Below are 288358 nucleotides of genomic sequence, written 5' to 3'. Positions count from 1 at the left end.
GGATATTTGACCGGAGGAAGACAACCATTTGTGCAAAACTGTATTTACAGGAATATGGTGTAGTTTTGTTAGCTGGGTATTTTTGTAACTTTAATTTTCCAGAAAGCAGTAAACTCAGAAAATGATAAAATTTTGTATTATGAAACTTACTAGATGAAAATTCACAGGTTGACACTGAATTTCACTTGGATCTAAACTGAGACAGCAATACTGTAGACATTTAGTAATGTTTAAAGTTGGTGCCAGCAAAAACCTGACACCAGTGTAGTTTACAAAAAGAACAATTGCTAGAGAAGTTCCCCTTGAAGTACATTCGTACATTCCCAATGATTAACTGTAATTCTGGAGTACTTTTTAACAAGTTAGGAATAGTTAATTTCCATCAAAATAATTGTCCTATGTTTGTCTAAAGTGAGATGGTTCTCAAGCTTCTGATTTTTTTGAGAAGTTGTATTCTGATAATTTCCTCTAGTGACGTCTTTGATTTTGTTATTTTAAAATATGAGTTAAATTTTTACCATTTTCTCCTTAATCTGTTTTGTAGTATTTCATAGTATTTCTCTCCAAGTTGTTATTAATCCATCAAGGTTGAAAATTAACGCTTTTTTTATTTTGAGAGGTCATATATTAAAATCAAAGACCAGTTAAAACAACATAAAATTCAGTAAAACTTTTGAAAATATAAGGCAGTTGATGAAACATGCAAAATCATTGAAAATACATTAAATGTCCTCGATGCATACTTCAGGAAAATTAGAAACTGTAGAATCATTTCTTCTTCTGCTTTTGTTCCTCTTTGTAATACAGACCCTAGATAATTAATAAATTAAAAACTCCTTACTTACTTTTGAACATCATAATAGTCTTAAATCCAAGTGATACAGGGGAATGTATTTAAACTCACTTAGCTTGTCTTGAATTAGAGAGAAAATGTCTTCATTTCTACTGGACAAAACACCTGTTTTCAGTATGTGGTGATACAGAACCAAGTCATCCAGTCAGGTTGCTGGCAAAAGCTTTGTTGGCTACACCAGTGAAACAAGCAAACAAGCAAAAATCCATGGATTTTTTTTTTAATTATGCTTTTGCTTTCCTGTAGTTGTTTGTCCTTTATGACACAGGGATGTACAGTAAAACTTGACTTCCATGGAAAGCTACATCTCTACATATGTATATTTTCAGACATTTATCAGACTTGCTGCATTGACTGGAAGCTTAGCAAAGGCTAACTACTTGAAGTTATTTATTAAAAGAATATGTTGTTTCTGAATATGTGCAAACTTCTGAAATAGTATTTATTCAAGCACTAATTTATTTTTATTTTAAGGAATCTGTTAGTACGACTATCTCTTAGATAGTGAGAAGCTTCCACAACATGCAGAGCATTGCTTGTTGGAAAGATGTTCCTACCCCCATTGTAGTATGGCATCTAATTTTCTTAGAATGAAGAGTATATTAATAATATGCTTTTTTGTTTTGTTTATATTAATTTTGAGTGCACACATGCCTCAACAGACAGTGTTTACTTTGTCACTATATTACATTATATTAGATTAAAAGGTCTTCCCAAATACATGCACCCCACAGTGGTTAGTTACTATTTTTTGTGGTCTCTTACCACACATGAGAGTCCTATGTTTTTAAAAAAGATTTACATGTTAGCACCACTTAGATTTTGTGTCCGTATGTAATTTAATATGCCAGTGAGGACCAAAGAAATAATGAAAATAGTTCCCAAAAATAGATTACTTTATTTTTTTCTATCTGAAAGGTGTAGGCTCTGGCATGAATGTCTGCAAACATTGAAAATCCTAAATGTTGTCTTGCCAGGAAAAATGGCAAGTCAAATTGAATGAGGCAGAGAGATCTTTAACCTTACTGTGAGTAAATTAGGTATACCTTGTCTTTTATTTCTTTTCCTAAGAACTTTGTAGATGTTTCTGTCTTTTTCAAGTATTAAAAATGAATGTGTTTATCATCATTTTATTTAAATCCAGTATTAACTGTGTGTTAGTAGGCATAGCAAGGCCCTTCTCTATGCTGTATGAGTGGATTGTGTTAACAGAGAAGACATGAAGTGCTGAAGTTTCTCAGCCCATCGTCTGCTCTGAGCCCCAAGTGTGGTTCACCCAAGAACTCCAAGAACAAGTCCCCATCTCAGCTGCATGGGCCAGTAAGTGAGCTAATGCTGGGTGAGTGCAAGTTTTTTTCCCCAGTGATGGTTTAAAAAACAATAACAGGAAAGTTTTTAGCATGGAGATGCATACGCATTTACTAGATTCATGAAGGATTATAGTATTCTTAACAAGTGACTTGGCAGTCTTCAATTTTCTGGACATGGTCAGCTTCAGGCTTATGACAGGGATTGCCCTAACAGCACCATCCTGGACTTCCTGTCAAATCAATCTACCTCCCATGAGACTGTTACTGGCCCCCACTGGATTCTCACCTGTGGGTTGAAAACTTCAGTGCGTCTCAGCAGGAATCTCTTGGTAAATGCATAATGCTTTCACATCCACAGATATGTCTGCTGGAAAAGGAGGCAATGGCAGGCCTTTTTAGAATTGCTTTAGAAATGCAATGAATCCAATGTCTTAATGATTATCCAATCTATTTCTTAGCACCAAGTGAAGTAAATTGAGCAATTGTATCATTTGGGCATGCTTTTGTTGTCACTTAGCCAGGTGGGATAAAATGTTACTGGGAATTGTCACAGTCAACAAAGCCGGAAATCATTAAAACAAATGGGAGTTCTCAGGTGAGAAATGCTTTACTGCAGAAGGTGCAGTTGCAAACAAGTAGGAAGTACAGTGTTCCGTGTTTATCTGTCATCAGGGTAGAGTTAGGGAAATTTGGGACAAATCAGTAGGCCTCTCCGTAAGGATTTTATGTAATTTACAGGCGATGGATAAAGATGAGAGTGACCTGCATTGCCTGGAATTTTCCATTGAGGAAAAAAATAAAGCCAAATGGAAGATGAAATTTCCAGGGTTAAGGCTACAGACTCTTTGTTAGGATTAGACTTCTCTTCTTCTGTGCGATGTTACCAAGAGAGATACTGCCTCCCATTTTATTCCTGTTTTAAAAGTTGTAGTTAAAAAATGAGAGCAAATACAGAAAATACTTAGTGATCTTACATAGCTTTAAGCTTTTTTCTGTGGTAGATGAAGGTCATGGCATCTAATTACTCAGAAGAGAGCTTGAGAGGTGTTTTACTAATAGTTCATAAAGACTGGCAGTAAGGCAGGCAGCTACTTGAAAGTGCTTAGCTCTGTCTGTGGTAACATTACATACGGATTTTATAGTAAAGCAGGTATGTCAACGTAGCACTGATTTGTTTAATAAACTTGCTAATAAGCTTAAGCCACACTTAACCAGACAAGGTCGTATTTTACTTACCAGATCCATTTTTTTTTTGTTATTCTGTTTATTAATTTTATCCAAATAACTTTCTTTGTAATACTGTTCATTTTGGTTACACTTACAGTAAAATGGGGACTTGAGGAGACAGAGGTTTTGGATTTATTTATTTTATTTTTTTATATATGTAGAGTGCCATTTACATTGGTGTGGTGGTCTACTAACGTACCCTACACTGGAAATTCTTGTGTGTGTATTTAGGTCACAACTACTGACAAAGGATTTGGACTTACAAACTGCTGGGGGAAGAAAATATTATTTTTCTTCATAATCTGTTTGATAATAATCAGTTACAGCATTGCATTTCTGGAAAACATGCCTTTGTAGCTTAAACAAATTTGTGCTTTTTAATGGATTTCGTTTCTTTTTGGAAGCTGGATAAGCTTTCAGGTGAGCCATGGCTGATTTATTTCACTACTTTGAAGATACCCCATTTTTATGTATTTTAACAATAGTAATGGTTACCCACAAGTCTAAGACTGCTTTGTTCTGAATGACTAAAATACTGAACTTCTAAAGACTTAAGGGAGCAAATTGGTTGTGACAAGAAGACATACAGGGATTAAACTGTAGAGAAAAAAAGCTGAAAAAGTGTTCTGGACTTTTTTTTATATTATACCTTTCTCCTGACTAAGCAATGTAGAAAAATGACAGAAAGTAGCAAAATGAGACTGAATGCTGTGGGAAAATATAAAAAACTTTGTGAGAAAGTAGTCTCAAATATGTGTTAAAGAGTAAAAAATATGGTTATGTTTTAAAAGCTGAAAGTGTAATAATGGGTAGCAAACTGTAGCTGAGATTTCACTATGAATATTTTGGTAAGGGTGTTCTGTTTCTATTTCTATATACCCTGATTCTATTACTTAATTTTTGTAAAAGTTTTATCCTTTTAAGATGAAAGGCATCTTTTCATATGGAAGGACTTAAAACTTGCTAAGAAAATGTGAAAAAATAATGATGAAAAGTAATGAATTTTATGATAAAGGTAAACTAAAAATACTAGTCAAACTTGAAATTGTCATTTTTAGTAGTCTGAGGACTTCTAAATTGCTTCCACAGGCCACTGGCAGACTTTGAGGTTTTTTTCTGAGTCATCTAAAACTGCCTGAGACAGCATAGCTGGGGATACATTTTGTATGAAAAATCTTGCATTTCTGAGATGTGTCGAAGTCTCATTTGACAGCGAATTTTTTTGGTTTTGCTGTCTTCCAAAGGCTATTCAATAAATTACATTTTCATGTCTTTTTGGTTAGAATCTCTATCTTACTCAGTATCACTTGGATAAAGTCTCATCTGAGTAGCTACAATTAATATAAGCGTGAAATCCTATTTTCGCATACCATTTACACTTGACATACTTCTCTTCAACGTAGTCTTGTCTTTTTGTGTAAGACAGTTATGTTTTATTAAAAAAAAGTCTCCCAACCTTGCTGTTCTAAGTTTCTGTAAGTATTGGGGTGAGGTTGCTGCCTCCTGTACTCTGTTCTGAGTTCAGTGCCTGCACCACAGCTATCCCTTCCTGTGCCCCAGTGCTCATTCTTCCCAACCCAGGCTGGTCTTTACAGACCCATAGTTACATTTTCCATAAATTTGGTGTTTCACTGTAACTTTGTATGCAATATTGGCTTCATGTGCTATTACTAGTTCAGTTACCTGCGTACCTAGCAAGTTGTCCACCCCTGAAGTGTGCTCCGTGTTCCACTTTCCACAGAGCTTGTCTGGTTTTTGTGTAACTGCCCTAATGATCTGTACAGCCACTCTGCAGCTTCTTGCATTATGTATCACATCCAGTAGTTTTCTTATGTCCAGTAGTTTTTCACATCCTGTTTATTCATCCTAATCTCAGGCCAAGGCCTGGTCATCTGCCTGCAGCCCTGACAGGATCCAACTGTCTGACATCACTCCACTGCCCACTGAGCAGCTATCTGGGCAGTGAATGCCTGGAGGAGCATTGGTCGCAACACAGTTGGAAAAATTGAGTGAGATCCTACTGCTGCCACCCTTTGCCACCTCTTTCCGGTGTCATCTTGGCATTCCAGTGGCCATTGCTGGCTTCACCAAGACATCAGAACAGACAGCTGCACCATCATGCTTTGTGTCATGTATATTGGCCTGCAGAGAGTCTTTCTTTGCTCATGTCCCTGTCTCCAAAGGATTTCATGACAGAAGTTGTGATAGGGATGCAGTTTGTAAGTAAAAGAAAATCATCTCTTCCATTGTTGCTTACTGGCCATTTTCCATCAGTGTGCCAGCATGTGCCAGGTAGAGCACTAATGCCAGTAGTGCTGGCGTTAGTATATTACCTCTAGTAGTTATTTCTCTCCCACGAGTGAAAACATGGTCAGTCTGCAGGGGAGAAGGATCTCTTGATCTCCAACAGTTTTTTGTTATCCCTCCGTAGGCAAGTCAGTATGTTAACCCCTTACTTATAAGGTTTTGGCTTGGGGTATTTTTAGATATCTAAGAAAACAATGATGATTTTCAAGATGAAAGAGTGTGTGCTTTGGTTGGTAGGAGGCCTTCGTCTGTATTTCCCTAATCTGGGATTATTGTGGTTTGTATACTCATAAATCTCATATGCTCATTTTATCTTCTTTCCCCTTAACTGCTGTATTCCTTGTTCACTGAAACATAGCATCTCTCGGAAACCAGCTGGCACAGGTTATGACACCGAGCATTAATTCAATTTCAGAAAGTAGCTATTATATGTGAGAGTGTTTGGAAGGCAGTGAGAGTGTTCTTCATTAGGTGCCTCCAGAAGTGGATCTTCTCTATGCTAAAGGGACAGAAAGGAAAAGGGGAAGGAATGATGAAAAATTAGGGGGCATAGTTGAGCATGAGCACTTGAGGGGCCAATCTCAGTGAGTTCTGGTCAGTAAATTTACCTGACGAAGCAGTGCAACTGATCAACATAGTCTGTCATCTTTTTTTCTTTTCTTACCTGTTTGTAATCTCACCTCTTTGTCTCCTGCCCGCAAGTGCTGTAAGGACTAGGTACCTGCTCCTGGGGTCATGGGGCAAGCAACAGGAATCAGGGCGGTAGTGTAGGTGCCGCAAGCCTGTGGTGTCAGCAGCAGTGGGTGGGGGTCTCAGCTCCAGACACAGGGACAATAACAGCACATGCACCATCAGGGAGGACAAGGCAGTGTGTGTCCCACGTGCATCTGCGGGTGAGTCTGGGATGAGTCATGCCAGTGAGGCTCTTGGCACATCTGGGCTGGGCTGCTGGTCACAGCTGGTGTGCCTGTGCCACTTCTGACGGGGCAGGCAGACTGTTCATGTGCTTTGACCCTACATGTATGTCTCTTTGGCATGTGCAGTTCACTAGCAAACCTCAAATTAGAGTACCAGTTTGTGGGAGAGGGACTTTTTACAAGGGCATGTAGTGATAGGACATGGGGTAATAGCTTGAAACTAAGAGTAGGTTACGATTGGATATAGGAAGAAATTCCTTACTGAGAGGATGGTGAGGCACTGGCACGTGTTGCTCAAAGCAGCTGTGGATACCCCATCCCTAGGAATGTTAAAGGCCAGGTTGGGCGGGGCCCTGAGCAGCCTCCTGTAGTGGAAGGTGTGCCTACTCATGGTGGGCTTGGAACTGGAGGATCTTTAAGGCCCCTTCTAAGCATTCTGTGTTTCTACAGTTCTGTGATTTGGGAAGGAGTGTCAGGTGGCCATAGGGCCCTTGCTGGTGCCTGTAAGGTGAGTGTGTGCATCTGCCTGCTAGTGACTTTCTGCCAGCCAGCAAGTAGGAGGCCCATGAGAGGGGCACAAGAGCTATGGACCCAGGCTGAGGGGTGTTAGATGGACAGCGGGATATACTGTGCTGATACTGAGGGATCCATGAGTGCTCATGTGTTTGTGCATGTTGAGAGGGTGAGAGATGGCATGCTCTCAAGTAGTGAACTTCAGTCCTGATCAGAAAAGGAGAGGTCTTGGCTGGCTCTGCTGAAGTTCATGTGAGTCCTGGGAGTGCTACCTGCTGTATAGCTGAGCTTCACTACTGGTTAAACCTGTCAATAAGAAAGCAATTGCTACATGTATGGACCTAGGACAGACACCTCCGGATCTCTGGACATATTGGGCTGGGCTGCAGCATCAGGGCGGGAGGAATCCCTCGACTGGTCTCAGAGATGCTGGAGGGGGCATCCATTAATACAATTGCTCAGCACAATTGGACATAACATCCCTTAGCACAATTGGAAAGAGGGTTCCATAATAGATGTTCAATCGTAAGGTTTTCCTTGTGAGTCAGGTGCATCTCAAAGTTGAGAAAACTGTGCTGGGAAAAATACCACTATCTCCTTTTTCTATTTTATTTTCTGTTGCTGACCATTAATAGAGACAGAATAAACATGTATTTATTACAGTAACTTGACTCATGTGACTACATTTACAAAACCAAGGTTCTATGGAAGAATATTTAAGTCAAAAATGCTTAGTTTGCCTTAAATCTAGGTGAAACGAAGGAGATAATTTATAAATTTGGGAATTTAAGCCTGAACAGAAGGTTCTTGGCCTCATTTTGTATCCTAGGCATTTCAGTGTGGCTTTCATGACTTCACATTCCAAAGTGTAATTCACTCTCCAGTATTATTCATGATTCTGCAATGTCTTGGGAATTCTGCAATATTGTTGTATCAAAATTAAACTTCTGACATTCTCATGAAGGGATCGCTGAAGTTTGTCTGCCTCTGCCCTGAACCCTGTTGCTGCATTTAAATCCTAAGGAGACAGGAAATAGGCAGTTTTATTTGGGATGAAGATCATAGGAATTATCTTTTTTTGGTTGTTTTTGTTTAATAAACCAACAGCTTGATTTAATGAATAATACTGGGTTCCAGAGCTTCATTCGTAACCCCCAACCTCCTATGTGACAGTAAGCATGTCGCTTAACCAATGTGTCCTACTTTCACCATCTGTGAAACACTTTGGAAAGTCATGGAAAACTGAATCATAGGTCTTTTCCATCTCTATTAGGTCATCCAACTGTTCATCTGGCAGTAGAAGATTGTTTCCTGCATCCACCAGTGTTTTTCCAGTGTGGATCCTGTCCTCTTACGTGATTGGGCTTCCACTAGTACCTTTGGGAGATGATTTTGCAGCATTCTAGATTTCATTGTCAGGAAGCTCTTCTGAAATTCACCAAAAGAGATTTTTTTTGTTGTTAGTTTAACTAAGTTCAGTTACTTTTTTCCCATACTAGGTAATTGTTTACAGTTTTAAGACATATGCAATTCATGCAACACCTTAAAGTCTAGATAAATTGCAAGTCTCTGTAAAGCATCTTATCTATACAAAGAAAAAATTACAAGGTTTTGAGATGTGAGATATGACCTCTTCTATAAGAAGATACATGGTTCCTCCTGAAATTATGTGTAAGGAAGTGTACAGACTGCTTCAGATTTATGACAGAAAAGAGATAGAATATGGAACTTAACCGTGAAGTTAAAGTGAAGGTATTGGAATATGTTTCAAGAATGCTTAAGCAGGGAAAGAAAGAAATTAACAAATACAATATAATTGTTGAACATGAAAGCTATCAGAATAACTAAGTTACTTTGTCCAGAATTTATCTTTTCAAAATGTGTGGACTTTATTTGGGTCTTGCATAAGAACAGTTAAACTGCTTTTTAAATGGCCATCTGGGAAACAACTGGTATGTTAAATGATTTTTTGTTGCACTGCCCCAGGAGAAAAATAAGGTTCCATTAATTCAGTTGATGAGGTTAATAGAGCATTTTGTAATACAACCTACATAAAGCATGTGTCTCAAAACAGCAAGAAATCTGTCATGGGAGCATGTTTCATAAAATACTCAGCTTTTAACAAAATGCAGTGGTCCAGGATTTTCATTCCTCTATTTCAGCTGCCAATGCAAATGTTTAAGTCCAGGAATGCAAACTGCATGTTCAGTCAGTCTCTCTAGAAAAAAAGATATTTTTTTAATCTCAGCTTCATTTTCATTGTCTTTAACTTATATATTCATGTACATTGATACACTCTGAGGTAACTTCGTCAGAAGGTAAGTTGGGAATTTAAGGCCTTCCAAAGTTTATTTGTAGTACAACAATATGGGCAGTTGACATATTTCTGTGAATAAAACCACCTATTCTGCATACTTTGCTGTTGAAAAATCCCTTTGGCCTTTTAGCACTAGTATATACAGTCAGATTAGGTATAGCGTAATGATTTGGAAAGGTCAGTCAGTATAAATGCAGTATTAACATACACACCAAAAAATTCACCATATAACAAACTGGTTTTCTTCCTTTAAGAGATTAGGGAGGTGCCATGATTAGAATGTTTATAAGGAAGGTGAACCTTGGAAAGACTTCATAAAGTCTGATCATAAGAAGAATAAACTTATCTTTCATCTACAGGAAATAAAACCAGATGAAGTTACTAGACTTGCTCTTAGGACAGAAGTTAATTTTGAAAGTGTCTGCAAAAAGGTAAGGCTTGCTGGTTTTTGTTTTCCTTCCCCTGCTTTTGAGTGTGAAAAGGTGCATGTGTAGGTGCAAGTACATGGATTTGTCACAGTGTGCTCTGTTTATTGTGTTGTATCTTCATTGTAGATCTTCCTTTTCTGAGGAGGTTTAACCACTAGGACATTTCTACAGAAAAATGAATAGCTGTCTAGTATGAATTAGTCTGATGGGCTAGTCCCTAGTAATTGGAACAGAAGTGATTTCTTGGTCTTTATAAATAGATTCATTTTGTTTATATAGTATATATACATTATTCAATTAGTGTAAATAATCTAAGTAAGCTTTCAGCATCAGTTGTTAAAACATTCTCAATACTTTTAAATGCAGAGAGAAGCTTCCACATGTAAACAAAACATGACAAACATTAGCTTGAAATAAAGGTAGAATTCTAACACCTTATGGCTCATTTATTTCAGTGAAATGTTTCTCTTGAAGCCTGCTGATGGTCCAGTATCAAATATTAACTGCCTGACTAGTGATGTCTGTAGGAGATGAAATGACAACATAGAAATGCAAAGATGCTCATTGAAATGAGCAGCTGAGGCTGAGAGCAGTACCATTTCAAAGAACATGCTACATTATTGATGCCGGAAGGCAATTCTGAGTTTAAAAATGTCAATACATAAAGTTTTATGGATCTTTTCACTTTATCCCTGATTCCTATGGGTGGTCCACTGAGGAAGACTGAAACCTGAAATGCTTATAGTACACAGGCTAAGTTTTAATGTAGAATTGAGTCATTTACTCCTGTAATGGTATCATTAGTTTGTAATATAACTCTGCTGCTGCCTATTAGAGTCATGCATGATGTAGTTCAATTATTAGCATAGTGTGCAGAAAGTTTTTCAATGTTTTATGTCAGCAAAATTAATAAGAAAAGAAGTTAATAGGAAAATATTATAAGAATTTGGATTTCTGGAGAAGTGCTTGGGTAGAAGCGTCTTAACTGTTTTTCCTTCTCTGAATGATAGAAGGGAGTAAGGAAAAGGTCACAGATGCACTGACATGAAGCTAAAAAGCATTCTTCTTTCAAATTTATTTGACCAGGATTTTCCAATGTGAAGATGAGGTAGTCAGAAACTGGTTACTGTAATGTTAGATGGGGGCAGACGTGAAGATTTTGAATGTGTGGGGACATGTGGAGAGGAATTTCATTCTTGAAGAGGAATGCTAAATTCAAAAAGTGACATTTTGTCACTTAACCATAGAAGATCATCTGCCAAGATTTCAAATTCATCACACTTATGCTGACTTTGTAAAGTGAAGGACCACCAAAATGGAGTTATTGATGCTATTTTTTAAAGGAGCTTGTAGGAATTTTGTTTTCTGAGGTTGCAATTTTATTGACAATAATGCTGGAGGAATGTAATTAATCTTACTTTCACACCATTATTTTTTACATATTCATAGTCATGACTATAGTCATGATGGTGTGCTTCTCATGTTTACTTGAAGTCTTAAAATAGGCTTTAATTTTGCTTTAATTCTTGAAAATGTATAAGGCAGGTATCTTCATGGAATTGTTTTGGGGTTTTGATCTGTTTTTGTTTGTGTTACTTTCTGCTGCTGGTCCTGTTTTTCAGGAAGTCTGTTAATCTCACAGTTTTTTGTGGGTGGAACTTATATTTCAAATCAAGTTGATGGATGGGTGCTGATGCTTTCTTAAACCCCTAAAGGGTTTTAACTTCACTGCAGTAGTATGTACAATATGTACAATTGTGTGACAAGCGGTGGCTGTGCCATCATAGCTTCCTTGGTTACTTTTGATTTGCCATAGCATATCCCAATCTAAAAAAGGCATCCCCCTTCTGTGCCTAAACAGAAGTTAATTCTCCAGTATTTTATTTCTTATTTTCCCACACTTTAACATACAATTAAAAAAAAAAAAGATTTTCTGTCCTTAGCAATATTCTGTAGTTTCATGAAATACAGACCACACGGTTTACCTTTTCATTAACATGAGTTTCAAAATACTTGAACAAAAACATCCTGTGGCTGTTTTCATTTTCAGAATAGGTTTGTTTTCATTTTGAAAAGGCAATCTGCTTTTAATTCACTGTGGAATGCTGAATATTAGTTTTGCATAGTGGTCATGTAGTCAAGATACTTTTTTAATTGCTTCTCCTCACTGAGCTTTTATGTTCCATTACTGTTTCCCAACATTTTTCAGAATAAGTTAAGCATACTTTTCTATTTTAAAAGAGTTTGCATATATTTCAGTCAAGAACAACAAAATTGTGCTAAGTGTTTAGCAAGTGGCAATTAACTGGGCGTTCCTATGATTTAGGTTTCAATATTGGCAGTATTGATAGTAAGCAGGTCAGATTTATCTAGTTGCGGGGTTGGCAAGAGTCACCAGTCGCATGACACAAGACTTTTTATAAAAGCATTACAAGAAGCAGGAAGTGAACTATTCTTTGTGCATGTCTGCTGAAATATTTTTAATCCATTTGAATATTGCTGCAGCTGGCACCCTTGTACCAGTAGGTGATAAATTCTATTGTAAAAATTGTAAAAAAATGTTACTATGCATCTTTGACTAGGCTTTATATTGTTGGTTCTATTTACAGCTGTTGAAGAATAGAACCGGTATTTTGTAGGTTTTCTCCAAGTCCTTGTGCACTTTTTTTACCAAGTTGTGCATTGTCTGCCACAAATGTATTTGACAAACGTTAGTAAAATTAGAAAAACATGTCATAGAGCTCATATTTTAAACTCACATTTGCAGCAGTGATGGCATGTTGAACTGTTGCACACAGCATATATTCCTGCAGTGTATGGGAAGCTTGATTCATCAGTGTTGTGCTCCAGGACGCTGAAGTTAAAAATTGAAAGCTAATCCTAGTGATGCTGTTCATTACAAGCAGAAAACTGAACTGAGCACTGGCAAAGTCTTAGCTGTTATCTTCAACTCTTTGCTAACATAGATTTAGGGTAATTCAGATAGGTAGAGATAGGCTGGATAAATAAGTAATATGTATTAATGTTTTTCCAGTATTAGAAAATTATGTTTATAATCTGGACTGTTTCTGCACGAAAAGAGGATGTTGGTCTACTTGCATACACCTTCATCATAACCACTGGTTTTGTTGCCTTTGCTTACAGACATTGAATAACGTACTGTAGCACCTCATTTAGCTTTTCTTCCAGTAAGTTTTTTGTGTGTAGCACATGAGAAAAAAATCCCTGTGCTTTAAACACTTCCGAATGACAGTATTCCAGTTTAAGGGAACTCTGCTACAAACAGTGATACATCATCTTGTCAAAATACTTCTTATTTTTTCTAAAGAGTAAACTCTTATATGTTTCAAAATTCAGCAACTGTCTGATTTTGGGAGCAGGGTTGAAACAGAAATTACTACTGTATTTTACTTCCAGTGAAGAATAGAGTACCAGTATATATTTTTATCAGAGATTAGAGTGACTTGCAGAACAAGCATGCACAGATGATAAATACTACCTATATTTTTTGCTTCCAGATGCAGTGTTCACATAACCTTGGGAGTATAATATTCCCTTCTTTTACATTGATCTTTAATCTGTGGTCCTTGAGAAGAATGCCACTTTTTCCTATTAAGTCTTGTATGTCCACCCATTGCTCAAATCCTGTTGTGTTTCAATCATGGAGACACTTGTCTGCAAAGAGGATTCTGCACAGCAAATTTTGAGTATATTATGATTCTCAGAGGTTTTTGGAGGCCACATCCCTCTGAATTTCAAGATTACTGAAAAGCTTGCCACAGTTTCTAGGTGTGTTGAGAAATTTTTTGTAGGCTAGAAATATAAGTCATTAGTAGCTTTTTTTTTTCTTTTTTTTTTCCCTCTTTTTTTCTTTTTTTTTTTCTCTCCCTAATTTAAGGTCTGGCAAGCTTGTTTTGGATTGCTTCCTGTACAGAAACCAACTTTGTCTTGTTTGGAATTTAAAAGGAATTCAAATACTTTAGGAACAGGATCTCAGGCAGCTCATGAACAGCCATAGGGAGACATGCCAGGATTTAACTGAGCAACTGGGTACACAGTATGAGTTTGATCATTTAAAATCAAAGCTGCCTAATGAGGACAACTTGCCTTAACATCATTTTGGAGAGTTGACATTAGTGCTGTGTGGCTTCTGGTGCAGATATTTTTAATAAGTGTCCAAAGACTGATGTATTACACTTAGAAGTTCTGGGTGAGTGAATTTAGTATCTATGGTACTTTACCTATATGGCATAAATGAACTTGGGATGGGGTAACCAACCAAAATAACTAACAGTAATATGAAAGGGTTTTCTGTGATTTTTCAAACAGGACTTTGATTTATTCACATGTGAGAAGAATATTTCTGTTTCATCTCCCAAACTTCTTTTTGAATTCACTCAATCTCTGGTGTGGGGCTAAGGAAGTCCTTGGACAAAAAGGACATGAGAAAGAGGTAGAAAGATGTTTCTGCCCAGGACAGACAGGAGGAAGAAGGACGAAGTTACAGGGCTAAATATGTTTTAGCTTTAATTCTTTCAAAGTGTGTTTCAGTCACATTATCAAAATGGTATTTGTTAGATTCATGTCCTTTTTAAATTATGCAAGTGATGGCCTGAGATTAGTCTATCAATTCACAGCCTTTCTGTCTTAAGTAAACAAAAAAAGAGCAAGGGTGGAATAATCACAATGCTAATTTTGTTCTTCTTTTTAGATTTGTATTGAAATAATTTTTCACACCAACAGTATGTGAAAGGCTATTTATGAAAGGCTGCTAGCTTTGAGGCTTTAATTAACAGTGAGTAATTAATTGGAGCAGCAAGTGTCCCAGAATAACGCACTAGATGGATACAAGACATCGTTTTTGCTGAAGGAATACTCAAGACTACTAAAGACACTTACTTATTAAAGAAATTTTAAAGTTAATACTCCTAGTACTTTTGAACTTTGTGGCAGGAAAAGAAAGATGTAATTTCTGAATCAAGTAGAATTTTTGATTAAACATATCTGCATCTAAAGAGGAACAGTCATATCTGTATTTTCTAATTTTGAAAAATATAAAGGTTTCTCTTTTATCTGATAATCCTTAATGCATGTTTGTGATCATTGTCTTCATTTATTTTAAAAATGTACTTCTTAGTGGAAAATATCTAAACAAACCCCTCTGCATGCATTGCAGATTTAATCTGAGGAAATGTACTAAATCATAAAAAGGGCCCATAAAAAGGGTCTTTTGCATTTTAATTGGAGACTTGCTCTAGCTTCAAAGACTTTGGATCAGACACAGAATGGTTGCTGCCTTTCATTTGGGGTTTGAAGTATTTTTCCACAACCACCTCCCTTCTCCTCTCCCCAGCCGTCCTGAAGAATTCTGCTCATGACACAAACATACTAATTAGGGTAGATGTTATTATTGATGTAAAACTTCTGTTTCTGTTGTTACTGCCTTTAATAGTAGATTCTTTTGTACATGGACTTCTAACATTGCTTACGGAAATACTTTATTTGCAGTACATAAACCATAGGGACAAGACTATTGTATGAATTCATTTTCTTTGTAATGCTGATGTGATAGTCCATAAGTGTTGTACAATATTCTTATCATTAATATGTTGCAATGTTGTGGTTTGATTTTGGCTATTTAGGGGTAAATGGCTAGTGTTTTTGAGGAACCCGTGAAAAACTTCATTCTCCTTTTTATCTCAATTTTGGTTGTTACACTCTGATGATTTAGTAACCTGACTGGATTTCACATACATCTCACTCACTACATGGATGTTTCTATTCTCCAGCAATGTGTTTATGCTGAAAACAGTAAAATAATAATATTCAATTTATTTGCCCACATGTTAAAATATTACCTTCCCATCTTATTTCTGTATGAAACAACAGATATTTAATCATGCCAGATAGACTTTTTGTAATAGATGCATCTGTCAACATGTTATATTTTTTGGAAATGTGTTGCATTAATTTAGTAGTACAATTTCCTGCATCACTGACTAAAATAATTTTCTTTATGCTGGGCATCAGTGTTAACAGAGCTGAATCTTTTTGTCCTGAATATTTTTACTCATTTTGAATGGAAGTTACACTAAAGGTAAGAAGCCACAGTTTCCTGAGAATTTTCCATATCAAACACCAGATCTTAGTGTTAAACAGGAATGTCTGTAGTCTTCCTAAGACTACTGATGAAGTGAAGAATTTTGCATTCATTGATGAATATCACACTTAGGTGTAAATACTTTCTCTGCCTGACTGATTGTTCTTTGTTTTCTTTTTCTGAAAGTCCCTCATCTTCCAAATTTGATGACTTGAACTCCAAGCTGTTTAGCATGGCATTTATATATGCCAGGCTATATTTTAGAGCCTAGAAAATCTATCACTGTGGCTGCAACTGAAATTTTATATCAGTATACATGAAGTCTGTCAAGTCTCTCTCCAGTCTTCTCCCCACCTACTTTGCAACTGTCCATCTGTCTGGTAGCCCAGCCAATATCAATCTGGCTTCCAGTGGGAGAGTACAGGGTTGTAGTGGATTCTGTCCATGTCACTCCCACCTTTGGTTAGCCATTCGTTCCCTGCACCACACTCTTCCCTTACTATCTCTGGAATAATCTGTAGATGTCTTCCCCAGTTGCCCCTTCGCTTTCAAACTAGGCTGCCATACACACTCCACTGTTTGAGAGCAAGGTGGTAGACTACACCAAAGCTAGCATCATCTTTGACAGCAGAATAGCAATTGCAGTGAGCTGAGTTTAACCACAGTTTTGATTTTGTTCATTCTGGAAGGAGTCTTCTTTTAAGTTCAGTATTGAAATAAACTGCTAGTAACTTTGGCAATGTTTCACAGAGATATTGTTTATCTCTGATACAAAAGGGCTGTCTCCTTTCAGATTCTAAATTGCTAGTCCAAGAATCTTTCTACCACTCATTTGTATTCCTGTGAGGCTGTATTTCTTAATTTTGTTGCCTGGCTGAAAAGTTCAAATTTGCTAAAGTACAGTCTTGTCTCTAGACAGGGCTCAGACTCAGACTCATTGCCTTTGGTTTGAATGTGCTCATTTCACTTACTAGATGTGCCAAACCAGAGTGTGGGCAAGCAAATCGTAGTAAAGCTCAGAGGAATTTGATTTACATTTTTGTGAGTGATATTTGGCTTGGATCCCCAGGTAATTCAAACACAATGAATATACTTTTGAGGGTATAAGGGATGAGAAGCTGGGTGGGAAGAATGATGCTGTTAGAGTCAGATATGCCTGTGGTAGTAAGGTTATGATGCATCGTGCTGCACATACACATGGCTGTACTTTGTCAGTCCCAGAAAGCTTTATGTTACAGCACTCACAAAAGACAAGCAACCCACAACTTTCATTCCTGTTTTAAATGAATATTTGAGTGATATGTGATCAGTACCTTACTGGATATAAGTTGTCATGAGAATAATAGAGGAGAATAATAGAAGTAGTCTTGTTTCTATGCTTTCCTTGAAGAAAACACAGGAAAAGTGGCATAACAAGAGGTTCTCAAGGTATTGTGGTTGATCTGGCAAACTTTTGGTTTGGTTTGGTTTGGTTTTTGCTGTTTTGGTGGTTAGTTTGTTTTTTTAAAATAAATGAAGGTCAAGTAACTGATGGCCACAATCTCCTTCTTCAGAATATTGTCCAGACTTGTATACGATGTCTATGAGGCAGAATATCAGTGCCTCGATGAGTGTACAGTATAAAAATGAGACACTTAGGTATTTGCAGTATGTTTTGGGCCAGGAAAAGCTGGATGTCGCAGGTGCCTTTCAGAACGCGGTCCCACCCTGCCCAGGCTGGCTCAGGCACCACGGCAAGCAGCAGATACGGCTGGCGACCACGCAAGCCAGGCCGATCCAGTGAATCTTGGTTCCGACGAAACATCAAGGGCACAGGTGGTGACACGCAGAAAGGACTCTAAAACTCGGAGGCAGAGCGAGTTTTAAAGTAGATATGCAGCTTATTCAGTGCTGGGCGGGATGATGCGAGATAATTCTCAAAGGCTCACTTCTACCTTTTTTCCTTTATCCTCTAGAAGAATGTTACATATGTATTGAGTTTCACAATACCCTCATGCATATTCATCCTTTGGCTCCCCCCTCTCCACTTCGTATGCTAATGAGCTCATCAGTCTTTTGCGCCTGCGCAATTGTCTCTGGTGGTCTCCTCAGGGGTCCCAGGGATGAAGGCAGAAGTCTTCCTCTCGAGTCCTCTTGAGATGAACTTTTGACCCTGCCGCCTTGCGCGTGCTCACTGATGCTCTGGTCATAGTTCAAGCCGTAAGGTCAGTTTTATCTGTCCCTGGGGTGCAAGGCCCCTGTTGTCTTAGTATCTTTGGTTAACTTGCATTCTTGTCTCCTGCTTTGGGGAAGCATTCTCCTTCTTATCAAGCATCCTTGCATTCCTACATATTTCTGCTTTTTTCTAAGGGCAGCAATACATCATCTGAATGCCCACTCTTTTAATGAACTTTTCTAATTTCTATGATTAATATCCTCTAGTTTCCAATACCATGGTTCAGTGGCAAGTGGCAGACAACGGCACAGAATAAAGGGAGGAGCCAGCCGAGTAAGTCCAAGGGGGCTTATTGAGGGGTCAGGCAGAGCCACCCCGCCCACCAAGCACTGCTCTGACTGAGCCGGGTGTGCCTTTTTCAGACCCCCTTTTATGGGGGTCGGTACAGAGGGCAGTGAGGAGGATACAACCAATTGGGTTCAATACAGGAGGGGCTAGGAAGGTGACTGACACAAACAAGGACCACACAGAAGGGAGAGGAGAGGCTTTTCCCTGGACCTAGCCTATCACTTGAAGCCCCTCACAGAACTTTCTAGCTCTGAGGCAGGGCTCTGAGATGACAGACAGGCTCCAGGGAGGAGGGGGGGAAAGGATTGACACCCAACACTTACTGGGGGGATTACCCAGACAACTTTACCACAGGAAGGCAAAATGGGGGGGTCCAAGGAACAAACCATCTTACAAAGAACTTAGAAAAACTTATAAAATATAAAGAACTCATTAACACACCACTACAGCTGGACATAAAGGATGACCTGCAGCATAATCAAAATTGCACAGCATTCTTGGCGCTGAAAATTTTAAAGGACATAAAGGAATATTTAAAAGCACAGGGAAGGTTATATGCATAGAGGAACATCAAATTAACAATGACATGACAAACAGGGAGCATGTGGCTACATTTTAGGATGTCTCTTACAGGCCAAGGACAAAATAGCTTGAACCATCAAATAATGAAGGTAAATCAGGCTGGCTACAGTGACAGTTGACTGACACCTCCAATACTAAGGTACAGAGAAAGAGTATAAATTATGAACGCTTCCATATTAACCCTTGACTGAAGCAATAATGGCAGAAAACTAGAATTCCTGACATGTGTCATCATCACAGATAATACAGATGCCCTTCTTCCACCAGGTCTTCGAGACGCTTAAATTTACCAACTTTACAGGGATAATGGGGTGTGATGTACACACATGAGAGTGGTACTTTTCTATGTAGCACAGTAGTTTTAACAGCTCAAAGGTATTACCAGGGAAAAAAAAGCACTCAGAAGTGTTTTTAATGGCATTTCCAACTGTCAAAAAATTGATACCGGGAATGTACTACAGGTCCCAGTGAGAATGGTAATAGTGAGCAGAAAATGTTCAATGAGACTAGAGAAGCTACAGATTTGGGACAGATAAATGAGAGTCAGTGTTTTCAGATATTCTTAATTCTTTTGGGTACTAAAGACAGAATGTTTGAAATGTATCTTTTATGCATCCTTAGGGAAAGTAATCGGTTTGTAAAGCTGATTCACATGAAGGGGAAGGGAGATGGATTTGTGCAACCAAATGACTAAACGAAATGTTTCCTCTGTCTTGTCATCTATCTGTAAATCCTTTGAGAAGTGATACTCATTGAGCAATTTCAACCAAGGTTCCTGTAGCTGGTTTTAAGAGCATTAACTTCCTGAAGAAAGGCTTTTGTGTGTGTGTATGTGAGAAAGAAAGATCAGGGAACCCTGGAGGGGAAAATGGCCATAGTTTTTTACATCTTGATCTTGTTTTGAGAAGCACAATAGAGTTGGCACTCTCTGATAGTGTGCCAAGTGAGTGCCCCTTATCAAGGGGCAAGGAGACAACATAAGGTAGAATTTACATGAATTTAAACATTATTTTGATTGCTTGCTTGAAGAATTTTAAGTGTTAAAATGTCTTTAATGTTACATAAACAAGTGTGATTACTTATGTTAAAGACTAACAGTTCCTTGTGCTTTATTAACTGGAAAAGCTCTTTCTGTATATTTGCTTTGTAGTGTGACTCAGAATTGCATTGCAAAATCCAAAAAAAAAAAAATTGGACATTCCTGATATTTCTAAAAATGAAAACCAGCTGCTAGTGTCTTATGTTCCTTTTATTTTTACAACTGAAACTCTATCATTTTTTTAGTTTTTCATTATATGTATCATGTAAAAATAAAGTACATTATTCTGATTTCTTCCCATCTCTCCTACCCAGGTAAGTTTTTTAAATGCCCAACTTATTACTAAGAAATTGATACTTATAAAAATCAAAAAATTAAAACAAAATTTATGGAACTAAGCAGGCTTTTTCAGCTCATTAGGAAGTCCATCAATCTGTTGTTAACACTGGAAAACTAGAAGAAAAGTGCTAGAGCCACCATTGCCTGAAATTGTAGATGTTCCTGAATTACTGGAATTCCATTTTAAAAAAAATCTCATTTATTGGAATGTCAATGAACATAGCTGTTAAGACCATCTATGTGAAAAGGTTATAGCTTGGTAAAATGGCAGCATTAAGTTTACAGCACATTGCACCCCTCTGGCGATACTGGTAGGTAAGACAAAATATGGGAAACTGGAGGTAACTAGTGGCTTACTGGAAATACAGCAACATTAAATTTCAAGTGGTGATGATCTAGTTTTTCTTGGGTTTGGAATTCAAATAACTGGCAAATGATTGGAGTGGTTCAGGGTTGCACATTAGGAAAAAAGCATGCCAAAGTTAAGTAGTAACAATGTAATAGCCTAGAAGATGCTTGAGAGCCTCTAAGCATAAAGATTCAGTGTGCCATATAATGAAATACCTGCTATAAAATCTGACCCACCCGGGATTGCCATCCATTTTACAGCCATTCTCTGCTGATGTGCTCAAGTAATACCAGGGATTACACATGAATCTGATGTGTGTTTATCATTAGAGTAGGTCTCAAATGCATTAAGTCAATAAACTTAATGATGGAAAATCTACGTTTTAGTGCCAGAGAACTGGCATGTTTATCGCTGATGTTTTAATACTTTTTCAGTGAACTGAATTTGTATTTCCATTGTCTTTTTCAGAAAAAATCTGAAAGACATATATATTTAAGAAAAAAAATCTGTTTCCAATCATGCACGCAAATTGCAATGTAGTATGCCAAGAAATGCTGTTTTGAGTAGCATGTTATAACATGGCTTAACCCTGGTTGGTGTGTGCAGTGCTTGTGAAGTCTTTTGAGTCATCTATGCCTCTAAATCCCTGGCTTTTCTAGTTCCTTCAACAGTGCTTTGAACAGAAGTATGTCTTTCCTGAGAGTTTATCTGAAGACATAAACTTGACAATACTTCAGTTATGTTTAGGTGTGTTCCCTGGTGGTAATGCTTGCAAATCTAAAGGTCTACTTGTCCACAGGGATATTTTTTTCCTTTATGTTATAAATTGTCTGAAATATGCCAGATCAAAGTGGCACTTGTTTTTGAAATGTTAGCTAGTTTTGAAGCATTACATCTGTTTTACATTTGAAGAACCAAACTACATGTACTTTTCTCTGCTATAAACTTAAGTTTATATGTGCTTATACTTATGGTGCAGTATCAGGCTGCATCTGACAAGTTATAGTTCGAGGTTTGAGCATCTGTTTTACAATTAAATATTGTAAGATTACATCCCTGATAGTTAGGTAGGGAGTTTTGTCATCATACTTACATTATAGGGAGAGTTGTGACTATTTCAGTCCTGAAACTTCTTTGGTTCATCCAAGACAGAATATTTTGAACTTTTTGGCCCATTACAATAGTTTGAATAATACAGAGCTCATCCCTGTATCACCAATTGAGCTCCACTTGGTCTTTGGACAAACTCATGGTAAACAGCTGACTCCTGGGAGTTCAGATGCATTCAGGTTAAAGTGAAGTCAGAGAATTCTGTTCACTGCTTGGTTTACAGTGCTGCCTGAGTGTTGTTGGTCTCCTTTGTGTTTCTGTTCTCTTTTCTACAACAAATAAGTATACATAATCAATTTTTAATTTTTTTCTAAAAAATGGTTCTTTCAGATTTCATTTTTGTATTACCTTGCTTAACTCTCGATTAAAACTGCCTGTTTTAATTTTTCAGACCCTCATTCAAGATGGCCAATTACAAGAAATTATCTCAACTTCACTTTTTTGTAAAAGTCGGTTGTAGTTTCAGATCATATATATAATTGGTTGGAAAACATCATAAACAACTAATTGTTTATAATGTTTTCTCCAAATTTAATTTTCTTCTCTTAAGAGTATGTGAATTTTGTGGCAAAGAGCTTTCTCTTTCTCATAGCTACTGCCTGTTACCCAATTCTGTTTCTGTTCCCCCTGAGGTACATCTTTAGTTTCAGGGTTTCTGTTTCATCTTATTTTGCTTTCCAGTATGATAGTATCTTGCTTTTTCGGTTTGGAATGTTTGCTGGGTTTTCTTGGTTTGGGTGGGTTTTTTTAGTGCCATCTACGCTCTCCCCCAAACTTGTTTATGCAGTTTGGCAAGGTGCATGTATTTTATAGCAATAATGTGCCTCAACTGTTCAAATGTCAAAATATATGAAAGAAATATATATATTTTAAGAAAGCTATATATTAAAAAAAGTAAAAACATGTAGACTTTATACTGCTGTACTTTATGTATTTGGTATTACATTTCTATGAGTCAGAACTGTATGTATTTTATTCTGGTCAGTTTCCTGGATGTACAATTAAATTATGTAATTTTTTTGATTACTGATATTTCTCAATAATTTTTTTAGATTTTAACTTAGGGAGCACTCCCTTCACAACTCTTTTCCACTTGGAATTTGTCCATAGTTTTCTATAGCGTAAAGTAATGTCCAGAATTCTCCTAGGTTTTTATAGAGGCCAGCAATGGTTTGTTTCAGTGTTGGTATGAATTAGGCCATCACAACCCAGGGAGGAGTTTTAGCAGTGCTTGCTTTATGTCCTCTTTCATAACATTAAGATGTTGCTTGGAGTTTTTAATATGTGCATTGTTTGGGTCAGAGGCTAAATTGAGATGATTATAGACACATAGCCTTACTAGCCTTGGAAAAAATGAAGATAAGTTAGAAGAATTTGAATTTTTCTCACAATCTTGCTGTTTCCACTTACACCTAGAGTTGACTCTTTTCTCCATATGGAAATAATTAAGAATCCATACCTACTTTAATCTTAACTTTTTTCTTCTGACTTTTCTTTATTGGAACAATCATAGGAATTGTGTTTTTTGCACAAAAAGAAAAAGGAAAGAAGTGTAGAAGATTAAATACATAACTAGTCCGTGGGCAGGTCTGGGGTTTATGCCAGGATCTGCTGTAGATTACTCTGATAATTTGGGATGAAAGACTCCATTTTTCTTTGGCCATTTCTAAATCTGAAAAACAAGCATTTACTTCACAGTTCTTTGCCTGGCTAAATTAATTGTGATAGGTTAGTCCAAAGAAACTCTATTGACCCTTCTATACTCATACTAAATATAGTCATCTAACATTTGCAAGCTTTTTAAAGAGCCTGTGAACTTCTTAAAATGCTTAGATAGTAGGTATTTTTCATCATGCATGTAGTAAAGAACAGCAAATAATCGATTTTTGTTTGAATCTATGACCTATATAGAACTCTTATTTTAAAAGAAGAGGAGGAATGATAGAAACATGTTTATACATCATACTTCTTTTTGATAAAAGACAAGCCAAAAACCAAGACAAACTTAATGCAGAAAGGAACGTGAATCTAAGTGAACAATTCTTTTGGGGAAAGGATAGCTTTGGTCCAGACATTCAAATAAATTCAGACTAGTGTAAGTACTTTGATAGCATTTAGAAGAATCTCATGCTGTTCTCTGATGCTGGATTCAAGAGTCTGTGGTAGGCAGTGATGAGTTTAGTCATTGCTGCTGCTGGCAGCCCAAGCTCAGATAGATTTTCTAGACTTGTGCCTTCTACTATGTGCAGTTTTACATACGAGCAAAAAGATTGTCCATGTTGCCATGTACCTCGTGTTGCCGTGGGTCTTCAGTTCCATAATGTTCTTCATAATGTTTTGTGTTGTGTTTGCATGGCAATATTTTCATAGATGGTTGGCTGTAGGGGTGGCTTCTGTGAGAAGGGTCTAGAAGCTTGCCCTGTGTCTGATGGAGCCAATGCCATCCAGCTCCAGGATGGACCCACCACTGGTCAAGGCTGGGCCCTTCAGTGATTGTAGCAGCACCTCTAGGATAACAGAGTTAAAAAGGAGGCAGGGGGAATGGACAGGAGCAATTGCAATCAGGGAAGAGAGAGTGGGAGAAAGAACCATGAAGAAGGAAGGGATGAGGTGCTTCATGCACTGGAGCTGAGGAGGGAGCAGCAGAGCCAGTGTGTGAACTGACCCACAGCCCTGCGTTCCCTGTCTCCCTGTGCCACTGGGATGGAGCAGGTAGAGAAAATGACAAGTGAAGTTGACCCTGGGCAGAAGGGAGGAGTGGAAGGGAAGGTGTTTTAAGATTTAGTTTTTTAGTTCTCATTACCCTATTCTTATTTGATTGGCAATAAATTATATTAATACTTCCCCAAGCTGAGTCTGTTTTGCCCATTGTGGTGCTTGGTTAGTAGTCTCTCCCTGTCCATATCTCGACCCATGAATCTTTCACTGAATTTTCTCTCCCTTGCTCTACTGAGGAGGGGAGTGATAAAGCAGCTTCACTGGGCACCTGGCATCCAGCCAAGGTCAACCCACCACGGCCTTCAAGATAAAGAAGGTAAATATCCCAATACTTCCATGGTTGAATTACCATGATAAAAGAAAACAGTGAAAATTAATACAAACTGTGGCAAGCATTGAAAATAATAATAAACAAGTTTACTTGTGTATCTTGATATTTTGTAAGAAATTATTGTTTTAATTCTGTAGTTCTATCACAGACCATTCTGGATGAGTTTTTACAAATGTTTTAGGTATCTTAACACATTTTTTAGCTTTAAATGGAAATTTTTCATCAGCCTATTTTAAAAATTGTATATCATCCAATTAAAAAAATTCTGCTGAAACTTGGATGATTTCCTGAGATCTATAAAGAACTGATTTCTGTAAGAACTTCTCACCTGTCATGCTATTAAGCTTATATACCTGTCATGCTATATAGCTTTTAACTGCTACTTCATAATACCTGTATGATCATTTTGGTGTTACGTTGAAAATAGTTAAAGCTTGAGTGAAAACAGAGTAATAGATTATTGTAAAAAATCAGAGGTTTCAGCAGATGATGAGTAAATAACTTGTCATCATTTGTAATCATTAGTGTGAGACACAGTCAACAACCAACCCCTTGCTGTCAGGAGGTGAGAGCCAGCAGTGCTGCCAGGAATAATACCATTAACCAGTTGCCTCCCATACCAAAATCTTCACCATGTCTGATGGCCATGAATCATATGCTGTATGTTTGACAGACATAAAGCAAGAGGGAGAACTAGCTGCATTTCACAGTCAGAAAGTAACTTCTCTCAAGTTTGTTCCAAAGTAGTATGAGGTCACGGTATGGGCTTGGGTGGCAGCCACGTTTTGGCACCTTCAGCCACTCTGTGACTTCACATTCATCACATCTGCTGTTATGAAGGACAGCTGTAGCTAGTTAGAGTTTTCTAAAGAATGTGTGGATTAACAGGTTTTCTAGTTGTTTGGTTGGTTCTTGTTTTTTAATAGACAGCTCTTCTCCCAAGCTGCTATAAAGGGTATTGCAATAACACCTTGTTTTGGCCCAGAATTGCGTGTTACCTTTTTTATGCTTACTCTAGTTAGTATTGACTCTTTTTTTTTTTTTTTTTTTTTTTTTTTTCCCTCTTTAAAATCAGGGTGTTAACATTTGAAATTAAACTGCACTTCTAGATAGTTTAAAAACTAGGATGACTTTCTCCAAGGTTGGTTTCTGTCATGGTTTTTGCCATGTACTGCTTACTTCCCAGTGGGGGTTTTTACTGTCTCCATTTGAATGTCTTTTTTTTAAATAACTGACTAATGACAGATGTAGATCCACAAAGCATTGCCAGTTTGGTTGCACTCTCACCCAGGTGAAACTCAAGTTGTTGTCATTATAGTAGTATATGCTTCTAATAGCAGTATTGTTTCTGATGAGATCTGTAATGAGGCAATCGCTTTTGTGCAAAAGTCAGCTGAAGAACTGAAGTATGACCTCATTCCTATTATTGATTATAACCATAGCAGAGAGAGCACAGACAAAAGTAGTCATGGAACAGAAAGATTAATCACAGGTTTCTAGTCTTTAATTAATCCTGAAACTCTACTGTTGCAGGCATACTACCGAACCATACTTTTCAGGTCCTGCAATCCCATCTGCCTCGAGACACTCAGTTTCTCATTCTCACTTTATTACCTACATTGTATGAATCAGGTTCTACCCACACAGCTTCTGCTTGATATTTTCATCACAGTGCTCCTTCTTTTTACCCTGTGGAGTCACTCCAAACTTCTGATCCCTCTTCCAGCATATCTCAAAACTTACATTGTGAATCTGCTTTTATCTTCGTAAGTAACATCCATTCTCTTCACAGTCATTGCCACTGTTCCCCAAGTTTGTATCTCTTATCTGGGGCTTACATGTGTGTTTGATAATAGAATTTTTTTGTAATATTTACAGAAATAATGCATTATTTACCAAGATAGAATGTTAGGGGAGACTGCCTTCAGATGGTTTAAACCCAGCCAACAGCAAGTGCAAGGCGATTGCTCACTCACTCTCACTCCTGCACCGGCAGGCTCAGGGAGAGGATTAGAAGGATAAAAGCTAGACATACCACAGGCTGAGATAAAGAGAGTTTAATAGAGAAAGCAATAGCTGTGCACAATAGCAAACAAAACAAGGAATGAATTCAGTGCTTCCTATGCCAGGCAGGTGTTCAGGCATCTCCAGGAGAGCAGGGCCCTATCAGATGTGACAGTGATTTGGGAAGACAAACACCATCACTCCAATGTCCCCCACATTCCTCCTTTTGTTCTCCACTTTATGTACTGACCATGATGTAACATGGTTTGAAATATCCCTTTGGTCAGTTTGGGTCACCTGTCCCAGCTGTGCCTCCTCCCAGCTTCCCAAGCACCCTCAGCTGCCCCACCAACATGGAAATACTAAAGCAGAAAAGGCCTTGGCTCTGTGTAAGCCAAACTCAGCAATAACAAAAACATCTCTGTATTATCTGAGTTGAGCACAAATTCAAAACACAGACCCACACCAGCTGCTGTGAAGGAAATTAGCCCTACCCCAGCCTCAACAAGTAACATAAAATTTCTCACTGCAAAGTGTGACTATACACTCTTCTGTTGCTTTGTTCACTTTCTAGTGCCTCAGTTGCACACTGAAGGAGGAAGAACATTCCTGTAGAAAGTACTAGCATATTCTTGCTTTAAAAATAAGTAGTGCAAAACAATACAAGAAGTAGCAGGAGTATGTCAGAATAAAGGTGTACAATTCTAGTATCTAATTAAACATCCAAGGGGTGGGAAGTGGGAGGAGACGTGTTCTTGCTTACAAAGACAGTTGACATTACTGTGTTAGGGTTTTTTTCTGGATTGTCCATATTTCTATAACATTTTATATACTGGAAAATACTTGAGGGAAAATAAATTGAGCATGGGCTGTGCCAAAAAACCCCAAACCAAAGCAAAACCAAAAAACCCACACACAGAAAAATGAGAAATTTGAGAGAATGTGAATATCATGTGTGATTGTTAGCTGGTGGCTATCAGTGTGAGTAGTATTTGTGAAGTATTTTGCTGTAAGGAAAAAATGTGGTTATTCCATATAGATTGGCCTATACATGCTTAAAGCCGTTCTATAAATATTTGAATTAAAAGACACCAGATGTTGCACAGAAGCTGCTGCTGCTTTCTGAACTTCATGGTATTTTCTTTCAAAACCCACAGGAAGTAGCTGAGGGAAAAAGTGTATTAATTAAGTTCAGAAATAGATTTTCCAGCTATAGGAAAATCTCCAGCGAAAATAGCATATGATCTTCAGAAATATGAGCTTTCTGTCCCAAGAATCTGGTGGCAGCATGCAGCACTGTCACATGGGGATCAAAATTCAGATTTCAAGTTCTCAGAGCTAAGCTAGCCTGGAAATAAGCCAGCCTGTGGCCCTTGGAAATGGACTCATCTTTTCACCTGTCCCCTCTGCCCAGTGTTCATAGCTCTATGGACAGTCTCCAGAGAGAACATTTTTCCAGTTTTTCTTGACCTGAAGAAATAATGTTGTAGTAGCAGAGACTTCAGGGGAAAGTACTAGAATTCCCAGCTGCTCTACACTTCAAATATGAAATATGGCTGACCATGGAGTATGTTTTATAAACTCTAAAACTATGGCAAAAGAACTACAAAATGGGATTTGCTTTGCACTGGTTGAGGAAGAAGATTTATGGTTGGCAAACCAATTAAATGTTTCTGCATTTAGAAGTACTGACTCTGGTGTATTTGTAGTCCCTTCTTTGGCTCTGTTTCCTTTAGACCAAAGCACTGAAAGTGACTCTGCTGCACTAACAGTTGGTAGGAATTGTCCCATCTGTCTTTATACAGTGAACTGTTTATAGTCACCGAGTTCTGCTGGAAGAAAAGGGACATGAAAACAAGTAACATTCATCCACCAGTCTTACCTGGATTATGTCAGCTGCTTTAAATGTGAATTGTTGATACATTGAGTGATGTGTGTCGTGGTTTGACCCCAGCAAGCAGCTAGCACCCAGCAGCTGCTCACTCAACCCACCCCTATGGGTTGGGGAGAGCGTCCCAAGAACAGAAGTCAGAAAAACTTCTGTCTTGAGATAAAGACATAAGAGTTAAAAAGTTCAAGGAGGGAATCAAAGCTGTATGTGCAAGGAAAGGAGAAAAAGGAATTTATTAACTACTTCCCATTGGCAGGCAGATGTTTAGCCACATCCCAGAGAGCAGGGCTTCACTTCACATAATGGTTACTTGGGAATATAAATGTCATAACCACAAACATCTCTCCGTACCTTTTTGTTACCTCAAGCTTTTATTGCTAAGCATGATTTGAAAAGGACTTGATGTCCTTTTGGTCCATGTGGATCAGCTGTACCTTGGGATGTTCCTTGCTAGTGGTCAAGGCAGAGCAAGAAACAGAGAAACCATGACGCTTTGGAAGCCCTTTTGAGCAGTAACTAAAACACTGATCTGTTACCAACTCCAGAAATTTTAGTCACAAATCCAAAACGCAGCACCATCTTGTCTGCTGTGAAGCTTGTTAGCCTCATCCCCAGACAGAGCTATACCATTTCTGCTCCTTGTTATCTACCATGTAACCCCTGTGGCTTGGGCTCCATCTGCTGTGAATTACTTAGGACAGGAGAGGCAGCATGCTTTGTTGAGTTGATGGCACCAAAATCAGCTCAGGTTGGGTCACAGGGCACTTATCTGGTTCTTTATGAATATCATCATCTGTTGGTTCTGGTGGCTTCTGCTGTGATACCTCCATAGCAGAAACCTGAAATCAGAGAAACAACTTGAACATGTATCCACTGGAGTACTACTAGGAGGAAGAGAGAAAGGTATGTCTTCTGTATGTCTTTGAAACTCTCTCCCAAAGAATTCCACTGCAGACTTTAAGAAGTCTTCCTAATAAAAGTGTGTTTTACAGATCTGTTAGACCTACTTTTCCTCTTTTCAAAAACGATAAGAAAGAAAGAAGGAAACAGACAAACAAACAGTCACACAGGAAAAATACAGAAGACAGAGCTGTCTTTGGAAAAGTCTTAGATACCTTTAATTTTGTTTTTCAAGCAGAGTGATGACAAGAACCTAAAAATAAGGGCTTTTACAATGTGTAATACCTGTGATTTCCAGTATATAAAAGAGGAAGTCAGTACAGAAGCAATTCCTTTTTTTTTTTTTTTTTTTTTTTTGGTCAAATTGAAGCAAGATCATATTTCTTCTTTGAATCAGTCCGCAGAGTTCCAGTATCCTACCGCATCGAATTTAAGGTTTTTTGTCTTTATGGTCAAGTTAGACCTTGCCTTTTATGTATGTTCCTTCAATATTTGCTACGTCTTTCTGCCAACTTTTATGGGATCAATACTGTAATTCTTGCAAGCTGTTGCATTCCTTCAAGCAGAATGCCTTCTACCAGTATGATGTTCTTTATTCAGTGAGTTCATGAATTTTCTTTGATCTTGTATGAAACAGTAAATGTTAAATCACTGAATGATGTGTCTAGTATGCTTTAAAGAGAACATAAATCATGTTATCCTTGTTCAGTACCTGAGAAACTTCACAAGTTGTGTATCTGCTACATTTCTGTCAATGTTTAGGCAGATAGATTTTAATGCATTTAGAATGATGTAATACATGAAAAATAAAATACTTGTTCGTATCATAAGCTTTCCTCTTGTTCAGTTCCTGATGAGAATCACATTAGTATGCATTGTAGCATAACTGACACAGACCTGTCTAAGTTGACGTTCTGTTGACTTCATGCTTTTGACTTTTTCTTGTGCAGCCAAACTGTACTGCAGCTGAGCGAGCCATGGCAAGACTTGCTACACACCCCACCTTAAAGCCCAGATTTGTTGAACTTAAAGGTATGAAACATTTTATTGAAATTTTTATTATATATGTAGCTTACTGGTGTGTTACCTTTTTCATGTATATTTCTGATGTGAACAAAAGTAAAAACCCCATGAAAATGAAAAGCTTCTGTAATTAGCCTAACGAGCTGCAGTGAACCAAGCCACAAGCTTTAAACCATTTATATGGTTTGAAATTTATATGGCTGTATATGTGACAGTATAAAGTATGACATTTATTTAATATAGGGTGTTGAACAAACAGAGCTTATAATGGGAATTCTAAAAATCAAATATATGTAATGGAGTGTTTCTAAATTAAATAGGAACATAAAAGTATCATTACAACTGGGTTTTCAAAGGCACCTAAAAGGTTTTACAAATTAATTTCTTAATCTTCCCTGAAAACTGTGCTCAGAATCCTTAGGGTATCATTCCTGGTTATTTATGCTTTCTCTTTTCTCTTGAAACTGGAATTTTCCACCTAAAATTAATGTTAAAAAAGATCAAGTCCTAGTAGTAATGTCACAAAGTTACTTCATTAATTCAGAGCATATCAAACACCCATTTAATTATTTATTAACAAATTAGTATTAGTTTGCAATGCTACACACAAAATAATGCCCTAAATGAATGTGATTATCAGCTGCAAATTTTTTTTTAAAGAGAAGTTCACAGTTTAACCTAAATTTCATGGTGTATTTAATTGATAATATTTTCAAGGATTTTCCTTCACTTTTGTTAATACTATATTCTAAGGTATCTCTTGTCCCATATGTTTGGTAAATAATGCATAAGGATATTCAACATATGCTCAATAGAACACATGTAAGTTGCAAAAATGTTTCATTATATAATAATAACTTATATAAATTCATTCGTAGCTGCAATAAAATATTTTTCTCCCCTTGTACAGCTGCTGTTAAAGCTTTTAAGGATGCAAGAAAGAACCCAGACAAAGCCACTCCTGTGAAAAAGGATCAGTCAGAAGAACAGCCTAAATCAGCACAACATTCCAACAGCAGCTCGGATGAACAAGCTTGTAAGCGGCCTCAAAAACAGCAAGGATGTGAACATAAAACAAAATCAGGCATGAAAACAGAAACTGACAAGGTTGAAAAGCTCTATGAGAGTGAATCTGAACAGAAAACTGTGGAAATGGAGAGAGCATATGCTCCAGAAGAACCTTCATTTCAGGCAGTAGAAATGCAAACAGTTACTCAAAACAAAACAGGAAAGAAACTTGACTGTCAAAAAAGGAAAGAAAATATGAGTATGAAAAAATTAAATGCAATAAAAGAAATAATTGATGATAGTGATCAAGAGCATCCCAATGAAAAGGAGTACTTCGATGATAGTACTGAAGAGAGGTTTTATAATGAGTCATCAGATTCTGACAGTGACAGCAATGATGATTTCTTCATTGGCAAAGTAAAAAAAAAGAAAAAACCTGCAGTTAATAATTTTTCTTCAACAAAAGGGAAGGGTAGTGTTCAGAAAAATGTAAGGAAGACAGAAAAGAGCACAGTGTCTGGGACAGCACAAAATTTTATCATGGAAGAGAAAAAGCTACTTGCAAAAGCAAGCAAGCTGGAGTCAGTGTTCTGCAGTTCTTTGTCTACCACCAATCAGAAATCTCAGAACAGAAGGTAAACCTTTTCCCATGTTATGTTCTCCATTCCCTTCCTCCTTTACAGTAATAGAAATGGTTGTGATTTCTAATAGTCCTTACTAAACAAAGAGGATTTCAGCCTATTAAACCTTGAAACATTTTCACAGAAAGTACTCACTAGTCTTCTTAAGCTTCCTTGACAATACATTTTGTTTTATATTCACAGTAGGACTGATAGGACTGAATACTTCTCTTTCTACTTCTTTATTAACATCAGTGGAGCAGTATTGAAGAAGCTTGCATGTTATGTTTGAAAAGTTGTTGCACGAGTCTTTTGGTGATGATGATTCCTTATTCATAGGTGTGTGTAATCTTAAAATTTTACTGAAAAATCTTAATTTCTTTTTTGTTTTTAGAAATACTAAAGACCAGCCTCTCAAAAATGAGAGAACAGGTATGTACTATTTAACCTGGTAAAAATAGGAGAAAAAAGAACATTTTGAAATTTTGTTGCCCCCCTGGAGTCTATTCATGATGGGATGTATTTGTTTCTTTTCAAGTTTGTGGCATATATTTTAACGTTTGTTGTTAAAAAAACCCCAAAACTGTTCAACTTTCATTTTAATCTTTGGATATTGTTGGCTATTTTCTATTTTCTCATATTAGAAATACTTAACATAAGGTTTACACTGGAAAATGCTTTTCTGTCTGTCAAGCAGTTAGCGTTACTTGTTCACAGGTAAAGGTACCAGACTATTGTATGTAACTAGTACCTTATCTCATAAATAATTTCTTCAATACCTCCTGAATATGGAATATCTTATTCCATTTATATTCTGTGGTACCATTTTAGAGTTCATTGAATTGAGGATATGATTCCAGTCATACGGAGTTACATTGTATAACAGTCATTAATTTATTGTGAAGAAAAAAGTTTAGATAGTGCTGAATGTTTGTCTACACAAATTTTGAACATAGTCAGTATTAATAAATCTTAACTATCTGCAGTCTACCAAGTGTCAATTTACCAGAAGAAATCTTGTTGTGAATATTCAGGTGACTGTGTTCCTCATGGCTCACTATGAAATTTTTGAAACTATCTGCAATCCCAAGGTAGTTTGCATAATTTTATGAAGGTTGAAGATGTAGTTAATGTTTTGGTTTGTACTTCCACAGGTTTTCTTAAAAAGGAAACAAAGCTCAACAAGAAACCATCTGCAAAAGCTTCAGGGGGTATTAACTGCAACAATAAGAAAGCATGTTTGGAGCAGCCTCTTCATCCTTCATGGGAAGCAAGCAGGAGACGCAGAGAGCAAATGTCTCAAATTACAGCATTCCAGGGGAAAAAGATTAAATTTGATGACTAGACTACATGTAAATGGAAGTTTAAAAAAATTTCTTTTGCAACTGCTGTTTGAACATCTTTTTCCATTGTCCATATCCTTTGCAACCTAAAAAATTGCAACTATTATTTACCATCTTAGAATATCAAGATTGTTTCATTCATTTTATGTACTGTCTGTTGATTAATGTAATAGCCATTTGATGTTGGTTCATAAGTGCCATTATGTAGTGCTACCATTCGTGAAATATACCCTAACCTGAAAAAAGGGTTTTTAGGAACATAATTTGTGCCCTGCAGGAACAGTACAGATTCTTTGGAGGGGGACTTTGGTTTTTTGTATGTAAAAAAAAATGTACTTTATATGAGAATCTGGTTGTCAAAAGAAAAGTTCTGTATTGTCACATGCAACTGAGACAAATAAAAGATTCTTAAAGAGACTTCATAAATACATCAGTGCATTGGGTAGCTGGAAACGTCAATCAGTTCAGGCATAATGTGTAAATTTCTGGAGAGAATAAAATATTGTGCTTTTAAATTGTGATCTCTGTCCTCTGATTATACTGCCAGTTTGAAGAAAAGGAGTCTTCAATACTTTGTTCTAGTAGATATGTCTGGATTCTTCAAAATGTGTGTCTTGCACTTTCTGAAAGAATGTGAAAACCTGAAGAGACTTTGTACATACACTAAGAAATGTTTGACTTCTAAGTGCCAGTCTGACAATGGAAGTTCATCTTGTTAGCGTAGGAAAACATATAACCACACGAAGGCGATCATATGCGGTTCTTTATTCAAGCGCGCGGGACACCGGGGTGATAATACACCCAAATCTGATGTCCGAAGGATACAGAGTCGATTCGTGATTTTTATAGTTTAAATTATACACATGTTAACTAACCCCCACCCCTAGATACTGATTATCCTATTCCTTAGTTACTATCTTAAATCATACCTACGCTTCTACCCTGATCCACACTTGATTTGGTTAAAACAATAGCATGGAGCTGTTTACAGAAGCTGACGCTTGTTCCAAGCTAGCTGCGTCAAGTTCCAGTTGTACGTTCTCTACTTTCCTCCCCCTACACATTACTCAATCCAGAAATTATATTTTTTAACCCTCCACCAACATTCCCCCCTTTGAAAGTATTTTCACTCTAATATACTAAGTGTAAATGCTTTCACTTAATACAGTCCATTAGGCTTCAGAGTTCATACTGGATGTTCATCTTCAAATCCTCTGTTGTCATAGGCTTTGTCCGGGATGTTGTTGCGGATTGAAGGTGCTGGGTTCCGTGCCAATGCCTTCATTATGGTCCTGTTCCAAGATGCCTTTTTCTGTATCTCTCTTTTCAGGATTCTGTAAACTAACTAAATTACTAAAAATATAATCAGTAAAATTATCAGATTTTCAAGGATAGACTTTATCCATGAACTCACATTCCATCCTAATCTTTCAAAGATTTTACCTAACCAGCTAGTAGCTAAATCTTTTTGTTCTTTTTGTGCCTCATGCTCTATTTGTTTTAACTGACTGATGTCATGTTCTACATCTGCAGTTACATTTGGGATGTGGATGCAGCAATGGTCGATTTGTCCCTTTAAATATCCACACACTCCGTGTTCTTTCAAAAGTAACATATCTAAAGCCAAACGATTTTGCAGGGTCATTTTGGTGGTGGCCTGTAATTGCACATTGAGTTCCCCAAATCCCTCTCGTGTGATTCTTGCTAATCTGTCTACCTGACCTGTGAGTCTATATAGCATTTCTCTATTTCGATAATTTGCAATGGGACCAAACAAGGATTCTAGGGCCTACCCAATCTTTACTCCACTAGAGGGTTCCTTCCAAGTGTCATCTGGGTTCTTGTCTTCTGAGACATCTCGCTTTGCTTTTATTTGCAAGGCTTCACTGCTCCTGTTAAATGGGGATTTCTTCTAAATTGGACATAAAGTGGGAAGGCCCAGGGTGATTTCTCTTACTTCCCCATCCATAGGCAAGTGTGTTGTCCATGTGCCATCACTCATTGCCCATACAAATGGTCCTGGACTTCGAATTGTACTCCTGCTACATCCTACTATAATCTTAGAATCTATTTTGCCTTGTTTGTGTTTAATTTTCCTGCAGGCACAACCAATTCGTAAGGCTATTGCCAATGGTGACCACTGTTTTATTTCCAGATTATCAGAGGTGCAATCATAAATTTTCTTATATACCCACCAACTTACTTTATTTGCTTCTTTCTGACTGCTAGTATCAGTATTCGTCACTGTGGGATCTGTCTCATTTTCAGAGCTTTTCCATTTAATGCACCAGGGTGTGCTTTCTATATATTGGAATTTCTGGAGGATGCTCACAGACCATGCACTGTCCCAAGGTTCCAGTCCTTTCCAATTCTTCTCTTCACATTTCCACACCACAACACTTTCTGTAGCGTTGTCCCTGATCTTTTGATAGTGTAGAAACCAACATTGCTATTTTGCAAGGTCTTGGTCTTTAACCTACCACTCTATGATTTGTCTTAATTTGCCATTACTAAGAATGCACTCTGACTTTCTCATGGGTTGCATATAGGAATCCTCTGTTATCTTCCAGTATTCTCTGACCACCACCCTTGACTCTGGTACTTGTTTACAGTTAATTGTTTTGTTCCCTCCTATTTCAGGTAATTTTGACGTTATTATTCTCCAGCTTACTGGGTCTCCTGCTGCCTTTGGTATTGGCAGACAGGCCGTTATTCTGCTGGTATTATGCATTTTGGCAAAGTCTCTGACCAATCCAATCATTACATTCTCAGCCCGAATTTCATTAGAAATTTCTATTACTTGTGTTTTTGCCTGTATCCCTCTCTTCATTCTAGAATGAAGAGTTGTTAGTTGACCCTTCTGTATCCCATATCCTAAAGTAACAGCAATCCCTACTGGTGACATTAGTATCCATGAAATTAACATTACCCACAGGAAGAGCATGAGCACAGTTACCAATACCATTTGAACAGTTACAGACGTTTCAGCCTCAGCTTTGTTGGTCTAAAAGTTTCTACAGCCCACGACTGGACTCCACGAGGGACCTTCTTCACACGCGTGTAGTGTATCCAGGGTTCCACTCCAGCCACTTTGACTGCTGTAAAGGTGGTTAGCAGTACCTGATGGGGACTAGTCCACTTCTCTTTTAGTGGTTCTTCGTTCCAGGTTTTGATGTATACCTCATCTCCTGGTTCGATATTGTGGACTGGATTCTCCAGGGCCAGTGGTCTGTTCCACACGAGAACACTTTGAAGCCGAGCTAGAGTTTTCCCGAGGGACAGAACATAATTATACACATCTTGTTTCCCTGTGACATGAACATTTGGATTCGGGTTAGGAGATTCATATGGTTTCCCATACAATATTTCATAAGGACTAACTGACATCCCACTCCTAGGCTTTATCCGAACCCTCAGCAATGCGATCGGCAAAGCCTGTGGCCACTGCAATTTGGCTTCCTGGCATATTTTACTGATCTGCCTCTTCAGTGTCTGGTTCATTCTTTCTACTTGCCCACTTGACTGGGGTCTCCATGGTGTGTGGAGGTCCCAAGATAATCCCAATAACTTGCTTACCTCTTGTACCACCGTGGCTATGAAGTGTGGGCCTCTGTCTGATGATATCCCTAGGGGCACCCCAAACCTGGGAATGATTTCTTGTAATAACCACTTAACTGTTTCCTTTGCTTGGTTTGTGCGACAGGGAAGGGCTTCTGGCCATCCAGAAAATGTGTCAACCCCTACTAACAGGTATTTGTATCCCCGAGTTTTTGGCAGTTCTGCAAAATCCACTTGCTAATAGTCTCCTGGTTCTATTCCTATCCGAATTCTGCCTAACTGTGCCTGTCGTCTAGCTACGGGATTGTTTTTCAGACAGATTTCACATTTAGACATTACTGACTTGGCCATTGTTTGCATCCGTACTGAGATTAGGTATTGTCTTAACTACTTTACTAATGCCTCTGCACCCCAGTGACACTCATTATGTTTTACCTGTAAAATTTCTCTCATTACCAAAGGAGGTACCACTATTTGCCCTTGTGCGTTTACATACCACCCTTCTGCGTTCTTCTGTGCCTTCAGCAGTTGTGCTAGTCTGTCATCTTCAATTGTATAGTTTGGCTTCGGAGGCAAATTAAATTGAGAGATATTAAGTCTTGATGGTATCAACGCCATTGTTTTCTGCACCTCTCGCGCTACCTGACGGGCTGCCCAATCTGCTTTTCGATTTCCTTCACAAATTTTGGAGTTGCCTGATTGATGTGCCTTGCAGTGCATGATTGCTACTTGTTCAGGTTTTTGTACTGCATCTATCAATTGTAGGACTGCATCTTGATGTTTAATATTTGTCCCTTGGGAGGACAGCAGTCCTCTTTCTTTCCATAAAGCTCCGTGTACATGCACTACTCCGAAGGCATATTTGGAGTCAGTTCAAATATTCACTGTCTTCCCTTCACTCAGCTCGAGTGCTCTGGTTAATGCGATTAGTTCTGTCCTTTGTGCAGACGTGTTAGGTGGTAGTGATTTTGCCTCTATTACTACATCAATTGTAGTTACCGCATATCCCGCGTATCTGGCTCCATTCTCCATGAAGCTGCTTCCATCTGTAAAGAGTTCCCACTCTGGTTGCTCCAGGGGGACATCCTTCAGATCTGTTCTTGCTGAATAAGTGTGCTCGATGACTTCTAGACAGTCATGCTCTAATGGACCTTCCTCAGCTGTGGCACCTAGAAATAGAGCTGGATTCAAGAGGTTAGTTGTTTTTAGTGCAACATCATCCTGCTCAGTCAGGGTTACCTGAAACTTCATCATGCGGCTTGGAGAGAGCCAATGGCCCCCCTTTTGTTCCAGGACTGTAGTTACCATGTGTGGCACATAGACATCTATGTGTCTTCCCATTGTGAGCTTCCTGGCTTCCTGTATCAGCAGCACGGTAGCTGCCACTGCCCGCAGACATGAAGGCCATCCGGCACTTACGTTGTCGAGTTGTTTGGAAAAGTAACCCACCGACCTTTTCCAGCTTCCCAGTCGTTGGGTCAGGACTCCCAGTGCCAGTCGCTGCCTTTCATGCACGTACAGCTGAAAGTCTTTAGACAGATCAGGTAACCCCAAAGCAGGAGCAGTTGTCAGTGCTTCCTTTAATTTCTGGAAGGCCTCTTTCTGTGGTTTGCCCCAGGTGAACGGCTGCGTCTTCTGAGCCTCGTACAAGGGTTTTGCAATCAGTCCATAGTCCATGATCCACAGGCGACACCACCCTGTCATTCCGAGGAAGATCCGCAGCTCGTGTAGATTCTGGGGCTCTGGAATAGTACAGATAGCTTGAATACGATTAGTACCCAGTTTTCTCTGCCCTTGTGAGATTTCACATCCCAGGTAAATCACAGTCTGTTGGGCAATTTGTGCTTTTTCTCTGGATACCTTATACTCTCTCATTCCTAATGAATTTAAGATCTCAATGGTTACCTTTATGCAGGTCATTTCTTCCTCTGTTGCAATCAAAATGTCATCTACATACTGGAGTAATAAATATTGGTCTCTTGGTACTTGCCCTTCTCTGGTCTAGGTTTCCAGTTCTTTTGCCAGTTGACTTCCAAAGAGAGTGGGGGACCCCTTGTACCCCATCGGTAATCGAGTCCAGGTGAGCTGAGTTTTTCTTCCACTTTTTGGATGTTCCCACTCAAAGGCAAATAGTTTCCTACTTTCTTGGTCAAGGGGTATACAGAAGAAAGCATCTTTTAAGTCAATTACAGTAAACCATTTATGTATCTCCTTTACGGATGCTAACAATGTATAGGGATTGGCAACCACTGGATGAATGTCTTTTGTTATTTCATTTATACCTCTTAAATCCTGTACAAGTCTATACTCACCATTGGGTTTCTTCACTGGGAAAATTGGGGTGTTGTATTCTGATTTACATTCCTCTAGAATTCGATATTTTTAAAAATTTATCAATGGTCTTTGCTATTCCCTGTCGTGCTTCTGGTTTTATAGGGTATTGTTTGATTCGTACAGCCTTTGCTCCTTCTTTTAACTCTACATGGACCGGTTGTGCCAATTTAGATTTTCCAGGTACATCTGTTTCCCAGACAGAGGGAATTACTGCATCTTCTACTTCTTTAGGAATATTAGAAATTGGTTTTTCTTTTATCATCAAAATCTTTCCTGTCTTAGACTCCGGAATTTTCATTACGAGTTCACCATTCTCAAAAGTAATTACTGCCTCCAGTGCTGCCAGTAGATCGCGCCCTAAGAGCGGAGTTGGGCAGTCTGGCATGTATAAGAATTCATGGGTCAAGATCTTATCTTCAAAGCTCAATTCTAGGGGTTGCAAGAATGGCCATACCTCCTCCTTCCCTGTGGCTCCAATGACTGCTGCTGACTTGTTCCCGATTTGCCCCTCAAGATAATTTAGTACAGAATGTGTGGCCCCCGTGTCAATGAGAAAATCTACGTCTTTTCCTTCTAAATGCAAAGTCACCATGGGCTTCCTTGATCCTGGCTCTCTCTCATGGAAAACCATGACCCTGGCTACACCATCCAGCTGATGCTCACTACTTTGATTAAACATACTGTCTAACTGAGGCTGACCATTCTGGCTAAACCGGTTTGGACACTCCCTTTTCCAGTGTCCCTCCATCCGACAATATGCACACTGATTCAGACCTAATCTACTATGACCAGAACCTCTGCCAAAGCCACCTCTATTAAAGCTACGACCACCTCTACCACGTCCCCGCCCCTGTCTCTGTAAAACTGCCAAAAGGCTTTGCCCCTGTTTCTTGACAATTTCTCTGTCCCTGTTATTATAAACTTTCCAGGCAACCTCTAGGAGTTTATCTAAGTTTCTTAACTCTTCACCTTCCAGTTTCTGTAGCTTTTTCCTAATATCTTCCTGTGCCTGACCTAGAAAAATAAAGGCAAGCTGAGTTCTTCCTTGCTCACTGTCTACTTGAAGATCAGTATATCTTCTTTCAGCGGGTGTGGGTGGGGGAGCAGGATAGCTTTGGGCAGGTGTATGTGGAGAAGGGGGGGTTCTCTGAGCAGGCGGAGGAGGGACAGGCACCTGGGCAGGCAGAGGAGGGGCAAGCGGAGGAGCGGCTGGCACAGGCAGAGGAGGATAATTACCTTCAGCAGACAAAGGTGGGGGTGAAACATATTGTGCTGGCGCGAGCGAGGGGGGTGTAAGAGAATCAGGTGGGGTCAGGGTGAGCGGGGTAGAACTTGGTGTTGAGGGGGCCGTGGTGGTTCCGGGAGCCATGGGAGATACTAATAATTCCGATTCCAGTTCATCTCTTTTTTCCCCTAAAATTTCACTTAAAACTGCATGTTCCATACAATGCTTATTTTGGACGCAAGCCAGACACTTATTATTCTCAAGCTTCATTGCTTTCATTTTGTCAAGCCACAAAACCGGTTTCTCAAGCAAGCACAGAAATAAGTCAATATATGGTAATTGTTCTACCTTTCCATCTTGTGTACAAAGCGATCTAAGTTGCATAATAACCTTCACGTCAAAAGACCCGTTTTTCGGCCACCTCTGATTTTCAGGCAAAGCGTATTTTGGCCAGTGAACATTACAATATTCAATCAACTTATCTTTTCGTAATTCCTGACCGAAGTTCCCCTCTTTCCAATGTGCCAACAAACAACCCAACGGAGAAGAACTTGGTATAGAGGCATTATTGCTGCCCAAAACCTCTTTTAACCCTTTTAGTTTCTCCATATTACAGGTACATAAAAACCACAGATGCCGAACCTGCAACGCTTTCGCGATGTCTGACGGACGGCTGCCTAGGCAATACCACCAGGAATTCCTTTTGCCCAACCAAGCGTAGCTTTCGCTGCGTCTTAATGGCAGGCCCCCAGACCAGAGAATAAAGAACCTTACCTCTCACCAGGGCTCGTTGTGAGCGGCGAGGGTCGCGGCTCCGATGGGCTCCCCGAGAAATCACCCGGTGCCGGCTGGAGCGTGATCGGGTCGCGGGGTCCTGGCTGCGCCCACAAGGTCCCGTCCTGGGTCGCCAAAAATGTTAGCGTAGGAAAACATATAACCACACAAAGGCGATCATATGCGGATCTTTATTCAAGCGCGCGGGACACCGGGGTGATAATACACCCAAATCTGATGTCCGAAGGATACAGAGTCGATTCGTGATTTTTATAGTTTAAATTATACACATGTTAACTAACCCCCACCCCTAGATACTGATTATCCTATTCCTTAGTTACTATCTTAAATCATACCTACGCTTCTACCCTGATCCACACTTGATTTGGTTAAAACAATAGCATGGAGCTGTTTACAGAAGCTGACGCTTGTTCCAAGCTAGCTGCGTCAAGTTCCAGTTGTACGTTCTCTACTTTCCTCCCCCTACACATTACTCAATCCAGAAATTATATTTTTTAACCCTCCACCAACAATCTGATTAAGATAAGACAAAAAAGTTCATTGAATACTTCTTCGGGTGCTTTTCCTACTACCTAATTGAAAGAAATTCTGAACATGTAATTATTCTTTAATAGTGTTGTTTATTTAAATGTAGTTACCTTTTATAATGTCTTGGTTTGGAAAGGTATCTGTTAGGGAAAACTGGAGTTTCCCTTGGAATGGAGAATGTGAAAACCCCCTCCCTCCAAATTATTACAATTTTGCAATTAGGAGCTTTCAAGCAAATATGGGAATAGGAATAACAGTTGTTTACTAGGAACATTAAAAATGCAAATGCAGTAGTACAAAAAAACAAGCAAGCAAACAAACAAAAGTCCTAGAAGACCCTGACAAAGTCCGAGATGTGACCCGACACCCTGTTGTCAGAGTGTTGGAAGCAGTCCAGATAAGTGTTCCTGGATTAACATGTTGTTCTGTGGAGTAGAGATGATTCTGTAGAAAAAAAGAGTCTGGTGCTGGGAAGATGAGTATGGTCTTCCTCCGAGAATTTGGTGGAAAACCGGCTGATCTGGGTCCCTGTGTCCCTGCTTTATCTGGGTAGGGAATGGTTGGCTCCTCCCACTGGGTGGAGCATCTCCCAATGGAATGAGGTGATGTTATCAGTCATGTGAGAGGCCTTCAATGGCCCATTCACAGGTGATGTCCCTCGCAGGAGGATGGGTGGAGGAAGAGATAAGGAGGCACTGCCTTATCTGGTGTTATCAGGTGTCTCATTAACAGAAAGAATCCACCCTCTTCCCCCTCTGGAGTTATAAGAGATAAAGAACAATATCTCCCAACTGACTTCAACAGGTGAAAATAGAATACACTTTTTTGGTTACATTTTTCAACCCAAGACACATAAACATATTGATTCATAAACTTGGTAAATGACTGGGCTGTACTATTCATGTAACATTTTGGTATGCCTGAGGAAAGCCATGCATCACCCCAAAGGCCCATCTAACCCAGTATCTTTGAGAGTAGTCAAAAAGGGATGCTTTAAGGATAGAGGGAGCACACAATGGTACATCATGCAACATCCATCTCTTTAGGCTTCCGATTTTACAGCTCAATGACATCTTGTGATATGGTAGCTTATGGTGTTTAATAATCCTTTATCAATTTCCTTTCTTCACATTTGTCTCCTCTTAAATCCCTGCAAATTTGTAGATTATGTCATCGCTTAAAGTGTAGATGGCCTTTCTACATATTGCAGTCTGAAAAAACCCAGTCTTTTTCTGTGTCTCAGCCAAAGCCAGCACACTCCTGGGCTACTTAAGAAAATGTTGCCAGCAGTATGGGGATCTCTGCCTGGACTAAGCACAGATAGTGCTACATTATACATGTCCCATTTCGTGTTAAGTTCTTGAAGACTAAAACTGCAAGTTGGTCTGTTCTATATTAATATTTAGGTATGGTTTGCGCCACTTAGTTAGGCTTTCTTTTCTATATACTGAATAAATGTTGGTATATATAATGCTGTCTTTAATGGCATTGCCTCCCAGAGGAATGAGAAATTCAAACAGCCTTCTATTTCAAAGTAGTTTTGTTGCTTTTATTTTCACTGTACCATATGGAACAGTATTTAAGGCCAAAAGCTTAAAATAAAGCACAGAAACATGTTTACTGTGGTTTTATAGGGTTATATTTCATGGAAAAAGCCATGCATTTACCTGCTTTCTACAAACTTCAAGATTTTCAGATGCAAATGCTAATCCTTAAAGTTCTAAATAAAATAAGTAAAGAAATCCTAGGTGAACGTCACACCAAACAAAGGTTTGGTATGTGACTTCTCTGCTTCCAGTATAAGGCAAGAGAAATGTCTTTTGGTAGATGTCATAAGCTGAAACAGTTTTTCATGGATATTTTACCTTTCCTTTAGCGGATGAGTATCCTGTTTAAGGATTAAAAACATAAAGATTGCAAATAGTTTGGAAAAACCCATCAAGACTAAGGAACTAATGTTCTAAAGTGCTTTTTTGCATGTGCTTAAAATATCTAGGAGCATTGGTTTATCTTGCCATTTGAGCAAGTTTCCTATTGCATTATTAGAGCTGTAATTTGTGGCCACAGAATTCTCCCTGAAGGAAGGAAGCCTGATTTATCAAAACAATACCTTTTTTTTTCTTGAAAAATATTTCTGAGCTCTTACTTTAAAGCAAAGAAAAAGATAACATGTACTGAACATGAATGAGAGAACAGAGATTAGGATACTGGCATTACTTCATATTTTAATGGGTTACTGCTACTTTCTGCTGGGGCTTAGTGACTCACCTGGATCACAGCCTTAATGCATTATATAAATGAGTAGTGATGGTAAAGACCTGATAATATCTTTTATGTGTAACTTCATGGGCAATTTATTTGTGAACTGATAAACCCAATGAACTTGCCTGGAGGTTGTTGATAAAATTTAGAACGTTTTCTCTTCATTAGAACAACGTAACATGTTCAGCATATATGTGATTTTAACTGAATTCATATCTGTAGCACTGTTTAGACAGAGACCTCTCACAAAGTACTAGCAATTTATTTTTATAGTAACATGGGAAGTTATTTTTTCCTGTGATGATTAGATTTTAAAATGTTGACAACCACGCTTTTCAGTTCAGTACCATACCGTAGAAGAAATGTCTTTAGGTATATACCATACTGTCAGATACTACTAGGCTGCTTCAGGTGCAATATTTTTTCACTTAAAACTTACCAACAAAACAATCTCAGATTTTCCAATATCTTTTAAGACAGTTATCACTAGTTTAAATGTGATTTTTTTTTTTAATAGCAAATGGGCGTGTTATTGATGGGACCATTTTGTGAACTTCCAAACAGGCATAAATATCTTTTTAATCAGTTTTTATAGAATTATTAGAAAAAAATTGGGCTTGAATGAAAATTCAGTTACAGCAATACTTTCCTGAGTGAAAGTGTTGAGCAGCTATGTGAATGTAGACTGGTGTTAGATAATTTTGTGATGCTAGACAGGAGATCTAAGGTAAAAATGAGATAGCAGAAAGAGGGTAGAAGGTGCTTGGGAACTGGGATATGCTTTATTTTCAATAGATATGAATATAATTTCTCCAATTATTATATGCAATTTTACTGCACTGTTGTATTTGCAGATTCTGATCCACTCCAGGTTTTGTGCTCTAGGAATAGCACTTGGAGAAATTCTCCATTTAAAGCTCTTAGCTCTAATAAGTAGTAGGATAGAAAATACTTTTTAATTAGAGAAACATTACACAAAGTGGCTTATATCTGAAATAATTGTACATTTATTGTATGAATTTTAAAAGATATTACATTGGTTTTGTCTCTATTTAATGAAGCCAAGAGTGCCAGTTAGTTGATATTTAAGTGTTTGTCGACTTCTCGTTAGAACAAGCTTCCAAGCTTTTTAAGCATGCTTTTCTCTAGTAGTCCCTCAGTGAAGGAACAAAAGATGCTTCACAACTCAGACAGTTTCCTCAGATAGCATATAGATTGAACAGGCAGTAGGACACTGGCTTGTACTCAGAGCATGTAGATTACAGGATAAAATGTGTTTGGAGTAACTGCATGTTAATCTGTTAGTCAATTTGCTAGGGTACACAGACCTCCTGACATGTACAGCTCAAATGTTCTATCTATGAAAGCATAGTTTTTGGAGCAGAAATTCTGAAAGTGCTTTTTAAGTTCCTGTTTTTACTGAGACAGATATGGTAAGGAAATTGTGTGTCCAGATGAGCCATATGCCTCCTCCTGTAAGCGTTGACATGTTAATCCTTTGTGTAGTATGAGGGGTAATTTATCATGCCTTGAAATTTTTTTATTGTGACATTTTTTCTGAGACCATGTCAGCAAGACACAACTTTCTTCATTTTCATGTAGACATAACAACCTTAACTGAAGCCTTCTCACTGAGAGACAGACCTTGGCCTGTGCAGTAAGTGTAATACTTCGACAGGTCGAACGCTTGAAAAATTTTATTCAAGTCATTTTCACATAAACTTGCAACCATAATACGGGCATGTAACACAAGAATATGAAAGTGCAATGAAGAATACAAAGCTAGTGCCTGAATATTATAAATTAGAGCTCTTCAGATAAAGATGCAAAGTTACTGAAATTAAGACTCGTTCAAGAAAAGTGAAGGAAATAATGAAAAGTCTTCAAGAAAGTTGCAAAAACAAGTGGCATTTCACTGTATCTGTAGCATTTAGTTGCATAATAAAAACCTCCCAATTACATACTCTTTGGTTTTAATTCAAGTTAAAATCTTTCAGCACCTTTTAAGATTTGGAGAAAATGAAAATGCCTTTTTGGCATAAATGTGAGACACAGGATAAACCACCTTTTAATGTCTCATTTATGAAAACCACCCTGCTGGTTTTGAATGAGCACACTGCAAACAATATATGAATGACAATAGGAAGGTACATTTGATATGTGCATTCATTCTGGAGCAGAGAAAAAACAAGTAGACTTCTCCTAACACAAAAATGTCATCTACACAATATTTTGGTTCCATTGCTGACTAGTCTGTAATTTTTGTTACACTTTTGTCTAGAAATACGCAAATATCAAATGTATTTCAGGATTAAAAAAAATAGATAACAAACCCTTCCTCTAATGAGCCTGACATACATTATGATCCTTATGTGCAGTTCTTAAGGAAATATTTGAAATGTGGGAGGTTATTGTTTCACACATATTTGTACATTCTGGCTTTTCAGAAGAAATTTGAGGCTGCAAGACAGCAAATTCATGGTAGATATCTCACAAAATTTAAATCTGGTTTTGCTCCCACTAAGACCAATGTCAATATGCTTTTCAAAGATAAAGGAGTAAGCCCGATGTCTGGTAAATTGGAATCCAAATATAATTTGCTGTACAAATAAAAGCTTTTACCAAACCAGTTTTAAAAAATGTTTTTGAACAAAAATGCACATAATCCCAAAAACATATTCCAGTATGCAAAAAGTAAGGTGTCAAATCTGTAGAGCCAAGATACCAAAAATATTGGTTGGCACTCCCCTACTTAGAACTACTTCTACACACGCTATATAATACACTCTTCTACTGCGTCGTGATTTACTATAGTTAGACAGGGTTAAAGTCACATTCCTTCATTTTTTTTAATCCTAAAATCCCTTCTTTTTCTGTTCATGTCTTAGGCAATTTTTGTGCTATTGTACATCAATGTCATGTTGCTTAACACACATTTCAAAACAAATACAATATTTTGCTACGGAAAAAAAGGCTACATTTTCGTAGCTCCAATATCCCCAATATTCAAAGTTACAGCATTCAACACCTTTCCAAACTAGGCCATTCCCACTTGTTCCACCCACACAGATGCTGAAGGCCCCCTGGCTCCTTGCTGACTTCAGTGGAGTTCTGCAAGTAGTTTGGGCACAGGCGTGTGAGCAGGTGAGTGTGTCAAGAGCGAGAGGAACCCCCCTTCCTGCGGCTGCTCCGTCTCCAGTTAGTGCTCTCATATCCCACGTTTAACATCAGGCACAATGAGGTACGAGCACACCACCTCTTCCCAGGGAGCAGCCTGTGCCCACAGCCTGGCTTCCTTTCAGTAGCTTTTGTCTCCATTGCCCAAGCTGCTCTCAGGACTTTGACCCCAATTTTGACCTAAGTCTCTAGAAAGGTGAATGCGCTTGCATCCCTTAACACCACTTAAAAACTCTTTGGGCTGAGATTTCAGAAGCCTAGGCTTTAAACAGGCCCTGGTTTTTGCAGACATATGTAACAAACGGTTTTCTCATAAATCAAGTTTCCAAATTTTGCTTCTCTTCATTGCCCGTACTGGTTACGGACTGCTAAAATGGATCTTGCAGTAAACAGAAAGGGACCTGCAGCTATAAATCATATTATTGCGCACCCTCTCCCACAGGTGGGTAGTAATCACCAGGTTGCTGGATCTCAAGTTCTTTTTAGGTTCTAATTGTGCAAATTTGTAACCGAGTTAAGATTAAGGTGGAAATAAATAAGTGTACTAAAGAACAGCTGATCCTTGAAGGATGTTTATGGTAATTCATCAAACTTACAAATTAAAGCCATAGGGTTCTAATGCATAAAATATTTCCAAATACTGCCTGAAGTATTCTCAATAGTGATAATAAAACCTCTCCATACTCCTCAGATTTCTCATTTTTAACTATATTGAATAGCACTTTTTTCTTTTTTTTTAATTTATTGAGCTTCCAATTTTCATTAGGTGTTTTGAACTGCTGATGAAATTCAATGAATACCAATCAATATTTCTAGGTCCCATTGTTCCAAAAGTAGATTCTTCATTTTATGTGATCAGAAATCTTCTGAAAAAAATGCCAGATCCCCTTGTGATATGTCATTTCACAGTTTAAAACAAAAATCACAGCTACTGTAGCTTACAGCAGGGTGCACTGCAAAAGCAAAATAATTTGGGGATGGGAGGAGGAGTAGTATACCCAGCACCAGTTAAGCAGTTCAGCAAAAACATTAATTTGAGCTGGAAGTTTTTTCCCTTAACAATGTTGCCTTTGGTTCCTGAACAGCCTAAAGTAGGATGTTAAATACACTGACTTTTGTCTTCCTCTCTATATAGAATATTTTCGACTTTGTTATTTTCAATACTGAGATATACACTTTAAAGTCAACTACAGTACTTAAGGGGGAAGCAGGTAGTAGGTTTTCTTCACACTAAAAATACTTTGTAAGAGATTCTGACCTACTTCTGTTTGTGGTGCCACCTGAGTTAATTGCCTGTATTATTTCGATGGTTAACCTGTTCAAGTTGGATGTTTTCACAGAGGGCCACACCAGGGACTCTTCATCATCTCCAAGAGCCCATTTCTTGACAGGTATTTTTTATCCACATTAAGTTTGCAGAAGTTTTTTTAAAAGTCCCACCTTGAAAAAATTCTTGAACATATAAAGGTGGGTAAGCTTTTTAATTAATTTTCACGGATGAAAGGTGTATTTCAAAACCCCATCTGTTTTTCACTTAAGAAAATGGGAAAACTTCTAACGTATTAAAAATGTAAACATAAATTTTCTTGCAGGGGTATAACTGATATATATAATATATATGTATTTCTCTGCTATATGTTAATATTCCTTGAAAACTGAACATACTTCTCTCTTTCATATCAATGTGTCCTATCAAGGATTTTTAATGGTACTGTATCGTTACTCTTAATCTGTTTTTCATTATGGTGTTTTCTGCGATAGCTGACATTAGTACTTTCTCTTAAATTTTATTTAATTCATTTTGCGTACATTTTTTCTACCTTTTAAAAGATGTTCAACTCATTCACCAGTAATATTCCCACTGAAGTCTGTTATCATGTAAACTCCAAATTTGAAGGAGCTAAGAAATGGTCCCATGTTTTTATGAATGAGCTAGATTATCAAAATTTAAAATATCTCTAAATTAAGCACCAGTTTCACACATTTCAATAGCAACACAAGTAATGCCAATTTAGATTCTTTAAATCCAGTTAAGTTTTGGTTGAGAAGCAGAAGTGCTTCAAAGTCACATAAGGTGTGTGGGTGTATTGGTGTATGTTCTGTAGTTTTGTTTCTATAGTGTTTGCATCCTAGTGAAGTTTGTATAATAATACTTCAGTTCAAAACATTTGGCACCATCTCATCCATTTCTTGCATCTTTCTCAGTATCTGTTGAAAGAGGAGAAATAATTTTATGCAGGTGAGCAGGCAGGCACAGAAAGAGGAACTGTTAAATACCCACTTGTCAGCTTGAAGGCACAGGTCAGCCCACAGTAAGAGACGCTTTGTTTGCTGGCCCTGCTTGAATGTGTACCTGAGAAAGTTTGGTGTACATATATACATATATGTATGGGGTGCTAGCCTGGAGGAGGGGAGGCTGAAGGGAAACCTCTTCACTCTCTACCACTCACGAGAGGAGGCTGTGGTGAGGTGTAGGTTGGTTTTCTCCCTCTTGACCAGTGAGACAGGGTGAGAGGAAATGGCCTCAAGGGGTGGTTCAGATGGGATGTCAGGGGAAACTTTTTCACATAAAGGGTTGTAAAGCATTAAAGCAGAATACCCAGGGAAGTGTGGTGACCCTGAAAGCGTTTAGAAGCTGTATGAATGTGCCACTTGAGAACATGGCTTAATGGTGGTGATCCGAGGTTGATGGCTGGACTTCATGATCTAAAAGGCCTTTTCCAGCCTTAACTATTCTATTACTCTGTGTACTCAGTAACGTTTTCAGAGGTAAGATGGGGAGACTAGAAGTTAAAAGCATGAAACATAAGTTTGCCTCATATAGCTACTGATTTCCTAGTGCAAAGTGAGGAATTAATATTTTACAAGCTAATTAAGCAAGCCACATTAATTCGGCCTATTTTTTTCACTGATACTGTTATCGAAGACTACACTGGTCATCTGCTTTACTTTTCATTTACTGCTCTGGAATTTGTTTCTGATGACCCTCTATAGAATGTTAATACTCACTCATAGAATCCAAATGCAGTCTCTTGACAAATATTTCGTATGAGCAACTTACACGGTGTTCTGAGAACTGCTTACCTCTGTGTTTCACATATACTAAGGTACAGTAGATATACTATGAGGACATTTATTAAATGAATTAGCCTTTTTGGAAGAAGAAGTGTAAAAAAGGCATAATTTTTGCATTGTTAAACTTTTAAAGAACAAAACTGTAAATGAAAGTGTGTGAAAGAGCTGTTTCAGGGAGGGTGGCTGCTGTGTAAGCAGCAGGGAAGTAACATACATGTGTGGGACTTTGCAGGATGTCTTGAAGAGCACTGTAGCTGCTCAAGTGTGTGTGGGTGCTGTAGAAGGGTACTGACTGATCCTAGAAGGGTCCTAGTGCAAGTACAAAGAAGGTGTGTGAGCCAGAGATTGTTATCTAGCAGACCAGACAGGAGCAGCAGTTTTGAAAAGTGTTACATATTCCAACGGCACAAGTGTGAGAGCAAAATTCCCGCAGACTTTAAAAGTCCCAAAACCCACAAAACAAAATACAAACTGTGGGGCACGGTGACAGAAGAACCACCAGCGGGGAGGCACTTACGGTGAAATTGTGCAGCCAGAGGCATAGGCATGGTGGCCCGTGTAGCGGATGTCACAGCGGACTATGTTGTTGGAGTAATCGGATTCAGGCACCAGGTAGCTGGGATTTACACTCACCTGGAGGGGAGAAAGCACAGTGCTGTCTACTGCCATGTTTGAGTTGGTAACTTACATGCCAAAGCATGTATGGCAAACAATTTCCTTCTTTAAACAGAAAAAAACCCCACCTTCCACAAAACCCTAAACCTCCCCATTCCCAATGCACTTACCTTCAGAATGTAATTTCCAGGTTTTACATCAGTAATATCAATCCACTGGCAATCTATGTCAGCGTTGTAAGTGTCGTAGCAGCCAGGGCTCAGACCCTTAAGAATGAATTTAAGGTGGATGTAAAAAGACATTAATCTTTAGAAACAGTGACATTTTAGGCATTAGGGAAGCTCAGACTGAAGTCCACTTAACTAACACAGTTCACTTAGAAAATTAGTCTTATTTTTAGTTGGCATTTTAATTGTGTGTGTAAACTAGAACACTTAAGTCTAATGTACCACTTTAACAGACTACCCTTTATTAGTATTGGATAAAAAACCCCTATAATATTGACAGTTGTTTATCTGTGAGGATCTGTATTTTTTTACAATCGCTTGGTACATTACCCCTCTTATGAAAAAACTGATGTTATTATTTCCTGTTCTTTACATAAGATCAGAATACAATAAAATTGACCTAAGACTGGAGATAAGTATCTGTAAATGTCGAGTGAATATCTTCTGAGGTCATGAGTACAGACAGACTTGGTTGACATGTTGGACCCTCTCTCTACCCTTAGCAAGTTTTGCTATGGATGTACTCTGTCCAAGTGCCATCTTTAAATAGCAGGATTAAGAGCCATTTTCACATTGATTTTCACTTTGCATGGAAATGGTGTCTCTTCAGGCAGATAGTGAGACAAGAATCTGAGGGAACTGAAAATGTAGCCTTTATTCCTGATGCATTTTTCTGAAAAATTCTTTGTTGTTAGGAACATTAGTAAGAATCATCACATATGAATGTATCGGTGGTTCAAATCTAGTGTCTTTATCTGTGGCCAGTACAGATTGCTCTAGGCAGAGCTGATCTGTTCTGGCTACATACAGAGTGCAGAAAACCCGAGTCCTGCAGGAATTCTCTCTTGACCGAGCTGGTGATCAGCTCAGACTCTTGCACGTTTGTGCCAAGTCTGAGGCTGGAGGAAGGTTTTACAGTCCAATTACAAACCCCTGAAATATGGGCTTCCAGTGGAAATGCTGACACAGCCATGATTCTAGTGACACAAATACTCCAGCTGTAAAATATGTATGTTGCTTAGTTAGATGTCATAGTCTACAGAACTAGAAAAGGTATTTATAAAACCTCTTCAAAGCCTCTGTGTATTGCAGATCATTCATTATAGTTAAAATTCAAATGTGGACACGTCAGCCAGTGAAATATAGCTGTGTTTCATTTCTCTGTGACAGAATAACTACCTTCTAGATTAAAAGCTGGAGAATAAGGGATACAACTTTATGTGTACGTATGGCCACAGTGAGTTAAACCACAGATCCATCAAAGCTCACTGTCCATATCTCTGACAATGGTCAGCTGCAGATGCTGAACTAGAAAAGAACATAAGGAATGGGATGTGTAATGTCAGGCAAATTCCTTCCTAGGCTAGGCATTTAACTGTAGTTAAGACATGGGATAACATCAGATTTTTGTGTTTAATAACATTTGTTACTTTGTCTAAATTTTTCTTGAGCCCATGGAGACTTTTGATTTCTGCAACTTCCAATGGCAAGGAATTTAATACTTCATTTATGTGTCCAAAGAGCATTCCTCTCTTTTAAAGCTGTTACCTGACCAGTCTTAAGTTCGTTCATACATTGTCAGAACCATCAACAATTGTCAGTAAATATCAATAGATTCCTCTTTCAATCCACAACCTGTCAAGTTTTGGTCTTACTTCTGGTTTTCCAAATGGAATAGTCTGTGAAATCTCTTAGCCATACTACACTGCTGAGTAGCCTTGTTCTGCTGGGGTTGGCTGGTTAGGATTTTTTAAGCTTTTTTTAGCAATTCTGAGAGGTAGTGATGGAGTATTGAAGGTAGGAGTCTTTGGATTTGTCTGTCATAATGGTATGTCCCATTTTCCATGTTCTCCTAATAAGCCCTGGCATCTGGCTTTGCGTTTGTAGGCGGCCCATCACAACTGCCATCCACACAGCTGCCATTCTTTTCATCAGCCTCCTTCAGTACAGGCACAGAAAAACACCCGGAGATTTCTGTGCCAGGCTGCCAGCCAGCAGCTGCAGGTGTGAATGGAATCCAGAACCTTATGGCTTCACACTCCATACCACCCATGGACTCTGGCACCAGCCAAGGGCGTCAGTTCGGGGAAATGAACATTGGGAATGGCTGCTTTACAGGCTGTCCTGAGTGCCCCTTAGCAATCCTGACCAGTCCTACTGCCACGAGAACTTGTGGTGTGTTTTAATATAGTTCAGTTACCAGTGGTGCTACACTAGTCAGTGCCAGTGCCCTTTAGTAAGAGACCCAGAGTTAACAGCACATGATGAATTTTCAGTCTCCAGGTTAGTATCTGGTCTCTATAATGGGGAATTCCAGAAGCTAATTAGGGCATCAGCTAATTTAGGGCATCAGGTGATTGGCAGAAAAGTTACCCAAATAAAAACTAGGAAGGGGAAAGACACTTGGTTGTCTCCAAAGCAGCTCCTACCTGGGTGTGTGCTGTACATGCATACCGCCTGTAATATCCATAATCACAGGAAGTATCTTCAAGGCAGAAACTTGCTTTGTGTCCTTCAGCAACTTTTCTATGTGAGCTCGCATCCAACAAGTCATAGTGGCTGAATTCATCCATGCTGTGATAATGTCTGTTAAACCATAGATACATTATTTCAGAGGGATCAGATCCTATCAATAACATTTTCACAAATTCCTATTTGATCTACATCCTGTTAAATCTGGACAAATTTTATTTACTACCCAAAACTTGAGTGTTAGTATACTTTCCTACTAATGACCACTCAATTATTTTCCTTACTCTAATTTTCAAGTATTATATGTCATCATCTCTAAATAAATAATAGATTTTAATTTGTTATGGGGAAGGTTTCATACCAGCAGTGTTTTTCCAAAATTTTCTGTTTCACTTCTTTTCCAATAACAATAGCAAGTATTATGTAGTTCATATTTGAACTGAATATCTTCTAAGTGCCTTTAACCAGAGTTTTGCTAGGAATGCTTACCTTACATACCATAAATTCCATGGAAGTTTTGTACTTGCTAGCAAAACCCCAACAATTTGGTTTCACATTTCCATGGCCCTCAGACAATGTAACACATTTGTGACATTGATGAAGACAAAATCTGCATAAAGAAATCAGCTTCTGTGTACTGGCAATGCAGAATTCATTCAATATCAACTACTTTTACAGTCTGTACTTAATGGTGCCTCTACTTCAGAATTGTGTATCCTTTTGATTTGGGCAAAGGGATGCATTTTTCTTGCTTTCACACAAAGTGACTTCTAGCTCTTACTGTGAAGTTTTAACACCTCAGATTGTTGTAATTTTGTTTTTTTTCCAGATGCGTGGGAAAATAAACTTGTATTTTCCACCTGCACTGTGTCTTTGTAGCATTTGGCTGCTGTTACTTTTGAATGCTTTCAGCTCAAGAGGTAAATGAAAAAGGCCTAATTAAACAAAATTCAAATGTATTGGTAAAACAAAGCAGCACAGCAGCCTCACAAGCAGGCACATCCAGAACACTAAAACCAGTCCACAGATGATGATGACTAACACTGAAGTCTGGTGGCTAGCCAAACCAATTGGCAGAGTTCATTTCCAAATGAATTTGCTTCACTGTTATGGAAATGATCACGAGAGATGCATTTTTTGTAGGCAATGTATTTTCTGTCCAAGAACTGAATCAACATCACAGACACTTTGCATCTGGACAGTGATAGCTGGGCTATCGTGGCACTGTAAGAAAGTGTTTTTCTACAAATGGAAAACCTCAGCTGCTATCTACCCATTTCATCCATTTATCAAGTTTGTAAACACGAGGGTTGGGGGATTTTTGTTATTGGTGAAGATTTTTTTCAGGGATAGAGGTTAACTAAAGCATTTGTGGAGGCTTTTTTTTGTTAGGTTTGATTTAGTTTTAGCTTTTTGATGCTTGCAAGATTCATAAACTGATGAGTCTTTATGAAAGAATTTGTTCTAATTATACTGATTTTTCATTCAATGCCTAAAGCCTCTGAACCTAGAGACATAGTCCATTGGCTCAGAGACCTGCAGATCAAGCCCACATTGCATACCATTTTTAAAAAATATAAGGTTATCATTCATGTACCTGTAGCAGCAGAGTTGTATTTTAAGTAAGGTGAAAGTAAGTATTCTGAGTAATTAATTCTAGTATTTTATAACTGCTCCTGCTGAGAAGTAGCAAAAACTGGAACAAACCTGCAAACTACTGCATATGAGTTTTCTGAAAAAGTTCAAGTTTGCAGTGTTACCTGTTCCCAAAATGTTGAAAATGTTCTACTACATTTCCCTTGCTGTGTTTTCAGCAAATATACTATTTCTAGAGCAATGCTGCTATGTCAAACTATCATCATATGCATATAGAATGTTACTGATAATGGCACCAGTCAACTCAGTAGCTTCCCTTTTCCAAATTGATCAGACTATTCCTTGTGAATAACTTGCTCATTAAATTCAGCTCAAGAAGTGTGGGTCACTATTTACAATTACGTGTTATTATAGGGAATAAATGTACATTTTAGGGTTTCTATTTATTTTAACATGGTTGGGACTTTATTTACTGATTACGCTTAAATGTGAGCGGACTATATGTAAAATAAAAGGAGAAAGTGCTACTGTCAAATCTCATTTCAGACTTGTATTTTTATCAATCTACACTCTGTAAGAGTTTCATACGTGTGGATAAGCTTTGTATCCATCTTTGTTTCATGTGTCTGTATAAAGAGTAATTATCACTACATACAAAGAGTAATTACCACAACACAAAATTAATCAAGTAGTAAAAGACTAAAGTTTCCCCATGGCTTCTCTCCGCTTCACTTTAGTTTTAGAAAATGTCCCCTTATAAGTGACAATTTGTCAGTGACAAGCATAATTAGGAGACGCCCTGCTGAGCACTTCACTCACTGGTGACAGCTGTGCCACTCCCATGAATAACGGGGTCTGCTGGGCAGAAAATCCGACGTGCCTTGATTTTTCACTCTTTGGGGGAATCTCAGGAGCACCCGATTGTCATAGTCTCTAACGTCTGCTCGATAGGCTGAACTGCAATGATGCAAATCAAGGAAAACAAAGGAAAAATATGTAAGTATATGCAAGAAATACTTCGAAAAATATTTTATATACTCTCAGAAGTAACTGATAGCAGAGATCTTTTCAGGCCCCATAAGCCTCATGCATTGGAGAGCCACACAGTAATTCCATATGGTGTGGAAATGCCTGGTGTCAGACCAAGACCTGAGTAACATTCAGATCTGGTTTTAATTTTATAAGCGGAAGTCTGACCACTGACTGACTCCATCTATGAAGAAGATCACTGCTGAGCTGTAAAATTACTCTAGTACCAAAAAACACAATTTTATTAGTTGCTGTTAACCAAAATAATTCCCCGTGTATGCAAGATCACACAACAGATGTTTGATTCCATTGTAAAAAACCCCTAATATATATATATATGAATTAGGCTGTTTTCCTATTCTACATAGCTATTATCTACACTCTTTTAAATACTGGAACATTTTAACCAACTAATAGCCAGCAAGAACACTTCAATGAGTATTCTTCACTGTGAAGCTAGCAAAAAAGAATACTGCTTATTGTGACATGTTTTCTTTTTCTGCAAGTGAAGAGAAAGTATGACCCTGAAACAGTCTGACATAAATTAATGATGCTGGTAAATAAATAAATCTGTTTTGCATGATAAGGTATCAAACAAGTTAAAATGGTTAAAAACAGCCATATTGACTTCTTTCCAAACAAAACAGGAAAAATCCCTCTTTGCCAACTGGACAAGACCTAACTTCATAACAAAGTTGTTATTTCAACCCCTTAAGAGACTCTAAAACACTTTGCAGAGGGATTTCAGTTTTAAGAGACGTTAAAAGGCATAGGCCCAGAAACAATTAGCTTATTATAATCTTAATACTAAATTGTGCTGGTTAAGAATAGGGGTTTTGTTGTTTGGTTTCTATTTCTTTTCTTTTTTTTTTTTTTTTTTAATGAAGTAACATATCTTCTGGGAGTAGAGGAGGGAAATGAAAATCAACAGATTGAAGTTTTCTAGGTGCCTCCATTTCACAAAATTTAGAAATGTTCAAGTGAGCCTGGCAATAGAAACTTTTGTAACACAACTTTCCACAGCATGTAGGTTCTTCAGGAGATCTGCAGCTTGTCTCTGTAAGATGGCAGGATTGCTTTCCGATGTGCATACTCCATCATCTACCACAAATCTGGAAGGTTACAGGGGCTGTGTTTCCTTGAGCTTTCCAGCCTCACCCTTCTCCAATCTTCACTATGTTCACAGGTGGAAACAGGAGCACAGCAACCCACAGCAAACGGGTCAAATCTTGGGACGATGCCTACCTTGCCAAGCAGTTCTCCTCGGCAGCACATCTCAAGTTATACATGGACATCCTCTGGACATATGTGGACGCCTGGATGTAATAGGGATCCGGGACTAAGTCAGGGAGACCTGCAGTTCATCAAACCAACCACATAACAGCAAGATCAACCCAGGACACGTTTGCAAATATTTGGCTACCATCCCAGTCGTTAGGAGCGGTCGTTTTGCTACGGACCCCTGCTCTCTGTTAACCTCGCATTCCCCTTTGCTCGGGCTTATCCCAAACACCCCGCGGCAAGCACGACGCCCGGAGCCCTCGGTGGGCTTATCGGCAGCTCGCCCCTCTCCCGGACGCGGGGACTGGGCTGCCCGCAGCCCGAGAGCCGGGGCAGAGCCGGGGGAGCGCCTGCCCGGTCAGGTTTTGCCCCGAGCGAGGGCCAGGCAGGACCGGCGCCCCCCGCAGCTCGTTCCGGCGGGACCGGAGCGGGGGCGGCCGGCAGGGCAGGGACGGGACGGGCGGAAAGGAGGGCTCTTACCGTACTGGAAGTAGCCGGTGCCATAGCCGGGTCTGTACCTGCTGCCCTGGCGGGGCCTCTCGTAGGTGTCGTAGTAGTTGTAGTAGGGGTTATCGTCCGTGTACTTGTAGGGGTTGTTGTAGGGGTCGTCTCCTACCATGACATCTTCCCGGCCGGGCCTGAAGCTGCCTAAGGGCGGCAGGCTGCCGGCCCCGGTGCTGCTCCCGGTGCCGTCGGTCCCGGTGCCGCCGGCGGGGCTGGCGGCGGCGCTGGGTCGCGGCGCCCCCGAGGAGGCGCTCCGGGCCGCGGAGGTGGCGGCGGCGCGATCCCCGGAGGAAGCCTGGTAGCCGGCCTGGAACCAGTGCCGAGCGCCGGAGCCCCGCCGGCTGCCGGCGGCGGGCTGGGGCTGGGCCTGGGGCGGCGGCGGGGGCTGCGCGGCGGCGGCGCGGGCGGCGGCTCTCCGCGGCAGCACCGTGCCGTTGTTCCGCAGCAGCAGGATGGGGCTGCCCGCCGCCTCCGCCGCCTGCCTGCGCCGCGGGGGCTGGTACTGGGAGCCCAGGCTGAGCAGGCTGTACACCTGCCCGTTGTTCTCCCACTGGATCCGCTGCCTCCAAGCGGCGGGGGGCGGCGGGGGATCCCGGCGCGGCGGCTGCTGCTGGCAGCCGGCGGGCCAGAGGCAGCTCCAGTAGATGCACGCGTGAAGCTGGGCGAGCAGGAGCCCCGGCGGCGCGAAACGCATCTTCTCCTCTTTCGTGGGCGCCGGCGGGTAGAGAGACACGGGAGAAACCGGGAGGGGAGAGGGAGCGCGAGAGGAGAGAGAGGGGCGCCTTTCCTGCTCGGGAGGGAGCGGGGGGGCCGCGCGGGGAGGCCGGGGGTGCGGACTGCGCCTCTGCGAGGGTCGGGCGGGCAGCGGGGTCTCAGGCGCTGCGGCACCCGGGAGGTGCCATCGGGCAGGTCGGGCCGTCGGAAAGGAAACCCAGGGGAGGCGGCGAGAGCGGCTTTTCTTCTCCCCGGTATTTATAGGCGAGGGGATGCGAATGGGAGCCGGAGCAAACAATCAGCCTCTCTTCGTCCTCCGGCCCGCGCTGGTGTCTGAAGCGAGGGAAGGAGGAGGAGGAGGAGAGACCAGGGACTTTAAACTTGCTGGCACGCTCGCAAAGTTACACAAGCCCCGCTGGCTGGGCTGGCTGCACCCCCGCCATTTGTTCACGTAATGCGGCTGGAAACGTGCGGCCCTGACAGTTCCCCCCACGGCCGCCCCCCGCCCGCCCCGCGCGGGGGCGGCTCGGGGGGAGCGGGGCGGCTCGGGCCGGCGCGGCCACGGGGCTCCCCAGCCTCCCTCCCTGCCTTCCTGCCTGCCTCCTTCCCTGCCCTGCCTCCCCCCGAGCCGCGCCGGGCCGTGCCGAGCCTGCGGCGGGCGGGCGCGCTCAGACACACGTAGGCTGCCAGAGTATGCCGTGGGGCAGCGCCAAAGTATGCAAAGGAAAAATGCTATTAGCTCATCAGCGCTGGAGAGACTAGAAACGGGGTGGCGGGGAGGGGGAAGGGGCCGCTGGCGAGAGAGGAAACATGTTTCTGGAAAATGTGCTGGCCGGCACATCTCCCGGGCTGGAGCGGCTGCTGGTGACCTTCGTCTCAGCCCTGAGTAACAGTCGGATCCCCTTAATGACCCCTTAATTAGGAGAAAACCTCCATCAAATAAACTCTTGACTATTGACTTTTGGGTTTTGTTCATATGAGTCACACGAGAAATATATTGGCGATGCTCGTCCCGGAGTAAGTTTTCATTGAAAAGTGAAATTTCACATGGGAGAGGCTTAGCCCCATCACCAGAACAAATAAATCTTGTTTGGGTAGCATCTCCCCAAAACCGTGCTGGGGAAGAGGAGCAGGCTGCAGCCCAAAAGCCTCTCCCTTCTTTCCTGCTTTTACAAGAGTTCATCAAAGCTGTGTTTTGATAAGCACAATCACCTAGTAAGGCAAATGAATTAAGGCCCGTGGATTTCAGCCAAAACTTCTTTTGGGTGTATTTTTCCAAGGGCTGTTTGCTTATGAATCCTTGCAAAGGAATTGAGGAGGATACACAAAAGTTCTCCTTCACCGAAAGTTTGGTGGTGAGAATATTTAAGTGAATCCCGTTAATGATGAACAGCCTGGGCTGGAGGGTTTTCACCTTACTCAGGTGGATTCACCAGCTTCCCCAGGCCAGGTTAACATCCACATGTTACTGGCCAGGTGGATATTGCAACTGGATTTTGATGGTTTTGATACAGTTCTCCTGTCATTTGTTGTGCACATTACTTTAAATGGTGCACACTTAATAACAGAAAACCAGCAAAATGCAGCCCCGCATTGTGGACGTGATGGATGGTGAATGGTGATGTACATAGAGCACAGGCTGATTCACATCCACATGCCGTAGAATTATTAGTTGCAGTGCTCATCTTTGAAGTGCTTTGACCACCCTGAAATCAGTGGTGCCACCCTGTATGTCAAAGTTTCCCATTGGACACAGGGTCATTGGCTCTCACCAGTGCTGGCACTGGCTGCTCGCCACACCAGGCTTGCTGGCCGTGCTCTAAAAAGATGCAGGTAAAGATGGTCAGTCTGGTGAACACTGAGGAGCAAAGGGCACTTGTGCTCCAAATATAGCAAAGAGTTCCTACTTGAGAACATATCCCAGTAGCCAAGTGGGTGCTTGTTACCATTGCTAGCCAGCACTGGGATGGTGGGGAGCATCTGCTGGACTGGGCCCACAGCTGGAACAGTAACTGGCGTCTTTCCACAAGCAGGTTGTGTGTGCTAGTTTGGGCAGTCTGCTGCAGAGGTGGTTTGGTTTGGCTTCTTTTACTCATCATATTTGCAGGCTGCTCATCCCCTATGATCTTTCTCATAGTGGGTTTGAAAATATTATTCTCCGTTTAAGGGTTTGCCTGGAACAATCAGTGACTAAGGCTGAGTAAAACGGAAAGGTTGAAGACAGGGAAAATGTAACACTGAAGGAAGGAGGTTTCTGTCTTTTTAATCTTCCTCTGAATCTTACTAATGTTACAGACAGCAGGTTGTTGCCCAATGTGTGATATTAGACAATGTTTCCACACAGTGGGATTCCAGCCATTTTTTCTTACGCCTGATTAAGTTACTATTTTTCATGAAACTGGAGAAAGCATATTTGAGGCTGGTATTCTCACCTATCTATCATCCATTCACATTGTTTGCCATTTTTTCCATAGCACAAGTTTCATTTGTTAATTAATTTAGGGTTCATAATGCCTGAAAAGCATTATTAGCATCCCTAGAAAGTCATGTCCTTCCCTTAGTATTGGGTGCCTGTGTCCACTTAACTACTTTCCCCACAGGTTGCCTAATGACACCAGATTTTTACATCATGGATCTGAAAAGACCATCAAAAAGCTCTGTGACCTGAGGTATGGAGGTGAAAATTTCTGCAATATTTAAGAAGACTCATAAGCAAGTCAGATACTGCTACTGCTTTAAAACTAGCCTAAAACCAGTCAAGAACTCTGGAATTAAATTTTCTCAAGATGTTGCTGCTTTGTAAAGTCCAGTTCTGATCCTGATCACAGTTAATTTAGTTACTTAGGCAATTGCTTACCCCTTTCTTTTTTTTTCTCTGGAACGAATGATATGCCTGGGTACTTGTTGAACTGGGGATTTTAATTTTTGCCACCTACAGAAATAAATACAGTATATCAACTGAGAGATAAAATCTTCCTTCACTAAAAATGACACTAATTAAAGCAGATGTCAATAAGTAATTGCAGTAATGTCTAAAAACCTGGTATCAGGTGGTAGTGTAAAACAGGGGAAGCAATTTTAAATGTCAGTTTACATTAATCACATTATATGTTACTTCTAATATTTTTAAAATATCAACTCTGTAGTTATGCATTGGATAATTTGTGTTCTTGTTTAGTCATAAACTGGTATGCTTAGCTAGGGTCACACATGTAAAACAAGAAATATAAATAATTTTACAAAATCCTAACAGGTAACTAGACAAACCTAATATGTGTTAAGTATATTTATAAACTGATTTCTTTTTTTCATTTGGGATTGAAGGGTTGTTTTTTGAGGAGTTTTTGTTTTTCTTGTCACTACAAGAAAAATCTTGAAAAGTATTGGTTGGTTTCAGCTTTTTCTACCTGGGAAATATTCAGTGTACTAATCTGATTTATGCTTGAATAGACAAAGAACTTACTTTAATTCTTCTGTTTGCATAAACACTGATTTGCAACTACATTATTCAAATTTATCTTATTTTGTAGATCTTACTTATAATATTTTTTAGAACTTGTCATTTTTTGCATTCAAATATTAAAAACTGTGTAATTTTGTTGCACACCAGAACACTGTGGATTTTTCTGAAGCATATTTTACAGAGGGTCCAGGTATCTTTATTTAGGAAGTCCCTTGTAAGTCCGTTGGATTAAAAGGTTCCTAATTATAATGAATTCCCCTTAATAATTGGGTTTAAGATGTAAAGGTATTCTTTACAGTATGTGAACTTTACTAGAAACACTGGGCATTTTCAGATTCAGGTCTATTGAGATTTTTTTTAACAAACCAACTTAATTAGAGACAAGAGTTATAGACTTTTCCTGACATCAGGAGTCTTTGGAGCAGACAGTTATTATTTTTACAAAAGTTAGGCTTCTAGTTAAATTTAGCTACTCTTTGTATGTCTGATTTTGAAGTCTCTAATCAGGCAACATTCCACTACCACAAGTAAAATGAAAAAGTAAACTTTCAGACTTTTTTTCTGCTCTGAACTTATAAAGGGAAAAATAGATTTTTGTTGATTCAATGAACTTGTCGATTTGTTGAAAAAAGGAAGTTATTATAATTTTATTAGCAGGTAACATCCTCAATTCAAAATTCACAGCCCAAATGCCATCTGTCCTTTATGTAATATTTTTGTGTTCATCCATCTGCATTACAGTACCATTTTGTGGTTACTTTGTTTTATACACCACTATAGTAGAACTGCTGAATTGCAAATACCTGCACCAGATGAAGTAGGTTAATCACACTTGTCTCTCTCTTCAGGATATGACAGCTTGATCAGGAAAAGCAGCTGCAGGACCTGAGACAGCTGTTACTCTTTTCCTCGCTTGGTGAGGGCTTAAAGACAAAGCCTTCTTATATCAGTGGGGGTTTTTTTGGTTTTCTTTTTTGGGTTTTTTGTTTGTTTGTTTGTTTGTTTGTTTTTTGTCAAATCAGAGGTTTACAATGAGGTTTTAATAGGAGTATTTTTTAAGCCTAGAGTATTGATGTGTTGCTAAAGCTGAACATGAGTGGTTTCATGGGATGCAATTATTTGGTTTCTTTATTGAATGTAGATTTTAAAAGAGCATAGTGAATATTAAACAAAAAGCATTTAACTTCTTGAATTTATATTGTGTTCCATCTCTGTGTATTTTTTCTATCTTTCCCATTTGTTTTCTGTCTTCCAAGATTTCTATAAAAGCAAGATTTCTAAAAATATGAGATAAACAGATAAATATGCAGTTACTGCAAATTCAGTCAGAGATTTGAAAATCCACCAAAGCTTTTTCTTTTCTTATAGGTCAGCATCTGTAAAGAAAGCTTCCCTACCTATTGTCTATGCAGTATTCATTGCAATGGTATGCAAGTTGTTTGATGACACATACAAAGGAACAGAAATAGGAGACACTCAAAGAAAAGAGCCCATTATCAGTGCATTAACACCTGTGACAGGCACTAGAGTTAGTTACATTTAGCAAGGTCAATAAAATTCAGAACAGATTAGACAGTGCATGGATAAGCAGTGCTTTATTGCTCAGGGGCTTCGGTCCTGTATTGTCTCCACAAGCTGAGCATGTGCTAAAGGACTGCCCACCATCTCAGACACAAACACCTCATTTTATTGAAACTCGTGAATACTGAGGAGAGGTTACTGTGAAAAACACGAACTGGCTGAACAGCTCTATACACAGGCTCATCTTTGTTGTGACAGTGCTTCAAAACGAGTCTTCCCTTCTGCATATTTTGCACAAAAGCAAGAAAACCCATCTAAGTCCAAACTGAGGAAAGCTTGAGAGAATAATTAGTTTTGAATCGAGACATTCATCAGATTGAGATTATGAACATTATATATGAAGGGAGAGAAATCGATAGCTTTCCAAATCTGTCATTTTCCTTCCATCTTCAACAATGAGTCCCTGTAAATCATTCACAAATAAGAACATTGTCCAACATAATGTAAGAACAGAACTTGTCAGCAGAAATTTTGGAACATGATTTTATTATGCATCTCATTAAAAACTCTCCTAAATACCTGGATGTGATTTTTTTTTTAATAGCATCTTTGTCTTCATAACCATCCCTAAATTTGCATGGCTATCACAGAGACAAGTAACTTTATTTGTGGTACTTCAATGCCTGATGGAAGAATGCCAGAGAAATTCCCTGTTTCATATCCCAAGGTGAATTTTCATAACTGACATTAGAAAAATTTGGTGTTGTACTGACGAGGCTCAATTAAAACAGCGATCAGTATTGCCCTTCGTAATGTAAATGTGAGTGCATAAAAGTGGGACACTGATGATGGTAAATAAAGAACAGCAGAGGAACTCCTATGTCTAGGATTTTAATAGTCTACTTTGTTTTCACTGGGGAATATGTACGCAGTAAAAAACTGGCAACACCCCTGCACCTTTGCATTAGAGAGGAAGTTTAGAGGCATCAAGGACATTAGAAATGGAGCTTGCAGTTTGCATTCAAAAAGAAATGAGGGTTGGATAGAAACAGCTGAATGGTCCAAATTCTCCATGGTGAATGTGCTTTTAGCAGGACACAGGAATCTGACAAAGTCTTCTGATAAGAGAGGCAGGTTCCAACTTGTGAGTTGTATTAGCCAAGCTCCTATAGAAAAACAGTGTTGTTTAGGCATCTATCCCTCCTGAATATCTACAGCAGTGCTTTGTTGTACCTGATGTCAGAATGGAAATACCTGATAAGGGTCAGGATGTTTCTAAACTAAATACCTTGCATTTGCAACTCAGTCTTGATTCCTAGCATGGTATTGGCAAGAAAATATTTGATATTAAAACGTATTGGTTCTATTTTGCTTATCAGACAGCTGTGTTCAGAAACTTTTACATGTAAACCCTGTGTAAATCTAAAGGTTCTCCATTTGGATTACATAAACATATCTGGTGCATCTTCCTGGATGATCTGTCAAGGCATGTGGATGACAGGGAGTTAATTAGAGGCAGCCAGCATGGCTTCACCAAGGGCAAAATCCAAAGAGTTCCCATCAACAGCTAAGTGTCCAAATGGTGATCAGTAACAAAGGGTGTCCCTCAAGGGTCCATATTTACACTAGTAGTGCTCAATATCTTTCTTGATGACACAGACAGTGGGATTTAAGGCATCCTGAAAAAGTTTTCTGAGTGGTGCAGTCTTTGCTGTACAGAAGGGGTACAACCTGCATTTCCAGCCCAGAAAGCCAACTGGATCCTGGGCAATTCTGCTTCTCAGCTCTGCTGTCCTGAGATCCCACCCGGAGTACTGTTTCCAGCTCTGGGGTCCTCAGCACAAAAAAGACATGGATCTGTTGGAGCAGATCCAGAGGAGGGACACAAAAATGATCAGAGGACTGGAGGACATGCTTTTGAACACAGGCTGAGAGAATTCAGCCTGGAGAACTGAAGGCTTCAGGGTGACCATCTAGCAGCCTTTTAGTCTATAGAGGTGGCTTGTAACAAAGATGGAGGAAGACTTTTTACTGAAGTCCTGACAGTACTGACAGAACAAAGAGGAAATATTTTTAAACTGAAAGCAGGTAGATATAGGTTAGATACAAGGAAGATTTTCTTTTACAGTGCTGGTGCTGGTGAGACATGCAAAGAAGCTGCCCAGCGTAGCTGTGGATGTCCCATTGCTGGAAGTGCTCAAGGCCAGATTGGATGGGCTTGGAGCAACCTGGTCTAGTGAAGGTGTTTCTGCCCATTTCAGGCAGCTGGAATTCGATGGTCTTTGAAGGTCTCCTTCAATCCAAACCCTTACATGAGTCTGTGAAAATAGACATATTTCCAACCCTTAAACAAACCAGTGTACATTCAACAACAGTAGAAAGTTGCCAGTTTGCCTAAAGTGATGGTCTGGACTGGTGAGCATTTCTTGGCTTCTGAGCATTTCTTTGTCTAGGCATAACTAATTAAACTATTTTAGGAAGATTGAAATAAACAGTATCTAATTGAATAAGTCTTGGGAAAAACTGACTTTATTTGCTTACCTTCCTTACAAGATGAAGAGAACACTAAACCTATTGAGAATTGTTCAGATTCTCATCCTATCAAGTACAGGATCTTGGTTCTGTTATCTTTCCTCCTTGTTGGTCTTGTTTTTCTTCCATTTGTTATGCCCCTTTTTCCCCAGGGCAGGGAGGATGGCTTCCTATGTGTCAGCTCAGGGATGCTCACAGTAGGGCACTGAGTCTGACTATTACTTTTGGCCACTGCTGCAATATGAAGAGCAGCCCTGAATACAGAATGCTGTATTGAACAAATGAGACATTTAGAACATGTGAAAACCCTCATGCAGCTGTGTGTGTTATTGAACAGAGCTGACACTCAGCAATTCTGACTCAAATAAAACACCCATGGTGGTTTTCCCTTTGGTCTAAATTTCATCATAATATTTTGTCTCACATACCAATATTATGAACTCTTTTACTATTCTGCTTTATAGTAGATCCCTTTTGAAACACATTCCTAGTCTAATCCCTATTTTCATCCACACATAATTATCAGATTTCACTTTAGATATTCTCAGTGATTGGGAAAATTTTTTGAAGTAAAACATTAAGTCATGCAGTTAGATTGAAAGGAATGTTTATAAAAATATGTTGAAGGTATATCAAGGCAATGACTGTAATATTTGCTTTACCAACTAATACTTAGAAACAAATTATTTGACTTTAGTAAGCTGAAATAAAGTTGATGTTAAATACTTCTTTCCCTCACAGTGAACAGACTCAAGCAGCCCCTAATTGAAGACCACTCTTTGAGGGCAAGCTCAGAACCTGTATGGTAGGCCAAGCTGATTTCACTAAGTTTATTCTGAGTTGAAGTCTCACACAGTAATTTGTTTAAACCCTTCTTATGTGTGTCATTTCAAAGCATGCAGGATTATCGGGAGTCAACATTCAATGTCAGGTAGTCAAACAGAAATTTCTGTGAAAAGAGGTACTATATTCCAAAGTGTGTACATTCAGCTGTACTCTGCAGTGACAGAGGTGGCTGCTGCCTTTTAACTGGGAGAGGGAAGCCCCTTCTCGGTCTCTCCAGCTGCCTCGTGTCTCCCCGCATTGTGTCTGGGTGGTGTGAATGCACCAGGTGAGGCTGACACTGCTAATTGGGCCCAGGGAAGGATAGGCAATGGGCTGAGGGTGTGCACAGACAACAGCCTTGACTCTGGTGCAACACTGACTTCTCTGTGGCATTGCAAGCACTGGGGAAAAGCTGTGGTTTCACACACTGGCTGGGTTTGCATGAGTTATCTGTGTGGTGACATGGAAGCATTTCATGAGGACATGAGATGGGGAAAAATAGGAACAATCAAACCCCTTACTTATCCTCTCCAAAAACCCAACAGTTAAACCCACAGTGCTTTTTCTTTTGGTCTAGTTTTACCATGGTGATTTCTTTCTGTACTTGCTCTTGTTTAACACAACTTTCTCTGTGCATCTGTCTACATAACATTGTATCTAGGTACAAATCTAGGTACAATTTCCCAGCATAGCTTGAACAAGATCAAATTCTTGGATCTACATAGACCATAAAAAAAACCCCAAAAAACCCCACAACAAGAAAAAACAACAACAACAACAACAACAAAAAACACCACAAAAAACCCTAGCCTTCAGGAGATTTTATACTTCTGATCACCTTCATCCTTTGTTATGGGGAACTCAGGGGGGCGGCAGCTGTTCTGCAGCATGGGGTTTCTTAGCAGTTACAGTACGACTACACCTTCCAGCACAGCAGTCTGAAAGGGCTGTAGGGAGGTGTGTCTGCTCCAAGGTTTTCTGCTTTTTCAAGTGGAAGTTTCTGTGCCTGCTCCAGGGAAGTCATTGTTGGTTAAGCTAGAAAGAGTTTTTCCAAAGAGTCACAAGAAATCAATAACAAATACAAAAATCTTGACTTGGTGGCATTGTTTTAGTCGCTGTCACGGACCTCCTGAGGAATGAAGAGCAGAAACTACAGAAACTGCTATAGGGCTGCTGTAGGAATCATATCAGCAGAAGAGACCATGTGGAAAGACAGAACCTGATTAAGCATTGGCAGGTTTAAGAAGCAAAGATGCTGCTTGAGGAGAATGAATGTCTGGTTCCAGAAGCAGATGTTTCCCCCACAGACACGAAAAGAATACAGTATGTCTGGATTCCCTTTAAAAGTTTTGTGGATAATACTGAGTTCTAGTGAAAAACTCCCACGGTAATTAATTGAGTTACACCAGCGTGAGACCTTGCAGCTGAGAGTAGAGCACTTAACATGTTATTATGGGTCCTGTCATGGACTTTCAAAAGAATGGAAATTGCTTCAAGTATTATATTTTCCACTTATTTTGCAGAATCATGAAACCATAGAATATGCTGAGTTGGAAGGGACCCACAAAGATCAGGATACCCAACTACTGGCCCTGCACAGGACACCCCAAGAGTCACACTGCGTGCCTGACAGCATTATCCAAACGTTTCTTGAGCTCTGTCAGGCTGGTGCTGTGACCACTTCTCTGGGGAGCCTGTTCCAGTGCCCAACCAACCTCTGGGTAAAGGACCTTTTCCTAATATCCAACCTAAACCTCCCCTGATACATCTTCAGGCCATTCCCCCAGGTCCGGTCACTGTCACCACAGAGAACAGATCAGTGCCTGCCCCTCCTCTTCCCCTCACAGGGAAGTTGTACCTGCAGTGAGGTCTCCCCTCAGTCTCCTCCTCTCCAGGCTGAACAGACCAAGTGACCTCAGCCACTCCTCACACGCTTCCCCTCAGGGCCCTTCACCATCCTCATGGCCCTCCCTTGGACACTCTCTAATGGCTCAATATCTTTCCTATATTGGGGTGTCCAAAACTACTTATTGTAGGTCTGGCTTTGGATTTTGCTTCTCGTTAGAACTATAACAGTTAATAGCACATTTCTAGTGTAAAACTTTTGTTAATTACAGTTTAAGTTTAAATGTATAGGAAGTCAAACCTGAGCATAATCTAAAAGTCCTGAGTTAAGAAGGGCAAAGTACTGTATTTCTCAAACTGCTATTTGCTATTTGATAATTTCCATCATTACTGCACTCTCCTTGCAGGTTAGTATTTGTCAGAGACTGAAAACCAGCAAGAAGAAACTTTGGTTTGCGTTATGTCATGAAAGATTTAAAAGCATGTTACAGAAATCTCTCCCATGACTGATCTTTGCACAACACTACGGAAGAGCGCGTTAACTGTTGAAGTAATGTAAATGAGCAGGGTTGGACAGAAAGAAGTGAAATATTCTTTTATAGAAATCCCTGGGGAAATCTGTAAGTAAGATTATATGTGTTAGGATTTGGATTTACAAAATGTTAAAGTCAAGAAAGGCTCATACAGTCTGATCTTCTGCATAACACAGGCAATGGAATTTCACCCAGTAATTTCTGCATAAAGATCATAATTATCTGAGCTAAGATATCTTTTTTAGAAAGACAGGCTTGGATTAAAGGAGTCAAATGACAGAGAGCATACCACATCCCAAAGTCAGCTGATGAAATACTTCTTTTGCTTCCCTGCAAAACAAAACAAACCATGCCTTACTTATAATTTGAACACCTCCATTGAAGTTGTCATGCAGGAGAACACCTGTACTAAGAAAACATCTGATAACATAAGCATGAATGAAAATGTTTTAAGCATAAAAAATATTGACTACAGAATTAAGAAAAACAAAGCAAAGTTTTGTTTACTGTTTTTGTTCCCTTATTTTTATAAAGTCCCTAATTTTTCCCTCCTGGCTGCTTGCTTTATAAGGGAGAATCAGGCTTTTGCTGAAGAGCTGCAACAGCTTTGAAGCATCTTCTAAAATGACCCCTGCCATTATCTAGTCTTTGGAGTGACTGTCCTTCCCTGGGTTTCTAACTGAGAAAGGGGCATGTTGCTGTAAAGGAAGTTTTGGATGCAGACTCTGGTGTGCTGAAAATGTATTTATCTAACTTTACCTTCTTCCTGCCAAATGATGGAGTGCTACTGGGCTGAGAAAACCACTAGTAACTGTCAGCTGGGAGGAAGAGATCCACTTATACCTCAGAAGCATTTTGGGAAGCTTTCATATCCATGCACCTGAAGACAGTCAGATGTCTTCACAGACATGTTAATTAGAAGAAATTGCTAAGCCTTCTCTTTTGTTACATGGCTTTTGCTTGCTGAACACAGGGATCAGAATGAGTACTGCATCGCTTGAAAAAGTTCAAATTCCTTCAACACCCTTCAACATTTCTATTCAAAACACATTTATAAATGTAGTTTATAAAACTACGTTTAGGATCCACATTGTAGTGAAAAGGCATACTGGGTGGAGGAGCTTCTCAAAAAAAGTTTGGAACTGGGGGACCACAGAACTCCTAATGTTTAGTATTACATCATGATTTGCAGCTTTTGCCCAGGCTTAACAGATGTCAGGTAAACTGTATTGCATACCTGAAAAAACTGACAAGGTTCCCTTCTCTGGGGTCAAAAGATAGGAAACAGAGGCCAGGAACAAGGTACAGATTTCCACTGCAGTTAAGAGTGACCCAGCAGTCCTGTCTTGCCTGTGCAAGTCCCACTGGGTCCTGTGCAACCTGTCTGATGCACTTCATCTCTACTTGATAAAACCCTTACTGAAAAGTACTTCTCTAAAAAAAGCCTGCAAATGAAAATAAAGATTATTAGTACATTTCTTCCTGTTCTTTTCAATCTTTCGTGGCCACAAAGCATCTGGAGAGCATCTCTTATCTCTAGGTTTTAAAATACCATTGAGAAAAATTTCCCTTCATTTTCATTTTGCTCCCTGTGGCAGCACCCCAATAGTAGAAGTAATGCTCTTGTAAACAATAAAGTTTGTCCTCTTGAAAAAGATAAGATTTAATTCAGTCATTTTCTGTGACCAAAAAAATGGTCATGTTGTTCTTCATATCCCATGAAATCATGTTTTTGTAAACAGGTATTTAAAATGCATTATGTCAAAAGGATGTTCCAAGCAGTGAGCAAACTGTGTAGGTACAATGTGAGAAAACAATATCCTGGAGAAACATGAACTCAACTCATCTGAACCCATAAAAAGCTAAGCACTGAGGTTAAACCATAAAATGTGGTAGGCAGTTTCTCACTGCAGTAAACCACTAGACTATTAGGTATGCAGGCAATATGTGTTTGTTTGCTCCTGTGGATACTAAAAGTATTCTGAATTCCTCAGGACTTTAAATATTATGTTATAAAATATTAAACCAATACCTTTAGGACAAAACCAGAATCCAACACATGCCACCTAAATTATTAAGGCTGAAAAATAAAAAATCAGGGCTTGAGCTTCAGAAGAGTATTTTTTTGGTGGAACATATTTCCACTTCAGCTATAAAAAGCTTCCAGTTTAAACCCCTGCACTTGTTTATACCTGAGAATAATGATGTACCTTATTCATTTGCTTTTGGAGAGGGTTATTTTTGTTTCTGCTGAAGCAACTTCTTTTTTTTTTTTTTTTTTTTTTTTTAATTACAGCATCTTTGAAGTTAACAGTTACCCTGTCTTCTTAAACTAAGAAAATTATATGCCTCGATCCAGCAGGACAATTTATTGTTGTTTATGTCTGCAGTGGACTTAACAGCAACACATAGAGAAACAAGTTGGTTTTTTTTCTGGGGAAACCAAACAAATGCTGCCCTCCTTTTGTTAATGAACACATAGATTTTTCAGAGTTCATCAAAAGTTAAGATTCCTGAAAGTAACTAAAATGAACTAAATAGGTTTGTTAAAAAGAATATGTGCTGGGAAAGAAGCAACTCAAGAGCTGTGTGCAGACTGTTGTGAAAGCAAGTTCTTAGAGGAGATCTTTTTCAATGGGTTTTCCACTTCTAAATGCTGCTTGTTGGGGTGGAGGTTTTTTGTTGTTTTCTAATGCAAATTTCTGTGGCATTAATTCTGGGAATTTTTCCAGTTAAACACATTCTTCCATTTAGCGCAAGAAGACATTCTCAGCTGCAATTCTGAACTGTTTTTTATTTTAGCAAGATGGATGAGGAAACCTCTGGTTTGTTTTGAGAGACCCTTAGACCTATTGTGTGCAATGCAGTAATATTTAACACCAGAACTGCAGCTTCTTCAGGGCCAGTGATGGTGCAAATATATATTTATCCCTTGATAAAAAAAGGAAAAAAATGGCATACCATTCAGTAACTTGGGCCTTTCTACTTCTTTCAGCAATATTCTATGTGCTCATTGCCCTCTCCTGGTTTCCTCTGGTAAGTTTTCAGGTTTAATATATCCAAAACGGGTTTCCTATGAACATTAAGCAATCCCTGAACAAATTTTTGCCTTTGCTAGTCGAAGGTATCGCTCATGAAGACAATTTTTCAGGTAGCATAAATGACTCCTCTCATCAGGGTGCAGATACCAGGCTAAGGAGGCTTCACTGGAGTCACACCTGTGAGCTCTTTGCTGCCTCTGCAGCACCTGCCTACTTCGGGTTATGCAGGCAATTCTTGATTTTTTTTTAAGAAAAGCTTTTGGTAACATCCTGCCTTAAATACTTGAACTAAAGCAAGCTGTTGTGAGATAATAGCTCATTACACATAGGGATTCTTCAGGGATTCTTCTGTTTCTTCATGAAACTTATGAAGCCCAGTCTCAGCAGCTTGCTGAGGTCAGTGCCCAGACTGGTTCTGACTGTCTCCAGAGATGAAAAGCCTACTTGCTTTCTGTGCCTGTTCAAGTGTTTCACAACCCTTGCAGTAGATAATTTTTCTTAATATTAAGTTTCTCACATTTTAATTTGATGAGATTGTTCCTTAGAAGAGGATATTTTTAATTTCATAGGGGAGAAAACCAATGTTTTCAGAGAAAAAATACAAATTTAATTACTGGTGCAGAGAAGGGGAATAGGGAGATATTTTTAAGAACTAAAAAATATGACCATTGCCAAGTTTACACTAAAGTGTAATTTTTTCTACACTGGCATATAATTGCCTTGTGAACTTGCTACTCCTGAGTAATGTAGAGGGCACAATGCTATCTTGCCTCTCCACACCTTTTTGTGTGTGAATGTTATGCATATATGTATAAAATGTAAATATAATCAATACATTTTGTTTAGAAAGTTATCCTCTGACCTGCTGTCCTGCTCCCATGAAATGAGAATGCTGAAGTAGTAAAAGAGACTTTGAAGGCCCCCACCTGAGGGAAGACTCCCCTAGGCATGGAATTGTGACAGTGAGCAAACCAGGTTTCAAGAGAATCAAGCTTCATAAGGGTCACATCAGCAGTAAGCCCAGGGGTGTAACTGAGACACAGTAGTGAATCATCACAGATTTTCCTTCTTTGAATGGCAAGACCCTGTCTTTCATAATGCAAAATCAAATCCCAGTCATTTGCTCTGTTAGAAAACTTGCATGAACATCTACAGTTATTTAAGCAAAGTTTTGGATCTCACAAATTCATACATATTGGGAAAGATGAAGTAGATAGACCTTGCAAATATGGTGGTTTAGATTCTGGGAGTCTGAGTTCAACAAGCGAGATAGAAATGAAAGCATGCTTTGAGATTTAGGGTGTGGGGTGCAGGGCCATCAGCTTGTGAACAACGACCTGCTAAGCTGAGGGCCAGATCGTTTGATTAAACAATCCCCTTCTGCTTGCCTTAGGTAATGGGACATTTCTATTGGCTGTATATAAATGTTATCTTGTATTAGATTGGTTAGTCCAACTCATACTATTCAACTTGGAAAGATATTTAATGTACGGGGTTCAGGACCTCGCTCTCTGTTCCTGCTCTCCTGGCCTGCTTTAGCTGTGCCCAGCAGCTACAAGCAAGGCCCTCACAATAAACCAGGTGCTACTCCTGCTACTTTGCTTATAGAGATACTTTGTCGCTGACTCTACCGTCACGGAGATACTCCTTCAATACACTCTCAAAAACTTGCAGATGCAGTGTTGTTGTAAAAGCCAAAATATCGAGACATTCCTGAAATTTCACTTTTCCTTTAGCTATGTTATGTATTAATCTATATGTGAAGATAATTCCACTCAGATCCCAAATTGTCCAGGAGGTATGTTTGTGGTTCCAAGACCTCCCAGGAGTAAGAAAAGTCTTTAACTTCTGAGGGGATGAGACTTTAAACTGACTGTTTAGATTAAAGAATTTGTCTAAAATAACTTCATAGTGCTCCCAAAACAATCTGTCTGCCAGATTTAACAGACATTCTGGTAGGTTTTAGTGGAAATGTCCACATCCTGGAATCTGGCTTTTACACAACATGGTAACACTAACAGGGGTTAGAACCTTTGATTGTCCTACAGCTAAAGATAGAGTGACTATTAGCATATTTCCACAAGGCATCATATTCTGTGTTGTTCTAGGTAGATCCATAGCCAGAGAATAAAAGAGGTTATACCATGTGCCATGTACAGGGAGTTCTTATCTAAGGCACATCAGTATCTTTGGGTTCAAGGTGAGAGAACCTTTTGGTTTAAATTGAAAATAAAGAGCTATTCCAGCAGTGGTTATATGTACATTATTTGTTATGTGACTACATAATTCAGACCAATCCTAATCCAAGAAAAACTACAGGACTTTTCATCTAACACATGAAAATGGCTAGAAAGGTATGTATTACTTTTTTTTTTCCTTTAGTAATACTTCAGGAGTACACCCAGCACCAGACCCAGAGCCCTCTAAAACATCTCTGGCGAAGGCAAATCCACCACCTCCCTGGGCAACCTATAACAACCTGTCTGACCACCTAACAGGAAAAGATTTTTTTTGATAGCTGATCTGAATCCTCCTTGTCTCAGTTTAAGGCCATTTCTAGTTATCCTCTCACTGCAGGCACCGTACAAGAGACTGATCCCCAGGAGGCACAGCAGGTCACTTACCATCTCCTCCCAGACTGTGCAGGCTTCGCTGATCTCCCTGTCACCAATTTCCATCTCAGGGAGATGCATATCTTGAGGACAACTGGTTTTGATATTAAAGACTGAGGCAAAGGAAGGCATTAAGTACCTTTGCTTTTTCCTCATCCCCAGTCTCTACAGTACTCTCTGCCATCAACAAACGATGGAGACTCTCCTTGAGCCTCCTTTTGCAGCTAATGTATATATAAAAACTTTATTGTTATCTTTAAGTGTAGCTGCCAAGTCAAATTCTAGTTGAGTTTTGGCCCTTCTCCTTATATGACCTCAGGATGTCCTTAGAGTTCTCCCAAGGTACCTAACCCCCCTTATAGACATAAAGATTCTCTTTTTCCCCTAAGTGCTAGCCTGGGGAACTAAACTAAACTCCTCTGTTTAACCAGGCTGGTCTTTTTCCCCCAACAACTTGTCTTTACACAAATTTGGACAGCCTGCTCCTGAGTATTTATCAGTTCCTTTGAAAGCACACCCAGCCTTCCTGGACTACTTCATCCTTCAGGACTGAGTTTTGTTACTCTCTTTATAGCTCCAGGGCCATATGTGTGTGTAAGACCAACTAATACGATTTTTCAAATAGTAGCACCACATTAATATTCAGACAGAAATTTTCAAAATACTTTCAAATATATTTTTAACAGAATTTTGTACTCTAGGCTCATTTCTAAGTGTTATGATTCATTTAACCAAGATCAGGAAGCTCACTAGAGACTGAAGGGTGCAGATAATCTGCAAGTAATTTTCAAATAATTGAAGAGTGAACTTTTCTGTTAAAAAGTCTTTTAAATGTACTTAAGGAACCATAAATTCAAAGCCATTTTAAACAGATAGCTGAAGATTAGCCAAAACAACACAAGAGAATAGTTGAGAAGTGATATCTTAAATGTATTCCAGAAGAAGGCAGACAGTATATGGTCAGATCTCTCCGAGTCTGTGGGAGTATCCTGCTGTAAAGTACTGCACCATACAGTGCCCAGTTGGTGACAGCCTTCTTTTGGGTCCCTGCTAACTAACCCTGCCGTCCAGCACAAAGGTAGGAAGTGCTGTGTTGTTCAAGGTACAGCATGTTTCGTGAGCTGAGGGGAGAATTAGGGTTTAAATAACTTGCAACCATTATATGTTGAGAAGTGTTCAAGAAAGAAAGGATGTTAGCCTTGGCATAAAAGCCTTGTGATAATGTGAATGAATAACTACACCCACATAAAGTCCCCATTATACTTGCATCATACCCGTTGATGCAAAAAACTATTTATAACTTATTTTCCCATCAAAATAACATGTATATAATAACAAATGACTTATCGTGTATAAGCAGACAAATAGAATTTTGCAAGGCTGATGTGATGGTAGTATTTATGTTTCACTTAGTCTTCACCTAAATTATTCAATTCAAACAAATATTCCTAAATTATGACCTAAATTATTCAATTTGAATTAGCAAGTTAGTAGAATAGTGCATTTAACTCTCAATTACATCTTGAAATGTCCCCAGTCCAAATTAAATTCAAGAATTTTTAGATAGTTGAAACCAGACAGAACTCTATATAAAGCTTTAATTATACCTGTGAATGGTACTAAGATTTTTCTGGAGCTGCAGTCAATCTGATGGTCTGTGATTTCTCATCAAGATGATTCTCTGCTTCTGGCTCAAAATACAAATTTGCTCTGAACTGTTCACCTTTTCAGGGGCATAATGTATTGCATATTTTAGGTTCAAACCTAACCTGTGGCTACTCTTTGCAATAACACCCTCCAAGTGTGCACCTCTGTTAAGCCATTCCATCAGCCTCTGTCAGCTCTGTCACAGCTAAATGGACATGATTCTTCCATTTTTTCTGTACCACTGTGATTCCCACCATTTGACAATGAAGGGTGCCACAGCTGATGGCTCTGTCATTCCAGACTTCTAGTCAGTATGAACCACTTCCAAAATACAAACAACAGTAGTATTTACTTTAGTTGACCAAAGTTAGGAAGAGAATGTTATTCCCAAATATCATTGCAATTTAGAGTCAAAGTAAAGCTGAACTATTATTTGTGATTCAAAACACACCAGTGTCAGCTAGAAGTAAAGGATGAGTCGCTAGATATACGAGGATGAGATGGAGAAATTCTCCAGTGAGCAATATGAAGCAAGAAAAGTTGGAGCACACAGTCTTGCACATAGCTGTCATTCTTAATCTTAATTTTAGGACAGGACATGATGCTGTATGTGTATGGCTAAGTTTCACTTCTTTCCTTGCATAACAGAAAAACAGGCAAACCACACAAACACAGGAAAACCAGAAAAAATGAAATGCTCACTTTTTATTAAAGTAGATGTCACTTTACATTTAAAGCAAGCAAATAAATCATAGAGTTTCCTCAGCCTATTCCTAGAGGAGGACTGATAGGTTATGGTCTAGACAAGAGGTCCATATGGTGGGTGAGGGACTGCCTGAATGCACCAAGGGGGTGGTGGCAAACAGTTCCTTTTAAAACTGGAAGCTTGGCACAAGTGGGGTCCTCCAAGGATCAACACTGGGCCCATTGCTCTGTTTAATAGCTCTGTAAGTCACTGAGAAAATGGCACCAGGTGTAACCTGAAAAAGTTTGCTGGTGATCCTAAACTGAGTGGGGATGTGGACACTTCGGAAGAAAAAGTCACCCCTTGGTAACTACAGAATCATAGAATATGCTGAGTTCCTGGAAGGGACGCATGAGGACCACTGAAATCTAACTCCTAAGCCTGCACAGGACACCCCAAGATTCACACAACGTGCCTGACAGCATTGTCCACATGCTTCTTGATCTCTTTCAGACTGGTGACCACTTCCCTGGGGAGCCTGTTCCAGTAACCAGCCACCCTTTGGGTGAAGAACCCAAACCTCCCCTGATACAACTCCAGGCCATTCCCCCAGGTCCGGTCACTGTCACCACAGAGAAGAGATCAGTGCCTGCCCCTCCTCTTCCCCTCACAAGAAGCTGTACCTGCAGTGAGGTCTCCCCTCAGTCTCCTCCTCTCCAGGCTGAACAGACCAAGTGACCTCAGCCACTCCTCACACGCTTCCCCTCAGGGCCCTTCACCATCCTCATGGCCCTCCCTTGGACACTCTCTAACAGCTCAGTGTCTTCTTTGTATTGTGGCACCCAAAACTGCCCCCAGCAGTCCAGATCTGTACAGGCTGGAAGAATGGGGCAACAAGAATCTTATGGAGTTCAACAGAGAAAAGTGTAAAGTTTGGCTCCTGGAAAAATGTAATCCATGAGTGCAGCAGGGGCTGGGATCTACCAGACTAAGGAGCTGTTCTGTGGAAAGGGATCTGGATGTCCTCGGACAACAAGCTCAGAGAACTGTTTCTCTGGCTATGGCAGAGAATACCAGTGAGATGCCATGCTGCATCAGCCAGGACACCACCAGCAGAGGACATCACCATTGTCTCTACTCAGACCTTGTCAGGCTACACCTGGAACACTGTGTTCAGTTTTTGCCACACAAAACAAAAGAAATGGATAGGCTGGAGAGAGTCCAGAGAAGGCACATGAAGAATGCAAAAGCCTGTCAGATAGGAAAAGACTCATGGAAGATATAATCAGTGTATTCCAGTATTTAAAGGGTGGTTACAAAGAAAATTGAAACTCCTTTTCCATGGGGAGTCACATGGAAAAGATGAGGGGCAATCAGTAGAAGTTACTCCTGGGGATATTCTGTTTAGACAGTAGAGGAAAGTTTTTCACAATGAGAACAATAAGCCCTTGGATTAATCTCCCCAGGAAAGTCATGAATTCCCCAGCACAACTGGGGAATTTGGCTAAACGTGGTACTGGGTCATCTTGTGTACACCATGCTTTTGCCAGGAAAGGTTGGGCCAGATGATCCTTGAGCTCCCTTCCAATCCTATATGATCATTCTATTAATAGACAGTAATTCAGTTGCTAAGTAAAACTACTACTTAGCAATTTAATTATTTCTGTGTATATTATTTCTATGTTTTGGTTTCAGCAAGAGTTGAAAGCACAAAAAACCTGACCTAAGGGATTTTTTTTAAAAAGTATTTTAATAAAGAAATTATTTTGCTTGTGAACATTCTGGCAAAACAGACAAATAGCAATATTATTGCTATGAAATTTAAAAGGTTGACAGCCATATAAATTATCTTGTTCTACTCCAGAAGAATTCATAGCAGCATCTTCTAAATGATTAGTCAATATGTCCCTGTCCTGACCTGCAGATGATCTATAAAACTGAATTAAAATAGTTTGCACTTTATCCATTGTAACTCTCCTTGTGTGCCCGTAAGTACTAAAAATGAGAGAGGCTTTGTTTTATATATATATTGAATGACCCCATACAAATCATGGGTTAGCAGGAAACTGTCAGACAAGTTTCTTTAGGACACCACCATTTGTGAAACACTGGCTACACATAGCCTCTTTTTGTCTTTCAAAAATATCTTTTTCTCACTTCCTCCTGCTGGTATTTTTTGCTCTTTGCTATTTTGAGAAATACTGAGTTCTAAAAAGGCAAGAAAAAAGAAGACTAGGAAAAATAAATATCTCCTAGAATCAAGTACATGAGAACTAGAAACCTCTTCCTCTGAAAACATTAAAGTGTTTCAAAAAGGCAATTAAATGTGAAAGCATTTCCTTGTTTACTTCATCATACTTCAGGATCCAGTACAACCACAATGTGTTCACATTGAATATGTAATTTTTAACCTTCAGAAGTTTCCCAATTGCAGATTTCTCTGTTTTCTTGCCCATATGATAAACTGCATTTTACTGCTCATAATCTGGGCAAAACTCAGGCTGTTTAGTATTACAGGGCTCATACAGGAAGGATTACTGACACTAAGAGTTCAGAACTTGTTTTAAAATCCGTGGTTTCTGTAGTTGCTTTCAGAATTCCTTTCTTTAATGTATTTGTCATAGGTGTAATATTAAACAGATGCTGACTTTTCTGTAATGGGTTGTAGTAGTTTGGATCAAATATGCTTTAACCACCACTGTCCTCAACAGATTATTTTTTTCAGCCAAGATCTGACATCACAAATCACTTTCCATGCTTAAAATGCTGTTAGTACTTCACTAATCCCTTTTATTTTAACTCTGTGTTCCTCCCAGCTTTGGCACTCCAGCAGAAACCTGGAGGCATCTTGTATGATACAGACTTACTAGCTAAGTTACAAGCAGGTGAACATTATTTGAGCCTAGTTCAGTCTGCATCTCTGCATGTTGGAGTTTTTGTTTGTTGTTTTGTTTGTTTCTTTGTTTGTTTTGCCATAGATAACTGCATCTGTGGCTGTTTGAAATGCCTCGTAATGTCTGGAGTGTAGAGGTTTTGAAGTTCCTCTTCTTCATGTCCAAGTTCTTTCTCTTCATTCTCTCACTCTATATTTTCCTTTTATCATCCCTGGTTTTTTTACACAAACACATAGACAGATAACTGGCTGACAATATTTGTTTAGATGGTTAAACTGCTGTAGGTACAGTGTTTTCTTTCTGTTTAATCTTCCCACCTGGTTCAGCCTATGAGTTTTCAAAATGTTTTCTGGAAGCTGAGAGAAGGATGCAGAGAAATGAAATTTGCTGGGAAAAAAAGAGTGCAAAGAGTATCTTTGCCAATCTTCGACACTAATACCACACTCCAGTCAGAAATTTTTGTCACTTTGCCTTGCATAATGTCACAGCACAGAGTGACACGATAAAACAAGTCATTATGGCATGTACTTCTTTGTACAGTTAGGAAATATAATACTGGTACTGTGTCCAAGCAAGGTTTGGGAGTAGTCTCTATGAGGAGCACAGGGGCTGCCCCATGCTGGCCACAGTTGCTGAAGCCAGCTCCTATGGATACATCACAGGACATGGCTGAGCCCTTCAGCCATGCTCCTAGTGTGTCTTGGGAACACTTATTTTAAAAAGGGCAGAAAAAGCCATGAAATGAGAAGGAGAGAACAAAAAGAAAGAAGCAGCACAGGAAAACCAAGATCAGACAAGGAGAAGGAGATCCTCCACAGCAGAGTAGAAATTCCCTGAAGACCATGGAAAACCCATGTTGGAAGAGGTTTATCCTGAAGAATTGGAGTCCATGAAGAGTACCCACACAGGAGCACAGGAACAGTGTAATAGGGAAGGAGTAGCTGGGTGGGAGTTTGACTGCTGTGTATTTACTGCAGCCCCTGATGTGCAACTCAGGGTGGGATAGAGACGTCAGGAGTGAAGGAGTCAGTGTGGGCCTTGAAATGGAGACTAGTAGAGTTGTTCCACTGATTGCCTTTGTATCTCCCCACCTGAATCTATTTTAATTCAAAATAAATTTATTTTCCCCAAGTATGTATTCCCCATGACAGCAACTGGCAAGCAATCTCTTATCTTTATCTCTACCAATGAACTTTCTCAACCTACTTTTTCTCCCGTTCTGCTGGAGAGGGGTGGTGAGCAGCTGGGTGGGGGTTTGGCTGATAGCCAGAGCTAACCCACCACAATGCATTACTGTGTTATGGTGGCCTGCAAAGGTCACAGTTGTCATTAGACAAGGAATGACCCTTAACTTTAAAGATTATGCAGGAAGACCACCCTGGAGCAAGACCTAGAATTCCTGTGCCACAAGCTTATGAATCAGCTACCCAGTCACCAGTTTCTCTGATGTGTCTCTAAAATATGTGTCACTGGGAAAAAATGAAAATTTGACTGTCATGGGTTCGCACTGGCCAGATGTTAGTGCACCTATGAATATATGTTTTTTTCTTTAACAACTCTTGTGGGATGTGATCAGGAACAGAGCAGAGCAGGCTTAAATCTTGAAAACAAAAAAAACCCACCAAAACTTTATTAATTACATAAGAACAGGGACAGAAATACTCTTAAACACACACAGAGACAGAAATAAAAACTTTTTAGAACATTTCTTCTCTCAGTTTCTACTTTCCCACTCATCACTCTTCACAGACTAACTCCTGGGTTTTAGATCAAACAGTCACCACTCAAAAAAATAAACTAATCTTCAATTCAGCAAGGGAGAGAGGAGTCTCTCTCGCACCACAGACTGTTCCTCAGAAAACACGGGTCTACCCCTTATGTGTTTCTATGTCACCTATAGCACCGCCTGGAGAAGTCTGCTAAGGTGACACTCTCTTTTTCCTATGTCCAGCGCTCTCACCGCTGTCTCATAGGCCACAACTACATACAGGGCTTTTTAAGGATGCTGCATGCCGAGCTCTCCCCCTTTTCACCTAGGGGCCGGGGTTCCAGGAGCAGGTCTGCCCTGAGGGCAGAGGGCGCCACCTCACCCTCCCCCTCTTTTCTCTGCTCGCTCCAACTCTTCAGGTGCCAGTCACTGTAGCAAAAGCAAGGGGCAGCTGCATCCACTCAAAAATGCAGTTTATGTTCAAAAGAGACTCAAGTTCAGTCTATGGCTGACATTATGCAAGAAAAGTCTAGCTCTAAGGCTACTCCTCTCATTCTTCTATCGAGTTCTTTCTAATCATGCTTTATCATCTCGGTCTCAGGCCGCTTCCCTCTCTCCGAAAACCACCAGTCATGAGAATCAATGTCTAAGAAAAGTTTCTTTCTGCCAAGCAAAAGTTAACAGTTTCTTCTCAGCAGGGTGCTGCAGGCAGAAGCACTCCCAAGCTCGGCAACCCCCCACGTAGTTAAGCACCTTCTCCCAAAGTTTGGGGGGGAGGAGGGAGTGAGCACACACAGCAGGCACTTCTACAGTTTTCCACCCCTCCATCCTAGACGAGGCATCTCAGTTCCAGTTCAGTCCATTCTCTTCTCCCCCCCGGGCCCCAGCTTACTTTAGTTTCACCGCGTGGTTGTCTCGAGCCTAGCCACGTGGCTTCTCCCTCCCCCACTCAGCCCAGAGCTGAGCAGGGGAGAAGAGATGTTTCCACTACTAAAACCAGAACCCAAAAGAGGCCGAGCCCCTCAGACTCCTGCTTTTAACTCTTTGTGTCCTCAGAGGCGTGTCCAAACCTCTGAGTGACCAACCCAGGTGCTAGCAGAAAAGCTAATCACTAATTGAACTGCCTACATCCCCCTGAAAGAATTCACCTCCCCCCCCAACCACGACATTGACATAAAGAAAACACACACACATGTTTAATTGGTACTTTATATAACAAGTAATTATGGATGTACATTGCCGCTTTCAAAAAACTGGACTCCATGGACTACTCTGGCAGTTATAAGCACTCATCAGTTCAAAAAACAGTACAGAAAGAATCCCTCTTGTTAAAATTTCTCTACTCAATAGTAGAACACCACTGTGTTCTGAAAGAAAATTTGACTCCACTGAAATCATGATAATGGAAGCGAAGGCTGGATTTGAAGAATATTTCAGGGTAACTGAAAACTCCTCTGTACTGTCAACTAATTTTTAGATATCTTTATGTCCTTAAAAAAAGGAAAAAAAAAAAAGAAAAAAAAAAGAACTAGAGATGCTGAAACTTATCCATAAACAGCAGCATTCTTCCCATGCCCACTCTGCCACTCAACTTGTCTTCAGGAACAGGCTTTCCTTTCCTTAGCATCAAATGGAATTCAACTTTACCAGAATCTTCTTAAAGCACCAAAGAAAGAAGAATGGTTCACACTGGGTTTGTTTCCTTGGATTTAATGTTTTTAATTAAAAAAACAAAGCTCAAAAGTTTATGCATTAAGCATATTCACAGTGTGTGCCCTCAACAGCTGGGTATGAAAACAGTTTTATCTGAGGGCGTACTGGGTAGGCGGCCTGTGTTGCTATGTGTTTGGGAATAGTTTTGCACTCAAGAAATCTATCCATCAACTTTGGTAATGATCTGTGTTTAATCTGCTGAAAAAGAAAACAAGCTCAGCTATCTTAAGCTTCTCATCTTTACAACAGGTATATCAGCACAAGAAGTATATTTTCTTTTTTAAGTCAGTATTTATTGTTCCAGGGATCTCCTTGCTGCATACTAATGCCCTATTTTCATGTGAGGTTGCAAGTTCATTACACTGGGATGTTTTTCTTAACTTTTATTGTGATAGTAAAAGCACCTACATCTCAGCTTAAACATGTAAATCATTTTTTGTCTGAGTAGGGGAAAGAAGCTTTGCTCTAATATTTCACAATAAAGAAGTTAAAAAATGCACAATGAAATATATGTAAAATCGTTTTGTTTATCCAGCTGGACCAGGCCTTTGTTAGAAATTGTTTGAAGTGGATGGATACTGATGTGATTTTGGAAAATACATTAAACAGGGAAAAAATGTTTTTCTTTTATTATAAGTCAATACTAGGAGGGAAGGAAATACAGTAAAATTTGCCGCAAGCAGTCTCTTAGGGGAACAACAAAAATTGACTGCTTAATGGACATGGCCTTCTAATAAATTCAGACAAAAATTTATTGAATTTTTTAGGGATATGCAGAGGCTGTTTGTAGACAAACAAGTCTGATAAAGTTTGTATTTCATGTAGATTTATATGTAATTCTATTAAGGATAATGTTTAGTTATTAAAGAAGTCTTTCACTTAATAATCAAAAGTTTGATTTAGTAATTCTGTAACAAAAAATCTTGCATAGAGTAAGTGCTGAAATATGTGGTTTCCCATCTGATTAGTTATTCTTTTCTAAATCTGTTTGTTACAGAACCTTCAGTACTCTTCTCTTGAGTACTCTTTTCACAGTGAGGCTCCTCAAAGGGACTACCAGGGTCTCTGCTTGTACTTTGAATAGAGAAGTGTTTTCCAAAACAGGAAAATATTTTGTTAAGCAGTGCTGAGGTCAGACATAAAATGACAGTGGCTTCTGACTGTCATTTAATGTGGTTGAGGAAATCTAGCTTTATGTGAGGAAATCTGGACCCTGTTCTTATGAGAAGAGGAAGTGATAACCTATAGAAAACTTTTCCTTGCAGAGTATTGCCAGGAACCATCATGCTGTACTCTGTAGGATTAATGACTCAGAGACAGAGAATAATCTCTCTTTTGATCTGTTTACAGTGTGGAATATGTTTGTATTGTTGACACTCTCTGCAGTGTCAGTGTATATGCCAGGGTCCCCTATGATGCCTGGGAGGATTACACTTCCAGAGAACCTCATCAAAGGGGCATCAGATTTCACAGGTCTGGTCAGGCAGACAATTGTACAGGAAGCTACTCCTTATTGATAGCCATTTAATATTTTACAAATGGCATCATAACACTGTCATCCACAAGTTTCAAGTGAGAAACAGGTCCTTGCATACCGTGGTCATAGCAGATAGAAAACATGTCAAGTTAACAGTTTGGGTGTGTGATTTAAGACAAAACGTACAAGTGGATAACTCTTGTCAGAGAGAGATGTTGCTCTTAAAACTTCACCTACATGAGTGTGTGAGAATCACTGCTTTTACTGAAAAGTTAAATAACTTCTGATCCCAAGACTCTGCTGAATCTGGCCTATTGGCTCACTGCAAAACGCTGAACCAGTAGGGAGAAAGAATACGGCCTTTGGTCTAATTTATGCCCATTAAATCTGGGACAACTCTTATACCTCTCTTACTGGCCAGAAAGGAGTGCTTGTCCACTCAGAAGACAAGTAAGAAGAGCTCAGCACTGATACTGTGCTAGTGTTAAATCCCACAATTGCAAACTGTGGATGGAACTCATCACACTGAGATAACAAAAATGGCACTATTGAGAGCAAGAAGATATTTTCAAATTCTTGCCTCCAGCAAGGAGCTGCCCTTTGCAAAAGCAATGATGATGTGTTTTGTGCAACCTATTCTATAGGGAGATCATGGGCTCAACATTTAATAAATTCAGTGCTTAATTGTGAGGCTTAGACAGCTGCTTTTTTCTCAGAGGGTACATGAAAGGAGGAAAAAGGCAGACATTTAACAAGAGCTGATTTGGAATGGGGGAGGTAGGAGATAGCAAGTGACCAGGAGTTATGGTCCAGTGTTGCTTTAGATACGAATGCAGAGTGTTTGTTACACTGTTTTTGATTTCAAGCAAGTGTTCATTCCACTATTCTGTTTACAACCGTACAGCTATACAATTACATATACGGAAGTCAGACTGTGAGAAGTCAGAAATCAACTGTGAAAAGATTATGAAAACTAGGTGTAATACAAAACTGAAATAACATGAGAAAGGAACTCCTAAGAAACAGCATGAAACCCATAGTGCCATTCATTAAGTGCCTCCAGTGCAGTGCAACAGTTTGCCTCATGGAGGACATAGCCCATGACTTTTAAATTGGTAATTTCCCTTTAAGGATCAGATAAACAAAAATGTCAATGACCTTGGCAACATGACCTGAGTGTCTTAGTTTCACTAGGATGAACTGTTCTTGGAAAAAATTCTCCCGTCTGAGTCACAACCAGGTTTTTCCTTCTGGAGTAGGAATGTGTGCTGTTCTTCACCCCTGCTCCCTTCCCAGCTAGCAACGCAGGCAAATTCCAGCTCACTAGTCTGGCATTTCAATTTCTGTAGGGTCTTCTCATGTTATGCCAGTGTAGAAGCTTTCGCATTTTTGTAACATTCTTTTGAAACAGAGCTCCTCCAAAGCACCTTGCTAGAGTCCAGTGACTGAACTTAGGAAAGGATAGGTTCATGTCTTCGTTCACAAAATGTGCAAAAGTAAATATCATTTTCTGTGGCCATATTAGAGAGGCCTGTGAGCAGTGACTGCAAAAGTTATTAGATTTAGGCTTAAGAATACAGTGTCAGGAATATTCATGTGAGAAACAAGGTGATGGACACTATACCAATTAAACATTAATTATATTGTGTAAAAAAGGTATTTTTACCTTCTGTTGAACAAAAAAAAAGCAAAAATGTATGCGTTTTTCAGGCCAATTTATTTAGTGATTTATTTCATTCTTTATTTCTGTCTCTCTTTCCATAGGCATATAGAGTGCCCATTCAGGAAACAAGTAGTTTCACATTTTTGAGACAGTGAATGCCAATGGCAGTGCTTTTAATCATTGAAGCATCCAGAGCACTCAGTGATGTGCAGGACACAGATCTGATGCCTCCTTCGAGTCACGGGAGTTATGGTTTGAACATTCTGAAGCGAAGAAGAGCTTCCTGCTCAGCAAGCCAGGAAATATTGAGATGGCTGGGCTCTCAAACCCCCTGGCCTGATGCTGCCTTCTCATGGAAGCTGGTCATGTTCACTGCCAGGCTTCAGAGTCCTTCTCTCCCAGTAACTGTCAATGCATTTTGAGCACAGTAGGTTAAGTCCTTGTGCTAGGACACTGATGTGACAAGTAGGTTCAATCCTTTTCGTGCATCATGCTAATTTTTACTGGGGTTTCTGGCCTCTTAGTCTGACCTTCAGTAACACCATTTTCTGTAAAACAAAGAAACCATTCTCTGGCATGAGCCCATTTTACATTACGCTACTTTGAAATAGTTTTTAAAGGCAGTACTCCAGCCAAAAATAATTATGGTGAATTCTCCATTATCTGATGGAAAGAAACAAACATAACAGAAAACCATGGATGATGCAAGTACCAGGAGCAGTCATGGAACCAGCTCTCACAAGACCAGCCAGACCAAGGAGTATCCCTTCACTGTACTCCCCCTGACACTCCAAACTGGAGGAGTGCACTCATTCATACACAGCACCTGACCTCAATTGATCTCTAAGTGCACCACATTTCAACAAAGCTAACAAGCTTTCTAGGAATAGAAAGTGCTCTGCAACACAGTGGGAGCCAGATGATGCCTGATATGGCATGAACACAAGTGCATAAAATCTGCTGGCGTCGTGCTGGCAAAGAAGAGCCCATTGGATGCAGTTTCAGAGGGTTCCACAATACTGGTTTGGTGTGTGTTGTGCAGAGACAACAAATCTGGCTCTCTAGTGAGAGAAACCCAGTCCAAGCCTACACTACACTCTGCATGAACTGCATTTTGCCCAAAGATAATAACCCAAGGAGACTGGATAGGTTCCTGCAGAGCCAGCATTTTCTTGTCTTCTGTGACAAAATTAATCCGTGGTACAGATCCATTACTGTCAAACAGTCAAGTGGGAAATATAACATCCTTAAGCATATTGAAGGCAAATATGCAAGACTCTGTGTGAAAGCAGCACGCAAAACAACACAGAGGAAGGAGGTCTGCAGTGAAAAGCTGCTCCCCAAAAAGAGGGCAAGCCTGTTTATTTCTTTCATTTTTATACATTTGTGGGTCTAGTTGTGGATTGGCTTCTGGGGTTACTACCCCTTCACCCCACTGGCCAGACCAGCTACCAACCAACTTTATTTTCAGGCTAGAAATATGTAAACAAAGGACAGTGAACAAAAACAAGAAAGGTTGTTTATGCTCTGAAGTGTGAGAAAGTGAAAAACTGACCTTAATATTGTACAGAAACTAAAGAACTGACTGCTACTGGCAATACCTGCAAAGAGAATTAGGGGAGGTGAAAAGGAAAAGACAAATATGAGAGGATGATGCAAGTAATCTAGCTTTAGTGTATACCCAAAACTGCCAAACTTATACACTATCTTTAGCAAAGATCTCACATTTTTTAATACTCAAAACTTTTAATCATGGTATTGTACTGATATTGTAACTGATGCCAAGTGAATAAGTCCCATTCCGATCTCTAAAAAATACTGAAGTTGAAAATACAAATGTGCCATAGCATTTTTACAGTTGACAGCTACCTATTACAAAGTGGTTGTTAATATTCTTGTTCTTTATAACATAGGCAACCCCAAGAAGGCTCTCAGTGAGGTCTCACCTACACTTCAATTTTCTTCTGTAACACAGTTAAAAAAAAAAAAGTCAGCATTTGCCATAAGCAAAAAATATAAACCAAATTATAGAGACAGGATTTGCAAAATTTTCAGCTGTATTTCTAATCATTGTAGAGTAAACTTCTCTAAATTATTTGACCATTAAATATTCATTAAAAATAACCTTATATGCCCTCCTTGGTCTGTATTGACAGCATTCAGATCACAGATCACAGTGAAATTAAAGTGAAATGGCTGAGCAAAAAATCATATTCTGTTTTTAGAAAACAAGAGGATTGAGAATAATCTCAAATTTTTTCCTAATTATTTCCTTTAAAAATTTGTTTCATGTATATACAATATCTTCCTTTTACTTTCTGAATCAAGTAACAAAAATTTCACTCTTCTAAAGGCTCACAAAAGCTCCTGCTAATTCTGGTAACACCAAAAAGTCCTGTTAACATAAAAGAAGCAGAGCATAGAAGTCTGTAGAACTAAGGATGAGAAGAACTACAAGAAATGTGCTGTCCATACAGCTTGTGAACAATTCAATAAAAGGCAACTATAAATTCCTGTCTGATGTGTCTAGATAACACCACAGGTACCCTCAACCAAGTACAGAAAAAAAGCAGAGCAAACAAACAAAATACCCAAACTGCCTATGAAATTAAGTGAAATACTGTTCTAAATCCTTTATTTTCTTGTTCTTAATATTTCTGTTTGTGTCTCCCTCCTGCAGCTCTTGGCAAACACTGAACTTAAACTATTTGGAAAAGCAGTTTGTTCTTCCCACCTCATCTGTGCCTTTTCTTAACCCCCAAAATCATTAGGCATTGTGGTCCTTGCTGCAATCCTGTTTACCACTGTTGCTTTGTTACGTGGGTATTTTCAAGTTTTCAAAGGAACTTTTTGTTCCTACAGAGTGAAGTCTCTTCATATCATGCTGCAGCCAAGTTAGCCAAGGTGCTGATAGCCCCCTGCAGTGAAAGAACATGAGGAGAAGTGAAAACTGGGGAAACAGAGCAGTCTTTTCAACTGTCAATATTTATTTAAATGTAATAATGAGATTTGGCTGTTCCTTGGGCCATGTGGTGTCTGCCCATTCTGCAGGGTGGGGCTGGAATTACTGCTGGCATGAATTTGTTTGGCCTCTTATTTTCATAACCCTTCAGAGCCACAGAAGGGGAAAACAAGAGACTACATAAGTACATTTGAGGGCTAAATGTTTGTCTGGCATGCTTGCATCATACAGGACTTGGAAGGGCTGAGGAAATCCTCAGAGCTTAGCGAATGTGAGGTGAGCTGCCTAGTTTGATATGCAAGCAGACAGCTGAAGAGATACAGGAAGAGAAATACTCAAGAAGGGGTCAATATGTGGGGATCAATGTCGGAGAAGAAAACGGGTGAAAGATTGTCTCTGTTGTCTTCCATGATAATGATTTTAAATCAAATAAATAGCAAGAAGATTAATGGGATGGCTCCACCTACAGGAAAGGGATATGCCCCTTAATTTCACCTGTCTCTCTGATTTTCTGAAGTATTTTGTGGATGTTTTTATTCACCCGCAGACTCTCTGGTTTCCCCTGTAGTAATCTTGGCCTCTACCTCTTCATAAAACTTGCTGTATATCTCTCCCCCCATCTCCTTGCAGGTCCCCTCCTCGTGCTTAGCCAAACTGTCATGTTGCCCTGGTTTCCTGATCAGGCTACAAAGAGGAGTACGGCTGCTGTTCCTGCTTCCCACCAACAGGAAGGATGACTTCAGCAAGTGAGTGAGTGCAATTGCAAATGGCTCCCACGCTTTGTCTTCAACTCCTCTGCTTCCCTTCAGCAGCAAAAACTGACTACAAAAAATGAGAAGGATGGGAAAGCCTAGAGAACTTGAAGGCTGTGGTGGTATCTAGAGGCTGAGGGAGATCTAGAAGATGATTCAGAGGAAGTAGAAGAAATACTGGAGGAGAACTGGAAGTGTTTTTCACACAAGCAAGTTAGGAAATCAACATAGTGCTTGCAGTTGTAAGTTACATATATTGAATAGTAAATATGTATACGGGCCTGCATAAAACAAGCAACTAAAAGAGTATCACAGACAAAGATAGATAATAGATGTAGTTGTTTGAGGACATGAACCTCTGACTGAAACAGGTAGGTGGCTTAGAAAGGAGAGAGAAAATTCTCAAACAGTGCACCTGGGCAATGAAGACAAAAGATGAACATGCTGAAAAGTGAAATGAGAGAGAAAACAAACTGGGGGAAAAGAGAAAGATGATGAAGAAGGAAGTTGCCACTGGCAGGTTTGCCACACAACAAAAAATTAGCAAAGTCCAGTTTTAGGAGGATAAAGAGTACAAAAATAATTTTAAAAAAGTAAAAGACAAAAGACTATTGCAATATGGGAAAGGAAAGAGGAAGCAGACAGACGAATGGGAGATAGTGACCAATGTGACAGTGACAGATTCTTTCATTTATTATTAATACAAAGTGGCCGCTGTGCTTCTCACACCAAGACTTTGCTTGGTCTCTTTGAGAACATAAATCCAGGAGAGGGCTCAGTGGATGTTTTATATGTTTGGCACCTGACACATTGACAGTCTGCACATAGGAGACCTTCAAGTATTTTCAGACACATCTGAAGACTGGAAAATCTCTGCATTTCTTCACTCTTTGGTTGAGTGCAGAGAGATTCTGAAGTCTATGTCCCATTTATAATACGCAGCTGTTGTTCCAGTGACATCTTGGCTTAGAATTATGGGATAAAAACTGATCTAAGTATGATTCTTGACTTCTTCTGGCTGTAATTAAATTTTGGATCTTGTTTATGAGAGATTCTTAAGGAAGAGCTGGAAATCAGTCCTTTCTGCTGACATTATTTCTGGCTGATTTATTTCCAGTGCAGTTAATGGAGGGAAAGAGAGGATAGGGAATCACTTGCAGCTCTTCTGTCTGGAGATCCATTTGGTGGGGCTACTGTGACAAAATAGGAAGAAAAAGGCTGGTGGATTAAAAAAAAATCTTCAGCATGTAAATGCAAAAATAAATGGTAGGGGTTTAAGTCACAGAGGCTCAAATCCCTGTGAGGGCCACTTAGCAGGAATTACGTGGCTCATAGATTTTAGAGCCAGAAGGGACCAACAGATTGTTAGCTTGACCTACTGTGTAACATGGCCATAGTATTCCATCCTACTAATTTTGCAGCTAGCCTAAAACCTATCTTTCTTGAAGTCAGGTGGGTTGATATGGAGATTTGAGGGGTTGAAGAACTCAATGCATGTTAACGGTTTCTCCTCTGGTAATTTATTCCTTCTTGTTTAAAATTGGGTGATCTTATATTTAACTTTATACAGTTCAGCCTCTTTTTTTTTTTCTTTTTGTTGTTTTTTGCTGTTAAGCTTTTTCTGCTTTGTTGGAAGCCTTCCTAGCCTATTATGCTCTTGATGTGAAAGATGCTTATGAAATGAAAAGTGTACACTTGGTACAAAATATATGTGAAATAAAAGGGCATCCAGGCAGCAGTAATATGAGTGACTGGAATGGGGAATATTTGTTGCAAGAAAATTGTATCATCATGAAAGATACTGTGTGCATGGATCTGGGCTCCCCTGCAGTTGACGCACTGCTGTTCCAATTTGCATCTAGGTACTGATGCTCGGGGCACAAGCTCGCTGATGGCTAGACACTGTGTGAGCAGGGTAAAGGGGGCTGCACTGGAGACAAGGTGATCCCAGCTCTTGGGACAGGTTTTGGCAACGGTGGCTGCCTATGTGGGATGTAATAAGAAGGGAAAGAGTGTGAAATGGCAGACTGTGTGAGGCTACAATGAGTCAGCCACTCCGAGGGGGCTGGAAGAAATGTATAGTCTGTATAGAGGAGCCCTCGGCTGCCCTGAGCTGGAGGCAAGGAGTTCGGGTTTCTGCAAATCCAGTTCCTCTGATATTCTTGGCAGTCAGGGGAGGAAACTCACAGCAGAGAGCTCTGGTGTGTGCAGAGTGATGATTCTTGGGCTGCCTTCTGGGAAGGCAGACCAATAAAAGTGGCTACCATGTCCTGCAACAGCAGTCCTGAAGAGGGAGCATAAACTAATAGCAGTGTCCAGAGCAATACAATATGCATCCTTTGTGATGGACTGAGAAAAGTAAGACTGATGGCTACAGCAATGCACAACCATTGACAGTAATAATTCACATACAGATGTCTTTAATAACCAATGATTTGGTTATTAAATCAAACCCTCTTGCCAAGAGAGAAATTCAATGCACTGATTAAAATTCTTCTTTCTGGAAGCTTTTTTTTCTGGTTTGTTTGTTGTGTGGGGGTTTTTTTGTTTTGGTTTGGTTTTTTTGGGGGGGGGATTGTTTGTTTGTTTGGTTTGTTTTGTTTTTTGAGAAGTTCCTCATTTTGCAATCTTCATGTTGCCACTTACTCTTCCATTACTTCTTCTAAATGCTGGGTTTGATCTTTTTCTGTCCAAACGCAAGGGTCCTTCCTCCCTCTTACTGAGTTTTTGAGTTTCAAAATTCTTTCCTAGAATTTCTCTTTCTCTTGCTAAAGGCACTAATTCAGAGCATCTGACATTTTCCCACCAATCTTTGTTACTGACAAGTATTATCAACGGTATCACAGGAGTAGAATTGTGAGATAAACACAGTTCTGGTGAAAAAAGTACTAGGTACTTTCAGGTGGTCACACAGGGAAATGTCATTAACACGGTGTAATTTACTTGGAGTAGTCCAGCCTTGGAATGTGTGGCAGTATTTCTCTTCATGAAAAATGACTGTTGCTTCAGCTGCAGCCATATCCATCTTCCTGGGACAACTTCCAGCTTCAAAGGGAAATCTGGTTGTACACATTTGAACTATGATCTTAGCTGCAACATAATCTTTTCTGTCTTTTGGTTGTCCACTGGAAACGGTAATGAAAACAAGGCACGCATTCCTGTCAGCCTCAGTGTAACCTTTCTCTTCTTTTGGAAAGAGAAGTTACTGAACAAAGAGGGTAATTAATTTATTGACATTCTATCAGATGCTTTGAAGATATTCTCTAAGGGAGGGTCTGCATGTTAATCTGTAGTGTAAAGCCAAAGGATGGCACATAACAAGGCAATGTCAAAAAATAAATACATTGGTCTCCTAAGCAATGTCTTCACAACAACTAAATCATACTAAACATAGACTGGTTTCATGGGCTAAATAGTCAAGTTCTTAAATCTTCAGTTAGTAAAACATGTTGTCACAGGAAAATCTTCAGCAGAGCTAATACTACTGCTTTACATACAAGAGGAAAGAAATAGTGGTAATGGGAAAAACATATAACAAAAATTTCCAGACTTTCAAAAAAGCAAGCCAGAAAGTAAAAATAATGTATAATGAAACTGACTTCCCTCATTTGTTTTCTCTCCATGAGCAAATGAGCTATAATAAACAGTAAAAATAAAGAAGTCCTAATAATTGATGACCTCTCACCTTTACCCCATCCAAGCTACTTTTTAAGGCCTTTTTCATACTATTGGTTTATTTATTGTTCCTCTGCTGCTTCCAAGTTGACCTTCTGATAGGATCCCACCCAGAGTTTTGGAGGAAGCAAAATAGGGCAGCAGAAGGAAAAGTTATTAGGTGGAATTACATTTACAAAAATATGTGCAAAGTAATTATATCAGGGCTGTTCCTGTCTCACTGGGATACAAATATTTTTATTGATGTTTGTCTCATGCCCTTTGGGAAATTATCAGACACATTGAAATCCATGATAAGTTTCCCATGGCTTCTCTATGATCCTTCCTGTTGTTCCAGGGTGCCCTAATTGCACATGTACATGAAATGTAAATTATTTCATATAATAAAGCTGGTTCTAGGGAATATCTTGTCCACTGTGTGATAGAGTCTGGCTCGAAGAAGATACACAGTGGAAAGCAAATAATTTCTGCTGCTCTTCTTTCTCTGGTAAAAGTAATTTCTATGTTTTTTGTTTGTATTCTATCTAGTCATGAAGACTTCATAACGGAGTATGGAAAAGATACAAACCAGAAGAGATTAAATTCAATTTTGTACCATTTAACTTAAAATAACATAACAATCTGTACCAGTCAGCTGCAGTAAACCACATGTATATATGTGATATAGCAAACATTTTTCATGGTTGTCCATACTTGCTTTTTCAAATACCTAAATATCTACACACATACAAGCATATGCACATATATACATAATATGCCAAACAGGAATTCAGATGGAAATTTCTCACCAATTTTTAATATATTGTTGGAACAAATTTATACAAAAAATTACCAAGTTTTATATACACAGTAATTTATTAAAAATCAGTCTATGTTATTGACGGTACTTGTAAAAGGAAATGTATTCCATCACCTTGATGAAAACTTTGTTAAGGATTTGCGGTGGTGTTTTAAATTGGAGTAGAAGTACTGTTTAGTTTGTTTCTCATTTCTAATGATCTGAAAACACTTCTATTAGTTTAAACAAAAAAAAATCAAAATATTTGGGTCTTTTTCCTAAATCTTGTACTGTGATTACTTCTCTTGCTATTTTCAGGCCTTTGAGTTGACATCTGAGACAGCTCATGTGGAAACAACAGTTTTACTTGTCTACCACCTAAAATCATACAATGGAGATTTTTTTTTTTTATTTTCTGAAGACACATAGGTTAATGTAGGTTTTTACAACATGCAAACATACTTTTATTTCTATTTATAAACTTCCTGTTAGATCTGTGAGGCAAAGGGTAACTTTAATCTTAGCACTTCCCAGATTTTGACTCTGTAACTGCACTATTATCCTTTAGTATTTATCTTTCACATACAATGATCACGGTTTTGTAACCTCCAATAACTTGAAACTAACAGTCTTAGATGATAAAATCAGTGATGAAGGTGAAATAATTTTTTATTGTATTTTTTCATAGCACCAAAGCATTCTGCAAATACTGCCAAAAAGAGGGTCCACATCTTAATTCTGTCAAAAGGTGAGAACCCTATGTCATGCTGACAGTAAATTTGGTGCGATACAAACTGTGTTTAACCCACAACGCAAAATGCAGGTTAAATGTAATTTGATTTTAATTCAGCTGCTACTCATTTGATGAACACCCTTAGTTATACATAGTATAAAGCTGAATTAACTGTTGGGCTTACTGGTGCTGCACTGCCAAAAGGCCTCGCCTCCTATAACTTTCCTTCGCACACTGACGTCTTGCAGCGCAACATGTTCTAATCAGACAACCTGACTTTACTTCCCTGAAAGCTTTTTGTAATATTATTTTGGGTCTCAGGCTTGGGAATTCACCTGGTTGAAGGATGTAATTTTGTAAAAGCCTGTTTGACAAGTTTGCTTCACATCTGCCTTACCAGCACACGAGGCACACCAAAAATTTCAAACAGGTATTAGAATTTGTTTGCAGTAGATCTCTGTTGCTTAGCAGAACACTTGCTCTTGGCACGACCCTACACAAACAATGCCTGTTGTGAATTTTAAGTTTTCACTAAGTGACAACTGAAATTTGTTATGTAGAAAGGGGCAGCATGAAAGCGGCCCTGCTGGCTTGCTCTTGGCACTGCCACCGGAGAACACTTGCCATGGGAATGTCTGAACCAGTGGTGTTTTCTTGTAGCAATTATTTATCATTGTTTCTGTAAGAATTAACTTCCACGGAAAATATGAAGCTTGCAAAAGTTAAATTTGGAAAAGTGTTGAAAACAGTCCGGCCAAAAAGTGTGACTTTTTGAATGAGAAGAGTGCCTACGTGGGAGATGGACTTAGGACTCCTCATGCTTATCCTTCTCTGCCGCTTGGACTTCACAATGACGCCATTTGTCCCTTCTCACGCAGGCAAGAAGGGAAAGGGATTGAGAGAGGGGCCCCTGAGCTAGGATGCAGAGCTTGAGAGGGGTCACTTCCCACAGAACAGTGGCCGGTGTTCAGCTGATCAGACGTTCCCCTCAATGGCATTTCCCGCCAGGAAAAGACGCCTTCTTCCCCAAATCCGAGGGGCTCCCTGCGCGCCCCTCATCGCCCGGGGGCCGGGGCGGGGCAGCCGGTGACTGACAGCCACGCTGGCCAATCGGCGGCCGCGCCGGCGGCACGGGTTTGCATGCCGTGCGGCGTTGCCGCGGTAACGGCGGCGCGCGCGGTGCGGCGGCAGGGTGGGCAGTGTGGCCTGAGCCGCGGGCATGTGAGCGCCTTCCCTCCCTCCCTCCCTCCCTCCCTCCCTCCCTCCCTCCCTCCTTCCCTCCTTCCTCTGGAGCGGGCACATCGAGCTCAGGGGCAACAGCACAGACACCCAGCCTTAGAGTACACTGGGGAATTTTTGATCCAAGGGGAGGTGATAGGTGTTTAGGAGGACATGAAGAATTAGATGCTGTGCACGGTCTCAGGAGCCTTGGATCTGAATAAGCCTGTCAATTCTTGTTTTCGGGCAGGGCGGTGGAAGAAAGGTAGGGTGAAGAGGCACCATGCTTTTCCCTTCTCTCCCGAAGTCCAAGCCACTCCTCTGCCTGGCCAGCAGGCACGAGGATCCCTGAGCTCACAACCCAGTTTTACTAGTTTTCACCTGATTTCCTTGTGAAGATGGTACTGACACCTCAGGCCTGGCCTGAGCCTGAGTCAGCCAAGGTTTAAATAACGCAGTCCTGTGTCCTGTCCTCATCCAACTAAAACAGTGCTTTTCCTGAGTACCAGATGATCAGATTCCTGCAGAGGTCAAAGGCCCAGTTGTAAATAAGGAGAAAGATCGATCAACAAAAATTTGTGTGACTTTCTACCTTTAGACCAACTAGCTGGTAATACATTCATGTGTATTACTGCTTACTGTGAGGATAATGCATTTGTTCTCTGTAATTTGTTTCTGCAGAGGCTTCCCTGGCCTGGCAAAAGTCGTGCATGAGCATTTACCAGGTCAGATGTTCTGACTTCTTGGTTCCCCACTCTTCTAGGAGAGTGGACCGAGTTCATTTATGAGCTTTAAGGGGCAGGAGAATAAAATGTGGACACTGAAAGGTAGAAACGTTACTCTCTGTAAAAGGCAGCCTGGCACGTAATTGCTGATTGTCCTATATAACAAATTATCACTTTCAGTTCTGTTCCTGGAAAATATGTGGTACATAACAATAATGAAAAGGCTTACTAAAAAGTCATTTTGTTTTGCTTTGTTTTATTTGGAAAGAACATCAGAAAAAGAAAACTTTGCTGCCCAAGTGGTTTATCTTAAAGCTTACTTCAAACTTTATTCTTAAGATACTGTGACTGAACTGATTGCTTAATAAAACCATTTTCTTCATTACAAATTTATATATTTTACTAAAATTGACTTTTCTATCTACTTAAGTCTGTAGGATATTGATCTGTGATAGAATGCACTAGTTTGTAAACAGGTGAAATTACGGCTACACAGTAGGGAGCTCAGACATTTTAAGCCACATTATTTGGGGACATTTCAGGTTTATATTACATATGTATTTTTCCTGGCACATGAAATTTGATCCTGTTCACTAAAGAATTATAAAACAGAAAACAGGACAATATGGACCAGTACTTCAAATATAAAGTGACTAGAAGCTGATCAATAAACATGACAAGTTACAGTATCATCAGGACCCAGGGGTACCAGATAAAACTTGATGTCCTTTGTCTATCACGTCATCTCACACCAGTTGTAAATCGCTGTTGATTTAATCTGGAGAAGAAAAACAGTAATGTAAAAGGATGCTTTTAAGACTTTTTACAAACAAGAGCCTTCAAAATGAGTACTATAATGCTGTTAAGGCTCTTGCTGGACATGATGAATGTTTTGCTAGCCCTCCTAGCATGCTATTTTCTGTAAAAGATTTAGTAAGCATCCCTTTCTCTTTTGTGTCACTACATCATGAGTGTTCTGCAAAGTATTAGGATGTGCTGCATAATTCATGCAAGATACAAAAATGAGTATTTAATATGTCTTGTTATGTTTTCACATTTAACAAAATAGTTGGAATGTCCAGAGTTTTTCTTTTCTAGACATTTTCTGCTTAAGATAATTTCATCTGCTGCTCTAGATTCCCTCAGTTTCCCTTCTGCTATTGTAGCTCCCTGCTCATTATTTAGTTTTTATATTTTAGTAGCTGGTCTGTTTTGATGAGTTTAGTAATTTCCATGGTAATCAGGTTATCTATCTTAGTATCTGTTTCATTACAAAAGTACCAAAAACCTTAGTTATGGGATCATTTATCAGCAGAAACACTTATTTTCTATTTAGAGAAATCAATCCATTAAGATTGATTTACACTGTAAAAGAAAAGAACATTTACCCCTTTAGATTACTTTACTCTGTATAATGTAACTGTGTTACTGCAGTTTATTGGGAAAGGTGGCTTTCCATCACTGAATCACTTTACACTTCCAGTGACATGGTCTCAGCACATGTGCAGTGTCATCCTTCTGATTTCCACTGACTTGTGTCAGTATGTGCAAGCTGAAATTCTTGGCTTCTATTCTTTTTGTTTGAGACTGATAACTGAATATGCATTTATCCATCCACCTATTTTTTTCTCCCCTAGGATGAGCCCACTTTCTTTAAATAATTACATAATCATCATCCAGATCCTTGGGGAAAAAACCCCTAATTCTGTGCAGATGAGTTCCAGAAATGGAAATGCTGAACAAAGATAGTTGAGCTAGAAAGTAGAGGTAGCTCACTCCGAGCTGTGTAAGCATACTTGCTTCAATGTCCGCTTTCTCCCACACTTCCATGCCATGGGCAGGGTTAACATGCCCGATCTGTTCATTATTGAATGCATATTTCATATGCCATCTAACATTTGCAGGGTAGGTATCACAGATACGTGATAGTAACTAAGATGATTAAGAATGTGATGTGTAAGTATGCCCACTGTCACCCTGATTTTTGCTCAAGAATAAGTGTGGAGGCAGTAGTATTCCTTTAGAATATGAGATGAGTATATTGAATAGTTGTGAGTAAAACAAAGGTAAACTTTACCCTCATAAGTTGTAATGCACCACTAAGTAAAATACAAAACCCAATAACATGTTTGTAGAGCATAAAGGACATCTGAGATGTGCGGGAATGGTGTTACTGAATTTTGATATTTAAGATTTTTTGAATGTTAAAAATATGAAGTTACTTTTTTTCCCACTACAAATATTTCATTTTTTTCCACATAGTTTAACTAGTAGCAGTCATATAATGTTAGGATTTCAGTCAAATCAAAGTAATTATTTCTTATGTCTGGATAGAGGATGTATTAACATGAAATAACTACTGGATCTCTAGAACCAGTCTCCAGCTTTCTCTGGTAACACAGTCACAAACTTAAATAGAGCTAATTAAGTAAAATAAATCTAATTACTGCATGATTGTATATAGGGCCTTCTTAAATGCCAAGTATATACTATCTGCTGTACCAGGGACTTTTTGATTGACCCATAAAGTTTTAGGTAGAAAGATAATCATATCCAAAGACAGTCCTGGTCATTTAATTGGTTAGAGGAAAATTGCAAAAAGCTTTTACTAGGTTGATTGTCTCATTACAAATAACACCTTAAATAGTTCTGTGTAAGAATTGTAACCTCTGGGTTATGTATTTTCCTTATCTGATATTGTAATGGACCTTTTTCTAACACACACGGACACAGGCTCAGACGTACCCACAATTTCTCTCTTGTCTAAGTCATGCAGGGTACACCTTTGAGGAAACTTCCAGTTTTGTCTAATCACTTTAAACAGTGGGAAAAATGTTCACTAGAAGATGCCCAGAGAGTTCTAGACTGTTTGCAAATATCAGAACACAATGGCTTTTTAACTTGGCCTGTTTGGTTTTGACTATTTTTGTCCTATCTTCCTGTCGGGCTGCATCCACTTTAAACAAAGGCATAACCACCACCCTCTGGGCTGCAGATCACATGGGGGAAAGGTGTATGTGCACTTGATCCTCTGCTGGAACAAGCTCCACACTTGGATGTTTCTGAGTGTGCATGGCTCATAATTTGAGCCAGTGATACTAGATGTTACAGACTAACGAAGCCTTGAGGCTGACAGAAGTGAAGTATATTTGCCAATATTTGTATTTTTTTCAGTTCCATAAAATAATGGATTGTTCTTTTCACATGACTGAAGGAAATGATTAGTCTCTAGGACTAACCAAAGGAGATTCCTTCAGCCAGAAACTGTGGAGAGAATGTAGTGCTGAGCTGAAAAAATGTGAGGTTTTCAGTATGTGGTTAATTTGCTAAAAATATTGTTGGAAACATAAAAATGTTTTTTCCTTTTATCTTTCAGTGAAAAACAGATTCAACAGTAAGATATTACAAATTGTCCAATATTTTTGTCCAGCTTACATTTGAGTAGTTTGTCTTAATGGATTTCTAAAATGATTTATAATTGAGCGATATAAAACATTTAGCAGAGGAAAAAGTAAAGCTCAAGATGTTGGTTTAATTTAATTTGCTTTCCCTTAAAGAATAATGGGGAACCTCATAGAAAACATTTTATTTGGAAAGAGCCTGAAGCAATGCTTTCTGGCACTCAATAGAGGGTGTCAGTTTGGTCCTTTCTGACACCTCTTTTATATGTAAATATAATGAGAACCAAGGAAAGTAGAGAAAAAATACCTTTATCTTGACTGTAAAGTTAGCTATCAGCCTTAGAAAATCCTGTGACTGGACTGATTCAATATTGGGGTGCTAGAAAATCTAAATTTAATTTCCTTCTTTTTCAGGCTTGCTGTGTTATGCTTGGCAGATCACTTATTTCATCTGTCTATATCTTATATCCTCTTATACTGAATTTTCTCCTTTGTCTGTTTACACAGTCCAGCCCAGACTGAAAAACAAGGAAGTCTGGGTGCCCTTGTAGTACAAGAAGCTTTTTCTTGTTGCTTCTCACTTAAAGCTATTTGAGACATTTCCAATTTATGTAACATTAAAGTTAGGTATTACAAGTAAAATCTTTTCTTTTGGGATACTAGTGAATGTAATCCAACGTACATAAATCACCCTTATGAAATGACCCACATAATAATGTGGTGTCACAAACAGAAAGCCTATGGTTCCAAACACTGCATGGAGGACAGGCAGAATAAGTATACAACTGAGTGCAGTATTGAAGGAAGGGGAAACAAAGGGAAAAAACTCAAAATTAAGTGGGGTTTTACATAAATGAGGAGTCACACAACTAAGAGTTCTTGAATCTAAGATAATTAATTAACCAGTTCCTTTATACCAGCTAAAATTAGTCTGTTCTTTTTTTGGCTCTGACAAACCGATCGGTACGTGAGCTTCTTCCAGGCTTTTGTATTTGCCACCATTTTGGACCCATACGTTTTCCTCTTCATTTATGTGTCTCTGTAGCCTTTCATCCTCTCCCCTGCAGATCAACCCATGCAGACTCTCATAAATCTATTATGGGAGTCCTGATTTTCATAAACACTCTACAATTATAGATGACCTCCTATATAAGAGCCTCTTGGATTTAAGTGGCTGTCACCTGAAGCAAGCACTCCGTATAAATACTTCTCATCTTTATCAAGTACTTTGAAAAAAATAGTAAAGTATTTGGTTCCCACTCCTTAGTTAGCTAGTATATGGTCTTCCTGGAAATTGTCTCTGCTTTTAGATGAAGCCAAGCATGACCAAGGGGATTTTTTCTGAAATTGTCTTTGCTTGTAGATGGAGTCAAACATGTCTAAGAGGTTCTTGGGGTATTTTTGACTTGTAAGCTTGAAAGCTCTGTGACCTTTGTTTTAGCTCTCTGTTTATTGGGTGCAAGGATTTATCTTTCTGTGCTAGCAGATCAGAAGAGTGACAGTAAGCCACCATACAGATTAAATAAATTTTACAGTCTGATACAGCTACACATGCAAAAGCTGTAATACTAGTCAGCATCCATAAACTGTACAAAAACAGTTTCCCCAAATTCTCTCAGTTGTTCCTTTACTTTTTCCATTGAATAAGTGTGGTTATTTCCTAGTAGTAGGAAGCATCATGCAATGTGTTCTTCCATAAGGTAAACTCTGGGTTTTTTTAGCTGGGAGGTCTCCATGTGGAATCCTAGCTAAGTCAAAAGCAGTAGTGTTGAGGATTCATTGGAAACAGCCAGTTTAATCCCCCGGCTAACACAAATATGTTTTGTTCAATTCAGTCAAGAAATCCAGGCTTTTAAAATGACCTTGTAACGGTTTTTGAGGAATTGTTTACATGACAGAATCAAGAGAGAGGAAAAACAGAGAGGGTCGCGCTTCAGAAATGGGCTGCATACAGGAAATAGGAAACGTATGTGTCAACTTTGCTTCCAAGTTCCAACACTGACATGAAACAAGACATAATGAAGGCTGTTTCAGGGAAGAAGTTTCCACTTCTATGGGTTGAATCTCCCATGGTGGCTAAGAGAAGGCAGCACGAGTGAAGCATTGTTAATAATGCTGTTGTTGCATTTTCTGGCATAGTTAATAATGCTGTTGTTACTGGTGTTGCAACAATGTTATCGCTGCAATTGATTAGGTGAAGTTTAAAAACTCTGTGTAAGAGTTCCTGTTCCCACTTCAGGACAAGAAAATTATAGATGTATAGCGTTGTTTCTGCTCTCATCATTCTGTTCTATTTTGGTTAGACTGAAGCTCTTATCCTGATTCTAAACTAGCCATAGTATTTAATTTGCTTTTAATTAAATTGAATTTCCCCCCTAGTTGTAAGTGACCTGTCACTGCAGTTGATGAAATTATTTTTAAGTACTGTCCTCACTGGAACTGCAGAATAGAGAAAAGTTTTCCCATAACTGTATGCAATGATCAACTGTACCTTCCCTCTTTATAAAAACATGTTGCAACATTTTTAAAAGAAAAACATAAGAAAGTTTTATGTTTCGAATTGTTAAATCCCAGTCTTGATTTACTTCCACATCTTTACCACTGAGCCTGAGAGAAGATTTGAACTGCTTATATGCCTTTTCATTTCGCACTGAATTTATAGGAAGTTTCCAAATAATAACAGTCAGCTTGGCAGGAATAAATGTAGACCAAATGGTGTAATCCCCACAAGGAAGCATAATTCTCTTATGAAGTATTTACAATAGCAAGCTTGGAAATCAAACAATAGGTTATATTGTTAATAGATTGTTTATAGCATCTTTTATTGACTGATTCATTCCTAATGGCAACAGATTAAGTCACCTAACATTCTTCATATGGTGGGCAGTTCAGTCTTCAGTGTTGCTTTAAGAATCCTCTCAGGTACGAGAAAGTTTCATTCTGACGTAAATCAGTAAGTGGGACATAAATAGGACCTTGCAAAGTTCAGAAGTTCCCTGAAATGTTACTGAACTTTCTGATGCTCCCTTCCTGTGACCTGCCAATAACCCTTATCTTGCCTGCCTTCATGACCCTTTAATGTTTCCCTGGCTCTCCATTCCCTTCATCCTCCTAAAGAGAGCTTGGCTGCTTCCCAACTTGGATTCATCCAACAGGCCACCCTCCTTGGAAACTCTCCCAGTCTTTGAAACAGCCTTACAGTACAGTAGCCTGAATACTAGTTTGCACAATTTAAATTTCACATAGTGCTGAACCTATTATTTTGGTATCTGAACTAAAAATTCCAGTGCTATAGTTTTGTGTAACCGTCAATGCACGTTATATGCACCTGATACACCTGATGGCTTCAAACATGAGAGGACACTACAGGCACATACTTTACCCTGCTTTTCAGCAGACTGCAGTTATCTAATACAATTTGGGATGAGGTATTAACTTTGAATTCACAAAGTATAGTGGCCCTCAAGAATTTTATTTTTAACAGCTAACTACAGCATACTTGCTCACAGAGATTTGTTCCAGTACAAATCACAGACTGGGTCTGATGGTATTCACATTTTCCAGTTTGCCTAGAAATAAATACAAGCTTCACAGGAATTTTTTGTAAAATAAGAAAGTATCCCAAGTGTACCAGAAATATGCAGCTTTATGAGTATTTAAGCAAGCAGTGTCAATGCAGTAGTCTAAACATTTTTCTGTGCCTGGCAGAGGGATGACTACTCACATGAACTTGGTGACAACTTGACTTTTCACTGTTGTCCCTGTACTTAGGATTCCCCCTAGAATATTAAGAGACTAGAATGAGCTCAGTTGCCTCTTAGTGATACAGAGGCAAGTTTGTCATCTCATATGAAATGACAAAAATGTGTCTTTTGCCATGTACTTGAGTATCGTAAAAGTCAGCCCATGGGTTCTTTCTTTTAGGTGGGACAGATAAGAGTGAAAAGGCTGTTGAGTGGGAACAAAGTCTTCAATGGTGACATAGCAGAAAAGCAGTAAAAAGATCCAGTTTGGATGGTTGCAGCAGAGGAAGTGAACCAAGACACCAAGACGGACACTGTGGATATGTTGGTGTGTTAGGAACCCCCAACAAATTTGGAAGGATTGAAATAAAGTCGGGAATATTCAGTAAGGGCAGGATGGGTTTACCAGATATTTCTTCTATTACAGATAATAGACTGTCCTTGGCAGTTACCTATCTATGCAACGTGCTAGTCTGGTTTTTTATTTTTCCATGCAATTAAAACAGTAGACTCTGCCATACGTGTGTATGGTCTGAATTATATTTTCTAATCCTTGGAGGACCAGCACAAAATATTGTAAGAAATTAACATTTAAGGGATAAAGGACAAATTTATCTGTTTACAGGGGTAGACTGGACATTGAAAAACTGAAATATATTTAGTGCTCTCTGGAGATTAAACAAATGCAATGCCCTTTCTCTCTGAAGCACATGCTTCAGCCCCCAAAGCACCTCAGCAAGCCTTATTTAAAAAAACTGCTCTATTTCATTAATAACATGTTTGTACTGGGAGAATCAAGACTGGTCAGGGAATTTGAGACACCACATCACAAGTGCTGAATTAAGGTGCTAATAATAATAATAAGTGCTAATAAAATCCATCCACCAATTGACTGTCTGGGAACACTTTCCTTTCTGACTGTCCCTCTGTAGCTTAGACATTGACATTTCTCTACTGAGGGACTTTTTCTTATGTCTCTGGAGACAGGGAAATTATATTTAAGTATCAACTTCAAAGGCTTATATGTTGCAGACTGCCAGAAATATAGTTCTGTCAGTAACAGAAAATAAAGCATATTGGTTATACACCAAACCTCTTACATGTCATCAGCTTCAGTTTGTACAAACCCATCTTCTTTCATGTCCTTCATGATTTTACGTCCTCTGGGGCCAGAATTTCAGATTTATATTGTTCAGCTGATCACCATGGATAAGAATATATTTGATGTTATTTATCTGCTACTTAAAAATATAACAGATTAGAAAAGTTTATTGTGTTTTGTGATAAACCTTAACTAGAGAGAACACACATTTATTAATTTGTACTATTTTCATTTGTTTCAGGGCCGTGTAAGAACTAAAGACAAAAGGAAAGCACACAGAAGCCATTAGGTTCAGTGTTCCAGCTTTGAAGTCCCTAATATATTTTGGCCCATGAAAATGGATTAAGAAGATGTAGGATAATTCTGAATAACAGACTTTGCCAAGCTCTTTATGCAAAGGAGAGAGAAAAGTCTCCTAAAATGTGATACCCTTAATGGAAACAAATGTCAAGTAAAAGAGGGTGTAGTATCCTATTCAGTGGTGAAGAAGCCCCTATTAGTATCTCTAGCACCTAACCTTTAGAGAAAGTTTCACCATCTAATGTGCCAGATCTTCTCAGAATTTTTCCCAAATTTTTTCCCAAATTTAGAAGCTGGATCCCACAAAAGGTGACCAGGCACTGCAATAGTATCTCAACAGTCAGATTCTTCAGACATGTCTCAAGCAGCCTTTGCAAGAAAACCTGCCTTCAAGGTGTGCTATATCTGTGGCAGAGAATTTGGGTCACATTCTATTGCTATACATGAACCTAAGTGCTTAGAGAAGTGGCGTATTGAGAACAATAATCTACCAAAGCACCTTAGAAGGCCAGAGCCCAGGAAACCTGAGGTCATTACTGGTAGTGGTTCATATACACTTACAGATGAAAATGAAGCAGCTTATTATAGTGCTCAAGCCCAGCTCCTGCCCTGTAGAAACTGTGGCCGAACCTTTTTTCCTGACCGTCTCCCTGTGCACGAACGGTGTTGCAAAGGGGGTAGCAGTGGTGTGAGGTTACCAAGTGCTACTGCTAGTAAATCTGGTAAAGCACCAAGATCTGGAACTGGCTCAGCACGTGGTGAACCATCTAAGGCCCATGAAGGAATGAGTGGGGCTGCACCAGCTGTATCAGACCAGGTAAATTGCTAAGTATATGCTGTATGAAAGGGTGTGGATGCATCTTGATGCTTGGCACTCCAGGGGAGACTGGCTTGCCATCAATTTTAAAATCACTTTTCTTCAGAACCTTTTAGCTCCATGTAAATGTTTCTCTGCTAAACAGAGAATAAAGAAAAGGGAAATACTGGGAAGGAAATAAGGGAAACTGTTTATTTCTATTTATCTTGATTTTCCTTTTGAATGGGAGCAGTTGGGTTCTTTGTTGTCCTTTGAGTTATATCCCCAAGAGAGACCATTGCTTGATATAATTCCCTAGAAGGTTCTATTGAGCAGCTTAGGCAACGTTTGGATGTCATATGTTTTAGGAGATGTTAGGTATTTTTATATAGTTAACATGAAATGCAATGTTTCGTTGTCCTGCTAGCATCCAGCACTTCAAAACATAATTTTCATATTTTACTGTTATTCTTAATCTTGGCATGCAACATGAGTTTATTGAGGACTGCATGTTCAAAGGCGGCAGTTCTGGGTATAACAACAACAAAATAAATAAGACTGCACATTTTTTTCCACTGAATTTGATTCAGGATCCATGAATAAAGAAGCTGATTCACATTATCCAAAAGCTACACAGAGTTTTGGAAAATAGGATATTTTTTTCTGCATTTGTTTCTGCACAAGCTGTCTTTCGGCCAGGAGTTTTGTAAGATAGATGTCTAAATTTAGGCCCAGTGTCCAAATTAAACGGCGCTTTTTTTTTTTTTTCCCCAAATGTGGGTTGGAATCCTGATTGCCTACATTACTTTTGAAAATGGGATTTAGCTCTCTGTTGCCAAAGGAATGCAATGCAATGCAGAGCATTTCTTAAGATGCTTTAGAAGGCAAAGTATGTAACATGTTAGTTTACCAGCTGCTGAGTAAAATTAAGATAATAGCATTACCCTAGTTCACATGAGACTAAAGACTTCATGAGCCCTTTTTTTATTATGGTGCATGAGGCCACTAATTGATATATTTTTGCAAATAAAGGTTCACTATTCAAGTCTTTTATCAGGAAACTTTACATAATCCACAAGCTGTTCAAAGTGTTGCACAGCTACGTTTATAGATGTAGGAAAAGTGATGCTGTTTACATTGTGCTCTTTCCCAAAGAACTGTCATTGCTCTAAAGGTGATTGTTCAGTGAAAGGCATGCGTGTGAAGCAGAGTTTAATCTATCACATATAATTCTGTAGATTAAAAAAGAGAGGGTGAGGGCAATTTTCTGTAGTTATGATACCATTAAAAAAAAAGTTTAGAGTGTGGTTTGGCACTGACAGTGATTCTGTAAAAAATGTTACCCTTTTGCACAACATATCTGCTCTCTTTGTGGATTCACTCACATCTGCTGACTTGTTGAACAACAACATTATTACCAGTTTTTACTTCTGTGAGCCAAGCTTTGCAGAGCCAAAATGAAATCTGTTCAAGTCTGTTCTTCCTTCTGTGTGAACAACAGGTTTTCTCATTTACTTCCAAGCAGTTACAGTTCATAAGTTGCTGCAGAAGTAATGAGGCTGTACAGCTTCCAGTTTGTAATTGACTTTGAGGGACTTTATTATTAACAATGACTTTCAAGAGGGGATGATGGATTTTACCTCTCTGATGTCTATTACTGTATTATTTTTAGAGCTGTTCTTTACTACAGAGTTATGCATTAAAGGCAGAGATGGAATGGGAAGATTGAAAGAAATATCCTGTGATCCAAGGGGTTCTTCAGGACTTACAGACAGCTTATAAGAAGTTGTCAAAGGAAGCCACTTTCCTGTAGTTTTAAATTCTCTATGAGAGTATCTTCATTTCCAGTTGAACATTTTGAAAGGTCCACACATTGAAGGGTATGGAAAAGCACTAAGCTTATGGAATAATTGCAGATTAGTTATGAACAGGGATAAAATCTGTGTCTCCACTAAAGTCCTCCTCTTTTTCCAGCATATGGTTTTAATTTTGCTCACCTTACCAGCTACTCAGCTACTTATTAATTCTGTTAAAAAATAGTACTTCACTAGTGGTGGAGTGGCTACTGTTTTGGTCCTGGCTGGAAAGCATTTGGAGCAGTCTCTGTCTCATCTAACAGATTTACTCACTGTGACAGTGAATTATTTAAGTACTGGCTTAAAGTTCTGATCCATCAGAACATCAGAGGAAACCAATAACTGAAAAAAAACCCCATCCAGCCCTTATGTAAGTGTATTCAAGACAAGTAGTGCTACTGTCAGATAAATTTAGGCAATGAAAGACGCCCTAAATGAAAAGGCTGGATTTTCCCCAATTTCAAAATAAAGTTTTGACTGATTTATTGGTACACCATGTGAAGTGCATTTTAACTTTACAACTGCAAGCACTTCACCCTGTACGCCTCTGCCTGTATGGCCTGGAATTCTCTCCCCTTTAGCAAGGGTGGTATCAACTAGGTTAGCATCATTACTGACAAACACTTTCTCAGTTCTGCATTAAATTGCATTAAATTTATTAATCTGCATTAAATGTCTTTAGAGGTGGAGACTGAACAGCCTCTGTAAGCTATCTCTTCCAGTACCTGTCCTTGCTCTCAGAATCAATGAACGCAATTGAGTTAATCGTGTCTGGCTGTGTAAAACAACAGTCTGTGCTTAAAAACTCCCAAGGGTCACATCAGTTCAGAAATTCTGCTTTGGATTCTACTGTGATACCCCAAACAACGGAAGTGGTGTCTGCAGCTACTGAAACTGAGATCTGCACTAAAACACTCTGTATTCTATTGTTTCATAGACAAAAATATGTGATACATGTAAGTGAGCATCAATAACTTGCTGTGTCTATGAGTAATGGGATTTTTGACAACACATAATGCTGATCTTAAAAGCCTATTAGATGGTGCTGCCATCTGCTGTTTTTTTCTTACCTGGTTAACTACCTAAAAAGATTTCACTTATCTACCTTTGCTGAATTGTAATGCATTTTAACACAGTGTAAGTCTTGAGAATTCGTGTAGCAAGAACTTTGATGTTATATTTTGCTCTAGCATAAAGCCATATAGCATCTTGGTAAAGGGAAGACTTCTTCAGGTGCAGTATAATTCTACTGGAGGTGGAAAGTCAATTATGAGCTTTTTTTGCCCCATTGCAATGGTTTTGGACACCTTCCTAGGAGAATACCAACAAATAAATTTGCAAATGATGAGAATGGACAGTGAATGGATGGTTTGAATGACACTTACTGAGCATTATTGTTGGGAATGACTGGACCTCTTTCCTTTGCTTATATGTGGATGCCATATTAATTGTACTGACTTAATGTAAAAGAAAGCACATTGGGAGCAAAATGGGATATTTCATGCTTCCAATGGAGTAATATTATTAATTATATGCATCATCTTGCAGAATTACCTTGCTGTTCAAGGAAATTTCCTACACAGGCATATGATCCTAACATGAGTACTGTTGTGTCTGTTTCAAAGATCCGATAGGCTGTGAAGTGCAGCTTTGGATAGTCATGAGAACCATGCTATACCTTGTCTGTGATCCTTATGCAAAATGCCTTTTACTTGGTGTGGAAAGGGTTGCTTTCATAGAATGCTGTTGCTAAGTGCTTGTACCAATCTTTTCCTGAGCCTCTAATCCTTGGGCAATTCAAGTCTATGACAAGAGCTCTGTCCTAGAGCAGGATGCCCCCCTTCTTCCCATTAAAATACAAGGATAATTAAACAAATAAGAAGAGAAGAGCTGTGTGCAGTCCTGGATGATAAATATTTATGTAGGAGAGTTTGGGATTCAGTCTTATTGTGTGTACTTAAGAAGAAATAAAAAGCTTTGTGCAGTATGGAAGGATTTGACCTCATGTAACACCATAACAGCAGCCTGGGGCTAACCTTAAGTAATGTCAGGTCTATTGAAAATACGTAGTTGCATAGCCCTCTGAGCTAAATAACTTCATTCATAGTCACGCAGACATACTTAGCAGTCTTGGAGTAAAAAAGAAAATACTGAGACACCAGAGGAAAGCCTAACTACACTGTTAGGTATTTGTAGGTATTTTTGTAATAACACATATCCTCAGGAACAGACCTTCCCTACAACCCTTTTTGAAAGTTAAAAACAAAGCAGTGAACAGACAGCCTAGCCACTGGCCTGTGAGTAGTTTGGGTTGGAAAACTGCGGTGTTTCCAAAAATAGTTTAGTTTCAAACTTCAGGCCTCCAGATGTGACATTTGGGATAGGCACACTGAAAATAAAAAGAAATGAAGAGTAAATATCATCAGCTGTAGAAATTCCAAATAAAGCTTATCATATCTTGGATTCCACAGTTAAAAAAAGAAAAATATGTTACTACCAATTGTTAGGCTAATCTCTTTCAGGTTTTAAACATATGTGTAGAGAAGAATTTGTGTATATAATTGTATATGTGCAAGGGGGTCAATCTCAGTATTTTTCTGGAATAAAAATAATTCTATTGTTTTTAATTAATTCTGCTTTCTCCTGTTGTTTCTGTACTATTTTGAATTGTGGAAATTGCAAAAGACAGACATTTCTACTTGGAAAGATTTCTGCATTTGTACTAAGATTTCTTTTTCCTTTTCTGTTCATATATGAGGAGTCCCTACAAACTGAATGTAAGTCAAATTGCTCTTTCCTAGCTCGCAGCCAATAAGTACCATTTAAATGAATGGCAGGAACCTAGCTAATGAGAACTTTAGGGAAAGTGTGTTCCCAGTGATTTTACACCTAGCATTTTTGTAAGAAACCATTTCTAAAATAGTATAACCATACCCACAACAGGCATGCACACTAAAAAGAGTTCTCAGACCTCAGGAATTTAGATTGCAGTATCCTTATCTAAAGCTCTCCAGAGCCTACAAATAAAATATAGTGTCTTCAGAAGACTTTGTGTCAGGACCCAGAATCTTACTGAAAAATCAGACAAATTCTAGCTCACAACTTGAAGTGAAGTAGGTGAAATTTGATAATAAAAAGTTATAAGGTGTTTTTAAAACAGCTGTTATTGTATTCATCTGAAAAATAGGAGAAGGCTGTATTTTTTTAATATATATTAGAAAATATGCTTATATAATGCGTATTTCCTATGCTTATATGCTTTGATACTGTGTTATCAAAGATAGCAAGGAAATTCCATTTGAAAGTTAAGAGGATGAACATGTCCTTGGAGAGCCCATCTTTGGATGTTATATTTCAAGACACTGTGAGAACTTTCCAGATGAAGTCCAACTTTTCCCAGAAAAAATACACTTTATAGAGTAGTATTTCTTTCATGTAAGTGAGATTACATGCATAATACAGGAAGGCAATCTTATGCAGATTGTTCACTAATGACATTTTCAGGCTGTAACATAAATATGAGAAGAGCTGCCCAGAATTTTGTAAACACATTCATGGGCTGACAGAAAGAGTCATAAATACGGGAACAGGTTATGCTTTGTCTTACACAGCAGCAGAGGAAAAAATGAAACCCCCACCACACTTGTTTGAGTGAGAAGGTTTCCCGTATTTGGTCTGGCATGGCTGTCTGTCTAACTTGAGGAGGGCAGGGAATAGCTCATCTCTTACTAGTATTCTGTAGTCAGAAGTATAGGAAGTGCTGGCAGTTGTGAGATCCATCTGTGTGCCTCAAAGTTTTCTTTTAATCCTACTTCCTGGAGCACGGCTGGTACTGACACCATGCCTAGCCCAAGATGCGCCCAAGGACACAGCTGAGTCCATGATCTGCAATACCACAGTAATTATACATTTTTCAGTCTTAGATTATGTCTTTGTGAGGTTTGAGGTTGAAGAATCTTTTTTTTTCTGTTGTTGAGCAGTTTTTCTCTGACAACAAAAGCAGATATTCAGTGTGGAAACAATGACTTGCTTTGAGTCCAGTTCTGCCCTTGCTGCAGTCACTGGCAGAGTTCACACTGAGGCCTTTGGGATAAACAAACAGCAGTTCCTATTTTATCCCTCATCCTGAAATATTCTGGATTGGTTTTAATCTTTGAAGGCAAAGAATTCCACCAGCCATCTCATCTGTGGCAGAAGTGAGGTAAAGAACCACAATCACCTCTTGGGGGAACTGCCCTAACTGTCTAGCTTATGAGAGATACTAAGGCTGGACACAGTGCTTTGAGCTTTGTTCTGATGGAAGATGGAGTCTTTCTGTTCCTGTACTAGACATCAAGAGTTAGGTGATGAAGCTTTTGTTGCTGCTTTCCATTTTACTTCTGCTTGGTAAGTAAATGGCTTCAACCATTTAAGGTGGATGCTGCATTGCAACCTGATGAAGCAGAGTTGTTGTTTATGCGTGTGAAGACTTAGCATTTTCATGAACTTGAAGGTATGAAAGTAAAAGAGATGAAACTTAACACAGCTAAGTATTGCTTAGCCACACACATGAATTTTCAGCAAGTATCTGCAGAAGAAACCTGCCTGTTCTAGATGCCCAGGTAATGAGACAATATCTCTTACAAGCCTCAGGACTGATTCCAAACAAAACCAGACTGAAATAAACAGTTACACGTATTTCACAGATACCAGGTTCCTTAGCTACATGATTGCTTTTGTACAAAGTAATTCTGATTAAAAATTAATATTGAAAACGATATTTCTTCTTCTTCACCATTGTTATTTGCAGGCAAAAGTGGTAAGACGGCCACCAACAGTCATTTGCTACATATGTGGCCGTGAGTACGGAACAAAATCTATCAGTATACATGAGCCACAATGCCTGAAAAAATGGCACCAGGAGAATAACAACCTCCCCAAGCACTTGAGAAGGCCAGAACCCAAAAAGCTTGAAGTCAGAACCGTGCAAGGTAAGCTACAGACCAAATTATGAGAGATGAGCAAAAAATGGGAGGAATTAAAAAATATATTTTAAAGCAATAGGTAAGCAGTTTGCGGGTTTTTTTTTTCTCCAGTTTACTTTCAGGACCTTGTCTTAAATTAAGATTTCCTTCAGCTTCACAAAAGAAATTCTTAAAAACAAGGTCTTAAAAGTAAAAGTAATCATTATCTATGGAACATTCCCCCTGGGACACTCCTCTCTATATGCCAATGTATCCTGAATCAGAACACAAATAGATTAGCAACTTGCTTCACAGCTATATTACTATTTTTTGACTTCTTTTAACATTGTAGACAGTCGTGTCCTAAAATCAGCAAAAACATGCAAGAATAATATGTAGACATGACACAGAATCCTTAAAATTAATTACCCTCAGGCAACATAGGTGTAGATACTTCAGCCAGATTCTTCTACTGTTAACAGCCCATAGATGTTATCGATCCCTTTTAATTTACAGGTCTAAGAAGTTTTCATTGTGAGACAGTGTAATATAAACATAGTGGAGGAAAAAATTGTATGTAGAACCCAATAAACAAGTTATTTTTGCTAGTTTTATGTGGGTTTTGCAACTTTGTGCTGTGGGTTCTGTTTTTTAAGATTCCACTTCAAATCAATGAACGCTGAAGATTCCCAGAATCCACAGAGATGGGCTGTCATATGTATCCCAGGATGAATGTAATCATATGTCTGTAGAATGAAAAGGAATTCCTATCCATGCTTTGCCTGGAAGCTGTTTCCAAGACTTCCCTATTCCCACATAAAGTTATTTCACCTTTCCTGCTGGATGCTTTCCCTGGCCCTACCAGCTGGTCTGAGCTACTTTGGGCCAAGTTTGGACCACTTCCTCACAGGCATTTAATTCACACACACTTTTTTTCATATTCCCCACAATTTCCCTCAGCTTCCCATAATGTCTGGAAAAGTAGACAAAGTCTCCTACAATTCACTTGAGAAAGAGTCATACACTAGATCAGTTTACAGCAGTACAAAGAAATATGTCCTCAGAAGACATGCAGAAGAAGAGGATCACTGAGAACACTAACCAGATGTTCAAAATAATAATCAAAGTTCAAAAAATATAAAATTGGAACTTGGTTAACAGATGCCAAGTGGCATAGTTGAATCTCCAGTAAAAGATGTGTTCAAAAGACATCTTCATTGTATTTGCTTTTTCAGATGTTAAACACTTTTTAATTACTACACATTGTGCGGTAAAACAGATGGAGGAAATGAGAATTCCATGTGAAAGAGGAGGATGCAAAAAGGCAAATCAGGTTATTTTGAAATGCACTATTCTTATTTTGAAGGAGTGGAAGCAGAAAGACAACCACTCTTTGAGAAAACAATCTAGCAGAAGGCTCCCAGATATGAATCAGAAAGTTGTCTCATTTACTCAGTGACTCATATCAGGCGCCTTCCATCTCCTGTGAGGTGTTGTGTGCCTACGGTTCCTCTGGGGACACTGACCTGCTTCCAGCATCTGTCCCTAAATGCCTGCTGATGCAAGACTGATCAGTTCTGTAGCTTGAGCTAAAATTGTTGTTCCCCCTGCAGCTGCCTCATACTCTTGGCCTTGAGAAAATAATCTCAGTGTTGTTCTTTTTCCATAAGACTTACTCTTGATCATGTGGTAAATGCTATAACTGACCTTCAGACCACATGCATGTATTGCATGTCTCACAGTTTCTCAGCTCAGGGGGGAGAGATTACCCCTGTTATTGAATTAAATTGACAATGTTCAAAAAAGCTCAGAAATACTAACTGCTTACATAAAACTTTTTATAACTTACATAAATCTTTTTTTGAAAACTCAAGTGTCACAGGAAGACAACCACTGCCCTCATTACACAGTGTTTTGTTTGTGGAATGCCTAACACATGCCTGCAAGGAGAAAGTCATCTCTTTCTCCCCCTCCTTTTTTTTTTTTTTTTTTTTTTTTTTTTTTTTTTTTTTTAATATTCCATAAACTTTCCAAAGTACAGAAAATACACATTCATTTCCTGCAAGCAAAGGGGATATTTGTCTCAGCCAAGAAAAGAAACTCTACTTGGTTGTGCTTCTAACAAAAAGAACATTAGGAACAGGCATATTAAGAGATCTAAGGCTTATTGTGGTTATGTGAACCATTGGATATGAATCATATTAAAATTGTATGGGCGTTTAATGAGGAGCTCTATCACGTGCCAGTGACAGAAACCATGGAATATTTTTAAATGCACAAACCCCTTTCTTTTAATAACTGTCCATTGCTAACTGTTCAAAGAAAAAAACCCAGATTTTAAAATCTTTTTCTATATTGTCATACCAAATAAGAAGGATGAAGCAAATATGTCTTCAATTTGAGCCATGTGGATTTTTCTGCATGCAGTTCAAATGAAAATCCTTAAGATCTAAATCCAGGTATTAAGCAACCTGCCTGGCCTTTTTGCAAATCAGTTTGAAACAACACTATGTGAAAATCCATTTCAGAAGGAAAGTTCATTTCCAGATGAAAGTAAACAAGATTTTTTTTAACCCAAATTAAATCTTGAAAACATATCTGAGTGTTTGAAGAATGCTCCTGAGTTTTCAGAGCAGTCATTCTTCCTGCAGTGGAAAATAACTAAGAGTAAGGCTGGATTAGTGTTTAGATGACAATAGATGCATCAGTGCAATGACCTCACAGGAAGTTGTGGCTTAAAGGTACTATAGGTTTTGTCTGTAAGGGTTTAGGCTTATCTAGGATTTTACATAGACTACAACAGGAAGAAAATTGGGCCCCTTATCCAGAGCAGTACAAAGAGCATATTCTCAAGTACGATATGCTCCCACCCAAAACCATGGTCAGATAACACATGCTTGTTAAACAGAGCTTGAAGCAAAGCCAAAAAGTGAATTTTCTGATACTAGTATGCAAAGATGTTAATAATTAGCTGAGAATGCAGATCATAACACACAGCATGATGTTTTCTCTATACTTTCATACAATAGAAAATGATTCAGTTTGAAGTTAATTTAATTCAACCCCTGGGACAAAAAACAGAGTCTTTTTAATATATTTTTTACTCTTCTGCTTCGTTCTTTCCTTTTTCATTTGCAAAAGCAATCTGGTTTGGTTAAACTGAAAGGCTCAGTCAACAGGTATTTCCTGAAAATATTTTCCATAAAGAGTTGAATATGGGTATCCAGAATGAAAGCTGATACTTTCTTTTTCTAATTTTCCAGCCAAAGGTTTCTATGATCTTGATGCTTTAAATGAGGCTGCCTGGACCAGTGCCCAAAGCCAGCTAGTTCCATGTGATATTTGTGGGCGTACTTTTCTTCCAGACAGACTGATCGTCCACCAGAGGTCCTGTAAACCAAAACCTGCAAAGTGAAGTGGATGTAACACACATGCATACAAATGCACGTCTGCTCACGCATACACAGACAGACATTCACACATTTATCCTAAGCTAAATAAAGTGTGTGTGTGCATGCACATGAATACACAAACATGCACATTGTACCTTTCAGACGAACCACGAGAGAAATAAAATTTATCTGGAGAGATATGGTCACCAAAACTTTATTGTGTAATGATACCATGTGCTCCAGAATTCTCTAGAATAAAAACTAGTAGTTGCTGCTAAAGTGTAAAGTCAAATACAGAAAACGAGTTCTTTGAAAATTTTGCTTCTCCTCTTTTTGCTTTTCCTCTGGTTAGTGTAAGGACCTTTAGCTGAACTTGACTATCAGAGAGAGCAAGTAGCTCCTTTAAATTTGTTCATATTTGTTTGGCAACAAATTTGTTTGTTTGTTTTTTGTTTGGAGCACTCCAGTGTTCACATCCTTGTGTAACTACATCTCATGAAGCCCTTGACTGTTACAAATGAAACCTTCCCATGTAAAGGAATCCAGTTGTATGGTAGAAGCAGACACAGGCTGTTTTTAAAAAACACCCAGAAGTGCCCTCTTTTTGCTTAAGAATGATACTGACCATGTGATTTATCCTCAGGTCAGTAAACTGATCATTCCAAAAAATATATAAGTCAGGGAAGCACATCTTGGTCATGAACTTTGTAAAAGAAAACATTTTAAGGTCAAAACAAGCATGATGTGCCAGATGGCTGGCATAAAATACCACCCTGCCCTCTGTACCAAATGTGGCTATAACAGAGAGCCAGTGCTGGCTGGAAGGGTGGGTATTATACAAGAAAGCCAAAAAGAAGGTGTTTGAAGGTTCTATTTTGGAAAATGCTGTTATGTTATGTAGAGGAATGAGTGCCAAAACACATCGGTATAGGAATAGGCTAAACACATAAATGAAGTAATAGTCCCTTTTACAAGGTACAGCAGAGAGCAATTATTATTTTACTTACTCTGAAGCATTTTATTAAGTGGTGAGGTTATTCAAAAGGTATGACAAAATCCAGTACAAGTTGTGAACTAGCAATCTAGGTTTCCTGATATCATGAAAGAAACTGTACCTCATGTATGGGCTTAAGGCCTAGAGTCGTCTGTAATGTATTATGTGATTGATGTGACTTTTCTCAGAGCATTCACACTTACTATTATACTTACAAATCAGAGGAAGCGAATGCTTTCATATACACTAAAATGAAATATGAGTACCAACAACTTTTCTTTTCCAAGCCATCAAGCTCTGTGATTTGTGGAGTAAGTGAAACAAGAAGTAGTATCTTTGTTCTGTTATTAGTGAAATGCTCCTGGCTCCAGCCCTGGAGGGCTGTTAATTCAGACTGGAGAAGTACCAGCATTCTTTGGTGAGAATAATTTCCAAAACAATCAATGGTACCTCAGCAGCCCTTTCATGTTTGGAATGAGGATTGTATAGTCTGAAGATAGATATCTTCAAGAGTCAAAGGTTCAGTTTCTGTTCTACAGAACAAAGCTGTGTAAACCCTGCAGATCTGTTCACAGTGTCTCCAGCAAAAGAAGAGGTGCTGTTGGAGCTGGACCATTGCCACTCCTTCTCCTTTTGGCTGGGACAAGGCTTGTGGCCTGTGGACAGAAGAACAGGGGCACTAGTTCATGATTGCTAGACTGCCTTCTAGGAGCTGCTGGCTGGCAACACACACTACGAGCCCCTTAGGCTGTTTTAAGTCACACCAGTTGCTGGCTCACCGACAAATGGTTTGGTAATTGGAGGATTATGGCTGTCATACAATCTTACTTTGTGTCCCCTCTTCCTCGTCTTGGAATACCTTCTTTTCTTAGACACAATAAACATTTTTGGGCTACATCTGCCTCATTGGGTCATTGAGATTCACTACAACCACTTCAAGAGCAAAAACATATTTTAAAGAAATGAAGCCTTTGCAGAGTCAGTGCAGTGTTTGGCATTAAAAATTCAGCTCTGCCACTTGGTGGGATTCACATATTGGAGTCCCTGTGTCATTCTGAAAGTTGGACTTAGTCTCTTGATTATTTTAAATCTGTCAGAGATATCACCCAGAACACTTTTTCTGTGTTTCATTGTCAGCTCTACACTTGCATATTTTTTGGTTTCTGGATTTTTTTCCCAAAAAGCAGTAAAATCTGTCTGATGAGCTGAATGTTTTTGAACAATAAAAAGGCACCAATATTAAGTGTACGTTTTGTCTTACCCAGAAATACCATTGTATGGGAACTTCTGAAGCCATAAGCCTGGAGTGTGTTTTCCACATCATCTTTTAAAAAGGGAAATGAGGATCTGGCAAATTAAGAGCTGTCTCTGCTAGTATGTGATTGCTCCTGAGTTCTGAATTTAACATGGGATTTGAGAAATGGTGAGCCTTGCCATTCAAGGAATCAAGTCAGCATTGGGCTATGAGGGCTGATGGTGAGACCAGAGCATGCTGGCTCCAGAAGCTCAGCTGGAGCCAACAGCCCTCAGAAAGGTCTCAAGGGTTGTAGCATTCCCTTCCCTCCACAACTTCATGGGAACAATTATTTCCAAAATATGTAGAAATATAAAAATCACGGACATAGGAATGCATATTGTTCCATTTCAGACTGTCACTCACATCCTCTCACATTACACTCACAGTAATCAAAGTTACTCAGTCACAAGCTTTTTTGCTGAGCTCACCAGCTCTGGTGTGGGTGCCAATGATGATGATGAGTTCAAAGCAAGCTTTGTTTACTGGGAGAAGCACTGAGAGTGTCTTCATGGTTTGCTCTCAACAGAGTTAAATTGAGATCTTATGCGCATTTCTCATTATTGCTTGGCATGTATCATTTTGACTTTTTTTGCAAGATGGGAAAAGGAAATGAGAAATTGACCTACTTTACTTCGTTTCTGTACTTTAGTAATTTGTCATTTAACCTTATCTCATCCACTGTTGGCTCAATGTTATTTCCAGCTGAATCCCATGTTTCCTACTGCCACAGCACATTTAAAGAGATGAAAAGTACCTTCTGGTACTTCAAAACCAGTGACATTTCATCTAGTTTCTCACAATTGTGCTGATAGCAGCTAAAACTGTTCCTGGACAAAATATGCATACAGTCAGGACATGGATTGACAAGCAAAGTACAATCACATTAAACAAGTGAGCATGCACTTTCTGATCATAAATAAAAGCTATGACTTACATTTTAGTTCAGCCATTTGAACCTTCCAGTTTCAAATCAAAAAATGAGGCATTTCATGAAAGCAATTCAGAAGATCATAGTAAAGCTGGAAGAGTTTAATTGCAGACTTGAAAAACTGGGCATTAATGAAAGAATGCATAGCTGCAGTTAAGTATTATTTATAAAGTGTTATAATTTATTGAGTTGGACAGTTACCATAAACACTTCAAAAAGTCCTGCATCTTTAAGGGCAGGAGTTAAAAATGCATAATAGGCCTGAACAAGACAGTTTCATAGACCCTTTTTATTAAAGACTACTGGGAGTGAACACACCACAACCTGAGGAACAAAAACATTTGCAAATGTAATGTCAGTTTCTACTTAAAGATAGTGAGCACTTATGTGGATCTGTAGATTCTCCTTGCAGGCCACAGAAAGCATATACCACAATGTAGGAATGATGTTTTCAGTATTGACTACCGACAGTTTGAATGCTTAAGCTTTACTCCAGGATTTGTAAACATGATATTTGATCCTGTACTCACTGAAAGAAATTGTCGCGGTGCCAAAACCGAAGCCCCTCGGCTTCACCCCGAGCCAGCCCAGGCACCGGAGCAAGCGTGAGTCTGGGCTGCCCCTCAGCACTCAGTGAGGAGTCAGCCCTTGTGGATCCTTTTCCCTGGGAGAAGGCTAACAGCGATAAGATGTATCAGGCGACAGCGCAGAGAGGAAGAAAGGAGGGCCCAGTCAGCCAGACAGTTAAACAGTAACTTTAAACTTCACCAACACTGTAGGGGCCAGGTCGGACTGGACTGGACCCAGAACAAAGGAATACAAGGGCTTATAAACTCTCGGGGAAGGGGAGGAGAAATGGGAGTTCCTCTTTGTGGCCACCAATCAGAACTTATCACTAGGGAGACAAGGGGAGGGGTTGCAATCCTTGGGCCAATTGGGGAGTAGGGGAGGGATAACACAGTGGCGGGGGGGGGGGGGGGGGGGGGGAAGGGAAATAGTAACATGTAACCGAAGTAGGCTAAAAATAGGGGCTTGTAGGGAGGATGTATCAACTTATGAATTTCAATTGGGGGGGGTACTTAGAACATACAATGGTATACAGAACATACAGTATTGGACCCACCAACCTTTTAACTTTCACTTCATGCCTAAATCCATTCTACTTGGTAATCCACCCACATGTCCTTCAGCTCTTCCCTATCTCCACAACCCTTTCTTGATTATCCTTCTTTCAGCTCCCTCTCTCTCTTCCTTAAGTCTCTCTTCAAATCTTCTCCCTCGTCTGTCCTTCTTTTCCTTGTCACAGTCCTTCAATGCACCTGCTTTCGCCTGCTTACACTGTCCAGCTTTCTCTGGAGGGTCCAACCAGGGTTCAACATAATAAATGGGGAAAATTCAACCATCCACACCACCACAAGAAATCCTACAGTAATATATGAGTACAGGATGATCAGATGCTGACACATGTAGGTGTCTTATTCAAATTAGATGGTGTAGTTTTTTATGATGGCACACAAGCTTTAAAAGCCTATGTTTGCTTAAAGACAGAATTTCATAGTTGAGAATTTTGATTTTATTACCCAGTTCATGGAGCTGGCCCATGAACAAAGAATTCTAGGTAATCTTTTGTCTGAATTAGTATTTTTTTTGAGGGTCCTGGACTAATTTTACTTCACTGTCAGTGGGGATAAGGCTTCTTAATTCTGTATTTCTGAACTGGGTCAACCACAATGGGTATGAGTTTGCTGTATCTAGGGACATGCCACCCCCAGCAACACGGTAGAATTGTGCAAAAGCAGGATTCAACAGGGATGTGAAGTCCACCATAAAATAAAACCTGCAAGCTTGGAAAACCCTCCAAGAAGGAACTGCCTAAATTCTTGCATGCTGTTACTGTTTATTCCTTTGTGAATATCATAACTGACTGTCTCGGGTTATGTAACCAAAAAAAATGTGTATCCTATTTCATCTGTAGAAAGCAGTTGGGGAATGGTTTCCCTTTTCTTTATCTCTCGTAACTCCAGGGGAGAGGAGGGTGGATGCCTTCTGATAATAGGCCAGCTGTTAAAACCAGGTGGGGCAGGGTTCCTTATCTCTTCCATCACTGTCCACCCTCCAGGGAATATCTTCTGTTAAAGGGCCATTAAGGCTCACCAGTGACATGACACATTACACCATCCCATTGTGAGATGCTGCACCCAGTGGGGAGGAGCCAACCATTCCTACCCAGATAAAAATGGGGACACAGGGACCCCAGGCATCCTCTTTTCCACTGGATTCTCAGAGGAAGACCGGACTCATCTCACCACCACTGAACCTGTCTACAGGATCATCTCTACTCCAACAAAACCACATCTGTCACTCCAGGAGGACTTGTTTGGACTGCTTCCAACACCCTGACAACAGGGTGTCAGGTCATATTCCTGACTCCATCAGGGTTTTCCAGGACTTTTGTTTGTTTGCTTGCTTGTTTGGTTTTTTTTTTTTTTGTATTACTGCATTTGCATTTTTAATACTCCTAGTAAAGAACTGTTATTCCTATTCCCATATTTTTGCCTGAAATCTTCTAATTGCAAAATTATAATGATTTGGAGAGAGAGGGTTTTACATTCTCCATTCCAAGGGAAACTCCAGTTTTCCCTGACCTGTCTTTCCAAACCAAGACACTAACATACATATTGTTGACTATGGAGCATGCAAGGATTAGGTACACTCCTCCTAAATACATATTTTAAAAACTTTGGTCATTTTCAGTTGAAGAAAAAAAATATAATCTTCTTAGAATTGAGAAGAAAGAGTTGACAATGAAGCAGGAAAATGTACCTGACAAGTGAGATTCCAGGAGGCTAGTTTTACCTTCTCAAAAAAACCATTAAGTGCCTCATAGCCTGTACATATCCAGATTAAAGAGACTTCTTTCCAGAAGAAAACAACTGAGCAATTTACAAGCAGGAATTTATTTCTAGTCAAATTAAGAAGTAAGAAACCCAGAACTTTCAAACAGTTTAGTGAGATTTTCAGTGGATTGTCTATGGCAGGATTTTTACAAACATTTTTTTTTAAAAAAATATGCATAGGTGTAGGTCTAATATGAATAAATTTAGGCCAGCCTTGTATTACAGTATACAGCCTTGCATTACAGCATGTAGAACACTGGACTCTAAGATTCTTCCAGATCATCATGAAATATTTGCATATATTTTTCAGGACAGAAAACAGTTTGCAGAAGTCTAAGAAAAATATTGCAAGTAACTAGTGGTATCTCTGGGTTAGGTGTTCAAGAATTCAAAGGTAGCAAATAAAAAGAAGAAACTGAAAGATGCATATATTTTAAAAATGGTGCCATCTCTCCAAGAATGTGGCCCTCCCCATGAAACATGTCAATAACAAGAGTGAACTGCTTCTTAAGGTAAGAGTGTTTGAGTTTTGAATTGAGTTAGGATTTGCACTTGTATTTGGAAGCTGAATCAGACTGCCAAGTCAAATTGTGATAAGGAGGTAGTTAAGATACAGTCTCAAATGGAAGATAAGCTGCAGTCTCATCAGAAAGAGGAGACTGATTTCAAAACAATTAAGTGCTTTGCCTTCCTTGTTTTCTCTGGCACCTTAAAGGGAAAAAGATTTACCCAGGTTAGCCCAGAAGACTTGTAAATAGTTAGGAAACTGGCTGTTTCAGGTTAGTTTCACACTTTATTGTGGTAATACATCCAATTCAAAACAAGTCGTACTTACTGTGTCTATTTATACCAATTTTAAAGGCTGGAAAGATGTAAAATAAGGGCTTTGCCAGATACAGCTTGTGATAAAAGCATATTTCCAAGACCTCTTTCTCCAGTCTACTCCCTCTGTGTAACAAATGCTGGTTCGTTACCCACCCTAGTTTTCCCTGTAGTTGTTTTTCTCCCTATGTCCCCTGCTCTACCATTTAGGCTTATTTGATGCATTCAGACAGAGGTATCCTCTCTGAATACCTCTTGGAGAATAGTTAAACTTCTCAATGTATTGCTGTGAGGCTGTAAAATGTGTGCAGCATGTAGAAGCCAGAGTCAGGAACGTGGATCACACACTACACTGAATGTTACAAAGCCATAATCTGGGTGCATTCAAATAATACAACAAGCCACATGGAGAGGTTTTAATCCCTTAATATGAAATATTACATTATATTCTCAGAAGATAAGATGTAAAAGGAGTATGCATCTTGAAAAATGCAGTTGTGGCTATGAGAATAAAGAGGCTCAGTCTGTTCAGTTTCTCAAAGACAAGACAGAGAGGCTGTTTGATCTGTTATAGATGCCTTATTTCAGCTCTGAATTTTTATAAACCAAGTACAAGGGTAGAAGTGAGCACTCACAGAATTCCGCTTTTGCATATTTAACCTTGACATGCCCAAGATCCCAAGAATGTTTTACAAACTTCATCTCATGTGGGTAACATAACAGATACCAAATTCCTCATTGATGTGCACTAAAAATACCCAGTACATCTTCCAGCTTTGGCAAAATTTAGACTTCTGAAAAGACAAGGGAAGACACCTATGACAGGTTGTCTTGGCTCTTTTGAAAAAGACTGGGGAATATCAGCAGATTCTCTAGTGTTTCCCATTCAGTTTGGTCTGTGAAGCTGACCTGGATGCCAGAGATCATAGAGAATTGTCAGAAAATGTGACTATGGTATGAAGTGGTCTGGACAGGCAGTTTCTTTTCAGGGGAGGTAAGAGGCCTTTGTCCTTCTCCTGAGCATTATTGATCAAAGGAGTATGTGCCTCCATATCTCAAGAGATCAGCTGTTTCTAACAAGAGAACTGTACCTGTATTTCGATGCTGGAATGAGCTGTTGGCTTGTGCAAAAGTTTGTCACATGTTGGGAAGAACCTGAAGGTCTGTGGGCTTGATGATGAATATAGGACAAGTGCAATATTAGGCAGCATAAAATTTCTGAGACTAAAAAATAAAGAGAGCTTCTATCCAGTAGCACTCCAGCAATTATATATATGTGTTATAAATGTCTTGAGAGTTTTTTTATTAGAACTAACCAAAAATTTCTGGACTCTTATCAGGTCTGTAGGTCTTTTTTTCCTGAATGTGATCCTCTCAAATATTAGTAGGCTGCTCTTCTAAGGGAAAATTTGTCTTTGGAGAAGGGGAGTTGGTAACCTAAGTCCCAAGGTCCTTATTCAATGACTTCAGACTAACTTCCTAGTCTGTGGGGCACACTAAGTGTCAGCATGCTCCAGGCAAGCCTATAAGTTTCACAACACTCCAAAAAAGATCAGGGAGGACAACTCTGGCCCTCAATAGCTGGCACTTGTTTACAATACAGTTCCAGCAATCCAGCCTGAAATAAGGGGATAGTCAGTTATTTGAAGTCAAAATTTAATAAAACACAGCATTTTTTCTGTGTTTTCTATTTCTTGAGAGTGTTCTTAGTCCAGTTTATAGCCTCCATCTGTCTCTAGTATCCACAATTTGAGTCTGCCTTTTTTTTCATGCCCAAAACCTGTTACAACACCTCTCTTTAAAGATAGTTGTTTTGCTTATGACTTGGTTGGCTCACTTAGGGGGAAGATTTTTGTATTTTCTTTCCAAATTTATTTTCATCATGTATTTTCATTCATTTAAATAAAATCATGTAATAAAATTCTGTACAATACAATTACACTGATACAGGTAATTTGTTTAAAACAGCCATATGAAGTAACTATTCTTTTGCCATCCAAAAGCTGCAATATCATCTTGGTAAAAATGAACCAGCCCTTGGAGAACCATTTAGAAATTTTTTTATGGATAAAATTGACATGAAGGTATGTCAAAGCTTCACTGGTCTCATTAACGAAAATGATTATGAAAACCCAGCGCAGCTGGCATTGGAAGTGGCAGTTTCCAATGCAAGCAAGATATTTGTCATGAATAAAGAGCAGGAAAAGGATACCAGCTTTGGGAGCAGAGTTACAGTACAGACCCAGTGCTTTTCCACATTGTGGTAATACAGATGTTTCTGATCTGTTCCACTTGGGTCACTGAGGAGGTTTTTGCCTTTCTGAGAAGACAAGCTGCAACCAAAGCTGTCCAACCATGCTGCCATGCTACAGTCTGCAGCACTGCATTTAAATGTCCAGCTAAGTTCAACTCACCAGGTTCTAACCTCGAACACATTCTAACCATGATGATCCAAATAGGCCAACACATTCTATTTGCAGACAGATTCTGCAGCATGCAGGATGTCCCTTGCTCTGAACTGCACCTGGCTGAACTGCCTTAAAAAAATCCCAGGTATTTCCATTCATGCTGTATTTCTCAGAGTGCATCACCTAAAGTCTAAGAGAAATAGAGGGTTAGAATCCTCTGATGAATGTCAAATATACATGTGAAACATGTTTTTCAATTACATGTTTTCCAAGAAAAACTTGATTAAACAGCCATAAATCCTCTGACCTGGAAGTGGAAAGAATAAAGCAATTATGCAGATGAAAACTAAGCATTTTTAGGGTTGGGTGTTTTGCTTGTTTTTGAAAGTTGTTTGTACCTATTCAACAGCATAGTGGTCAAGGAACAAAAATCTGTTTAGGAGTAAAAGTAGAGGACCAAACGACAACATTAACTTTGATACTGAATTTTTAAAAGTATTTTTCCCACCTCATTTTTTATTTCATCCAAAGAATTGGATGAAATATATTGGATGAATATATTGTGTTCTTAATTTCATTTGTTTCCTAAGAGCTGTTTTTGTGGAAGAAAGAATACTATTTTCACAGAACATATGACACTTTAATGTCAAAGTCTCATACACAGTAGTTTTTTACTAGGTCCCATTCTCACGATTTTTCTAAAAATAGGAGAGAAAAGATGTTCAGGGAGCACTTTGCTTGCTGCAAACTTGTCACAAATTTGGGCCATCACCAATCTCATCTACACCAATTATGCTGCATCGTCTTGTAGATGAACTGCATTGCATAAAACTGAACTAAATGATGGCTGCATTGACACAATTGATTACAACTGGAAACTGATACAGTCTCACAGTAGCAGACACACCACTCTACAGTACTTGTACAACAACAGAAGTGACTAAAATATTCAGCATAGAAGAGATATAAATTATTAAATTTAAAAAGATTAAAATACTTATTGTTACCATGTCTTTGTAGTATTAGATACCACACTCCAGCAAAACAGCCCCCCTACTCAGTATGTCAAATATATTTTTGTTCTATCTTGTAAACAGGTACTTTACATATGGTAAGAGTGACCAAACATGGACCTTAAAAATGGATTTACTTGCATTTTAACAGAAAATAGTTTGTATAGTTAGCTTTCTAGAGGAGTTTGGGGATTAGGGTTAATTAATGAGAAATAGTCTGATGGAACCACAAGCACATTAACACCGATAGTTTGGGGTTTTATTTTTTTTTCTGTGACTCTCTCTGCTCATTCAACTTTAAATTATTGTCAACCCTGTATCTGGAAAAGGCACTTGAAAAACAGTGTGCTTGCTGAGCTGTCTTGTGTTCTCAAGAAGCAATGAAGCCCGGCAGGTGGCAATAGAAGCACTTCTCGTAATTTGAAATCGTTGAACCCTTGTAATCCAATAACATTATAATTTAGTCTTTCATAGGTCTGACTGGCATGGAAAATGAGCCTCATATTGAAGGTGATTCTATTCACTAACATAATGCAAATTCCACGTGTGAGAGTCTGGCATTCTTTCCACCTCTGGATCCTTCTTGTATCTTTGGAATTTACCAAGTACTATTGCGTTCATCTCAGATTGTACTGTGTCATGTAGCTGCTGAGACCAGATTACATCTAGAAACACACGTCAGATATTTTATTTCTGTAAGTTGACAGAATGAGGTCTGACCAGAAATTTCTCCTGAAGTGCCGTTCTAAGCAGGTTTTACATATGAGTCAACATGAAGTAAAATAGTCTTATATGGTTAAGGTTTCAAAATGTTTGGTGTATCTGCAATTAATCAGCTTCCTTCAAAGCTATGACCTCCTTCTGCAATATGATTTCAAGATCATGTCTCCTGGTGGCTAACAGTGATTTCCAGCTCTTTTTGTACATAAATGTACTGTTTAAAGAGGAGTGAAAATACTGAAGATTGGACAAGAATGTTTTGCTTCTAAACAGACTCAAACAAAGAGTTTATGGGAAAAGGTATGTTAAGGGTACAAAGGATACATTGAAAGAAGATGCTTATAGCCATAAGCAACTCTCATAAAGTTTCCCGATTATTTGTATATGCTTAGACAAATATATTGAGAAAGTGAGTTGCAGTGGACATCAAGATTTCTTCCAGGCTTCTGGGCACTGAAGTAACTGGAGAGTCCGGAGTCAGGGTGAAACTAAGAACCAAAGGTGCTGGGGAGCCACTAGGAACTCCACACAGACTGCTAAGGCATCTGACAGACTCTAATAGGAGTAATACTTTGCAGTAGCACCGCACCTTCTCTTCAGGGCTCTCCAAGTGCTTTAAAACCAGCCATTAGTTCAGGCTGACAGTCTTTGCCAGGCAAGGCTCATTACCACCACTCTAAAGCTGGTGAAACTGATTGCTGGTGAAATGGAGTGCAGCATTACAGATCAATCCTGTCATTCTCTGCCCACTCTAACTTCCAAGAAATGAACCCTGACTCAGTTGTTTGCTAGGAATTTGAAGTTTGCTGGAAGCCTGATCTTCTGAAATATAGCAAACGATATAGAAGTTAAAATTAATATTTAATGTTGCAGTTCTAGAATAAGTAAGATGTAGATAGGCCAACATGACTGTGTAAAATCTTTGGCATTTTCTGTAATGCTGATGAGAAACAGGTTTTTGCAAATGCATTCCCAAACAAGGATTATGGAGAACAGAACTGGTTGCTGCTGCTCATAGTAGTACTGTTGCTTGAGAAATCTGTTAAGCAACCTGTTCAATGCCAGGTCTTTTATTCCTCATATTTATCTAATAATTGCTACTCACACTCCTATCATGTGTCTGGAATGAAAGATGCACACACTACACACCAGCAATATACGAAGGAGAAGACAGTTCACTCCCAGGATTCCTCCTGACTCCCAGAGGCCCCTGCACAAGAAGGATTCCTTCAAAATTTTTCAAAGCACCATGTGCCTGGATCCTTATGCTGTATGAGAAAAATTCAGAGGATGCTATAAACACACTCATCTGACATGCTGCATGGTATTTTTTTAACATTTAGATACTTAGCTTTCTGGTATACTATTTGCTCTTTTGGCTCTAATTATGTTTTTTGGTTTTGTTTCCTATTTTGTTCTTTTGTTTTCCAAAAATAATAAATAAATTTTTAAAAGGAAAAATGAAGGACCCCACAAAACATGCTCTCTCAGGCCCAGTCACAGTCCTAGTCACACATGGGGCTCAGAGGAGGTCACTGTCTGCCTTCTGATCAGGCTGTACCTGGAGAGGGTTCATGGTTTTCAAGTTAAGAGTTGTTCCCAGAGGCAACACCAGGAACCTCAGCAAGTTCTTTCTGCTGGCTGTGACAAGAGCTGAGGTGCTGTCAGTGAGAAAGAAGAAGACCGTTTCCTTTCTAAGTCAGACTGTCTGACAGACTCGTGAGAAGAGACCGCAGTCTGACAAGCAAGTCTCAGCACTGTGTCACAGTGCTACTCATGGTCTGAGACTCCCTAGCCTTGGGGCCCAGTCTGCAGACACAGACCATGTGGAAGAAAAGTACCAGGACTCTGGCACACCATCACCATCTGGGTTTGATGAAAACAACTCAGAGGCGAGGCCACCCATTAAGCGTTGGGCACTGGCACTACCCTCTCCCCAGCTATTCAACATTACATGAACTCCCTCAGCTTGCAGGCAGGAGCCCTGTGCCTGGGAGGATCCATCTTGGCTGATGTGCTTCGACCTGGGGGAGGAGAGGTGGGAGGTAGTAGCTGGGAGAAGAAGCACATTTGGGAGTTGCTCAGTGGAATATGGGAACTGTCAGCAGTGTCCAGCCCCTTCCCAAATCACTCCTCCCTGCTGTGTACCACCCACAGGCTGCACAGAGGAGCTTATTGGTGGAGTGGCAGCTTCCCATGCCCCGAATTACCACCACTGTGTGGCCACTTGGCTGCCCCATCACTGAGTAATGCACATGGTGACAGAGGTGATTTCCATTGTGTGCTGATCTCCCTGACAGCCCTGCCAGGTGTCCACAGCCTGCTGCAGACCTGGCACACATGGGAGATTCACAGTGACCAGTCACAAAGGATTAGATGAATATCTCTAAGAGATTTGGACTCCCAAGTTTTGAAATATATTGAAGGATTATAACGGTCCTTAGATTTCCTGAGAACGGAAAACACACATCATGCTCATCAGTGTTGTGTCAAGAAGGTTCAAATCTCTAGCTGCCCAAGCTATATTTGTTTAAAAGCCTGGGTGTCAGAAACAAAAGACATAAAAGTCATGAAGGCAAAAAGGTGAGCCTTTTGGAGTCTAGCATTTCATTTTCTTCAAGCCCTTCTGTTTCATCTCATTATTCCTCTCCCTCCTATTTTCATTTATTGTCTATATATCTGACCATGTCTATATTATCCTGCTTTAAGTTTCAGCAGACATACTTTAAATGTTGCCAAAGCTTGATGGGTAGAATTTCATTATGTATGTCTGTGTATGCCACAGAATCAGAATTTTTGTGGATCAGAAACTTGGTGGAATATCATATTTTGGAGAGAAAAAAAGAAAAAAAAGGAAAGAAACTGAAGCCTGAACTTTGGTCTTGTTTACATCAGAGAATACGATGAAATTGTTTTTGATTTCTGTGCATGTAATTGAGAGCAGACTTTGGCTGCAGTCATGTATTTTGTCAAAGGCAGAAGACCATGGTCGACTGTGGGATATTGATTAATTATAACCACTAGGCTGTCTTTCCGGTGCAGGTGGTGCACTGTTGTATCATGTATTTATTCCCCCTAAGTGTCTAACTTGCTGGACCTGCAGACTTTCCAGTCTTTATGAAGTGTTCTGTAACAAGGAAGAAATTAATGGTCAAAATCAGCAATGAGCCACAGAAGTCAAATCTAGACTGGGTCATTGTAAGAGCTGCGGCTGGGCCGGAAAGTATGCTTATAAAGTTTCAGCTCATCTAATTACTATGGAGAAGAAATGGAATAGAGGAAGATGTTTGGCATCTGCTAATGCCTGCAGGTGCTCATCACCAACTCAGGTAGGTGCCTGTGTGAGCACACACAAGTGTAAAAGGAGATTGGACTATTCCCCACATATGCATGTAGGATTACAGAGAACAGGAGGAATAGCATTTACAGAATCCTCCTGACCTTGAATTCACCTCATCCTTTTTCAGTACATAAACTACTGTAAATATCAGATGTGACATACTGCAGTTTGATCCAAGCCAGTACAAAATTGCATTTAAAGAAGTATCTCGTGTTTTAGGAACTGGGTAGAATCAAAGATGACCCAATTTCCGCTGTTTCTTACATGCACCAGATATTTCCTTCTAGTCTCAGTTACTACTAGAAACACAGCATATTTTGTGCAGTAATGACAAAGAGAAAAGGCTTGCCTGTACAGAAGAGTACAGATTTTTATCCTGGTAATAAAATTAACCTCGATACCTACAGGAAATTTCGAGATGAGTTTTATTTTAAAGGGTGATTGTTGAGGCTGTTACATTTAAAAGTAAAAGACAGCCTTCCTAATTTCTGCCTCATTTACTTACTGAAGAGAGAAATGGAAATATGGTTCCTACAGCATATTAGAACATAGGTATGACTAGTGAAGGTCCCCACAGGTGCCACTTCCAAGAATATAGACACAGATTCATTAAAATGCTGAGCATGTACAAAGAGAACCCTTGAACCTTATTGTGGAGGAAAACATGCTAGATCCTGGACAATTATCAATATTGAAGAAGTAACTGCTAGATGGTATGTCGGCAGTGATTCCCAACAATCCCCCTGTATTCCCTTTCTCTGCAGTATCTCAGGATGCCAGGAGGAGCAGCTGCAGCTCTTGGAGGCGTACATGTTAACCAACTCCACTTCTGAGATCCATCCCAGTTTTCAACAGCAAGCAGGGCCAGCCTCCGTCTCCGAGCCAGAGTCTTCCTTAGGGGGATGGTGTTTCCTTTGCTCGCCAGGTGTCTGAAGAACTAACACCCTCCTTGATCTACTGCATCAACGAGTATCTCAGTTTCAGCTGGGTTTCTTTCCTCACCATGCACATCAGGCAGGTTCTGTATCCAGCAGTCACTCTCCATGCCTTCAGGAACAGAGCCTTCAGGTCAGGTTGTGAGGTGGAGACAAAGGGCTATAAATCTGAAAGTGGTCCAAGAAAGGCATCCTTTTCCTCCACAAGAATTAACTATTTGTGATCCAATCAGTAAAAAATACATTTGAGAACAAAACCTATTCTTTGATGTGGAGAGGAATACTTCTAATTCGACCCATCAGAAGATTTCCCAAAGAAAGAACAAAGCTACAAATATAATGGGCAATGTCAGGGTTTTACAAGTGATAACCAGTTAAATATTTTACAAAGGATCAACTGAGAGGGAGACCAGATATTAAGAATGCTGAATTATGGGTGAGCTTTTGCCAAACACTTGTCTTTTATCTTTGTTCATAAATCTTTGTATCTATAAATTGTTCAAGGAACAGTAATAAAAAAGTGCAGGTACTGTACATCACTAATGTAATTAATGCTTGCCAGGTATATGAAAAATTTACATGAAATACTTTGAAATTCATAAAAGTATTATTCTCTGTTTGCTACCACGTGCCTGAAAAATATTTTAAATTTGTAGTTATACATTTTTTTTACATATTTGTTTCTATTAATTATTAAAACAAGTAAATATTGAAAGAGAAAATCATCCAACTTCCAGACTTTACCGTTATACCCCTGCAAACAAGCCAATATACAACAGTAGTGTGCCTGTGTGTGTTTGTGGAAAAAAAATAGGCAAAGAATAGGAAGAACCATTTCAGAAGTGATCTAAGGAGATGAAATATGGAAGGCTTTTTTTTGTTTCAGCATGTCCAAGGCTGTTTGTTGTATAGTTCATTTACTGCCCTTTCACAAAGTGTAAAATGTGTTCACAATTCTGGGTGCAACACAAATGTGTCATTGTTTAGAAGTGGAATTATAGTACCAGGAAACGCCACAGGGATAGATTTTATCAGAAAACGGGCTGGGCAAAGCTGGCAAGTTGAAAGGTTTCAGTAGCCAAAAGATTATAATTCCCTGGTGGTTTAAATTTACAATACCAGCTCCATTTTATTTTTGTTCTGTTGTAACACGAGCTATATGTTGTTGCTGGAAGGAGACATTCTACTTTAAAAATGAGGACAAAATCTTGTGACAAGAAGCAAAGGACTATTTGTTGATGTCTGGAGCGCTCTGGAGGGTCTGATCTCAGCTCTATTACTAGTGTGCCATGCATACCCATGAAGTGCTTCAGTTTCAGAGAGGGAAACTACTTCGCTTTCCCAGTGATGTTATTTCTCTGTCTCAGGCCTGCACTTCAGTGAGGGGATTGCAGAAGTTCAGTTTACAGTGCTGCTGTAGTTAGTCACAAAGCATAACAAACTCAAGACTAACTGCTTTCTTGTGCCACTGAAATGACCTTTTCTATTCTTTGGGGCCTTGGATTTTATCTTTGCGTCTGCTGTGCCTTTGTGTAAATTTGTGTAAAGCCTTTGTAGCAAGAAGCCCCTAAAGCTAAAACCCTGACCCTGGAAGCCAAAAAAAAACCCAAAAAAACCCAAAAACCCACAAGAAAACCCCACCCACCACCAAAAAAATAAAATAAAATAAAATCCTGTTGCTTTTAGTGCAGGAAGACGATTCCGGGACATTTAGCTGACAGTTCTTTAAATTAGTTGAACTGTACTAATTGATTATCCTCTGACTGGGAGAATTTTCTGTCTTTTTATCAAGCCATTATTTTCTTTTGTGGCATGGAGTTGCAAAACAGTCTTGGCTCATTACACACACAAAAAAAGTTATGATGTGTTAGTAATAAAAACTTAAGTGAAGCAACTCTAGATTTTCAACACAATACCCATAATCCCAATGTTTTTGAAAATTCTGCTGTTTCCTGTAGATCCAAATTTCTCACCATATCTTTTCAACTTGTCTTTTAAAAATTGCTCTAGTTATGATACCTCTAAAAGACAATCTGTTTAGATTGATAGATGATTTGCTGTGATTTTTTTAAAATCTAAGTGGATCATAATAATAATAAATACAGTAATAATAATAAGTGAATAATTCATTCCTTTGAGTAATTATCTCAAATTTAAGAGCCTAAAATCACCAATACTTTTCAAATCAAATCAAATTTTATGCCTTTTCTTTTCATTAGAAAATGATGAGTTCAACTAATTATTCTCTGGCCTTTTATGCAAGAGGTTTTTCAGTACCTTTGATTAATCATAATTTCTTCTTTTTATTGCCTAATGTATTTCATGTACATTAGTTTTCTCTCCTTCATGGCAGAGGAATAAAACAACTGATGATCCTGCACAGTTATAATTCCTTTAGTGCATTGTAGTAAAATGAGTCAAACAAAAGAGTCACTGCTGTGTGAAATAAATGTAAAATACTAGTCTGTATAAAAATTGTTTTGTGGCACAATAAGACACTTCAAAAAGAACATTTTTAAAAGGCAAAACAAGAAAAGAGGTGGTGAAAGATTATCTCATCATTCTTCTAATACACCAGTGCCCTGCATAACTCATTCCAGCTTTTAAAATGGAGCTCTGATTTCATCCTTTTACTGGGCTTTTTTATATTCCTAATTTGCCATATAGGAACTGTTTTCATTAAATATTTGGGAAAGAAAAGACACTTGTTTTCTTTTTATGCTTATACAGTGTTTATGCTATCTTAGAATGTTTCACAAAAGCATACTTGCTTCCAAAGGATAATGGCACTGGACCCTTCCCTCAGTGAATGGGCAAACTAAACATCATTTTTCAAGGAAGCAGCATCAACAAAAATAAAAACATAAACAGTATGTGTAAAGTACACGATTTTGCTGTTCGGTCCTTTTGACTAAACGTTCCTTCTGATTTGAATTTACGCCCACTGAGACCTCAGTTCTGCAATGCTCTGCATGTGTTCAGACACCAACCCACTAGCAAACCACACCACAGCAGAAGTCATAACATCCTTTCTCTCTGTAGGCAGTACTGTTCACCTATATTAATCTGTCACACTTGAAACACTTAATTTGCAGCGTATGAATAAAAGGTTTTCTAATTATGACTAATGTCTGCATGTTGCAAATGTTCAACAAGAATGATATGGAAAATAATTCACATAAAGAAATTTATTAAAAATAAATTCTATTAAAAATAGATTTTTCACCTGCACTTTGAAACCAGTTCCAATACTGTTAGATGAGAATTTGCACTATTGCTATGATCCTCATTTAAGCTACAAAACATGCAGCTACCTTTACCCCAGCTACTGGCTTCTCCTTGAGTGGCAATGACATTTTGTGTGATCCGAATCAGGCTTACTGTATAAGACAGTAAAACCTGTCCTGCAGCTTCTGTGTACCAAAGTACTGACACAAAATACCTCTAAAGCTGCTATAGCTTATGACAGAAGCCCAAATTCTAGTAGTTCAAAAAAATAGTCAAGACTTGATGTCACCACAGCCTGTATGAGCCTAAATAAATACAACTAAAAAGAGGGCAAATATGTATTGAGCTTCCTTGCAGTAAAACAAACAAAAACACCTTCATACTTGGCATTTAATATTTCAGAGCCTGTTTCGTGCTTAAAACCAAACCAAAGCAAGCCAAAGCTCACTCTTGTCAGAAACAATGTACTTTCATTTTGGAGTACTTTTAAAAAATAATAAAACAGGAAAAGATATGACAGACTGGGCAGGCTGACAGTAACCCTTTTTCACGGCAATTCAGTTATGAGAAAATACACCAAGACTTGCCAGTTCCAGATTCAGTCATATTGCCTGCCTTTGGGGATGTAAACAGTTCCCTTTAGTGTATTCCAGCCACCATGCAATCCAGTACCTGGGAAGTCTGGAAACGGGTTTGTGAACTGTTTTATTTTAAAGTCTTCTACTTTGTATAATGCACAAAGTACTTCTTGGAAGACACAAGTTTTTCCTCCCAAGAGAATGTCAAAGGCATCCATCAATGCAAAGAGCATCTGCATCCTCCTTTGCAAAAAGAGCATTTCATGCAACATGAATAATCTCTCTTAGAAGAAGAGGAACTTCCTTGTTTGTCTAATCCTTTCTGAAGTAACCCAAAATTCAAATCTATTTGCAGCCTGAATAGTGTCAAGCTGAACTTGTCAATCATTTCAGGATGAGCTCTGTCATATTTGATGGAAAAGGATGGAACTGCTCACTTAATGCCACACCATTTAGATTGTGCCACTGCAGCCACTGACGAAATCTTCAAAATTTGGCCTACTAGTCATTAACATCAGCAGGATGCTGGATGTTCATCAGCAGGACAGCGAACCTTGGAAATGGGGAATGAACAAAGAGTAGGAAAATACTTGCTTTCTTTCCTTCTGATTTTGCATGAACTCAGACGTAGTTGAAAATATATGTTTTTCCTTTTTAATTTTTATTATTAAATATACATTGACTAGATAAAGTGGATGTTTAAAATATCCATCTTGGCCTTCCTTTCCTGATGCCAGTGCTTCAGTAGGTCTAACATAAGAGCCAGAATATCAGCTTAGCACTTCTTTCTCTCAACACAAAGGAAATTATTTAGGGTCTTGATTAAGCCCTGCCTACCAGCCATGCCCATTTGGGAGGCTGAATCACACCATGATTAGTGGGACAGCTGAAAGCCCTTGTGACAGACCCAGAGCACAGCACAGAGCTTCTGGGCAAGGGAGGAGCCAGAGCATCAGAAAGAGCTGCACTGGGGATCCTGAGCCCTCATTAACCTCATGGGCCCAAGAAGCACCTTCTACCCTTCCCTCCCTGCCAGTAACAGCTACACCTGACAGAGCTAGAGAAGCCTTGTGGCCTCCCATACCAAGTTTTAGGAGGTAAGGGATCTCAGGGCAAAGGACTGTCTCAGTGTACCAGCGGGAATTTGTTGCTGTTATTGCGTGCTTCTCATACCATCTGATACAAAGGATAATTGATGTAGTTTTCACTTAATTTTCAATACTGCACATACAGTAGAAATAGACAACTCTTATGTCCTTGTACAACTTCCAAAATCCAGAAGGATCAATTATATCCACAGGAAACAAACCCTCTGCCATTGACACTTGCCTGCAGCTTCTTTGGATCAGTCACATTTGGATCTGACACATCTGGGGAGCCATTAGCAGTGAGTGCCTTTCATAAGACGTGGCCTCTGATATTTTTATCATACTCTCCAGACATTATATCATGAGCGTACTGTCAGTGTGGTGCTCTGATACAGTATGACACAGAGTTTTTCCATAATGTAGCTGAAACTGTCACAAGAAATAGCTTAGCATGGGTGGTATGTGAGGGCATGCAGCTTGTATGCTGAGGGAGTTGTTTAAAGTAGTGAAAAGCATAATGTTGTACTAAGAATCAAGGGACAGTCTGCATTTCTTTTTTTCTTGCCAATGGCAGCTTCTTTTATCCAAAGAGATTAAAACATGCTCTTAAGTGCCTGCAAAGCCCTAGAATGTGTGGTTTACAGCAGTATTAAGAACTGACCTATAATTACAAATAGACGTGGCACTAGTAATTTATTTAGTAAGCTTCTGAAATGCTGACTGTTTCATTCCTTCATATAGATTGAATTTAGGTTGTACAAAAGCAGGCAAAGCAGGAGGTCATGATTTCCCCCCACCTCCCCTTCACCGAGGAACTGGAACAAAGCACGTTATTTCTGGATGTAGTCTGGGTATGAATGTTTTCTTTCCTTCAGAATCCATGGCACCAAAGCATCCATGGCTGTCTAACCCAAGCTGAAGCTGGTCAGTTGTTTCTTATGTGATACTCTCAGTGACAGGGGTAATCCATGTTGTAACAATGGTCTCTGCAGATAAAGCAAGAGGTCAACCAGGAGACTTTACAGTGACTGGGAATAGCTTATAGACACCACCCTGCTGTACAAACGCTATTGTAGAAAGTCTTGCCACCTTTGTAAGCATCAGAAAAGTCCAGACACTCATTCCTTTCCCTGTGCCAAGTGGAAAGACTTTGGCAGAGGCTAGTCAGCAGAAAATGGAGGCCTGTGTCTTTACAGTTCATTTGATATACTTGTTCTGTCACTCACACAAGAATGAAACATGTCGGAGTCCATGTTTCCATGGATCCTCCACAGAGAGTGAGAAGTACAGAGATAGAATTAAAACCTTTAGAAAAATTAGAATATATAAAAGCTTTAGATACATAAAGTAGAAATCTAACCCTGAGCCTTAAGCTTTACATGCCCTAAGTCCTAGTTCAGTGTAGAAGGACACAGTTTCAGGCTTAGTGATAGAGTACAGACATAACAAAAATAGAGTAGGGTACTGTTTGTAATTTTTTGTATGAGTTTTATGTACAACAAGGTAGAACCTTATGCTAGTAAGATAGAGTTTTACGTTAATAGATATGCTATGTGCGTAGGTTTTGACACTGATTTTTGTAGTTTTACGAACTTTAGAATTGTATCTAGATTGGCTAGTGTGTAGATAAAAAATATGAATATGCATTTTGCAATTTGGGATAAAAAGCCTCTGTGTCAGTCGGTCAGTAGGGGGATTGGAGGGATTGGAGGGATCGATTGATTGATCAATTCGATCCATCGATCCAACCTCCATTTTCTGCAACCTGAGGAACGATCCTTGACAGGGAGCCGAGACGGGATTTTAAGGTATTATACATCGCGGTCCCCGCTCTAAGGGACCTGGGCCCCGGGGTCCCCCCTTTTCCCCTGCAGCACTTGGCACCGGAGCGCTGGTCGGGACAGCCGGGGACTCTGCGTGGGGAGGGACCCCGGGGCCCCACTGGCCTCGCGATCCCCCGGACGGGAACCCTGCGCGGCTCGGGCCCCCACTGCCAATGCGATCCCCGCAGACGGGAACTCTGTGCGGTTCGGGATTTCCCATTGTACCCACATCCCTGCGGTTGAGGGCTCTGAGTGTGTTCAGAATTTCGGGGTCCCTTTTGTTGCCATGATCCCTGCGGCTGAGATCCCTGTCTGAAAATTGTGGTCGATTCCTCTCTGCTAGTGTGATCCCAGTGGTTGAAAACGCTGACAGTAACAAGAGGTTGCTTTACCCTGAGGCTGTAAATGATATGCTTGCTTATAGTTTTACTAGAGTTTTGCCTGTTAAGAATTCTATGCTTTGTTTGCTGTTTCATTAAGAGTTTTGTGTGTTAAGATTTCTATGCTTTGGTTATTGTCTTGTTTGGACTTGTTTGCCTAGGTTTATAATTGATCGTAGAATAAGACCGCTCTCAGAACTCTTATGCCTTCAGATATGTGCTTTTGTATAAACAAATTACTCTATTTAGATACTAAGATGTTGTAAGACCTTTAGAGACTTTATACCCATACAACGACCTAGGCAAAACATACCTATCACCTATGACCAGAAGGCCAGCCCTCAAAATATGGCTTAAAGAGCCAAACTGCGAATTCTGTCTTATACAGATGAACTAGTGACCGATTTTGTGTCTATTACTCTAAGTCAGCTCTTCAATTTTTTGAAAGAAATCAAATTTTTGGTAGTATATAAAACATTTAAAAATGAAATCCACTGTTATTTTAATCTTGTATGTTGACCTACAATGACATATTCTGGACTGGAACATATGACATTAAGTATTACAGCAATTGAAGAAAAATAAGCTAAGAGTGCAGCCTTGTGTCAACAAAGCATAATTTGAGGATTTCAGGTTAAGTAAGTTAAGTAAGAATTCTTAATGCCAGTCCTAAATAATGAAAGAGATTTTTTTCACAATTGACATTTTGAAAAGAGTCAGTAATAGCTGGATCAGTTGCTTGCTCTTATGCTTTTCTGCCACTTCCTTCTTCATGGTCTTCATAACGTATGAAATTGCATTAGCTGAAACCCTGACTCCTTCGAAATAACTTTTTATTAACATAAAAATTTATCTTTAATGAATATTATGACAAGAAACAAGGTAGTTAAACTGCATGATAGGTTTTAAATAGCGTTGGCTGGTTACCCCTTCAGCCTTCTCTACTATCCTAGGCACAGAGAGTCCTTCTTCTCCAGTCTATAATAACCTACTTGTTACTGCTTTCTGTACGGATTTCTCACTTTGAATCAAATTTCAGCAAGAATATATCAAAAGATATGATGAGTGACTTTTTGGATAATGTTGCTCGATATTTATGCTTTTTGAATAGGTGAACGCAAAGGATATGTGAACTTTCTGTGGTACTTTCATGATATTTTTGTTTTCCAGAGGCCAATCACAGTTTGCTGTGATTGTTACAACTGACCAGAAAGTATGAAAATTCTGTGCTTGCAATCCCTTAATACAATGACGCATATCAATGTTTCAGGAGGGAAGCTAGGGGACAAAGTAAATATGTTTCTTTTGCCATTTCTAGTCACCTCGAGTAACAACATGTGCAATGCACCCAAACATTAGGGTCTTCAAATAGCCTTATCATAGAGTCCAGGTGCTTGCATTTGCTCTTCTTATGTAAAAGCAAAAATCACTGCAGTAAAGAAAAGATTAGTCTGATGTACTGTCCTTTATTTACCACAAAAATTCCTTGTTAAAGCAAATGAATATACTTGCATGTTCAAACACGGGCTGATAGATCTAACTCCTGCCCTACTTTTTAGACTGTTAAATCTCCTTGACTGAAAATTTTACATGATAAACTTTTCATGAATTAGACTTCAAGGATTACAACTGAGAAAAACACTGACTTATAAAGATGTTCTTTCATGTGTAAGGAGAAAGGTTTATCCAGCTTAATCCTCTCTTTGCACAGCTTATACTATTACCATGGCATGGGTCCCTAATACTTCTGTAGCTGAAAATCTGTCAGCATTTCTCCAATACTCATCTCATTGAACAGCATCCACCTATTCTTTTATGCCTCTTAAATTACATAAGGATATGTGTTTTAAATAATTTGCTTTGACTGAACAAGGCCCATACATATTTATACCTCTAGGTGTGTGGGATTGTATGCTGCTATATGTACATTGAAAATATGCCATGACATCAAAAACATGGAAAAAATAAAACCAATACCAAACCAACTGAAAGACCACCACAAAAACAACAATGGTGATGAACTTATTCCTTGGGTTTTAATTATGACACATTGGTAGAATAAATAAGTGTGTATTCCCATCAACTACCTGCATTTTTTTTTTGTCTTTCCACATAATTTCCTCTATAAATCTAAAAGAAAATAAATAAGCCTAGGCTTATTCTACTCTGAAATAAAGCACTGTTTTTAATAATATCTGGACAGCAGAGCTGCAAGACTTGATACTACAGGAGTAACCTGTAATCTAACCACATTACTACAAACCTGAAAGTATCTTATTTTAAACAGTGGCAACAGCTTAATTTCAGAAGTATAGAACTCTATAAAATAAACCTTTCTCTTTTTTTTTTTTTTTTTATTTTTTATTTTAGCAGGTTTTGCACTCTCTGAATCCCTCAAAAAGAGCTCAACTTTATGTGTCTGTTTCACAGGATGGGGAAAAAGCAAGCATAGGTTAAGGGCCAAATGAGTTGACTTTTGCCGTCTTTCAAGTAAAATCCTGACCTGAAGTGAAGCCAGTGGAAATTTTGTTCTTTTTTTCACCAGAGCCAGAATTACATTCTGTGCTGTGTGGGATCATTCAAGACTTCAACAAACTACTTTTAATTCTGTACATCTTCTTAGAATATTTTATATGAGAGAGAGAAGCATGCTGAAAAGGAATGTTTTAACTAAGTTAAGTCACTTCTCTTAATCATGGATTTACTGACAGCGTGCCGTTTACTCTGAAGAGCAGTGTCAAAACAACAAAAAAAAATAAGAATTAGCAACACCTCTTGGGTTGAAAAATGTAACCAAAATTGTGTATTCTATTTTCATCTGTTGAAACCTGTTGGGAGATATTGTTCTTTATCTCTTGTAACTCTAGGGGGGGAAGAGGGTGGATGCCTTCTGTTAATGGAACAACTGATAACACCAGATAAGGCAGTGCCTCCTTATCTCTTCCTCCACCCATCCTCCTGCAAGGGACATCACCTGTGAATGGGCCACTGAAGGCCTCTCACATGACTGATAACATCACCTCATTCCATTGGGAGATGCTCCACCCAGTGGGAGGAGCCAAAGCCTTTCCACCAGGATAAAACCTGCAATCCCAAACACTAATGGAGTCAGTTTTCCACTGAATCCTTGGAGAAAGACCGAATCCATCTCGCCAGCAGTGGACCCTTTTTTTTTTTCTACTTCACAGAACAACATCTGTTACTCCAGGAGGACTTACTTGGATTGCTCCCAACACCCTGACAGCAGGGTGTCAGGTCACATCTCTGACTGTGTCAGCGTTTTCTAGGACTTTTGTTTGTTTGCTTGTTTGGTTTTATTTGTACTACTGCATTTGTATTTTTAATATTCCTAGTAAAGAACTGTTATTCATATTACCATATTTTTTTTGCCTGAAAGCTCCTAATTGCAGAATTGTAATAATTTGGAGGGAGGGGGTTTTTTACATTCTCCATTCCAAGGGAAACTCCAGTTTTCCCTGTCAGATACCTGTATTTCCAAACCAAGAAACAACATAAAATTACTAGTAGGTAGTTCTTGAGACATTGAATTGGTACTATCCATTATAGAAGCTGGAGCTGTTACTGTATGTTTCACCCATTAAAAAAAACAAAAACAAAAACAAAAACATTATTTCATTATCTTAAAGCACAAACATATTCTAACAGGGTAAACTAAAATTCTCCAACTGGTAGATGGCAGATGAAGAGAACTCAAAGAAGATACCTATTATTTCTGTATAACATTTCCTTGGAAATCTTAAAAGTAGTGAGTTCTCTGTAGCCAACCATAGCTTTGACCCTTCATCCTTCTTAAACCTTCATCCACTTAGCTAGTGGGACAGTACTCAGTGTATCATGATGTTCACATATATAATACCTTTGTATTGCTGACTACTTATGTTGGAAATCTACTTTAACTCTGCTATACAGTGCTTTCTAATCAACATGAATAGCTAAGCATACAATGAATTTGTCTTGTCTGTTGTTGATGGAGTAATTGAAGTAGGTTAGAAGTTAAATTAATTTGTCTGCAGGATGCTCACCAAACACTCTATGCTTCCCTAGCGTATTTAGTCTAAATCATTCTGCAATCACAATGAAGTAGAAACTCAGTTCTAAGTGGCTTGTCTACGTTGCCATTTCTTGCCATAGTGTTGTGATTCTGAGTGTGAGGGAGAATGCAGGATAAATATGGACTGAAAGTGTGGAAAGGCAGGATTCCATAAATTATACATCAAAATGAAAGGAGCTAAAGTGGGAGAAGGAGATACAAGATGAGTGATAAATAGATCATGTCTATTAGGGAAATTAGGTGTGGCAAATAAATTTTTGTTTCAACTGTTAAACTGTTAATTGTTAAATTTCAACTATCTGTGTAGTCATGTTCAGTCAGATGAGGTTATTTTGCTCATTAGCTTTTTCCTGATAATACTCTTTTTGAGCTTGGGGTTGGGGTTTTTAAGTTATTTATTCCATACGGGAGAATGGGATAAACTAGGGGAAAAAAAGAAAAAGGCGAATAGCGCGAAACCAGAAGGGATATATGAAGTCAAGGATATTAAATGTAAAATAACAGTTGGCTGAGACAATGTTTGGCAAGGAGAAGAACAATGCCAGAGATAGGCATCTCACTGTTGGGTCAGGATTACTTCATATTCAACTGCATGAAATGTTTTACCATTTCCTTTAAGTCAATAAGGTATTGAAAAATCACCCAGCAGTGCAGGGATATCTGCTATTTCTATGCAAGGTCACAGCAGATGATTGAGAATAATCTGACACTGGCAACAGTTTTGGATTTTCATGTAGAGAAACAACTAAAGAAACATGTGGAAGAGTTCTACCTTATAAATGTCAGTTAGTTGCCTGCACGAATACTGCTCTCAGTTATTGCCAACAAAAGGACAATACTCCATGTCCTGGAGTGCCTCAGGCACAGCATCACAGCTGGGCAAGGGAGGGGATTGTCCTGCTCTGCTCGGCTCTGGGGCAGCCTCACCTCAGTGCTGGGGGCAGTTTTGGGTGCCACAATACAAAAAAAGACACTGAGCTGTTAGAGAGTGTCCAAGGGAGGGCCATGAGGATGGTGAAGGGCCCTGAGGGGAAGCGTGTGAGGAGTGGCTGAGGTCACTTGGTCTGTTCAGCCTGGAGAGGAGCAGACTGAGGGGAGACCTCACTGCAGGTACAACTTCTTGTGAGGGGAAGAGGAGGGGCAGGCACTGATCTCTTCTCTGTGGTGACAGCGACAGGACCTGAAGGAATTGCACAAAACTCTGTCATGGGAGGTTTAGGTTGGATATTAGGTAAAGGTTTTTCACCCAGAGGGTGGCTGGGCACTGGAACAGGCTCCCCAGGGAAGTGGTCACAGCACTAACCTGATAGAGCTCAAGAAGTGTTTAGATGTTGCTCTCGGGCATATGGTGTGATTTTGGGAGTTCTCCTGTGCAGGCCTAGCAGTTGGATAATTCCTATGGATTCCTTCAACTCAGGATATTCTATAATTCTGTGAATTTGAATACTTTTTATAATTACTCCATATGGCCTGAAATTCCTTGAAGGAATTTCTGTTTCAGTTAACACTGCTCTGACCTATTTTCTCCCTGAATCTGCTGATCATGTTCCCAACCCTCTTATATGCTGTAATCCAATTCTCACCCACTCACACTGAACACAGTAAAATCCCTTTTTCAAATGTTTTGTATTTTTCTAATTGTGCCTTCCTTTTCCTGCTTTCAGGAGTTCTTCCACTTTCTTGTTTTAACCTGTGTTTGGAAAAAATTTGTGAAGTCAGTCTGTAATCTTGACATGTGCTGAGACTGCAAATTCCACAGCTTTTCTTAGACTGTGTGGCTTCAAATGGAGATGCAGGATTTTGGCACACATCAGTGTCAGATGACGATTACTCTTGTTTTGTCTACTTTATCCTTGAGGTTCACAAATCCTTTTTAGCTAAATTGCAGTTACCTCCATGATCTCCAGTGCTTGAATTTTTTTTTTTCTTTTTTCCCCCTGGTATCATCCCTAAGTGAAACAAAGTTACCTCAGACCCTTAGGTCAGGTTCAAAACTTTACCTTTTCATGCTTCACTATTTAAAATAGACATCCAAACAGGAATAGCTGGCAGAAAACCTCTTGGGATTTTTGGCTGGCCAGGAGACAGCCTGTTTTGGCTAATGGAGGGTGACCCATGACCCTGTGAGCCTTCAGGCTTCGTAACTGCAATGTACCGTACCTGGCCCAGGATAATCCACCAAAGAGTGAGGGATGTGACAGCCTATTGCTGTACAAATTCTGATAGTACGGATAGAGCATCTGACTGAGTAGATTTCTGGGTTAAACTCTAATTTTTTGCACAGATTGTCTGAGATGTTTAATTTGGGCTTGTCAATCACACAAAGGGGTGTTGGGGAAGGAGGGCTGAATAGTTTGGTCCTCATGTTGATCCAAAGCCAGCTCCCAAGCCATTTCAAGTGACCAAAAGGCATTTCTAAACAATACCAGCTAAAAGTAGCTCTGGAGGAAACATCTGCCAGGTTTGCATATCCCAGTGCAGTCATGCCAGCTTCCAGTTCTTGGACTGATAGGACAAATTGCATGTAAGGTACCACCTAGATGCTAAGATAAGTCTTCCTGGGAAATGAGGAAATTCAGTTCTGGTAAATTTTAAATTTCAACCCCCTTGGTGATCCTCTCATATTGCTAAGAGTGTAGAAGAAGGAGGTTATATAATTGCACATCTTCATTTTCTAAGCTCTCAAGAGGCTAAATATTATGGATTTTTTCTCATTATGCAGGCACACCACAATAATACCCAGTATCTAGAACAATGGAGTCGTCACAAAGTGCATAGGCTGGTGCTTGCATGGTGGCCCATGAGTGGGGAACATGCTGCAAAGGGAGATTCAAATAAATCTGTTTTCTTCTGGAGAAAAAGAAAATTGGAATGTTTTTCTTTGCCATTTCAAACAACAATAATAGATCAAGGGAAAAGACACAAAAGAAAGAGAAACAGCTGGAGAAAAGAGAATAATAAATCTAGAGTAGTACACAATACTAGTAGGACCAATACAAAGAGAATAGGAATACTATGAAAGGTGTGTTATCATTGGCTACTATTATCCTCCTTATGACATATTGGAAGGAAGAAAATAAAAGATCAGGGTTGGAATCTTCACAGGTGTAAATCAACATCATTCTTAGATTGGAAAAATTATGACAATTTAGAACAGCTGTTATGTGGCCTATATTGTTTCTAGACTTTTTTTCTGGTCTTATATTTGTAAATCACAGCAATGTTCACAGGACAGGGGATGAATTGACAATAAGAACTGTGAATCCCACGGGACATGACTGCTGTGTCGTGTTTTCAAAGTCTTTTGAATGCTTAATACAATGCTATTTGAATAATGAACAAAGTTTTCTTTGGCAGAAACCCTATTTGGTATCAGAAAAACTAAATGATGACTTCAAAAATAATTACCAAATTGCCTTATTGCTGGTTCATAATTGCACGTGTGAGTGTTGGGAGAGGGAAAAGTTGATTCTGTGCTATTGACCATGTGAGGAGATCTGGTATTCCAGGTTCAGAGGGATTTAGTTTAGACTTCAGTTCAGCTTGTGCTTTGAAAATATGCCCTGTTCCTCACAAAGAACAATATGTTGTTCCTTAATTAGGTTTTGGTCCACTTTATTCACAGTCCTTATCTTCTTGTCAAGGGTATTTACAAAGAGCACCACAGTCTAATATGCCTTTATAATTGTGATTGTTTCATGAATTATTCATTACAAACACTACTTAGTAGCAATGGCAGAGTAGTACAGAAAAAAAGAACATAAATGGTTTCTTCTTTAGTTCCCAATACTTTAAATTGGTATCTGTTAGATATCAAAGATGGCAGAGATAGGTAATTACAACAGTGGAAGAAACCAGCAGTGGAAAGAACACAGGAGAGCCAAAGAAATATGGTGTCTGGAATAAGCTTGTTTGTAACTGCCTCTGTACAACGTAAGAAAAGCAGGTTTTATCATGGTTCTGCCCTGTGCTCTGCTCTGGTGAGACTCCCTGGCCACCTGCATCCAGCTCTGGGGTTCCCAGCACACAGACCTGTTGGAGCAAGTCCAGTGAAGGCCACCAGGGTGGTCAGAGGGATGCAACACCTTTCCCACACAAAAAGAGAATTGTGTTTGTCCAGCCTGAAGGAGAGAAGACTTCAGGGTGACCTAACTGCAGCCTTCCCTTACCTGAAGAGAGCCTAATGGAGAGGAGTGTTTTCCAAGAGCATGTATTGATAGGAGAAGGGGGAATGGTTTCAGATTGTAAGAGAGCAGGTTTAGTTTAGGTATTAGGAAGAAATTCCTTGCTGTGAGGATGGTGAAACACTGGAACAGGTTGCTAAAAGCAGCTGTGGATGCCCTGTCCCTGGAAATGCTCAACTCCAGGCTGGATGGCCCTGAGCAACATGGTCTAGTGAGAGGTGTCCCCTGCCCATGGCAGAAACTAGATGATCTTTCAGGTCCCTTCAAACCCAGTCCATTCTACAATTCTGTGATTGTACAGAAATCAGCCTGAAACCTGATTTTTTAATCTTAAAACAGTCAGGTTAAGGCTGCTTGAAGATTCATAAGACATTTCCCCTTTTCCAGTAGGAATGTATAGTAATATGTAAAAATCTGTAATTCTAAATATTAGTTATGGTAAAGGTGTACTGGTTTGAAAACAAAAAAAGCAAACCAGTGAGACTCCAAGACAGAAATGCAATTTAATAGAGAGAGAACAAACAACAAGAAAGGTAAAAAAATAAAATAAGATAAATGCAGTAGTACAAAGGACCACTGACCAGAGTCAAAATGCAAACCTGACACCCTGTTGGTCAGGGTGTTGGAAGCAGTCTGAGATAAGTCCTCCCAGAGTGACAGTTGTGGCCCCCTTAAAGTAGAGATGATCCTCAAGAAAGGGTCCAGTCGTCCTCTGGGAATCCAGTAGAAACAGGCTCCCTTGGTGTTTGGGTTGCTGGTTTTATCCTGGTGGAAAGGTTTTGGTTCCTCCCACTGGGTGGAGCATCTCCCAATGGAATGAGGTGATGTTATCAGTCATGTGAGAGTCCTTCAATGGCCCATTCACAGGTGATGTCCCTCGCAGAAGGATGGGTGAAGGAAGAGATAAGAAGGCACTGCCTTATCTGGTGTTATCAGTTGTTCCATTAACAGAAGGCATCCACCCTCTTCCCCCCCTAGAGTTACAAGAGATAAGGAACAATATCTCCCAACAGGTTTCAACAGATGAAAATAGAATACACAATTTTTGGTTACATTTGGTTACATTTGTCTTTGGCTACCCAAGACAAAAAAAAAAAGAAGGATATTCCTGTGTTTTTCTTTGTTCACAGAACTATTTCCAATCTTACAGATGGAAGCTCAGGCAGACAGGTGGTTTTAATCAGCTCTGGTAAACACAGATTTGCCAGATAGGAAGTCACTTGAATGGGAATTTTTATTCGTTATGTGAACATTAATGTTCAGAAGCATCTGATCAGCAACTGAGAAGGTGGAAACAATATACGATCACAGCAATGATCAGATGCTACAGGTGAACTGGCTTTCTTCCAGGACAAAGCAGCACCTTTACGAAAGGTGGCTGTAGCCTTGTGTTGATGCTCACACACAAAATGCCTGTACTCAACCTTCTGTGTAAATGTCACATTTATTTGCTGTCATCTCTTTCCATATGTTGAAACTCTGCTACTATTTTTACCCAAAATAGTGCCTTTGATCAGAAGTCTTCTGAGAAGTTGTTTAAGAAGGCATCACATTGAGAGTGGTGTGTAATAGGAGTAGGGTGGCCACTGTTTGCACCTTTACTTTTGTAAGAACCAAAGCAGACCACTGTATATTCTCATTTCTTGAGCTAACCCAGCAAATGAACCCTCTGTTCTAAGTGAACTAAGGGGGATAAAGAACTGAGGTTAACTTTCCAAGGAATGATTTCAGGGTTAGTTTTGGCTATCATTGCGTTGAATTCTTTTCATATAGGTAGAGATGCATATAGATGTGTGTGTCCATATGCAACTGCATGTGTTGCCTGAGATTCAGTAAGAAAAGGAAGTAGCCACCTCTCTAAGTACTTAGAAACACTTTGTTTTTCTCTGTGTCCCCTCCACAGAGAATTATTGTAAAACTCTTCAATTCAGCAGAGAAGTAACAGGACCCAATACACTGGTCAATGCCCAAAGCTGAAGCTTTTCTGCCCTAACTTTTTAATGGGAATTTGCCTCCCGTTTAGGACTTATTACAGTCAGCTGGTTTACAGAGTGTTTTCTCTAGAGTGTTTTTTAAATCATTATTTTAGCAATTACTTAAAGACTGTTTGAAATGTTTTGCTTTGATCTAATTCAGGAAATAGAGTCTTCTGCCAAGGGATTGACAGTAAGCATGGACTTAAACTTTCTCAAAATAATATTATTAATTGGGGCATCTTCAAAACAGTCAAATTAGTAGTGGTGTACTGGTTAAAGCTATAAAGTTTTTTATTAATTCACAGAGTTGCTGTGACCGGAATTCACTTCTGGCTCTTACAATAAGTTTATGGCAGTACAGATTTTGCTTGAGGCTCAAGCGAAACATAATATTTGGTCTTAATCCAAGTTAATGTGTTCCCCAGTCAGGATTTCCTCTAATGACTCATTTATACCCCTAATGAATTGAAAAGGATATGTGTAAATTGACATTGAACCTAAACTCCAAGGCTTTTGACTTTTTATCTTATCTCAGGATTGGCACCATACAAGATCTTTATATTCTAATCACATTAAAAAACCAACTCTTCTTCCTTGTTTTTCCTGCCTAATGAGATCACGTCAGAGAATGCATGCCATACAGGATGGGAGAAAAGTGGAGTGTAACTCTGGAGAGCCAATCACACATATTCCCAGTATAAAACAGTTGCCAAGGAATCCCACAAGCTCTCACGCTGTAAGATAATGCAAAAACCGGTCAGGTTCAGCTGCTTTGTGGGATCTGCTTCTGTGCATGCTCTCCTCCTCTGAAGAGTGCAGAATTCACTTGCCCTTTAAACAGATGCATTCCCTTAGCCAGTGATCTGGCTTCAGCATGGCAGGGAGAACGAGCTGCACCAGGACAGTTAGGGACCAGACATATAATCCATAACTCCAAATTCTGTCTTGCCTTGTGGCAACTTACTGATGTGGCCATATTCAAAGGTGGTCTTAGTACATAGTGCAGAGGAATAATGGATAGAAAACAAAAAGGGAAATATTTATTATGGTCTGTAATTTGTTGTGAGGATCACACTTAAAAGCTTTCTGATTTGCCAAAATTTATTTTCAGAATGAAAATCTTTGATGTCAAATATTCACAAATTCAAAGCTGTGGGTTTGTATTACTGTCAAAATATCAGGGAAGTTTTAAGAAATCCTTTATAATCTATCCAAAAAATTTTTGGAAGGGAGTTTGAAAATAAACTGTAAATACATAGATGGTAAGAAAACTTATGAGAATGGATAGCTTCATATTTACATTGGGCAAAGTCAGAATCTCAAAACTCAAACAAGCTGAATGAGAAGATGGACAAAGTATACATAACAGTGAAGCTAATGATCTATTACAACAATGTTGTTAGGAGTGCAGTAATCAAGATTAGACCACTTTCTGAAAAACATTCTCTAGTTCAACCAGGAATTGTGGGGCTTTATGCCAGAAATCAGAGCAGCTGATTATGGTAATTGTCCCTGACCTTTTCATGCATTAATGCCATGTACTAGCTTTCCAACTGTACATACCATGTTCAGCTCTTCTGCACAGCTGTGCCAAATGTGTGAGCAGGACCTTGGATGTCACATTGTGAAATTCTCTGTGTGATTTATCCAGCAGAATAGATCAAATAAATAAGCATTTAATAAAGCCCAGGCTTGAGTCTCCTCTCCACCCGCAATACTGCCAACTAAATGGCCTCTTAAGATTGCAGAAAATACTTTCTGCCCAATCCCAGAAACAAAGCTATATGCACTGAAAGATGGTTTTGAACTAATCATTTGTGTTTTTGTAAGCCTCTCTCTTCTTATGGATGAGGAACTGATATGCATTCTTTTCAAGGCAAACTCTTGCTTTCTGAATTCTGCTGATGTCAGATTGGCCTGTGGGCTAACAGATCAGGTTCAGGCATTACAAACACTGCAAATAATGCAAAAACACAGCAGAAAAACAATTGTTTTATTGCAGTCCCAGCCATGTAGTCTCAATTTTCCTTCAGATGTAGCAGTTCCATGAAGCTAAGATGGTCAACTTACTCATCAGCATATGTGTGGTACCATTTGTCATAGTCAAGGTGAAACAGTAAGTCATTACTTCTAGCAGTCTATGCAATACTGTTGTCATTTTTTCAGCCTAACAGAATTGTGCCTACACGGTTATTTGCTATATTCTTATGTACTTCTAAGAATTAAAATGTTTTTTTCCAAATTGTGCAAAATATTTTATGTATTTATTGCAGGGTGGACTGAGGGGGGGGAAAATTATCAATGATGCTTTTCAAAAGTTAGATGCATGGTTGACTTGATCTGTGTCCTGTTTACCTCTATGCAGAATCTGAAGGTGAAGACAGGAAAGGTTCACCTGGTTTGGACTCGCTCTTTTGAAATCAGTACATAAATTCTGTCATGCTCTAAAAAGTGGTAGTAGTTCTTAGGGATTCTTAAAGCTAAATGTGCTTTTAATATTTTTAACTTTTTTTTTTTTAAAGAACATCTAAGCCCTGATGACTGCCTTGAATGACTGTGAGTCATCATGGTTCATCATTTCACTGAACTGAAGCTCATTCTTTGTTATTTCAGGAGATACCCTTACATTGTAATTGCTAGGTTTTGCTTAATATGATACTGTTGGTGATGTTCCTTGGTGGAGATACTATATCATGATAATGACATTATTATCAGCAGTCCTAGGTCACCATCTGGAAGTTCACAGGCTGCCTGTATGTATTAATTACATAAAGTCCTTAAAGTTACCAACTGTAAGAAGTTACTGTACAACACTGATTCTCAGCCTTAATGCTCTGGAAAAAATGGCAATGGACTGTATGTTGCTGGGCTTTTGTCTTCCAGGCTTCTGCTGCCTCCTTTCTGTTCCTGTCTACCTTTTGCTTCACGAGACTGCTGCACATATCCAGGAACAAGTATAGAGGCACCAGTGTTGGTCCTGCACAGGAATAGAAAATCTCCTGCAGGAAATGTCTCCATGGGCTTTGTGCCTTAAGTATAAAGTGGTCATGTCTTCATGAGCAGTGTCAGCAAGGAAACACTTGAAAATGTCTCAAACTCATCTCCTAGAAGGATTTCAAAAGTAACGGAGGGTTTTGATTTGTGTTTATTGAAGTCAATGCATGTGATCCCTGATGGATGCTGTGGTTGCCCTGACTGCCATGGGCCATTGATGTGGGTCACAGATAAGTCTGTTCTCATGTACATCCAGCCATACTCCGCAGTTGACACATATACTGGCCTTGGCTTCACCATGTAGGAATACTGAGATTCAACAAGCCACTAAATGATCCTGGAGAGACATACTAGAAAAACAACTGGCAACACATTTTTGAATCATTTTACTCCATTGGGAGTAGGGTTATCAATTACAAACTTTTTTACCATTCAGCAAATGTTTGTATCTGCACGCACAGCAAGAAGAGAGCTAATATTCTATGATTTTATTTTAGAAAAAATAATGATGAGGCCATATAACAGGCAGTAAAAATCCATCCTGAAGTTCTTACAAGAACTGAAGTTGTATATCGTAATTTAAGGGGGTTTTACACACCGCACTTCTTATTTAAACAGTATTTTCAGCAATGATTTCAGAAACATACAGGATTATCACTACTAATTGAGATACTATTACATATAACACATACAAAAACACTTGGCAAGCCTTTATCTTACAAATTGTATTGACATATGAATGGTTTTTATAGACTCTGAATTAAAATAAGATTTTTTTGGTTTTGTTTTTTCATCAACACTGCTTGTCAGGCAAGCCATACTCCTAAATGACATTGTGTTCTGGAGCTGACCTGCATTCCTTTCAAACCATTTAATCACACACAGCTGACCAACATTCCTGTATAAAACCACCTAATCAAGTGCACTGAAAATGCCCCAAATGGTTACTATCTACTACCTTTGTACAAGTGTGAAATGTTCCTAAAAGCAAATGACATAAAAGCAGAAGACCTGTCCAAAGTACTCCTTTTTTCTTATCCAATATGCACAGGTGGTTAAGATAGTATTGAACTACATAGTTAGCCCTGCACATAAACACTAGAATCCATATGTGTAATTCATACTCAAGTTTGTTTTCTACACATCTTAAAAATGTAATTTAAACAGAAAGAAATATAACAGCTTTCCACTTCTGGGCAAGGATATTAAATAAACTGAAAATGCATAATGCTGCAGCTCCTAGATAGCTCAAGTAACATATCACGGAGGACTTTATTTCCTTTCATGTCCTAGTTGCTAGGTTCAGATGACAAGCTTCTCAAGGTTCTTACTGTCTGATAACTGTGTCTCAGGACTAAGCAGAATAAAAATGCAGGGCGTAGGGGAGTTTAGGCACTTTCACTAGAAATCCCTGCAGAAAGGAGACCTACGTAACTGGAGACTAAAGTGTATTCCCCATTTCCAGAGACACCCCTCCAGAGCAGTGCTACGTGCTGACTGATGTGGGCATGCTTGTAGTACTGCTGAGTGTGCTGTATGCTCTGTGGGCAGTAGTTTTCCAAAATGCCAAACTAGCATAAATCAACTTAAATTTCCTATATGCATTTCTCGGACTTTTGCAGTCGTCAGTCATCAGAGTAAGTGAAATTGAAGATGTTCAGTGTTTGAAAGGTAAAAGCACACAAAAGCAGTGGAAGGTGGAGAGGTATATAAAGGGATACACTTTAAGAGGCAGGATGGAAAATGTGCCTATGAAAAGTAAAGGGGTAATAGAACAGGCTGATCACAAAGAGGAAAACCGAGCCAAAGGTTCCCTCTCCTCCTGCTGCCATCAGATGCCTGGGTGGCAGGGCGTTACTCCAGGTAACCTGTTCGGAGGACCCCTCTTTCCGTGCACCCCTGCAGTGTCTGAGGGACGGCCGGCGGGTTTCTGCCCGGCTCATCGAGCACCTGCAGCGGCGGGGTGCAGAAGCACCTTTAGCACCACTGTGGGAGAAAACGCTGTTTTTTTGCCAAGGCAGGTGGGACCAGCTCGGTGGGAAGATGTACAAGGGATGCCATCGCCTCTGCCCTCGTGTACCTATGAACCAGAGTGAGGCAGCGAGGCTTTCCAGCTTTTACAGCAGACCAAAATAAAACAATGATAAAAAAGAAAAATCAAAAAAAAAAATCACCCCCAAACCCACCGAGTTTTATTTCGGACAGATGTGAGCGGGTTGAACTCGTCATCTTCAGGTTCGAGCTCAGCGTTTCCATTAGCTTTAGCGCAGCGGGGTGCCACGCGCTTCGCACCGGAGACGCCGCAGCAGCGCTCGCAGACGCCGCGGGCAATGGCTCGCCATGCGCGCAGGGCCCGCGGGCGCGCAGAGCCGGCGGCGGGGCGGCAGCTGCGGGGGGACAGCTCCGGGGGGACAGCTCCGGGGGGACAGCCAGCTCCGGGGTCAGCGCTCGCTCTAGGGGGACACAGCCAGCTCTGGGGGGACACAGCCAGCTCGGGGGCAGCGCTCGCTCTAGGGGGACACAGCCAGCTCGGGGGCAGCGCTCGCTCTGGGGGGACACAGCCAGCTCTGGGGGGACACAGCCAGCTCGGGGGCAGCGCTCGCTCCGGGGGGACACAGCCAGCTCGGGGGCAGCGCTCGCTCTGGGGGGACACAGCCAGCTCGGGGGCAGCGCTCGCTCTGGGGGGACACAGCCAGCTCCGGGGTCAGCGCTCGCTCTGGGGAGACACCACAGCCAGCTCTGGGGGGACACAGCCAGCTCGGGGGCAGCGCTCGCTCTGGGGGGACACAGCCAGCTCCGGGGTCAGCGCTCGCTCTGGGGGGACACAGCCAGCTCCGGGGTCAGCGCTCGCTCTGGGGGGGGCACAGCCAGCTCCGGGGGCAGCGCTCCCGCCGCTGCCGCTGCCGCTCCCGCCCCAGCGCGGGGTCCCGCGCAGCCCCCGCGCCCCCGCCCCGCGCCGGCGGTCACGTGGCAGCGCCCCCCGCATTGTGACGCAGCAGGGCCGGGCGGAGCCGCCCCCTCCCCTCCCTCCCTCCCTCGCTCGCTCCCTCCTTCCCTCTCCTCCTCCCGCTCCTGCCGGCCGCTGCCCGGTGGCAGGGCAGGGGCGGAGGGCGGGGCGGCGGGAGCCGGGCCGCTGCCGGAGCGCTGCCTGCACCGGCGGGGAGTGGCGGGGGGCGGCAGCCGAGAGGCGGCACCTGGGTCCTTCGGCGGTCTCCATCACCCCCGGCTGCCGTGGAACGGCCGCGGCCGAGCGGAGCGCAGGGGTGAGGTGAGGAGAGGGGAGCGGAGCGGACGGGGGCTTTGTTGCCGCCGATGGCGCTGTCCCCGGGGCGGCGGGAGAGGGGGCGCGGAGCCGAGCCTGGGGTGCCCGGCGGGGGCGCGGGGGCTGCGAGAGGCGCTGGAGGCGCGTCCCCCCGCCGAGGCGTCCCCGAGGGGCGCCGGAGCGGGGCTGGCGGGCGGCGGCGGGGGGCGAGCCCCGGCCCCCGCCAGCCCGCCCCGGAGAAGTGCTTTCCGCATGAAATCAGGGCTGAACGCGGCGGGTTTCGCTGGGGCTGAGCACATGCGTGATGTCAGCCGTGCGGAGTGCCGCGGCGAGCCCCTCGCAGCGCGGTGTAAGCCGCTGACACTGGCAGGCGCCGCAGATACGCCGCTGCTCTGCTCGGAGCCGGGCGTTCGGGCGGGCACACAGCCGCCGACACCCTCCTGTCCCGCCGGGCAAGCCGAAATCTGGAGGAAAATCAAGTAGGAGTTGCATGCTTGTTACCGTGGGGAAACAAATGCCAAGTTGTCCGGTAGGAATATGCTCCAAGGCTTATACTTGGGTCAGTCCAAACTCTTGTTTTTGCAGCAGCAGGGATCAAACCTTTTTCATACCCGCATCAAGGAGTGTTTTGTGAGAGCAGATGTAATATATATAAAGAAGAGCTCGAGGATCAGGTTCTGATGGTACTGGATACAAACCAGCACCTAAACAGCCTTGGTCTTCACTGTCAGTGTTACCACCTTAGAGCACTTTCAATGGTTGGCTTAAAGCCACATCTCTTACTGAGCTATTAATCAGTCACAACTGTTCCTCAGAAAGCCCCCTCACCCCAAAACCCACCAGAAAACTGCTAGTGCCGGTGTTTTCCATGGAAAATCTTAGCCTCTTAGTCTCTTCTTATACCTCAGCATTCCAACAGCAAAAGGTAACTGAAAAAAAGTTTAAAAAAAATCATTCTGAAGCAAGTCACTTGACTGTTGGATCCTTTTCTGTTATTTAAATGGCTGAAGAAAGGTATACAGTCAAAGCATTGAAAAATAAAAGCAATTTTTTATTTTGTGCCAATGGCACTGATCTTGCAGCTAGAAGTTATGTTGAATGATGTGCATGCATTTAGCCTTGTGCAGCATGCTGTAGCAGACTTTTAATGGTGTCCTGTCCTTACTGAATTTAGGAGTTATGTGCACTGCATGTGCTTCCAGGAAGCCATAAAAAGCATGACCTGTTGCCTTACTACCACCCATAAACATGAGTTTCTTCACCCTAAAATCCTCTGCAACTAGCTTATGTGTGAGGTCATGGTTGGTGAACTTGGTAAGCCTCTTCTGACTTCATACGGCTAAGCCTGTAAATATGCCTCATGCAATACTGGAGCCATGTTTTGAAGATTTAGCAGGTAAGCTGAAAGACTGGTTTCAAGAGCAGGCTTGAGGGTTTCGCTCAAGAGGTAGTTCAAACACAGTGTGAAGCACTTTTCATCTGAATAAAACAACTAGAATTTGACCTGTTCAGTTGTCAAAGAGACACTTGCCTCATCACTGTAGTTACAGTACAAAACTTGTAAGTTTTCCTTCAAGTATTCCTTAGTTAGCACAGTTAGTGCATGTGTGAAAAGGCTCCGTTTGTAAGGTGTGGTATGCTTAATTTCTGCATCTTTTCATGTGTCAAAGACCAACTTATGTAGACTAACTATTCTCCTTAATACAGTTGCCTGCACTGTCTTAAACTGGCAATTCACCTATTTTTCAGGTGTTTGTGATTTCTGGTCTGTGTCATTGATTTAGTGTGCTGCAGAAAGCATGTGTGTGACTTACAGCTTGTTGGAAAAATGAGTAAAATAGAACTACGTCATGGCCCAGTGTAGAGTTACCTACAAAATCAAGGAGCCTGTTAAAAAAAGTCTTTTTTAGGGAAGCAGTCCAGTGCAGGCTATTCAAAAGGAGATGGGCAGTCCTTCAGGTAAGGAAGTTCTGTAGAAGATAGTAGCTTACTTTAGCTAGAAGTTGCTTGTCTTAATACTTTTTTCTCTAATGACAGCAACATTGAAAGTAAGTCTGTCATGAGTTCTTCGGGGCCAGCTGCCTAGTTTACAAAGAGCTGCATGTAAAATTAGACTGCTTGGACAAGATGACTGAAAGTACCCTTCAAGATTGAGTGCCTTCATGGAGTACTGTGAATAAGTGATAAGTCATTTTTTTCATAATTGCAAAATGGTGATCCCAAATGTTACATATTTTGTAACTGTTTCTTGACTGGCCATCAGTAGAGCTTGAAAAACTATGAGGTGTCTCTCTGTTTCTGAGTTGTCCAGTTTTCCTGGCAGCTGAAATGTGTTCCTATGTGGACTCCATAGGTGCAAGAAGTCTTCATCCCACATACACCTGAGGTGAAATATCGGCTGCACTGGTGCAGCTCTTTTTATCACAGTCTTCTTCCAGGATGTCTCAGACCTGTACCTACTTCCCCAGCAGCTCTGTCCTTGGACACTTGTCTGATAAGAAGCAGGAAGAAGAAAGCATGACAGCCCTGCTGCAGCTGCTATAGCTTCTGTCCTCTGAAGCAGAGGCACACAAGTAGTGCTGCTTCCACTTGCGAGGAGGTGCCGGCAAGAAAGGGGAGCAGACAGCCAGAGGCAGTCCTGTGGGGTGACTCTTCTGTCACAGCAGCACAAAAGTCTTGTTGGCAGTAGTGCAGGGATGATGGTTCTTGAGACATTGTTTGGTGTCATGGAGTGGTGATGCTGCACCTCATGAGCACAAAGACCAGTAGTTCAGCAGCCTTTCAGTGGGATGCAGCAAGTTATCTCCTTCATCTGGCATTTAAACATTTCAGCTGACTAGATGAGTTGTGTAGCAGAGCTTTATCTGCACCCTTGTCTGTCGCGGATGTGTGCATGAAGCTCCAGAGGCAACCCATGAATCATGACCAAGGAGGTGGGGAACAATTATATTTTTTATTTCAATTTTACTGGAATAAACCTGCATCTCTTTTCAGGTAGATGTCAAGAGGAGAATATTGTCATCCTTTGTTATGCAGCCATGATAATTAAAATGAATGCCAAGTAAAATAAAGAAAAGTTTATATTTTTCATGTGCAAGTCTGAAAGTAATCTCTTTGCCAGTGCCTTACTATGTGTTGCTTAGCGAATACACTGTTTTTTTACAGTTGAAATGTATATGTTCATTGTCAAAATGAAATATGTGTCAGAAAAAGTGGAGAAGCATTGGATTTTGGAAGGGTAAATAGTAATTCTTTTCAACTCTTGTCTGAATATGACCATAACTAAACTAAACTAGAGGAAATGGTGCTTAGGTAATTGGCAGGAGGACTTGGAGTAGCGTTACGTCTGTGCTCCCTCTTTTTCTGGCAGATCTGTCATTTCTCAAAGGAGGTAGAGAAGATAGGCTTACATGGAGCAGGTGCATAGTAAACACAAGAGAATTTGTCTTTAAATGCAAATGTGGTTCTACAATAGATTTATATGCACAGTGGAACCATTGGAAACAAGAAGATAGAGCATATGCATCAGATACTTTATTGATTTAAGTCCCTAAGAGAGTTTTAAACTAAGGGGGGAAGTAATTAATTTTTGTGTTAGAAATATCATCTGCTATTTACTTATCTAAGGTGGAACTGTGATTTCATCTGCTACAATAAAGCTCCAAGTGATTCAGAGTTCTGAAGTCTTAGAGTTATGAAAGAAAAGTACAATTCAGCTGTCACAGTTCGGCAGTGGTGGCAATCCTTCATTAGATATGTTTTCTTGTATGTTGAGTGTTTACAAAACTTATTTTGAATATGAATATGGTTGATTTGCACTTCATAAAGAATTATGAAGCACTTCAAAGTGTATTTTTCTGGTTAAAACAGAGCATTAGGTTTGTGAGGTTTGCTGTAAGCATTTCCTTTTCGGTTCAATTTCCTCTTCAGTTCTTGTTTGTGGTCAGACTGCTGGCATTATTTTTGTTTATACCAGATAAGAAAGCATTGTCTTACTTATCTTTTGAACTCAATGCAGTGTCCTACATGACCTCTTCTTATATATAAATCCTCCTGCTTCTCCCCCCTTCTGTTTTATTGTTAGTGAATTAATCTAGAGCTTTCCATTTAAAATTAAATTCTAGTCAGGAACTTAGCACTTCCCTTCAACCCCCCATTTTAACCAACTTGTTTACATCTGTGACTAAAAGTCAGGCTGTACTGCATAGCTTTCTTGGAACAGGCTGCCCAGAGAGGTTGTGAAGTCTCCTTTCTGGACCAGCCTGGACATGATCCTGCTCTGGGTGAGCCTGCTTTATCAGGAGGATTGGATTAAATGATCTCCAGAGGTCCCTTTCAATCCTAGCCATTCTGTGAATCTATGTTGTGCATGACAGGGGCATGCATGTGATTGTGATTATGATTGTGATTTGGAACTGTAGTTCTCTGCAGGTTATTCATCCATATAGTTCTTTTGCAGGATATCACCTTACTGACTGGCCTCTTTTTTTTTTTAGAATTACGAAACACCTTTAACTGGTTATATGTGCATGTACATACCTCATGTTCTTATGTTCTCCTTTACTAAAATTCAGATGTAAATATTCTGCCTTTTGTATAATAGGCTGTCAGTTCCAGTTGAGTCACAGTAGTAAATTTATGAAGATCCCAGGAGCTACCTTTGAATGGGCTCAAGATTTTAAATATTGAAGTTGCCAGCCTGTTGAAACACTAATTTGAATATTTGTAAAAGCTCCAAGATGCTTTTAAAACCAAACAGAAAAAAGCGCCTAACAATATGAAGCAAAATATATCTGGGAAATAGACCACACAGAGAAGCAGAAGAGTGCTAGTAAAGTAAATAAACTGTGTCACATTCCCTGATCAACACTCTGCTGTGCTAAGTATAAGTGTATTCATTTTTCCTCTTGTTACATAGAAAGAGTCTTAGGGTATGTGTCCAAATTATGCTAATGTCTAGGATATTACCATTTTGCAAACTCATATGCTGTGCTCTGGATAAAGCACAATATTTGTGCTTGTTGCTAGGACATGGCCAAAAACTTATCTTGAGTTACAGGAATCACCAGGAGAATGAGGTATACTCACATCATCAATTATTTGTTTCTCATTAACACTGAAACTCTGACAGGCTTGCTGCTGTGACCACTTCCCTGAGTGAAGAACCTTCACCCTCTGTGTGAAGAACCTTTTCCTAATATCCAGCCTAAACCTCTCCTGAAACAACTTCAGGCCATTTCCTCAGGTCCTGTCACTGTCACCACAGAGAAGAGATCAGTGCCTGCCCCTCCTCTTCCCCTCACAGGGAAGTTGTACTTGCAGTGAGGTCTCCCCTTAGTCTCCTCCTCTCCAGGCTGAGCAGACCAAGTGACCTCAGCCACTCCTCACACGCTTCCCCTCAGGGCCCTTCACCATCCTCATGGCCCTCCCTTGGACACTCTCTAACAGCTCAGTGTCTTTTTTGTATTGTGGCACCCAAACCTGCCCCCAGCACTGAGATGAGGCTGCCCCAGAGCAGAGCAGAGCAGGACAATCCCCTCCCTTACCCAGCTCTGATGCTGTGCCTGATGCACCCCAGAATGTAGGGGTTCTTTTGTTGATAAGAACTGAGAGAATTGCTTGTATAGGTACTAAATTGACATTTATATGGTAGAGGAATTCTTCATGTGCTTGATTCACCCCAGGATACAGCTGGGCCTTTTGACTACCAGAGCATACTGTTGACTCATAGTCAACTTGGTCTTGATCAGAACCATTAGATTCTGTTCCTTTGGACCTTTCATTTCTTCTTCAGCCTCTCAGTCTGTCCTTACAGCCAGGGTTGCCCTGTCCCAGGTGCAGAATGTATCTTTTTGCCCTTGTTAAGCTTCATATAATTGGTCGTTGCCCAGCCTTATAATTTGTCAAAGTGTCTGCAGTCTCCAATGGAAGCAGCAGCTCCTCCCAGTTTAGGGGAATTTGCTGGAATGGCGCTGCCTGGTGACTGGAGGATTGGCTGTGTTTGAGTGCTGAGATGCTCAAGTCCAGACAATAGGAACACAACTGTGCCTGTGCTCAGGGTTTCCACAGAGAGGCAGGTAGCAGCACAGACTGTTTATCCCTGCACCCAAACTTTATGTATTTCACTAGCTTGCTTCTTGCCATGGTTTATTACTATGTAATTCCTGCTGCTGTGATCCAGTTCCTACCAGATCATTAATTGTCTGAATCAACATCAGCTCTTGAGTGTCTTTATACTCTCCTGGTTGTTGTAGTTTAAATTTTGGGGGGGATTCCCAGGGAGGGTTCCCCGGAAGCCCCTGGGGCTCTAGGGTCGTGGGTGTTCCCATGCTGGCAGGCAAAGAGACTCCAGACGCTGCTGAGGTGCTGATGAGATGAGGGTTTATTCAGAGTCTTACCCCAGGAAGGCAGCATGGGGTCACTGAGGGAGGGGGGGGAAGGGAAGAGGGGAGGGGCAGAAGGGGAGAGGGATGGGGAGAGAGCAGTCTCTGGAGTCCAGCAGGGCAAAAGAGGAGGAGCCCTCTCGGTTTGCACCCTTAACACAGCGGTTCAAAGGGGCGCAGTAACATTCTCCAGGCCAGTAGAGTTACAGACACACGATACTGCAGGGACGGTACAGACTTGGGATAAACCATACACTTTCCAGGGGTGAACCAGAGCATACCATTTCCATAAAATGCAATCCCACAAGTCATCATTTTTTTCTTTAAAATGTGAGAAGAGAAATATGACATATGACAATTAACAATTTAAAAATGAAATAGTAATTACACAGTTTTGCAGCATGAAACCAAATACAATTGCAGTAAGGATTATGTTATACTGTGAACAGTTTATCTGACTTTGTAATTGCAGTAAACGGGTTATGTGAGTTTATATTGCAAGATTTGAAACAAATTAACAAATTCGTTTGAGCCTTTCCAGTGTGACTGGCCTAATGGTGTCTAGCTTTTTCGAACTGGCTTTTCAGACCACCACAGCCCCCAGTTTAGGCTGAGGCGCTGACCTCTGCTCCCATTCCAGGGACAGGAAAACACGTGGAGTTCCCCGGGCTCCACACATGGCCTCAGATTCTCACCTATGGATCTGAGCCAAATTATTCCTTTCACTTTCCAACTGGTTCAACTAAAGGACCCACACTCTGCATGCAATTGTTTACATTTGTCCATATGTACCCATTGGGGATTTTTTTCATCCATACTTGCACCAGAAGTGTCAGAGACCTAACAAAAGACCTCCAGTTTTAGGTTATCAAAAGAAAAACAAAAAGAAAAAAACCCTACAAAAACCATCAAATACTTTCTCAGACACTATTTTAGGTTGTCAGTCACTCTCTGAACCTACTGAGGACAGCATAAACCCAAAAGCGTTACTGATTCAATAGTCTACCACTGAATCGCGTCTTACAAGAAGACAATTCAAAAACTGCTTCCCTTGGATCTACCCTTGTGACCTGAAAAGGCCTCTGCTTTCTAAAATAGAAAACAGGGGAATCTGCAATATGAACACACATAAAACTAGAAAGGCATAATTGTAAAACTACTTCATGGGGATGGGAAGGAAATGGAGAAACAACAGGTTTTCGGTTTTAAGGTTGGAGAAATAGAGGGTTTGGATCACCCTGCTGTTTGGCTAGAACAGCAAGGGACAGGGGCAGAATAACAGGGAAAGGGGATCATAAAGTAGGATTAATAATTATACAAGGCTGTAAAACTGGTATTACAAATTCACTTTAGCTTTGGGGTTTGGTTTTTTAGCTTTTACCTTGTGGGACTTGGAAAGTGGAAGATGGGACTGAGAGCACGTGGCCATGGTGGCCATGCGGTCACCGCACAGCACGTGGTGTCAGCTATGCCGTGCCGGGTTTAGCAGGAAGGGGTTAATTCTCGGGGGTTTGTTAAGGGAAAGGGGGTTAGAGAGAAGGAGCAGTGAGGGGAGGAGGGAGTAAGGGTGAGGAAGGAGGTTACAGAATTTACAAAACTGAGTTTTGGGAGATTTGGGGCTTGGGCGAAGTTGAAGTCTGCCTTTTCCTTCTCTGATGGCTGTCTCGCTGAGTTCTTTTCGCTGCTGTCCAGGGCGTTGGCTGCTCGGGCTCGACCGACGGTGTGCGGGGCCCTTCTCGCCGCTGCTGCCGGGCGGGGGGAGGGCTGGGTGTGCTCCGCGTGGCTTCTCTGGGTGCTGCGGGCCCGCACCTGCGCCGCGGCGGGGCTGGGGCTGTGGCTCATGCCGGGGCTGCGCCGCACTGGCTCTTGGGCACGCGCTGCGCCGTGGCTCGCACCGGAGCCTTGCCATGCCGGCACTCGGGCCCGCACTGGTCTTGCCGGGATGGCCCATGCAGCCGGGGCTGCGTCAGGCCAGGGCCGCGCTGCAGGCACATGCTGCAGCAGTGGTTCCGCTGCGCCGGGACTCACACCAGATCCTTGGTGGTGGGACGGCGGCGTGGTGGCTCACAAGGTCTCTGCGCGGTGGGGGAGGGGCCGCCCCGGCCTGCGATGGCCCGGGACAGCCACTCCACCAGAGACGGCACCGAAACGGTGTTACCATGGTCCATCCTTGTCTCAGGGTCGTTGGTGGTCTGCTCCACGATGGTGCATCATTTGTTGTAGTTTAAATTTTGGGGGGGATCTGGGGAAGGGTTTGCCAGGAGCCCCCCGGGCTCTAGGGTCGCGGGTATTCCCGTGCTGGCAGGAAAAGAGACTCAGATGCAGGTGGGGTGCTGATGAGATGAGGGTTTATTCACTGAGGAAGAGGGGGGATGGAAGGGGAGAGGGGGAAGGGGAGAGGGAGAAGGGGGCCTCTGGAGACCTCCAGGGGAAAGAGGGGCAAAGAGGGTGAGCCCTCTCGGTTCGCACTCTTAACGCAGAGGTTCAAGGTGGGCGCGGTAAGATTCTACAGCCAATAGAGTTACAGATACACAATACTGCAGGGAGGGTACAGACTTGGGATAAACCATACATTTTCCAGGGGTGAACCAGAGCATACCATTTCCATAAAATGCAATCCCACACCTGGTAAGGCAGCAAAGTATGCTGAAAAACTGCATTCCTTCTTAACTTGTCTTCTGGTTGTAATTTAGCAAAATGCACACAAAATATCGTCAGAGTGAATCTTTCACAATGCAGTCAGTTTAAGAACACACGTGGATCGCTTTGGTCAGTTGGTGGACAAGTGGTACCATGCCATCCTTGAGAGGATGCAGTGTCTGTTGTGATTGGTAGTCTGTAGCCAGTAGAGGCTAGAGCCAGTAGAGTAGTTGTGGTGTTGCTGCCATGCAGTGAATCACTGTTGGAGGAGAGGAGGTCCTGAATTGAAAGGATTTTATCAGCTCTGGGTTTCTGCATCACAGTGAGTTCTGCCCCTGTTAGCTGCACTAATAGATAAAGGCATTGGTGTCTTCATGTTCTTCTGAAGTGACTGGCCTTCAATCAGTAGGTAGCTAACATGCCTGCTTGGGTTAGGGGTCCAGAACCCAGCGCTGGTATTGCGTTGGAATGGAACGAGTGTTCTTTACATGTCACGAGGTTGCCCCCATCTGCCTGTAGAGCGTACAGTGTCTCTTCGTCAGACAGTAAAGCTCTGTGAATGGCTGTCCTTGAAGGTTCAGGTTAATCTGGCCTGACTCTGTGAATCCCCTCAGGAAAGGCCAACCAACACATGGTACAGGAGTATAAAGGAAGTCCTCCAGGGGTACACAGGAAGCAGGTTGTGTAGAGGGAAGAATTAGCACAATTCCAGCTAATGGAATTTAGCAAAATTAACACTCTCTCCAGCATATGGTCTTCATCAGGTCCCATATGCTTTACAGTATGCTTCCAGGCTTTGCTTTTTGCAAATGCAGTTTTTAGATGAACATATCTACAGTAGCACTATTTCTGGATATGTCTACACAGTTCAATAGTGTGATTGCAGGACATGCAGTAATTGCTTTGATCTGTATGTGATGTGAAGACATGCCAGCCTAGACTTACAAGAGGGCTTTCCAAGCCTTCTGGACAGATTACTAAACCATGCTGAAGTCTGCTTTTATCTTTCTCCACTGCTATTTTAACTGTCCTCTCTAGATTTGCACTGTAGTGGATACGCCTACACATGTTAACATAATTTCATGATTGCATGCCCTCTTCATGTCTCCTGCAGCACTGTTGGTGGATGCTCTGTGTCCCTCCTTCTTTGTACTGAGGTAGTCTACTTTTCCATGGAGTTTAACTGGCTGTTTCACTATTTAGTTCCCCTCTGTAAGGAATTATAGAAAGGGCAGTAGAGTGTCAGAGAGACTTCTGGCAAATTTCCATTCCAAAAATTAATTTTATAGCTCCTATTCCAAATTTGATTGTTAGGTTCAGCCTTAAAGAACCATCATATCCAAGCCATACATTTTTGCAAGTGTTAAAATCCAGATGAGAGACCGGGTTAAAGGAGCAATGTTAGAAATGTTAGCATTTTAAAATGTTCTGTATCAAAACATTGAATGTTTTGGAGCACAATTGAAGCACAATTTTGGGGGGGAGAAAAGTGAAATTATATGAATGATAAGAAATATCGGCAATAACAATAAGGTCACTATAATATACAAAACAGAATCCAACTCTGTTAAAAGGATTTGAAATTATTTGTAAGAGAAGAAATGTGCATGTTTTTTAAAAATGTCAAGAAAAATCCTTGCATTGCTAGGAGTTTTGTGTTTTGGTTTGTGGGGGTTCTTGTTGGTTGGGGATTTTTTTTTTCTTTTTTTAGTTTGTGTAATAAGGGTTATTTTTAGTTTGTCATATTAATTGTTAAATTACTCCATATGCTTGAAAATGAAGTCGGTGAACCTTCTTATTAATGTACTGTGTTGTATGAGTGAACTTTGACAACAGGTATACTTGCACATTAGATTTTAGTAATTTTTAATGCAAAAATTGATTGTCTTTCCTCATTAAAAACCAATCAACCAACCAACCAAAGGAAAAACTGAACAAACAAACCCTAGAGAAAACAGTAAAACTGATCTGTATCTAAGGATATAGTCTGAAAACATCTGTCAAATATCTAATCTTTTACTGTGCAATTTCCATGTCATTTAACAAAGACGAGGGAGAAAACATGGCTTAAAAGTTAGAACATAAAAGGATTAATTAGTGCGATTTTTTTTTATGCCGCAAAAATATTTCACATAAAAGCAGTACTTTCAGACAAAGAGGAATACAAAACAGACTCTAACAAAGAGTATGTTACTGTGACATGAGATATGCTGTAGAGGAGTAAGATGAAGCTGAACCTGGTAGAATGCTACACCTTATTTGTCTGCCAAGAAAATATTTTGTTTCTAGATAAGTGGTTGAACTGAAATAAATAGAATATTCTTTCATCTTTCATCAAACAATTCTTTAAAAGAAGTGTTTCTTAGCCCTGTCCTTGACACCTTTATGAGGAAAAAGAACAGCCTTAGTTCACTGGATGCTGTGCAAGAATGCAAGCTAAGCATGGTTTCAGCCACATGTGGTCATGAATAAATTGTCTAATTCTTTTAACTTGTAAAATGAGAAGAAAATATAGTAGAGAACTGCAAATTGACAGTAGCAACATCTTTTTTTGTAATGTAGTGATCAAGCTGTGCCTAATATTTTTGTTATGAAGAGGATTCATTCTTTATGTTGAACAGCTCCAACACCTTCACAAGGTGAGGCTGAGTGTGTGACAGAGAGTGGGACATCCACCACTTCTCTGGGCAACCTGTTCCAGTGCCTCACCAGTCCCACAATGAAGTTTTTGTTCCTAATACCCAATTTGGTTGTTTTTTATTTTGAAGCCATTGCCTCTGGTTTTATTTCCACAAGTCGTGGTATAATATCCCTCTCCGACTTTGTTATAGGCCTTCTTCAGGTACCAAAGGCTACAATGAGGTCTCCTCAGAGCCTTCTCCAAGCTGAACAATCTCAATTCTCTTAGGAGACATGTCCTATCCCTTCTATCATCTTCATGGCCCCCTTCTGGTCTTAGTACAGCAGGTCCTTGTCTTTCCTGTGCTGAGAACCCAGAGCTGGACACTGCTGTGGAGTCTCCCCAGAGCAGAGCAGAGGGGCAGAATCCCCTCCCTGCCCTGCTGCCCACGCTACTTTGGGTGCAGCCCAGGACACCTTTGGCTTTCTGGGCTGTGAGTGCTCATGGCCAGGTCATATCCAGCCTCTCATCCACCACAACCCCAAGTCCTTTTCACAGGGCTGCTCTCAATGCCTTCATTCCCAGCCTGGATTGATACTGTACATTGCCCCGACCCAGGTGCAGCACCTTGCACTTGATGTTGTTGAACCTCATCTCAAGCCCATGTGCCGTCATCTTGAGCGTGTCCAGGTCCCTTTGGATGGCATCCCACCCTTCAGGAGTATCAACTGCACTATCAACCTGATGTCATCAGCAGCCTTGCTGAGGAAACACTTTATGATGGTGGCCAAGAACTGGCACAAGTTTCGCAGAAGTGGTGGAGTCTCTCTCCATCCTTGGAGATACACAAAAGCCATGTGGGTGCAGTCCTGGGCAACAGGCTCTAGCTGAGGCATGGGCAAAGGGTTGGACTACATGATGTCCAGATCTGGTTTCCAGCCTCAGCCGTTTGGTGGTTCTGTGAAACACTGTGAAAAGAAAAAACATTGTTATAATTCATGCACACCAGGCTACAGGGAATAGCCTGTATTTCTGACTCTGTGATGGTAGCCTTGCATGCTTCTAAGCACAACCCAAAACATGGCCTGGCTGTAGCCATGAAACATATGCTTTCACATTTATGTTGTCTTCAATGAGCCTTTGGTGTCAGACATATGCAGTAAATGGACTGCAGTGAGAGTCACCTCCCACTTCTGGCATACAAGAAAAACACCTGTATGCTCCCATGCTTGTTGTTCCGGCCCTTCTGCTGTGTTTTTCTGTGGCTTCCTGTAGGCCCCTTTGTTCCCACCTTCTGGATGGGGATAATAATCCTTTCTCGTGCTGTTATCCTGAATTGAGGAATGTTTGTGGAACACTTGGACGTTACTGATGCACATCCATGAAAAAAGCTGCAAGGATATCTTCCACTTGCTATAGGGCTTCAGCCCTATAATTTTAATAGAACGAAGTCTAAAATTTTAAATAAATTTAGGCTGGTTAAGTGCTGGATGGAGGAACACAAGAAATGAAAATGCACACCTGATATTTCTGAGTAGTTTGGATATGCTCTACTTAAGACAGATCACCTTTTGCAAAGCATCGAAGTGGGATCCTTCAGTTAGTCCCTGCATCAAAATCAGTACAAGCAAAGAAATGTGCTCATGTGTGAATTTTGTAACTGTGAGTTTTGATGTAGTGAGGTTCATTTCTTCAACAAAGTTTGGGGTTTTGTTTGTTTGTTTTTGTGTGTGTGGCGGGTTTTAGGAATCTCTGAAGACACTACTTCATTTTAATTTTATCAAAATGAAAATATTTGCATAGGTATTAATAGTCAAGTATCATTTCTAAGTCAGAGAAAAGTTAATGTTTGGAGTAGAAATGATAATATTTGTTTTTGTATTGTCAATGTTTTTTGTTTTAAAAGTAATTACCTGTAATACATGCATATAGTATTTGTCATGTTTATTTTATTTATCAAGTAGTCTCAACTGAAAGTGGGTTTATCTGAGTGAAAAGGAGCATGAGTTGTAGAGTGAGTTTTTTGAGTTCAGGGTTTGATTTTTTGTGTTTGAGGTTTGGTTCTTTTGGTCCGCGGGCACCACGTGCACAGATACATGCTCTGTGTGGTGTGCCCTGCGTGGCTGGTTCACATTCCAAACTGAAGTGTAATGCTGGTTTTCCACTGGTGGCCCCCCTGTGATCGTGACTGTTGGTGGAATTCACCTGGTGTAATGGAAAATTTGGCTTTGAAATTTGGAGTGTCAGAATTTTCTAGAATCTAGCTCTCAAGTATTCTAGTCAGTTTCAGGGCTTAAAGGATGGGGCAATGGAATTCTCAGGCCAAAAATATAAAAAGAGAGAATAAAAAAGCTAGAAGACAGAATACGAAAATGGTTTGAACCTTGTTGCAGAGAAAGCAGGCCTCCCACAAGAGAGCAGGATGGTGCATAGACTTCACACAAATGGTGGATACACTTGGCATACACCCATGAAGCAGAGAATCTACTTACATAAGAGTTTTCCCTTGAATTTATGATTAAAGCTCACATGAAGCAAAAAATCATCATGGGACTGAATGCAGGATTTTGGCAGGGAAATGTAAATAAGGCAAGTTCTAAATTTCTAACTTCAAGTACAGCGTTTGAATATTGCAAACTTAAGAGTATTGTTTGGCATTATTTCTTTCCCAGGATATTTGTAGAAATAATTGAGCAGGCCACTGTGGGACTACAAGGTGTTGAAATTCTTCCGGACTCTTATTGAATCTAGGTTGAGTAATTTAAATGGGAAAAGGAAAGATGCAAGGAAGTGTTTCAAAAATTCCTTTTACTCATCCATGTAAAAATAATAATAATTTAAAAAACCCCAAACCCTAACATAACCTAACATTAAACAACTTTCAACGTTGAAAGTATGTTAAGCAAAGACATTTTAGATTACTTGGTTTTGTTGAAACAACACTTATAAATGAAATGTGTTTTTCAGTGAAAAGAAGATGCAGCTTTTTGGACATGATATACTGATTAAATTGTTTCCATATTTTTCTGTGATCAGTACCTGCAGAATATAAGGTGAATAAGGATGCAAGGTATTAAGGACAGAAACTAAAGTCAGGACCTGTGTAGTAAAACTACAGTATCAAATAATATAATTTAATTGAAATTATTTTACTGAGCAAAAACTTAAGGATTGCTGCCCCAGTGCTACTGCCCCCAGTGTTGCTGCCACTAATTCAGAGAAAGAAAGGAAACTTCAGGTTATGATTTGAAATGAGAGTGCAATGAGTCACATCTGCTTTATTAAAGATGTTGACACAGAATCCTCCACCTCCCCCCAAACCAATGCATGATTTGGAAAGGCTGAGCTCTGCTGTGCTTGATTTCATCGTAACATAAGTGCTGGAGCCTACATTAGCAGTGGTAGTTGCCATAAGGCCTTTGTTGCTCTATCTTACATTAGGGCCAAGTATCTGGTTCCTTGTGGATGTGGTTACTAGGGTGTATTATTTTTGGATTTTTACAGAAGAACTAGGCTACCAAAAGAAAGCATGTTTTTTTTTTATTTCTGTAGTTCATGAACTCAAACAGCCCTGCAGATGTTCAATATTCATTACCTTTGCCAAAAGACTAGAAGTTGTGAGTGCTTTGACAGCACAGTGCTTTTCAAATTATACCTGGAGTACAAAGTTGTTAAAATATCATGCATATTTTATGTATCAGTTTTTTCTTGAGTTGATTTGGAACCATATCGAGCCATTAATTTCTTGAATGTTCTGCTTAATTCTCCTAAAATGCTCATCTCCAAAGTCTTGCTCCAGTAAATGTGAGGACAGTGTACACACACACTTCTTTCTCTACTGTTTCTTTATTCGAGTAAAGTTTTGTGCTGCTTTGAAGTGGTTCTAGGTCATACATGGGCTTTACACTTTCAGACAATATTTAGGATGTAATGGTTGAGTTTTGATTTTATCTATATATTTCTATGCAGAACATGTTGATATCTTGAGAAGTGGTTTATGGTATGTTACAAAGCTTGATAGGGAATGTAGACATGCAAAGCATAACCTTGTCAATATTCAAATAGTTAAATCCTATTATTTGACGAGGTTACTGAAAGTTAGTTACGCATCTGTGTTTTCTGCTTGTACGTAAGTGGCCTGCTGGTTGTGTAAAGTACCTCACAACTTGGCTCAGCTGATTTCCCAGTCCTTGTTTAGCAGTTGCCTCCTGAACTTAAGGGCTGGCTTTATTATTGTGGAATGCACTGTTTTTGTCACTGATATTCTTTGAAATAATGAAGACAGCTGCAAATAATCTTGACATGAAATAACACAGCGTTTTATGTCTCTCAGTGTTCCAAGTGATCATGACTTGATCCATGTAAGTCTTTGGTTCAGTCTCAAATCTAGGTTTAATGGAGGATTGACAGAAATGCTGAACACCACTAGTACTTTTACATTGATGCAGTGTTCTATATATATCTTACAGTTCTGCATTATAAATTATTTGATGTTTAAGTATAAAAAACCTATAGCTTTAGTATTATGTATGCAGAGAAGAGGGATATATACCCATACATACTCTCTGTACTTGTGAGTGTTGAACCTCTGCGTATTAAAATGTATTATTCATTTCTGCCAGCAGCCATCAGTCAGTGGAAAATAATGGGTGCAATCATTTGAAAAATACGCATTCACAATTTGCTTGTATTCATCTCAAAATTCAGACTGCAGATGTGTAACCATTTATTTTGCTGTTCTCAGTGATGCGTGTAGGCCTCCTGAGGATTCACGTTTATGAACTTCCTGCATTGGCATTGGCAGTACAAATAGGTAACATGAAATAAAATTTATTTCTGCCATAGAATGTACTGATTTAAGAGGGAGTTATTAAAAGTAATCAACACTCAACTTGATTTTGTTAGTTCAGCTACTGTATTTCCACTAATAAAGTAACAAATTCAATTTGCAGTGGACTTTTTGTAGTAATTCTAAAAATGGTATGTACATTGTCTCCAGGGAGTCCCACTTTGGAATAGCAGTTGGGTTTTTTTGAAATTTTGCTGGAAGTAGAAAAAAGACTAATGTCTTTTAAGATTAGTTTGTAAAGAAAGCTTTTCTTGGTCAGATTTCACAGTTCTAAAATGCCTAAAGAACAGATTCGTGAAATTCCTAATGTTCTGCTTAGTCGTAATTTTCCATGGAAAATTACGTCATGCACAATCTCCAGATCTATATGTGAATGTATTATTTTAACCTGGGCTTGGTATTAGCATTGAATTAGCAGTACTCAAATGTGTTTGAAGATTCTTTGGCTAGTTCTACTTAAGAAAATATTTTTAAAGCTCAGAGGAAGTACAATGGACTAGTTACTAGCTGCACAATTTAAACTTGAGCCTTTGTACATTCAGTGCTACAAAATACATCAGTGGCAGATTTCCCATTGTTGTGCATGTTCTGTTTTATTACTGGTTGTGCCAGATTCTACTTTTGGTCTAATTTATCATTATTCATTGGCTTGATAAATATGTAATTTTTTTTCCTTTGGTTCAGTTGCTTTTGTTTTAATGTTTAGTGTTTAGTACACTCATTGATTTGATATCCTTTATAGTTTTTCATCATTCAAAAGCAAAGGAAATAGCCCGTTCACAGACCCTGACAGAACTGCTTTTTACATGTTGCTGAGATCTTGAAGCTTCAGAGGTTGTGTTGATTGTGGGGTAGTACAGTGTGATAAATCATGAATTCAATATTACTAAAATCGCCATACAAAAACATTTCACTGTCAATTTATGGCTGTAGTTTTGGCTCTTGAAATAGTTTGGAATCCAAATTAAAAAACCAAAACAGAACAAAACAAAAAACCAAAATCACTTTCTTTTTGTATTTTATTAATATTTTAAAATATGTTAAGGCTCCTCGCTGTGATGGGGAAGAAAGCAAACAGCATGTTTTAATTGCAGATAAAGGGTAATATAATGTTCCCTAAGTGTATTTTAGATCTCTAACTGCAACATGGAAAATACAAGTTTTGCCAGGACCAACAGAAATAAATATTCTTTTCCCATAAATCGAATGGTTTCAACCAATCAACATGCTTGAAAAATTACAGCACTTGAAAAATATTTTTCAAATATTTACAGATTACAATTTTTCTAGACATGGGCCTGCAGAATGGCAACATAATAAATAAACTGCTTTGAGGGAGATGGCTTCCGTAAAATTGAGAAAGTGAAAAAATCTCCAGTGGTGATATTTACATCACTGTAATTCTGCAGAGTGAAGGAAGTCATTCTCTTTCTTGCTTTGTAAACTAAATTTAGGGTACATTACAAAAGAGATAGTAATAATTGTTTTGCATTCCTCACTCACACCCTGTGGCCTTTATGGTGCCTGTCCTGGGTAATGGAAGTGGTGGTGGTTTAGTGTTGGTACAGCTGCTTCTAGAATTCTACATCATTCAGTGGTGAAAACAGAAGGGTAATCAGTGCTTGCTCTTTCCTAGACTCAAAGGGAGCTTTTCAAATATCTGAATTGAAAAGTATATATATATGTTACAATTTCACTTAAAGTTCGTTTTTGGAGACTGGCTGATGTAGCAACTCTGGATTTCAAGTGGGTGGGTTAATCTTTTCCATTAAGAGCAAATCCTGCCGTCTTCAGTGTAAATCTGAATTTTAGATTCTACAGTGGATTAGGTAGAGCAGGATATTCTGCAGAATTGCTTATTATATTCAATCCTGGTTTCTATATGTACACAGGTATACAACAGTGTGTTTTCTATCCTACTGAGACTGCCAGCTGATTCTGAAAGATTTCACTTAGACCTGGCTTTCCTTAAGGAAAGAGCCACTCTCCTCAGCATTAAAGGATTAAGCATTCCATGCTTAAAAGGTCCTGCTAGGGCTTTGAAGAATTTGTACAAGCATTAACTAACTTGCAGGCAAAAGGGAAGTTGCTGTGATCTTGCAGGGAAGAATGTGGCTTCTTAAGTATTTTGGTGATGGGCTCTTTGGATCTATCAGTTAGGGAGAGATTAGTGTCTTTATCACTTACAGTTCTACAGATGTGCGCGATCTCTTGTGGAAACTCTTTCATAAGCCGCTTAGTAGTTTCTTTATATGACTCTCCAGCACTTTATGGCTCTGCATGAGTTTCAGCAAATCCTCAAAGAAAGGTACTGCTACAAAAGTCAGTTTTACTGGTCTGCATTTGTGAAGGTGCTGGATCTGTGACTGTTTGAAAAGCCTGAGAGGGTGAAATTCATCATTAATGGTCAGAACTTTGAGAACTTGGCTCTGAGGGCTGGAAACATTTGGATCCAGGATTTCAGACAGATTGGACTCTGACAGCTGCAGAAAATAATCTTTTCTTTGTCCAGCATGGTTCTGCTGGAATTGTAAGACATCGACTCCTATCTCCTAGGAGCATTTGTGAGAGTAACAACTGACTTTTGAATAGCAAGATGTACTTTTTCAAAGACAGACTTGCTAGATAACAAGCAACCTAAGATCACATTCATCAGTAGCAGCTAACTGCTTAACTGACCTAGCAATCCAAAGTTCCTTTTCAGACTCTAAGGCTATGATAAATATCAGTGAATCATCTATGTAATTGAAACACCATATGAACATCCTGGACCACATAAGGTTCATAACTTTGTCAGTATTCCAAAATCCAGTTTCTGGGACTGGCAATGCTTTCTTCTGTGTAGTAGGATATGCAAAGCAGGAAATCCTTGTTCTTCTTTCTCACCAGATGTAGTGCCCCTTTACCTTGCAATAAGTGAATGGAAAAGATTGGAGCTTGTTTAAAAGGAATAATCTCTTAAACAGTTGCCACTGGCGCTGATTTGCTCTAAGTAGTATTAAAGCTGTCTTCTCTTCTTGAAACTGGGAGAGATCCTAACTGGTTGCTTGTTTCAGTGTGTAGGTGTGTGAAAAAGAGGCAGTAAAAGAAGTACTCCTTTGTTGGAAAAAATGGAATAACAGTCTTACAACACTGCTGAAAATTATATTAATAAAGCTACAAATTATAGTGCTACTATCCACGAGCACAAGCTTTCCTATGACAATATTGTCTACTGTAAAACTAAACATTCTAACATTGATTCTGAGTTGTTTTTGTAGATTTTTGAACCAAGTCTAGCCAATCAGTGTTTCTGCTTACTTCTCAGTTGCGGACAACTAAATATTTGTCATGCTAAGCTGCTATTTGCCAAATATTGCCAGTTTGGGTTTTTTTCCCCTCTATTCTCAGTTTTAAATTTTACTCTTCTGTGTCCTCCTAGAATTAGGAGTAGAAATGTTGGTTACCATAATTTTTGAGTGTAAAAACTAGAGAGTGTGGTATTTGGTCATACATTCTTTCAAATCTCTGTCAATAGATTGTGCTAAATGTGATGGCTATTCTTGGTGGGCCCAAGAGTCATCACTAGAAAAGAGTTTGTGAGTATAGTTCAGTGAAGGTGGAGGAGTTGAGGGGGTCTGGAAATGAAGATAGCTCAGCAGTGAAGCATATCTCTTTGTATGATAAGCAGTTTGGGCATACTGCTTATGTATTATAAATTGCAGTCCTTTTACTTGTGAAGGCTAACTGCTGGAAACCAGAATGATTTTATTAGTTACTATTAGATAATAGCAACCAGAGATTGAATTCACCTGGTTTTGGCATGCTTTGGCATGCTTTTTTTGTTGCTGTGAACAGAAATGTAGTTGTTGCGGCAGGAAAATGAAGCTACCACATAGTAAAAGGTTTAATTTCAGATCAGTCGATAATTAAGTGTATCTCTTTTGCTGCCTACTGGTTTACTACCAGGGCCTATCTGATCATCTTTAGCTTTTAAACATCCTAATTCATTCTGCCTAGCTGACTACATGGTTTGGTAGGTTTGTAAATGACTACAGGTTTAGTGAAGTTTGACTAGGACATATCGTAGAAAATAAAATATGTTTTACTTTGCATAGACTATGTAAAAAGAAAATACATTTTGTTTTAACAGTTGTGATAGTCTCATAATGTCTTGAGGGGTTTTGGGTACATTTGAAACTTTGAGGTCATTTCCCCAATTTTCCATTAATTTGAGGCTGAATTTTGTTCATTCGGCTTCATATGCTTTAAAAGGAGGCTCTAATTAAACTGTTTCAGTAAGCTGCAAACATTTCCTGTTATCCAGCTCTGATTTTTCCTACGGTTGTCACCCATATCCATGTATTCTGAGGTTTTTCCAGACAAGGCTGCTTTTTGGCTCCTTCATTTCCTTTCCATGTGTCCTTGATTAACAGTGACACCCACAGAAGTAGCTAGAGTCCTTTAGGCAGAACACTTAAAACACTGAGCTTTAAAAGAGTAGCACGTAACTTAGAGAAAGGAAGTCTGAATAGTTTCTGGAGAGTAGAGTCCTGGATGGAAAGTAACAGAAGTGCAAATGAAAAGTTTTCCTGTTTATTTTAGTAATTTATAGTGTGGAGTCAAAACCAAGAGATAGATTTAAACTTCAGTGGTAGAACATTTGTGGTCTGGTTTCCAACTGTAGTAGCAAGTCATTGTGGCCAACTAACATCCAAAAAGTTAAAAATACTACTGCAGTATTTTTGCATGTGGTAAAGGAAAGCACGGTCGTTTAAAAATTAATTTTACCATCTGTGATACTTCAGCGTGGAGGATATTAATTATAAGTTTCTGTGTGTTCATTAAAGGTCTGACCTTTTTCTTTCCCTCCTGCATTTTCTGCAGCTATTTCAACAAATGCAGCATAAGTATCAGCATAATGCTGGTAAATCAGAATAGAAGAGTTCTAAATCTGCTTTTTACAGATTTAGTAAATTATACAGGTCAGAAGTGTACCATCCCCTTTCTTATCCGTGCTGTCTTTTAAACACATAATTTAAAGTTGCACAAATTGTAAAGGTCAGTTTTGTTCCAGTGAGTAGAAGACAATGAGGCATGGCTGTTCATCTGTTTGGTAAACAATTGTGGAAAAAATAACAGTTGAAAAAGAAAATGAGACATGAGGCAACATACACAGTAGTCCTGGCAGACTTCTCATTACTACTGATTCTGGTTTTGATAAAAATAGATAATTACAGTAGGTGATACTGGGTCACAGAGAGACTTTTCAGAAAGACTAATTGCTAGGTTTCTGATTTGGAATAGCGAAGAAACTATATAAAAGGAAAAGCTGAAGATACTTCTTGAATTTTTCTCTGGTTGCATTGAGAATGTTTCCATGTCTGTAATGTGGTCTCATTTTCTTTAACTGAATTGTCTTGTTTGGTGCAAGAGGGCAAAAACTCAGTTAAGAAGTAGTGAAGACAAGATAGTTGAGAAAACCATTCTATTCATTTTAGATTGTGAAGAGTGATCTTCATTTTTCAAATGGTGAAGTTTTTAAAAATTTTCCTCAATGTTAGTGTTCCCCATCCAGAAATTTGTGACTTATTATATGTCCCTAATGGCTTATAGATATTTAGCTGAATGACAGTTAGTAAGGGGGCTATGTTGATCTGTTTGTGTTCTCTGTGGCATATCAGTCAATAGTAATAAAAAAAAAAAAGTGAGATCAATTTCAAAACCTCTTTGCAACCAAATAAAAAATAACTACTGTATTGATTTTCAAAACCTCTTAGCAACCACATAAAAAAATAACTATATTGATTTTTCTGATAATTGCCCTGGAAGAATGGTGATACAAACGTAATGAAATGCATTTATCAATAGACTGTATGTTGGATAGGCTGCATAAGAAGCCCACAGTAAGACACTGTCAGTAGGGGGTCTACTTGTAAACTTTCACAGCCTCTTTTACAGATTCATGGCAGTGCAAAAATAATGAAAGTAGGAGAGAAAACAAATATTACAGCATACCTGTTGCAAGAGGTAGACATTTGGAAGGAAAAGCAAGAGTACTGTCCTCTTCATTAATCTCACAAGTTCCTTAAAAGGATGTGAAGCACAGTCTGCTGTACATATGTTGTAGATTTTATGTAAGAGAGTTTGTGAGAAATATTTTCAGAGCCTGCTGGGATATGGTCAGGATTATGGCAATTTCCCATAAGAACATGTGTTTACCAGCTACAGCTTCCTTCTGAAACACTATTAAAGAATTGCTTTCATGAAGGGTTTGGGTTTTTTTCTGTTTGAACAGGCAGAACAAACAGGATATCTTGGTCATAATGAGCAGCATAATGAAATGATAAGTACAGTCTAATTGCAGCTTGTTTATGTCAGATTATGCAAACAATTATTTTGATAGGTATTTCTGCTTCTACATATGCTAAAAAGCCTTTAAACAGCATTATCTCTTTTTTGTTCTTATCACTGCTAAATTCTTCAATATATAAAAAGGACACTAGAATGAAAAAGCATTGAAACCCTGCCAACCTGGAAAAATGCAAAATTAGTCCTCATCTCTGCCTTGGATTTAGTTCTCAGTGTTGGATATCTTACATTACTAGCATTATGATATCCTGTGTTTGAAATACAAATTTCCTATTACTGAGTTTCACACACATTTACAAACTAGCAAAATAATAGAAAATAAATGCTTAGAGGAAGAAATCGTTGTTAGTGTAAAAGCCACCAATACTGGTCCATACATCAGAGACCTGCTTGAAAGAATCCCATTGGTACAGCCCTGGAAAGAAGAGTGGGAAAACACTTGTTGATTATAGAATCGTAGAAAGGCCTGGGTTGGGAGGGACCTTAAAGATCGTAGGCCATGGTGGGATACACCCCAGAATAATGAGGGAACTGGCAGAAGAACTTGCCAAACCACTCTCAGTCATTTAACAGCGGTCCTGTTTCAGTGGAGAAGTTCCAGCTGACTGGAAATTAGCAAATATAGTGCACATTTACAAGAAGGGCTGGAAGGATATTCCAGAGAACTATAGGCCTATCAGCCTGTCACTGGTGGAAGTGGGAGCTTCAGACAAAGTTTATTAGAGAAGCTGTCCTGTTGAGTCATGAGGTGCAGAAAGGACCGCCTTGCTTTCCAGACGCCTCATAAGAGAAGCCTGGGTGCAGCTGAATCCAATTGTAGCCCCAGACTTTTGTCAAGAGTTTAAGTAATTTTGTCTCACAGAATTAAAGAAAATAATACATTATATATAATAATATATATAAATAGATATAAATATTATATAAATAAATAATACATTATATATATATAAAATGTATTATTTATGATGACAAATGATCAGCCAAAATATCTCAATCAGAATCACTTACTACATGGTATAAAAATTAAAACTACTAGTAGCATATAGTATAAGATAGGATAGTACACTATGTTAAAGGAATTATATTAAAGCTAGCAAAAAGAAATAATTATTAAGGAGAGATTGATGTAATTCACCATATCAATGCTTGTGGGCAGATCTCTTTCTCTCAGCCTCGAGGAGTATCCTTGAAGGGACATTCCCACTTTAAGGGTGGCAACTTCATACACACTGCAAGAAGGAATGTGTCAAAAGAACCTAATCACATGAGAGTGAACTGGACTTTTAAAGTGATTGATTGCCAGTCACATCTGTCCAGTTGCTTCAGTAATCAGGATGTTAATTTGGGTTTTGTGAACCAGACTGGTTTTAGCATAATTCAACACCAAAAGCGGCACGATCCCTCTCTCAATCCACTACCGGTAGCCTTGCATATAGACTATTGTAGAGTGGCTGAACCACGTTCCAGGGCAGAGCACCCTGCTACACATCCTAACCTTGGTCCTGGGCAAGATTTTGGAAGAGATCATCCTGAGTGCCAGTGCATGGCACAGGTAGGATGAGAGAAGCAAGCCCAGCCAACATGGAGTTATGAACAGAAGCTCCTGCTTGGCCAGCCTGATTCACCTTCTATGACAAACTGACCTGCTTAGTAGTTAAAATGAAAGCTGTGGACGTCATCTACCTAGACTTCAGTAAAGCATTTGTAACCATCTCCCACAGTATCCTCCTAGAAAAACTGGGTGCTCGTGGCTTGGATGGGTGTATTTTTTAATGGGTTAAAATCAGGCTGTATGGCTGGGCCCAGAGAGCTGTGGTGAATGGAGCAAATCCAGTTGTCAGTTGGTCCTTAGCAGTGTTCCCCAGGACTCAGTTTTGGAGCCAGTCCTGTTTAACGTCATTATTGATGACCTGGACATGGGGATAGAGAGTAGGCTCAGTAAATTGCAGATGGCACCAATTTGTGTTGATTTGCTGGAGGTTAGGAAGGCTCTGCAGAGAGACCTGAACACACTTGGTCAGTGGGCTGAGGACACTGCAGGATGTTCAGCTGCAGCCCCAGTGCCAGATCCTGCACTGGGATTGCAGTAACCCCCTGCAGAACCACAGGCTTGGGCAAAAGAGGCTTGAAAGCTGCTCAGCAGAAAGGGACCTTGGGTACTGGTTGACATCTGGCTTAGTATGAGCCAGTGTGTGCTCCTCCCCTATACTCAGCAGTGGTGAGGCCACTCCTGGGTTTCAGTTCTGGGCCCCTCACTTTAAAAAGGACATGGAGGGGCTGGAGCACATCTAGTGACGAGCAACAAGGATTGTGGAAGGTCTGGAAAACATGTCTTATAGGAAACTCCTGAGGGAAATGGGTTTGTTTAGTCTCAAGAAGAGAAGGAGAGAGGGGGACCTCATGGGTCTCTACAACTCTCTAGTAGGATGTTGTGATGAGGTGGGGCTGGTCCTTTCTGCAGTGCCTGCAGTGAGAGGACCAGAGGAAATGGCCTTAAACTGAGACAGGGGAGATTTAACTTAGATATTAGAAATTTGTTTCCCTGTTAGCATGGTCAGGCACTGGGATAAGTTGCCCAGGAAGGTGGTGGAGTGACCTCATCTTTGGAGGTATTTAAGAGGAATCTGGATCAGGCACTGGATCATGTGGTTTAGTGGTTTAGGAATTACAGTGGCAGTGCTGGGTTGATGGTTGTATTTAATTACCTTAAAGGCCTCTTCCCACCTTGATGGTCCTATGTCCCCAGTGACATTCTTTTCACACCTGTTCTAGTGCCTCACACTGAAGAATTTCTTCCTCATATCTCATTTAAGCCTACCCTCTTTCAGTTTGAAATCATTGCTCTTCTCCTGTCACTAATTTATTAATAGTTTCTCTCCATCATTCTTGTAGGCACCCTTCAGAAACTAGAAGTCCACAATAAGGTAATCCCTAAGCCATCTCTTTTCCAGGTTGAGACAGAGTGAAGAAGAGTGAATCTCTTCTCCATGAAGACTTTTCCAGTGCATGCTGACAGAACAAGAGGCCTTTGGCCCAAAGTGAAACACACGAGACTCCATCTAAACACAAGGAAATGCTTTGTTGCTGTCACGCTGGTCAAACACTAGCCCTGGTTGCCCAGGAACATTTTGGAGTGACCATTCTTAGCGATATTCAGAAACCAGCTGGGTGCAGTCCTGGATTTAAAGTGCTCTACCTGACCTTGTGTGAGCAGAGGTGTTGAACTAAGTGAACTTAGGCAGACCCTTTCAACCTACGACGTTCTGTGCTTTAACTTCACCCACTCTGTGTTGTTATTTTGGGGGATAATGCTGTTCTATCTTCTAGTTATTTTTGAGAATGTATAAAGCTATTAAAAATGTCTTTGCTCATTCTTAATTTTTTTTCTTTGAGAAAATGAATTTTCTCTTTTCTAAAAATTGATTTTTGTTGGTAGAAAATAATTCGAGGTTTTGCTATTACAGTTTCTTTTTGTAAATGCAGTGTTTACCTCTAGTGTCCTTTTTGAAATTATAGGATCATTTCATTTGAGAAAATAAATTATATTTCATGGAGATGATACTGGTCTTTTTTGTGGGAAGTGGCCATTTCACACATGAATGATAAGAATTTCACACTTTAAATAAATTGCTTTATTTTTGACTATTTCCTATGCCTCTGGGTGACAGGTTTTTAAATTTACAAGTAGGTAATAATGGACATTATTATTTCTCTTGTAATAGAGATTTTAGAATTATTATTCTCTGCACTAAGCAGAGGCACTTTGTTATTTTAGAGTCATGTTGTCACAAAAATGCTTAATGGAAAGACTGAAGAAATCCATTTTGAGAACAAATAGTAACTGAAGATAACATTACAATAAATACATATTCACCGGGCAGTATAAAGAAAGAAGCAGATGTTGATTACCATTTTTAAACAAATGAAGGGAGAGCAGCCATCATGCCCAAGTAGGGTCTGTGGCTGGCAGGAAGTAGTACTCTACAGCTTAGGTAAGTGTCATGAAGGTAGCAGTAGAAATAAGTAGAACTACAGGCTGTTTTCCATGCTTGACTAGTTTAATGGCCATTAACAAAAAAAATGGCTAGGAACGAATAGTACATTGTTTCATTTAATCTCCCCTTGCAGGTAGAGCCTCTTTTTTTTTTTAATATGGAAAATTACTAAATAATCACAGAATCACAGAATTAGTAGGTTGGAAGAGACCTTCAAGATTATCAAGTCCAACCCATGCCCTAATGCCTCATAAGGAATGAGCTTATAGATGTTAAAGTTACTCTGTGATCCCTGTGTGCAAATATAACAGCATGTCACAGTGAAGAGAGGATTTGCTGCAGTGCACTCAGCAGAAGCTGTGCCTCTGTGTGTGGTACTTGGATAAAGCAATGCTTTTCTTACTAGCATCAGTTAACAACTGGTAAGTGGGAAAGCCAGACCCAATTCCACTTCTAGTGCAAAAGTTTTGACGTTAGAAGTTGAAGTAAGTCCCACCACCTGCTTTCCTTACAGTTTGTCTGGGACTACATCTGGGGCAGCAGCCGTGTTTTTCACTCCAAACACAGTGTCCAGTGTGGCTACCATCCCATTCTGACCTCTGTTTTCAGTAGAACCCTAGCAACAGTGGTATTGTAGAAACAAGTTGTGGTAATGGAGTAGTGTTTATTCCTACTCTGTCTTCTGGTGAGGTTTTTGCCCAGACTTTCCCTGCTTTTACATGCATATGTACATACACTATTTACAAAGGGAGGTAGTTTGATCTAGTTTTGATCTGCATGTCAGTAAGTCCTAAAGCTTATAGAAAAAGTTAGCTGGTCTGAAATAACTGAAACATTTGCAAGATTGCAATGAGATAAGCGTACTGATTTTGCATAACTGTGGGATATTTCATATTAAGAACAAATAACCATGTAGTACTTCAAAGGGAATAAAACTGTAAAGTAATCAAATAAAGCCAATTAAATATTCTTGAACAGATCAGTTGGCCTCTTATTTGTTTTCATCATGTCATCAAAGCCAAGCAGACAGTGTATTAGCTTTTTTACAGTGCTTGAATTGTATGCTGTGGCAGTTTTGAAATAACAACCATTAATTTCCAGCTCCTAAGGTTTCTCTTTCAAGATTAATTGAAACAAACAACTTTATTTTTCTAGGCCTCACTCCAAAATGCTCAAGTGTATATTTCTCTCTGAATGCTTGGAGTCCACATTTCTTTATGCTTGAATATTGAAGGAACATAAAACTATTGGGTGGAAGGAATGGAGTTTTTTATAAGAAATCTGAGGTGGTTTGCAGTGAGCAAATGACTTTCCAGTTGGGTTACAGTAAAAACAACTTTTCAGTTAGTAAGATCACTCAGTGGCTTGAATATTAGTTTCTTCTTGTTAGATTGATGTTAGGTTATTTTGGAAATGAAAGAATAGAATCACGCTCTTCTGATATGAAGTGTAATGGTTGTTCATGAGACAACTAAATGGACCGGAATTGAGAAAAGCAGGAAGGATATGCTTCCAACAGCCAAATAGACACTCCTTGTGCTAAGATGGGTAACATCTTAGTCACACAGATACCAATGGCAAAGCTTGCTTGTATATTACTGCAGCTCAAATGTCATCCTTAGAGTAACGCTTGTAGGAAACTACCTGAAGTATTCTTTAGTGTGCTGGAAAGACCCCCAGCAAACATGAGGTATTGTGTCTTAATAAACATGCCTTATTTTCACTTAGTGTATGCTGACACACATCTCACAGACTACATAGTGTCAGTCTTTGTAGAAGTTAAATATATTTGATGTTAAAATGCCTGAGGTTGTGATTACTTTTGCATTCATTTCATGGAAGTAGAAGAGTAGGTGAACCGTATAATATTACCTATTTCCACATGACTTCTTCAAAATCATAGGGATTTTGAAAGGTTATCTAGTCCAAATCCCATGCAATGAGCATCTTCAACTGGATCGGGTTGCTCAGAGCCCAGTCCAATTTCACCTTGAATGTTGACAGAGTTAGTTGGCAGATGACAAGTTGTCGGCTTGTTCCAGTGTTTCATCACCCACATTGCAAAAAAATTATTCCTTATGTCTAGTTTAAACTCACTAACTATTACGTTTTGTTCTATCACTACAGTCCCTACTAAAAATCAGTCTCCATCTTTCTTGTAAGCCCCCTCCGAAGTTTTGAAAAGCTGCAGTAAAATCTCCTTGGACCATTCCCTTTTCAGATTGAACATCCCTGACTCTCTCAGCCTTTCCTTGTAAGAAAGTTGTTCCCTCCCTCTAGTTATTTTCATGGCCTTCCTGTACACCCACTCCAACAGATCCTTTCCTGTGCTGAGGACCCCAGAAGTGGGCACACTATTTGAGCTGAAATGTCACGAGAGCAGAGTAGAGGGGCAGAATCCCCTCCCTTGACCTGGTGGTTGCACTGCTTCTAGTTTGGACATGTTTGGCTTTCTGGGCTGCAGAAATTGTGCACATTGTACATTTCTTTTAAGACTTGATGAGATTGAATAATAGAATCATAGAAGTGAAGAAAATACTGAGTCAGTAGATAAACGCAAGAATCATCATAGTCCAGCTCCAGGCCCTGCACAGGACAGCCCCGAGAATCACAACATGTATCTGAGAGCACTGTCCAAACAGATCTTGAGCTTGATCAGGCTGGTGCTGTGACCACTTCCATGGGAAGCCTGTTCAGTGCCCAACCACCCTGGGAGAAAACCTTTTCCTGATATCCAACCTAAACCTCCCCTGACAGAGTTGCATGCCATTGTCCTGAATCCTGTCACTGGTCACCACTGAGATCAGAGTCTGCTTCTCTGCTTCCCCTCACAAGAAAACTGCAGAACTGGAGTGAAGTCTTCCTTAATCTTCTCCAGGCTGAACAGACCAAGCAACCTCAGCTGCACCTCCTGTGGCTTCCTCTCAAGTCCCTTCTGCATCCTTATACCTCTCCTTTGGATGGTTTCTAGTATCCTTAGATCCTTCTTATATTGTGGTGCCCAAAACTGCACACAGGCCTCAAGGTGAGGTTGCCCCAGTGCAGAGCAGGGTGGGACAGTGCTGCCTTTTATATGCAACCGATATGGATGAGCATGGTATATAACCAGGAGAAGTTAACTATGTTTGGGTAGGAGCAAATACATTTGTTCTTGTCTTAAACCAGTCCTCTGTGTACACTGGCTTCATTAAGATCAGAACTGGGCTCCGTATTTGGGACTATTCAGGGCTGTAGGTGGATTGTTTCCATATGTCTGGAATACAGAGTTTTTGTGAAATAAAATTTTAGAAACAGCATCTTTTGATCTTGGAGAATTGTGCTTTGCTGAATTCTGTCTTCCTGTCCTATCAGTGTAGCTTGTGCACTGATAGTACTTGAGTGGTGATTAAAAGGAGTGGTTTTACTTTTACTTGCCTTAGGAGTATCATACTGTTATGAATTGTTGTTGTGAACTTTTAAACTCAGGAGTATTCCTGAATAAATGTGATACAGGATTAGGTAATCCTGGTTGCAGAATACATTCCTTCACTGAAATAAATCACATAATTTTTCAGCTTCACTGTAACATTTTTTCCCAATAAATTGTTATTTAAAATTCATCTTAACTCTTTAGTGTCTCCTATCACTCCTATTGAGCCTTCTCGTTATATTTTTATGTTTTTATTATGTCTGGATAGGCAATTTCAATGGCAATATGTAGAAAAAAAATTACATCACATGATTAGAAAAAATACTTTGAGAGATCTAGAGGGTAACAAAAATGGGCTGCACAATGCAGTTCAGAGTATATTATATTTTCACAAACCTTTATATGACTTAAAAATATCGACATAATCTAACTATGTATCATGTTGCAAATTTATTTGAATGCATTAAGTTAAAATAGTATGCCTACAAAAGGAAATCAACCTCCATTACAGCTTCACTGTCAGTCTTTATATTCATGAAGTCATATTGTTTAAAAATTTATTGATTATATTCAAGTAATTTCCCCTTTAGAGATGATGAGGGTAATAGGAATATGAGTTAGAAGCTGGGATCGTCTAAGCATGTGTTAAATATAAACAGTTAGTATAAATATAACAGTATAGTGTTAAATTTAAACAGTTACTCATACCTAGATGATCATGGTAGGTCCCTTCCAGCTCAACTGTTCTCTTCCATTCTAATGAAACTGTATGCTTCCTATGGCTTTGGTGCTTTCTATGTCTTTCATGCTTTCTTCTTGACTTCTACATTTATCACCTGCAAAGGCACCATCTGTATTTAGTGATTAAAGATGTTGTTTTGGCGATCTTCTGCAAAGCTTCAGATATGTCCTCTTCCAGCGCCCGCTCTAGTGTATTTGCATTATGTTTATATTTAATCGGATTACTCTTGCATCACAAAGCTCTGTTAATAGACAAGGATTCCAGCTATACCAAAAGTTAGACATCTGTACAGCGACCATGCAATCGCTGGCTCAAAGAGCATGTAATCTTTAATAGGAGAAAGCATGTAAGCAGGTACTGGGGTGCATAAGAAGTGATGGGATAGCTAGAGAGGTGGTAGTGTTAGCTCAGATTAGCTCTGTTAGGACCCAGCAACTGAGCTTTCTTGCCTTTGTTCAGCAGTCCAGTTCTCACATCCCCCAGTTATGGCAGTGTTTCTGGATGTACTGTACTGCTTTCTGCACATTGTGTATTAAATAGAGGTGGAAGGCCAAATGAATTTTTGGTGGAACAGGTGTTACAGTAGACTATGAGGATGGAGGGTCTGATTTCAGTTTTAGGCATTTCCTAGTGCTGACGTCCCTTCCCCAACAGTAGATTTTAATTGCATGCTGAGCTTTCCATTGCATGCTGAATAGATCTAACATAATGTAATGTTACACTGCTCTGTTTGTTTGAAAGTGAAGAGATTTGGGGTTATGATCTTGGTATTTCTTAATGGTAGGGAATAAAAGTCAGATGCTTACCAGATTTCAAGCATTACTTGAAACATATACTGTGTGCTTAAATTGAAGATGTAAAGTCTTTCATTTCTGCCCACAGATCTTGTTCATCTTGAGCTACTATAGCTCCTGATGCTGATGAAAGGACTGTATGTTTATTTTGTTATCTTAGACCTATAATTGAAAAATGTAATCTTACCCCCTAATTAAAAAGCAATTGTCATGGCATTCTGGCATTTAAAGCCTAAATCTTTAATATTAACTGCGCTAAAGGAAACTTAGAAGTATTTGACATCTGATTACTTTATATTTGATTGAAAGTTTAAGTAAATCCCCAAATATTTTGTTAAAGTGGTTATGACATGTGGAAAATAAAATCCCATGTGGAATTTAGAAAGATTTCTTTGAGTTACAACTGAAATAAAGATTTAATTGGCAGCAGATCTTTTACTGTTATTTGTTCTTGGTTTTTATGTACCCATAAATAATTAAAATTATTCATTTTCAAGTGTTTGTTTTATTTTGGCCCAGTAAAGGACATTTTCATTGTGCTCCTTCTTGGATTAGCCTTTCACATGCTATGGTGAAACTGCTTTTGTCTGAGATACTGCAGCACTTTGCTTTTGATGCTGCTGAATTCACTACAGCCTTGTGGCAAAGGCATCGCTACAAATCGGTAATTTCTTCCATTTAACATTATGTTAAATCTGTCAGCTGTTTTGTTCCACAGTTTTGCATTGAGCAGTCAGAACAAGAACTTGAACCTGATGTTTGCACAAATCGTGCCTCCTCTATCAGTCTCCTCATTCACTTAGTTAATTGCTGGACAGAAAATGCTCACTGTAGGGCCTTGTTCTTGTCTATGAGCACTGGTATGGGTTATGTGATAGAGCTGATCTGACTCTTAAAGCATTTCTGCCGTTCCTGCATCAAGCCTGCTTCATCCTCAAGAGGCACACTGGCCCCTGGGGATTTCTGATAGTGTGACTGTTTGTTTGAGACTGTATGGAGAGGAAAATCCAAGGCTTGATCTACCTTAGAAACTAAATCTGTGAATGACTGTAAGCATTACATCTGTTGGTAATATGTGCCATCAATCCAGAGTGGTTTTTTAGTATTTGCAGAACACTAAAATGTTGATGTATTTGTTCCCTGCATCTAATACTTTATTATTAGTAATATTAGTATTATACTGGAAATCCTCTTTTTGTTCCATTTTCCCCTCATTCATCTGATTGTATTGAATGTTAGCAACAGGATTTCAGCTCAGCTGTCTAGTTTGAGCTGAGAAGGAAAGCAGCAGAGGAAGTGTTTGGAAAAAAACTGTGATTCTTGCTCGTGTTCGAAAAGGAGAAGGATGAGTTTGGTTCCAAATACTACTATCTGTTGCAATGCAACGTATGCAATATGTTATTGTACATATAATCCTAGTATTAGTTTCTGTAGTAGGTTTTAGCTTGATTTCTCTTGGTGAACTGGTTTCACAAAATTGTAAAAAGCCACTTTTTCTCTGAGTACATATGGGTGAGTTTATGTGGTTTTCTTCTTTTAGTTGTGTATTCTGAGAGACGGCCAGATTTCTTTGACCTGTGTAAAACATACATGTATGTGCATATATCTCTCTGCAAGTCAAATTGCCAGACAGGAAATGCCCTTTTTTGGGGTTAAAATTTTGTGGAATATTAAATTACTAGCTTCCAAACTGCAGTTTGGAACATTTATAGGTTAAATGTCAGACATTTCTGCTGACGAGCTAGAGACAGTCATCTGTATTGCTTTGATGTTGGTACTGGAAACACATTATTCATCTCATGTCAGCAGCTGCTGGCAGTTGCAATTTTGGTTGCAATTATTTCTACCTTGTATTTGACCAGTTGTGCTTATAATCCTCCTGTGAATCCTATTCAGATTGTTTCTGCCTCTGGTGGTGTGCTGAATTCAGTCATCACAAAGCTCTCAAAATAGTCACAGCTCTGAGTACCATCCTTACCATATGGTTTGGATTATGCATGGTGGAGTTATGCTGTGTTAAATTGTACCCAAAAAGTACACCTTTTGCGTAAAGCTCCAAATATAGTCATGAGAAATCTTAGTCATAATAATGGAATTGAGATGTTGTTCAATTTTACTTCGTTAAGAAAAAAATCTTGTAGTGAAGCGAATATATTAATCTCTCATTCTTTCTTTTACTATAACTGAACACTATTTTCAAAAGGCTTTCCATAGAGAAAATTTCTTTCTTTTGGTTAGTGACTTCATCTTCAGCCTTTGTGTGTTTCATAATCTTTAAGTTTTGAAAAGACAGAAGATAACATTTTTGGGAAGTTATGATGCAAGACTGTGGACGGACTTCATGGGTTTTGTACATCACTAGGTGGAATGAAATTGTTTTGTCAGCTGTGCATGGATACAGCAAATTTCTTTTACTTCGATGGCTTCTTCCAATTTGGAGTGAAAAAATAAGTAGGAAAGTTTGAGATCTTTCTGTTCTAAATCTTGAGATATGTGATAACCAGGAATAATAGTTATTTTACTAAAACCATGGACTTTTTTTTTTACTGGAGTTTTTATTAACTGAATAATTTTTAAGTGAATAATGTAATTTTACTTTTAAAAATTATTTCAAATTTTTATTTTAAAATTTTGTTTTATTATTTACTTTTAAATTAATAACTTCCATTTTTGTTGAAAATAAAAACGCTTGGTCAGTTCTTGATTCTTCCTTACATGGCATGTTTAAAGTAGCTTTGTTTATCTCTTCTGCTGACTTTTAAATATAGTGAGTGGACAGCTTTTAATCCATTTAATTCCAAGGAAAAACTGAAACTCGCTGAAACTTTGGTTTGTTTTCAGACTATTTCTATGTTATATGGTCCATATATGTTTTTAACCTCTAAACTTATATTTTAATGCTCGTTCCTACTTAGACACCTGTCACCTTATGTAGTGATAAACACAGTCCTTTAATTTGTGTAGGACGGTACATACAAAATCGTACAAAAATATTCAGAGTTGGAAGGGATCATAGAATCAGCTTTCCACACAGAAAGCCCCAGTTGTCATGCCGTGTGTCTGACAGCATTGTCCAAGCAGTTCTTGAACTCTGTCAGGCTGGTGCTGTGACCACTTCCCAGTGCCCAAACACCCTCTGGTAGCTGGCATATACAGTCAGAATTTGTCAAATACATTTGACATAGACAGTCAGCCTTTGTCTTCATTCAAAACCTGATAATAATTTGGTTTGAGCTGATGTCAGTAGTGCCAGTGATAGACTGACAGCTAATCTCTACTTCTCTGGAGGGATGTCACAAGTCCTGTCTGCAAACTGCTTCTGCATGGTCTCCATTCTCCACATGCTTACAGGTCCTGCCAAGACCCTACTCCAGCATGGACTGTCCATGGGATCACACCCTTCTTTGGACTTCCAACTGCTCTGACTTGGGGTCCTCCACAGGCTCCTCCATGGGCTCAAGGGGGACAGCAGCCCTACCATGGCCTTCACCACAGGCTGCAGGGGAATTCCAGCTCTGGCATCCGCACCACCTTGTCCCACTCCTTCACTGACCTTGGTGTTTGCAGGGCTGTTGTTTCCATATTCTCACTCCTCTCTCCTGGCTGCTGTTGCACAGTAACTTTTTCCTTTTCCTAAATCTGTTATCCCAGAAGTACCATCACTGTCACTGAGGGGCTCAGCTCTCATCATCAGTGGGTCTGTCTAGGAGTGCTCTGTCTGGAACTGGCTCCATAAAACACAGCAGAAACTTCTAGCATCTTCTCTTGAAGCCAACCCTGTAACTCTCCCACTACCAAAACCTTGCCTTGCCAATCACTGCAATACATTATCAGTGCACTTCGCCACAATTATGCTGTAATGTCTACCAAATACATAAGTAAAAAATAAACAATATACTGAAATGTTTCTGTTAAAGAAAATCTGCAATGCAGAAATTTGTAGACTTGAGTGTCATGCCTTTTCACTGTAGTTATTTCCTTTCATTGTCAGGCTTTTGTCTGATTTTAGTGGGTCCCTCTAAGAATAAACATAGCATAACATGGGAATGTACAAAGTAGAAAGCTTCTGGTGAGTTTCACCATAGAGACACTTGGTTTTACCTTTCTGTAGCCTTCTCTGTTCCCACTGACTCATGTCTAACAATCACAGTGAGAGAAAATTGTAGGTAGCTGAGATTGTTCTTACATGCTGCTGTCCTCCACAGTCACCACAAAATTGCTTGGACAGTAAAAATGAAAAAATCGTTGGGTTGAGATCAAGACAGTTTAGTAGGGAAGGCAAAAGCTGTACCTGCAAGCAGAGAAAAGGAAGGAATTAATTCACCATTTCACATGGGCAGGCAGGTGTTTGGCCATCTCCAGGAGAGCAGGGCCCTATCATGCATAAAACTGACTTGGGAAGACCCAAACTCCATCACCCCAAATACCCTCCTTTTCCTTTCCTCCAGCTTTCTGTGCAGATCCTTATGTCATCTGCTGTGGAATATCTCACTGAGTTACGTGGCTGTCCTGGCTGTCCTTTTGCACCCGCAGCCTGCTCAAAGAGGGGGAAGGGGTAGGGAGCAGAAGTCTTTGGCTCTGTGTAAGCCTTGCTCAGCAGTAATGAAAACATACATGAATTATCAACTTCATTTTCCCCACAAATCCCAATCCCAGCCCCATACTATCTACTGTAAAGAAAATTACCTCTATCCCAGCCAAAACCGGAACATTCACGTAATGAGAAAATGATGCTGATAGTGCTTCAGTAACTTGGTGAGAAAAAAAATTTGCTTTTCCATCTGTTTCAGCACAATACTGCAGTTTTGCCTACTGGCAAATAGCTTTCTAATAGCTTCTCAAGAAGAGGTGTATTAAGGTCAGCTTTGTGCTTGGATAGTGTGTTATTAGGGAGATTAATAGCTGAGGTTTTGTTTTGTCTAACACTTACAGAAAAGCATTTTTTTAGACCGTGTATCCTAGGACATTTTTAAATGCATGTGAAAGTTTCACATAATGATTTTATTTAGGCCTACACAGCTGATTTCATTCTTCATAAACATATTTCTGAGTAGTCATCATATGAATAAATTGGGGTTTGTAATTTTTTTTTCCTTAAGGTGTTTCCTTTGTTATATACAAGTACTGGAGGATTTAATTTTCTTCTATAATAATACTTAATAGTTATGTAGTGACTCACATTATTGAAAAATACATTGTGCTTTTGTTTTTCAGCTTCCTTTAAAGTACCTTCCTTTTCTACTTCTGTTTCACTTGCCTGTAGTGATAACACACACGTTCATTGTCATGATTGACAATGAGGGGCTTATTGTCTTGAATCTTCTGATTGTTGAAGCTTCAGTTTATTCAGATCTAATATTGACTTTTCCAGACAAATTTCTTGCTTTGCAAGAGAATTTGCTCTTCTTTTCCTCTTGCTGTAAGAAAATGTTTAATGCTCCTATTAGTGCATGTGATACAATTCTGGTATTGAATTCATTGCCATTTTGGGGGGATGTGCACTCAGAGCCTGAGAGGTGGTAAATCATTAATCTGTAAAGCACTGGCTGCATTGTGTGTTTGTCTGCTTGCAAGCAGAGATAAGGTGTGATAGGATTTTGTTGTCTGTGCACAGCAGGATTCTCAGTTCTTTTCTGAGACTCTTGGGCAGAGGAAACCTACGGTAACAGGATTTGCTGTGAGTGAATGTCTCATCCTTATGAGAAGGCACATCATTAACCCAGCTGTGGCTGCAAGGTCGTGAGGGCGTTCAACAGCTTAGGTCTTTATGCCTGTATTGAACTTCTGGAGGATCTGAGTGATGCTGAACCAAGTGTTTTTTACTTCTACTTCAAGTAGCACTTAGTTGTTCTCCCAAAAACTAAAATGTCTTCTTTACAATATGCAGAGTGGAGGGGGCAAATTGTTGATGTTATGAAGTTATGAAACATTTTACTATTCAAGTTGAATGTTTCAGGAATGTAGCAACTATATGAAAACTCTTTTGTGTGATTTTGGCTCTCTAAAGATAACACATCTCTCTTGTCTTCATTAGGTCTTTATTAAAGTGCTGACTCACCCAAAATGTCCATAAGAGAATAATGGAAGCCCCTGAATACCTTGATTTGGATGAAATAGATTTTAGTGATGATATATCGGTAAGTACAAGTCTTATTTTGTTTGTTCAAGTTGAGACAACCTTAGATATCTCAGTCCCCATGTAAAAACTAGCACTGTGGTTAGAAGCCACACTTCTTTTTACTTCATATAAATGAATGGTTAGATAGGTTGAATCTAGAATGAAACACAGATATTTTTGTAAAGGAAATCTCTCTAAAAAGCTTGGAAAACTTGATTCCTCTCCTTCAGAGAGTAAAAATTACTTGTAGACCAAATTAACAAATTAGTTTAATTTCTGGGTTGCTTCTCTCCTATATTGTCCTAAATGAGCTATATGTGCTGTAGTGCTAGGCTTAGACACCAAGATTTTAACTTTACTTTTTTCAGTCAAATGTATTTCAGTTGTAAAAAACCTGCTTCTCTCACCTGTGCTCTTTTCACCAGTAGCCATTTCCCAGCTTGATTTTATCAATAGGTGTGATGTGATAGTGTACAGAAAGAGACAGAAAAACTTTGACGGATTCACAGACAGCAGTGATCCTTACTGTCACAAATAAAACAGGCCTAACTGCAAGCAAAATACTGTTTTACTGTGTTACTTTATACATTTTTAGTGTTTTTATAGGAGGCACTGGTACTGTGTATTTCTTTGTCACTCATAATAGTGCTCCTACTGTCAGTGTTTCTGCTTTTTGTGCAATAGAGTTGTTCATATGTTCAATGTTTGATAAAAAATAGACTTGAATACATAAAATCTCCTGTAAGAGAATGTATTAATTCCATTTTCAGATAAAAATATGCCACCATGTCCTTCCATGTTTTATAGTTTCATTGTAATTTTTTTTTTTTTTTTACAGAGGGCCTGGTTTTCCTGTTAGCTTTTGGGACTCTTGATTCATTTTAAAACATTCCAGATGCTTTATTCACTGACAAATTCCTTTTGAAGAGATTTTTTTTTCTACCTGTTGTATTGTTGAATTTTTATTAAAGCAGAATATGGCAAATGCCCAAAACATTACAAGAAAATGAGCCAATCTTGAGTGAATACCTTATTATGGGCAACTTTCTTAATATTACTGTTATATGCCAGATTATTTCCTGGTATCTGTTTCTATACTCAGTTTAGTAAAACCATAAAACATAATAGATGTAACCTTTCCATGTCCCTCCCGTTGTGGCTGTTGCTGCATACTGGTGGGTTAGGTTACTCACTTTTCTGCTGAACAGCTCGGGCTTCCTGCTTTAGTAGGGTGTTCTTTCAGTGGATGCTGAACATTAAATAAAAAATCATCACACATGATTGAGGTAGCAGTTTTACTCCCTCCTTTAGCAGGTATGAGGACAAAGGATTTGTTGCCAGAGCCCAGATCAACAAGAGAATTCATGGTTACTCTAGTGCTCTACTCCTATCTCATCATACACAGTTTAGAAATACCTGACCTTCACATTTTATCATTAGCCTGCTCTAGTAAGAGCAGCTGCATAACATCTGTATTAGCAAATTATATTATTCATGTTAACTTTCTGGTTCTAATCCAGTGCAGAAAAGTGACTAATAATAATGGCAGCAAGAAGGATGTTAAAATGATGCCCTTACAAATGTACCTCATTTAGAAAGCCACTGTTTGTAGTCCAGACCCTTCTCCCCCATTTCTGCAAAACTGACCAAAATGCAATGATGAAAAAGATAGACAGAAAGAGAGGAATTTGTTTTAAAAAGGAAATACATATGTAAGTAAGGGAAAGGGGAGAAGGAGTTTGTTTGGGGTTTTTTGTTGTTGGGATTTTTGTTTGTTTGTTTGTTTTTTGATATTTTTTGTTAGATTTGTACATGAGAAAAGGAAACTGCATTTCTTCAATATCATGGAATCCTAGAATGGTTTTGGTCAGAAGGGACCTTCAAAGGTCATTCAGTTCCAGTCTCTGTGTCATAGGTAGGGATACTTTGCACTAGATCAGTTGCTCCAAGGCTCATTGTGATGGGTTGAGAGTGACTGGTCACCAGGTGCCCACCATGCCACTCTGTCACTCCTCCTCCATCGAGAAGCTTGTGCTTTCGGGAGAGGGACACCACTCACCAATTGGTGTCATGGGAAAAAAAGAATCCACTTGGCGATATTAATTTATTGCCAATCAAACAGCACAGGATGAGGAGAAACAAAGACAAATCTAAAAGCACCTTTTCCCCACTCCTCCATCTTTGAAGTCTGAACTTTACTCCTGAGTGCTTTGCCTTGCCGCCTCAATAAGCACAGGGGGATGGGACAGGATGGGGTTTGCATTCAGGGTATATACTAGTTTGAAAGTAAACCAATAGGAGATGCCAAGTCAGAAATACAATTTAATAGGAAATTTAAAATAAATGTAATAATACAGAAACACCGACAGTCAGAATACAACCTGACACCCTGTTTGTTAAGATGTTGGTAGCAGTGTGATTAAATGGTGGCTGCAGTCCTCTTGAAGTGATAGATGTGGTTCTGTTGAAGCAGTGACCCTGTAGAAGGGCTTGATCTTCCTCTGAAGATCCAGTGGTAGTTACGGAGCTCTTGTCCTCTGGGAATTCAGTGGATAAGGCTGCTTGTTGTGTTCCAAATGTCAGACTATATCCAGGTAGGACTGTTTGGTTCCTCCCCCTGGGCAGAGCATCTCACAATGGGATGGTGTAATTTTATGAGTCATGCAGTGAGACTCAATGGCCCATTACTGCTATTATCAGGGATGAGTCATGAAGGAGATATGGAACACTGCCCTACCTGGTTTTAACAGCTTATGAAGACGGTGATAGAATACATACTTTCGGGTTCATCTCACATTGTAAGGTAAGACAGGTTGTCAGAAGTTATCAGAATTTATCAGTGTCACTGCTGTTCCCTCCTGGTCCTCTTCATGCCTGCACCAGTGTGGGGTCCCACCCACTAAAGGCCTCTGTGAAGTCCTCTGTGAACTTCTCCAGTGTGAATTCTTCCTGAGGACCACAGTCCTTCATGGGCTGCACCAGCTTTCATCCTTTCCATGAGATACAATCCTTCAGGAAGAGACTGATCCATCATGGGACTCACGCAGAGTCACAGTTCCTGTTGGAAAACCTGTTCCTGTGTGGTTTCCTCTTCACAAGAATTAGTTCCTGCCAGGAGCCTGCTCCAGCACTGTCTTTGCACAGGCTGCAGGTTTCTTCAGGGCACATCCACACATTCCAGTGTGAGCTCCTCTCCGAGCTGAAGGCTGGTTATCTGTACCGTGGTATTCTGCTGTGACTGTGGGGGACTCTCTGCTACAGCACCTGGAACCCTGCCTTCCCCTACTTCCTCACTGACCTTGATGTCTCACATTTTATTGTTCCTCTCTCCCAGCCACTCTTACGCAGTAGTTTTTACCCTTTCTTGAGTCTGTTATCCCAGAGGCACTACCAGCATCTCTGATGGCTCAGCCTTTGCCAGTGACCAATCCTGTATAGAGACAGCCTCCATTCTTAGTTTGCGACATAAACCAGATACAATCATTTGTGGTGGGCATCCACAACTTCTCTGGGCAACTTGTTGCAGTGTCTCACAACTCTCATTGCAAAAAATGTCCTTGTATTTAATCTAAATTGATGTTCTTTCGTTTGCCCTTTGTCCTGTCACTACAGGCCCTGAAAAACAGTCTTTCTGTATTTTTCTTATAAGCTTCCTTTCTTGTATTGGAAGGCCATAAGAAAGTCTCCTTGCTGCCTCCTGTTCTCCAGGGTGAGGAATCCAAACTCTCTCAGCCTTACTTCACAGAAGAGGTGGTCTAGCCCCCTGGCTATTTTCATGATCCACTTCTGGACACACTGACCAAATCCATGTCTTTTTTGTCCCAGCAACCTCTGAGGCGGAGGCAGTACTCCTGGTGGATTCTCCCAAGAATAAAGTCTGCAGAAGGATTACCTCCCTTACTTTTCTGGCCAGACATTTTGTGCCCAAGATATGATTGACTTTCTGCAAGTGAGCATTGCCAGTTTATGTCAAATTGTTCATCCTCCAGTATACCAACTCCTTCTCTGCAGGGCTGGTCTCAATATCTTTGTCTGTATGGATACTGGGCATTGCTCTGACACATGGACACATGGACACAGGATCTTGACCTTGTCAAACTTTATGATGTTCACATGTGCCCACACAACAACCCATCCCAAGGTCCTTCTGGATGGCATTTCATCCCTCCAACAAATCAACCACTCATCTTGGTGTTGTGAAAATTTGCTAAGGGTGCACCCGATCCTGTCATCTATGTCCATGTCAAAGATATTAAATACTATTGGTTGCAGTTTGCATCCTCAAGGGACACCATTCATTGTTGAGTTTCACTTGGAGATTGAGTTATTGATGGCCAATTCCTTGTCTATCTATCCATCAAACCCATATCTCTCCTAATTAGAGGCAAAGAGGTTGTACTTGGATGCAGTGTGCCAAAGGTGTGACAGAAGCTGAGGCAGATGACATCTGTAGCTCTCTCACTCCATTGTAGGAGGCCACTATCTTAGTCAGGCACAATTTTCCCATTGTGAAGCCATGCTGGCTATCTCTAGTCACCTCTCTGGCATCCATATGTTTCAGCATAACTTCTAGGAGGATCTGTTCCATGTTCTTACTGGGCACTGAGGCAGGGCTGACCCTGGTAGTTCTTAGGTTCCTTCTTTTCATCCTTGTTAAAAGAAAATGTGATATTTACTTTTATCCAGTCATTGAAGACTGACTGCTATGACTGTTAAAATATTATTGAGAGTGGCTTAGCACATATATCTACCAACTCCATCAGGGTTCTGGAATGCAAATATGATGCTTATTTTATAAACTATGATGGTGCTATTCCTGATCTAGATGATGTAGTTTATTATTTCACTGTAGTTCAGACAGCAGAATAGGTTTTGGAGGCTCTTGTTTATGCTAAACAAAATATTCTGTCTGCAGCAACATTAAGCAACCCAGCTGAATATTTTCACTTATTTCTTCATTAATAGCTACTCACAGAAAGGAAGGGGTAAAAACACCTTTATGTTGCATTAAATGATAGCTACATTATCAAATATGTTTTATGCTTTCCCATTTCCTATTTCTCCTGATTTTTACTATAAATTTATTCCTGCTCCTAAGTTTTATGCGGTTGGTATGGTTATCTGAAGGTTTCCTAACCCTTTGATTCAAATGCAGGATTTATATTGCACTGGCAAATTGAGAAAATTGGAACAATTTGATTTTTTGCTTTACAGAAATAATACAAGATAACCTCATCATAACCAGAGTTGCTCATGATAAGATACTTGTGAGAGGGCTATTCTGCTCTGTGTCACTTGTCCACTACTTGCAGATGCACTTGTGTTCTAGAAGTATCAGTATAATCTATCTGTTGTGTAGGTAATTACTCTGACCATTCGTAACTCAGTACCAATGAAAGCCAGGCTCAGTGGTGCCAGTGTGAGACTGCACCTAATTTAAAGGTTTGTGAAATGCAAGTGCAGTAATTGAGTTCCCATCTAAGTAAATAGCTGTTGGGTCATCAGGAATTTTGGAACAGCCTTAAAAACTTCTTGTGGATCCTCGCCTGGCAGGGAAGATGTAGCCTGTGCCTGGCCAGGAGTATGCCCAAGCTGCTAACCTCCCGTTTACTCAACACAGGGCCCCTCCTGAGCTTGCTGCACCCTTCCTTGGCCACAGGAAGAGCTGGGTCACTCCTGAGGCTCACTCACAGCCAGACATTGCCTGCCCAGCCACCTGTCCTGCTGGGCTCAGCGTGCAGGGTCCTGCATTGATGTGCAGGCACAATCATTAGCTGCAGCGGATTGATTTATTTACCATCCAGCTGGAGAGCTCTCTGTTCTTCCTCTTTTCTTCCTCATTCATTTGGAATGAAGCAAAATGCAGATGTCCATTAAGTTGTTCATAGGAAGTGTTCATTTCCGACAGACATTTTGTACCCCTAACAGTGTAAGTGGTGTCTGTATAAGTTCCCTTTGAAGCTAAAGGGAGGAATAGTATATCAACTGTCTATGTAAGATGCACAACACATAACACAGATAACCTAACCAGTGCTCCAAATGTGCTCATCTCCGCAGTAAGCAGGACATTTGGTTAGGGGAGGTGATATTTCCCACATGCATCATACCAGTCTAATCTCTTCCCTTCTCTATTTTTTGTTAAGCTGCTTAAGTTAACACTACTGTTGAGAAAAATCTTCCTGCAACATCAGGCCAAGGATGATTTCTTTACTTTTTCTCAATATATTTTGCTATTCCAAAATAAAAGTCTTAGAAATGTGGTGGCATTGCATAGTTAATAAATGATTAGGAAAATGCATTGTAAAGTTACTAATTTAATAGGTTTTTAATATCAGTGAAACATTTTGTTTGCCACTATCACGAGTAAACTGAAATGAGACTCTTTACTTGGCAACACTTGGAAAAAATCAGCTGTAATGGAGGAAGGTGCCTGTTTTCAGTATCAAAATGAAAGCAAAGAGTTGTGCAGTTAGGATCAGGACAGAGACATTGGTGTCTTTATCCAGTCCAGATAATTTGTGGCAGTAAATGATTTGAGTTCTGATATTGCAAACAGCTGGATGTGCTCTTTTTGGGGGTGTCGTGATTATGATAACGTGGTCTGAGAGTCACACTATGCATACAACTTTGCACTTTGACTCCATTTAGGATACAACAGAATGTTGAAAAGTAGCTTTAGTTTCTTAATTTACTTGGGTTTTTTACTATTTTGTATAATATTTCTCTGCTACTACTCATGATCAGTTATTTCCTCTTTCTGATACTTCTAGAACACAAGTGCATCTGCAAGTGGTGAACAAGTGGCACAGAGCAGAATAGCCCTATCAAAGATATTTTTTCTGATGTGTTTTGTTTAAAATTCATTGCATTAAAATTTGAAAACCATGTTAAATTTAGAAGGTTAGCATTGGCGTTAGTTCAGATTCTGTAGTGCAGTTTTACATAATCAGCAAATGTATTGTGTTATAAGGAAAGTCCCAACAGACACTGAATTAGCAGTGTCTGTTGGAAAAAGCTGGAAATATCTTGCATTTGCATGGAATGCTTGCTACTACTTCATGTCTCATTTGCTGTTGATACTGCTCTTGCATCTTAAGAAATTCTTCAGGGGCTTATTAGAATTCACTTTTTTGGGTTAGACAAAGGCAGGCCTTAAATGCAGAAGAGGAACCAAGACCTCAAACAGTAATCAAAAATTCCATTCCATGTGTTATCTTAGGAACAAGCTCTTAGTTTGTTACTGAATGTCACCATCAACCACAACAGACTTTAATTAAATACCAAGGATCATAGTAAGCATTGACTAATGAAGTAATGTGATGTGCTCATCTCTTACATTGTCAGCTATGTCTTTGGGCATGGCCCTCAGCTCTGGCTGACATGTTACTCCAATGGTGAAATGTGAGAAGTGGCATTTAATTTTGTATGCAAAAAAAAATTGAGATTATTGAATGAAGAGTTGGAAGTAATTAATTTTAAATACTGTTGAATAAGCATTAAGCCTTTAATTCTGTTCCAAAGAAGGGTTGCAATCTCAACTTCTTTTTATGTCCTGTGTAACCTTGACATTTACAGTTGAAGAAAAGCTAGAAGACATTACTGATGATTAGAACTGGAGCTGGATATGTGAGAAATCAGTTCTAGTGGGAAGAGCTGGGAATGTATTGTTTTTATGGTTGGGAAAGGTCCACTTGAAAAGTAATAGTTGCTTCCTGGACCAAAAGCTGTTTCTGTACATTTTAACCATAAAATACGGAAGGCAGAAATGTAAACTTGCAGAAGTCTTTTTGAGGACAGAGGTAAGTGGGATGAAATCTGTTAATGAGATCAAACCAATATTATTAAGCTTCATAACAAGTTTATAAATATTCAATAGATTTTTTTGTAGTGGGACGACTAACTGAATACATTTTAGAGCAATGTTGAAACAGAAAAAAATCTGGTTTTCCAAGAAAGAACAGGAAAAAGACAAAAAGACGGCTTTCTGTTTTTGAAGTTGCCTGACAAAACACATAGCAAAAGAATACAAAAGGCCTATTTCTAATTAAATTAAAAACTGTAATAGTTTAAACTGCAACAGCTGGTCTTATGAAGCTACCATATTCCTGGGAGACATGCTCCTTGGATTCTTTTAAAAATCTTACTGGACTAGTTCAACATTGCATTCTAGGTCTTTGTGCTGAAATAGCAAGATGTATAGCTTAACATCTCAGGCTTTATTAAACAGTTACTAAAGTGAAGTACAGCACATGGTGTTTGTCCATGTCTGTGTTTAACTTGTATTAATTTGTCTTTAGTAGCATCCTTCTCCCTGTCTCAGCTCTGTTCTTTTTTGCTTTAGGCTGTCACATCCTGAAGCAGTCACAGGCTTATAGACAACCCCATGTTCAATGGGTCTGGAATCACTGGGTAGTTCTGGAATGCTGCTACGCATTTAATTAATAAGTTCAGTGTTGATCCTGGGAATACTTATGAGGGTTTCTTCTTGTGGTTGAGGTTTCTCAATACATCTCTGAATTAGGTCCGCAAGGGAAAAAGTAGGGCTTGGGAGGTTTTCTAGGCTTAATAACGTAACTACAGTCGTTTGAGTAACAGTCTTAAACCTGCACCAGAAAGTACATTACTCCACAATTGGTCACATGAGCTTAAATTTAGATTATTTTGAAGGAGATTGCCAGCTGTGCTTTAGAAACCTGTCGAACACTGAATGACAAACTGTCAGCAAAACCCAAGACAATGTATCACCATTTCTTTTTTGTGTGGAAAGTTCATATGGTTTTATATGTAGTTGTTTTGCTTCATTGATCAACAGCACACCAACTAAAAATATGTTTCTTTGAAAACATATGGTGTTTGTGTATTCTTAGAAAAATTTCAGTTGTGCTAATCCTAAATGCCTTTTTTCTGTTTCAGTTTCCAAAATGCTGATTTTAATAGGGTCTTTTGTGTATAAGCAAAGTAATTGATATTTCTTTCACAGACATAATGATTTTCATTTAAGTGGAAATTCCTGTAACATTTAAGCATTTGATTAAGGAAGACTTGCTAGAAAGCAACTGATTATCAGAATGTATGGTTTTATAATACTGGATCGTGTGTCTTTCCAAAGGTATTCCACAAGTATATAAACTAAAAATCTGTTTAGTAAAATACTTACGGCACCTCTGTTTGTGGGGGTTTTTTCCATTTTTGAATGGTTAATGGAGAGATTAACATGCTGATTCATATTAGATGTGTTCCGTCACATCAAAATAATAATACAAGTTTGCTTTAATGAAGCTGAGGTTAGAGAAATGAGCCTGTCATCTGATATTGTGGGTACACACACCCCTCTTCAATGAGATCTCTCCAGCATAAATATTCTGCATCCTTTTTACATATCGGTTTGTGACAGCTTGAATTCTAATTTTTAAGCATGGTAATTGTTGCACAGCACAACACCGTAATAGGTGCACAGGTGGGCAAAGTGAGACCCTTGAAGTTTACTGTGAAGCCTGAATGTGGTCTGACTCCAATGTATCTCACATTGTGTTGCACTGTATGTGTGCCGTGAATAATGGTGACCTCTAGAAATGAGAAATCTGAGATGAGGAGGTGCTTTACACTAGGTTTGAAAGTCTGTGTCATATGTCTCAAGGTAGGAAACAAAAGCAAGTGCCGTCTGCTTTTCTCATGCAACCTAAGAAGACCATCAGACTGCCAGAAACAGCCTTGGTTTCTAGGTTTAGTTAGTGTCCATGATACTTGAACCTCTTGAAAATCTACTTTTTATCTTTTTCAGTTATTACCTCTATACATTTTTCTCCTTTTTTACAGTATTCTGTAACTTCTCTCAAGACCATCCCAGAATTATGTAGAAGATGTGATTCACAAAATGAAGACAGATCAGGTATGATGCCCGTTTCTGTCCACCCATCATATTCTAGGCTTTTTTTTTAAATCATGTACAGTTTGGCAACAATAGCTTCTTGGCAGTGTCCTCTTGTTTTGTTTTTTCTCATTTATGTACAGTGTTCTGGAAACATGAGTTTCTTTCTTTTTCAACAGATGTCAGTTCATTAGAAGGAATGAAAGTTCCAAAAAAGGATTTGGCTGTATACAGATAAATGTAGGGCTTCATCTCAGCAGCTCCAAACCACAGTATGTGCAACAATTTACTTGAAAACCCGAGAAACCATTGGTGACAAGACGTAATAATGTAGGCGCCAATGAAAAAATGTTGGATACATTTACTACCCATATGGCCAGGACCAGTCTGAGGGATGATGTTTTGCCAGAGTCTGAAACACTGTATCAAGGATGCTACATGATAGAATCTACTCTAAGGCACACTGTAATAGTTAAGATTAAAGCTGAGTTTTTTAGTTTAATAGTGTAAACTAAATGAAGAATCATGGCATATAGATGAGAACCAGCTGGAGACCTTCCCCCTGCCCCCTGACAAAAAGTGCATTCAGTGTTGTTTTTCACTCTGTAAATCAGATTAATCCGCTTTTATTTTTCTCTTCCTGATGGAGGAGAAATGAATTGGTAAGAGAAGCATTTTTGTTGAGCTATGAAAAGTTTATTGTGCTTTTTGATCTTTTAATTGAACTTTTGTTAATGTTGTTTCGTCAAGTACTTTTATAGCAGAAACGGGAGATCTGGAATTCATAGAATGATACAAGGACTTTAGATCCATGCTACACTTCAGCAACTTTTATTTCTGTATTTCCTTTCAGACATTTTAAAATTTCTTTTTAAAATTTGTGTTTAACTTAAGTGGAAACTTTCTGAGTGCTACTTCTAACAGAGTTATTAAAGGCTGGGTCACCACGTGCCACTGTCCTTGGCAATAAAGAGAAGCAGAGCTCTCCTTAAAATACTTGTTTGCAGATTATTGTCCACACAGGCACAGCAGTGATTGCACACACAGTATTACTTGTTGCAAGCAAGAGCAGGGAAGAAGTGTAAAGGGTGAAGACTCCCGATCCATTTCTTTCAGATTGCCCTATCTCCTTCTACTCCAGTCTTCCCCCATCCTCTCCCTCCTCTCCTCCATCCTCCCCTCCATATTCCCCTCTTTCTTCCCATCCTGCCCCATTACACCCTTTTATTCTTTCCCTGCCTCATCTCTATCCCTTTTCTTCTCTCTTCCTTCCTAGTGGTTCTTCCCCTCTTCCTCATGCCTAGCATCCTGCCATCTTCCCTTTGTCCCGTTTCCTTCTTCCTTTCTTCCCGTCCCCTTCCCTTCTTACTCATTCTTACCTCCACCCTCCCTGCTCTCTCCCTGTTTTCCTGTTGTCACATCATTGCTTCACGCTATTCTTCTGCCACTCTTCTCTCATTCCTCCAGCCTCCTTCTCTCCTCCTTTCCTCTTTTTCACCCACTTCTTCTCCCTTCTGGTCTTCCTTCTTCCCTGCCATTCTTCATAGCATTTAATCCCTCATTGCTCCCCATATGCTCCCACCATCCTCTCGCATATTCCTCCTCCCATTCTTCTTTCTCCATTTAAAATTCAGGCAGTAGTCATAAAGTAAAATGCAGTCCAATAGGAAGGATGAAATACTGGTTATGAGCTCTTGGGATTGTGGCATGCTGACAACTTGCTGTGTATCTCTCTTGTTCCATGGTTGCCTCTGCAGGCGGAGATTTTTTGATTATGATTTTAGTTACATCAGTACTCATCTATTCCCTTGAAAAGGGGTTGACAGAAGCAAGTACAGGGATTGCTGGAAGACAGTAGTAGCTCTGGGGAGTCTGCCAGTGGAAGTTAATTGCAGATTAGTTAAAAGTCTTGAGTTTGCACTGACAGTAGTATTGGCAAAGTGGAAACAGTACTAAAAGCTGGGTTTTCTTGGTACTTACCACTTACTTGGGTGAATAGGAGTTAGTACTGAAATCTTTTTATTTTTACTCTGTTTAATCACTAATACAGTGTTGAACAGGAGCATATCACTTTATATGTCTGTGCAGACTTCAATATCTCAACTATCTTGAAATATCAACAGAGCTGGATTAGTCAACATTGTGTAAGGCCTCATTTGATAACTTTTCATAGTTGCTTTTGACACAGTCTTTTGCCTTCCCTGTACTGTAGATCATTAAAATAATGTTATCAAAGTATGGATGATTTGTACTATTTTTTATGAAAATTGATTTTATAATAACTCTTTCCTACTATAGCATGAAGCATTCATACGATTTTATGTCTGCATTCCACTGTTAATTCCCCTAGTTACAAATAGAAAAACTCAAACGTTTTACAAAGAGCTGATCCAGCTTTCTACCTCATATTGGCTCCTGCTTAGTTAGAGGTTGCATTTCTCCATTAAAACAGAGAGGACTATGAAGGTAAAACTATCCAAGAATTATTATTTTCAGAAGAACTAGAAGTTAAGCAAATATAGATATATAAAGATAAGACATGTCATAACAAATAAGACAAAGATATAGATAAGACAAATATAGAGATATGATATGTCATAGTCTAAAAAGCAATTAACTGTCATCTTTGTCTCAGGAAAATACTTAGTTCACTAAGACAGCTAAGAAAAAATTATTGAGAAAGATTCAACTTTATACTTGAAAAAACAATTTTTTATATATATGTATACATATACATCTATACATTTAGAAATATATAGGCAACTATTTTAACCAGCAGAACTGTTAGAACAGATGTAAACCAGACCAGTTCCTCCTTATGGAATTACATTTCTTAACTATATAGCTAATAATATGGAAGTGTTACTATTCATTGTTTGCAGATAAGTTTGGTAAATAGCCTTGTCATTCTGATTTTCTTTCCCCCTTTCATGTAAACATTGAATAATAAGTTAGTACCATATGAAAGTATTTGGTTACATTGTTTTCAAACTACTCCAAGCACTTTTAATCCTAGGCAAATACTGGTGTTTAGAAACCAGTGTTTTTTCTCAACCATTTCGCATAATTCCTTCAGCAGACTTTTAGAGTTTTTTAACTGTTTCTGACTGCCTGTAACTTTTGCTCAGATTACTTGTTCTTTTGGAAAGGGAAGTATGAGAAAGTCTGCCAAATTTCTTCCCAGAGTGTAGTTTTTCCTCCTTGAAATGCTACTATCACCTCACTTTATTGGACAGCATGGCTGGTGTGTTGTTGGGGCGGTCCTGTTCCTGCTTCATGCTTTTGCAAGATGTGCAAGACAGTCATGCAGCAGCACAGTCTCCATCCTGACTCAGAATCAAAGAGTCACAGAATATTCTGAGTTGGAAGGGGACCCACAAGGATCCTCAAAGTCCAGCTCCAGGTCCTGTGCAGGATACCCCAAGAGTCCACCACTCTGTCACTGAGAGCACTGTCCAAACAGTTCTTGAGCTTGATCAGGCCGGTGCTGTGACCACTTCCATGGGAAGCCTGTTCAGTGCCCAACCACCCTGGGTGAAAAAATTTTTCCTGATATCCAACCTAAACCTCCCCTGACAGAGTTGCATGCCATTGTCCTGAATCCTGTCACTGGTCACCACTGAGATCAGAGTCTGCTTCTCTGCTTCCCCTCACAAGAAAACTGCAGAACTGGAGTGAAGTCTTCCTTAATCTTCTCCAGGCTGAACAGACCAAGCAACCTCAGCTGCACCTCCTGTGGCTTCCCCTCAGGGCCCTTCACCATCCTCATGGCCCTCCCTTGGACACTCTCTAACAGCTCAGTGTCTTCTTTGTATTGTGGCACCCAAACCTGCCCCCAGCACTGAGGTGAGGCTGCCCCAGAGCAGAGCAGAGCAGGACAATCCCCTCCCTTGCCCAGCTGTGATGCTGTGCCTGATGCACCCCAGGACATGGGTGCCAGGGCACTGCTGGCTCATGTTCAACTCTCCATTGACCAGGACCCCCAGGTCCCTTTCCATGGTTCTGCTCTCCACCCTCTCATTCCCCAGTCTGTCTGTACATCCAGGGTTACCCGATCCGAGGAGCAGGATGTGTCACTTTCCCTTCTTAAGTTTCTTAAAGTTGGTGATTGCCCAGGTTTCTAATATGTTGAGGTCTCTCTGTCGGGCCTCTCTGTCTTCAGAGGGAGTAACCATCTCCTCCTAATTTTTTATCATCCACAAACTTGCTTAGTATGCCTTCAAGTCCTGCATCCAAGTCCCTTATGACTTCCCTGAGTCTTTCTTGGATTTAGGGAATTCTGACTCAGGAAAATTGCAAGGGATCCTTGGATCCAAAGTATATGTGCCAGTACCTCCAGATTACAAGGGGTAAGAGACATGATATTGGCAGAAATATGCAGGGAAAATCGTGGTTTATCCACAATAAAGCATGATTAAGGGTCATTGTTTTTTCTACAATCACACACCAAGATAATCTTTTAGGTGGCACTGAGATGGACATTATTGCAGTTGTTTAGAGCAAAGTGCTAATTAACTCCAAGACTGTGTATTTAAGCCCTGTACAGGCCATTCACTTAAGAGCTAGACCCAACAATCCGTGTGGATCCATTCCAACTCAGAATATTCTGTGTTACTGTAATTTTTTATCTTCAAAGATAGAAAAAAAGAGTGTGGTTTTGAAATGGACCTAGCTAGCATATATTTCTGGAAACGAAGTGTTAGCCAGAGTGTGCATGGATTTCCAGCATTGTTTAATATAGACTGATGAACTGAAACAGAAATCAGTCCTTTATGTTTTTGTTATTAAGCATGAAATTGGTTGCATTCTTTCTGGGCAAATTTTCTTAGAACAAATTCTGAGAACTTGAACAAATGGTTCAAGACAACTTTGTTCAACAAGATTCACTGAACCATGTCATTGTTGAAGTATATTCTGTAACAACTTTCCTTTGTCATTAAGTGGATGTTTCAAATGAAGGCAATATACTACTCTGGGTCTTTATTCACAGATTGGTAAAACCAAATTCATTTTTAATGTTCAGCAGTTATCCTTCTGCACTACTTTATTCATTTCCAAAGAAACTACCATTTGAAAAAATATTCAAAATATTAGTTTCCTAATGGAGAAAAATAAATCAATGAACATAAAGTTACAGAAGATTTCTGTCTCAAGCTCTTGGTATTTTTTAATTGTATGAGAAAGGAAAATTTTGTTTGGAAGCAGTGTTAAAAGGCATCAATTTCACAGACTTGTTCTCCAAATATCTCAGAGGTAAATATGTCGGAAACAATACAATATTGATTGGATCATTCCTTCGTACAATACTGAAGAATTTTCTAAGTAAAAAACCAATTGTGCTAGCTACATATAAGTTATTTTCCTACCTAATTTTTGCATCCTCCCTCTTCCTTTTTCCCACATTTTGTGCTAGAATGATATCTTCTGATTTTTCATTAGAACTTTGCTTTCTACCTTCCTTTTACATCCATAAATCAGTCTATACAAGAGCAAACCAAACTTACTAATTTCAAAATTTTCTTTGCCTTTCCTATATTCTCTACTTGAGAATGACAGCTTTTATATTATTCTTCCTCAAGCCAAGATAAGAAAAAGTATTCATTCGCTGAGACACAAAGTATTTGAATTACCTGGAAAAGATGCACTGTCATTTAAAAGCATTAATTTTTATTTACGCTGTATACTCTTCCTTTCTTCTTTAGAGTGACTTGAAATTACACTTAAATGGGAGGAAGCACTCTCCATTCTCATCTGTGCAGGGTTGTTCTTTAATTCAAGTTCTCATGCTACAGAGCTTATGTTAAATAACTTTAATGTGTATTCCTGGTACAGGTTATTGATATATTAAAACTGTAAAACAGTGCCACCTTCAGTCAAAATGAATTCAGTTAAATATGAATTTTGTGATATTAATAAAGGAGTAAATAGATATTCGGATCTGTCTCTGATTGTCCATTGATTTGTAAGAGACACTCCTTCCTCAATCACGTGGAACCCACATACTTCTGTAAGTGTTGGAGGTCCATTGGTGCTAACAACCATGAGTTTTTGGAAACTTTCCCTAGTGTAGTCAACACTTCAGCACCTGTATACAAAGTCAGAATTACAGTGCTTTAAATGGGCCTTTGAATGAATTAATGGGGGTCTTAATTGATTGAAGTCTCTGCTGAAAGTACATAACAAGGAAGAAGCTCAGACATTTCTTCCAGATGACAGTAAAACTCCAAATATGAAACTTTGTGTAGATTTGCTGCAGGTCCCCTCCCAATATTACATGAGAAATATGTTGAAACACTGCATTAAAAAAAAAAAAAAGGGCAGTTGTCAATGCTATACGCAGACTTTCATAAAGTAAAACGTAATACAGAAATTTTCATTATACTCAGAGCAATTTGGAGGCATTTTGATGTTTGGCATTAGACTGTAAGTACCACAGAAACTGCCTGTCACAAGTGCAAAATTTTGTCTGTGCATGATGTTGTCTTGATTGGAGAAAACTCAGTTACCCTGTAGTTTACAGAGGCTTGTATACTGACAAAAGTCCACCTCTCACCATGCTCTAGAATAGAGATGATTGAAAAATGCTCTGAAGTCAACAGATGATTCCAACTGGAAACATGTAATAAGGATCAATTTTAATTCCTGAAAATAGAATTAGATGGGGGTTAAATTGAAAGAGAAGTTGCTTCCTAGTTGCCTGCTTTTCTGCTTATTTTCCCCCAGTAGTTTTAAGACATCTATAATTAAATAAATAGATAAGAAAGCCTATAAATACACCTGCAGGCATCTGGATTCATTTGCGTTTTGTCTTCCTCAAAAAAACGATAGAGCAGAGTATGTGGTAAAGAACTATATCTGCAAATTTGACCCTTGCAGGTTTTCGTCAGATAAAGTGGTTTTTTGCGCCAAAGAAATACTCTGACACCTTAGGTCTATCAGGCAGCTAACAGTTTTTTACTGATGTGAATGAAGTCTGCAGTTTTTGTGTTCCTTGCTCTTTTTACCTCGGTAATACATTAGTAGGATTATCAAGTCTCTTATATTAATGAATAAAGTTGGGGAAATAATTTTGACACATAGTTGGGGGAAAAAAAAATTTCATCCCCTTTTAGGAGTATGCCAGAAATATTTGTCAGATTCTGGAATCAAACTAGCTGCTCCACATTCTAGCCCTCTGCCTTAAACTCAGACCATCTTTTACTGTTGTTTATAAAATAATCAAACAGTATTTATTTGACCCAGACTTTTAATGGCCCCTGTCTGAGTTCATAAGTATGGAGAGATGAGCAAGAGGCTTTTCCTCTGGAGCAGCTGTTTAAGACTACTCAGCGTAACTCCTGCTGTGCTGGTGCTTTGGAGGCTATAGGCAACACTTGCATTTGCTTCTTTGGGGAACAAGCATCTGGAAGCAGAATGAAAGCGATTCAAACCGTGTCCTGGTCCACTCCAGGCAATGGCTTCAGTGTCTTGTAGAGGGAAGCCAACTGCCTAAGGACTGATACAGCTCCCAAGGAGTAAATGGCTCCTTGGGAGCATTCAAACAAAGAAATACTGTGCCTGGTAGTGTGACATGCTTTCGTGTCTTCAGCTATATGGTTAAACGCTATGTTCCAATCCTTTATTAAAAGCAGTGAAAATTCATCATTTCAGTTAAGTGACGAGGATGTTTTTAAGTCAGTAAAAATGTTGCTAACTGGTTCTGTTGTTCCAGTTTGGTTTTTTTCCCCTAAAAAAACAGTGTTTGTAAAGAGATGTTGAGAAAAAAAACAATGAAAAATGGAAGTACCTTACTCTGCTCTAACTTTAATGAAAGAAAGAAGAAATACATGACTTCACAGTTACCTGAGGCAGATTTCTAACAAACATCAGTGTTTCTTCTCAGTGCCTGATTTCAGTTTGGTCACCAGAGTTTTACATAAGTACATGTTATTAAAGTTAAGACATGGAGAAAGTAAAGCAACAAAATAAATGTAAGCTTAAACATAGTGACGACAACAAAATGTTGATGCCTTTTCCTCTGTCTAGACCCCTGTGTTGAAAGCAGTGTTTTCATAAAACTCAGACAGAATTCATTTCCATACTGAGTGCTTAATAGTTCCTGTCAGAATAAAACAGCTGGGAAACATATGGTATCCATTTCCCTGTATCACTTGGAAAAAATTTCACTTGTAAATAAAACCAACATAAAAATGTAGGCCTTTGAACCTAGAATCTTATACAATACATAAATAAGTCAGTACAGTGCGTTCTTTGTATTGGCCCAGTAAGTTACATGCCTTTTGATTATTATTATTTTTATTTCTTCTTCAGAAATGTTTTCTTAAGCACTTCCAAAAGTATTAATGTAATTTTCAGACATCCATAACTACTAAGCCATACTAATCTTTTGCTTCAGATATTAATGTTGCACTGAAGGTGTATATATCTGTTGCCTTAGGAGGGTGTTCATGGCAAATTGTGTGTTTTGACCACAAATCAGATCCCACTGATAGGCAGTTAGCACATGTTATAAATCTGCTTTGTTTAAACAGCATTCTTGACTTTTAGAATGAGTTAACTCTTAGTGTACATTGAAAGAGGCATAGTAACTGCCTAAATAATTTTAGGGCTTTAGTGCTGTCCCTCAACTGAAAATAACAAAAGAAAGAAAACTCTTTGCAAGAGTTTTGCCATCAATATCACCAGCTGAGGCTATGAAAGAGTGCAAATTCAGTAGGATTGAGTTCAAATTCAGTAGATTAAGAGTTCAGTTGACTTGAGCTCCTTCCTTTCTCTCAAGTCAGATTCACTGGTCAAACTAAGCTGCAGTGCACTGAAATAATTGTCTGGAGGGTCCAGAGCTATGGTATGTATGTGAGTGTGGGTGTGGCTGTACACAGGTTATACATATAAGGGATGGAAAATTTGAAAGAGAATTCCAACATAGAGAGGAGAAGTTCAGAAGGAACGCCACACCTCAATAAGCAGGCTTAGTTTTTAGATCAGAGAATCACAGAATTGTTTAGGTTGGCAGTGTCCACTTAAGATCCTCTAGTTCAATGACTGTGCTTAAGCAGGGGCAGCTAGAACAGTTTAAGCTAGATCTGTGTCTAGTTGAATTCTCAGTATCTCTAACAATGGAGATTTCAAAAAGTCTCTGGGCAACTATGCTGGTGTTTGACCAGACATGCAATTAAAAAAGTGTTTTCTTATATTCAGATAGAATTGCTTATGTTTTACTTTGTGCTGGTTGCCTCTTGTCCTGTCATGGAGAAGAGCCTTGTTATCTCTTCTAAAGGATGAGATTCCTCTGACCCTTTCCTTCTCCAGGCTGAACAGTCCCAGCTGTTCACATCAGGTGACGTTCATGAATTTGTAGTTCTTGTAAGAAAAATACATCTTCCAGAGGAAACAGGCCTTAAAAATTGAGTTGTTGTTATTGGTGCTAAAACAAATCCACTGAAAAGTTTTGACTAAGTCCTTTATTGCCCTCTCAGAAAATCATCCTACTCTTATGATGCATCTCAATGAAGAGCCGAGTACAAACTAGCATGGTTGGACAGGATCCCTGTAAATGCCACTAGGCAATTACTCACAGAATGGGTCAGGTTGGAAGGGCCCACAGCAGGTTATGTGATCCAGTCTCCCTGCTCAAGCAGGGCCCATCCCAGAGCACATGGCACAGGATTGTGTCCAGATTGATCTTGAATGTCTACAGTGATGGGGACTCCAAAACCTCTCTGGGTAACCTGTTCAATTACTCAGTCAACTGCACAATAAAGGAGCTCTTCCTTGTGTTTGGGTGGAACTTCCTGTGCATCAGTTTCTACCCACTGCCTCTCCTGCTACTGCTGGGCACTGCTGAGCAGAGCCTGGTCCATCTTCATGACACCCTCCCTTCAGGTAGTCATAGACATTGATGAGGTCCTCAGCTGTCCTTTGTCAAGGATGAACAGTCCCAGCTCCCTCAGCCTTTCCTGGGAAGAGAGATGGTCCTGTCCCTTATGAGTAACAGCCCTCTGCTGGACCCACTCCAGTACCTCCATCTCTCTCTTGTACTGAGGAGCCCAGAACTGGACACAGCACTCCAGATGTGGCCTCATCCAGGCCACGTAAAGGGTGAGGATCACCTCTAGATCATTGCTGGCAGTGCTTTTCCTGATACCAGTTTTCCCAGGATAACATTGGCTATCTTGCGCAAAAGCACACATTGTTGGCTCATGGGCAACTTGTGTTCTTGGTTAGAACTTGATTAGAAGTATTTATTTGTAATTATTACATTATATATCCTTGAAGAATGTTTCTTTTAGGAATGTAGAATTCTTCAGTTTTGCTAGAAATGCCATTAAATCTGTTTACATACCAATCTGATATATTATCATTCTTGCTTCTGGGGTTTGGGCAGGTATATATTTAAAGCATGCTATCATGTCACATGTCAGGTAGCACTCACTGCTAAATCAAATTTCTCTACTTCTCTAGTTTCCAGCAGCAGCTGGAACTGTGGGGTCTCAACTCTCCTTGGAAGTGCACAGAAACCAACAGGAATTGCAGATGTGTGCAATAAATTCAGACCAGTGAAGAGGGTTTCTCCATTAAAGCACCAGCCAGAAAGCTCTGAGAACAATGAAAGTGATGACCAGAAGAACCAGAAAGGAGAATACCAGAAAGGCAGTGATTCTCAGTCTGCACTTCCAAATGATGACCAGAGTCCAGGAGAAGGAGAGAGCTTTAAAAACAAAAGCACCAAGCCTGCGGTTCTGCTTGGAGAGCTGGAGCACTATGACCTGGATATGGATGAAATTCTGGACGTGCCTTATATTAAATCAAGTCAGCAACCTGTTCCTTTTACAAAGGTAGCTCCTGAGAAGAAACCTCTTAGTTTGAATGGTCTAAGTGTCAAGACCTGTCCTGCAGGGAGCTCAGAGAGCTCGCCTGCTGGCGGGACGCAGTTCTGTGTGCTGTCTCCTGTGAAAGGCGCTCAGCTGAGAAAAACACAGCCCATTGTCCTCGATCAGCACAAGCATTCAGCAGAAGAGTTAGAGCTTTCCCAGCCTGTAGTTAAGTGTATCTCAGCCCATGAATCTGAAGCCCAAGGCAAGGGCTTCCTCAGCAGGACACTTGCTGATCCTCCTGCTCACAGAGCTGAGAAGGCTATGCCGAACTGCCAGCGGAGGACTTTCCACCTGCAGACGGCAGTGGCAGAAAGCAAGCAGCTAGAGGAACTGAGTATGAACTGGAGCAGTGCAGGGGGCCCAGAAGAGAGGAGCGAAGAGGTGAAAAAAATTAAGAGCATACTAAACATTGTAAAGGAAGGCCAAATATCTTTACTGGTAAGTATCATCTTTTTCGTAAGAAACATAGAATAAAAGTGATCTATGGTGTGGTTTATTAAGCCAGCTAAGCTGATGAAGTTCATATTTTGAACCACTGCCCTTTTTATCTTGTAGACTCCTTAGAAATTAAGTGTATGGGCTTCCAAATGGAAAGTTTTAATATTTAAATAAAATATGTAGCAAAACCAAGTTAATAGTTTTATGTATGCATGGCCAAGATTGCTGTTTTATGCAGTACACTGAAATTATAAAGAAGGCAGACATTATAACTATTAAGGTAACTTAAATATCAAATTTAAATTCAAACTGAGTTTTGCCTTTCACATTTGTGGGTCACTTTGCTCAATTATTGCTGTTTTACCACTGTTATGTAGAGGTTGATAATGGGAACAGAGAGGCTTCTGTTGTGTTCTGATTATTATTCAGGAGTGTTTATACTGTCTTGTTGCAGCAGCATTCTCAGGCAGGAGCTTTCTGTAAAGCTTCATTGGCCTCTGACCCATAAGAAGGTTTTTTAGTAAATTCCAGCACTGTGATCAGGCGCTTTCAGTGATGGTTTCCAAAGTTGCAAGTTAGCAGAATGATGCAGAGCGTGTGATCTCCACACAGAACAGCTGGTGAAGGCACAGTGTATGTATAAAAACTGTTTCTGTTAGATTTTTGTTAGATTTTTTTTGTTAGATTTGCTGTTTAGCAGCCTAGCTGAAGCACAAAGGCATGCCATTAACATAGAAGCAAGAACAATGGAAGATATTCAAAACTAGACAGAGGCAGAAGAGAATATTAAATTACTCATTAAGAAATAAAAGCAAGTTAAATTCTTCCTGAAATAGGAACTGGGGGTAAAAAAGAGGACATCATAGGTAAGAAAATATGTATTTTTTCCATACTGGTTGAAACCTCTTCACTAAGGACATTCATGAAACAATACTCTGGCAAGACTGCATAACTCTAGGAACTTTGTTATTGCTGCTCCTTGACTGTCTTCAATATTCTGTTTTTCTTTTGGATTTTCCCAATCCAATTGTTTCATCTTTAAATTAAAATTGGGCAGAAATAATGTATTACATCATGGTGGTGTAGAGAGCTTCGAGTAAATATCCCAGAAGTTTTTTTCATGCAAACAAGCTATCACATAAAAGTCTTCTGTCATGTGCTTTAACTACGTTTTAAACAGTGCTTCGTGGAAGCTACCACTTCTGTGATGAGCAAAATTGGTCAGGAATGTCTTTCAGATGTCATTAACGTTTTCTCTTCAATTACTCATCAAAATAATGCCAAAAAAAAAAGCGGGGAGGGGGAAATTCAGACAGAAATTATTAAAATGCGGGTATATTTGCAGCTACCTTGTTGATCAGACTAGTGCAAAGACTTAAAGGCACTTAAGATCTTGCACTGCTGCATGACAATTGCATGAGTAGGAGAGAAACTTGACAATGGATCAAGCCAGTGAACATCCCACCTCTGTACTTATGCTAATAGTACCCAGGTTCTATACAGTGAAGTGAAAAGCTCTGGATTTTGACTTGTAAAAGAACATGCCTATTGGGAAACCTTCTTCTGTTTGGCTTGAGTCTTGGGCTGTGAGGATAAATGTATCTTTTTATCCTTAGTTGTAACTAACACACAGCTTTTTTTTAACAGCCACATTTAGCAGCAGATAATCTGGATAAGATCCATGATGAATGTGACAACAATCTGTTGCATGTAGCAGCATCAAAGGGACATGCAGAATGCCTACAGCATCTCACTTCTTTGATGGGTGAAGACTGTTTGAATGAACGAAACATTGAGCAGCTAACTCCAGCTGGATTAGCAATAAAGGTAACAGGCATTTCTCTACTCTAACATGACATAAAGGTCATTTAGTTTCCTCCTGTGATGGCAGTAAGAAATGCATCCAGCAGGATGTTTTATTTCAGACTTTATAAAAAAACTCTGTTGGCTGGTACTACATAAGCAAAGTAAAATGGATTACTACACAAGATGTAATATCCACTATATAACAATGACAAGTTTTACATTGTTGTCAATGCATATGCATTAATTTTTAAATCAGTCTACTGAATCTACAGAGTATTCGTTGTATTTCAAGCAGCTTTCACTTAACTTGGCTTCAGTTGTTTCTTTAGGGAGCATAACAGTTTCTTGGGTTTTTTTTCTAATACTGGTATAATCTTGTATGACAAGTGTGAGAACAAGTTTACAAAGCATAAAAGCACCTCAGGGTGAGTATTCCTGTATTGTCTAAAGCAGTTGCATCAGAGTTAAAATGTACATGTTGCAGAACAGCCTGTTAAAATCTGAAAAACTTAATGTCCAAGTTTACAGGAAAACTTAGTATGTAGGAAAATGTGAAAACTCATGGTGTTACTACACTAAAATAAAAGATAGTGCAGGAAGGCTGATGATTTAACCGTAGTGGTTCTGGTTCATTTGTGAGAGTGAATGGTTGAATGTCATTCCTTTTATCCTCTAGATACTTCAAGGACAAAGAAGGGAAGGGGTGAAATATAATACAAGAGTTTCTGTTTCTTTGGGGGCGTTTGTTGTTACTTGCTTCCTGGGAAAAGTTTGGAAACTGAGAAGACTGGTGGATTCCAGCCTGCAGTTTTGCATATTTGAGGCATCCTTACAGGGTCCCAGTGCAGGTGGCAAGGTTAATTTTTTTTATTTGTCTGGGCTAAGCCATATGATTAGAAAATTAAATTGATACCTTGTTGCACTAAGGAAATGCTCCAAGATCTTGGCCCTTGTCAAACTGTATGGTTATAGCCTGCCAGTTTAAAGCCTTACAAAATTTTAGCAATTTTTCTTTCTTGCTTTTTCAGGATAGATATATAATATGTAAGACAATAAATTCTGATACTTTTCACTTTTGTGGAAAATAGGTGCACACCCCACGTAGTATAACATTATGGGAGTTACAGTGGTATAAAGGAAGAGCAAGAAAAGTAAATGTCATTGTATCAGTGTTGAAAACCTCTCTGGAAATAAGGCTCAAGAGCCACAAGATTTAGTTAAGCCAGATCGCTTAAAGGCTCTTGCAGAACTTTGCAATGACCCAAGACAAGTCCAGTCATGTAGGTCATTGTTAGAAATACTTGTGCTGGGGCACCCACACTTACAGGAACAACTCCAGCACATTCGCATTCTCTTCTGTGAATGACAAGGTATGCTCAAGTATTACTGGAAGTAAAGGAACCAATTGTTAAATAAGCCAACCTTTCTTTAGAAAAAGAGAAAAAGTGTTATTGGCTTATTCTTTAAATTCTTCATCAAAGTGGAAATTTTTAATAATTCAGATAAGCCTTTTGCTCTCTAGTAGATGTGTTTAGAATGGAAACAGCTGGAATTTACACTCTTTTTTTCCTTGTTTAGAATGGTCAGCTAGAGTGTGTTCGGTGGATGGTGAGCGAAACAGAAGCTATTGCAGAACTCAGTTGCTCAAAAGACCACCCAAGCCTTATTCATTATGCAGGTTGCTATGGCCAGGTATGACTTTCTTTTACTTTTTCAAATAGATTACTTAGATGCTTATACATGAATTTAAATTAAAGTGTGTGTGTAATTTTATGGCTTTGAAATACAGGTGTTCTGTATTAGGTGAAGTATAGCAAAATCTTTCCCAACTTAGTCTGTTTTCAGCATTTCAGCATAATGTTTTCAGCATTTTCCCTCCAAAGTTGTTTATTTGATAGCTTGATTATTTGCTTTCTGGTTGATTGGGTTTTGTTTTATGAGGTTTCAGTAATGGCCTGGAGAAGATTAGGCCAACCAGTAAACCCCAAGAATGTCTACAGAGATCAGCTGTCATCTAGAGGACTCATAGGACACAACAGAAGAGCAACAAAATTTTTCAGTTTCAGAATTCGTTGTATTGGCAGTGAAGTATGATGGAACTTGAACATCATCTGTCTAGCTTTAGCCACTCTCATTGAAAACTACATACAAAAATAAGTTGTAGATTCTCAAAATATTCTGATTTGGAAGGAACACACAAGGATCATGTAGTCCAGCTTTTAAATAAATGGCCCATATGGGGCTTGATCCTACCAGCTTGGTGTTATTAGTACCATGTTCTATCCAGCTGAGCTAACTGTAAATCCATCCTGTTTCACACCTAGCTTGTCTATTAATATAACAATGAGACACCACTGAAGTACGGTATTGTAGTGCTTAGCTAATATCCGGAGGAACATATATGCCACTTAATTACGTTCTCTTCCCACAATGACTGTTTTTTCCTGAGTAGATCTTGCAATAACCCCTCTCCAAGGGACCTTCTCCAGGATCTACTGTGGAAGGAATAGTGATCAGTTATTCTTTAGTCTCTTTGGCAGATGGATCTGTTTACCCCACAGTTGCTTCAACAGACATTAAAGATAAATCACAGAATCACAGATTCATAGACTGGTTTGAGTTGGAAGGGACCTTTAAAGGTCATCTATTTACAACCCCTCAGACATTGGCAGGGACACCAAACCTCACTGATTTTGTACTAATGCTTTTTATGCTTCTTAAGTCAGAAAAAACAAAATATAGCCACTAAGAAAATCATTCTTTGCTGTGTGTAGTTGTCTCATTCAATGCTCTACAATTATTGTGGTGTATTTCTGCTGTTAACTACTTCTGTCCAAGCATGAATTTACTGTAGGAGTAAGGAAGAAGAGGAGGCAGGTTTGGAAGGCTATGGAGCTGGGAGTCTACCTTTTCTGCTGTTGTTCCCATAGGCACACAGACACCCTTGTTTTCGTGCTTGTGCAAAGATCTCCTTTTTCTGCACATTCTTACTCTGCAGATGTTACTGGTGCAAGATAGGACCCTGCTGTATATACAGATTGCTAATGTTAGCAAGTTTGCTGTAAACTCAGCACTGAGGATAGAGAATATGTGAGCCAGATCAAAACTAGATTAGAGAAAAAGTGCTTGCTACTGGGAAGAAAAAGTTTGGAAGAGAAAGTTGCATGTGAACTTAAATTCATATCTTCACTTGATTAACCTAATTTTGTCCTCATCTCTAAAGATATTTATGTAAACTAAAGCAAGTGACGTTTTAGGGTTTTTTCAGTGAGCTATGCTGTCTACTGCCAAAAACAGATCTGGCACACCTTATCTAGATCTTTTCAAAGCAGAACGGAAACTCTACCACTTAAGAAACACCAGCTACAATCAGCCAGCCATGAAATTTGAAAAGGTGATATATAAATTGCTGCCAAATTTTCTTAGCTGAATGCTAAAGAAAGTTCATATGCAATGCCAATTTTTTTTTTTTTTTAATAATCCATAAACAACCTTTGAACATGAGGGAATGTTGAGGCTGCAGGGGTGCCAGACTATGTTACCCAACTATGTTAAGAAAAAAACAGTTTGAGAAATTTAGATGCTTACTTGGCACTGTCCTGGAAGCTTCAATTTATTTTACCATTACTTACACGAGAGATAATCCTTGTAAACACTGGTCTTGGCAGAATTACAAGACTAATATTTTTACAAGGAAGACCTGTTATTGAATCCTTTTCTAAGAGAGTGAGTCCATCCATTGTTTCCCCAGGCATTAGACATGCACACTGTATTTTTCTTCAAGAATTATAATTTAGAACAGGGAGCAGAAGGGAATTCATAGCAAAGTTCCTATGTTAAAGGTCGTCAAACTACAGTCATGGCCTGCCTCCAAAGACATGTCAGCAGCATTCTGTTTTTCCAGTGGGAGAGGGAATTGCATAAATTAATCGGATTGAAGAGAACAAAAGCTCAAAGTCAACCTGTAGCCTGGTCAGCATAGCTCCTAGCAAGGGTTTCTTTAAGCATGATATTATGCAAGAGAAACCCTGATGACTGGCAGGCCTTTTCACACTGGGCACAAGTTATGAGTACCTGGCACGCCAGCTGTGTCTGGCCCAGTCACCATGTCACAGGAAGGTGTGGTGCCATCCTAGGTGCACATTGTCCTTGTCCTGATCTAGAGCTTCATGGGGCAGGAAAATCTTTCCATCAGGGATGTTGTGGTAATATAGAATGCACAGGCAAAAGGTAGAGAGTGGGAAATGCCAAGGGTTTGTGGTTTCTGAACTCCAGAGAATCAGTCTAGGGAGACTTTGGGCAACCAGCCTAAAGCATGGCTGAGGATCTAGAAGGGATCCTGTGCATGTCTTGGTGGCAGAGTTCTGGAGATCACAGTGGGAGGGAGTATATGACATTCAGATATGCTGATACCTAACAAAACACCTCTGTTTTACACCTCAGTATCTTTGCCTTCCTGTCTAGTGTCATTTTTACAAAGGTAATGTGTTATTTTCACTCACTCTTACTCCTCTACTGTGAAGGGATACTGAGAAGGCCAGCTTATTTAATTAATATCAAGTGATGGGGCTAGGATTAGCTGTAGAGTCAGTACTCTTCAGCATGCTAGCCCTTCCTTTTGTACGCCATCTAATGATTTAAATGGTCCATGTTAGTTGTACTTTCCTCTCCAAAAGTCATCTGATGGACCCAAATTCAGCAGCCTATCCCAAATTCCCAAATTGTCCTGAAATCTTTTCATAGAGAGATTTGAATTTTTGTAGTGTAGAATATGCCAGAGGATTGTTAATAACTTCTAGAGCATAAACATTGTAGATCTTAAAAGTAACAGATATACTGAATAACTTACCAATATTTATCAGTTCCTGTTACTTAATAAATAAGTGATTATTTTTCATTGTCTTCATCTGATGAATTTTCTTACTATCTTTCATTTTGTCTGAATAAATTGATGACTATAAATCTATTCCTGAAAACATTTTTCCTGCAAATACATAATATGAGTGTTAATAAAGTGAAGTGTGGCATATTTTGATATATGATGGTTTTGAAATATGATGTTTTCTCTAGTTTGAAGTGAAAAAATGTTTGTTTTCCTGGGGTGTTTTTTTTTGGTTTTTTTTTGTTTTTTTTTTTTTGTTTTTTTTTTTTTTTTTTTTGGTCTTTTTTTTTTTTTTTGTCAAGGATAAGTTTATTGAAACACAAACTGTTAGCGGGGAACTGTGACCTTGTGCCTGTGGTCACTTAGGGCACAGGTAGTTCTAAGTACAGATGATTGAATACAGCCACCCAGTCACTTGATTTCCTTGTTGATAAGATAAATTATTAGAAAGCATTGTTTTCTAATAATTGCTCAACATTCTGGTCCTTAATATGTCCCAAAGAAATACATGATTTCAAAGCTGCAGTTTTCTTCCAATTCTGCAGATAAGTTTTGCTAAAATGTTTTTCTTTTAATTAATAAAACATAGAGGCAATTCATAGGAGTAGTATAATCCTTCTTCTTTGCTGGCCAGCACCACTGACATATTGAAAAATTGCTCAAAAGTGTTTTTAAACAGATATGTGATCTGTAGCCATCTCGCCATGCTGGCTGTCAGCTGTGTTGAGCATCCAGCCAAGAAGTCAAAACACCTATGCCTTCACCCTATAATAAGAACAAAATTGCTGCTAAAGTGAAGATATGAAGAAGGTAAGTATCAGACAGAGTAGCCCTCTGAAGCAGTGAGCAGAGACCCAGATGCTTGAATGGGCATAATCATCCTGGAGTTCTCTAGAAGGGCCTGGTAATTCCTCTCCTTTTCATTGTGATTAAAATTTCTGTGGTACTTTTACATAAAAAAATGCAGGTTTATATCCAACCTTTTTTTTTTTTCTTCATTTTTATTCTTTCTCTTTTCTACTTAATTACTGCTCCGAGTCCTATATGTGCTTTCAGTACTGTTTCATTTAGGTCTGCTTTAGTTTTCCACATTTCCAATTTTGGGTGATTATGTCCATATGTGTCACTGAAGCTACTGAGGTGCTGCAGGTTAAGTCTGTGGATCAGCATTTGCCTCACCAACGCCAGAATCCACAAAGCCCCTTTGAACTGGAGCTCTGAGTCAGTATAACACAACAGATATCAATACAAGATATTAAAAAGTACATGTTTAAATAAAAAATTTTATGCTGGGAAGTCTTTTCACCTTTTCACATAGAAAAACTGGGAAAGTATCTGTACTCAGCTTTAATGGACTCCACTTTGCTGTATTATTTATAGATTTATTCTAGATTTTCAGTATGTATAATATTCGTTATGGCAAAATGAAATTTAATCTCAAATGGCATGGGAAGTTTCTAGAGAGAGAAGTTTTTTTTCCTAATAAACTCCCCAGAGGAAAAAAGAAATCAAAGATACTTGATTTCAAATACACTTAGTGCATATATGTAACTCTCCACTGTTAGAAAAAAGTACCCAAATAAATGTGTATTGCACCTACACAGACACACAAAAAGTGGTGTTAAAAAAAAAAATCTACGTTAGTTTTGGCTTCCAGACTTTCAGTGGCAAGTTTTTGCAGTCCAAGTCTCCCCATCCTTCTCACAGTGCAGGATATACAAATGGTCCATGAGTCAATACATTAAGTTCTTAGAGTAGCTTTATTTCCTGATTTTAGTTGTGTTGCTTCTTGTTTAGCACAACTGCACAGAGATAGGAAATGATTACAGATTTGAAGAATCTTAACTCCTCATCTCTGTGATCTGAGCATAATCCTGTTGTAATTTTCCAGAGAAGCTCATGAAGTCGGACCAAATTTCACAACCTGATTTTCAGATTAATGTGTGGGTTATTCTTCCTCAGGTTTCATCACAACACACAGAGGCATGCACAATCTTTATGTACAGTTTCTCAGAATGTGTTGCAGTACTCATATTTTTCCTATTATGTCTTTTTAAAAATAAAGTATTTCAACTTTTTTCCTTGGGAGGCAAAAAGAAACCCCAAACCTCCCAAAAGAGAAACCAGAGTCCCACGATGCACTAAGCCTACAAAATTAAGAGAGACTGAAAACAAGGGATTATTGGATAATATTAGTAATAGATGACAACAGCAGTATCCCTCTAGTATATTTAGCTTCTCATTGTTTTTTTATCTTTCGTGACATTTCTTTGCCCTTAGGAGAAAATCCTTCTGTGGCTTCTTCAGTTTATGCAAGAACAAGGGATCTCACTGGATGAAGTTGACCAGGATGGAAATACTGCTGTTCACATAGCTGCTCAGCATGGCTATCTAGGATGCATACAGGTAAAGTGATAGCTATAGCAGAAACCTCTAAACTTCAAGCTTGCATGACAAAAAAAAATATTATGGGAGATCTAAGTGGGAATAATTATTGATACATTAAAATATATCAGAAGGAAGAACTCTAAACCAGTAAGAGTCAGACTGAAATGCTGAAGTGCTCTGCGTTTTTGATTCTATTCTTAAGTATGCTGTTTTAAGCCTAAACTAACTTGTATTGTAAGATGAAAGCATGATAAACAATATATATTGTTTATATATAAGCATCTGGTGTGCATGTTTTTGTGTTACAACAGGGCAGCCAGTGCAGATATGCATACTTTTCTTATTACTCTGACATTTTACTTCTGTTTCTTTTTCCATTGAGTAGTTGTAGCTCTCCAGCTCAGGGGCAGTATATAAGACAGGTTTGTTATATGATGTACACCTTGAATAAACCATCCTTTTCAGGCTTATCATGCTGGCATGAATCGGTGCTATTACAATAAAGAGTGATGTTGATTTCTAACCAATTTTCAGTGAATCATCTTGGCCACTGAAACAATATAATTCTGTTTATAGAAGTGCTAAAAATGGTAATTTGTCCAGCTGATCAGGCTTACACAGTAAGTACTTACAGGAGCTAGAATAAACCAGTTTGGATACCTCTGTCCAGTACCTGTGCTCAGTGCGGACGTACCAGAAAAGTCACGGAGTTGAACTGAATGGCTGGTCATAGAGCTGTAGAATCATGGCACCACTGAGGTTAGAAAAGACCTCAAGGATCATCGAGTCTAACCAAACTAGCATCACCATCATGTTCACCATTAAAGCACGTCTTCAAATCCCACATCCACACCGTTTTTAGGGTCCACTTCCAGGGACAATTACTCTACCACTTCAGTGTTCAATCTGTTCCAGTGCTTAATAACCCTTTCTGTGATTTTTTTTTCCCTGATAGCTGATCTAAACCTTCCCTGGCACAACTTGAGTCCACTTTCTCTTTTACTGTTAACTTGTTACCTGGGAGGACAATCTCTACCTGGCACCAACTTATCAGGCAATTGTGGAGAGCAATGTTCCCCCTCAGTGTTCTTTTCTCCAGGCTGAACAGCCCCAGTTCCCTCAACCTCACAGGGCTTTTGCTTCAGACCCTTCCCCAGCTCTGCTGCCCTTGTCTGGATTTGCTGCAGCATCACAATGTCTTTCTTGTGAGAGGCCCAGAACTGGTCACAGGGCTTAAGGTGTGGCCTCACCAGTGCCCAGTACAGGGATATGGTCATTGCCCTGGTCCTGCTGGCCACACCGTGGACACAGGCCAGGATGTCTTTGGCCTTCTTGGCCACTTAGGCACAGCTGGCTCATGTTCAACCACTGTCAGCCACCACCTCTAGGTCCTTTTCTGCCAGGCAGCTTTCCAGCCACTCTGCTCCAAGCATGTTATACTGCTTGGAGTGGTCCCAGTACAGTTGAATCTTACCTAGTTGGCCTCAGCCCTTTGATCCAGTATGTGCAGATCCCTTTGCAGAGCTTTTGTGCCCTCCAGCAAATGAGCGCTCCTGCCCAACTTGGCATAACCTGTGAATTTACTGACAATGCACTTGATCCCTTTGTCCATGTTGTTGATTATATTAAACAGGAGTGGCCCAAACCCTGAGCCCTGGGAAACACCACCCATAGGTGGGTGCAGATACGTCCCATAGGCTGGATGCAGATACACTCACCTCCTCTCTCAGAGCTCTGCCATCCAGCCAGTTTTTCACTCAGTGAGCAGTACATCCACACGATAGGCACCCAGATTCTCCAGAAGACTGTGGGAAACCATATCAAAGGCTTTACTAAGTGTAGGTAAACACATCCACAGCCTTTTCCTCATCCACTAGGCAGGTCACTTGGTCATAGAATGAGATCGGGTTAATCAAGCAGAACCTGCCTTTCATAAACCCAAGCTATGGGTGAGATCCCCTGGTTGTCCTGTTCTTGTTGCATGGGGATAGCCAGGATGATCTGCTCTATGACCTTACCTGACACTGAGATCAGGCTGACAGGCCTGCTCTTCCCTGGATCCTTCTTCAAACCCTTGTTATACATGGGTGCCAAGTCTGGCAGCTTCCAGTCACTGGAAGGTCTCTGGCTGATCAGAGCTTCTGGTAAATTACTGAAGGTGAAGCAACTTAACTTTGAGTTAGTTAATGTACCCTCTGTCCATCAAATTTACAGAACCATTAGTCACAGGAGTACATTTCAGTGTTTGTGCTGTTGGCACTTTGAGCAAAAGTTGTTTGGAGAGAAATAATAGTAAAATAATTCCGGGAAATTGCAGAGAGATATTTGATAAACAAACTAGTCATTGGAGAAGAACAGATAAAAGAATAAATAATCCCTTGACAGAAAGGCAAGAAATAAAAATTGAAGTGATTAAGTCAAGTTATGGAGGAAAGCATGTCTAAGAAGGAGCAGTAATTCTCAAAGGACTCAGATATGTATCAGTAAACACGTATTCCTGTTACCACACATGCACCAATCCACATCACCCTTCAGACCACTGCAAATACAGAACATTTGTATTAGTTCAACCCTAAAAGAAATAGAATTGTTATTAGCTAATCTCTTCAGAGGTTAAGCTCTAAAGAGCTAAGTATATTTGTGCACACTGTTATGTTGGATCTACAGCTGCAGAGCTATTGTTATTATTATTATTATTATTATTATTATTATCATTATCATTATCATCATTATTACAGTCTATTTATCTATTTGGTCACCAAGAAGATGTAACTCTGTAAAAGCCGGTTTGAGAGTATCACATAATAAAAAAGAAAAACAGGTTGAGCTGAATGAATAGACTTGAAAAGAAGACAGTCTTGTCAGAAGACAGATTTGGAGAACATGACCATCTCTGCATTTTCTTATAAGGGGACATGTCTTTTTTCTTAAAGGCATGAGGAATGGATCCTGTAGAACTCATATGGGAATAAAATAAGCAAGCCACCACATCCATGCTGAATCTAGTGGGTTTATTATTGTATTGTAGCCAGTTGCTATGATCTGTTGGAAAAAACGGACAGAGGAAACGTTTATTATTCACTAGTGGAGGGCACTGTTGTGGAAGAGGGTGTGCTTAGAGCTGCCATGGGGTGTTTGTTTAGGGTTGCTATCTCAGCAGTGCCTCATCAAGACGTGCAGCACTTTTGAAGGAGAAATGGGTGTAGATTATTTTGAACAGAGTGGTGACATCTGCAGTCTGTTCTTGTGGATAAAACTAAACCAAGATACTAGCTCTGCTTTCTCTGTGAAGAACAAACTTTACTAATGGCTTAGATTTCTAATTATTTTATTTTAGGTCAATATGCAATTCAACAAGTGCTTTTTGTTGGATTGAGGCCATGAGAAATAAGTCATGAAAATATCTAGTGGTGACAAAAATACACAATGTCAGTAATATCACTTCATTAACATCTCACAGTCTTAAGTGTAGTTGATGTTTTGTTGTGCTGTGAAACAAAATAAGCCCTGTGCCCAGTAAACTTACAGTCTAAGTTAAAATAATGTACAGTGAATAATCTGGTAAGAAGAAAGGGAAACTATAGGCAGCAGCATAAAAAAATGAAGAATCACAGGCTGTCAGTGATTCCCTGGCCTGCTTACTCATTGTGTCTATGACACTTCCAGCATGTTTTAAACTATATGATTACTTTGTGCAAGGTCATAACTCTCTTTTGTTTTCTTTCTTGGCAAATGAAGCCAAATCTGTTGATATGAGATGCAGTGCATGTGTTCATAACTTTCCTTTCTCCATGGTTTTAGCAGATCAGACAGACTACCCATTCCATTGCTCTGTCAGCAGATGTAGAGGTCTCTGTGCTGTTTGTGCTCAGCCAAGTCACATCAGCCCTCAGTGGGTTACCAACTCTGCTTGGATAAGTCACCCAAGAGCTCAGCCATGCAATTCCTCTTCTGCATGTGTATGCATAAAGTTAATGATGCTGTCGTTTCTGGCTGTCTGAGTTCACAAGTTCTCCTAGGGGCTGGTATCAATATGTATCAAAGCATTGCTGAGAATGTTTAGGTCCTATTTTACCTGCTCCAGTAATGCAAATAGTTCCTAACTCTGATTATCACAAAGAGATCATAAAGAAGGAAGACTTTGTCTCAAATCTTGTTCACTTATTGGATGTCTTGAAGTCAGCCACTCAGAACACATGGAACTCTTTATTCTAGTCTCAGAATAACTCAAATTTCATGCTTACAACCTGGATGGTTCTCCAGCAGCAAGCTAGGGTTCTCTGCTGGTACTGTGAATAACACAGGGATATACATGAGGGTATAAGATACTATTTTTCTTGAAGACTAAAAACCGACATATATTTCAGTATGTCTTCAAAAGAAAGTAGTGATTAACCAAGCAAGTGCAAAGCAGTGAGACTTCTCTCAGCATTAAAAAGCCACAGTGACATAACCCCCCCAAAATTCCAACTAGATTGACAAAATCATTGTACAGTTCTTTATCTGCAATAAGAAATTTTTGCATATCTGATCTAAAATATGTGCCCTATCTTTCAATATCTAGGCATTACTTAGTTAAGGAGTCGGGACACTGAGGCTTCCCTATCGCGTGTATTAAACAGAGATTCTGGTGTGGTAGAAAATAGAGGGCTGCACAACAAAAGGAGTTGACAAATACTGTAGCAACGATATTACTGAAATGAGATTCTGAGGGTGTGTTGCAACACCTTGCACTGTGGAGATCCCAGGGACAGACCTGATAAGTCATTACAGCTCATCACCATCCACCATAAACTGGCTAGCAATGTGTTCATGCTGCTCTGGACCCGGATGCAATCTAGAACAGGTGTCCTGTGTCTTCTTTTCTAGGTCTGCCATGTGTAAAGTTACTACAATGTTCTATAGTGCACACATAGGTGCATCTGCAAAAGTTTATTACTGTGGTGCAGGAGAGAATCAATAGGTGGCCAAATGGAAGTCCTCTCTTTTCATTTGGTAGTCCCACTCACTGTATGAATGCTACAAGTGATGCTATGCTGTACAAATGAATGAACAGAAAACTAATTAATTTAGTAGAACTTCAAGAGGAAAAGAATAATACATAAAATATAGTCTCTTTTTAACACTTCTGAACTGCAGCTCACTCTTCTATGTTACTGTTGCACCTGTGTGGTAGAATTTATAGATGTGTGTTTTGAAATCAAGCTGCAAACAGATTTTTCAGTGGATGAATTTTAAAAATGACTGGCTTAGACTAATGTTTTTCAAGCATTTTGATCAGGAGTGCTTTTTGTCCAACCATTCTTGTACTGATCAGAATTCCCAGCAGAGATTTATACTTACAGATGTCAGTGTTCCCTTTTGTGTTTTTACAGACTTTGGTTGAATATGGAGCAAATGTCACCATGCAAAACCACGTGGGAGAGAAACCCTCACAAAGTGCTGAGCGACACGGGCACACCATGTGTTCCCGCTACTTAGTAGTTGTGGAGACATGTATGTCACTGGCCTCTCAGGTTGTCAAGCTGACTAAGCAGCTGAAGGAGTAAGTGTTTTGTTGTTGGCAAGAGGGATTGATCTTAAAACAATACCTTAATTCATCTTCAGTTTATTAGCAGTGTCTATTTTCTTCTTCTTATATGTGACACTTTAAAGTCATATTTCTACCTTATTTCTCCACTCTTTCTTGCTCTCAAGTATTTGTCCCTTCACCTTTAGCAGCTCAGTTTTTCAGCTGTTCTTTTTGTGGCAGTTTGTTGTGTACATACATGAAGGGAGGGACAGCTGAAAAGGGTATGTATGAAGAATTCCATTCCCTTTGCATATCTTGCAATGACATCATTGCAGATCATTATTTCTGTTCATATAGCTTTTATATACAGGTTACAGTGCTGGGTATTGATGTTGGGAGGAATAGTAAAAATAATAGTTCGAAGGATATTTCTTGGTCTTGGAAAAGACCAAAACCAAAACCTACAATGGTGACTCAGAAAATATCTTCTATTCTATATTTTTTCATATGAACTGGTTTTAATATTTTGGTATGTTTTTTATTGAACTTTCTGTAAAGAGCCTATTATTTTGAAACACAAATTATTCTAATTGCTTGGTTTAATTGTAGATACAGTTACTGTGGCTTAACATGTCAGTATCCTCATAAGACTCCTAGAAACTATCAGCACCAACCTGACATCATTCCAGCATAGATATGTGATTAAGATGTCAGCTATCACAGTCCACGAAAATTACTTCTGATAACGCCATGTTTCAAGGAGACTATATAATTTTATGGTGATAAATGTGTAGCTAGTTGTACTGGGTATAAATTACAGTATTATTCTAGCAGGGGAGATGCAGACTGGCCTCAGTGAGAACAAGTGAGGGGTTTCCCTTTGCTTGACAGAGCTCTCTGCAATAGACCCACTGCAGGACACAGCTAAGCCCCAGCAGTCATTCTTGTAGCACCCCTGAGAAAACATATCTGAAAAAGAGCAGAAAATGCCAGAGAGGCGAAGAAAACAGCAGAGTGACAATCAGAGGGAACAGCAAGGCCAGAGGAGCTGGAGGTGCACCAAGGTGGAGAAGGCACACCCCAAAATGGTCCATGGAGTACCCATGGTAAGACAGGTACATCCCTTGAAAGGGCTGCAGCCCATGGACAAGTCCAGAGCCAGTGATTTCTAGACTGAAATGCAGCCTGAAAAGGACACATGCTAGGGAACAGGAAAGGGTGGAAAAAAAGGAACAACAGAGAGAAACTGCTACACATGAACCCTATGTTGCATGTTGCCTTACTGAAAGGATTGGGAGTAACCTGCAGCAATGACAAGAGGGCAAGAGAGGTGTCTGGAGTGAAGCCTGAGAATGATGAAGAGGAGCTAGGTGAGCAGATGAATCTGAGAGAGAAGCTGAGCTTGAAAGAGGGGAAGATAGATGTTTTAAATGTCTATCCTTTGTTTCCCAATGCCTGAACCAGTAATGAAATATTTATGCTAATTGAGTTTAAACCCCCATGTTGAATCTCTTTTGCCCATGACAGTAACAGGGAAGTGATCTCCCTGTCTTTACCTTTACATTTTCTCTTTGCAATATCTTCATGCTTTTATACTGTCAAAAATACAAATACTGAACTGGCAATCATTATAACATTTACCATTTTAGTAATTTTACAGCCTGACAGTGTTCCCTGGACATGTCGATGTACCTGGCTGTACTTGGTCCATTTGCTGAAAAATACAATCATATGACATGAAGGAAAAAAATAAACATAGGACATTTCCCTAGAAGACAGCATTAGCATCTGACTCATATCAATATATAATGAAATATATTTTCCCCATAATTCAGCAGGAAAAAAAAAATGAAAAACCACGCACACTAGGAAGCAGAGGTGGCAGCCACAGAATACCCTTTTTTTTGTTGTTCTCACCCAGTACTTGATAAAAATTTTACCTCTTACATGGAAAAAAAAGGAGTTGTTATGTGAGTCTGCAGGCTGCTTACTCCCAGAGAAATAATCTAGTTGTGACTTTAATGAAAAAACAATTAACACTTTTTCAAGTATCCCTGTTGTCTCACAGGCTGCATCCATAGGAAGTCATTGAAATTATTCTTATCTGCCTCCTGATGAGTTTCTTTGCTTATTTCGGCTGAAGTTGAGTCTGCTTCCCTTCAGCAGCCTATTTTTCAGTCTTCAGATTAGTTTCAGTGAGTGCAGCAGCAGCCTTTTCTCCCTCTTCTACAAAGATATATCTCTTGTGCAACCCTGTTGCAGTTTACTGAGGCAGTGAAATAATCTGTTTTCTGCTTGAAGGAGCAGCTTCTGCATGCTATTTGGGCTGCAGGCCTCAGGCCACAAGTGGTTTTGATAGATGCAGTGGACCATGTTCAGAGGCTCATGCTCAGGAGCCAGAAGGGATGATGGAAGAAGACTCTTGCCCTGTTTTGCTGTCCTGCTGCTTCTGAAAAATCCAAGGATGGTACAAAGTACATCTATGGAGCAGCTTGTCAAGGGGGCCTTTATTACAGCAGGAGAATTCACTGGCTGCAACCCCCCAGAAGATCCTATAAGCAGTTCTGAAGATCCTGAAGACATTAGATGACAACAGATGAAGTCAAGTTTGCCATCTAATTCTTTCAAATGTATCTAATGTAACTGTTACATAGGAATAACTGCAACCTGGGCAGTTGAGCTTGTTTTCCTAGATTCTCACCAAATACTTCTCCCAGGGTTAATGAACATTATTCTAGAGACAAAAGAGGTATGATTGTATCATGATGGATATACCTGAACAGTCAGTATCAACACTGAGGGCTTCTATGTGTTTCCCAGCTTTCCTTCAGCTTCCATAAGCATGATCTGATCATGCAATCCTCTTTGAGTGCCTTAGTGATGAAACAGAAGAGCTTTGTCTGGTGACACTATTTCCCCAGCCACAGGAAGACTGGTATGGTTGATATACTGCAAGAAGAAAAGCAGTGCAGAAATTCTCTTAGACAAGCACTTATTAAGACCTGTACCTTCAATGGTTTTAACTCAAAGAGGGATGTATCACCTTCCATTCTCTTTTTAAGTTCTTCCAGTCATCAAGCAACACAGAGGAGTTCTAGAGAGTTTTTCCAAGCCATCATACTGTTTGGAGCCATTCCTTAACAGAAGGCACAAAATTAACACAATAATATCACATTTTTCCAGTCTTCACATCTTTCAGCTCTTTGAACCAAAGCAGCTCAGGTGACAAATACAGAGGAGTATAGAAAAATATTCTGAGCTAAGTCTCCATTCAAGGGCAAGAGCCGTTATATTTGGAAGAAGGAAATAAGTGGAAATTACAAATGTTACATCAAATCTTCACAAGAGGATTAACTGAGGATTTCCCCCAAAAGGGAAAAAAACAAGTAATTCTTTCCATAGGTAGAAAGGAAAGTAGCCCATAAATACCTGCTGTTACTGGCTTCAGCAACAGCAGGTATTTAAATCTCTTGCTAATTACAGAAGTTTTTTAGATCCAGTATGACTTTCTGAGCTAAACAAAATACTTAGGACATCACAAAAGTTTCCCATACAGACTATACAAAATAATTTGTTTTCATTTTAGTTTCTGAGGTCTTCACTGGTCTTACAATCTTAGCTGTTCTCTCAGTGATTTTACCTGCCAAAAAAAAAAATCTGTAGTTGCCAGTGAAGAAAATTCCTACATGCAGTGTAACTTGTATTATTTGGTCTTTCCTGGTCTGAAGAAACCATGTCAGAATTAATGACATAAAGTGAGTGCTTCCATTGACTTCTTTTAAAAGGCTGCCTGACAATGCACCTGCATTTCCAGATTGTGCTGTCCTACATTTATGGACCTGAATGGGCAGATCAATTAGTGAGCGAGACACCTACTGGTTCTCTTGATATGCTATCAAGCCAAAATCTCTGTCAAGGCAAATATCAAAACAAACCATGAGTCAAACAATGAAGTTGAGAAAATAACCTAATATTCACTGTTGTAGGCACTTGTCTGTTTTTTATGAAAGAAATACATAATTTTAGTGGAACATCTTAGGAATAGCTGTAAAAATAACTGAGTAAAAATTCCTGTAGTGGTATGGTAAAGTGTGTGCAAGTTGCTGGGGTTTTTGGTTGGTTGGAGTTTTTTTGGGGGGTAGAATACGTTATATAGACATATAGTAAGAAACTTAATATAAACTTTGCAAAGTTCGTCTCTTTTTTACTTAATTAAGCCATTTTATGTTCTGCTTTGTAGCATAGTCATTTCTGAGTTATTTGAAAAAAACAGAGAAATAAGAAAACATGCTATGAGAGATGCTCCTGCAGAGCCCAGTGCCTCAGCCTATTCCCTCTGCAGTTACTGAGCTCCCTGATTTCATAAGGAGGTATTTGGGATCCCCAGATGTCTAACTGGACACTGAAGGGCCCTTACAAATTACTCGCTAGGAGCACTGGCTAAGCTAAGATCCCCAGAATTTGGCCATCAATTATAATGAAACAAGTATACCTTCTTACCCCTGAAGTTACAGTGATCTTGAATCCTAAATCAGTCTGGCTTTAATACTTTGTAATATTGCTATTCCAAGAAGTTGTTATCCCATTTCCAATGTTATCTTAGAATATATATGTGTATGTTATTTATATTCAGGGATAGTGCTGTCAAGATGTGTGGGTGTCTGTGACTTATGTACTGACTAGTTAAACTGTGAAAATGGAGTCAACTTCAACTTGTTTCGCACAATAAATTGTTTAAGGGGAGTGAGAACACTACCTCACGAAGAAGACATGTCAAAGAACTCCACTGAAGCTAAAAACATAAAAAACTGTTAGCTGTATTATTTAGAATAAGAAGTTGAAGGAATGATAAAAGGAAAGAAAACAGATTAATTGCATCACAAGCTAAAAAGAGTTTCACTGGCTCTTATAGGAGAGTATCTGTAGAGCTGCAATGTAAGCTAATTGACAAATAGTAGGAGTAATTTTGAAATAGTCCAAGGAAGTGTATAGGCCAGAGGAGGAAGATGGAAAATTAAAGGAAGAAAGGATCTACATAAAGCATGGCTGTGTTGTAAAATGCAAGGTAGTATGTCAAGATCACACCTTTGTTTTTATTGCACTTTTCAAACTCACTTTGATATATTAAAAGTAAAACATTTGTTTTCTGACAGCCCTGCAAGTACAACTTCTAGTCTAAAAAGTGATCTGGAGTCTTTCTGGCTTTGACATTGCCACTTATAAGGACTGCATTTGGAGCACAGCTAGATATTTTGCTGATGGCATGTGAGCTAGGAAAGTGTCCAGCTCACTGGTAGAGAACTGCCGTAGTTCTGGATATCCAACAAGAATAAAAGTACTAAAAACATATTACTTAGACAGCAACAGAAGCAGAGACTGGGGGAAGCACATAAAAAGTAATTTTCCCATAGTGATTTGGTCGGGATCAGGGAACAGAAACCTCAAAATATCTAATTTTCTAGAAGTTTTCTAATAATTCTGTATGTGCAGTGTTTAGGTGCACTGGAAATTACAGATCACTAAACAGATGTTGTCTGTGGTGGTCAGCAAAAACTAGTGTTTTGATGTAAGAATGGAATGTCTGAATGGTATGGAAGTAGGGAAAAGAAGACGTTTTTGTGGCATTCAGATTGATCTGCCATAAATCTGCTTGAGGCTTGCAGGTTATAAGCAGCTCAGCTGAGACCTTCCTAGGGAAATAGGTATGTTGCAGGACAACAGATGTGATTAAAGGTGATAAATGGAAAATGGAATTTGTGCTGTAGATATCACTCTCATATTACTAGCAATTTTTAGGTACTAGTGCAATTTTTTAAGTGCTGTCTCTAAAGTTATTTGGAAAACAGTGTAGATCACAACACCACACTAAAAGTGATAAACTTGGGTAGATATAGCACAGGGATAAGGTGGATACAGAGCCCCAGTGGGACCTTTGGAAAGGCTGTGCAACAAGCAGATGTGGTATGGACATCAAATACCTAACTCCATCAAATACCTAACTCCTCCATTGGTAGTTTGGACCAATCCTTTCCAGTGCGCAGAAACTCTACTCTGAGTTCCTGTGCAGATAGAAAGAGAGCAGTTGTCTGAGCTATTGTTCATATGGCAAAGACCATCCACCGAACATAGGAGGTGACTGCCTAATCTGTGCACTTTCTATTCTTTTCCATAAACAAGTAAGAAGCAAAATGGCCCTAAGTTTACCATATTATTGTGTCTGTGAGTCACTCAGTTACAATTCGCTGTTGCTTATGGTCACACACTTGTCCTTACATGAAGTATAATAAATAATCTGACAAGTTTTTCTCAGTTGCTCTTGTACAGTGATCACAAAATGTCAGCAGAGATTCAGACAGAAGTACAAACTCTCTATGTTCTTACTTCTAAGTTCTCTATTCAGTACATAAAGTACAGATGAAGAGGACTTCTTTCTTTAATACCAAGTTGAAAGGGTAGTATCAATTTTCCTGTAACTTACTTATGCAGTCAGTTTTACAGTTTGAGGTAAACAGTCTCACATGTTCTTGCAGGCAGACTGTGGAACGTGTGACATTACAGAACCAGCTCCAGCAGCTTTTAGAAGCCCAGCGGCCAGAGGGCAAGTCACTGCCCATGTTTCCAAGGTAAGGTGATGGCAGCCTGTATTTGCACACTTTCATAATATATCAGTTATCAGGAGAAGCTGTCATCTGGCTAAACAGTAGATGTGTTCTCTAAAGAAAATGTGGGGGTTTTACCTGATAGACTTGAAGCTGAGCTTCTAGAATTTGACAATGAGTAATGCTGATAATAATAATAATAAATTGGAAATTTCTGAGTATAGATTAAACAGTCCCTGCTTCCCAACAGAGTGAAAGCCAGTTTTACAGTGGAATGTAGTATATTTTGAATTGGATGAGCAGCAGAAGATGCTAGAAACCCTAGGAAAGGGTTTTCCCCTTTAGTAAAGTTTGATGTTTTGTTGGTCTGTCATTACTTTAGCAGTAAGTTATAAAAAGTTAGCAAAAAAATCTGCTTTCATATTAATAAGTCTCCTTATACTCATTAAATCTTTTGCCTACTGTAGCTTGTATAAAAAAGTCAAAACTCTAGAAACTTTATGTATTACGTAAATATATATATTTAGGTATACCTATCCTGTCTGAAGTCACAGAAAGAAACACAAGTTTCAGACATTAAAGAGGAAGACAGAGGGCTGGATCTCTCTGATGTTGAGACACCTGCATGGAAGCAGATGAAGCAAGCATGACTTCACTCGCACAGCAATCTGAAGATGATTTTGAAAGAAATAAAGTAATTGACATGCAAATAGATCTTGGTTTATCCTTATTTTGAATCTGTTTTCCTCTCTGGAAGCCATATACAGTGCTTGCTGAAACCCTGTTTCAGAGTTGTTATGGAGCTACGTATATATGTGGAACTGTAAAGCCAGCATAAAAGCTTTGGCAGCCATTGGTGATCAGAGCGTTGGGTCATCAAGTATGAGCTTGTAGGGTCAGTGACTGCTTGTTTTCAATTCCCACAGAATCCTGAGCATTTTTTCTGTACAAGTGCTCCATGGCCCTGAATTTCACGTGTCACTGTTTCAGAGAAGTGCAAACAGTTGCAGTTGTAGATAACAAAGACATTAGGATTGGAGACACATTTGTGTAAAGGAACTTGTAAACTCCAAAGTTCTGCTGAAGTAGAACACCATGTTGGAAAAAGGGGGTTTTGCCCTTTTTTAGGAATCTTTGTCTTCCCTGTGTGCCAGCTCAACAGGGACAATGGAACCAAAAGCTGTTTTCCAGCTCATTTGGTCTCTGTGACTTTTGCTGCCTGATCTTTCCAAGTGGTGTCTCATCTGAGTTCTGAGGTGCATCAAGGCTGTTTTGCTTTCAGTATCAGATAAGATCAGGTGAAAGCAGATCCCTCATCATTCATTATTCCTGTAAAAGGGTAGGCTTCAACATTGTTTTAGTTAAATGAGCAAGTCTGAAAATTACACTCTGTTTATTTTATTTCATACTTGGCTACTACTTTTCTTTCTGTTTGGAACTCACAGATATTTTCATCATCCATGGAGGCAGATCTCATATCCCTTTTTGAGGGAGGCAGAGCATATCCCTTTTATTAGGAATGTGTGCTGTAGATAAATGCATGTTCTTCAGAGTGTTTAGGTTTGCCATAGGAAAAAAAAAGCATAAAATTAATTGAAAATGAGGTATTTTGTATAAGCATGTGAATTTTTTACACTGTGAGAACTATGGACTCATCAGAGCAGAAGGTGCTTGCCAGCCTCACAAGAACCTAAATTTTGTCACCTTGTCCTTTCTTAGAAGAAAATGTTTTAAAGTAAGAATGTGAAGTGTTATGAGCTCTAGCATATGTCTCAGGAAAAGAAAAGGTCTCTGCAATTTACATTCTTCACAAATCCAGCATTGTTGAAATTGCTGTTTCCTTCTGTAAAACAGTTGGAGTTCTAAATTTAATTTATTATTCTATTAGTATTGAAATACATTCATGTCACCTTTCTCTTGCTTTTCAGTATTTTATGTCTGAAAAGGTTTCGAGTGCAAATTGCCCTGAATTTTTATGAGGTCTTATATGGTTGTTATTATTAATGCCAGATGCAGTTTAGATTTATGAAATCATTGCTATGCAGAGAGGTGGTACTTTGACAGGACTTAGAATAAACTACTTTTTTATTATGATATGACTTGGATAGTAGGAATTTGGCCTTGTGACATTTTTTTGTGGAGTTTCCTGTCAACTCACACAAATAAGAGTAGTGTCTCTAGAGTTTTCCTCATAAAGTCATATTTAGTGTTTAAATAACCATTCTAAGTTTTGATTTTAAGGAGATTTTTTTTTAATAAGAGAAAGTGAAGATACTCAAATTCTGTATAGGAGTGGAAACAGTGTAATATACTTCTCTGTGTAATCTTTTCTGTGGCATCACAGTAATGAATTCCATGTGAGCAGCGATGAAAAGGATAAGTAACAATAAACTGAGACAGACTCGTACACTGGAAATGCCAATTTCATGTTCTAGATATGACTTAATTTTGCTGTGACATTTCCTCTTTTTTTCTTTTTTTTAAGCTTGCCGTCATCTCCTGCTTCTGGCAAACCCCAGTGGAAACCATCTGAAGCAGATGAATTGTCTCCCCCAAAAAGTAAATTGAACACCCAAGATGGGATTCAGATTCTTGGCAGCTTGGGAACGAGCACATCTGGTCGTGCTCGAGCTAAGATAAAAGATGAGGACTCAGATAAAATCTTGCGCCAGTTGTTGGGGAAGGAAATCTCTGAAAATGTCTGTATGCAGGAAAAGCTGACTTTGGAGTTTCAGGATGCTCACACATCCTCCAAGAACGTGAAGAAGATTTTGCCAGAGAAAAGGGAGCTGAAGTTAGCCCGACTGAGGCAACTGATGCAGCGGTCTCTCAGTGAGTCTGATACAGATTCAGCTAATTCTGAGGACCACAAGAACACCCCTGTGAAAAGAACTGACAAACCAAGACCTCAGCCTATAGTGGAGAGTGTTGAGAGCACAGAGAGTTTGAACATGATGCTTAAGAAGCACGCGTCCACAGCAGGACGGCGCTTCCCTTTCGGTATCAGGGTCTCTAAGTCTGTGGATGGCCACAGTCCTTCCCCTACTTCGGAGAGCAGCGATCCAGACAATGAAGCCCCATATCAGTCTGGAACGGTACCTCAGAACCAGTTTTGTGCAGACAACTCTCCATCCAGCACAGACAGTGCCACTGCTCAGAAGGTTGCCACCAGCCCTAAGAGTGCTCTCAAGTCTCCCTCTTCAAAGCACAGAACCTCTCAAAATGTGAAACTTCGAGTGACTTTCGAGGAGCCTGTGGTGCAGGTGGAACTAGCAGAGTCAGAAATAAACGAGGAAAAGGATAAAGACCAGAGCAAGGGACTGATGCGGGCTCCAGGCAGCTCTGGGGAGCACGCAGGGGACCAGCTGAAAAGGCCTTTTGGAGCCTTCCGCTCCATAATGGAGACCCTGAGTGGCAACCAAAATAACAACAACAATTGTCAAACAGCAAACCTCATCAAAACCTCCTCAACGCTGCCTTTTACCTCACTAGGAAGGAAGACAACAGAAAGCAAGGGAAATCCAGCCGTTGTCTCTAAAGGAAGAAACAAGCCAGTGAGTACACTGAAAGAAGGAGGGGCCTTTTTTTTCTTGTCTCATTAAGTAATGCATAAGTTTGACAGCGTCTTCCTTCTGCCTTTCCATTGCAAAACAATACACACAAAGACTTTATTGTATTTGAGCTGCAGAAAGCCCATCCACTTTTTAGTTTTGGAAGAATTTTCCAAGGAGTGACAGATATTGCTTATGTATAGTGTCTGTACTCCTAGGGCACATGATTCATATACTCTGTGTTGAAAGCTTTCCACAGAGAAATGATTCACATGGAAATGATGTTTGGTGTTGCAGTGTGTGACAAAACACACAATGAGAATGCCAGTCTTGAAACTGTGGGTCTTCTGAGGAGTAAATAACTGAAGGACTAGCCCTCTCCTATCCTATAAAGACTGATGAGGCCAACAGAATAAGAAAAATAACAAGGAAAAATTGCAGAAATGGTCCCTCCTGCTTCTGTGGGAGCTACAGCCAGCCCTAAGTGTTGAAGCTGTCACCAGCAAGTCTTTGACCATCTTCTCCTCATAGCACAGAGTCTTCTTGTGTCAGAGCAGATGGTTGGCCTGTCACAAAATATACTGGATTCAGATCTTCCCCTTTCTGCAGTGAAAGGAGTGCATTTTCAGGGAACCCAAGGGAAAGAGGGGTGTGTGCAGTTAAAAGGCTGGTACACCTTTCTAAAAGAAAGGAGAAAATACTTGGAACAAATGCATCTTTGAAGGTTTTAGCTCACAGGTTGGACTCAGTGATCTCAAAGGTGTTTTCCAAACTGGTTAATTCGGTGATTCTGTGATTTCATACTGAATAGAAGAGACAGATGTAGGAAATACTGTGGCTGCAGTATGTAGAGTGGAGAGTACTGTGAGGATCTGGAGATACAATAGAGGTGAGTGAGAGGGAATTGTAGATGATTTATTCCTCTGTGGAAGACAGGGAGGGAGGGAAATGGTAAATGGAAAGACATGAGGTGAAAGAATAATTTCAAGATGAAAAAAAACCATAAAGCAGGTCAATAGGAGGAGGAGCAGCAGTAGTAAATTACATTCTGTAGAAAGTATGACAAGGTAATGGGAGAAAAGTATAGGAAAATCTTCAGCAAAGAGGACGCAAAAGAAACAGTGGAAAGAGAGAACTGGGAAATAGTGAATAGTCCATAGTAGTGGGTGCTGTTAGACCAGTAATGCTATAGCAGACTGAAATGATATTAAGTGAAACTGAATGAAAAATTCAAAGGAGACCTAAAGGACTAAGTTGAAGTGGGACTGCATTTCTAAAGTTTACTCAGAATCACAATATGAACTACTGATTTGAGTATTTAAAGATATGCACCATCTAGTTGAACAGCCAGTTTAACAAAGAAGTATTTTTATAACACAGTACCTTTTTTTTAAGTGGGTGATTCAGATTTCATAGTGACAGGGGAAAAGACAGTCTATCTTCAAAGATGTTCTGATAGGTTGCAAGGCCATGAGCAGCTTTTGTAGTTCCCTAAGAAATTTGAAGGATTGTATGAGGTAATTCTAACAGTATTAATGCTTGCAATGTAAAATACTTGTTCTGTGAAAAGGCTGTGTTTGCATGTCACTGCTGCCAGCATCAGAACTGTGGAAAGACTAAATTCTCACACCAGCCCAAAGGACCACAGCACATATATCAAAGAGGTAACAGATTCAGGTGCAAAAAGAAATCTGTTAAAATGTTACTGTGGCTGACTGCATGTTTTAGTAGATTTTCATGTTGTCCATGTGGGAAGCTCTGTGCATGCTCTTAATTGATATGATGTTGTACTTTCTTAGGATCCTTACTTCAGCTGCACCAGTCTTTCTTCTAGCACGTTGAATGAAGAACTGTGTAACTATGCTTGGTATGTGCTTATGCATGGTAATGTTTAACATCTCTGTTGCCTTCTTTTCTCAAATTGTATGTTTGTTAACATTGTAACTGAAACACTGGAATCGATTCGCAAGAGGGGAAGTAGGTGAACATCCAAACTCCTAGAAAAGCAGAAATTTATGATGGATTTCTGCTGATGTCACCATTGAACTGGCTGCAGGGTTTCAGTTCCAAGCAAGTACAGAAACTTTCTTGCTCATAAATCCACCAGGGTGTATAGCAGACTTTGGCTGAGTATTCTGCCTCTGTTGAATGAAAGTCAAGTACCAGATGAGAATGGAAATTAAATTTCCTCTCATGAGAAGAGCAAAAACACCACAGTTCATCTCTAAATAGAGAATATAGAGAACATGAAGCAGAATGCTGTACTTTAAGTCTAAGCATTCTTCTATTTTCACATATTTTTCTTACTCTCCCTTAGACTTTGAAACAAGTCTGTTTTTTTAAAGTTTGATTAATTCTGACTGTGGTCAAACTCCTTAATTTAGTCCTATTCCATCAGGATTATTCAGACAGATAGAGACCAGTCCCTCAGTTCCATGAGGAATGTTGGAAAAAACAACACTTGATAAAATTTTTGTTTATTTTATAAGTAAGTGTTCTCTAAAAATAACCTGTCATTTTCACTTAGCTCTCAACACTCACAAATTCCTTTTCTCTTTTTCTGTTAAACTGAGATGCAACATTTGTTTGATATTAGTTATGCTGCAGTTCAAGACCCTAAGTCACCTTCAAGTTAGTGTTTTCTAAATATCTAATACAAGGAGGAAGGGGGATCCATTCACTAGTTTCCTATTGCCAGGACCTTCCCATACTTAAAAACTCAATGTCTGTAATGGAAATGTGAGTCTTATTCAGAAGCCATTGGCACAGCCTATTTGAAGCCAGAAACTGTAGGAATTCCAAGAGGTTTCATTCTCTCCTGCAAACAGAGAGGAAAACGTCTGTGCAGAAAACTGGATAGCAGCAGTTTGTGGGAGCATCAGTGGGCAGCTTCCAGTCAAAACATCCAGCTGCCTGTCCAGATCGTAAAATAATACAAAATGATTAATCTCATCCTTATGTTAGATCCATCTCCCAGATGTAGACATTGGTTGTAAATTGTCACTTGCCTTTGTGTAACTCTTCTTGTGTGAGAAATCCCTGTCAATGTGGCATTTTCCCAGAAGTGAGACACAGGGAAAGTCTGGCTGCCACTGCAGGTTTGTGGAGTCACTTGCTGGGAGGGTGTTGGTTGGGCATGAATTCCTGGCTGTGCCTTCAGGCACTCCTGGTCCAGGCACCATGACCTAAAGCTGCCCCAATTACCATGGATGCATGGAGAACCACTGAGTAGGAAACAAGGAGCAGAGTGCATGAAGGGCACAGCTTTAGCAGGCTGTTACAGTACCCACAAATTAGGAAGTGGGCAAACTCTAGCCAAGGCCTGTGGCATGAGATTTCCAAATACCATGTAAGAATGGAAGTTGTATTTTGCTTTTCAGAAATTCAGACACAGACCTGAAGGTTCTTAGAGTTTCTGAGCTAGCTTTTGTAATGATCTCTAGCATATGTTGTGATTTTTGAATAGCAAAATGGGTGCCTGTTATTTGTCAACTACATGATGCCCAGTAGCTGTGACATTTAAATGTTAAAAGAGCATCACTACTGTGTGCACTACAAGCTCCTGGACACTGTTTGAATTTTCCCTGGATAGTCTGGGGAGACTATGTAGTTACCCTTTCAGAACTGTTTTGAAAAAAAAGAACTGTTTTGAAAACAGGATGGTCTTTGGTGGTTAAAACCTTTACAGATTTTTATATTGGGCAGTTATATTTCTGAACACTGTCCCAAGCCCATTTGGATACTACATCCTTGTAATAGGAGATTTGATTAGCATTTTCTGAAATCTGAACTCATCATGCAAAATCTACTTTCAGTGAAATGACATTCCTGTCATCTAGTTTCCAGCACTTTTTTCTTCAGTTTCTGTTAATTTGGGGGCTTTTTGTTTTTATTCAAAATACCCCAAAGTACATTAAGGCTTTGTAGTTTACTCTTTCAAGTTGGTCACAGCATAATAGTAGAGGATTGTGCTAGATTTTTTTGTGGCCTTTTTAAATTTGTTACACCTTATTTTTCTTAAAGCCTTGGAGGAAATTTTGGATGTACAAGATGGTTTGGGATATTTTTTCCTCTTCCGGAAGGATTAGATGGCTTTTACATATTACAACTCCAAGCAAGTACTTGTATTAGTTTTTCCATCTTATATGTATGCCAATGAACAGTTCTTTCCCACACTTTAAATCATCTGAGATCTGCATTACATTAAAATAAGCAGTAACTCACCATATCAATATAAAACCCTGTATTATGTACAGTTATCAACAGCAAAAATTGGTTCCTACATGGGGACACTCAGCAGAATCCATCATCAGATGTCTGTCAGATAGTAAAATGGGTATACTTCTAAAACAGCGAATGGATCTAACCTAATATGTATCCCACTGCTAGGCCTAATACTGGATAAATTACAACTTCAAATACATCCTCCAGAAAAAGAATGTTTATCTATATGTATAACAAAATAGTAATCATTTGTATTAGTACAATATACCATGAATGTGAAAGTAATTTTGTTGCAGAAGACTTACATTTGTTCTCTTGTGAAGTGCTGTGATCACGCATCACTGCCTGTTGCATGACAGGATGTATTAGTGGTGATACAGGCACTAGAAGATGTTAGAAATTTAGTTAGAAACTTGGTTACTCATTAGCAATATTGTTAATACGTTTTCTCCAGATCAGGAGACACAGTTGTAGAGGGCATGTCTGTTCAAGTGTTGTCACCTAGAGACATCTGCATTAGCTAAGAATTTTTCTCTTTGAGGTCCCATTGCAACAGTAAGGCTGTCAAAGAGGGTCTTTGGTGTGCCTAGTCAGCCTCTACATGGGGAACTTTCCCACAGGCTCTTTCAGCACTGCAAGCCTAAGCCAATGGAGCAGGTAGATCTTAGCCTTAGAAAGCATCCTTCAGCAAAGACACGTGGTTAATGCTATGATAACAGCAGTGCTTGTAAAATGCCAACATGTAGGTATGGCAAAGAGTTAAGCTCCTCTTTTAGCTGCTCAGACTCAGTCCTGCAGAGTCTGTCTCACCTGGCACAGTTCTGTGCCTTTTGCTCTTGCTTTGGGTGTGTGACAATTGTAATTTAGATGAATAAAGAGGAGTTTGAAGTAGAATGATCACTCATGCCCTTCTTATTAGGACACAAAACTATGGTCAATGAGATTAGCTTCTGTTAAACCCTGAAGTAACCACCAGGTTATCTAACTATCTAAGTGTAAGTTTCTTGGGAATATTTGGTCCTTTTTGATGGTTGTAGACTGAAATAAAGCTCTTCTGGCTTACAAGAGCCAGGATCACCAATATGTGAGTTAAAGGCAAACTTCTTGATACACACTCTTGCTCTCACTCTAGTGTCTGTCCTTTGCAGCAGAAAACCAGCTAATTATGATTGTATTGTAGGAGTTTTGCTCCGTGTAGTCGTGCATTTCTGTACCCGAGCAGGTGTTTCCATATAAGGAAGTGAAGCTAGAATTTTCTATAGCCTGCTCGCTGTAATTGGCTTGGTCCCAGCACAGACACAGTGATAGGACTTTAGAAGTGCACCTCAAAGTCTAGTGTCCATCTCATTGGGCCAAGAGCCAAAAAAGCCCACCTAGACCATCGAGTACTAAAGGGCCTGCATAAGGGTACACGAGGCTTTTTGGGAGTGCCTTAGCCTGTGTAGCTTTGCTTGGTACACGGTGCTCGGCTTATCTCTTTTCATTTTGTAACGTTTATTATTTTTCCTGTTATTAAAACTTTATTTTACAAAGCATATCCTGGGAAGCCGTCTCGCTATTTTATTAAGCCATTTCTCCGCTGGCTGGACCCTCGGAGTTATCGGGAGAAATCTCGATAAATGGCGCCTTCGAACACGGACCCTACATTAGGGTAACTGAGTCGAAGTTTGCTGACAGAGAGCCCTCACGTTCAGCTAGGCCATTTTGCTCTTGGTTTCGTTTTTTTAAAAGCGAGCTCGTGGTGGTTTTTTTGGTCGTGAAAATAAAACCACATTTTTGGGTCAAAAAGGCTGAGAGGGAGCCTTTTGACTGAACCCCTCTACCGGTGAGAGGGGGTCTTTGCCGGACACCGATTCTGGTACAAGGTGGATTACTCTTTAGAAGAGAGAAGCTGCAGTCTAGCAGAGCTGGAGACTAATCACCGAGTGACCTGAGAGAGTCGGAGACAACCAAGAGCTGCCGGGAGATCACAAGAGCCATTCTGGTGAGTGACAATGGGGACCCGGCAATCCGTAGAACAGCGAGACACCTTTTGTTATTTTAATTATAAACTGACTATTCAAGACTATAAGTTTGAGAGGAAAGAACTTAAAAAACTTGTGAAATGGGTCTATAAAAAGTATCCGGACACTAATACAGCTGAAACAGTAACAGTGGAATTTTGGGACAAAATAGGATTGAAGTTGTATAATTCAAAGAAAAAATCTGTGTTAAAATTAAGACCCATCTTTAAAACTGTGTTAGACTTTGTAACAGAAGAAGGCGAAAGGCTCAGCAGTGAAAAAACACTTGAAACTGCAGAAAGAGAAACCTTGGGAAAAGCCTCTAAAAGCAACCATAAAAAAGGAGCCCAGAAAGTAAAATGCAAAAAGGCTCCTGCTCACCTTAGACATGAAGATAAAAATCCAAGTTCTGATGCCCCAAGTCCCAGAAAAAACCGGTTTGATTTACTCCCGAGAAGCAGGCAGGGAAGGGCTCAAAGCCCTCCCCCGAGCCGTCCTCAGACCCCCGGAGTGGGACCTGTGCCAGCCTTGGCCAAGCAGGCAAGAGTTCCATTCCAACCGCCCTCCCCACCCCCTCAGTCACCCAGTACGAGATACGAGCGATCCCAGTCCGTTAATTTTGAGCGCGCGAGTTTTGAACAAAGCCCTGAAAGCGCGGGCTCACAGAACAATGAAAAACGTAGAATTCTCCCCATCTCTGAGGCAGAAACTGTAGCTCCACGTGGACGGGCTCAGTACAGCCCGACGCTGCGGCACGCTCCATCTGATGTGTCGCTCAGTTCCTCCCACTCCAGCACGGGAGGCTCCCCCTCCATGGGCGGTCCCAAGCCTCGGGCACCGCCCCGGGCTGCCACCCACAGCCTGGACAGACACGCCCTGGCTGTGAGGAGCGTGGGAACCAGATGTGACATCCCGGAACTTGCCCTCCCCAAGATGGCGGCGCCCATGCCGGAGAAATGTAAACAAACTCCGATGAAAAATCAGAAGGTTTCCCACACGTCCTGCAGTTTCTCTGATGATTCAGAGGATTCATCAGCCAGCATAGACCCCTGGCACAAGATAAGGAAAGAAACCAGCACCCCAGAGCCAGCCCGGCTCTGGCGACAGGAGACCAAAACAAAACAAAAACAAGGACAGAGCAAGACTGAAGCAGTGAAAGTTTATCATCGTCTAAAACCCTCCAAGAAAACAGAACAGAGACAGCTAACAGTTCAATTCCAGCAGCCAAGATACAAAGTAGACTTCGTCCAAAAGAAGACTGTCATGAAAACCACCACAAGAATCCACCAAAGCAGCAGGCTCAAAATACCTTAAAACCCTGACCTATTCTTTTATTTTGCAGTTTTAACAAGAAACCCAGAACTTTATAAGTTAATTTTTTCATTAAGATCTCAAAAAGACTACCAAGTAATTCCAAAACAAAAGGTTTTTCTTTTCTGTTTTGTCAATTAAGCAAGAAGATTGTAATAACTTGCCCAAAAAATTTATATTCCAAACTAATTATAAAAGCGAATTCCTAAATAATTTTTCCTTTACAGGAAAAGATTCTGCAAAAATATTTTGCTTGCTCATATCTTTAATTGAAATAGTTAATTCAAAATTCAAAAGTTTTTAAAAATGGCCCATATAAATATTACAAAAAAAAAAAAAAAAAATTATTAAATTCATCTCTATAATTAAATTGAAAACCTTTCAAAATTCATACTCCTCTAAAAACAATTCGTTTTATAAATAAGCCAAGAAAATCTAAAATCTCATAACCATGTAGTGAAATCCTAACACCAAAAAATAAAAATAAGATTTTAAGAAAGTCTAAAAACTATATCTCAAAACCAAAAAAGAACAACTGTCTACATGTTTTTCAAAGTTCATATTTTATGTTTACAAATTTTTATGTTGCAAGTTTGGTAGAGGGAGCGAAGACCTCTCAAGAAAAAGTTCTAATCAATTGTAAATTCACATTAAAATACTAATCTTTTTCCTTTTTTCTCAACAGCAACTGTATTAAAGCAAACACTAAACTCCTAAGTTTTATAGCAAATAGCAAGGTAACAGCAAACTTTTAACCATACATCAAAATACATCAGCTCTTGTAAAAAGTGTCGCATATATCTCAAAGTCAAATTAAGACAATTGTGCAACCATGCCCAAACTACCAAACACTAACTACACCATCAATAGCAGCAAAAGTTAACCCTCAAAATTAAAAACAAGTATCATGCAATATCAACCATTTAAACAATTCAAACAAATTCACTTGTCTAACCACACACTTTTTAAAGTATGTTCTACCTCAACACATAAAGGAGAAAAAGACCAAAAAAGACAATTAAAACATCTCTTGTAAACATTTCTCATTCCTAAATGTACAGTTCTTAAAATTACAGAAGTTTTTCAACATATCAAGTCTACCACATATTATAACTAATTCATTCAAAAGCCAATCTATTGTTAAAAAGCACACAAATAGCTAAAAATGCTCTTTAAAAGATAAAAATGGGAAAGGGTGTAGTGCTTTCTATTATAGAAAGGTTGAACAAAGTTATATATATGTTTTTTAATCTCTCATATTCATAAAAATTCTGAAAACAAATTTTAGAGCCTGTCCTTTATGGCAGGGAGAGAGGTTTTGTTTGTCTCCACAGGTACAGACTCTAAGAAAGTTCCTGCAAAAGAAGTTGAGTCACAACTACAAAAGAAGAAAGGAGAGCAGAACACACCTCAAGAAGAGCATGCAAAAGGACCCAGAGTGACCACAGACTGTGTCTTCAAAAAGACTTCTGCATTTTGACACAGCCCAGCACTATAGACACTGAAATACGTTTGAAGCAGAGACTTAAGTTTTATAAAAGTTGCACTGTTAAAATTTCTGAAGTTATTATTGTCATGTCAAAATTGTTCGTTGTTGTATGTTAAAAGTTATTATCAAATCTTTATGTAGAAGAAAAAGAAAATATAGTTCACTTGAAAAAATCTCCCCAAACAAAAAGTAAAATAAGATTCATATGTAATTTGAGACTAAATATTAATTTTGAAAGATTGGCTAATAAAAAGAAAGTACCAAATTTAAAATTTTGTAATCCATAAAACTACAGCTTAACTATAAACCAAATTGTTAAATAACAATAAGTTATTGACACAATCACAATTATGAACAAAAGTGAGAATTTTTCAAAGTAACTATTTCTTTTTTTTTCTTTTTTTAATATGATTTTACAGGGTGAGATGTAGTCGTGCATTTCTGTACCCGAGCAGGTGTTTCCATATAAGGAAGTGAAGCTAGAATTTTCTATAGCCTGCTCACTGTAATTGGCTTGGTCCCAGCACAGACACAGTGATAGGACTTTAGAAGTGCACCTCAAAGTCTAGTGTCCATCTCATTGGGCCAAGAGCCAAAAAAGCCCACCTAGACCATCGAGTACTAAAGGGCCTGCATAAGGGTACACGAGGCTTTTTGGGAGTGCCTTAGCCTGTGTAGCTTTGCTTGGTACACGGTGCTCGGCTTATCTCTTTTCATTTTGTAACGTTTATTATTTTTCCTGTTATTAAAACTTTATTTTACAAAGCATATCCTGGGAAGCCGTCTCGCTATTTTATTAAGCCATTTCTCCGCTGGCTGGACCCTCGGAGTTATCGGGAGAAATCTCGATAGCTCCGCAGTAGTAATAACTAAATGTGAGGCTCTTAACGGGTTTGAAAATTACCATGGACTGGATGCTTAGTCAACAAGCAGTTGGAAGGTTAATTGAAGAGAAGGGGAACATTCCTGGAATTCAGAACAAGAGCATATGAAAGGAAGTGAAGAAAATGAATGCTACAAATACGTTGTGCTTAATTTTTCTACTCTAATTGGCAGGCTGACATTCAAATCTCCTGCACAATAGATAGATAGGTTCATTTCTCTCTGATTATTAATGGGGGCAAGATTATTCTATTACAGGCAGAGTCAGAAACCGATAGGATATGTCTAATGTTGATTACAGTGGATCTTTCTGTCACTTTACTTTTCTGTAAAGTACAAGGAATTTTTTGATATACCGTGCATTATTACCAGAACGTGACACCAGCACACTAATTAATGCTGTGACTTGAAAAGCTCCTCATCATGTCTAGAAAAATAAGCCCAGAGAGAAAGATTAATTCAGATTTCAGTACATACAAAGAGAACAAAAAAGGGTAAATAAACACATTGCCAACTCCTTTATACTTCTAGTGTACCACTGAGTAATTTTCTCCTTTTTTTTCTCCAGGCATGATGACATCAACTGGAAAACCCAGAAATCTGACACTCAAAAGAGTACTGAAGAGCCAGAGCTGCAGGAATTCTTCCTCTAAACCATGTCTTGATGTCTCACTTAGTTTGAAATATTTGAAATATAGCCTTTTGAAACACTAGTATGAGACATATCCCTCACCAGCAAAACAGCAGCTGTTAGGATGCCTTAATTTGTATCAGTTAGACCATATACAAATCTTTTTTTATGATATATGTGTATATGTAACTTGTTTGTAAGCTGTGCTGTGTAAAGGCATGGGTGAGCAGAAGTAACAATTTGAAAATTGTTATGACACTTGCAACCTCCAAAATGTTTGTTAGGCCACAGAACACATTTTGTACTTTGTGTCTTGCATGGATATATTGTCATATGTCTTTATTACCCTTTGTCAACAGTATATACTGTCAACGTTTCATCCAGGACTCTGCCTGCGCAGCTCCTCAGTGAGATCAAGGCAAAAGCATTGATTTTCTTTTTTTAGTATTGTTTGTCTGTTGTTATTTCTATTTTTTGTAAAAAGGAAATAAAGATGGTGTTAATAGGACACACTGAGTGCAGATACTTCCTATAATTTGTTCCTCTTTTGAGTTTTAAGTTTTTTATTGTTCTTTTTGATGTTCATTTGATAATTAGACAATATCCAGTTTCTGGATTTTGGTCAAATAGTTGTGTCACGAGTTGCTCTAATGTTTAGTAGTGCTTTGTCAGCTTTAAAACGTGTAGAAATAAAAAGCGTAAATGCAATTTTAAGTTACCAGTTACTGCTACTTGGCAAACACTAGCAGTGTGCTCAGCTTTGTTAAGTTATTGCATAATCTGCTGAAACTCTAGTCCACGTTCTCTCAAAGCTGTCATGATCCTTTTATTGAATGTTCTTTTGACTTTTAAGAGAAAATGAATTAATTTGCTTTGTTTCTGGTAAACTATGAGTGCATTCTTCAATTGTGTCCCACGGCACAACATCCAAAAGGAGACTACTAGGCAATCTTTACTTGTTACATTTATTTCTGGCAAATATGTGTGTATATATTTGCTTTATTTTGATTATGTTGATTTATTTCCATTTGAAGACTGCTGCAGTTTGCTGAGAAAGACCAAAATTCATGAGGATTTATTTTGCTGACTGTTCTAATAGAACACAGGGAAGTGAAAGAAAATTTGCCAAGGAAATTTTTTATTTGAGACAAAGACAGTAATAGAACCATGAAGTGGTTTGGGCTGGACAGGACCAATAGACCATTGAGTTCCAACCTCCCACTAGTGGGCAGTGACATAAAAATTATGATATTCTGATCATTAAATTCCTACAAATGCAGAACTAATAACTTAATACTTAATTAAGTACAGTGGTGTTGCTTTCTGTGCAGATTCTCTTGCCTTTTTTTTGTGTTTATCTTGACTGTAGGGCTTCATTTATGTTCAGTGAGGAGAGAGAAACTTGATTCATCCTACCTATTAGAGATGCCTTATTTGCCAGGAGAACCTGCTAGTCCCTTCCTACTTAATACAGGGGTGCTGAGACAGTAAAGCTATTGGAATCGTTACTTACTATTTTGGATGCCCTTAATTAGGTGTGATAAATGTCTTTCTTTGTGCTATTCTTCAGAGTGATGTCACATTTGGCCACACAGGTTGCATGGACCAAGATGGCTGAATGCTGCAGGGAGCCTGTTTGTAGGCCTTGGGCAGGCACAGAGTACTCCTGGATAATACAACTGAGGCATCAGAAAAACAAACAAAACACCACAAACAAAAACAAACCAACAAACCAGCCAACACGCAGATACACACGAAAACCCCATCCCAAAGCCCAAACAGTATTAAAAAATAAAAGTGTGCACTTGCAGAAATGAATTTCAGAAATTCTTTCCCCAGTTCTTATCTGCCACTTGGCAGCACTCTGATTTTTTAGCTGAAGTGATAAACCTAGCGCTCTAGCTGACCTGTTTAAAGAAACAACCAAACCTCCAAAAATATCTGCAAGCCAGGAACAGCAAATACCTCTAGCTGGGCCTCCTGTCATCTGTGTACATGTGAAAAATCTGAAAGCAAAATGAGAAGAGACACATGTGCTGCAATTGCCAGAGTGGTGAAAGAGAGCTAAAAAGGAGAGATTCTGTGTCTGGTAGAAGGGCTTAAAATAAACTGGCAACTTGCATTTTTGAGTATGTTAAGAGAGTTGCCCATATTTATGTGAGTGGCAGAAGCAGCAATCCTGCTGGGTGATCTTGACTGACTGGAGATGTGTAAAGTCTGCCACAGTCTGTAGTACCTAGCTGAAGCAGGAGATAAAACTGAATTTCAGTGAAAGGATTTAAAGTGGACCAAGATGTAAATATTGTCAAACCCTGGAAATAAGAAACTGCCTGCTCTAGAGACTGGGGATTTAAAAGTTAAAAGTTATCTCTGCAATGTAGTAATTTCTAAAGTATATTCTTATACAGCACGTGGAGAAGCAAATTATGCAAGTATCCTAGGGCAATGCAGATTACTACATGAGAGAATATGGTGCCAGGAGAAGTTTGGGGCTCCTGAGCACATTGCTACAGAACGATATTGTGGGGCAAGGTAGTGCAGAAGAGAGGCCAGGTTGATGTAAGCATGAAAAGTAGTGTCTGGAAGGCTTAAGGCGAACTCGTGTTGTATAAACTGCTGATTTTATTGGTCCTAATTTGTAGTTTCTTTCCTACCCAGGGCCCCAAAGCCTGCACATGGTACACTGTGATGTCATGCCTGTTAGAGAAATGCTGATTCTGTGATCTTCAGCTGGCTGATGCCTGTGTGCTTTGCATATTTCTAGCCTTAGCAGCTAATAAATCCAGGTGCTGTTACTCCTTCTGTTTAGTTTCTAATCCTCCAAGCATATCCCTTCTGGCATGAGTCTAAGTCAGGCTTCTGTCAGCAAAGCATAAGCATTTCCCAGAGGCAGAAGAGATGGTCAGGGAATTTCCACCAAACCTCTTCAGAAAATACTACTTATCCAAAGCTTTTGGCAGGAATGTAAACCCCTTATGATAACAGCTCTTGCATAAAAGATTCTCCATCCACTCAGAAATTTTTGATCAAAGAAGTCAATGATTTGCTAATGAACCAATGTGTGTCCTAGTAAAACTGTACCTATGGACACCACAGAGGCAAAGAGTAATTTTTTCATGATCTGTCACCCAGAAGATGTCAGAATAAGCCTCTCAGTGTTTATCCTGCAGTTCTGTATCAAAGGTGATAAACAGGATGGCAGAGAGCAATAATGAATTCCCAATTTCAGGTAATCTCTGAGTCCTTTTTTGAAAAATGAAAATCATTTGCTAAGAGCCTTGTGCTTTTTTCATGGTTGACTGATTTATTTGGTTCTGGTATTTGAGACAGATAGCATATGGATACACATGCAGCATCAAAACTGCATGAAGTGGTTCTTAATTTCATCAGCAGAATGGTGGGCTGTGCTTTGTCCTGCATTAGTAGAGTAGCATTTTCATAATATTCCTTTTATTTGCCTTTCAGCATCCAAGTTAGATGTTAAATACATTGGTTTAGTAAGGTATTAATAAATAAAATAACTGTAGTCAGCATAGTTGTATGAAGTGGATGGAAGAGACTAGGTAGACAGTTTAGATTTAATATTCATTTCACTGTAACTGTCGTTTGGAAACCTTTTTGTAACACCAAGCTGGCATAAGATCAGTAGCATAGCAAAATATGACTGACAGTAAAAAAAAAAAAAACCACTCCAGCATCACTTATTTATAACAAAATGGTAGCTGTCTCAGAAATATGCTCTGTCAGAGCTGATTTGTTGCATGTGTCATCACCTACCATCAGAAGAAACGTCAGAATATGATCTTGCAACACTAGTCAAAACTAAAGTAAAAACGTCAGCACATCATATGCCAGGTATGAATTAGTGGATTAGTGAATGGATCTCAAGATGAGACAAGATAGACCAAGACTCACCTCCTCATATGCTTGAAATATTTCTTATCCTTTTAAACACCTACTTGATGAAAAATCAACAGAAAGATTTGTTTACAATGTAGTTCCTGCATTTGTAGCATGAAAGTGCAAGGTTTAATTGTCTGTCATAAAATGTTTTTTTCAATGACATAGTAGGAATAATTTCTGGAAATATATTTCATTTCCTATTGTAAGTTCCAAAATGTTTTTTCCAACTGTACATCAGCTATGCCCAAGTATGGGCTGTTACTTCGTTTGCTTTTGTATATTTTTTTCTCTGCATTTTGAGGTTAGAAGTGAGCAAACAGTTGTGCAGGAGAAGTACAGCACTTTCCCTGTAACCAAAATACCTTTCAGACACAGAACTACGGTGAGCACTGTATGCCCAAGTGTAAAAGCCCAGGCGGGGGATTACCTACAGTTCATCCTCTGCCTCTGTACAGTATCACTGCCCTATCACCTTCTTGCAAAAACCAGACATACTATTCACTTTTACTTGTACCCATACAACTTCACTATTACTTGTACCCATCTTTTCTTCATTATAGTAGCCACTCAATATGTAACTTTGATCCAAGTATCAGAGACTTTGGACAGGAGAAATGAGATTGGTTCTTAATATGCCACACAAGGTCTTCCAAGTAAAGAAGGGTGCTACGTACGCAGCAACAACCACCCATCCTCTTTGTGCATATTTAGTAATGCATCACCACTTTTCCATATACTCCAGATTTTGTAGTGTGGATGGCTTTTGTCTAACATATATGGTCAGCTGTAAATAATAGCTCTAGCCATCTGTTTCCTGGAGAACAGCTGCAGAGTCACTTCCTTTCCCACTCTTAACAGGTGTTTTGCCAGTGTGCATGCTGGCAGGCAGTGTACAGGAAGAAGGAAAATAATTATTCAGGGTATATTTGGGAAACTGATAAGAAATCCTGATGCTGTTAGAACACAGAGCTAGCTTTTATCTTTGTTTTCAGAAGGCAATACTTCTCCAAGAAAAGAAAATCATGTGGGTCTGGAAGTGAGGGGGAAAGGCCCAAAAGGAGTTTGCCCTCTTTCCTGTTCAGATGTGAATGTAGCCTTACATTTAACAGGGTATGGAAAAACTGCAGCTTAGGGACAAATTCAGGTCCTTTGCAGTTCAAAAAGCTGTGGCCTGGCCACGTACTTATGTGTTTGCATACGCATGCAAATGTTAAGACAAATGTCTTCCAGTACACAGCTAAAAAGGAGAATGGAAAAAATGACCTTCCTCACTGGTCTGCATATTGTCTACTAGGAGCAGAACAAGAAGCAGTAAATATAGAATTGTAGCAAAGGATATGGAGGTCATGTGTTAGCAAAACTTTCCACAAGTAACGATAGCACTGGAAACAATAGCCAGGGAGAAGATGGGAGAGAGCTGTAATTAGAGGATTTGAAGAACAGGTGGGAGAAGCAACTGTCAGAAATGACATGCCAGCAACAACCATCAGAAATGCCATGAGGCAGACAGCTGGACTTGGATGGCCTCCTGAGATCCCTGTCAGGCGGTTCTCCTTTAATGGGTCTGTGATTCTGCTGTAACAGAATCTGCTTTAAAGGGAAAACTGTGAGGTCTTCACACCTCATGACTTTTATAGCACTGTCAAAACAACCAACAATTCTGTGAGTGGTCCATGACATGGCATTTATTTTCTGAGAGCACTGGTCAGATAAGATTCACCTGCAGGTTTGCTGGGGAATCAACTAAGTGACTTAACTCTAAGCTTTCTTGAAAATGTCTACCCAAATGTGACATCTTCTAAAATACTCTTCTGGTCTTTTAAGATAAAATCCTCTTGTTCAGTGCGATGCCCAGTTTTCGCTGGGCACCAGGATATACAAGCAAAGGTTTATTTACAGGATTCTCAGGTTTCACTGTACATGCAGTAGTGGCACAGAGTAAATGGAGCTCAGGTGTCCAAGAAGGCCAATGGAATCCCGGGCTGCATTCGGAAGAGCACTGCCAGCAGGTCAAGGGAGGCAATCCTGCTTAGCACTGGTGAGGCCTCACCTGGAGTGCCGTGTCCAGTTCTGGGATCAGCACAAGAGAGACATGAAGATCCTGGAGTGGGTCCAGTGGAGGGCTACGGAAGGGAACTGAAGCCCCTCTCATAGGAGGAAAGGTGGAGGGAGTTGTTTAGCTGGGAGAAGACACAACTGAGAGAAGTTCTTATCAGTGTCTGTGGGTATTTGAAGGGAGCATGTCTAGAGGATGGACCAGGCTCTTCTCAGAGGTGCCAAGCAATAGGACAAGGTACACTGGGCAGGAACGGGAGCACAGGAAGTTCCACCTGAGCAATGTGGAAAGCTCTAAGGTAAGGATGACTGAGCACTGGAGCAGGCTGCTCCGAGAGGTTGTGGATGCTCCTCTGTGGAGATATTCAAAACATGTCTGAATACAATCCTGAGTAATGTGCTCTAGGGATCCCTGCTTGAGCGGGGAGCTTGGACTAGCAGACCTTTAGTGATGTCTTTCAGACCTAAACATTCTCTGATTCTGTGATGGTTTATAGAGGGTTGAACAGTCCAGCTTTTATTAAAGGGAAGAATCTTGAGCGGCAGCTAAAGGTACATGTTTTGGTGAAGGGAAGCCGCCACTGCCCAAGTGAGTTAGGAGAGCAAGTGTGGAATGAGAGAATGGAGATCCTGGGACTGATCTTGTCCTGTACTTGGCACTCTTGGTTCCTTTCCCTGTTGTTCAAACATGGATTCTGTCATTCTCTTCCTGGACATATGTATAAAAAACGCATCTTAGATAAATTAAAAAAAAAAAAAGTCCTTCTAGCAGCACAGGAAAATGTTTTGCCATTCCAGTGATAGGGTCAGTTCTTTGGTATTAACAGGGCACAGCCCTTGGCAAAGGGCTCTTTAAAGCCAGAGTTGCTGCTGATAGTGGCATGTTCTGGGAGAAGAGGACAGAAGCATTGCTTTATAAGGTACTCAGGCCTCTCACTGAGCAGTAGTCACTATGACTTGCACTGGCCTAACACCTTCAAAGTGGCAGGAGTGCTGCTGCCCTACAAACTGTCTCCTTTACTAGCAATGGGAGGAAGGCCTGTGCAGAAAAGAGCTGCACCATAAAAGTGCATGTGTAAAACAGGCTGTTGGTAGTTTTGCCTGTTTTTCAGAGGGAAGTGTTTGTAATTTGCCACTGGGTGTATTTGCTGCAGGACATACTAGCTCCCTTGGGTACCCCATTCTGCAGTGCACTCACATGCTGCAGTGCTCAGTGTTTCCTGTTGGTGTCAGGGGATGATTCACTGATGTTGCTCAAGAACTCACTTGGCATTACACAATACGATGCTGATTAGATCTGTATTATTCCAGGTCCTTTATTTACAAAGCAAAAAAGTACATCAATCAGACAATTCTTTTATTTCCTGGAGCATGACATCTGACAGTTCACCTAGAGGAGACAATAAACTTCCTCTTACCATGAAGATTTAAATCCCAAAACAGGTCTGAAGCAGCTCTATTTGTGTGAACTACTTTCTGAGACACTTGATAGTGAGAAAATCCTTTGTGTACGCTTTACAGATGATGCTACACATCACAATGGTCCTTGGATTTCTGAAAATCTTAACAGAAGAAATATCCTCAAAATCTATAGCCTGTAATTTCTGGCTCCACTGGGAATGCATTTGCAAGAAATAATTTTACATGCATTGCTTTTCAAATAGTACAAACAGCACAGTGGGCAAAGTGCTGACTGGTCTCACCTAGAAGTCTCTTGGATGTCTCAACATCTTAAATGTGTTTGCCTGATATGTTCCTGGGCATACTCTCCTAAGTGGCTTTTCTGAAGCTGTTTTCCCTCTACTGTTTTCCCTCTCTATGGGATAGAAAATAGTCAAACATATTCATGAGCAGCTCTGATTCTGTTACCATCCAGTGACATCCAGTGTCAGCACTGAGGATAATTTTTGCCTGTTTTTAGTAGAAAAGCTATATGTCTTCACAAACCTTATAGTACTGAAGGCAAGTGCTTTAAAGTGTACTTCAAAGCATTAAAAGAAATTAAGAACAAAGATTGCTACAAAGAAATCTCATTGTAGATATTCACACTGAAAGCCTTGCTGTCTTCATATGAACAAGCTAAGCATATGCTGAAACAGACCACAGTAAAAGAAACAGGAAGAAAATCCTTTTTATATTCTAGCAATTAAAAGCCCCAGACATTCTCCTTGCTTTTTATTTTGCTTTTAAACAAACATTAAATACTTACATATTTCATTAGACAGTGCTAAATAGGCAAAATATTCATCTGGACGTCAAATGCATATGCACGTTTTGATTTAATCTAAGGTTGTGTTTATGAAAGTCCTCTGTGGGAGAAGTAGTGAACTTGCTCTTTCAGAATTTCTGGTTTTGTTGGGTAGAGAAATTCGTCACATGACAAATAGTAGGCATCTATAGGGAGCTATTTCAATGCCTATTTCAGCCTTTTTCCTGAAATACAGGAGAGACTTGCACTTCCACATGAAATTTTTAGACCATAATCTTTGTTTAACATGTCTGTAATCTGTTCTGAACAGCCTTTAAAACTAGACTGGACCATATCCAGCAGAGACTAAGGAAAAGAGAGTTTGGTGTTGATTAAAACCAAAGCAGCTAAGCCACGTGGAGATTTCCATGTCTCTTAGATAAGTGCTAGGCAGTCGAGGCCCCCTCATGCTTCTCCTGTAACTGCACCTTTTGAAACAGTTGGAAGCCACCTTCTTCAGGACTATTAAGTTAGGTAGGGGAAGACAATGAATTTGTTCTGCAAGTAAAGAGAGTACAGAATTTCAGAAACAGGAGAAATCGATTTCTACAGAAATTGATTTTTCATTCCTACCCTTGTCCTCTAAGTATGCTCATGGATGTGGATAGGTACACACTCTTTTGTACGTATATGTATGTGTATGTACATATACATACACTCTTGTGTATGTATATGTTTATATGTAAATGTATAGATATACATCAGAAGATTTTAAATTTTCACGGAGATAAAACACAAAATATAACTTGTCAGCTACTGTTAAACTAACAGATGTTCTTTGGCATTTTATTTTCTTCATCTAGATTTATGGAGCAGAACATATGTCAGTCAAACACTGCCTATTCAGGCAGTGAATAATAACAGTAACTTCAAACCACTGGAAGAATGCCGTGCAAGGCATTAGGGAGCTATTTAAGAAATACTTCACATGAAAGTCTCTTTAGGAGCCACAATTCTCCTAATGATATATTTAGAACTTGACTCAACATGGCTTGGAAAGATTTTACATACAAACTTTTAAAAAGACAAGTTCAAACCATTTGTACTGAAATTCTATTTGAAACTCAGTAACTGCAAAGTCATATGTCAGTAGTATGATAATCCAATTAATAACTATCCTCAGAGTAGTATTTTCTGTATTCCAGCTGCTTTTTTTGTGCAACACAGAGTCCAGCATGCTCCAGGTTTTAAAGCATAGTCTCTAGCATTTTCTCTAGCTTCAGGCACTAAAGGATTACAGGAACATTTTTCAGCAAACTGTTGACAAAATGCAGGGACGAAGCTGTTACAATACAAGGTATGTAGGTAAGAGTGCAGGTACTGTTTGCATGCAGTCGTTTGGATTTTGAGTGGCAAATGAACAGTGTCCTGTGTGTAGATCACAAGTGCCAGAAACACTTCATGGGGAGTCCGGCAGCCCTGTGGCCTTGCTGATCACCAGAGGGAGACAGAGCGTGTAACATTTCAAGATAGTGCTGAAAGTGGCAAGCAATGCTGAAGGTAAAGGTAGCACGAGATTGGGCAAGTTTCATAAACAGTGACAAATATGAAAAACAATGAGACTTCACTGGTCTGCTCTGTTTTCTTTTGAGTGGACATGCATATGACAGGAGACAGATGCGTGACTTCATACCAGCACAGGACAAAATATTTCTGAATATAGGCAGACTTACTAGTAATCATTTTGTTTTATTCTAAGTTAATGAAAGACATATGTAAACGCAAATGGTTTTCTGAAATCAGCACAGAAGCATGTGCATATATGCTTTTTGGGGTGCTGCCTTGTTGAGAGAGAATGAAAGGGATGTTTGAGACCCCATCTTCAGACCTGAGGGAACCTGTTGTTGTTAAAAAGGTCATGTCTACAATTACATTTAATCATCTCAAAACTTCTTCATATGATGTAAATTTTGTTGGTGAGAATACTGAGAAGTGCATTCTCTTTTATAGCCACAGTTCTTGTAATTAACCTGTGTTACAACAAGGCTGTAAGGATAGCAGAGGTGACCTCTGCCTGACACCAGCAGAGCAGTGAGATCATCCTGCGGATGATGAACTCAAGCTTTTACTGTTTCATCAGCCAAAATAATGATTTAGAAGTCTAAAGTGTCTGTAGCAATGACTGTTGGAAAAAATCTAGCAGCCAAAAATCATGGTACTGCTCCAGGCAATAGACCAGCAGGTCTCAGAGGCCTCATAATTACCTGGATGAGATGGCTTCTCACAGGTCCCATAGCTAATCAACATCCTCTGCTCTGAAGAACTTGCATTTGCTAACTGCCTATGTGGCCAAATTACTTCATTCTGCTTTCTATCTTACTTTATTGATAGGAAAGGAAAAACTGGCAACTAATGATTTGCAAGTAGTTGGGCTGTCAGACAGTTTTTCCCTGAAAGCCCATTCAGTGTCATTTCCCTGACATGTGTTGGAGCAAAACCATTCTGTAATGTTCAGGATAATGTGAACTCTCCAGCATTCTGTATTCCAAAACACACACAGAAAATCTATCATTTCTTCTGTGTACCACCCATGATTGCAGGAGGAATGGATTGCTTACACAGCACTCATTTTAAGTTACCAGGTACGAAGAGTTTTTATCTGTTCAAACACAGTGGTATGAAAAGTTATTTAAAGTATAGGGGAGAAGAAGGAAAGACACTGAAGCTTCCGAAGCACAGCAAGGCAAAAAATATATTTTTTTAATCAGATAACTCTTTTTTTTCTGTTCAAAATAGCACCTTCATTTATGGCTGTGGCCTTGGCTCATTTTGGCTACTGCAACTGTTTTAAATTTAGTGTGGAAAAAGTGTCCCACCTGCCAGTTTGATAAACCATTTCTTTTGTGGCACTGAAGTTATGCCATTTCTTGATCAGTCAGGCCAACAGTATTACCTTGTTGTTATTGTTTGGGTTTGGCTTTACTGAAAGTTTTTCACATTTAAAAATAAGCTGAAATAGATAAACAGACACATAGTGTTCTCTTGTTCTACTTTCTCTCAGATATGTCAAGTTGGTACAGGTTCTCACTAGTTATAGAATGAATTCTGTCTAGTGGCCAGAGAAAAGAAGCCATATATATTTCTACAGATAGGACATGCTCTCACACGAGTATTATATAATTATATAATGTGAGTATTACTAGAACTGGAATTTACTCTGCTAGTGCATGGTTTGCTCTGGGAAATTTCTCTGTTACTGCAAACAGAAACCTAAAACAGGAGAAAGGCTTATTCAATAAACCAAAAGCCTAGGATTACATCTATTTTGAGCACCCATTTTAAGATCACTCTAGAAAACATGTGACTATTTTTTTTATTTCATCATGTCTTTTCCTCCTTTATTTAGTCATTTACACAGTATCCATCATGATAAAATTTAACCATCTGTACTATGTCACATGAGCCAAATATTCCTTCTAATGAAGTTCCTTGGGAATATTGTCATTAATTTCCAGCTATAAGGGGAATTTTTCCCAGTGTTTAAGTAATGTCTTTCATCTCCAGAGATCTTCAGAGTTTCTCACATGCTGTGGACCTGCCCCCAGTCATACCTAATTCTTCAAAGAATTAGCCTTCAGTGATGTGATTCAGGTTTTAGTTCAGCACATGCAGTGTTGGGTGTGTATATATAGTGTTTTTATATCAAAAACAAACACGTTTTGTGTGAGTGCTTGGGTCTGTACAAGCACAAAGGCGGGTTGTGTGTTTTAAATAGCCATTATTTAATTTACTGGCAGAGCGTAACACGGGAGAGTCTGACAGGAGGCAACAGAAATATTAACTATTTTGGCTCAAGAGTCAGGAAGATAGCTGAGATCCAAAGAAGAAATTTGATGCTTTTTCACCATCTGCAAAAGGATTTTTCTCAGTTGGTTGGTACAGGCAGCTACAGACCATGAGTGAGCTCATGCCTGTGTCTGTCTCATAGAGCTTCCTGCTGCAGTTGCTGGAAAGCCCATTTTCTCTCTCTGCAGTTTCAGGCAACTTTGTTAAGAAAGGACCATGACAGCATGAAAGTGGAATATATAAGAGCTTCCTGTGAGAGGCCAACTTCCAAAAACTGGTTTTATTCCTTTTATGTGGTCCTTTGACATAGAAAATAAATTGCAATTCAATTGTAATATGAAACTACTAATAACCTTTCCTCAATACCCGTGATTCTTGTTGGAATCTAAACCTCACCAGACACTAGATCCTAATAGCTGCTCAAATTGTACTTTACTTTTGTCTGTGTTCTTTCTCCATTCTTCTTCTGGAGAGAAGGAAGGGTTAAGTCCACATCCTAACAGAGGAGAAATAGTTCTGCCCAAAAGACAAGTCACAACCAAACTATTTAATTGTAAACGTCTCACTGAAGAATTGGTACACGAATGAGACATGACTTCATCCTTTAACCTACATGCTTCACTGGTCTAGGGAACCCTGGTGGGTTTGGCCCGTTTTAGTCATAGTTGTCATGGGAGATCCTTAATGACTTAGTAAAGTAGCTTAAAAAAATCTCCATACAGAATCCAGCATATGGTACATTTATTGGCAAATGTTAATCCCCCTAGGAACAAGTTCTGCAGGAACAAATGATGAATTATGTGGCTTCATAAGCACTCATGTCATCAAATGCACCACTGACCTTTTTACATTTTCTGGGGGATTTTCTGCAGTGTACAGTTTCTCTGGTTTGGAAGTGAAGCAGTTTAACACAGTGTCCTGAAGGAAACAGGTAATCAATAATTTCAGTTTTGGTTACTGTAAAAGGTAAATGAGGCCTGTGTATTTGTTGGGCAAGTAAGCAATACAGAGTTTAACAAAGCTTAAGCAGGGGCTAAGAGAGAACTTGAACACTCACAGTACAAGGACACAAAGTAGACTTGCTTTACAGGAGAAAAGAAGTTAAAAGTAGGCCAAAAAGGCCAGTGTTAAAACACACTGTGTCTAACACAAACAGTACCAGAACAAAAAAAACCAAACCAAACCAAACCAAACCAAACCAAACCAAAACAAAACAAAACAAAACAAAACAAAACAACAACAAACAAAAAAAAAAAAAAAAAAAGAAGAGAGAGAAAGATAATTTCAAGCATGATTTCTGAGGGCAAGAAGATAAACTGGGAAAATACTTCACTACACTGTACAAGTCTGTTATGAATTTTAACACAAGATGGCCACAAGGTAACCTGTAGTTGGCAACCAGCAACCAAGAGGATGGACTCCCATCACAGTCAGTCTGAGACATCATCTGAGTGTGTTGCCTGGATCCTGTGATTATAATTTTGGTCTTGGGCTTGTTTCAAAAATAGAAGGTGAGAACACGAGGCACTGATGAGACAATGAACACGGACCAACCTACCCCTGCCTACGTGCAGCGAAAATTACCTCAACAGCCAGGACTTACACCGGTCGAGTGCTACGTGCAGAAGGGTCGTCACCCACTTCTACGGCCCAAAGCAGGGACTTACACTGATCGGGTACTACGTGCAGAGGAATCTTCACACACTTCTACGACGGTTAAATTACTCAAAGCAAGGACTAACTCTGGACATTAGCATTTGAATGGACCAGGGGACTCTTTCAGGATTTAGTATAAACAAACTTAATGGCCGGTGCTTAGTGGAAACAATGGGAGAAGCGCTGCCAAGGGTGAAATTAAGGGTATTTAAGTTAAGCCTCTAGGTGGGCAAGGCGTGAACCCAGCTAGAGACTCCGACTGCCAGGGTCCATGTCTCTGGGTCACCCTTGGCTTATTTTTTCCCGGGAGAAATTCTGTCAAGTAAGTGTCGCTGTTTGTGGGGTTTTGTTTTTTTATTGCTTAAAATTCTGTAATTTGATTCCAAATTTTGTGATTTGAATTTTTAATAAACCAAATTATTGAATTTGGTAATAAATTGTCCTGGCATTTATAACACCCCCAACAGACTGAATACCATTATTGATGAATTCCCAGAACTAGCACCCAAGGCCAGGGCAGGAAAGCAACATTGAATACGTGGACCACCATTGCCCTTGATGTTATCGTGTCATGAACTGATGTCATAGAATACAATAACAGCACAATACTGATCCCTATCCCTACTCTGAAAAAAATCATTGGGAGGAAATACAGGCAGAGTCAGGCACCACACACACATGAACAGACCATGCAACATTGTGAGCAGTGGCTCCCTACCTAATACAACAAATGCTTAGAACAAAATTGTTTCTGACCTGCTCTGGGCAGATCTGTTATTATCTCAATCTTCCATGCCTCCCACTCAGTACCAAGGAACACTGTCTTGGTTAAGGTCTTGTACTCTACAATTCTCCCTTCTGAGACTCTCCAAACCATGCTTCCTGACTCACCAATTACAAGGAAACAGCAAAATAACTATTCAAAACAGAGTTTAATCTGATGTAATCCTATTTAAAGAGAAAGGTATATGTGGAAACATTATTTTTTCAGTAGGTGATTGTTGTGTCCATGTCCCAAATGTTTCAGTGCCACTGCACGAAGAGGTAAACAAAAGGAAGAATATGGCTAGAGACAGTAGGGAGATTGCTGCTGCACTGCTAAGTAACTGGCTAGGAGCAGTTCTCAATGTGCTTGGGTTTTCCTGTCAGCTGGCTAACGAGACTCTTTCAGACTTTGATAATGATTATAATGATGATTATTTTAATTTGGATCATTATCTACTGCATGAAGAGCACCACAATAAAATCAGTTTCCATGGTAAAACCCCCTTAAACCCGTCCTGTTAAATCAATGTGCCCTGAAAACAGACAAATGCAATTAACATTCCTCATCTGCCTCCTTTTCACATCTTGGATGTCCCCATACAATCCTAAGATGGTACCCCCATCCCTGTTCATTGCTACAGTTAATTGTTCCTATGACGTTGGTTATTACTGCATTCTTACTGTTCTTACTGTTGATTTATTGTTCACTGCTAATGGTACTTGAAGAATGATGACCTATAGTAGGCATTGCAACTCAATAACATTGCATCTGCTTTTAACTTGGGAGGCACCACCACTCCAAAGACAGGGGTCAGATCATGACCGTGGTTCTGGGGTAGGGTGTGGCAGAGGCACCCGCTATCCACACTCTTGGCACTGTCACTAGTGCTGATGCCTTGCTGAGATAAAGATCTTCTGGGTTGTGTTTGGACTGTCCTTTGACTGTGTACAAACCAGGTGACTTTGGTGTGGTGTGTTTTGTTTCCCTCTCCCTTTGGACTGTAGGATGAGAGGCCTGGGAGGTTGCAGTCTGACCCACTGGGGCAAATGTGAGAACCCTGGAGGGTGAAGACATAGTGGCTTGAGAAAGGATCAGACAGACAATCCAGGTAAAGAACATTGGTAAAGACATCCTCAAAGCAACATAGGCCCATAGTTCTGACTTCTTCTGTATGAACATGATCTGTCCATCAATAAATATACGTTGATGGCAATCACTCACTGTGATATGGGCACTGACAATTAGGTGGCACATGTCATGGACCCCTGTGTGACCCACTGTGATAGAGGCACTGTCAAGTGGATGTCATGTGTCATGTGTGACTGTGACATCACACAAGTCACACATGTGTGACATTGTGACCCTTTGTGACCCACCAGGATATGGGCACTTTGTGACCTGTCTCTGTTGCCAAAGCATGTACCACATAACCCTGAAGAGGTGACAACAGGAGAGGAAGGAACAGAGTGGGGCTGTAAGGAGGCCCTGCATAGCCACCTTATGTCTTGCTGACACATATCTTTTCCACTTTTGCAGGACATCTCCCATCCCTGTGGCTGAAGCCCTCAAAGCCCAATCTGCAGCAGGATGGAACGGAGAGAACGTCTGGTGGAGAGAACCCCAAGGATGCCCAGATTGACCTCGGTGAGGGGGAGGAAAGGGAAGGAGGAGGATGATAATGATCAAAGCCCTGATGCTGCTTCAGCACAGCAGCCTGAAGAAGTGGAAGGATTCCAGCTGCAGCAGGCAGGTAAGTGGCCGAGCTGGGCCATCCCATCCACTGTGGACATGCCCAAGGAGAAAGAGGAAATGGGAATGGGGCTGATTCCCTCTGTAGTCCTGCTCCATCCACTGGGCACCCTCAGCCCCAGGCTGCAGCCAGAGAGACAGGGATTGGTGTCCTCAAAAGCCATTGTCTGAGAGCTGGCTCCTGCTGTGTAGTGCAGGGCTCAGCTGTGTTCTCCAACCTCTCCTTCAGTCCCTCAGCCCTGACTGTGCTTGTTTTTTGCCAAATCCAGTTAAGAAACAGCCAGAAGACAAGGAGCACTCCTATTATCGCTTCCACAGAAGTGCACAGGTACTTGCAGACTTCCGTGCCTGGGCTGGACCTGTTGTTGCAGCTCAGCCACACAGTGCTGCAAAGCACTACTCTTTTATCTGCCCTAAAATATTTCTGGACTTTCACAGCCTACTGATCATGAAGACAATACCATCATGGCCCCTGAGGGCATGACAAATGTTCAGTCCTGTGAAGCAGAGGATTATGCTGCCAAGCTGGAGGAGATCATGAGAAATAGCACCTCCAGACCGAAGACAGTAAGTTGTCTATGGCAAGGGCTTGACCAACCAACAAGTGTGTACATTCTCAAACTGGGTCTGCTGGTCATCCAACAGACTACTACAGTATGCTAGAAAACAAAGCACTTCTTGGGGGTAAGCTGGGGAAATGCCTCACTCTTGTGGCACTCCAATTCTGTGCCATGTCTCCTCCAGGTACCGACCGTTGTGAGGGACATTTACCAATGGCTCTCGTACATCACCGATGTATCTGTTGAGCATAGTCTGGATGACAGCCTGCAGGAGATGACCCTTGCACAGCCACATGATGTGGTGGTCACTCTCCTACGGTGTGCCCCATCATGTGACAGGTACAAGGCCTACTGGCTTGGAGGGCTCAGGACTTAGCAGCCTGACAGCCCATCAGCCTATCCCACGTGTGCTGGCAGAAAGAGGGGCCTTTCAGGCCCCTCTGATGCCTTTGTTTCCCAGTCGTGGCATGTCAGCCTGAGCCCCTGCTGCTGTCCTCCTTCCCTGCCCCTCAGGGCACACTCACTTGGCTGTCTGCTACTCGCAGGAGCAGTCGGCTGGGTGCTGCTGCAGAGGGGCAGTGGGCAGAGGCAGAGCTGGTGACCAGCTGGGGACTCTGCAGCTGCCCAGGCCATGGTGTTGTGGCCAAAGGCCCACTGACACAGAATTGTGGGCCTGCAGAGTTGCTGTGACCATGTGGAGGGCGACTGTCACCTCAAGGAGAACCGCGGAGAAGGTGCTGCCAGAGCTCCTCCGTGTGCTGGAGGATTGGCCACTGCACAGCACATCCACCTCCGATATGGATGACTCAGATGTCTTTTCCCTGGCCGTGAGTTTCTGTTCTAAACGCAAGCACATCCTCAAGGGCTGCCTCTGGCATCTCTCCATCCTGTCTCCCTGCCCACTCCCTCCCCTGCCTCACATGGTGCACTAGAAAGCTGGGGTCATGGAGGTGCAGAGGCAGCCAGGTTAGATGCTGCTCCCCCTGTGTCTGCCCTGGCACAGAGACGTCTCAGTGCTGAGCAAGGCCTCTGGCTGTTTTGGTTACTGCAGGCAACCAGAGCACTGTGGCAGATCCTTCACCTGCCCCAGTGTCCAGAGATATTTCTTCTGTACTTCCCTCGCCTCTTTGTGGCCCTGCTCTTCCAAGTTTTTTCCAGTGCAGAGCAGATGCCAGTGGAGGTCAAGGCCTTCTGGAGACGATGCCAGCACAAGCACTGCCTGCCCACCAACCCCAACAGGTGCTGCATTCTGGTCTTCCCATCTCTGCAGAGCCTTTGGAGCTGGGGCTGGGATTCCTGGCATGACCTGGGCTTTGCTCTGCTCACAGATTTGCATTGCTGACCATGAAAGCACTGCTCAGTCACTTTGAGTATGACGATGTGGTGTCTGAAGTTGAACGTGAATGTGGCTGGGACACACTCCTCAACGCTGACACCCACCACCAGACAATGGGTCTTCTGGCCAGGTGAGAGCCCCAATCTCCCTGCTGCAGCCGATATTTCTCTCCAGTCTCTACAGAATGCCTGTGATCATGGTTGAGAGGGCCTTGTCACTGAGGGATGGTGCAACAGAGTGACAAAGCCTTGAAGGACTGGGTGCACTGGAGCAGCCACAAGCCAAAGTGCCAGCGTCTTTGAGCTGGCACTCGTTATGGAACAGAGCAGAGCAGGAGCTCTGTCTGCAGGTGGCCTCACTGAGGACAGCTTGCTGGGAACAGGGAGGGCTCCTGACAGCCTGGGGGACAGGACTGCCCCGTGGGCAGAATGGGTGGGTTTTCAGCCTCTTCATTCCTGAAATGAGCCTGCTGGTGTTCGCCTCCACCTTCCTCCTTGCAAGAGGTGGTGGTGAAAGAAGAGGCCTCTGTGAGTCAGTCTCAGGAGAGGTTTGCCTGCTCTGCTCAGAGTGGACAATGTCTTTTTCCCCTGCCAGGGCAATGCTCAGGATTTCACAGTCCTTGTGTTACCGGATTGCACGGTACCTGTTCAGGCTGCTCCGCAGAGAGGAGGCACGCTGGGAGGTGGCTGCCATGGCCTTCCTTGTTGAGGTGAGCCTGATGGTGAGCACTGCCTTGCTGAGCTGTGTCCCACCACTCTGTCCGCTTGGAGATGTGTCTGCAGGGGAGTCCACTTGGTGATGGAGGGGCAGAGGTGGGCTCTGCTCTGTGCCCTTTGTCCCTTGCTGCTGAGGTGACACTTACAACGCTCTCACTGCTGTGTGTGTTTCAGGTCCTACCTTGCCTTAAGTTAGAGAACTGGGATGTACGCATCCTACAGCTCGTCCAAATCTACCTATGGAGGGAGTGCAGTGTGATGCGTCTCCTGTTGCTCAGATGCCTCATGCTAATGAGCAAGAGACCGTCTATGGTGAGAAGGAGACTGCCCAGCTGAAGCTGTGCAGGCAGCGTGGGGCTGAGTAACACAGTAGCTTGCACTTGGATGGACTTCAGAAGATGGGCAGCTTCTTCCAGCTCTCCTGACTCCCCATTTGCTGCTCAGAGCCTTTGGCTTCTGGGGTCTGAGGCTGCAGCACGGGATTAAACTGCTGGAGTGGTTCTGGCAATGCAGCCTTTCATGGCTTCACAACGTTGCATTGTGTTCCACACAGGCTGAAAACATGGAAAAACTTACTGGAAGCCTCACAGTGGTGCTTAAGGATAAAGACAGAGAGGTGGTGTGGATGACCCTCTCTGTGCTCAGTGAGATGTTCCTGAACAGACATGAGCCAATTGCCAGTTCCCTCGCTCTGCAGCTGTTTGAGGCACTCCTGCCACTCTTTGACAATGTAAAGCCTCTGTGCCACGTCTTCCCACCACTCCCTGCCCCCCACCTCCCGAGAAAACTGTTCCCTTGTGGATTTTCAGTTCCATGCCCAGGTAGGCCTGGAATAGGCAGTGCTGAGGTTCTTGCTCTCTTCACTAGGATGCCAGCCGTGTGCAGCTGCTCTCCATTCGCCTCTTTCAAGCGGTGATGGAGCTGGTAGGGGAAGAGGGAAAAATGACTCTGAACACCTGCGTGCACCAGAGCCTGCTCCCGCTCTTCTTCCACATTTACAATAAGAACCAGTTTGTGGCAGAGGTGAGGATATTGAGCTACTGGTGTGCCTCGTGGCCAGACTCAGCTGCCTTCTGCTCTAATGCCTCAAAGACTGCAGCACTCCTGCCTCCTTCTGGCCTTTCACTGGTCCTGTGACCTGCGATGCTGTGCCACCTCCCAGTCTCTGCTGCTCTGCAGGCCTCTTGGGAAACCCTGCTTCAAGCAACATTATTCCTGAAGAAGTACAGTCTTGCGCAGCTTCTGGAGACAGAAGAGCTGTGGAGGTTTGGCAAGTGCCTGGTAAGGGTGGCCTCAAAGCCCCACACAATGTCTGAACAAGCCCTCTGCCCTCAATACCCACTGTGAGGGGCTGGCAGCTGTGGCTCCTGCCTACTGCTGCACTCATCACCAACAGCCTGCTCCCCACGCACCACTCCCCTCTAGTGTGTGGCCCAGCAGGGTCTTCCCCAGGCTCCTGTGCTTCCCTGAGCCAGGCTGCCAACAGAGCCCCAACCCAGCTGTGTTTTGGCATCAGGACAGCATTGAGACTTCCTCTGGAGTAACCATCTCTCTGCTCCCTCCAACCCAGCTGTTGGCTGGCCATCAGGGGCCTCCATGCACGGATGTCAGTCCTGGATGCAGGGGCCGCCCATCCAAGGAAAAGTGTCAGTGCCAATCCTTCCCTCTGTCCCCTTGTTCTCTCTTCAGCTGGAAGAGGAGAGAGACAGAGTAGATGGGTACCTGCGCCAGTCCGTGATGTACCTGCAGAGTCCACACAAGTCCGTGCGAGAGGCAGCTGTCAGGCTCATTGGTGAGGCAAAACCTTCAGGGCCCCTTACTGCCCCACTGCAGCTTGGCCCCATGCCCAGCAGCACAACTCAGCCCAGTGGCTGTGGTACCCTGACTATGCCTCAGGACCCCTGCCACCCCCTCCCACCTTTGCTTTTGTGCTTTGTACATGGCTCAGTCCTGCCAAGGGGAGGAGTACATGTGGCCAGGCTGGAAGCACTGGTGTTGGGGAGCTGTGCCACTGGGGTGATGACAGGCTTGGTGTCCCTAGTGCTCAGCAGCTGCCACTTGAGCAGGCAGCAGGATCCTCATAGGCTCCAGGTCACCTATAAGGATCAGTGAGAGCAGTGGGATGTCAGAAGGGACAGGTGTGAATGCATGAAAGATCCTGGGCATGGCTCTGCTCTCTCTCCACAAGAGGGGTGGTATGGACAGAGCAGACAGAGATTTAAGGGATACATGAGGTATTCATGGCAAGCACCTTAGGGCTTATCCTCTTCCAGTTCCTTTCTGGGAATGGGAAGATCTGAGAATGGGTGAGGTGGGATAGAGTGGGGCTGCCCTGACAAGAGAGATTCCCAGGGTCCCCAAAGGTCTGGGCTCTGACCTTGTCTCTGTTCCTCTCTGTTCCAGCCCTTCAAGGCACAACAAATAACTTTGTCTCCTCAATTTGTAACCTTGGAACTCGAACCTGGAACTTTTTAAGAACTGCACAGAGAAATCTTTCCTCCAGATCCAGGCTGCTGCAAAACCAGCTCTGTAAGGCACGGAGGAGGTGATCTTCTCCCTTGGAAAATAGCTGGCGTTCTCTCCGCTACAATATCTGGAAGTCCTCGCATTGCTGATCCCAGGAGCTCTCAGGGCCATGTGAATAAAAATATTAGGTGGCTTTTGCTCTCCCAACGCACAGGACAGCTCTTCTCTCAGATCACTTTTCTTCACCCCTTTTAAGGAAACTTTTGAAATGCAACAATAGGCACTAGTTCACAATCGCTTTCCTCGGGCTCCTGCCAGTCAGAGCCCAATCTGCTGCTGGCACAGCAGCCGCACACTGAGCTATCTGCACTGACTATATATCTTAACACTCCCATCTGTGTTTTAATTGAGCATACCTGTAATATATTAAAAGGAAAAAAAAAAGTTTCAAGGCATTTAACCACTGCTCTTACATACTGCCTTATAACAAGTACCAAACTTAACAGAATTAAGGCTAACAAGAATGTCAAAGGCAGAAATATTTATCAATATAAAACCACAAAGGGTCCTCAAAAGTCAGTTGCTGATCAAGAGACTTCTCTATTAGTCTGCCTCAGAACCAGAAGGTTCTGTGAGGGTGGTCGAGTGACAGGCCAGGCCCAGAGGAAGTCTCTCCCTTTCCTTTGTGTATGGTCCCCATACGTGTCACTCACCATCCTAACCCCTCCCAGATTGAAGCCCATTGGTCATCCCCTCCTCACCACCCACTGTACCCCTCTCAATAAAAAGGGCTGTCACAGACCTGAGAGTGGGTCAGTCTGAGAAAGCTCTGGGTGACAAGGTGGCTTCTCCTGACCCCTCACTAAAACCCTTGGATTTACTCGACTGGCTCCTCCCTTTATTCCTCTGCCATTGTCTGCTCCTTGCCATCTGTGCCCTTGACATTTTGTTGGCACCAAGACCCACTGGATCAGCCTGGCTTGTGCCGCTTGCCAGTCCTACCCGCTGCTTGCCGTGGTGCCTGAGCTAGCCTGGGCAGGCTTGGGACTGTGTCCAGAGAGGCACCGCAACAGAACAGCACAGCACAGCACAGCCTTGGAGAAATAAAAACAGGATGTAACTTAATCAAGTGGAAGTCATGCAAGACAGAAGCAGGATGCCAGCTAAGCTCTGCAAGGCTGACAAAGCAGGAGTTACAAACAATATTGTGCTTACTCAAAAGCGAGGGTCGAGGAGCAGCCACCTAAAAAGGACACCAGATATTGAAGACCACAGAAGAAGACCCCCAAAGAACCATATAAGGACTTCCGATAAGGCGTGTGACCATGTAAAATAAAGTAAAACATAGACATGAAGTAAGTGGGGATAGCTAACCATTATGTAAATCAGTGTGTATGATAAAAACTCTGTTTACCCAACACTCAGGGTAATTAATTAGAGAAAGGCTCCTCCAAGTGACCAGCATGCTTCAATAAAGAAATTTTGCTTTCTAATACTCAAAGCTGTTGTAGAAAGTTTCTATCTGGAAAATTCTGATATCATATCTGCTATAAAATGAACACTGATTTCTTTATGAGGGCATCTATTATTCCTCCTGAATAAGTCTTTCTTGTTGGAAAGGCTTCTGCCCAGCCTGACAGCTGGTCTACTATCACCCAGCCAAGCTACAGGTGGCACATCTGCAGGGACTCTTAGCAGTCCCTGAAAAGGGAAATCTGTCGTGGTCACCCTCCTAACTGTGAGTTCAGTCTGTGACTTGAAAACTCACGTCAAGTTGGGAAGCCATTTGTGATTCTCTTTAGTGGTGGCATTCCTGGAGCTGGCCGTATTTTTTACACTTGAATAACTATTGCCTGTGTCCTTCCATGGGATTTATCACGAAACCATCTAGCTAGAGTGACTAAATATTCTTTGTCAAAATTGGTATTCCCCCAATTGTCCACATCCCATCATCATTTCGAGTTGCTTTTTTTCCCCCATTTTATCTCTTCTGTAGAGCAGTCCTTCTCATAGATTGTGTTAGGGTCTATAAAATTTGCCATTTCCTCTGGTCAGCCATCAGTCACAACAGTATAGGATGCCAGGTGATGTGAAAATCCATGTTTTCCCCATAATACCCGTGGCATGACATATCCCAAGAGCACACCAAGAATCTGTATAGAGATGTTCCCTCAATTCCCTCTTTCCATATGTGCATTCCTCTTTGCTGGCAGTGGTTCTGTTTCTGTTACCTGTCCCCAGCTCACCACAGCACACACAGTCTGTTGCTGTCCCTTGTAGGGATGGCAGAGCCATCTGTGAATAGAACTAGATCTGGTTTATGTGAGGGAACATCAGTTAAATCAGTCTGTGCTTTACTTGAAATGTGGATCACTTGATCACGCTGGTGATGTTTTTCTCCATCATCAGGTATTTCTATTAGGTTTCTGGGTTAAAAGTGTTAAGATGTAGTACCGGTGTGTCCATTGTGGTGTTAAAACTTTGGGTTCCTCCTGCTGCTGCCACTGAATTAATACAGGCTGGTGCTCCTGCTGCAACTGTATGTAGTTGAAATCAATCTCTCATGAGGTCCTAATTTCTGCATTGTCTCTCCACTAGATATTCTCTTAAGTTCTCAGTGGTCTCAGTTAAAGACTTAGTCAATTCCCCTAACGTAGGAACCTCTGGATGTCAGATCCCACATATCTGAGAAAACCTCTTGCCTACTTTTGTTATCAGATGTGGGAGCTTAATTATGACCTCTCTTTCTTATCATTTATTGCCCTTTCCAAAAAATACAGACGAAATATTTAAGGTTCCTTTTGGCACAGCTGAAGCATGGATGGAGATGCACTCTGTTCCCTTTCCTCTAGGGCAACACAATCTAGTATTAGAACCTTTCTTTCTCATCATGATTTTCCTATGATAAGTTATGTTCATTTCTAAAAGAGCTGATTCCAGTAATTTTGTATCTTAATTGCAGTGCAATAAGTGCCAAAGTCTCTGCAGATTCAAGGGGCATAACATACCTCCTAAAAGTAAAAACATTTTCTCATTGACAGTTTTAATTGCAGCTTTTCCTTTTGTTTTTCATCAAAGGGGCAATATAAATGTCTTGGTTTAGAAAGACAGGTGTCTGCCAGGTAAAGCTGGAGCTGCCCTTGGAATGGAGAATATAAACCCCTTCCCTCCAAATTATGATGATTTTGCTATTAAGGGGCCTTTCAGGCAAAGATATGGGAAAAGGAATAACAATTCTATACTAGGAATATTAAAAATACCAATGTAGTAGTACAAAAAAACCAAGCAAACAACCAACCAACCAACCAAAATATGCTTGCAACAGTAACAGAGTTAGAATACGATGTGACACCCTGTTAGTCAGAGTGTTGGAAGCAGTCCAAATAAATCCTCTTGGAATAACAGACGTGGTTCTGTGGAATAGAGATGATCCAGTGGAAAGGGTCCAGTGTCCTGGATTCCCAGTGGAAAGGACCAGATGGGTCCGGTCTTCCACTGGGAATCCAGTGGAAGTTCTGCTGTTCTGAGTCTCAGCTTTTATGCAGGTAGGAATGCTTGGCTCTTCCCACTGGGTGGAACATGTCACAATGAAATGATATAATTTTATCCGTCCTGTGGTGTCATTGTGCGTTTCAATTGATAACATAATTAATAGCTGTAACTTCTTCACTCCAATGTTCCAGTTTCTGTACTCCCCTGTTCTTGTTTTGTTGTCCTTCAAGCTGTATCCTCCTGATGCACCGAGCCCTGTCCATGCACCGGCTAGCTCTGGTTTGGGTGGGTGCGGTCAAGAGTGGCGGCCCCGGGACCACCGCAGATCCGGGTCCAGGTGGCAGTAACGCAGGACCGTTGCTCCTTCCACCACCAGCAAGCTGCAGTGGGGGAAGGAAGAGCTGCTGATGTAGGAGGCGCCCAGGATCAGGATAAAAGAATGAGAGAGGTCTCTAGTACGTGTCCAAGAGAGTTTATTCTCTAGGGGTGACAGGGACTAGAAGGACCCAGAGCCACTTGTGGCAGCGTCTTTTAAAGCGGGGGTGGAATAAGGGGAGGATACATAACATGGACCAATTGGGGAAGAGCACGGGAAGAGTCAGACAAGGGATCCATCAACCAACATCCAGTGACAGAACTTAAGGGGAGGGTACATTTCAATCAAGCCAATGAAATGGCATGAACTCAACAGAACTTTCTAGAACTCAGGGGGGTAACCATGGTGATACACAGATGATTGGTCAAAAGGAAGATGGGCATGGAGGATTCTGGAAGCAGGGAAGGGAGTTCAGGTTTACTGACCATAAGGAGAGGGGTGGGGATGATTTTGGGTGAAACCATTCTTAACTCCAAGGACAAAACAAGGACAAACTATCTGAGAACAGTCAACAACAACAATAATAAAAAAACGCACCACCACATCTTCCCTCAGGTTGTCTGTCTGTCCATACTCTGCCCCTTTTTCGAGACTATTCCCTGTCAGCCTCCCCCATGGCTCAACTCCTACCCAAACCCCTCCTTGGAATTCCCCTAAACCTCGAGGCCCCATTGGGCCATGCGGCCCCTTCTCCTCCCTCCATCCTCTCTGCTGGTCCTTAGATTGTGCCATTTGATGTTGTAATCCTCCCACCCTCCTCCCGGATTGGCTGTGTTCACGTTTCCACCCCCAGGTCCACCTCCGTTTATAAACCAATGTACCCTGAGATCCTCGCTCTTTCTGTCCTGTCCCCTCGAGTGTCTGTTCTCTGAATAAACCCTTCAGACCACACAAGAAGAAGAGTCTTCTCCTCATCCTTGCCTCTGACCTGTGCTGGTTTCCATCAGTGTGCCGCAGACCGTCCGCAAGCTGCTGCTCCCAGCGCCTCGCCTGGGAGGAGTGTCCCCAGCGGTGCCATTGCTGGGGTGGTGGAGCTAGCCCTTGGACTCCAGGCATGGCGCCAATGTGGTGAGCCTTAATGGCCCATTGACAGCAGATATCCCCCTGGAGGGAGGAGGGGTCATGGAAGAGATAAGGCACATTGCTCCCCCTGATTTGAACAGCTGGCCCATTAACAGAAGGCACCTGCTCCCTCCCCCCTGGAGTTATGGGGAATGGGTTATACAGAGATAAAGAAAAAAAACCCCTCCCCAACTGGTTTCAACAGATGACACACAAAATACACATTTTTGGTTATTTATTGTAACCCAAGACAGTGAAACACTAGACAAAAGGGACAGTTTCTTGCTCAGGCAGTACTGTGTGTATTATTCTCCTGGAAGAAAATGAAACAGAGTTCCCCAAGTTAATAGCTATAACATTATTTTGAATATTAAAATGATTTCCTGCTCCTGTGGCCATGCCAGTAAACCAAGACACTGAGACTGACCTTTGTTTATGAATAGTAAGTCTCACCAAGACACCTGCAGCTCTCCATTTTCTGCAGGAAGTCTTCAAATATTATTTGCATGTTTACCATCCTCTTACTTAAAATAAATGTATATGTAGAAAAATGTGGGCTTATAACTATTTTTTGAAATATACATAGAATTACCACCACTACAAGCAAGTACTAGTCACGCACATACAAAAAATAAAGCAGCATTTCAGCATAACTTCTCCTTTTGGCATGGTATTTCAAATTTATACCACAACCAATTCAAATAGTCACAAACAGCACATGGTTTGAAGATGAATGTACCTCTACATCACAGCTTTGTGGATCCCCCTCTTTGAAGAGACTCCATGTGCACATAGCAGCAATCTAGAGTGAATTTCTTCAGTGTGTATGCTTTCCAGAAATGTGCTCCACCTGTGTACCAATTGCCTAATTTGTTACTTGCAAAATAAACTCTTGAAATGTGTTGAAGGAATCACAGCACACTAAAACACTGTCACTTGCACATGATATAGCCCAGGTTTGTAAATAGTTTCCTACTTAATCTTTTAAAATGCTTAAACTCTCCTACCACTCTTTTCTTGCTACACCAAGTTTAGTTAATCCCTCAAATCATCCGTCAATGTTTACAGAGCAATGCTGGGAGATCCTTGGTGACCTGCTGTGGATTTCGACACAGTCTGACATGGACTTTCCCTGGATGGCCACAGGCTGCTGAGAATTCACTGGGCACTGCTGGAATTCTCCCTGGAGCTCCCGATGGCTTCTCCAGGATAGGTGCCACTCTGGATATGGACATCTGAATTCATCTGCCCAGCCCAGCTGGTGAAGAGCAGCAGAGATCATGAACCATGTTCTAAGCAGCTTTTGCCTGTTGTTTAGGACTGACTGACCCCTGTTCCACATCTGACCCTAAACCTTAACCTCCCTCCAGGCCTTATGAGGGACCCCAGCACCTGTGTGCCTAACTAGGGACTCTAAACTCCCTGCATGCTTTACAAGCATGAGTCTGCCAGTGCATGTTTCCAAGGTTGTTTATTCTTCATTATCCCAGTTCTTTCTCAGCTCTGCCAGGTCTCCCTGGCAGGGTACATTATCTTAGTTCTTTCTCAGCTCTGCAAGGCATCTCCAGCAGAGCAGGACGTGAGGCAGACTGGGGGCGGATCAGAGGGTCCCGCACCTTATGTACGGTACCCTTGACCCAACCATCATCCAAAATGTACTTTTTATTTACAAAATTTTACCAATACCTACTACCTGTGCTAACATGTCATTTCTACTCTAAACCAATCCTTGAGATCCAACTCAGCAGAAAATGGGGGATGAGAGCAAGAACAAGGAGGACAGTCCCCAATTCCTCCATCTTGCCTCTTCAACCCCATATACTGAGAATCCTAGATTCTACATTTACATTCTATGATAAACTAAATACGACTTATTTTGAATTCTCTCAGCTTGTGATTCTTCATACAATGTGGGCATTCACTCCCATGGACAGGGATCAGAGGCAGTGTCCTCCTGGGCTCTGTGTGAGGCTGGCTGACCCCCTTGTACAGATCCCAGACCCCCCTGTCCGGTCTCCAAACCCTCCAGGGTGGCCAGAGGGATGTTCTAGACTCCAACAGCATTCCACCTGCTTGGGTGTACTATTAGATCATCCTTGGGAGCATACCTTTTCCTCATGCTTGCCAGGAGCTGCTTTCAGAGGATGAATGTTTCTGTCCTATTCCAAATCCCCTTGCCCCCTGTCCTGGGGGGGATCCCAGTTGCTTGGCTTCATTACCATCTGGTTTCATATAATGAGCAATCATATCGCAGCATTGGAGCATCCTGGTCATCAGGACCACCTGGCTGGTGGCTGAAATCTTTTTCCGTAACTTGCAGCTCACCCAAGGGTAGGGATTGGGTGATTATCTCTGGCCCTGACTCTTGCTCCTCTTGTTAGGGCCTGTCTTGGTTTGAAAGACAGGTATCTCCTTGCGAAGATTCTGTCACTTTATCAGAGTCCTGTGATTTCTCAGGGGCGACCTTCCAAACCATTGGAGAAGTCCTTCAAATACTGTCCCATTTTCTCCCACAATCCATGCCACTCATGACTATACACCCTCAGGGCAGATATCTGAAAGGCCTTCCTAGAAATCTTTTTCATAACTCTAAACATGATGTGGACTGCACTGAGGAGACATGGCAAATTTAGTGACAAGAATATGCTTTCCTTAACATCCAAAGGGAATTCAAAATTCTCCAAAGCTGTTGTAACAGGCCTGAAAAAAAGAGGGTGAAAAGCTGGGGAAAATCATCCTCCCTGTTCCCCCTGTGGAAAATAGGGTTATTTAATTCATGTTCTATAAATAATTATAGACTGGAAACTGTAATATATTGTATAAAGGTATGTGTGTCTGCTCAACCCGCACGTTTCACGGACTTCTGTAAAGCACCTCTCCTGATCTCCCTGGAGGTGGAAACTCTAGGAACTGTACTGAGAACAGAAAAGGGCTGCCTGACATTACCAGACTGAGAAAGGGAGTGAAGATCAGGATGCAGTCATGTCTGGTCATTCCCATAACTTGAGACTAATCTGTCCACAAGAACAGTGTCTGAACCACCATTTCAGCAAAGTAATATTGTTCCTGAAACCAGAGCACCTTCTCCAGCAGAATGGTTTTCCAAAACTTATATTTTAGTTATTTCTGATAGAAAGAAGCAGCTATTACCATAAGTGTGTAACACACACAGAGCTCTGTGTCTACAGCATACAGTCAATGCTGCACACAGGTACCCACTGGCTGCAGTACAGACAGAGCTTTGAGAACAAATGCTTTATTTTTCTTATTGGCCATAGAGCACACTAAATTCAAAACTAAACTCTTTGTTGAGCCAACTGATGAATTTGAGTTCTTCCCTTCTTGACTTAATCATTACTACACTCTACTTTACCCAGAAAGAGCTGGTATCAGGTAAGGCAGCCCCCACTGAAGAAATTGAACCTATATATGGCAAGGTGCATCTGCTGCCAAGTGACACAAAGGAATCCATAGCTGCAGGGTAATGTGGTTGGTCCTGGTCCTGGCTTCTCCCTGTTGCTCTGCCCTACACCTGAGATGAACTAACGGAACTCACTGTGTTGCAATGCACGCATCCAGCTGTGTACAGACAGTTAGCTGTTGGAGACACCATTTATCCCTGTGGCTGAATCTGTAGAAGGCATGTAAGTAAACCTATAGTTAAGCTGTCTTGAGTGTAAGTCACTCGTGTCATAGATAGCAGCACAGTTCTGAGGAATGACTAATATTAGTTCACCATGTGTTGCACTATGTGCCAGTAAAATTAGTGCTAGGAATTGTTCAGTGAGCAGACAAAGGGAAAGAGTGAGATCCTGGCTGGACCCAACACTGTTTCTTTCTTTTAATGTAAATCCTATGGGGCTTTTCTCCATGGCTTGTCTGGGCTGTACCGTGCTTCACTGTAGAAGCTGAACAGATTGCAAGTGGAGCAGAGCTAGAAGTGCCACCTTCTCAATTTTTGTGGAGACTGAACATAACTACAGAAAGCTGTCCAGAAAGCCGTGCACTTCTGCAGCTCCTCTGCTATCCTATGCCTCAGGAGTACTTTTCCCTTCCTTTCCCTGATGGTGGAGTCATATCACATCTCCTTCTCTTTCTAGCCATCCCTGGGACAGAAGGAGTACATCCAAGGCCTCAGGACACCCATACTGATCCACAGGGAATGTTTACCAGCAATCTGTCAGCCACCTCTCTTATCCCTGTTGCTCACCCTCAGGCCCCAAGGTAAGTAGATGCTTTGTCAGCACCACAGAAACAATCCTTGAGGTACCACTAACCTGAGAAGTATGAGGCAAACAAAGCAGACCAGCACAGGCACAGTGCAAAACACAGTAATTTCAGCAGCTTGAATCGCTTGGGGCTGGAGTTGCCAAGAAAATGTTTGGGCCATGAGAACATTTATACACCCTGGGCCTGGGCTGCCTTCTCCATCCCATCATGACTTCCAGCCCTAATTGATTGGAACTGCCAAGCCTGGCTGCCAAGCAGAATATTTTTACAGTCCTGGTTCTATTTGTGCACTGACAAATACAAAACTTGGTGTCAGAAAAGAAACTGTGAAGCAGAACTGCACAAAAAGAAAGGAATTGGAAGAGAGGACTATGAAATGATGAACAAGGCACTGAGGGGTGGTGCCAAATGTTAGTACTGTGCGTGGTCTGAGCGAGTGCTAAGAGCATTTCTAGAAACATGCCTATATGGGTCTCTGAAACACCCTTTGGCAACATGTTTTATTTTGAAATATGCACTGGCCTCTGCTGGAGATGAACTTGGTTTTTTGCTTTCAATCTGTTTTGGAGACAAATGACACCCAAATTTATCACCTTTATCAGAGCATTTTAAAGCATGGAACTAAACCTATTACAAAATGAAAACCAAAAAGGGTCTCAGTAGAAGCAGGTTTTTATTGTCTGTGACAGAAAAGGAAACTTGTTTTGGAGAAAAACCCTCATCTTTCTCAGGCAGCAAGACAGTCTTTTTAGGAGGAAAAGGTAGTGTCCTGGTTTGACTTCTTCTACTAGCCAGAAGAATTGGTGCATGCCCACTAGTTATGGAGGAATCAGCCTGGATGACCACAATTTTCTTAAGGTTGTTTTTTACACCAGTACCTGAGAACCCAGGTATTTATTACAGCTGACTCAATCTAAAATACCTTTTTTCTTTCACTGCTACCTAAAAAAGACACAAGAATAGTAGCAACTTCTCTCACAGCAGCTTCTCAGCTCTGTTTCAGCTTATGCAATGACCATAAGCCTCCACAATCTTGTCATATTTTTAGTTAGATGGTGTTGTCTCTCCAGTTACACCTGCTTTACTTTCGTGAATGTATCAGGCTTAAACAGCACACTAGGTAAAATCCAGAGAATATCCTGAGTAGCCCCTAGGAGATAGAGAGGTGAGGGTATTCTGTAATGTGATGGGGTTTTTTAATCTGAGTTTGGATTCTCACTGCTTTTGCTCTTTTGCTATTTGGTATGAACTTTCAGTTGAAATGAACTTTCAATTCCTGTGAGTGTCTGAGCTTCCTACAGCACCAACTGTCACCAGCTGCTGATCAAAGAGTAAAAGCCAGAAGTGGGTGCATTTCCAATATATGGTAAGACCTTATCTGAACCCTTCGGGCTTCCTGACTATAGCCATGAGCAATGAGATGCCCACACAGGGCCTGGAAGCAGATAAACTTATCAAAGGACAATAAAAAAGCAAAGAGGTTCAGTCAGAAGCTGTGTTACTCCTTGAGTAAATACAGCTGCCATCACAACACTGAAAGCAGGCTGGTCCAGAATGGGCTTAGTGTAGTAAGATCAGTGTCCCTACTCATGCATTAAGTAGGTGACCTGATCTGTTATGTGATCCACCAGGAGTGTTTTATAAGCAGAACTGCCATAGAGTCATTTGTCACTGCGGGACTGGGAAGATGACTGCTGAGTTGTGCCCTTCTGTCTGCCTCCCGTTACAAAAATTGATTGTGCATTGATTGTATGGTATATTGACTTACTGCTCACATCATAAATAAGGACTGCCTACGCATGAAGAGTGCCCTACCGTGTTTTCATAACCGGGCTTTTGCAGCAGTAGCAGCTGCGAAGGGGGAGAAAAAATACCCAGCCTTCTCGTATGACAGAGCATCAGACAGAGGCACGGCCAGGTAGGTGCCGGGGGCGGGGGCTCAGGTAGGTGGCTTTGAGCACAGGAGTTGAAAATATCCTGTGACGGACCTAATCACCTCTTTCGTCCCACTCAGCCGCGCTGGAAAGCAGAGATGCCAAACCTTCTCTCGGGCATCCCTCCGGGCGGGTGAGGCGCGACTCTCCAGCCTGTGTCCTGAGGCGGCGCCGCCGGCCGTGCGCAGCAGCGCGCTCTTCCCGGGAAGCTCGTTTCCTCGAGGAAAGCAGCAGAGGGGGCCCTCTGCCCGCGGAGAGGCGGGCAGGCTGTCCCGGGCTGTCCCGGGCTGTCCCGGGCTGTCCCGGGCTGTCCCGGGCTGTCCCGGGGCTGTCCCGGTCCCACGGGGGCCAGCAGGGAGCCCGCCCGGCGCTGCCCCGGACCCTTCTGGCTCTCCGCCTGCTTTTGCCGCCTGCCAGCGGGGACCCAGCGAAGCGGGGGAAGAAAGGAAATAGAATTTTCAAGGGCCGACCCCGAGTTAAAGGGTGCGCCGAAACTTTCCTGCCGTCGGAGGTAGCGTGTTTGCCCTCTCCAAAAATAAAATTAAGCTTAGCAAGCCAGGAGACGCGTTACTGTGAGCGGCTGTCTTTTTCCGGGTCTCTCCTCAGTCCTCCTGCCCTGCAACAGGCAATCTGAGGAAACGCCTTTTGCCATCACGCCCTGTGACTTGTGCAAGCACATCTGGTGGTTTAACCACGTTTACTAAGGCATAGTTGTGTCTTGCATGTTTTTGGAATGGGCAGGCCTCAAAGAGAAAACGAGAAATGCAGTGAGATTAAATTGCTTCCTGTGTATCCAGGAAAACTGTCCTCAAAGGGTGTAATTTTCTCAGTCTTGTCTGATTTTCCAGGGAAGTAATTTGTTTGCAACCATCATAAATCAAAAGTTTGAAATGAGGACTCTCCAGAATATTTGTCCTTTGCTTATCGAGTGTATTGAATGGAAATGGTAAAAAAGATACAGAAAGAGCTTTCTCTAACAAGGCAGCATTTTTTAATCATACATAGAATCAAAGGAAAGGCAGTGAAGAATTGATTTATCACTCATCACTAGAATTCATTTTATCTCTGAGTCTGATTCCACAGCACACCATTAATGCCAACAGGACAGTGCACAGAAGCATTTGAGAGGAAAACACTGTAATACCCACTCTTTAAAGTATGATCATGATTACAGCCATCACTGCAGAACAGTTTGTTTTAGTAATTATCATTTCCAGAGATTTCATGTTCTCTATAGGAATAAAAGAGTGAAGAGTTATTATGTATAATTCAAACTTGTTCCATTTGTATTAAATAAGCAAGTATTATTTACCTTACCATAAAATAAAACCAATTCCTGATGCAACAGCCCCACTATTCAGAGACAAGAGAGAGACAGAAAGGGAAGGAAGAATAAATAGCAACTCCCCCCACTATTTTTATTTACATGTGATGTTTAACATTTGCTTAGGTTTCTACCTTGTGCAATCATCTCACTTTTGGGAGCTCTCTTCAGGTGCAATATGTTATATTTGCTTCCTCAAATGAGCCAAAAGTTTCATGATCACCTGGAAAAGAATTTGTGTGGAAATTATAAGCTGCTTTCTTTTTACCTTTTTAAAAATCATCAGGGTAATATACAGACTGCAAGAAAAAAATAAAATATTAAAGGACAAGGATATATATAATTCTATTCCAATAACAATTCTGAAGCTAATATTGGTTTTGAGAGTCTTGAAGTAGTAACTGGATTATTTAAAAGCTATGTGTAGTGTGCATTTGTGGAGAATTTGTGTGTGTGTGTGTGTGAATAACTTTGTCATCTTTTTCCTTTGGGAGAGAAGCTCCAAAAAATTGGAAAGCTTTGGTTTCTTTGCCAAAACACAATGAGGACAGAGAGAATGATGCTGACTTTACACTAATGATTCAAATGGAGTCCTCAAACTCTCAGAATTGTTGTTCTGTCAGCACAACCTGGTTTGGATAAACAGGGAGAAGCCAGACAGAAGATGACCACGGAGGAGGTAAAAATGAGGAAAAATACAGCTTAAGAATTTGAGGTCAAAATTACCTATCTTCTCCAGAGCAGTGCAGCTAATCCATCTCTGGGAAAGCACGAGAAGATACCACCAAGCTGAACTTGCTTATGACCAGCTGGGGCATCAGTCTACTGCATAGCACAGAACAGCATGGATACACCAATGTGCCCCTACAACATACACTCCACAGAGACTGGGATCTAAAACTGGCTTTGTGGCTCCTTGCAGCACAGGAACCTTTGCAGATCCCTTGCTTTTGCCTGGTTTGCTGCCTACTGTGAACTCCTCCTGTAAGCATGTTTGTCCACCTTCCTCTCCTTAGGCAGAGAGTGTCTGAGCAGTCATGACAGAAGTGGAGTCAGGAGAAGACAGAACAGCCAGGGAGGAGAGAATGGACTACTTTTGGAAGAGCCATGCAAGCAGACTGTGAACATGGAGAGTGAAAGGCTCTCTCTCTGGTTGGAAAGACAACAGGTGAAAGTATGGAAAAGCCATAAACCTAGACCATTTACTTGCATCTACAAGTCTCTGCAATCTTCAGGTCACCCATTTGTCAGCCTGAGGCCATGGAGCCATTTGATGTGCCCACACATCAGTGGATAGCCAAAAAGCACAAGCAGGCTGGGGCTAGGCTGGCAATTATCACCCAGTGATGCTGAACATTGAACAAGTTTCTAGTGATCTTCATGCTCAAACTTTCACTGAAACAAGTCAGTGTTTCTAACGTTTCTCTAAACTGGGTAAAGAAGCAAAGCATTGCTGCTCTGAGTTTTCTGATAAAAGTACCATGGCAGAGAAGTTATGTGAATCTGACAGCCCTAAAACATCACATCCACAATGTTCCTCCTCCCAGCTCCATGCTCACGCTGTACCAGGGTGTCACTTCTGTCACTCTCCCAAGGGCTGAACACCAGAGGTGCTATGGCTCTCTAACAGTGCATATCTACCTGGAAACAGCTAAACCATCTTTGATATTTTATGTGTCCTCCATATAACCATGCTTTAGAGTTTTTAGTTATCAACGGGTCTTGGTTTCACAATAAGCTCTCTGTGAGGGGAAAAATGTTGGAATAATAAATAATCATGAATAGGGTGCTTGAATAATGATCTGAGATCTGGTCTTTCACAGCATTCAGGGAAGCCATCCTTTTCTGGCTTGCATTATGCTGCTGAGATGCTGCTGCTAACCTGATACTATTTCTTGTCCATCTTGACTAAAAAGGTAGCATTTGATTTGGAAATACTACATTTTTTATTTTAAATGGAATAGAAAAAAATTGATTTTAAGCCCTAATTGCATACATGTCAAATAACATGTCACATTTAAAGGCTGTTGTGGGAGCCAACTGGTGTAATTGTATATGGACAGTGTTATCTAATTTACCCTGTTTTGTATGATTTACTGGTATGTTTTGCTGTGGGTTGCATTATTTAGTTGTTTGATAATCTCTTTTCTTTCTGTTGTGATTTATGACATGGCATTTCTGCTTGTTTTATACCAGTGTGTTATTTTGTCAATCAAAATCTCTTTGTGCAACAGCAATATACAAAAAAGATAGTGGAGAACAGCCCATATAGTGTATCTAATGTTTACTTTAAATAGATTATTTATGGCAAAATATATCAGAAGAACCAATTTGCAAAGCAATGGTTGGTTATATGTAAAGAACAAATGCTGCAATCAGCAGTCTATGGGTTTGCTTGTGTATGTTTTGTGGACTTGTACAGTTGTCTAAATGATTAATGGGTACAAAATGAAAACTCTTTTTTTTCCCTTTTGAGCCTTTGTACTTTTCCCTTCCTTTCCCTGATGGTGGAGTCATATCACATCTCCTCCTCTTTCCAGCCATCCCTGGGACAGAAGGAGTACATCCAGGTCCTGGCTGTTGCCTTTCCCTGCAGGAGGCTGGGGAGGCCCAGAGAGTTTTTGTGGTTTGGTGGCTGTGGGTCTCTGAAGCACAGACGATGGACAAAAGGAGGATGGAATGCATCCTAAAGGTTTAAGGCTGTGTGCTCAAGATGCTGTGTAAGCAAGCGAAAGGCAAGATGTAGAATACATTAACTGTGGTGCTTAGTGTCTTCTAGTGGGATGAGAGAGCCCGTGCTCCATTTGATTGCTTTTTACACAATTATCCAACTCTGCGGTTCATAATTCATAATTTTACACGCTCTTTATCGATCACTTGATCATTAACTGAGTTTTTTATTTCTGAAAAAGAAATGCAAGAATTTACTGAAATGAAATAAAATTAACTTCAGACTTGTGAAACACATGGATTACTGTGAACTGTCCACAAAATTTGGCAGTGGTGTGACAGAAATACTAATACTATCATACAGAATAGAAAGAGCAATCTATAAGTTAATGCTTAAACGTAATTTTCAATTATGAGATTTTTTTCCATTTTATTAGAAAACTTTTCCATTTTATCAGAACCAATTCTACTAAGACAGGTGCTCATTCAGCAAATCAGCTTGGGTAGCTGAGAAGTTGAATGACGATGCACAGTACATGCAAGCAGCCTTCTTAGATAGCTGCAGAGGGCACAAAGTGTTAAATTGGTGCTGCTCAGGTTTGTACCTGTATGAATTCATGACACTGTTCCCAGCAGAAGCACAAACCAAATTGGCTTCTGAAGACTCAAATTCACCCATGATATTAATTTACCAGCTTAAGCATTAGATCTTTGACCATGACTTCAATTATTTATATATGATTTAGATGTCAGCATGGTGTAATGAGGATCTTAGATGGTTACAAAGAAAACAAAAATAAATTGTATTTTGTGAGGGGGGGCAAACATGCCTGAAGTAGCTTAGGAAGGTGGAACCTTTTTGCTGATTTCCAAGGGAATGTAAAAGAGTGCAAGGTTGCACGAATTTTACTTATATCTTTAATATGTCTTGCATATTTGTAGTGGGGAAAAAGTGAATCTGTTTTCAGAAGGAAACCTTGCCAAAAAAAAAAAATGAGCATGAGAAAGTGCAGTTCCCACCCCAGCTGCGAATTGGTATTTCCGGGTTAAGTGACCAGAAGGCTTTATGGCC

General features: G+C 40.1%; 4 protein-coding genes across 10 annotated transcripts in view; 3 read left to right on the top strand and 1 right to left on the bottom strand.

Moving 5' to 3' along the window:
- SRFBP1 (serum response factor binding protein 1) overlaps window positions 1-35599 on the top strand; it is a 73735-nt gene extending 38136 nt beyond the window's left edge. For 2 of the 3 annotated variants that reach the window (XM_063421580.1, XM_063421578.1), the window contains 5 exons: window positions 9804-9875; window positions 30689-30770; window positions 31672-32404; window positions 32784-32821; window positions 33544-35599. In XM_063421580.1, coding sequence (XP_063277650.1) covers window positions 9804-9875; window positions 30689-30770; window positions 31672-32404; window positions 32784-32821; window positions 33544-33734 — 1116 coding nt within the window. In that variant the 3' untranslated portion in view covers window positions 33735-35599. The remainder of the gene's footprint in view (window positions 1-9803; window positions 9876-30688; window positions 30771-31671; window positions 32405-32783; window positions 32822-33543) is intronic. The other variant, XM_063421579.1, reaches the window with a different exon arrangement.
- Window positions 35600-46116: 10517 nt separating this feature from the next.
- On the bottom strand, window positions 46117-59766 carry LOX (lysyl oxidase). Of its 2 annotated transcripts, XM_063421576.1 has the most exons (7): window positions 58387-59764; window positions 57871-57979; window positions 56416-56553; window positions 53958-54114; window positions 51472-51567; window positions 51204-51319; window positions 46117-49819 (listed from the first exon to the last, which is right to left on the bottom strand). In XM_063421576.1, the coding sequence occupies exons 1-7, from the start codon at window positions 59102-59104 to the stop codon at window positions 49813-49815; spliced, it is 1341 nt and encodes a 446-aa protein (XP_063277646.1). In that variant the 5' UTR covers window positions 59105-59764; the 3' UTR covers window positions 46117-49812. The 2 variants fall into 2 exon arrangements, with proteins under 2 accessions (XP_063277646.1, XP_063277647.1); XM_063421577.1 differs by lacking the exon at window positions 46117-49819 and having other exon boundaries at window positions 51200-51319; window positions 58387-59766.
- Window positions 59767-97348: 37582 nt separating this feature from the next.
- ZNF475 (zinc finger protein 475) lies at window positions 97349-119871 on the top strand. 2 transcript variants are annotated; one of them, XM_063423504.1, is made up of 4 exons: window positions 97349-97404; window positions 106614-107489; window positions 114114-114294; window positions 117531-119871. In XM_063423504.1, the coding sequence occupies exons 2-4, from the start codon at window positions 107028-107030 to the stop codon at window positions 117680-117682; spliced, it is 795 nt and encodes a 264-aa protein (XP_063279574.1). In that variant the 5' UTR covers window positions 97349-97404; window positions 106614-107027; the 3' UTR covers window positions 117683-119871. The 2 variants fall into 2 exon arrangements, with proteins under 2 accessions (XP_063279574.1, XP_063279575.1); XM_063423505.1 differs by lacking the exon at window positions 97349-97404 and adding an exon at window positions 97442-97666.
- Window positions 119872-156465: 36594 nt separating this feature from the next.
- SNCAIP (synuclein alpha interacting protein) lies at window positions 156466-251465 on the top strand. Of its 3 annotated transcripts, none has more exons than XM_063422008.1 (12): window positions 156466-156604; window positions 194416-194518; window positions 204316-204388; window positions 214829-215679; window positions 217327-217506; window positions 219064-219177; window positions 224648-224773; window positions 230131-230300; window positions 236798-236890; window positions 239352-240420; window positions 242217-242284; window positions 250895-251465. In XM_063422008.1, exons 2-12 carry the CDS (start codon window positions 194462-194464, stop codon window positions 250977-250979), a joined length of 2886 nt encoding a protein of 961 aa, XP_063278078.1. In that variant the 5' UTR covers window positions 156466-156604; window positions 194416-194461; the 3' UTR covers window positions 250980-251465. The 3 variants fall into 3 exon arrangements, with proteins under 3 accessions (XP_063278078.1, XP_063278080.1, XP_063278079.1); XM_063422009.1 differs by having other exon boundaries at window positions 156498-156599; XM_063422010.1 differs by lacking the exon at window positions 242217-242284.
- Window positions 251466-288358: the final 36893 nt, after the last annotated feature.

This window comes from Prinia subflava, chromosome Z (genome assembly GCF_021018805.1).
Source record: "Prinia subflava isolate CZ2003 ecotype Zambia chromosome Z, Cam_Psub_1.2, whole genome shotgun sequence".
In the NCBI taxonomy this organism is placed as follows: domain Eukaryota; kingdom Metazoa; phylum Chordata; class Aves; order Passeriformes; family Cisticolidae; genus Prinia; species Prinia subflava.
Note: the sequence above shows the minus strand (reverse complement) of the source record. Positions and strands in the feature narration are given on the sequence as shown.

Coding starts and splice junctions, on each gene's coding strand:
- SNCAIP (XM_063422008.1), top strand. CDS start 194,462: ATGGAAGCCCCTGAATACCTTGATTTGGATGAAATAGATTTTAGTGAT. Junction 194,519..204,315: donor ATTTTAGTGATGATATATCG/GTAAGTACAAGT, acceptor CCTTTTTTACAG/TATTCTGTAACTTCTCTCAA. Junction 242,285..250,894: donor GAACTGTGTAACTATGCTTG/GTATGTGCTTAT, acceptor TTTTTTCTCCAG/GCATGATGACATCAACTGGA.
- LOX (XM_063421576.1), bottom strand. CDS start 59,104: ATGCGTTTCGCGCCGCCGGGGCTCCTGCTCGCCCAGCTTCACGCGTGC. Junction 56,554..57,870: donor GAGGAGAACTGCTTGGCAAG/GTAGGCATCGTC, acceptor GCATCATTGCAG/TTCAGCCTATCGAGCAGACG. Junction 51,320..51,471: donor CTGGAAATTACATTCTGAAG/GTAAGTGCATTG, acceptor TCTCCCCTCCAG/GTGAGTGTAAATCCCAGCTA.
- ZNF475 (XM_063423504.1), top strand. CDS start 107,028: ATGTCTCAAGCAGCCTTTGCAAGAAAACCTGCCTTCAAGGTGTGCTAT. Junction 107,490..114,113: donor CACCAGCTGTATCAGACCAG/GTAAATTGCTAA, acceptor TGTTATTTGCAG/GCAAAAGTGGTAAGACGGCC. Junction 114,295..117,530: donor TGAAGTCAGAACCGTGCAAG/GTAAGCTACAGA, acceptor CTAATTTTCCAG/CCAAAGGTTTCTATGATCTT.